The 288,358-nt window shown below is 44.5% G+C and overlaps 1 protein-coding gene and 1 long non-coding RNA gene across 2 annotated transcripts in view; one reads left to right on the top strand and one right to left on the bottom strand.

The window, feature by feature from the left end:
• Nucleotides 1-42,952, bottom strand: part of LOC137379708 (A disintegrin and metalloproteinase with thrombospondin motifs 20-like) — a 603,896-nt gene extending 560,944 nt beyond the window's left edge. The window contains exons 1-2 of the mRNA XM_068050948.1: nucleotides 42,485-42,952; nucleotides 41,770-42,113 (exon numbers count right to left, since the gene is read on the bottom strand). Coding sequence (XP_067907049.1) covers nucleotides 41,770-42,113; nucleotides 42,485-42,575 — 435 coding nt within the window. The 5' untranslated portion in view covers nucleotides 42,576-42,952. The remainder of the gene's footprint in view (nucleotides 1-41,769; nucleotides 42,114-42,484) is intronic.
• Nucleotides 42,953-120,647: 77,695 nt separating this feature from the next.
• Nucleotides 120,648-246,653, top strand: LOC137379709 (uncharacterized). The gene is made up of 3 exons (XR_010976892.1): nucleotides 120,648-120,933; nucleotides 192,525-192,650; nucleotides 246,131-246,653. It is a non-coding gene; the product is annotated as an uncharacterized lncRNA (long non-coding RNA).
• The last annotated feature ends 41,705 nt before the right edge of the window (nucleotides 246,654-288,358 follow it).

Raw genomic sequence — 288,358 nt, 5'->3', positions numbered from 1 at the left:
CATTGTGTTCTACTCTTCAACCAATTTCTTATCAATTCCTAAGATATATCCTGTATCTTTACAGCTTTGAGCTGAACTAATAGCTTTTGTGTGGAACTTTGCCAAGTGTCTTGGAAGCCTAGGCACACCACTTCATTAGAACAGTCGATATCCACTTAAGATATCACTTCCTTATATACAAAAATATATTAAGGAGGGTGGTCAGGCAGGATCTTCCCGATCGAATCCAAATTGTCTGCAGTTTAGTTTAGTGAAACAGCACTGAAACAGGCCCTTCGGCCCACCGAGTCTGTGCCGACCATCAACCACCCATTTATACTAATCCTACACTAATTCCATATTACTACCACATCCCCACCTGTTCCTATATTTCCCTACCACCTACCTATACTAGGGACAATTTATAATGGCCAATTAACCTACCAACCTGCAAGTCTTTTGGCTGTGGGAGGAAACCGGAGCACCTGGAGAAAACCCACGCAGACACAGGGAGAACTTGCAAACTCCACACAGGCAGTACCCAGAATTGAACCCGGGTCGCTGGAGCTGTGAGGCTGCGGTGCTAACCACTGCGTCACTGTGCTTCACTAGGTTATTTGTGAATAGATAATGCTCATGTTTACTTCTGATCACTGATTCCCTTATTTTACACACTATTGTCCAGGAATCTCCCAGAATGGAACATGGATCTTCTGGACATTGCTACAAGCAATCTGGGAGATATTCGTGCTTTGAAATTCACAACATCACAGTACCTACCAATGTTCCCTCTAACGTTTACCTCCTCTCTCCTTGCTATCCAAGGCCCCAAACACGCTGTTCAGGTGAAGCAACGATTTACTTGTACTTCTTTCAATGTAGTATACTGTATTTTCTGCTCACAATGTGGTCTCCTCTACACTGGGGAGACCTAACGCAGACTGGGTGACCGCTTTGCGGAACACCTCCGCTCAGTCCATAAGCATGACTCCGAGCTTCTGGTTGCTTGCCATTTCAGCACCGCCCCCTGCTTTCATGCTCACATCTCCGTCCTGGGATTGCTGCAGTGTTCCAGCGAACATCAACGCAAGCTCGAGGAACAGCATCTCATTTACCGATTAGGCGCGCTACAGCCTGCCAGACTGAACATTGAATTCAATAATTTCAGCGCATGACGGCACCCCTCCCCCCTTTTTATGTTTAGTTATTTTTTCTTTTTTATTTTATATTTGGTTATTTTATTTTAGGTTTTTCAGTGTGTTTTGTTTATTTCTACTGTGCCTACCCACTGTTTCTGGTTTTTTTAATTTTAAAGTTTGTGCTTGGAGTGCTTTGTGCTTTACAATCTATTCACACCCTCTCTGAACTGATGCTTTGTCTTTCAGCACACCATTAACATACCGTTTGCCTTTGTTCCACGACCTTCTGGTCAGTCATTCTCTGTGACCTTGTCCTAATACCTTCTCTTTTGTTATCTCTTGCTCCACCCTCCACTTGACTTGCTTAAAATCTTTTACATTTCTTATATTTGCCAGTTCTGAAGAAGGGTCACTGACCTGAAATGTTAATTCTGCTTCTCTCTCCACAGATGCTGCCAGACCTGTTCAGTATTTACAGCATTTCTTGTTTTTATTTCAGATTTCCAGCATCTGCAGTATTTTGCTTTTATTCCCTTTAACTTTTCCTTGTTGTGTGTGGCCTGTTTGTTGCGCAGCACAGTCCCTTTAAGATTGTAACACAGCTACACAGTCGCACATCTTAAAGGGAACATTGGCTTGGCACAGTCTGTTTATTGCACTTGCGTTCCAGATTTCTGCATGGTTAAGCACCCTATCATGAACATGTTATGCCGAATAATGATTTTTTAAAAAACTATCAGTTGGAAACCTGAATTAAACTTTAAAAAGAAACAGGGGACAAATAAAATGATAAAAGACCACTGCTAGCAGCTAAAATGGCTGCCGCAATTTGCATCTAAATATCCTACATACCAATGTATTGAGGTGGAGACATAGGTCAGGTAAGTCTCCAACCAGAACAATGGCCTGAGAATTTTGAAGATACCTGCCTTGCTTTCATTAACAAGACATTAAAGGCAATCTTGGAACATTAACACTGGTGGGGATGAACCACACAAGGGATAAATACTAAGACAATGGGACCTGAGAGAGATTGGGAATTCTTCGACCTGATCTAATTAAGTTGCAAAAGAGAGACTACACTTTTCCATCATGTGACAGACTCTCCAGCTGTGTGAAAACTTGTAGTTCCTTCTCTCCACAGCAGACAAGCACCTGAGTTTGACCAGTGAAGGACCCAAGTGAGGGTCTCCCTCTCTCTCTCTTCAGGCCACCCTGCAAGTTCGAACCCTGCCTGCTGGCTGCAAACATCCAAGCCTATCATTGTTGCAGACAGGGATCCCAGGAAGAAAACCATCTGCATCACTGTCTCCAAGAAAACCCTGAACCAGTTGGCCACCTCAACAAACTTCAGGACCAATAAGTTCATCCAGAAGACAATTGAATTACAGATTCCAAATCATATATTCTTTTTATTGTTAGAGTCTAATCTAACCAATCTATTCTTCTCCACTCTGTAATCTATTTGTGTGTCTGTGATTCTTGTTTGTGTGATTCCTTGTGTGTAACTGTGTGAGAGAAAATTGGTGCATAAGTTATTATTTCACTTAGATCAGGTTTAGGTTTTAAGTACAATAAACAAACTTATTTCTTGTTTGAACTCAAAAAAACCTGTCCAATTGATTCTTTTATCATCAGAGCACATAAAGGGTTAAACACTCACTGAATTGGTAAGCACATCCACTGTTTAAAAGAAATAAACCCTGTTGCGGTCAAACAAGGAGATGGATAAGAGGGGATCCTTTCGACCCTTCCTCACCTGATATGAACAATCTGTATCACTTAGAGGGAACACTGGTACGCATCCACCATCCCCTTCATGCCATCATTAGCTGCCATTACAGAGAAACCTCAGATTCAGTGAGATACCCCCTCCCATCTCAGAGAGCTGGGATCAGCTGGTGTACTGAGAACAGTCGTCAGTATGGTGTCAGGGTGGGCATGGGAGCTGGTGACGGGTGGGGGGGAGGGGGGTTACATGGAGAAAAGAGGAAGTTGGATCTAGGAACCAGAGGAGAGAAGGAGACATAGCAACATAGAAAATAGGAGTAGGCCATTCGGCCCTTCAAGCCTGCTTCACCATTCATTATGATCATGGCTGATCATCCAACTCAGTAACCTGTTCCCCTTTCGCCCCATACCTTTTGATCCCTTTAGACCCAAGAGCTATATCTAACTCCTTCTTGAAAACATACAATGTTTTGGCCTCAACTGCTTTCTGTGGTAGTGAATTCCACAGGCTCACCACTCTCTGGGTGTAGAAATTTCTCCTCATCTCAGTCCGGAAAGGTTTACCCCATATCCTTAGACTATGACCCCTGGTTCTGGACTCCCCCACCATCGGGAACATCCTTCCTGCATCTACCCTGTCAAGTCCTGTTAGAATTTTATAGGTTTCTATGAGATCCCCCCTCACTCTTCTGAACTCCAGTGAATATAATCCTAACCGACTCAATCTCTCCTCATACATCAGTCCCACCATCCCAGGAATCAGTCTGGTAAACCTTCGCTGCACTCCCTCGATAGCAAGACCATCCTTCCTCAGATAAGGAGACCAAAACTGCACACAATATTCCAGGTGTGGCCTCACCAAGGCCCTGTATATTTGCAGCAAGACATCCCTGCTCCTGTACTCGAATCCTCTCGCTATGAAGGCCAACATACCATTTGCCTTTTTTACCGCCTGTTGCACCTGCATTCAGCGACTGGTGTACGAGAATACCCAGGTCTCGCTGCATATTCCCCTCTCTCAGTTTATAGCCATTCAGATAATAATCTGCCTTCCTCTTTTTGCACCCGAAGTGGATAACCTCACATTTATCCACATTATACTGCATCTGCCATGCATTAGCCCACTCACTCAACTTGTCCAAATCACCCTGAAGCCTCTCTGCATCCTCCTCACAACTCACCCTCCCACCCAGTTTTGTGTCATCTGCAAGTTTGGAGATATTACATTTAGTCCCCTCATCCAAATCATTAATATATATTGTGAATAGCTAGGGTCCTAGCACCGATCCCTACGGTACCCCACTAGTCACTGCCTGCCATTCAGAAAAAGACCCATTTATCCCTACTCTTTGTTTCCTGTCTACCAACCAATTTTCTATCCATCGCAATACACTACCTCCAATCCCATGCGCTTTAACTTTACACGCTAATCTCCTACGTGGGACTATGTCGAAAGCCTTCTGAAAGTCCAACTAAACCACATCCACTGGCTCCCCCTCATCAACTCTACTAGTTACATCCTCCAGGAATTCTAGTAGATTTGTCAAGCATGATTTTCCTTTCGTAAATCCATGCTGACTCTGTCCGATTCTACCACTGTTCTCTAATTGCTCTGCTATAAAATCTTTGATAATGGACTCTAGAATTTTCCCCACCACCGATGTCAGGCTGACTGGTCTATAATTCCCTGCTTTCTCTCTACCTCCCTTTTTAAATAGTGGGGTTACATTAGCTACCCTCCAATCTGTAGGAACTGTTCCAGAGTTTATGGAATCTTGGAAGATGACCACCAATGCATTCACTATTTCTAGGGCCACTTCCTTAAGTACTCTGGGATGCAGACCATCAGGCCCTGGGGATTTTTCGGGCTTCAATCCCATCAATTTCCCCAACACCATTTCTCTACTAATACTGATTTCCTTCAGTTCCTCTCTCTCACTAAGCCCTGTGTTCCCCAACATTTCTGGTATGATATTTGTGTCCTCCTTTGAGAGGACAGAACCAAAGTATGCATTTAGTTGGTCAGCCACTTCTTTGTTCCCCATAATGAATTCCCCTGTTTCTGACTGTAAGGCACCTACATTTGTCTTTACCAATCTTTTTCTCTTCACATACCTATGGAAGCATTTACAGTCAGTTTTTATGTTCCCCGCAAGCTTACTCTCATATTCCATTTTTCCCTTCTTAATCAATCCCTTGGTCCTCCTTTGCTGAATTCTAAACTGCTCCCAATCCTCAGGTCATTGTTTTTTTCTGGCAAATTTATATACCTCTTCCTTGGATCTAATGCTATCTCTAACTTCCCTTGTAAGCCATGGTTTGGCCACCTTTCCCGTTTTACTTTTGCGCCAGGTGTGGAACAGGTGTTGGTGGAGAAAAGGAGAATGTGTGTCTGGGATGCGGGGCCATGAGCAAAGATACTCAACTACAGGTGACCCAACCCTCAAAGTAAATGCTGAAGATATCACATGCACTGGAATCATGTGATTAGAATGTCATGTGATCAAACCTCCAAGAATGCTTCCTACCAGAGTTGGTAACCAGTCTTGCTACACTTCTCAGTTATTCAGAATGGGCACCAAATTAGCCAATTTCGAACTGATACCTTCCCAATGTTCATTGACTTCCTCGTAACATCATAATATCACACTGAATGACATTACTATGCTGTGACATTCCAACAAACTTTCATTTATTTTATTGTTGGTAATGGGCATGTTCTTTTAAGCATGTTTTGTGCAGAGTTCATAATTATTTACAACAAAGGAAAGGAAAACAGGGTTGAATGTTTCCATGCTATTGACTTTGCTATCCAACATTATGGAGTCTATTAAGAGGCAGCATATTACTGCAATCTTCACAAAACTCAGCTTTTGGACTGTTGCCCTTTCAAATATTATGGCCATCTGCCAAATTTTAATTGATTACTTGACATATCAAGTTCCCTCCAAACTGATTTACTTCAACTCTCGTTCAACCCTTAACACACAGCTGGCACATCCACCATTTATCCCAGCCTCCTTCACTACAGCTGTGCTATCAGTGTATTCATTACTTACTTCAGCTTGCCTTATTCTGGAAAAAAAACTTAACAGCCTGCTTCAGATGGAACACCCCCGTACATCATGCTGTGAAAGTCCCTTGTTCTATGATCTTTATGATAGAGTCATTTAATGTGCAATTAGAAGCATTTCCACCTACGAGCCTAATCCAAATGCATTATAGTGCAACACAACTGTATTTTTTGCTGTACCACATTACATTTCATGATGAATTTACAATAGCAGAAAATCCAAGATGCCTTTTCCACCTTCTTGTACAATAGGGTGGTGACATTTGAATTAACTGGTGGAGAGAATTGAAATATTATGTCATAGTGACGCATATATGGACATTCAGCCAACTTTCTGGGGTGATAGTAACACAGAAACCATTCACCACAAAGATGCTGAAATACAGTTGGAACGTTTTGCCAGAGTTCAGTAACCGACACTTTCCTTTTTACTTCACTGAGAAAAAATGATTTAAGTTAACTTAGGCAATTTTATATTAAGTCAAAAGCAATATTTGAGGATGCTGGAAATGTGAAATAAAAACAGTTCTCATTATCACCTCCTTTTACCTTATACCATCATCACCTATGCCCTCCACCCTATTAGACACCTCTCCATTATCCACATATCCTACCCAGCCCTCTTCCACAACTCTTTTTGCTTCAAAGCTGTTGGTCTGTAGCATCTTCCAGTTCCAAAAGGCATAAACCCAAAATGTTGGCCCCAATATTAACCAAGAGGAAGGGAGGGTGCAGGAGGTGCACAGTATTTTAAAAAAAATTTATTTAGAGATACAGCACTGAAACAGGCCCTTCGGCCCACCGAGTCTGTGCCGACCAACAACCACCCATTTATACTAATCCTATATTAATCCCATATTCCCTACCACATCCCCACCTTCCCTCAATTCCCCTACCACCTACCTACACTAGGGGCAATTTACAATGGCCAATTTTCCTATCAACCTGCAAGTCTTTGGCTGTGGGAAGAAACCAGAGCACCCAGCAGAAACCCACACAGTCACAGGGAGAACTTACAAACTCCACACAGGCGGAACCCAGAATCGAACCCGGGTCGCTGGAGCTGTGAGGCTGCGGTGCTAACCACTGCGCCACCCTCCACAATTCTCCTACCACCTAGGTGCATTCGGGGCAATTTTTTTTTTTACAACAGCCAATCTATTTATCAACCCACAAGTCTTTGGCACATGGGAGGAAACCGGAGCACCCAGAGGAAACCCACACGGTCACAGACAGAACTTATAAACTCCACACAAGCAGTACCCAGAACCGAACCCGGGTCGCTGGAGCTATGAGGCTGCGGTGCTAGCCACTGCGCCACTCTAGTTTTTTTTTCAGCACAGGGAAAACCTGGAAAGGACAATCTTAACAGCCAAACCTCATTCACAAAGTCTGGTATAGCATCCCACCTAACAGCCGGCCAAGTCGAAAGCCATGCCAGGAGGCAGGAGTGGAAATTTGCAGCAGGAGTTCATAGCCGGGGACCCGTCGGAAGAGCTTGCAGCAGTCAGTAGAGGGTGTTTGGCCACAGTACATTAGAACACAAGAAATAGGAGCAGGAATAGACCTTATGGCCTGTCGATCTTGCTCCGCCATTCAATGCAATCATGGCTGATAGGCTTCAACTCCACTTTCCTGCCCGCTTACCATATCCCTCGAGCCCCTTGAGACACCAAAAATCTGTCCACCCCAGCCTTAAATGTGTTCAACACTGGAGCATCTATAACCCTCTGGGGTAGAGAGTTCCAAAGATTCACCACTCTGAGTGAAGAGATTCCTCCTTATTGCAGTCCTATATGGCCAATCTCTTATTCTGTGACCGTGTCCCCTGATTCTAGATTTCTGCCCCCCCACCACCCCGTTCAGCCATGGGAAAACATCCTTCCTGCATCTACCCTGTCGAACCCTGTAAGAATTTTGTATACTTCAATGAGATCACCTCTCATTCTGCTAAACTCCAGAGAAAAGAGGCCCAGTCTCTCAATCTCTCTTCATAGGACAATCCCACCATCCCAGGAATCAGTCTGGTGAACCTTTGTTGCACTCCCTCTCTGACAAGTATATCCTTCCTTTGGTAAGGAGACCAAAACTGTGCACAGTACTCCAGGTGCAGTCTCGCCAAAGCTCTATACAGAGACGTCAGCACAGCAGTATCGGCAGCGCCACCAGGAGCAGTGGGCAGCGCTGGTACTGCAGAGGCCTTAGACCCAGGCCCAGCGGTAGAACCCCGGAACACAGGTAGGTAAGGTGGGGGGGAGGGGGGGTGGTGGTGGGAGGTAGAGTTGTTCCCGGGCGGATGGGTCCTCCGTGGGTCACAACCCCATAAGCCTGCAGGGAGGGCACCTCGTATTTCCCCCCCACCCCGCCACTGGTAAGTACCCAGCGGCGGTGGGAAGTGGCCCTTAATTGGCCATTACTCAGCCACTTAAGAGCCTCAATTGCACTCTGGGCTGGAAGGTCGGCCTTTTACCTCAATGCCATTTTCCCGCACTATCCCCATATCCCTTTACATCTTTAATATCTAGAAATCTATCAATCTCTGTCAGACTCTATACAATTGCAGAAAGACCGCTTTACTCCTGTACTCAAATTCAATGCAGTAAAGGCCAACATACCGTAGGCCACTTCAGAGGGCAGTTAAAAGTCAACCATGCTGATGTGAATCTGGAGTCACATACAAGCCAGACTGGATGAGGATAACAGGTTTCCTTATAATTATTGAACCAGATGGGTTATTATGACAATGCAACACCTCCATTGCTAACATTTATTGATACCAGCTTTTTATTTCCAGATTTTAAAAAAAAAACTGAATTCGACTTCTTAAACTGCAATGGGTGCGTTTTGATTAGTGGTTATATCCTCACTGCCAACAGAAAAATACAACACATAGTGGGAAATCCTTAAAGTTATAATTACTTAATCAAGATGCCTCATCAGGGTATTATCTCAAATAGTCTAATTAATTTTGGTTACAATACTATCCAAGGGTATTGGAGCTGGTTACAAATGGAAAGAGAACAAACTGACCTCAGATCACTGGAGTGTGCTGAAGTTATTTAAAAAAAACACAAGAGTGATGACTGCAAAATATATTTACAGAAAATAGACTGGTCCCTGATTAGAGACAGTCCAAAACAGTGGGAGGTTCTGGTTTAGTTCTGGGAAGAGTAGACAGAACAGTCTGCACAGGTTTGTGGGAGAAATATGGATTACATGGTAAAATCTCATTCTCATGAAAATGATTATTTTGTTAAAATGCAGAATTAATTCAAGATCAAGTATTAATATTGAGAGGAAATGGCTTTGTGATGCACTGGAAGTAAGGACTTTTAATGGGGTGAGATTCTGCGAGAATGTGACTCCAATTGTTAATTTCACTATTCGCCTTCTTATATTGTTGTGGATTTCTGCCAGTGCTTTCCCTATATGGAATACAAGCAGTACAATGAAGAAATCATATTCAGGGAACATTATGCCACGACCACAATGGCCAGAACCCAGCTACAAACATTCAATCATGGTATATCAGACCCTGATACACACAATTTTCATAATAAATTTTCATTTTATATAGTGCACAAATCCTTGAAACTCCTACAAATGCAGGGAAAGCAGCATTAATTGTCTTTGTGAATCACGCAAAGCACTTACGAATCACATGAATGTGACAAATACACTGCCACATGTACAGAACAATGAGTAGTCAGAACATCACAAAATTCCTCAACCTTTTGCCACCAAAAATACAACACTCTTCTTTCAAATGCCTGCACATCTACAACTACCATTTCATATGATCTTCATATAATACACACCATTTTTCATTTCCCTCCAGTTTTCTCAAATGTTAGTAAGTCATTCATACAATTAACTGCCACTTTATGAAAGCGGTTAGTAAGTGTTTTCTTTGCCAAATGAATTAAGAGCTGCTGGGGAAAAAATTAATACTCAAGGAGAACTGGTACAAAGGCTCATGAAGCCAAAATGCCAGCAAGCAAAACCCAAAAAAAATAAAAGTTGATCAGAAGTTACATAGAACTTACAGCACAGATAGAGCTATTCCACCCAATTGCTCCATTCTGGTATTCCTGCACCTGATGAGCATCCTCCCACCCAACTTCATCTATCCCTGTAACATTCAGGCCTGTTGAAACAACGTCCCAGCTGAACGTCTACCCCGAACAACCCTGTATACATCAGGTTGCCTGGGTGCTCACTGGACTTCACATCCAGCATGTACCCTGGTTGCAAAATGGAGTTGGGGGAGGGGGGGGGGTGGTTAGTCTTCCATGCTGCTTACTTAATAAGCTAATGAAGTTCCCATTTGCTTTGTATGGGAGCTTCTACTACCCATCCCAAGCCTGACTGAAAGATCGTAAGATTGAAAATTGCAAGATATCAGACACAATTACTGTCTACCATATTTCACAGCCTGACACGTCTGTCAAGATCCATTTTGGGATATGGATGGGGTGTAACGGATGCCAAATTCAGCCCCATAGTATGTCGTAAAAGTAAGCACAGTGCAAATGAAATTGAATCCAATCAATGGAATGTTGTAATTGTGCGTCGATCCATTAGTTAAATCTGTGAGAGACATATTCAATTCTCAGTAAATCAAAATACTATCTTTTAAAATCAATTTGATACTGAAAACTCACAAATGGTTAGGAATGCATTTTCTTCCTCCTTTGGTTTTTGTTTGGTCAAAGAATTGACTGTATCTATAAAGAAAATAAAACAAATTCTACATTTTCCAACCTTTGGTGAGGCCCACCCCTCTCAGAGACCAAATCCCTTTCACAGCTACTTGCCCCTATTACTAACCCTACATCTATTGTGTCTGTCTTTTAAATCACATTTCATGCAAGAGGAGACATTCAACTGATATAGGCATACGAACATACGAATTGGGAGCAGAAGTAGGCCATTCGGCCCCTCTAGCCTGCTCTGCCATTCAATAATATCATGGCTGATTGGTTTGTCTTGAATTCCACACATACCCCTGATAACCCTCGATTCCCTTGCCTAACAAGAATCTATCTACCTCCGCCTTAAAAGTATTCAATGACCCCGCCTCCACCACCTTGCGAGGCAGAGAATTCCAAAGTCGCACAACCCTCAGAGAAAAAATGTTTTCTCATCTCTGTCCTAAAAGGGCGACCCTTAATTTTAAAACAGTGCCCCCTAGTTCTGGACTCACCCACAGGAGGAAACATCCATTCCACATCCACCTTGTCATGACCGTTCAGGATATTATGTACTTCAATAAATGAATATATGTAAATATGAATTTATGTAAAGCAGGATTTGTCCTTTAGCACTAAATCATGGAGGTGGAAGGTAATATTAAACATGAAGGGTTGATGGCAGTCAAACACTTGGGTTGCACAGGTTTTAATTTCAGGTTCAGTCTGAATTTATCTGCATGGTTAATTCTTAGCTGCACCGCTCAGAGACAAATTCAAATTATTGCAGACAGACAGACCTAGCCGAGCATCTTTTGAGTCCTTATTTTAAAATGTGTGTGGCAGAGCATTAGGTATAAAAAACAGGATATTAAAAAAAACAATGGCGACAGCAAATGGGTGGTATTCCCAGCAGTCCCTTGAGACTCTTGACCTCCTCTCTTGAATCTAATTTATGAAGTTTCCACCCACCTTCTAATTATCTTCTTTCTTGTCCTGTTTATAATGATCATCACTCCGAGCATGCTTACTCGATAACTATTGACCTGCTGATTTTTCTTCCTTAGTTTTCTTTTTATTTCCTCAAGTCTCACAATTTCACACACTGATTCAATTGACTTCCTAGTCACCATTCACTGCTTTTCTCCTGGCTGTCCTACCTATCTACATTTTCTGCCTTGTTTCCATCTTTCTAGTGTTTTATCTTTGTGTCCTCTCCATCTTTTTCTCTCTATATTCTGATCTTTTTTTTAATTCATTCATGGGATGTGGGCATCACTGGCTATGCCAGTATTTATTGCCCATCCCCAATTGCCCTTGAGAATTCTTATGTCCATATGCAGCTTTTCTAATCAGAACAGCAAACACGTGCAAAATGATGCTTCAGCATTATATGGGGTTCCAGTGAACTGCACCACCAACAAAATTAGGCATGAGGCATCCAATTAAAATGCAGCACTGAACAGTGAAAAATGTGAGGATATATTTGTAATTACACAGCTAAATATAGATGTGCGGCAAAAATAGAATTGATGCAAGGAAGCAAGTGTCAATGGTAGAAAAACCTTAGTTGAGCTAAAGATATAAGTTATGGCAATTGCATCTAACATGAGCAATGTTCCCTCTAAGCTGTGTGGCCACGCAACAGCGCACATGGCAGCCCCTATACGTTACTGCACGCGCACAGCCATGCAAAAAAAAAAATAAAGGGGCTGCACATTTAAACTAATCGCCCGCATGTTCCAAAACAATTGCAGGGAATGTCGCTCTTGATTAAAGCACCTTTGGGTTTACATTCCATATCTGTGCTCTGGCATGTTAGGGTCAATGTTCTTTTGCCCTGCTTTCATATAACTGATGATAAATCAAGTGCAATGCAGAGGAAAAATGGATGCTAATCTGTTACTCCCATTCTACTCCATGGTAGTCCTGTAATTAAACTTCCTCTGTGGCTTTTCTGGTGTCAAAACACGGCTGTGCCTAAAAAGGTGCAGCATTGTAAATTTTCAAACAAGTTAATGTCAGAGACCGCGACACTCAGATATCCTCATTTGATGCCAAGTGCCTCTCAGGGGCGAAATTCGCTCAAAAAAGTGAAATAACACAGTAAGACCAGTACCCACCCGATTCCCACACTGTCATTCTTAATACTCCAACTTATTTTTCCTTTTCCTCCATCTACTGCTTGGCTCAATGGTACGATCCTCTTATTTATTACATATATGGCATGCTGTAGAAGTGCTCAAAGTTTCATGTCTCGGCAGTAATGAGGGCCAACAGGAGAATCGAGCATTGTTACATGCCTACCAGCGCAGCACCTGCTGATGTTTTCCCACACACATTGTTCCCAGCCATTACCAGCACAGATTGGCCCTGAGTTCTCCACATATTCTGAGCACATCTGGTGAAACCAGAGTGTGAAGAACACACTCACTAGCTCATTTCCAGACGTCACATTTTTAGTTCCAACAGGGACTACATTACATCTCAACACGAAATGGCACTTCTGCTAATCAACTGCTTCTATATTTCCACAATTAAGATTATGGAGGTGAGTTTTTACTTAACCGGCCCACAGGCAACAGGTCAGTCAGAAAGTCAGAGAGGACCTGCAATTTGGGATTCCCATCACACTGTGAAATTTTAACCACTGCATCACTGATCGGTTCCCCACCTGAAGACCCAGCCTGACTGACAAGCTGAGCCTCCAGTCGGGCAGGGAGCTGGTCGATGAAGGCTGCAGCAGCAGTTAAGTCTGCACAAGTGGGGGCGGAGGGGGTAGTTGATTGGGTGGACTGCTCATCCCAGGGGTGGGAAGGGGGAGAAAATCAAAGGCCTCATGGTGGGGGGGAATTAATTGGAGGCCTTGGGGACAGGGGCAGATCGAAGTTCAGATGACAGGGCGGAAGGGGAAAATTGGAGGTCTTGTGATGAGCAGTATTGTGGTAGTGGTGATGGTGGGCGGATGGTCAGAGGCCTCATGATGGGATTGGAAGCCTCAGGGGAAGGCCATTAGGGGCCTGCCCAGTTGTAGAGGCTCCTCAGGCAGGCACCTGGATCCAGGAGGCAGGTGGAAAGGCAATTCCCTCCTGACTCCACCAATTCCTCACCTCGATAAAGCTGCTGAGTTTCCCGTGTTCGGAAAACTGGCCAACAGCAGTTAAAGTCATAAAACTGAATAATAATGAGGCCCATAGCCTCACTGCCATATTTAAAGTTGCAACCCATCTCCTTGGAGTGTATTGGTCACCTGCCTCAGATAAAGCCGGAAATGGACGGGATAGAGGAGAGTTTGCATCGGGAAACAGATTTCTCAGACTTTAACCCTCCAATCGACCTGAATTCGTCTGTTTTTTAGGTTAAAATTCCCCATTACGTGTCAACATGTAAACATCAGAGGTTGTTCTCTGTAGATTGCAGTACCACAATCTAAGAATAAAAGGACAGAAAATATTTGCACAAACGAATTTGCAGCTGCATTTGAAGCACATTGGCAAAAATACTCCAATGTTGATAATACCTCGACTATACTTCCTCTCATGCTTCCTCCTATAAGGATTTTGTTCCATTCTCTTGATTTCTCCAAAACATCTGTTCTTACAATGCCACATTCCATAACAGTGCTTTAGATATGTCTTTCTTTTTCCTTAACTGAGGATTCCCCTCCACCATGGTTGACAGGGCCCTTTACCATCACACTTCCCAAGTTTCTGCTCTCACCCCTTTTCCTCCCTCCCAGAACCACGATAGCATTTCCCTTGTCCTCATTTTCCACCCTATAATCTTCCATATTCAACAGATCATCCTCTGCCATTTCCGCCATTCCAGTGTAATGTTGCGACAAAACACATCTTCCCCTTCCCTTTCCGCATTCTGGAGGGACTGTCCCCTCTGTGACACCCTTGTCCACTCTTCAATCACCCCATTACCGCATACTCTTCCCAAGCTATCACTAATACATGATGAAAAAAGTGTTTTCAGGGTGTGGATAACTTAAAAAACTGCCAGACTTTACTCTTACACCAACTGAACTATTTAGTCTGTTATGGCTTTCAAATTTTCAGCCTAGGTTTATCTTGTGTTCGATGTATCCTTCCTGCATTTCTTTCCATGTATTATCCTTTATATTGTGTCTGTTGTAGGAATTTTAGCCCCCTTCCCCCCACCCACCGGGAGCGTCTGGGAGGCAGGCGGGGGGGGGTGGGGGGTGTTGGGGGGGCAGTGCATAAAACCAGTTGTGATGGCAGGGAGAGCCTACTCGCCACCGCTGATGTTTACCAGCTGTGAGGGAGGTGGCAGGCGGCCTGCCAGCCCTTAGACCAACTGAGGCCCTTAAGTGGCAAATTAATGGCTTAAGTGGCTGCCTTTGGATGGGCACTTCTCCGCCCGAGGGCGGCGCCCAGTTGATCCTGGCGGTCTCCTTGTGGATTGGGGAGGGCTCCTTATGATTGGACACCCTGTGCCCTACGGAGGGCCCCCTCAGGGGCATGGGCCGTCCCTGCTGGAAGAACCCCGCTGCCCTTGCGATCGACCACCTCTCCCCCTCTCTGGGGCTTGGCTGATTGGGTCGGGGCTCACCAGAGCCACTTACCTTATTCTGCGTCCTCAATCGCTGGCTGGGTTCGGGGACTGCTGCAGTCCCAGCAGCGGCCACTGCTCCTGTCGGTACTGCTGGGACTGAAGAGCTGCTGGCCCTTTGATTACAGCACATGGCAGAGGTATGACAAATATGTGATGATGACTCAAACCAATGTGAAGGTCTGGAAGAAGGACCTTTCTTTTAAATACATGGGTTTTTTTTTTTTTGCTTGTCTGGTATCACATTAGCGGGCCCAATGGCTTACAGATACATTAATAGTACCTTAAATAAGAGTGAGCCTTTGGTTTATTGGTCGCATTCGTTTCTGGGTCAGAAAGTGCAAGGTCTGAGCTGCACTGTGCACTGTACTCATGAATGGAGATCTGAGCTTAGGCTCAGGGTTGATTATCCAGAGGGTTTTTCATGTCAGCTGGGCGTGGCTAGCACCTGCACCTCCCCCTTCCCCCATCTAGTACTAACCCTCCTGCCATATAGGACTAAGTACCCTATCAACTGGTGTAAAGATGGTTAAGGCCGTGGATTAAGTGTTCCTATTATAAACTGGCAGATTATTACTCGGTCTGTAAAGCGTTATACTACCACACACTACTTTCAAAGGAAATGTGTAAAGTTACAAAAACAATCATTTTAAGCATTCTGAAACTGATTTCCATAAACACAGTTTCTTGGACTGTAGAGCTGGGAGTTTCAAGGCCCAAAGTTCAGGAGGGCCTTAGTGGGAGGAGGCAGCAGTGAAGAAGTGGGACAAATGGCATTGGGCAACAGGCCTAATTTTTAGAAGCAGGTGCTGGTGACAACAGCAACTTGCATCTTCGAGACTGAACAGAGGGGTCAGTGTTAAATATCCCATAACACCACCTTTTTTGGAGACTAAATCCTCCAACCTTAATCAGATGCAAGTACCAATTCCCATCACCAAGATTGGCTTGGTAGCAGTGACAAAAGCCTACTTAACTTCATCCTCATTAATCTACCTGTCGCAGTTGCATCTGTCCATAATAGTATTGATAGGAGTGACGAGCATACAGTTCTTGTGGAGTCGAAGCCCCGCCCTTTCATTGACGACACCTTCCATTGTGCTATATAGTATTATATATGCACTAAATGGAATATAATCAGAACAGATCTATCAGCTCAAAACGGGCCATCCATGAAACACTAAGGGCTAAACTGTAACCTCATGGCCCAGCATATCAAGCCAGGAGACCAAACCTGGTTCAATGAGAAGTGTAGAAGAGTATGCCAGGAGCAGCACCAGGTATATCTGAAAATGAGTTGTAACTTGTGAAGCTACAACACGTATGCTGAACAGTGGGAGAAACATACTAAATTCAGCAAAGCAATCGCACAATGAATTCAGTCGTGACTGGTAGCTGACAATTAAACAACGGGAGGAGGAGGCTCAGAGAACATTTGCATCCTGAATGATTTCAGAGCCTAGCAAGAGAGTGCAAAAGTCAAGGCTGAAGATGATTAAAGCAATTGCAACCATCTTCAGCCAGAAGAGCTGAGTGGATGATTCAACTTGGCTTCCCTGTCATCACAGGTTTTCTCAAACATTTTCATTCAAATCTAGCAAATCTTCATTTTTAGCACAAAGAAAAGCTTTTGAATAATAATTGTCCCCTCCATTTTGCTATTCTTAACCAATTGTGCCATCTCAGCCACACCCGCATGCCGTTCCCTCCATTTCATGCCATCCGCATCTCATGCCATGCCTTCTCTCTCATGCCACCCTCATCCCATTCCTTCCATGCTATGTGGTTGACTATTAAATGTCCTCTGAAATGGCCTAACAAGCCACTCAGTTGTGCCAAACCACTGCAAAGTCAATAAGGAATGAAACCGGACGGACCACCTGGCATTGACCAGAAACAACGACGGCAAACCCAGCCCTGTCAATCCTGCAAAGTACCCCTTACTAATATCTGGGGGCTTGTGCCAAAATTGGGAGAACTGTCCCACAGACTAGTCAAGCAACAGCCTGACATAGTCATACTTACCAAATCATACCTTACAGACAACGTCCCAGACACCAGCATCACCAACCCCGGGTATGCCCTGTCCCACCGGCAGGACAGACCCAGTAGAGGTGGTATACAGTAGGGACGGAGTTGCCCTGGGAGTCCTCAACATCAACACCAGACCCATAAAGTCTCATGTGATCAGGTCAAACATGGGCAAAGAAACCTCCTGCTGATTACCACCTACCATCCCTCCTCGGCTGGTGAATCAGTACTCCTACATGTTGAAGACCACTTGGAGGAAGCACTGAGAGTGGCAAGGGCGCAGAATGTACTCTGGGTCGGGGACTTCAATGTCCATCACCAAGAGTGGCTCGGTAGCACCACTACTGACCGAGCTGGCCGAGTCCTAAAGGAGATAGCTGCTAGATTGGGTCCGCAGCAGGTGGTGAGGGAACCAAAACGACGGAAAACATGCTTGACCTTATACTCACCAATCTGCCTGCCACAGATGCATCTGTCAATGACAGTACTGGTAGGAGTGACCACCGCACAGTCCTTGTGGAGACAAAGTCCCGTCTTCACATTGAGGATACCCTCCATCGTAATGTGTGACATTCTTCTTTGGCCTCCTTGTCTCGAGAGACAATGGGTAATCGCCTGGAGGAGGTCAGTGGTGTGTGGAGCAGCACCTGGAGTGGCTACAAAGGCCAATTCTAGAGTGACAGACTCTTCCACAGGTGCTGCAGATAAAATTGGTTGTCAGGGCTGTTACACAGTTGGCTCTCCCCTTGTGCTTCTGTCTTTTTTCCTGCCAACTGCTAAGTCTCTTCGACTCGCCACTCTTTAGCCCGGCCTTTATGGCTGTCCGCCAGCTCTGGCGATCACTGGCAACTGACTCCCACGACTTGTGATCAATGTCACAGGACTTCATGTCACGTTTGCAGACATCTTTAATGCGGAAACATGGATACCAGTGACAAGCTCGCTGTACAATGTGTCCTTGGGGATCCTGCCATCTTCCGTGCGGCTCACATAGACAAGCCATCTGAAACGCCGCTGGCTCAGTAGTGTGTATATGCTGGGGATGTTGGCCGCCTCAAGGACTTTTGCGTTGGAGATATGGTCCTGCCACCTGATGCCAAGGATTCTCCGGAGGCAGCGAAGATGGAATGAATTGAGACGTAGCTCTTGGCTGACATACATTGTGGCATTACCACCGTGCTAAATGGGATAGATTTTGAACAGGTCTAGCAACACAAAGCTGGGCATCCATGAGGAGCTGTGGAACATCAGCAGCAGCAGAATTATACTCAAGCACAATCTGTAACCTCATGGCCCGGCATATCCGCAACTCTACCATTACCATCAAGCTGGTGGATCAACCAGAGTTCAATGAAGAGTGCAGGAGGGCATGCCAGGAGCAACACCAGGCATACCTCAAAATGAAATGGCAACCTAGTGAGGCAACAACACAGGACTATATGCGTGCCAAACAGCAGAAGCAGCATGCGACAGACAGAGCTAAGCGACCCCACAACCAACAGATCAGATCTACGTTCTGCAGTCCTGCCACATCCAGTCGTGAATGGTGGTGAGCGATTATATAATGAACTGGAGGAGGAGGCTCCACAAATATCCCCATCCTCAATGATGGGAGTGCCCAGCACATGAGTGCAAAGGATAAAGCTGAAGCATTTGCAACAATCTTCAGCCAGAAGTGCCAAGTAGATGATCCATCTCGGCCTCCTCCTGAAGTCCCCAGCATCACAGATGCCAGTCTTCAGCCAATTCAATTCACTCCGCGTGAAATCAAGAAACGACTGAAGGCACTGCACACTACAAAGGCTATAGGCCCTGACAACATTCCAGCAATAGTACTGACGACCTGTACTCCAGAACTTGCTGCGCCTCCAGCCAAGCTGTTCGAGTACAGCTACAACACTGGCAATCTACCCGGAAAATTGCCCAGGTAGGTCCTGTACACAAAAGCAGGACAAATCCAACCCAAAAATTACCACCCCATCACTCTACTCTTGATTATCAGTAAAGTGATGGAAGGTGTCGTTGACAGTGCTATCAAGCGGAACTTGCTTAGCAATAACCTGCTCAGTGGCGCTAAGTTTGGGTGCCGCCAGGGCCACTCAGCTCCCGACCTCATTACAGCCTTGGTTCAAACATGGACAAAAGAGCTGAACTCAAGAGGTGAGGTGAGAATGACTGCCCTTGACGTCAAGGCAGCATTTGACAGAGTATGGCATCAAGGAGCCCTAGCAAAACTGGAGTCAATGAGAATCAGGGGGAAAGCCCTCCGCTGGTTGGAGTCATTCCTTGCGCAAAGGAAGATGGCTGTGATTGTTGGAGGTCAATCATCTGAGCTCCAGGACATCACTGCAGGAGTATCTCAGGGTAGTGTCCTAGGCCCAACCATCTTCAGCTGTTTCACCAATGACCTTCCTTCAATCATAAGGTCAGAAGTATGGATGTTCGCTGATGATTGCACAATGTTCAGCACCATTCGCGATTCCTCAGATACTGAAGCAGTCCACGTAGAAATACAGCAGACCTGGACAATATCCAGGCTTGGGCTGATGAGTGGCAAGTAACATTCGCGCCACACAAGTGCCGGGAAATGACCATCTCAAACAAGAGAGAATCTAACTACCTCCCCTTGACATTCAGTGGCATTATGATCGCTGAATCCCCCCACTATCAACATCCTAGGGGCTACTATTGACCAGAAATTGATCTGGAGTAGCCATATAAATACCATGGCTACACGAGCAGATCAGAGGCTAAGAATCCTGCGGTGAGTAACTCACCTCCTGACTCCCCAAAACCTGTCCACCATCTGCAATGCATAAGTCAGGAGTGTGATGGAATACTCTCCACTTGCCTGGATGGGTGCAGCTCCAACAACACTCAAGAAGCTGGACATCATCCAGCAAAAAGCAGCCTGCTTGATTGGCACCCCATCTACAAACATTCACTACCTTCACCATTGATGCACAGTGGAAGCAGTGTGTACCATCTACAAGATGCACTGCAGCAATGCACCAAGGCTCCTTCAACAGCATCTTCCAAACCTGCAACCTCTACCACCTGGAAGGGCACAGTTGCATGGGAACACCACCAGCAGCAAGTTCCCCTCCAAGCCACACACCATCCTGACTTGGAACTATATCGCCGTTCCTTCATTGTCGCTGTGTCAAAATCCTGGAACTCCCTTCATAACAGCACTGTGGGTGTACCTACCTCCCATGGACTGCAGCGGTTCAAGAAGGCGGCTCACCTTCTCAAGGGCAATTAGGGATGGACAGTAAATGCTAGCCTAGCCAGTGAAGCCCACATCCCATGCACGAATAAAAAATATTAAAAAATTCCCATCCCATGCCACCCTCTAACCCTCTATCCATTCCTTCCATCACTCTCGTGCCATCCCCATCCCTGCCATCCATCCCGTCCCTTACAGACACAATCTCTCCAACCAGGGTAAGTTTGTTGTTGTGCTCCCCTTACCTTCCACTGTTTTTGTTCTCCCCAACCCCCCAAGCTTGCCGTTGCAGCAGCCAACAGTTGTCAACCTACGTGCATCACGCACTCCAATCTTCCACACACCCCATGTGCCTCTGTGTGCAGCAGGCACCACCCTCCAACAGAAGGCCCCCCTTCAACTGACCAAACAAAACAGTCCAGACAGACTAAAAATATATATTATTATAGATGTACCTATATCTGTGTGTTATTTAGAAGTGCATTTTTGTATATGTGTTTCAGGGGTCGGCGACATGTCTGTCCACGGACACCAGTATTCATGGTAAACAATTTTGGGGTCCGTGACTGGGAATTTCAAAGCTGAGAAATTCCCTTTTGGCTTTTTCGGATCAGCTTTTTAAAAAAAATCACAAGTGTCAGTTTCACAGCTGATAGGTGCTGAAGCAAAGACGGCGCTTCTGAAATTCTGACAGATTCAGGGTTTTCCGGCAGATTCTTTTTTTTTTTAAAGCCAGCTGAAAAACCACAAAGCACGGAGTTCAGATGCGCTGTTCCCACTATCAGCAACGGTCAGAGAGAAAGCGGGCGGGCGGTAGGAAGAGAGAGAAGTGGGTGTGGGGGCATTACAGAGAGAGAGAGTGTGGCGAGGGGTCGGGGAAGAGGGCAGGGAAGAGAGGGGGTCAAAGAGAGAGTGTAGGAGCGAGTGGGGGAGAGAGAATGGGGGCGAGAGGGGGACAGAGGGAGAGGTGGAGGAGAGAGAGAATGGGGGAGAGAATGGGGGGGGGGGAGGAGAGAGAGAGAGAGAGACTACACAGAGAGGGGGAAGCAATACAGAGATGTCAGGGAGCAACACATACAGACGTGGACAACGGAGGGGGGACAACACCAAGAGAGGGGGAGAGAGAGACAGACAGAGAGGAGGGAGCGAGAGCAATCAAGCTCACTCCTGACAGGTGGATATCTATTCGGAATACTCCACATTGCTACACGTGTGCAGGCAGAAATTGACTATTTGTGCAAGCAAAGAAATGCCAGGTATCTTACTAAATCAGTGTCCAACATGAAGAAAGACAATAAATTAGTCTTCTCGTTTAAAGCTTTTTCACAATTTATTGTTGTTTTGATTAAATGTAAGATTAATAGTAAGATAAATTTTTAATACCATTATCTTTCCAAAATTATTTCACCAGTCCCCTATGTAAGACAAAAATTGTAATGTGGCCCCCCACGCAAAAATGTTGGAGAGCCTTGCTCCAAGCCTTTAACCTTGTGTTTTAAAATAATTTAGTGGCTATGTTAGTTTGAAACACAAGTTTGAAGGCTTGTGTTCTGTAAACTCACTTTAAAATGGCAAAAGTCACTTAGGAAATGTCTCAATTTTTACACTCTGGCACACAACACTCTCACTTGGGACACAAGGTCAGTGACATATTGAAAGTTATAGACTTTTGTTTCTATATAAGTGTCACAATTGTGCCACTATCCATTTGGAATCACATTATTCCAGAACTTGCATAAAGGGAATACAGGCATGAAAATCCAAGGAATTCTCCAGAAGACAGCACTGTAGGTTCCTCGTGAATACAAGAGTATGGTATACTGGAGCTGAGTAATATTGGTGAAAACAGGATGCTGCTGACCCATATACAATAATTAGTAAATACAATGGATAGTATGAATAAACCTTAATCTATGATGAATTGTCTACAATTCCCTAACAAATTCCATGCTGCATTTTCAGTCATAAAAACTGTCAGGGAAGACGTAGTAAAAACTTATTATGTTTCAATGACCATGTTAGAAACAATCAATAACAGATTTATTTTTGCTGCGAATTGGATTAAAAGGAGGTTTTTTAAGTATGTCAAAGATCAGTAACTGCAATGTGTGTCATTTACTATCCAGCTTGAGGGCAGATAACCTTAGTGGCCAATGTCACCTGAAAGTTGTCTGTATCATATAATTACATTACGTTATAAGTGCACCTTTGCTAACAGATAAGAGATTTGGCTTGGACATAAATTGGTTAGTCTGGAGTACAATCTTAGAATCGTGAATAAACCTTTTGTAATTGAATAATACATGCAGTAACAGCCGCTCAACTTTTTACAGAAAAATCTTTTGTTAATAATTATCTTCTCAGAGCAGAATTGGAATCGACAGTGATAGACTGAGATATAGGCATAAGTAAATTTAAGAGAATCACTTTATTGGAGGAACTGAAGGGCTCTCTTTATTTGTAATTGTGTTTATCCAATGTTGTCACTAGCTTTAGTGAGCAAATGACATTTTGTCCATGAGAGATTCTGTTGTTTCTGTATTTTAGAATCCAGGACCTAGATTAACAACCCCTCAAGATAAATAAACTTGTCTGGACTACCTACTGTTAATCTCTCAGTCCCTTCCTGTTGCACTCTGCTTGTTCTGTTTGACATGACTCTTCCGAAGTACAATCTGCTCCATCCTATAAAATTCTCATGATTTGGAGATCACTGCCCTGTCTTCAGACACATATAAAAAGCAGGCAGAGAAGTTGCACAAACACTGACCACAGGTTAAATTATCTTGTGACAACAGCAGTGTGAGAAATGGTCCATCTTCCATTGCAGATTTTCTACTGCCTCATCTCAATATCCACGATAACAATTCTCTCCTTCAGTTTTATTGTTTATTGGATGAATTTACACTCCTGACACAATGTGAATCCACAGAGGTCATCCAATAAGGTTCATCTACCACCCCATTACATGGTGTAGCTAGCTCTATTCCGTCAACAAAAGTAATTCACATTGGCATTGCATACTATAGAACAGAATATTTATTGCAACATAATATTTCTTTATTTACAGTACAACAGAATGTTTACTTATTTACAATTGTGCAAATCATGTTGAAATAGGATCAGTTTGATATTAAGAGGAGGAGGAGGTGCAGGAGGATCGGGGCTTGTGTCTCTTTCAGCTTTATTCTGGCACTCGACAGCATCAATCAATTGAGCAGTTCTTCCACCAGGTGGGCCACTGGGTGAATCGGTAACATGCTGGCTGCCTCAGGAGTAAGGTTGAAAAGGCTTCTGCATGATCTCAGAGTTGCTCCTGGTGGTTGTTGAAAAATGATTCACAATCCATGGCGTAGGAATTCACCCTGTTGAGGAAATCTCGAACCAACTGGCATGAGATGTGGCTGAGGAGGTCCATGTAACTCCAGTTGGGCTCCTCTCGATATCTTTCAATCAAAGAAGAACCCTTGGCAGATCCAATAAGTGGGAAGATCATCCGCAGTGTTAAACCACAAGATCAGATAATTTCCTCACTCATTCCATCCAAGTGCAATAACAAGCGCACCAAGTTGGAATGGAGCTGCTTGGAGAAGAAAGACGTGGACCCTCCAATTCTGCATTTGGTCAAATTTCCCAACACATTGAATGCTTCCACCCGCACTTTCTCACTCTGTCCCGAAGAGTGGCTGAATTCTGGTAAGGATTGGATTCACAAAGGTCCGGATGGTGTTTGCGGTTGACTGGATTATGCTTTTACACAGGCAGGACAGCACCGCATGCGTTAGCACCTCCGAGTTCTGCTCATTCCCCAACAAGCTAATCATTGTGCCCATCATGCTCCAAGACCATCTTTTACTTCCAAAGTTAATATTTCTCAAGGCCCTGGCACACAGCAACTGGGTAACAGGAGAAGCAAACATCAAATACCTTATCAAACCATTTACCACAGTGTCTGTGAACTGCAGCACAGAAACCAGTGGAGCTTTTAGCAGTTCTCCAAAGAAGATAATTACCATGACTGCCTCACAGTCCTGGAGCCTAATGATGTGAGAAGTCAGCTGGTTCACGGTATGAGGCAGGCTGAAGCCAGCATGTCCTGCCATTTCTCTGGCCAGCAGAACAACCCCCTTGTCAAAGAGGCTCAGCTTCAGCATCTGGCAGAATCCTCCATTTCTATTTAAGTATTCTACAACGTCTCCATTTGTTGCTTTGCCTCGCAGGACCTTGAGTGTCTTTACACACTTCTCACACAAATCCCTACTTGGCGATGTTTGAAATTCAGCTGCAAAATCTCTCTACTGTGATTCAGTATCTGAATGATCGAGCAGAGAAATATTAACGCAGCTGGTTAAGGAAATGAGTACGGTGCTGAATATCAACGGGAATAATGTATTCACCGCCTCTGCCAACTCAAGCTTAGGGATAATCTCACACAGCCCGCAGACGGCAGCCAGTGATACAGCGGTCAAATACTCTTTGGCGCTCCCACTGAGGGGGCAGGTTCTTTTCCCAAGTGTGTACACCAGCTCCTTCATAGTCCTGACTGCATTCTGTGTCCTCAGCCACTGATCTCCACACGTCTCTGTCACTTGTGGTGGTGTTCCCATGGTTCTGCTGCCCTTGTCTTTCTAGGTGGTAGAGGCCATGGGTTTGGAACGTGTTGATGAGTTTCTGCAGTACATCTTGTAGATGGTGCACACTGCTGCCACTGTGCACCAGTGGTGAAGTGAGTGAATGATTAAGGTGGTGATTCGGGTACTGATCCAGCGGGCTGTTTTGTCTCAGATGATGTCGGGGTTTTTACGTGTTGTAGCTGCACTCTTCCAGGTAAGAGGAGAATATTCTATCACACTCATGACTTGTGCCTTGTAGATGGTGGACAGGCTTTGGGGAGTCAGGAGCTAAGTTACTCACCACAGAATTCGCAGTCTCTGACCTGCTCTTGTCCAGCTGGGTGAGATTGCCACACCTGGTCGCATTCCCATCTATTCAATTGTAGCCAGAGAATTTTCTGCCCCAGCATCATTGCCTCTGGAGTCCCTCATGGAAATAGCCTTGGCCACCCTCTAACGTCTTATTTACATGTTGGCCCTCAGCAACACCATCTGAAAACATTCCAGATTCCAAATCTACACTGACAACTCATAGGTCTATCTCACCACCACCTCTCTCGACCCATCTAATGCCTTTTTAATATCAAACTGCTCGTGTGACATCCAATATCGGATGAACAGAGGTTTACTCCAATTTAACATTGGAAAGACTGAAGTTATTGTCTTTGGTCCTCACCACAAACTCCATTCCCTAGACACTGATTTCATCGCTCTCTCTGACCACTCTCTCAGGCTGAACCAGACTGTTATCAGCCTCAGAGATAGCCTCCCCGTTACCAACACTGCCTTTCTTCACCTCTGTAAAATGCCCATCTCTGCCCTGCCTCAGCCTATCTACTGCTGAAACCCTCATCCATGTATATGCTACCTTCACAATCAACTTTTCCCATGCTCCCCTGATCAGCCTCCCATCTTGCACTCTCCGTAAACTTGAGCTCATCCAAAACTCTGCTGCCCTATCCTAAGCAAGTCCCATTCACCCATCTCCCAACCCCATCCTGTGTTTGGTGATCCACATTGGCTCCAGCCCTACAACCCGAAAGACACGGGTGCAGGGATAGGGTGGGAGAGGGAAGCAGTGTAGGGGGAGACCAGGGTGAGCTTTGGTTTGATGGACAAGACATAGGAGGGAGTTAAGAAAGACAGCTGAACAGAGGGGCCTATTTTAGTTACAGAAAAGTCCGTGGGTTCCTTGCACTTGCTCTTGATGGAGCGGATGAACTGGAGAAGGGTTTAAGGAGATGGTTGATAGTGAAAAAAAAGGCAGGGTAATCTTTGCTGTCCAGGATGATCCCAAAGTAGTGATCAGTTATGGCAGAAGAGTTTAATTTCGTTCATCCAGTGATCTGGTGACAGTGATGTGGTCACTGCAATAAAATACAATACTACTACACCATATGCATTTCCTGAATTCATATTACATAGGATATATGGCACAGAAACAAGCCATTCAACCCAACCAGTCCATGCTAGCATTTTTGCTCTACTCAAGCCTACTCCCATCTTTCCTCATCTAAATCTATCACTGTAATCCTCTATTCCCTTCTCCCTTATACGCTTGTCTAGCTTCCACTTAAATACATCTATACCATTAGGATCAACCACTCCCTGAGGTAGCAAGTTCCATTCTCACTGCTCTTTAAGGAATTCAGAATAAACTTCTTAACCTATTGAATTTCTTGGTGACTATCTTATATTGATAAGCTCTAGTTATGCTCTTTCCCACAACAGGAAGCATTCTCCATGTCTATTCTATTAAAACTTTTCATAACTTTAAAGACCTCCATTAGATCACCCCTTAGCCTTCTTTTTTCAAGAGAAAAGAGACCCAGCTTGTCAATCCTCTCTTGATATATATAGCCATGTTGGTATCATCCTCTTAAATTTTCTCTGCACCCTCTCTAATGTCTCTATATCCTTCTATAATAGGGCAACTAGAACTAAATGCATCTTAGTGTGTTCTAACCAAGATATGATACAGGTTTAGCATAACCTCCCTACTTTTCAATTCTATCCCTCTAGAAATAAAGCCGAATGCTTGGTTTTCTTTATTTTATGGCCTTGCTAAACTGTGCAACAAATTTTAGTGATTGGTGTATTTGTACTCTGAGATCCCTTTGTTCCTCTTCCCCATCTAGACTTGCACCTTCCACATAATAAGTGACTTCCCTATTCTTCTTAACAAAATGTACTACCTCACATTTAACTGCATTGAACTTCATTTGCCAATTGTTTGCCCATTCTGCAAGTTTATTAATGTCCTCCTGTAATTTGTTGCAGTCCTCCTCAGTATTGACTATTCCCCCAATTTGGTGTCATCCGCAAATTTAGAAATTGTGTTTTTGATTCCATAGTTCAAATTGTTAATGCAAATTCTGAACAGCAGTGGTCCCAGCACTGATCCTGTGGAACACCACTTCCCGTTTCCTGCCACTCTGAATAATTACCCCTTCACTCCCACTTTCTGTCTTAAAGTCAGCTAGCAATCCATTCTGTCACTCGCCCCCTGACTTCACATTCTCTGAACTTCTTTATGAGTCTATTATGGGGAACCTTGTCAAAGGCTTTTGAAAATTCAGATAAATTACATCTACTGTATTACCACAGTCTAAAATATGTGTTACCTCCTCAAAAATTCATTAAGGTTGGTCAAGCAAGATTTTCCCTTTGAAATCCATGCTAATTATTCATTATTATATTTTTTTATTTCTAGATGTTCTTCGATTCTCTCTTTTTGTAGGGATTCCATTACTTTTCCTACCATTGATGTTAAGCTGACTGGCCTATCATTCTCTGGGCATGTTCTGTTCCCCTTCTTAAATATAGGAATTACATTAGCTATCTGCCAGTCTTCTGGCATGACGCCTTTTCCTAACGAATTATTAAATATATGCATAACACCTCTGCTATCTCTTCCCCTAGATTCTTTTAAAACACGTGGATGCAATCCATCCAGACCACGGGTTTTATCCTTTTTGAGTTTTAATAGTTTATTCAATACATCCCCGTGTTAGAATTAGAATATTACAGCGCAGTACAGGCCCTTCGGCCCTCGATGTTGCGCCGATCATCTGACCTACACTATTCCATTTACATCCATATGTCTATCCAATGACCACTTAAATGCCCTTAAAGTTGGCGAGTCTACTACTGTTGCAGGCAGGGCGTTCCACGCCCCTACTACTCTCTGCGTAAAGAAACTACCTCTGACATCTGTCCTATATCTTTCACCCCTCAACTTAAAGCTATGTCCCCTCGTGTTTGCCATCCTCATCCGAGGAAAAAGACTCTCACTATCCACCCTATCTAACCCTCTGATTATCTTGTATGTCTCTATTAAGTCACCTCTCCTCCTCCTTCTCTCTAACGAAAACAACCCCAAGTCCCTCAGCCTTTCCTCGTAAGACCTTCCTTCCATACCAGGCAACATCCTAGTAAATCTCCTCTGCACCCTTTCCAAAGCTTCGACATCCTTCCTATAATGCGGTGACCAGAACTGCACGCAATACTCCAGGTGCGGCCTCACCAGAGTTTTGTACAGCTGCATCATGACCCCGTGGCTCTGAAACTCGATCCCCCTACTAATAAAGGCTAACACACCATATGCCTTCTTAACAGCCCTATTAACCTGGGTAGCAACTTTCAGGGATTTATGTACCTGGATACCAAGATCTCTCTGCTCATCTACACTACCAAGAATCTTCCCATTAGCCCAGTACTCTGCATTGCTGTTACTCCTTCCAAAGTGAATCACCTCACACTTCTCCGCATTAAACTCCATTTGCCATCTCTCAGCCCAGCTCTGCAGCCTATCTATGTCCCTCTGTACCCTACAACACCCTTCGACACTATCCACAACTCCACCGACCTTCGTGTCATCCGCAAATTTACTAACCCACCCTTCTACACCCTCATCCAGGTCGTTTATAAAAATGACAAACAGCAGTGGCCCCAAAACAGAACCTTGCGGTACACCACTAGTAACTAAACTCCAGGATGAACATTTGCCATCAACCACCACCCTCTGTCTTCTTTCAGCTAGCCAATTTCTGATCCAAAGCTCTAAATCACCTTCAACCCCATACTTGCGTATTTTCTGCAATAGCCTACCGTGGGGAACCTTATCAAACGCCTTACTGAAATCCATATACACCACATCCACGGCTTTACCCTCATCCACCTGTTTGGTCACCTTCTCGAAAAACTCAATAAGGTTTGTGAGGCACGACCTACCTTTCACAAAACCGTGCTGACTATCGCAAATGAACTTATTCTTTTCAAGATGATTATAAATCCTGTCTCTTATAACCTTTTCCAACATTTTACCCACAACCGAAGTAAGGCTCACAGGTCTATAATTACCAGGGCTGTCTCTACTCCCCTTCTTGAACAAGGGATCCAAACATCCAAACATCCCCGTGTTTTATTTCTAACGCACTTATCTCATTGCTCATCACATCATTCAGTGCCATGCCCATCTGTTCTAACTCCCTGGTAAACACTGAGCGAAATAATTACTTAATACTTCTGCCATATCATTACCAGTGGCATTATCTGTCTATCCCTTAATGATTCTATTACCATTACAGTCTTCCTTTTTATTGATGTGCCTGTAAAATATTTTACTATTTTGTTTTATGCTCCTTGATGATTAAATTTAATCGTTCCTCTTTGCTTTCCTAATTGTTTTTTGACTTCTCTCCTAATCTATTGGTATTTTCTCTTATCATACATTAAATACATAGACAGCAGAGGAGTGTATGTCTCTTTACTAACCCTCAATTGTTCCCATTTATTTTTATTCATCCATGGAGTCTCACTAGTGTTTAGTTCTTTCCTTTTTGAAGAATATATTTTTCCTGCACTCTGTTGAACACCTTTTTAAATGTTTCCCATTGTTGTTCCACATCATTGTTTGCCAATATTGTTGCCCTTTTTATTTTCCCCAAGTTCTATTCCCAGCCGCTCAAAATCAGCTTTTCTCCAATCTATTAACCTGGTTTTCGTCATACTTATGTCCTTCTTTATTATCATCTTAAAGCGTATTTATAATGGTCACCATTGCCTAGATGATCCCTTACTTTTACATCTCTTCTCTGTTCTGGTTTATTCCCAATTACTAGATCCAATAGCGAACCTTCCCTTATTGGGGCCTGCTGCTGAGACTGGGCTTTTTACATATTGTGTTAGAAGTCCTGTACACATTGTAGGAACTCCATTCCTTTATCCCCTTTACCTACCTCTTCCGTCCAATTAGTATCAGGGTATGTCGGCCATTTTCACCCCAAGTGAAATTTATTGCCAAATTTGGGTGAGACCGAGGAAATCGTGCCTCTTAAAAAGCCAAAGCATTGAAAGCTTGAGAGTAGTTTTTTTATTGCTTATAGGAACTGGCTGTGACTAAACTCATTTCACATGTATTCATGACAAGTTAACTTACTTTTATAATGTTCTCATGTTATTATTTAGAAAATGTGGCAGCCAGTTTTCACATAACAAGGCCCCACAAAGAGCAAATGGACAAATAATCTTTTTGGTGGTGTTGGTTGAGGGAGGAATATTGGCCAGGACACGACAGGTGGAATCTTATCAACTGCACAGAGACAGCAACGCGAAGAAATTTTTAAATGTGAGCATCGGGTCTTCTACACGATGTGTTCCTGCCAGTGAGTGATCTTGCTGGAGGCGGGGTGAGAGCGGCATCAGTTGCCTGCTTGGCAGCGGTGGGTAGCTAATTATCAGCAACTAAGTGCCTACTTAGGGCCAAATTGGTGATTCCATTGGGATCTTACCGGCAGCGGACGGGCCTGCTGCTGAGACTGTAGCCTGGCAGGAGTGTAAAGGTGGCCTCCTGGCGGCAAGCCAGGAAGCCACCGCCAACACCCCCAGCACCAAGCCACAGGAGCCAGAGAGCACCTACACAATATTGGTCTGGCAGCGGTGGCCACACTTTATTTTTAAGCAAGTAAAAGTCTTCAGAGGGCGTCTCCATCTTGAGGCACCCTCACAGTCCCCCACCAGTGGGTGCTCTCTTTGGCCCTCCCACATGTGCAGTCCACCTCCCATCCTTAATTGGACGGGATTCCTAGATGCTGGCCGCCTCTGGGAAGATCGCGCAGGCCGGCGGACCTCAGAAACCAACGGCGCCGAGACCCGGAAATGGTCCCAGTTCGCATTTAAAAACTAGGGTGGTAATAATCCACCCTACAAGAACTCACTGTTCTTCTTCAAATAATGCCATAGGATCTTGTGTCTGCCTAAACAAATCTAACATCTCATGCAAAAGACAGCAATTCTAACAATACAGAATTCTCTCAGCAGCTGTTTTGTTCCAATATCCATCTCTCCCCTCCCCCAAGCCAGTGAGGAGATGGGTGTTGCGTTAAAAAATTTACAAATGGGAAACCTGACCCCAATCCACCCCCAACATGCCCACTTCTAGGGCTGAATTTTATTCTCCCGCTGCTGGGAGCGGCGATGGACGGTAAAATCGGTGGCCCGCATTCACTGGCCACGCACCGCAACGCCACTGCGATTTAGCACACGGCGGCTTATTTAAATATGCAGAGCAGGCCCCCCCCCCGCCAATCACGTGGTGGGGGGGTGGGCCTCAGCAAGGCCGCGAATACTGTCAGCTGCCTTTGTACAGGCGCTGGAGCCATTTTTAAAGGACTGCCAGACCTGCCTAGAGACTGCAGAGTTGAACCCCGTACCTCCCCCACTACACTGTAAATAAATTTGTGACCCCCCCCCCCCACAATTACAATGAAAATAAATGACTGCATTGTTACCCCTTCCCCCCCCCCACAACCACTCAAACACTTATTGAAGATTTGACCCCTCCCCCACCCCACCCCCTACACTAGAAATGCTGATTTGACCCTCATCTCTACCCCCCATTAAAAATCTTAAGTTTCCCCCTTCCCCAACTCGGTGATGCCAGCTTTCCCCGAACAGGAACATGAAGGTGCAGGAGTGCTGGCTGTCGCATGGAAGATCCTGGCCAGCTGGTAAGATCGCGGTGAATGGTATTTAAATATATTCATTTCCTTTATTTAAATATTTAAAGTTGAGTCCTATTGCTCAGCTGCAGGGAGGGGTGGGAGGCTGTCGTCATGGAGCAGTGCCATCGCCGGGAAGATCAGGCCTGGCAATCTCGGCGTCGGACTCCATGGGGGGGGTCACTGCGATCTTCCAGCCACCCTCCCCGCCATGGAGCCCAATGTCAGGAGCTCAACAAAATCCCAGCCCTATTTATAACAGAAGCAAATTGGGGGGGGGGGGGGGGGCAAGGGTCACAGGTGACTAACCTATGCTCCAGATGTGGGCTGGTCAATATGTCGCATGCCTAAGATTTTATCCCTGTTCTAGATTTAACACGGGTCAGCCGGGTTTCCCAGGTCTCGGGAAACCTAGCAGCTGCAGGGAGGTCAGAACAGCTGGATGAGACAAGGATGTGCCTTTCTGCTACCACTACTTGTGCTCAAGAGGAATAGGAGTGCTTCACTGTGCACCACCAAATTTACCTGCTTCCAGCCCCACAATCAGACACCTCAACTGGACACAGGGATCAGCACCAACATGTTGCACCAGGGACATTTAACAAAAGTATTGGACTCAGCCACAGACATGGGGGCAATTAATCCATGTATAAAGTGTGTATTTTCCACACTGGAAAATGCAATTAGCTAGCAAGCTAATAATAATGATAAATTCAACTCACTTTAATGTTTTCAAATGTATCTCGCCACTGCAGCTACATTGAAGTCCTTTGTGCTTGTTGTTGCAGTTGCAATATGTAGACAAGCATCAACGCGACAGCTCTCAAGATGATTCCTTGTGGATGTTTTGATTGTGTTCAAGTGGCTGAATCCTCGTTCGCAGTAACACGTGTCAGGGTTCAATGTCAGTAAATGAAGTGATAGCTTTGCCAGTTCACTGTATTCATCCGCTCTTGACTTAAACAAAAGACGCCACAATTTAATAACCTCACTGCCACAGCAGTCCGAGTTGAAAAGTGTCTTGACAGCCTCATCTTTGCAGTACATTTCAACGTTGCTGCAGTCAGTCAATGTGCTTTGTAAATCTTGCAGCAAGTTTTTGAATTTCTGAGACTGGTAGCTTTTGGTTGCAGGGATCCAAGTAAAGCACGCATTTAACCGGCTCTTTTTCAGGAAACCTGGCCTTGAATGCCTGTTCAGACTTCCTTGCTTATTCAATGAACTTTGCTTTTACCTGGGCAATCTCCATTTCTGGCAAGTAGTGCTGCTTTTTACACTCCCTCAGCACCTCTGTGACCTTGGCACTAGGGATAGACAGGTAGCTTGGAGATACGAAAGATACCAGGATAGAATCTTCATTTGAAGGCTGTTTAAACAGCTTCAAAATAACCTCAAAAGTACCAGAGAGCAGTACGCGTTGTACAGATCAGAGTTCACTTTCTGCAGTGCCAAATTCATTGGCCGGAATTTTACGTCAGGGCAGAAGCCCTGCCCACTGCCTTTAAAAGTGGGGGGCGAGCCCACCTCCACCGGGCCTGCGAGCCACACAGAGATTTTACATGGCCCAGGCCTTTAATTGGCCCCGGGCGGGACTTCCACCCCTCTGAGGTAGCAAGTCCCGCCTCCAGGAGCTGCCATCCAATCAGCGGGGAAGGGACCATGGACCACTACTGGGGCTGCACCCAGCTTCAGGAGGATTGTGGACATTGGCGCTGAAAATGTTAAATGGGGTTTTGGGCCTCGCCGGGACAATCAACTGGGCCCCAGTGAGAGGGGTTGGGGTCGATTTGAAGGGCGGGTGGAGGTACGCTAATGAGCAGCAAGCGGTGCTGGCAGGGCCCTCTTGTGGGCACAGGGTGCCCGATCAGAAGGGCCACTCCCTTGGGCCCACAAGGAGGCTACCATGTATTACTGGGCAGCCTCTACAACTGCCAAAGTGCCCATCCACTGCAATTAATTAGCCACTTAAGGGCCACAATTGGCCTGAGGCAGGTGGGTTGTTTGTCATCTCCCCCGCTGCTCGTAAAATTGCAGCCTGGGTGGGAAGGTGAAGGGAACGACAGCCCCCGCCTCCCACACAATTTTACACTCCACACCCCCCCACCCCCCCAACACCTGCTCCTCCAGCCAGCGCCCGCAGTGGGTGTAAAATTCCAGCCATTGATGCAAGAAGTGGCAAAACCCAGTTCAAGATACTGAGATACGGAATGAATTTTGGAGATTGTAGCATGTTATGAATATTCTGGCAATATTTTTGTAAATTGGCGACCCAATCTCAAATGCCTCTCAAAGAATCCCACAGTAGCTTGAACCTCTCAATACAGGCAGCTAAACTTAATCAGAGAATTTCTTTTGTAACCAACCAGGTTTGAGTATTCCTCATTCAGCTCGCAAATCTGTTTAAATTCCTTTTTTTGCCCCTCACAGCTCCACTGAAATGTCTAAGTGTCGCTTTGATCATGTCTTCCACAAAATCAGATATGACTGATTCAGCGTCTTTACCCGTTAAGGCTTGGTGATGGGTCATACAGCGCTGAATGAATAAATCTACATAACAATCTTTCAGTCGCCTTGAAACTCTTTCATGTTGGGCGAGTATTACAGGTGCTCCGTCCAATGTAAATCTCCCATTTTTCTCTACAGTTTACTCGTTTTGGTCATTTTCCAAACAACCAACGATGGCTGCACTCAGATTTTCTGCGTTACAACACAGCTATTTCAATTAAGCTGAAAAACTCGAAGCGAATTTCCCCTTTGTCAACATTCACAAAATGAAGGCAAATAATAAGCTGACTTTTGTGACTGGGGTCACTGCTCTCGTTGCACATTAAGTTTCGAAAATGGATCATCTACTGCTGCTTGAACAGTTTTACTGTAAAGATAGTCACCTAAATCCTCGGTGTTTTTTGCCACAGTCTTACACTGCAGTACAGTCTTTGAAAAGCAGCAGAGTTTGGGTCAATTTTTTTTGCAATTTCATTGAAGACAACACGTGCTGAAAATGGCAGCTTGGCTTTTGCTAAACTATAGGCAAGGCAAAGACCATTCTGTGCATCTTTGAAATCCTGATTATGAAAGCCAGCCATTAATTTTACCTGGCGTCTTTTGGCTTTGGCCTCCTTGATGAATCTATCCTTCTCTACACTTGACACTTTTTCTTTGTACCATTTCTCAGCATGGTCGCAAGTTACAGTTGACTTGAGCTGTTTTATGACTTGGCTACATCTTGCGCATTCCATAAAACAACCTGCAGGTCTTTTGAAAATGAAATATTCTCTTTCCCAAGCTGGGTTGAATGATCTTTTGTTTTTTCGAACTCCACGCCATGCTTTTTTTTCCCCCTCGGATAAGGAAAAAAAGTTTTGTCTGATTGAACCAAAGGTGCTTTGTTATCCAGTGTCATCAAGATTCTACAGTCACTATGGCTGCTGTTGTCTCTTGACATTATTGTCAGTTTACGTGGAGAAGCAGAAGCCAAATCGGGCCCATCTACATCACAATTGCAATATGCACACAGATAAATCATCTTTTTTGTGACAGAGTTTGTAAGTCGTATGTTTTTTGAATAAATTAGCACGGACTTCAAAATTTTTGCCACGGACAACAATGTCCAGGTATGGACATGTCATCAACCCTTGATTGGACCTACCATTTGATCAGACCCCATGAGTCTGGACCCCCCACAATTGGACCCCTCCCTTGATGTCTGAATTCCTTCCCCCAGTGCCCGACTGCCCTCGCCCTGAAGTACAATTCCCCCCACCGATGTCGGACTCCTCCCCACTATTGCTGTTCCCTGACTGCGGCCTGGCGCCTCAGGCCTATTGTCTGACAGCTAGTCAGCCTTTCAATCTGCTTGGCTGAGGCTGGGAAACAAATTAAAAAATTTAAAAGAGGCACTGCTGTTAAATTCGAAAGGAAACACATACATTCAGGTTTCCTCGTGTTAAATCTCCCCCCACCTCGATCCTGTTCCGTCCTTGTTTTTTATTGAGGCCATTAAGTTGAAAGTGGAAGCTAAAATAGGAGCTTCTTCCAGAGACTTGAGCACAAAATCTCACTGCAGTACTGAGGGAGTGCTGCATTTTTGGACTCATTCGTCAGAACTTTCAAACAAAGCACCAAGGCATGGCTTGGCTGGTGGTGAGAAGGGCCCTCCCTGTCAGATCTTCCCTGCATGCCCAGAGTCTCCCTGCCTCCACACACTGCCCTCGAGGTGTCTGCGGTGGGGAAGAGACCATTGACCACCTTCTGGAATATGCCTTTGCAAAGCAGGTTGAGGCAAAAGATGCAGTGGTTTTTGTCGAGGTTCATCCCGAGCAGCTCTGTAAGGCAGGACTCTGTGCTCTATGGGCTGTTTCCAGGGATGTACACCGGAGATAAACATTAACTGCTGCTGGAAGACCATCAACTCGGTGAAAGACGCTGTTTGGTCTCCTGAAACTTGCTGGTCTTCCAGTGCAAAGAGTTGTTCACAACTGAATGTTGCAGACTGGCACATTCCAAGGTCCAGGACTACGTGCTGAGGGATGCACTAAAGCTTGGGGCAGCCGCGGCAAAGGCTCAATGGGGAAAGACCACTGTGCAAGGTCCTCCCGCCATAGTGAACCGAGGCACTGGAAACCATGTACGCACCAGAGGTTTGATATGAAATGTAAATGTACATTGTAAATATAACCTGTAATGGCAAGTATAGTGAGGAGCTTCATTAACTGTATTGAAAGAAACTGATCTGTATCACACTTTATGTAATGTCAAATTTGAACTATTATGTAATGCATTTCAACAAATTGTATGAATAAAGTATACTTCTGCAAAAAAAAGTGGCATAAATGATTAAATAATGCACTACTGTTTCGAAACGAAAAATAGATTGGCTTTAATGAAGTTAGTTGTTCTTCGACTGCCTTTTTATTGGCAGTGAAAGCTACATCAGGAAGGAAAAACCTATGCCCCAGACTGGAAGCAGCTGAGTTAAGGGTTTTTGAAAAGATTTATGGCAAATGTATATAGGAACAGTCGTAAAATAGTATGTTTTAGCAGTAAAAACATCAACCATTATTGTGCTTAAAAACTGGATGTGTCTGGTTATATTTTGGGTAATTCTGTATGTGAAAAAGTGCTTTTACATGTTTTAGAAAATGAAGTGGCTTTTTTCAGCAACTCGCACAATAAATTCCAGAATAAATCCAATACAATAGGAAATACACAAAGTAAATTCTTGTATGGATTTCATTCAGCATTCAGACATCCTTTTCATCTCCGCTCCATTTTTTCTTCTCATGAAGGATGGATTTTAGTTAAATGGGCATCAGTCCTCGAGTAGAATTATCAAGGGGCCATTCTTCGGGCTGGACCTTGTGCTCGCCCAGAAGGCAGGTTTCGTGGCAGGGTGGGGGTTTGGCGTGGGGGTGGGGGGCGGGGGGGGGAGCGTGCCGGAGAATCGGAGCGAAACCGCCTGCCACGGAAACCGATACCGGAATTCCCGGTTCCGATCTGGCTGCACCAGACCAGGTGCAACCTTGGTGTCATACTTGACCCCAAGATGAGCTTTGGACCAGATATCCCATCCAGTACCAAGGCCTCCATAACATCGCCTAACTCTGCCTCTGCCTCAGCTCATCTGAAACAAATACTCATCCATGCCCTTGCTATCCCTAGGCTTGACTATTCCAATGCTCTGCTGGCCGACTTCTCATCTTCCAACCTGCATAAACCTGAGCTCATCTAAAATTCTGCTGTCCATATCCGAAATTGTACCAAGTTCTGTTTGCCCTTCACCCCTGTGCTCACTGATCTACATTGGCTCCCAGTCCAGCGAAGCCTCGATTTTAAGATTCTATTCTTTATTTTCAAAACCCTCCATGGCCTCGCCCCTTCCTATCTCTGTAACCTTCTGTAGCCCTGCAACTCTCCAAAATCTCTATACTGCTCCAATTCTGGCCTATCCCCGATTTGAATTGTTCCACCATTTCCCTAAGCTCTGGAATTCCCACACTAATCCTCTCCGCATCGCTACCTCTTCCTACTCCCTTAAGATTCTTCTTAAAACCTATGAAGCTCGGTCATCCGTTCTAATATTTCCTCATGTTTGGCAGTATCAAATTTTGTTTAATAACGCTCCTGTGACGCACCTTGGGATGTTTTGCTACATTAAAGGCACTTTATAAATGCAAGCTGTAGTATGTTAATAGGCAAAATTTACACAATCAAAAGCTGGATTTTACTTCTGGAGGCGACAGTAAACAAAATGCTGCCTGTGGTACATAAAATAAAGCAAATTACTAAGAAAATCGCAAACAAAATGCTTTTTTAATGTTCATTCTCAGGTTGTGGGAATCACTTGCAAAGGCAGCAGTTATTGTCCATCTCTCATACAACTGAGTGGCTGCCGAGAAAGAACAGACACGTTATCACAATCAGAAGCACAATGGGCATAAACAAACCAAATGTAATGCCCTTGACTTCAGAAAAGGTTCTGCAATCATTGCGCAGTATTTGCAACTGCACAGGGAACATGTCTGGTACATATTCAACGAGTAAAGGAACATGCATGTTTGAGGGAACTTGGAGCTAGTAATGATCCTCTGGGCTCGTAAAACTGATTCAGAAAGATTCTACTACGGAAGCAAACTTAATTAAAGAAGAACACGAGTAGAAAAGCAAACTTTCCATCATAAAATGGATTGTGCAAATGGGCTTTTATATTTGTTTCCACAATTCTTTACAGTTAGCTGCCAGTTAACTGTTTGTAACAATCTGAAACATTCAGAGCACCAGTTCCAACTTCTCACCATTCATCAGAATTATACTGGAGCTTAAAGGGTTAAATTGAGGTCAAGCTGCATAAAGCTGGTTTATATTCTCCCGAGATTAGGAAATTGAGGGTGATATACCTGAGCTGTTCAAAATAATGAATGGATTTGATAGGGTAAATAGAGAGAAACTAGTTCCTCTGATGGGGAAATCCAAAACAAGGGTCATAATCTTAAAATTAGAGCTAAGTCATTTCGGGGTGAGATCAGGCAGCACTTCTTCGCACAAAGGGCTGTGGAAATCTGGAATTTCCTCCCCGAAAGGCTGTGGATGTGGAGAAATTGAAATTTTCAAGACTGAGATCGATAGATTTTTATCAGATAAGGGTATCAAGGGACACAGAACAAAGACAAGTAAATGGAGTTGAGGTTCAGATCAGCCATGATGCAAGAGAATGGGGGAGGTGAGGGAAGGGGAAGGGTTGTGGTGCAGACTTGAGGAACTGGATGATCTACCTCTGTTCCTATGTTCCTAGCTTCACTGCTGGTTAACAGCAATAAACTTCCTGAACTACATTGTATACAATTAGTACTGCAACTTATGGTCCTGATTTTCATCTTTAGCATCCAGGTGCAAGAGCTTCACTCATATGGTGCACAAATTTGACGTGCATCACCCAGGATTATCTGTCCATTAAAAAAAAAACATAGATATGGTGTGTACAAATGTCCCAATAGTTACTCCCCAGATGAAATTTTTGCTTCCAGACACAGAAGATGAAAATTATATATCTGTCTAGCACTCAGTCAAGTGAATGCCCACATAAAGCTTCTAATTTAGTTTTATGGGGGATGGCAGGGGGAGCTCATAGATGCTGGCTGCACACTGTCCAGTTCCACGCCACATGAAGAGTGCTCTATCAACGTTCATGGATAGCATTCTGGAATTCGTCAGTTATCCTGCCTTCTCTGGCAATCAACGCATAAATGGAGGGACAAGAAGGTGGACCAGCTCACACAAACCACTTCCAACTAACCCCATCCCTGCGAAGGTTTCTCCTCAACCCTCCCCACCCTACTGTCCCCCAACATTGAAGCAGGCAATGAGACTGCTTCTCTCTCTAATAAGGGTCGAGTATGTTGCCAGGACTGGAGAATTTTAACTATGAGGAAAGATTAGATAGGCTGGGTTTGTTTTCTTTGGAACAAGGAGGGTGAGTGGCCATTTAATTGAGGTGTATAAAATTATGAGGGCCCTAGATAGAGTGGGTAGGAAGGAACTATTTCCCTTAACAGAGCGGTCAATAACCAGGGAGTATAGATTTAAAAGTAATTGGTAGAAGGATTCGGGGGGAGTTGAGGAGAAATATTTTCACCCAGAGGATGGTGGGGATCTGTAACGCGTTGCCTGAATGTGTGGTAGAGGCAGAAATCCTTATCACATTCAAAAAGTACTTGGATATGTACTTGAGATCCTGTAAGCTACAAAGCTACGGACCAGTAACTGAAAAGTGGCATCAAACTGGATAGATATTTTTTGGCTGGCACAGCCACGATGGGCTGAATGGCTTTCTTCTGTGTCATAAAGTTCTATATTTCTATGATTCTAAGTTTCAAGCTCGATCACCAAGCCATGTGTCAGGCCTAACATAAGCCACGGCCTTTTGTGGGTTTGTGTTCTTCTGTGTTACTAATGTGCTTAGTTTTGCTAATTCTGGGATGCACATCTGGGCAAATATGACCTTTTAATGTTCCTCTGCTGAATGGAAACACGCCATGGTCCCAATTGGGGCTTAAGTATTGAATGCAGCGTTGTATTTACTACATGGTAGCATTTATTGGGAAGTTTCTTCCATATCTACCTCCTACCATCAGAGTTATTTTATTAACCAATGGAAAACATAAATGTGTTTAGAAATAAGCGCTAATCGAAACTTTAGTCCAATCACACTTCCGGCAGTTTGAACACTCCTGCTAGATTGATCCTGTGGATTATCCTTAGACAGAAATTTACTGGGTCAAGGTCACTGACAGACTGGCTCTTGGGACTTGGCCAGTGTCCTCTACTTCCCATTTGTTGAGCGTGCAGTACAGTGAATGTGGTGCATACTTTCAAAGCGTGTAGCATGTTTAATTTATAACAGGCAATGGGACATTTGAGAAGGCTGAGAATCTTACTGCTGTAATTACTGTGTAAATTGCCGTGCAAATTTGATTTCTGGCTCTTATAAACAGCATCGACAGACCAGCGAGAAAGAGACAATTGCCTCTCAAATATTCCTTTTGGCTGCCACCGATTCTCTTTTTGAATTGCTGGTTGTCAGATCTTAGGTATGTCCTGGGTAATCTCCACTCCCATTCCCTTAAAGAATCCCTGGAAGGGCTGTCACTAAGTACGTGCGGTCTTCAGTATCTGCATGGTCCATTAGTTTATTAGAGTTCACTCACTTTACTTCCCAGTTGTTTACTGCCCTCCCTCCACAAGTTACCAGGGTTCCCCTACCTGATGGATTGTGGCAAAATCAAAGCAGATCAACCTTTTCCCAGCGACACCACAACAACATGCTAAACTACTACTCTTAAAGCAGCATGTTGGAAATCAGTAAAACAGCCTTTTTACTCGTGACAAAAGCAGCCAAGGCTTTCAAAAAAAGCTAATCTCATCCTGAAATAGGGATCACACGGGGTAACAATTCTATATGGAGGTGAGACCAAAACTGGCAGAGTAACATATTCTTGTAGGCAGATTTCGAAATAATGATTACCAGACTCTCAGGGGCAAGCGCAGGGACAAAGATTCCCCCCACCCCACACACAGCCTTCTACAAAGCCCCCTTTTTCACTACAGTCTGCTCAGCTGCCAAAGTGAGGATGATAGCAGACAAAGTGACTATTGAAGTCAGCTGTCCAAGCCCAGCCTCCCCCATCCCACTAGAGAAATATACTCACAAGCCCAGTGCACAGGCTGACAACGGCGGTGTGCTGCATCTCCGAATTCACATGCCCGCTGTAGAAACAGTGCTTCAAGTCCGAGTGGCCGCTTGCGGGCTCCTCACTGCCAAAGTGACTGACTCGGTAAGTGGGTGCAATGAAGCCGGAGTCAGCGCTCAGGTTCAGCTGGTAGAACTGGCCAAAGGCGCGGAGTTGATAGTGAGTCCTTGAAGCCCAGGGCTCCGGCTCTGAGCTTCTCTTCCTCCTCCTGAAGTGATGAGCGTGAGGGAAGACGTCCCCGAAATCGTTCACTCGCGTCGGCGTGATTATTTCATAGGATCGGAGCTGTTTTATGAAATTCTCTGAAACGAATCGGCGAACGTGCAAGTTACACGCTGTGTAATCTCACACAGTGCAAGATAATTTTACAACTTAACGCAATTTCAAACGTTATTTTCTCATGCCGGGTTATAAATTTAGAATAAACTTTTATAGTTTAACAATACTGTGAATATCCCGTGTATGTAATTTACATTATGTATACACATGCACATATACACACTATAATGTATGTCTGCATGTATTCTGTACATATATATTCCAGATACAGATGTGTGTGTGCATATATAAACATTCTAGAGCTACAAATGTAAGTATATTCATTCCCCATCCGGATCTAGAACAAATTAAAACTTTTAATCTGCCCCCCAAGTGTATAATAAAAATGCAGTACCTTGTATAGGATGTAAAGGCAGTTCCCGAGAAGCAGGTATAAATACAAACAGTTGACACAGGAGCCCTGCTACCCAAATCATCAACTGCATGATTCCCCCTGAGCGAAGCAGCCACGGGTTTCCCTCACCCTGAGCGAAGCAGGCACTCAAAACGCCACCACCTTCTCCCGTGTAACACGAAACACAGTGGGCTCAGACTTGCCAGGAGCAGTAGTAGAACCAGAAGCAGCAGCAGGGGAAACTGTCGGTTACGTAAATGCTCTTTGCAGTAACATCCACCAGAGAGAGAAAGAAAAGTTGCAAACAGCCCCGAACGCCCATTGCCCACATGGACTCATTTCAGCAGCCAGGGAGAGCGCTGGCCATCCCAGTCATTGCGGCACAGCTTTCAGTGCACCTCCCCGCTCGCTGGTTCAGTGTGTGAGCCACAGAGCAGCCCGACAGGGGATGCTTCCAGCTCCATTGATTCTTTCGGCCATCCGACATCAAACACACGGGACCCGCCTCTTGACTTGCTACCTAACCAATCCGCCCCTACATCCAGGGAGGCAGGCGCGGCACTCACTGCCAGCAAGTTTAACCCTTTTCAGGCTCATGGAAGTTTTCTGAACCCAAAACCGCGCTACACCACTCGCATCAGTTGAAAGTACTGGGTGCAGCCCCTGTATTCACTGTTTGTTGGGATTGCACTGATCTTCCAGTCCCGTTAATATTCACTAAATATTAGGAAGATTTATGGTTACCAAGAGGGAGGCAAATTCATATGGAGCTGCGTTTATTATTGAAGTACTTGCATCATTTTTGTTTTAAATCATAATTACTTGGGCAGCCACCCTGCTGAGTCTGTTACTTCGGTTCCCAATGGAGACTCAGTGAGCGGGCAGAACAGTAGCCCTGTTCAAGCACAGGCTTCCTAATACTTAACCCCACAGTCACAGGCCTGGGACCTCACTGCTGCATTGCCTGAGGATTGTCACCGACTGCAAAGTTAAAAGAAATAAAGAACTTGCATTTATATAGCGCCTTTTGTAACTTCAGGACATCCCAAGGCAATGCACTTTTGAATTGCAGTTACTGTTATAACGGAGGAAACACAGCAACCAATCTGCGTATAGCAAGCTCACAACAGCATTGGGAAAACTGACAAAATATAGTGAGGGATAGATATTGGCCAGAACACTAGGGAGAATTATCCAATTCTTCTCTGAAATAGGCCCATGGGATCTTTTACATTCACCTGAGAGGCCAGACAGGTCCTCGGTTTAACATCTGAAGGACGGCACCTCCAACTGTGCCACACTCCCTCAGTACTGCACTGAAGAGTCAGCCTGGATTATAGTCTCAAGTGTTTGGACTGCGACTCAAACCTGCAACCTTCTGACTCAGAGGCAAAATCTGAGGCAGAATCACATCTGCCACCAAAGTTTTCGAAAGTACTGAATTACCACAAAGACACCACAACTGAAACAGTAATGAACCTGTTGGCATGGGCTTCGCCGCAAAGCAAGTTTCCACTTTCCAGCAACACTAAAGTGACCATTTAAATCTAAAGTCAGAGCCCAACCCAACTCCGGAGTCAAGCACTGTGAGACGTCACGGAGACGGGCCATCTCTATCCACTTAGCCCGCACACTGCATGGAGTAAAACTCCAAGTTCAAAAAGTGCTCGGCTGCCTTGTGTCACATGGATACTTTTTGCATTTATTTTGTGTTAATTTAAATATTTAGATAGCGCAGACACTACTGCTTGTCTGCTCTCAACATGTAGATTTTAACTGCCAGGAGAGGAGCTCTACTCTTCCTCTCCTGATCAGACATTTCTACAGTGCTCTATTGAGTAGTTTCCTTTCTACTATTTGGTTTGCAAACTTTAGTTTGCTTTTGTACACAAAGTGTGATTCCCTGTTGTGATTCCCTTTATTGCATGAAAATCTGTTTGCATGTGTAAAATTATTTTCACCTTAATATAGGATCAAGAGTCAGCATTCAGCCATGGGGTATAGTGCATGAGCATTGACAGTGCTACAGCACTCTTCATGTGGCATGGAACGGGACACTATACAGCCAGCATCTGTGAGTTTGCAGTCCCCCCCCCCCCCCTCCCCCTCCAAAAGCTAAATTAGAAGTTTTATGCGGGCATTAGTGCCTCATTCTCTTAGAGTACTGATATATAATTTTCATCTTCCAGAAGCAAGAACCTCATCTGGGGAGCAACTGTTAGACATTTATATACACCACGTCTACACTTTCCTGTTCATTAATGGACAAATAATCCTGGATGATGCATTTCAAATTAGTGCAGCATATGAGTGAAGCTCTTGCACCTAGATGCTAAAGATGAAAATCTGGACCATAAGTTGCAGTACTAATTGTAGGCAATGTAATACGGGAAGTTTGTTGCGGCCATAGTTCTGTTAACCAGCAGTGGAGCTAGGAACATAGGAACAGGAATAGATCAACCAGCCCCTCGAGCCTGAAACTTTCCCCTCCCCCATTCTTTTAGATCCTGGTTGATCTGAACCTCAACTCCATTTAACCACCTTTGCTTCATATCCCCTGATAGATTTACCTAATAAAAATCTATTGATCTTGGTCTTGAAAGCTCCAATTGTCCCAGGATCCATAGCCTTTTGGAGGGGAGAATTCCAGATTCCTACTATCCCTTGTGTCTAATAACCTTCCATAAGTTTTTAAATTGTGTACTTATCTATTCACATCAAAAACTGCAAGTTACTTGTTAAACATAGAAACATAAAAACATAGAAAATAGGAGCAGGAGTAGGCCATTCAGCCCTTCTGGCCTGCTCCACCATTCAAAAAAGATCATGGCTGATCGTCTAATTCAGTACCCTGTTTCCACTTTTTACCCATATCCCTTGATCCCTTTTGCATTAAGAAATATATCTATCTCCTTCTTGAATATATTTAATGATTTGGCCTCCATTGCCTTCTGCGGTAGAGAATTCCACAGCTTCACCACCCTCTGAGTGAAGAAATTTCTCCTCATTTCGGTTCTAAATGGCATACCCGTATCCTGAGACTGTGACCCCTGATTCTGGACTCCCCAGCCATTGGGAACATCCTCTTGGCTATATTTTCTTCCATCAGAGAAGGGAGAAATGGGCATGTCTGGAGGATATGTTGGGTCGAGAGGGAGGAAAGCATATGAATTGCAAAGACTGGAATTGAATCAAGACTGAGGTTGTTGAAACAAGGATAGTGGGAGATCTGAAGTTCCAAACAGGACAGCATGAAAAAGGAGAGCAGTAGAAGAGGATTCATAGTTGGAGGGATAACAGCAAACAGAGGGCTTGTTTGGGCAACAAAGGTATCAGGTGCAGCACGTAAAATCATGAGAGCTAGCTTGGGAGTCAAGTCAAGATTCAAGCTGAGAGGGACCAATGAAGTGTGGAGTCAGGAGACGGGAAGAGGGGAACTGGGAAGTTCAGGACCTGGATCCATTTCTCGGCTTTTCAGAAATCGCATCTGGTTATTGGTTATGTTGCATTACTCTTCGGTGCTATTGCACTCTTTATGCATGGAGTTTATAGAGACTGTGCTGCACAGTGGCTTGTGGAGGTTACACTGCTGTTGTTTGGGTCAAAACGTTAGCCCGCATTTGGGAAGTGAAACATTGAGGAGGGAGTACCAGAGGTTGGTGATGTTTATGATACCTGGCAGGGTGTGTGAGTGGGAGAGAGGGACATGTGGAAGATGGGGTGGATAAGTTGGTTGTTTTTGTTCGAATTGTTGACTTTTTGTTGAATTTTTTTAAGCTTTATTTTTAGAGGTACATAAAGGGGAATTATTATGGTGATCACACCTCAGGGTTTTTTTTTGCTGGATTGTGATTGGGAAGAGAATTGGGACTGCAACAACAACAATGACTTCACTTCAAAAAGACTTCATTGGTTGCAAAGCACTTTGGAAGTCCTGAGGTCATGAAATGCAAGTTATTTATTTTTTACAAAGTTGCAGCCAATGTCTGAGATGTCTCTCTGCGAGAGAAGGTCCCCTCTGGGAATATGGGATTCTGAAATGACCCTTCAGACTGTATTAGGATTCGTGGATGGACAGTTGCTGAGAAAATCTTCACCTCCAAACATCAGCAAGTCTCAATCACCAATAAAACGACTTAATTAAAACCTCTCTCAAACTTTTCAAAACAGAGTTGATGATGAAACATGCTCTGTGTCATACCTGTGAACTACCAGCTTCAGGAAATGCCCCAAATTCTATCAATTACTTGGATCAGAACACAGAGAATAATTTATTTTCCTTCCATGAGTGAAGGCTATCTGCATAATCTGAGGGGAGGGAAGCAAATTCACTGATTACTCCAGTCATATGTTTTATGTTATATGTTTTATTACTTATATGTTTTAATTTCTCTGCCAGAGTTTTTTGGGTTGAAACAGTCAATTTTACATTAAAGCTCAGTATAACTAGGTGAATAATCATGACCCTTATATAGAATATATAAGCCAAGAGATAATGATGAGTCTATATCTGGAATTGAAAGTTAGTCTCAGTGATGGTGCCATGAAACTACGATCGATTCTCGTAAAAACCCATCTGGCTCATTAATGACCTTTGGGAAGGAAATCTGCCGTCCTTACCTGGTTTGGCCTACATGTGCCTCCAGACCCACAGCAATGGGGTCAACTCTTAACTGCCCTCTGAAATGGCCTAGCAATCCACTCAGTTGTCAAGGGCAATTAGGGATGGGCAACAAATGCTGGCCTTGCCAGCGACGGCCACATCCTATGAAAGAATAAAAAACCTTATGACCTCGTAAAGTCGTATGCAGTACAAGTAAAGAAAAATATTAAAACGATTTAATTTACCACTGTTTGCACTCAGGCTTCAAAAGTCCGATGTAAACTGTGAACAATCAGACAGGCCTATAGTGCATCTGATGTTTGAGGTCATTAACTTGTAACAAAAGGCTTTGAAGTGTGGTAGGCTGTGGAACCTCAATCTGACATTAGATAATCAAGAAATATATAAACCATAAGGAGGATAATGATCAGTCATAAATGAATCACAAGCAAGTTGTCATCACGAGTAGTTTATAATCACCTAAACCAATCTACCATTTTTCTGATCAGTTATGGCTGACTAACAGGCCAAAAAGTGTGTCATGAATCAAAATGACTTGGCAGAAGTCTTTTATGTTAGATTTTCACCCATTTAGTGCTCTATTTAATTTCCATCTGGGCTTTATACCAACACAGAAACACCCGCTGATTTGCAGTTAATTTTATTAAAATTTAGACATTTGTGCAGTTTCCTAATGTTTATTTTTTTAACACTGTTGACCAGATATTTTGGTTTCTGTGTCTCAGATTAATCTCATAGGTGACCCATCACTTCTCCCTACACGCTCAAGAGTGTTTACACTTGCTCTGATATCGAGGTAGGTTTGATTAGTATATCCATGATAACAAACAGAATATCCGTCATTACAATGTTTGTCACTACTGTAGTTTAATTCCACATTTCACAGGTTCTCTCTCATTTTTGATTGGCCAGTCCCTTTAACTATCAAATAAATTTATTAAACAGTAATTGAACAAGTTAATAAATATCAGAGACTTTTTAAGTAATTGACAAACTTTGCTGACTCCTCATGTGATAAATTTTGAGGATTTTGTGTGAAACTATCTTGTAATCAAATTCCTTACAGAGTGATTGGCTTTGGTGAAGTTGGTGGAAGCTCCTGCAGATTGGTAGCACTGTGCTGTGGCCCCTGTAGTTCAGCAGCATAGAGAGACTCCTTTAGTCTGGCCTCACTGTGGCAGAGAAACAAAAAATACAACTGGGGAGTGAAATGCATGCCCACCATTTTCAGATACATACTGCCATGCGGGTGAGGTACAATCAACACTTACTTGAAAAGTTACTGCTGTAACATGTGAGATTCCTCAAACCCCATGGAGCATATTTAGAAATATCACATAGGACATCAAAGAAGGAGATGGCAACATTGGGGATGAGACATTCGGTAATATTTAGGATGAAGGGAAATACAAGTTATCCTAAGGCAAAACGGCATACAAAAAGGCATCTCTGTAAGTAAACAAGTTATAGGTGGACCAACTATTGAATATTGATGGATGTTCCCACTGATTGCAACATAAGGAATTTAGGACATTAGTTTCTTACCGATTCTTCAGGAACTTGACAAAAGAAAAATACTGCAGATGCTGGCAATCTAAAATACAAACAGAAAATACTGGAAATACTCAGCAGGTCAGGCAGCATTTGTTAAGAGAGTTAACGTATCAGGTTGATGAAGTTTCATCAGAACTCAACAAAGTTGGAGATGTAACGGGTTTTAGTTGTACAGATGCAAGGAAGTTGTTTGGGGGGGGGGTCCGCGGGAAAAGAACAAAAGGGAAAGTCTGTGATAAAAGGAAGGCAGGAGAGATTAAATGACAAAAGGGATGATAGTGCTAGACAAAAGGAGATGACGATGGGATAAGTAAAGAAACAAAAAATGGGTCTCGAGAAGTTTTAAATGGTAGAAGCAACTGTTGCCATCTAACAACAAAAAAAAGGTGGCAGGTGGTATGATCTGAAATTGTTGAACTCAACGTTGAGTTCGGAAGGCTGCAAAGTGCCTAATTGAAAGATGAGGTGCTGTTTGTCGAGCTTACATTGCGTTTCTTTGGAACAGTGCAGGGGGTCGAGAACAGAGAGGTCAGAGTGGGAATGGGGCAGAAAATTAAAACGACAGGTGACCAGAAACTCAGGGTCATGGCTGTGGACTGAACAGAGGTGTTCCTTAATGTGGTCACCCAATGTGAGTTTGATCTCCCCAATACATCATGAGTAGCGAATACAGAATACTAAATTGAAAGAAGTGCAAGTAAATTGAGATTTTACCTGGATGGAGTATTTGGGGCCTTGGACGGAGGTAAAAGGGCAGATGTTGCATCTCCTGTGCTTGCATGGGAAGGTGCTGTGGTTAGAGGAGGGGACATTGTGGGTGATTGAAGAGTGGACCAGGGTGTCATGGAGGAAATGGTACCTTTGGAATGCTGAAAGGGGAGGGGAGGGGAATGGGGTGTTTGGTGATGCCATCACGCTGGAGGTGGCAGAAATTGTGGAGGAGGATTCACTGAATGTGGAGGCTGGTGAGGTGGAAGATGAGGGCAAGGGAAACTGTATTGTAGTTCTGGAAAGGAAGGGAAGGAGTGAGAGCAGAAGTGTGGAAAATGGAAGTCAAGGGCCCTGTCAACCACATTGGGAATAGAGTCCTTACATGAAGCAGGGTGGGAGGAAGTGTAGTTGAGGTAACTATGGGATTCAGTGGGCTTATAGTCGAGAGCTTTTCCCCAGAAATGAAGGCAAAGAAGTTGAGGAAGGGAAGGGAAGAGTTGGGGATGGACCATGTTAAGGAGAGGCAAGGGTGGAAATAGGGAGCAAAGTTGATGCACCTTTCCAGTTGCAGGGGTGGGGAGGGGGGATGCGAGAGCAGGAAACGGCACCGATCTTGAGAATGCCCGTTCTATCATAGAGTTAGATATCTGCAAATGAACTGATGATGCCGTGTAATTGAGTAAATGGGTCATTTGTCTAGCTGAAGTCAATGTTCTCAGTAAAATGGTGAATGCTGCCTGATTTAGTTATCTGAATATGGTCCAGGTCATCAGCCAGGAAATTGTAAAACAGCAGCAACTGAAGGCGAACAGATAGGTGCGAGCGTCCAAGCAAAAGGATTCCCAGGGCTATCATTAACCAATAAGACAAATGAATAAAAACATATTTTAGATCCGTAAATATTATTACCGAAGTAAATGCAATTTATACTAACAGCACAATCCCCTATTTGTCCATAATTGGTGAAAAGAGCAATGAGGAAAGTAGTTTCACATTACCCACACACACAGCATCCATTGTCTTGATTAATTAGGCCAGAATGGGATTCCTAAAGATTACAAATTATAGAACAAAGATAATGTCCAATGGATAAGATCACTTCTGCCTGTTCCTGAGGCAAATTACTCTCAGGCAATTTACTCTCATTTCCTCTCCTGAACATTTTACACAGCTAAATTTTTCTGATCACATCTCTTTTAAAGGTAGCTGTACTACATAATGTGGCCATAAATCGAGTTTCAGTAATAAACATTATAATAATAATGTAACATTATAATTCTTCCCCCTCAGTGTTCTTAATCCTCCTACCTTTGCAAGCCATTATTTTCATTTGAAATAAATGGTTTCATAAGGATAATCGTAAACTGTAGCATGGTGAACTGTTGGCACTGCTGAAATATGATCCACCAGAATGATACCTGGGCTAAAAGGGGTAAATTATGAGGACAGGTTGTATAGATTAGGCTTGTATTCCTTTAAGTATAGAAGATTAAGGGATGATCGAGTTGAGGTGTTTAAGATGATTAACGGAATTGATAGGATAGATAGAGAAAAACTATGTCCTTCAGTGAGGGACTGCAACAAGGATGCAAAATCTTAAAATTCGAGCTTGGCTGTTTAGGGATGATGTGAGGAAGCACATCTTCACACAAAGGGTAGTGAAAATCTGCAACATTCGCCCCCTAAGAAGCTATTGAGGCTAGGTTACATTGAAAATTTCAAAATTAAGATGGATAGACTTTTGTTAAGAAGAGTATTAAGGGTTACAGATTCGAGGTAGGTAGATGGATTTGAGATACAGGTCAACCATGATCTAATTAAATGGTGGAACTGGCTCAAAGGGCTAAATGGCCTACTCCTATTCCTGCATTCCTAACTGATGTCAAAATTATGCAGCATGTGTTGTCATACAGGAGGATTGAAAGCATGAAGTGCAATTGAGTAGAGGCTGTTTCTTTAAAATTTAATCGTTTCTGATTTTTACATTCTAGAAATGAAATTCAGTCATCAAATATGACACAGTTTGATAGTGCGGTGTATTGAAGGTACAATTGGCAGCACCAGTGTTGAAATGTAGTTTTCCACCTGCAATTACCCTGCACTGCTGAGCTCCAAATCTCTGTTGTGCCTTTGAAAACTGGATATTACCCACAGAGAAGGAGAGAGAACTGGTCATCCACAGAATATGTGTATCTGCTACTTAATGGTTTCGGAGCTTCACTGGCGGAGAGCAAGGAATACTTCAGCCACCTGCCCTTTTGGTTATGGAAGGTTGAGGGGCCTGGGGAAATCTTATTGGAGAAAGGATAGAAAACAGCTCGAAAAGGATAAGCAAGCATTAAATTCACAGAAGAAGAAGAAAATACAGAGTGAACCTTTGGATTTATCCTGAATACAAATTGATTTCTTCATAGAAATATATATAATTGTACAATATATAGAAACAAAATAATTAAGAAATATAGGAATTGCTATATGAAAACAGTCCACCTTCCATCTAGTTTCCCTTCTCCCCTTCAGATAGTCACACAATACAATAATTAAAAGAGTTGTTGACTAATCATAGCAATCAGTCTCTATCAATTAGTTTATAAGAGACATGATGCGAAACAACCCCAGTGGTGGAGAGCTTTGGGAATCATAGGTCCAAAGCTACCCTTTTCCTCCCATGCACGCTGCATTTACCACGTTACATGTCTCAAATTATTCATATACTGTTTTCTCAAAATGTTATTTTCTGAAAGAAATCTACCTAATTTGCATTTGAATGCTTCATTACTAACTGCTTCCACTCTCTTCCTAGGGAGCCTGTTCCATAGATTGACCACTTGCTCACTGAGAAAACTCTTTATTCCAGCAACATCTTATAGATTTGTTTTGTAAAGACCTAAATTTAGCCATATTCCCTTTCTCACTGAGTTATAACTACCCTTCTTAAAAATCTCTTTGGCTCATATACAATGACATTTTAGTGTGTATAATTACATTATGAATTCCTGCTGTAGCCTTGTCTAATTATATTTGTGAATGGAAAATGATTGAGTGAGAGGAGGGACAAAAGGCTAAGCACCATCTCCCAGGACCAGCACTGAGTCACCAATAACCCAGTCAGTAAAGGATATTGTGAACAAAAGCATCACTTCATCGCACAAGGTAGTACACCCCTGTACAGGTATACAGAATTGCCTGATCTCTAGCCACAAGTCATGGAAATCAGAGCAATTTGGGACAGAATTTGGTGTGCCAATTAATAATCACATCAATAGTTTGAAGATTTTTTTTTAAAAGCTGGATCACTGCTTTGATAAGATTCTGGATGGGATTTAAACAAGTGACCAAGGAATATCACACATTTGTGCACATTCACGGGATACGTACAGCAGCAGTTTAAAGAATTATTCGTTTAATTGATCAAAGTGAGAATATTTACTTCTCAGAAGCTGCCAGTGTATGCATGGAGAAATTCAGTTCAGACAGCACTCACATTCCACACAAATTGTTTTGGTTATAAAAAGAAATATTTGTATTTATATACCACCTGTCACAACCTCAGGATATCCCAAAGCATTTTATAGGCAACAAAGCAATTTTGAAGTATAGTCACTCTTGTAATGTAGGGAAAATACAGTGGTCAATTTGTGCAGAGTAAAATTCCACAAACTGTGATGTGATCATGCCCAGAAAGTATGTTTAGGATGTTGGTTAAGGGCTGAATATCAGCCAGGTAAAACTTCCTAGCTGTTCTGCGAAAAATAGAGACATGGGACTTTTCCAACCACCTGAGAGGACAGAAGGGTCATCGTTTTAACATCTCATCCAAAAGGTGGCACCTCCGACAGTGTAGCGCTCATTTAGTACTGCACTGGAGTGTGAGCCTTGTTTATGTTCCCACTCTGGAGTGGGACTTGAACCTACAAAATGCTGACTCAGAGGTGAGAATGATACCACTGAGCCATAGCTGACATGTTAGCCATCAAAATTACCTGGAAGTCATTCACAAGACTATAATTTAATCAAAGGAGCTCGGTCATAATCCTTAAGAGTGATGCTCCAGCTCATCATACAGCAGCAGAATTGACAAGGTTGAATTGGAGCCTTATAGTCCTTCCTGGTATATGTTGCTTTTTGTAGTAGCAAATATAAACCTATAATTTCAGAATAAAATGGCCAGGTCTGCAGAGGTGCTTTAATTTAACAAAAGTGACCAGGAATAGATCACAGAACATGTAACTTAAAAAAAAACATAAAAATATGTCATATGTGTTCCAAGGAACCTGTAACCTCACATTAGCTGGTTCTAGTGAGTTTGAAGGACCATAAAATAAGCAAACAAAAAAACTGCTTGATGCTGTTTTACTGATAACATTAATTGAAAAATTGTTTGGAGGAGTTGTTGAGAAATGTTTTTCTTTATTCGTATCAGAAAGGTGAATACCACAGGTTAAAGGATATCAATCAGTTCTAATGTTTCATTGGAGGGCTAATTATGATCACATCAGAGTCAAGTACTGCTGTAAAATCATCTTGGTGCCATTAGCAAATGACAGGTTTATAGCCCACATGGGGAACATTTCCTTTTTGTGCCTTATGTATTGAAATTGTAAACCTGTTTAGAAAGAACACATTTACTATTTGTTGCACATGATGAACAAAGAAATATTTCCCCCCCACCCAGTACATTACAAAAGAGTAAAATAAGTTGCCCCAGACCATTTAGCAGTTATAGATTCCTCATGTATATGTGCAAAGAAGAAATTTGATGAGCATTTATATAAAAGATTAAACATTTATCCCACAGTTACATCAACTATTACTTACGTTCTCAATGTGTAACACCAAATAAAATTCGCAATGCAGGTCAGCCACCCATTATAGAAATCGCTCGTTAAAAAAAGCGCCCCAATTTCATTTAATTTCATGTGAGGTGGAAAATTGTAAGTCTATGCCGATTGCTCTGGATTTCTCTAAGTGAACAAAGCAATATTTCCTCTCCCTGAGCATTCTGAGATATTTCCTATTCTAAGCACAATTGCTCCACGTAGATTGGATTTGTAGATGTGAATTGTTCCTGCTAACTTCTTGACTGGCATTTTCACAATTTTTTTCTTCGGAATATTGTACAGCTAAACATTGTCAGTTTTGATGAAAGGTACACACCCAAAATGTCGAAACCTGTCTTTTCCCTTTGAATTGGCTGACAGGCCTACTCTAAGCTTTAGTGGATTTTGTTGGACTAATGACAAGATTATAAGGCAGGCTTATAAGATCAGTAGAGACCCATTCCACGCACAATTTTTTTTTTGCATCCAAGTTTTTCATCAAGCAATGCTCTTTAATAACGCCTCATATTTGGGAGGGCTTTGCTCAGTCAGTTTAACTTTGGTTTTTACCACATTCCAAAAACTCCATACATTTGTCTCCAACTACATCCCCTTCTATAACTGTTCCTCCAAACTCAATCAGATGTCCTGCATGATTTAAAGCTAAGCTTCACACCTCATATCCTATCCTTCACCAGGACCTCTTAATTCTACCTCTGCCACATTGCCTGCCTCCATCCTGAGCACAATTCTAACATCACTGAAACCATTATCTTACTCTATTTGCGCTTAAAACTGGCTTCCCCAATGCCCTCCTTGTTGCTCTTCTGAGCTCCAACCTTCACAAACTCCAAATCATGGACAATTATTTCTCCACATGCTTTTCCTCTCCTGTTGCACTTTGTGAGCTAGATTGCTTGTGGGCAATATCACTTGCAATACAGCCTCAGTGCATTTGAAATGCATTGGAAAATGGAATAGTTTCCCAACTTTTGCACAATGTTTTTGCCTTCAAAGCCCAGTTTGAATGAAAGCATCACGCCTGATCGAGCTCTCAATGAGGAATAAAATGATTTTTTGTTCTGATGCTTTTGATACTGTGGTGTCTTTATGAGACATTTTTTCTTGATATTTTTAAATTACTGCATATATTTTTGGAATAATTTTTAAGGGACAATGTTTATGTACTCATAATGCTAAGTTTGTTTCAAAGTGTCTCACAGTATTGCAAGCTTTGGGTGGCAAGGGTGAAAAGATGCCGACAGAGAGATCAACTGGCACCAGACCATTTCTGCAGACATTGGCACAACGACCTGCCAGTGACCAAAGTTAACTGGTCCAAGTTCTCTAGAAATGGCAGGAAGCTATTTGCAGAGCTTTGTCATATCTAGCAAGGATATCTGTAGCCAAGTTGCAACATATGGAAGGGTTCAATAGTTTTAAAACTCACATATGGCCACTCACCTTGAACTGGCCACATCCCTTTAAATTTTTGCAACAGCCTTTTAAGGGCTGCTGACTCACTGAGTATTCTCGCCATCAATCAATTCTGCTCCTTAATGAGCTAACCTCACAAAATCACTTCAGGTCATCTCACCTGCCTGGTGCTATGTGTGTAGCACCAGAACTGGAACACATACCCTTATATAAATACAAGGGGGTTAATTTTGACTCTTTGGGTGATCAACGTAAGGATTGTGTTGGCCCATTATGGTGGCAAAGAAGCCCTCACAATTTTGAGGCCCTAGCCTCACTTAAGTTGGTACACAAGTTGTGGGGCGCCAAACAGGCCCCTCAGTGCAGCTCACTGGATTAAGAACATAAGAAATAGGAGCTTCAGTAGGCCAATTGGACCCTCGAACTTGCCCTGACTTTCAATAACATGGCTGATCTGATTGTGGCCTTAACTCCACTTTCCTGTCTGCCCCCCATAACCCTTTACTCCCCTGTAGATCAAAAATCTGTCTAACTCAGCCTTGAATATGTTCAATGACCCAGCCTCCACTGCTCCCTGGGGAAGAGAATTCCAAAGATTAACGACCCTCTGAGAGAAGAAATTCCTTCTCATCTCAGTCTTAAAAGGGAGACCCCTTATTTGGAAACTGTGCCCCCAAGTTTTAAATTCCACTCAGCATCTACACTGTCAAGCCCCCTCAGAATCTTATGTTTCAACAAGATCACCAACATTCTTCTAAACGCCAGTGAGTATAGACCCAACCTCTAAACCTTTCCTCATAAGACAACCACTCCATCCCAGGAATCGGCCTAGTGAACTGTCTCTGAACTGCTTCCATTGCAACTATATCCCTCCTGAAATAAGAAGACCAAAACTGTGCACATTACTCACCAATATCCTGTACAGTTGTAGCAAGTCTTCCCTACTTCTTGTACTTATTAATCCTGTCTCATCACATATTACCAGGTCTAAAATAGCTTGCTCCGGTGTTGGTTCCAGAACATATTGTTCTAAGAAAGTGTCCCTGATACAGTCTATGAATTTATCCTCCAGGCTACCTTTGCCAATTTGATTAGTCCAATCTATACGATTAGTGCAGTACCTTTCTTACAAGCCCCCATTATTTCTTGATTTATATTGAAGCCTCCAGATCAGGCCAGTCACATTCCTGTGGTGACAGTGGCACAGATTATTTTTTGTGGGCCTGGAAGAGCACTCCTGTTCCTCCAGGTTCACTAAATATTTCACCACTTACCTTGGATGGGTCTTTTTGTTTTCACCACCTGTAAGTGGGAACAGGCTACCACCAGTTCTGACCAGAAATGGCAATTGGGGTCCTCTTTCCGTCATCGGATCCCGATTTCCATATTAAAAAGGCTTATTGCCTGAAACAGGTGAGTGCTTTCGACGCCTGGCAATAGGCCCCTGTCAAATTGTAGCTTGCCAGTTGCCGGTGTTAACAGGACGGTAAGGCTACCAACTCCATTTTGAGGCCATTACCTCAAACAAAGGCCATCAAAATTGACTCCAATGTGTTGCTGTTATTGTTGCTGTTTGCTACAATAAAGGCTAACAGAGTTATCTGAACTTCTGAAAAACTACCAGGATTAAACTGAAGAGCTAATAAGGGTGGAAATTGTTATCAGCAGATTTCATTTGGAAAATGTACAGGCTCACAATAAATTCCTATGTATGCTTTTTTTTTGCAAGTATTAACCCAAGCAGAATTCATGCTCCAAAATGTTTTAGGACACTGCAATAAATGCTTTAGACCACCAGCTTCCCAGAATCCCAAGCTCTCTGAGCTGATCAATTTTTATCTTAAGCGTTATAAAACTGAAACAAACATCATTATTACAGTAACAAGCAAATCTCAACAGTATTATTACTGTAATCATTTATTAAATTACATTTTAGTGTAAACCTTTTAAAAAGTTTTTTCCATTCTAGTTTAATTTCTCAGTCATATGGATTTCTAAGTCTTTTATTAGCTATTTTGAAAAGAAGTTAAATACTTTATATACCTGGTTTGCTCTGCCTCTGTAGTCCTACCATCCATTTTGGAGCTGGGAGCCACATTTTCCTCACCAACTATTAAGCCAATTGCGGCTCACGGCTTTGAAGGCTGACTGGTCATGTGTTTGTGTGAGCTGGTCAATCTACTGGCACGGTTTCTGGGCTGACGTTAGGTGCTCCAGCAGTCAGTGAGATGACTTGAAAATGGGCCAATACATCACAGCCATCAAAATAATTTGTCATCAGCAATGTTGGCATTGGGACAGGTGAGAGGATTATTATTGTATAATATGTGAAAGTATTATTACAGTAAAACAATGCATCAATTTTCAGTAGAGCATATTCCTCTCACTCAAAAACCCATTAAATCCCAGATATCGAATGTTGTTAAGTTGTAAAATACTCTTCCTTTCTCTTGTGTTTCTATTCTAGAATGCCACAGAAAAAACTTGGCATCTATAGTGGTGTCAGTGGCAGAAGGTATCTGATACTTCTTGTGTTTGTTAATAACCAGAACAATAAAAGACAATAAAAGTTAAGGACTATTTGTTCGAATTACTTATAGCAACAGTAATCTTTACCTGTATCTAGACTTCGCCTTTTAAGTAAAGGTGATAACAAAGGATTAAAAATTGTTCAATTTAGAAGTTTACAGTGTTTTCACTTAACTGATCAAAGCATTTTTGACCTAGAAATCACTCTTTCATACAGAAAACAGGAATATTTTTTGCATTACTGATGTGTATTATCAGAACTTTATTAGAACAGAAAGTTTGTAGTCATAGTGTGAATATTCCCTGTACTTCTGAAAAATAATGCTTTGCTGTAGCACACATGCTGTTTGCCTTGTTAAGTGCCTGCAAGATACCAATTAAGGGAAAATCTAGCTAAATTCATCAACCTTACACTGGTAATGCCTATTCCATTTCTCTCTCCAAATAAGAGCCGTCACTGCATCTGTCCAATCTGAGAGACTTTTTTCTTGAGTGGTTATATGGTATGTGACATAAGAAAGGGAGTAGGCCATTCAGCCCCTCAAGCTTGCTCTGCCATTCAGTTAGATTATAGCCGATTTGTCTCTAAACTTCATTTATCTGCCTTGATTCCATATCTCTTACCGAACAAAAATCTATCAATGTCATTTTTGAAATTGACCTAGCCTCAACAGCTTTTTGTGGGAGAGAATTCTTGATTTCTAGTCCTTTTTGTGTGAGGAAGTGTTTTCTGACATCACCCCTGAATGGTCTAGCTCTAATTTTAAGATTCTTGCCCCTTATCTGGACATTTCCACAAGGGGAAGTGGTTTCTGCCTATCTACCCTATCAATTCCTTTTAAACACCTTACCCTTAGTCTTTTATACTCCTATGATATCGCAACACTTGTAACATGCAGATAAACACTAAATATCTGAGGGGTTTCTAAGATTCCTTCATCCTAAGGAACTGATTGCCAGGGCTCTTTGAGTCAGAGGTTGAATGGGTGGCACTTGGGAGATCTAGTTTAGCAAACACTGCAAAATCTCCAGAAATCAAAGACAAGTGCAAACAATTTTCAGATTTTACGCTTGATATCCTCTTGAGTTCAGCATCATTAGTCATCATCAGAAGTAGACCTCATGTCTCTTATGATCAGGTGTGCATGTTCTTCTGCCCATTATCAAATAAACAATTAACATGATCCCAAGGATCATGAGAGCGAATCCTTGCTCAGTATACTGAAATAGCATGCTTACTGCTATCTATATTCCTTTTTGTGGATGGACTTCACTCACCACTGTGACTTTGCATGTAATATTTGCAATCGGATTTACAAATCAAGATTTGGTTTTCGCCAGGTGCTCTGGTTTCCTCCCACAGCCAAAGACTTGCAGGTTGTTAGGTAAATTGGCCATTGTAAATTGCCCCTAGTGTAGGTAAGTGGTAGGGAATATAGGATTACTGTAAGGTTAGTATAAATGGGTGGTTGTTGGTCGGCACAGATTCGGTAGGCCGAAGGGCCTGTTTCAGTGCTGTATCTCTAAATAAATAAATAAATCACATATGGGACGACACTAACCTAGATGGTGAACAACCAGTTTCCTTCCTGAACACTCATCCGTTGAAGCGACAGGAGAATCCATCATCCTTCAGATGGACTGAAAATGAATCCAGCAAGATGATACACTGTTTCAAAGCAACAGCTGATTTATTTCACAAAGAAAACGTGTACAGATAGAAAACAGTTTTATCTTTCGCTTACATTCCGCATTTATGAAAAATAATAAATATGAAACATTACCATCACTCTAATTATGGGCACGGGGAGGAATTGGGCTGTGTGGCATTTGTTTTGTAGGTGCTACGTGGCCTACTAACACTCAGAAATGTCCAAGATGTGCGCGCACTGATGGGAAGTGTGCCAGATGCTATCTTGATAAAGGGGTTTGTATGCGCGTGCATAACAACTGCCAGAAGCATATAGATGATGACATCATTCGGTGTGCAGCGCTGATTTTGGAACTTTACACTCCAGCCTATACCCTCTCTTTACCTCGCACAACTGAACATGACATTAAACAAAATGAAGGATCCCACACCAGCACTATTTAAAAGGATAGGGAACTACTTTCAGGTTAGTTGCCGGATAATTTCTTCTGGCTGTTGGTGCAATTGTACATATTTTTGGAGCTTTCGTATACTTGGCTAAAGTTTGAATCATTTAGAGGGAGGGGTCTGTCTGAATTCCTTTTTTTAGTTAATTTAAAAGCTTGTGCCGAAACAAGTCACCATACATGGGCGGCCTGTTAGGGTTTCCTCTGTGAACTGAACATGTCTGGGAAAATAAAGAGAGGCCATGCAGAGCAGAACAAGCTGCTAGAAGAGGGAGGAGGCGGGGAAGAAGGTATCTGAACAGGACGCCATATCTGCCGAGGGTCTTTAAGGAGCAATTCTCTTATTTTAACTTTAGCGAGGACCAATGCTTGACACATTTGCACTTTGCAACCAAAGTTCTCACTAAGCCTTATGTATGCACAGCTGCTAAGTAGCCTGGAGGTTACCACGCAGGCCTTGTTTTGTGTTAAATAGCATGTCTGCATGGCTACACAAAGAGAGTTAAGGGTATCACACATGGAAGAATGTGGCTGCACAGAACAACATCATTTGGAACTTTGGTCAGAACAGAAACTTGTCAATTGTTACAGCCACACTGCAACCTCAAAGCAGGGCACGGACAGCATTGCCTGTGGCTGTCAAGGTGACTGTGGCTCTTACCTTTCATGCGTCTTGCTTCTTCCAGGCTGTTGCTGGAGGTTTAAGCAACATCTCTTCATTTGCAGTGCACTGCTGCACAAGCGATGTCACCAAAACTCTTTATGCACAGTAAGACAGTGGGTGGCACAGTGGCGCAGTGGTTAGCACCGCAGCCTCACAGCTCCAGGGACCCGGGTTCAATTCTGGGTACTGCCTGTGTGGCGTTTGCAAGTTCTCCCTGTGTCTGTGTGGGTTTTCTCCGGGTGCTCCGGTTTCCTCCCACAAGCCAAAAAACTTGCAGGTTGGTAGGTAAATTGGCCATTATAAATTGCCACTAGTATGGGTAGGTGGTAGGGAAGTGTAGAGACAGGTGGGAATGTGGTAGGAATATGGGATTAGTGTAGGATTAGTATAAATGGGTGGTTGATGGTCGGCACGGACTCAGTGGGCCGAAGGGCCTGTTTCAGTGCTGTATCTCTAAATAAAAAATAAAAAAATAAACCTCATTATCTCTTGAAGCAGACCAGGAGACGGAGTGAGCTTGAGGGTTTGCATGGATTGAAGGTTTTCCCGTGATACAGGGTGCCATTGATTGCATGCGCATTACCTTCTGTGCTTCTCATCTGAACTTGGCCAATTTCCTGAAATGAAAGAGATTCCATTCCCTCAATATGCAGGCTGGTGTCCTGGCAGTAGTTGCAATTCCTTCATTCAGCATTCGTCTTCTGTGCCAGCTGTATTTCATCCACCATGACAAGTCAAAGGCAGGCTGACAGAGTAATCTATCTAAGTTTGCTGATGATACAAATATAGGTGGTAAGGTAAGCTGTGTAGAGGGCACAGAGAGACTGCAAATAGATATAGACAGGTTAAGTGAGTGGGCAGCAAGATGGCAGATGGAGTATAATGTAGGGAAATGTGAAGTTATGCACTTTGGTCATAAGAATAAGAAGTGTAGAATATTTTTTAAAAGGTGTGCAACGTGTTAGTGTTGATGTTCAAAGAGACCTGGGTGTGCTAGTGCAAGAATGCAGAAAGTTAACATGCGGGTACACCAAGCAATTAGGAAAGCAAATAGCATGTTGGCCTTCATTGCAAGGGGATTGGAGTCAGGAATAAGGAAGTATTGCTACAATTGTATTGGGGTTTTGGTGATATCACATCTGGAGTACTGTGTACAGTTTTGGTCTCCACATTTAAGAAAGGATATACTTGCATTGGAGGCGGTATAGTGAAGGTTCACTAGATTGGTCCCTGGGATGAGGGGGTTGTTCTACGATGAGAGAAATTGGGCCTATATTCTCTGGAGTTTAGAAGAATGAGAGGTGATCTCATTGGAACATACATGATTCTAATGGGGCTGGATATGGTAGACACTGAGAGATTACTTCCGCTGGTTAGGGAATCTAAAACATGGGGGCACAGTCTCAGGATAGGGGGCGATCATTTAGGACTGAGATGAGGAAGAATTACTTCACTCAAAGGGTTGTGAATCTTTGGAATTCTCTACCCCAGAGGATTGTGGATGCTCCACCATTGAATATATTTAAGGCAGAGATAGACAGATTTTTGATCTCTCAGGGAATCAAAGGATATGGCGAGCGGGTGGAAAAGTGGAGTTGAATCCTAAGATCAGCCATGATCGTTTTGAATGGCGGAGCAGGCTCAATGGGCCATATGGTCCCCTCCTGCTCCTATTTCTTGTGTTCTTGTGTATTAAATCTGAGGCATGTGGCCTCATTATAATATTTAAATAACCTACCCACTCCTGAGAGCAGGTTGGTTGCTCAACACCCATCCTGCTTCCATTACGCAGTTTCAACTAGGTATAACAGTGCATTCATAGTCATAGTCATCCAGGCCTGACTTCTTCACTGTGACATTGTCATCTGGTTGGTTTCCCTATTGTTATCTGATTGGCTGCCCTGAATGCGTCATTTCTATTGCTGCATTGCCATGGTTATGACTGCCTGGAGAGCCTGGTCAGGGAGCCATGCTTTACTCTGTTGCTGCTCTCAGCGGTTGTAGTGAAACTGATAGCATCAAACACCAGCAAAGTATCTCATTATTGGTTTAACAGGTAGTTACAGTGTAATGTTGCAATTATGATCAGATTGGCTGCTAAGACCTTGGCAACCATTGAGAAGGCCATGCTGGATATTATTTTACTGAAAGCACTAAGTGCAATGGAGAATGCTGAAGCTAGAGACCTTCCCCATCCTGTAGGCTACTACTACCTTTCTCTCTGGGCTGAATTTTCACCACAGAGGTGGAAAACAGGAGCTGTGTCTGTTTTTGGGTCAGAAACCCGCCTCCGGTGGGAAACTGATTAAAGTTCAGATTTTCATGAGGGTGAGTCCTTAATTGATATGGAGATCGGCTTCCTGTCCATGTAAAGCCAATGAAGGTGGGACAGATGAAGGGCTGAATTTTTATGGGCCCCCCCTGAGATAGGTTCGGAGGTGGAGGCGGGGGACCCATAGAATTGCAACAGGAGGCTGAGGCCAGAGGGTCTGCCGCCTCCCCATCGCAATGCAATTTTTATCGGGAGCAGAATAGGCCGAAAACAGCCTTCCTGCCCTGAGGCCAACTGAAGCCCTTAAATGGCCTAATAGCGGCCACTTAAGGGCCTCTTCCTGCCGTCGCTGGGCTTTAACCGGCAGTGGGGCAAGGGGGCCTCTGCCACACGGGAAGGTTGCCCAGTAAAACGAGATGACCTCCCTGCAGGTTTGGCCATAGGGGGAGGCCCTCTTCTGTGTCTGTGGCCCACAGAGGGCTCCCGCCGGAAAAACCTGCACCTCCCTGAACCACCCTCCCCCTATACTAAACGCGCACTCACCACCCTCGCTGGGGCCTGCAGTTCTGTCCTTGACAACCCTGCCTCACTTACCATGGGTCTGGGATCCAGTGCTGGGCGTGGGTCCAAGGCCTCTTGCAGTACCAGCAGTGGCCACCACATTCAGTGGCGCTGCCGATACTGCTGAGCTGCCGGCCCTCTAATTGGAAGGAGCCAGAAGCGAAGAAGTTCAAGACCACAATGACTTTGACAGTTACTGCAGGGAATGGCGACCAATGCTGCGAGGTGCGAGGTAATGCTGCGAGGTGCGAGGTAATGCTGCGAGGTGTGAGGTCTTTGATGACGAGGGTACGAATGTCTGTGACCTTTACCTGGAGAGTCACAGTCTCTGGCCACATTGGTTCTCGGTCATCTCCAGGTAGCTCTCTCTTTGGCAGTCCGTCCTGTGTTGAGGGTTTGGCTTCCATTGCCTTCTGGCCCTTAGTTCCTCTCCCATGCCCTCCTGCTGCTCAGGGCTCTGCCCTTCCTGCAGAGGATGTTGCCCCTCATTGCCATTGGCCCAAAATCTGACAGTCGTGCCCCCATTGACAGCTGCCCTTCCGGGCAGGTGGCCGCCCAATTGGCCTTGGCAGCCTTGCCTCTTACTCTTCTGTCCCCACGATGACAGTGCGGTACTGAACCTGTTCAACACCTGGACGCTGAGTCCCCATTCTCCCTGCCATCTGTGCAGTGCCAAGGGCACCCCCTTACCAAGTACACAGTCACCCTTTTGTCCTGCTGACCCTCTTATGGGGATAGGGTGATGCCCATGGGCAGACTTGACAGGCTCCCTCCTGTGTAACTGCCTCCTCTCCACTATTCAAAGACTGGCAGCTTCTGAAACCCTTGTGTCCTTTTAAATATTCCACCCTTCCCCTTCAATAATCTTGAAATGAGGTTTTGAACTAGTTTAATATGCCTCAACTGGGAGGAGTGGGATTCCTGTCCCATCCTCCCCTGCCCTGGCGATTAGTGCTGGTAATTGATGGGAAATTGATACCCACCCCGTGGTCTACATATAGACAGGAATGGAGGTGGGAGGGGCCCCGAAAATTCAGCCCTCTATGTCCACTCTCTCAACAAAACCCACACAGGTATGTTCAAGCATCTGCATCTTGATGCACAGTATATTGCCATGTAAGCATTGTTCAAGGGGGTCTCATGCAACCAGCATTATGACATATGCTCCAATTTTACTTTTGCAGGCTTTCCAGGAGACCAACACACAAGCTATTTAGTCCGTGTTAAAAAAAGCATGCACCATTTACAGCATCTGTCGGAGATAACAACACAGCTATACACACACCAGGGGATTGCTGCCTTGAAATGTTCTGTTAGGATTACTAATGTTGACAATTATAACATTTCCAATATTTTTAGTACTAGCTTGGCTTACGCTGACCTATATCTATTCAAACTATTGCATAATTTCCCTTTCAGCACACTGCTGTGATAATTGTTGATCCCAGGGCTGACCAGCCAGCAAGAGCCAACTCCAGTGAAGCCATTCACCCAAGCATTGCTAAAATGCAATTCCATTAAGTGCCTTGTCTCCATGTTAAAAAAGGGATATAGAGACATTGGAAAAGGTTCAAAAAGATTTACAAGGATGATACCAGAAATGAGAGGTTATGCTTATCATGAAAGACTGAACAGGCTGGGACTCTTTTCTCCAGAAAAGAGAAAAATAAGGGGTAACCTAATGCAGGTCTTTAAAATTATGAAGCAGCTTGACAGGGTAGATGTAGAGAACATGCATCCACTTGTGGGGAAATCCAAAACTAGGGCCACAAAAATGATTGCCACTAATAAATTCAGTAAGGAATTCATGAGAAACTTCTTTGCCCAGAGAGTGGTTGGAGCTTGGAACTCACTACCACACAGAGCAGCTGAGGCAAATAAAATAGATGCATTTAAGGGGAAACTAGATAAATATATGAGAGAGAAAGGAATAGAAGGATACGTAGATGGATTTAGATGAAGAGGGGTGGGGAGAGGCCTGTGCAGAACTTACGCACCAGTATGAACCAGTTGGGCTGAATGCACAGTTTCTGTCCTGTAAAGTCTATGTAATGTAAGTTTTGATTGCCTCCGCAGCAGCCTCAAGACCTGCTGGCAGGACTGCATCACAAAACTTGAATTCCTGGAAACAGCCAACATCACTAGCATCAAGGCCATCCTCCTGCAAAGCCAACTGCATTGGGTGGGTCACGTTGCCCAGATGGACGGCAGTCGCCTGCCCAAGATCATGTTGTATGGAGGGCTGACCACTGGTAAGCGGAACAGAGGGACCCCACGTAAATATTTCAAGGACTCCCTGAAGAAGTCCCTCTCACTGTGCCACATCGACCATCGCCAGTGGGAAGCACAGGCCATAATCGTAATGCCTGGAGATGCTACATTGGGAGTGCAACAGACACCTTTGAGACTAAGTGAAAAACCAGCATGAAAGAGAAAAGGAGGAGTAGGATAGATCCAATTGCCCCGAGCAGCAACTACACCTTCACTTGTACCCGCTGTGGGAGAATTTGCCAGTCATGGATAGGCCTGACTAGCCACCAGCGGGCCTGCAACTGATGAGTACAACCTTCCCAAAATCTTCATCTGTGAAGAAACGCCAAGAGATTCAAGAGTCTGCTCATTTATCATGTTTCTGCAACCAAACAATAACAGGCCGTAAACCCTGCGGAGCCTCCTCCCCTTCCACTGCCATAACTTCACTGAAAAGGCAGCGGAAACCCCATTCGCACATCTAAGTTATGCCTTATGTTTTGTATGATTCCAGTGAAAATAAAAATGTGGGTAATTAATTCACAGGATTTCCTGCGGTGCCTTTTTTTCAGTGTCGGTGGAAATATTACTAAGATTGCCATAGAGAAAAATAAATCACAGGGCCTTCCCCACCTACCTTCTCCTCCCAGGTGTTGATAATTTTGTCATCTCCTGCTCAGAGTAGGAGAGGGCTTTCGGGATTGACTGTAAAATGACAAAAATAAAATAGGAAGAGGACGTAAAAGTGAGAAAGGAAAAAGAACTCCAGAAAGTCTAGAAATAAGATTATGTAGTGTTAATGAAAGATGCAAGCTGAGGTAAGGGTGACAGTGGACACAGGATGTGGCTTAACACTGAAACTCTTCTTTGCTGAATCACAGTAACTGTGAAAAGAACAGAAGGAAAACTGGTAGTGTTGTTTCTTCATATTTGAAAATGTCCTCGAACTTGACTTTTAAGATCAACTGTTTTTTTTAAAATCTATGATAATTACACAACTGTTTGTTCATTGCTCCATTGTTTTCAAGCAGCTTTAGTCTTTGCCAGGACACACCTCATCTTTCTGTCTCTAGGAATGTTATGGAAATTTTCTATTTTGGTGGAGAAACTGGTATCCTAATTGGTTAGCGAGGCTGGTGCTGCAATTGGTTAAGGAGGATGACACTGTGACTGGTTAGCGAGGCTGACAAGCCACAGGCCACGTGAGCTCCATGAAGCTAGCACTTGACAACATTTGGCATTACTTATCCCAACTGCAGCAAGCACCAGCACCACAGATACATTAACCCGAGGAGAATTCAGGTAGTCAGCCTGAGATCCCCGACATCACGTGAGGCAAAATGCACAAGTGTGAATAGCAGGAACCTGCTGTTCTGGGAACCAGCTTGTGTCCCTCCTCAAGCTGTGGCTCAGTTGGTAGCACATCTGAATCAAGAGGTTGTGGGTTCAAGTCCCACTCCAGAGACCTGAGCACAAAAATCAAGGCTGGCACTCCAATGTAGTACTGAGGGAGTGCTGCACTGTCAGAGATGTTGTCTTTTGGATGAAATGATAAACCAAGGCCCCTCAGATGGATGTCTGCTAGGCCCACACCTGCCAAGAATGAGGCACATTAATTTTGTCATTAACATTGATTTTAAATTGTTACTGGAACGAGGGAAGGACTTGTTAAACAGATCAGCCATGGCTGGAAAAGACATTTGTATATTAACAGATGGTGTTCGGAATGATAAAGCAGCCATTCCCTGCCATTTAACCCACAATGGACTTTTGATCACCAGACGTTGAAGGTGGGGGAGCTCGCATTCCAGGTTGACTGCTAAGATGGCCAAATACACAAACAGACATGGTCAAACCAGCTAGTCACATGACTAACCTGCTGAGCAACATGAGTTTTTTGAATTTGTGCAAACAGTTTGGGCAAAAAGCTCTTTGCTCCTGGACTGAGAAGATCTCACTCCTGTCTACTCCTATCTCTTTCTCACATGCCTCTGAATCCACTGAAGACACATGAACCCCAAGAGAGAAATGTCTCCTGCAGTGAACAAGGTTTAAGAATACTGGGCCCCAACGAAAAGCAAATCTACCTACAATCAAGGACTCTACAGTGAGTTCGAAGAACAGTAACAACAACTTTTCAGATATTGCTTCAAACATTTCCACTTTATTTTTCTTCTCTTTTTTGTCTCTATTTGCATGGGTGTGTCGCAAATGCATGCTAGCATGGGCGTGTTGTGTATCCGTAGGCGTTAAGCGAATTAGGGTTTAAGTTTAATAACTTTCAACTTTTCTTCTTTAAATCTAAGAATGCCTGTTTGTGCTGGTTTCTTTGCCTTATAATTGGAAAGCGGTGAACAAGGATTCACCAAGGGGGAGCTAAAACATGGTGTGTTTAAAATTAAACCCCGTTACAGTAAGACCAGGTGAAGGTTGAAAGGGAACCCTAGACCTCTTTCTCACCTAGTCGTAACATGGATGTAAAAGATCCGATGGCACTATTTCAAAGAAGAGCAGGAAAGTTATCCCTAGTGTCCTGGCCAACATATATCCCTCAATTAACATCACAAAAACAGATTATCTGGTCATTATCACATTGCTGTTTGTGAGAGCTTGCTGTATGCAAATTGGCTGCTGTGCTTCCCACATTACAACTGTAACTACATTTCAAAAAGTACTTCATTTGTTGTAAAGTGCTTTGTGACATTGGGAAAGGCGCTATATAACTGCAAGTCTTTCTTTTTTGTTTTAGCTGTAAAGTTCTAGGATTAGAACTTCATAGAGCCAGCTTATAAAATAGGGATGTCACCTGAACATCAGTGCTGTCAGAAATCATTACAGGATATGCCAATCATCCTGGAACATTGAAGGGCTGGATTTTATGGGCCCCCCCGAGGCGAGGCTAGAGGCGGGCGGGGGCCACGGAAAATTGTGGCAGGTGAGGGGGGTGGAGGGTATGTCAGCAAGTGATCTTGCTGGGGGCAGGATAGGCTGGCGACAGCCTTCCCACCCAGAGGCCAACTGAGACATCCGCCATGCGGGGAGAGTGCCCTGTAAAATGCGTCCCCCTCCCTGTGGGCCTGGGGGTGGGTTCCTGACCGTGGGCAATCTGTGACCCATGTAGGACCCCCGCCTGAAATCACTTCACCCCCTGGGACACCCCCTCCCTCTGGATTGCACAATCACCCCTCGCCACTCACCCACCCCCCCCACCATCTCCGGGGCCTCCCAGACTGGCCTCGGCAACCCCGTCTCACCGCTCCCGGTGGCACTGCCGATACTGCTGAGCTGCCAGCCCTCTGATTGGCTGGCAGCTTTTGGAGGCCAGATCCCCGTCTTTAAAGGGATGGGGATCCCGGCTCCTGAAACTTTGATGTAAAAACATCAGCGGGTCGCTCTGGGGGGTGGGGGCAGGAAAAGGTTCCCCAGCCTTTTCAGCCCCAAGCCGAGAGCCCTGCCTCCTACACAAAATTCAGCCCTAAGTGTGAAGGAGTCCACTTTCTGAATCTATGCATTTGCGAAAGACAGCTTCTTGGTACTGTTGTCTACCATTAGCAAGTGGCAAATTTACAGGCATCTGTAGTGGTGTCCCCAATGATAAAGGTCCTAAGCCCTGTTGAAGTATCTCTTCTGAGTGTTGAGATATTGTTATAGCAGCCTTGTGTCCTAATCTGCAACAAACTGTCTCAACTAATTTTAACCTGCTATGGCACTCGATGGAAAGAGACAATATACTGGGATTCACTGCTCTCATTGCCCAGAGTTATGTTCCTACATAGGTCAATGGTAATGCTGAGATGCCCAGCAGCAGGGCCATAGCTGGAGTAGACATTGATAAGGCTGCTGGCTCTCAGTCTGATGTTACATAAATTCAAATGATAGCAGATGTGCAGGGGGCACCTCATGATAGAACACCAGGTCCTCAATCCTAGTAACCTACCAGTGGCACACAGTAGCCAGTTGTCTCATTTACTTCTGCCATTGAGAGAGCACCTAGGAGGGGCACTAGGTTAGGGTCTAGAGCAGACAAAAGATGCATCATCACTAAGGGAAAGCACCAGGACAAACAAAATGCAGCATAGGTACAAATCACTTATAGGATATTACATTTAGTTGTATTTCACTTCAATTGGGCCAAGAGTTTCCTTGGGATGGCATAGAAAAGATAATAGGCAAGGAATAGAATCCACAATAGCTGTGTTAGTGCAGAGACTGATGATGTGGGTATATTTGGTCACTGCATTATGCACATGGAGTGGACAGTTCATGCATTTGACGGCCTTAACCCAAGACCCTTCCAACCTGCAAAGATGGGGTTTAACAGAAATATCTTCTGGCTTCTCATCTTTATTTTGCTCTTGAGTAAAAGCGGTTATCCTCCTCCTCCATCTGGTCAACACGCTTACGCCTCATTGAATAGCAAAGTTGCGAAGTATGGCAGCAAACTCTAATGTTCTTGGAGAGTCTGACAGAGATAGCTTGTATGACATGTTTTGCTCTGTTCAGACATCAGAAGCAGCAGAGACCTATTGGGCGCTTGATAATGAGCTCCTTCATGGGCCTCTCTGTAGCTATAGTCTGCTGTTTGCTCTGGTCATTCTGAACATTGTAGCATCTTCTATTATCCATTTACATTCAAAATGCTTTTATTTTAAAATACAATTATTACATATCTATTAAAGCCAAGTTTTCAAAAATTTTGTTCGCTGACTTAAGCAAGATAAACAGTTGCACACACTACTACTAGATACTAATCTAGTAAATCTTGTCACAGAAAGAACAAAAAACTCTTTCTACATGTGGTATTACATTTAAAATACTTAGCATTGCTGGTTCCAAACATTCAAGCCTATTGTATAGACCTTGCCAAGTCTCCTTAACAGATTGGTTTGAGCTGCTGGTGTGAATTCCATTCTCAAAGCTGTACCTTCCTTTTCAGTGAAAGACTTAAGCACCCAAATATATTATATTCATTGCCCCCTTGTGGAGCCAAAATAGTTCAACATCAGAGAATATTGCAGGATTTTATGACACAAGATGGTCGCTTTAGGGCAGCACAGTGGCGCAGTGGTTAGCACCGCAGCCTCACAGCTCCAGCGACCTGGGTTCAATTCTGGGTACTGCCTGTGCGGAGTTTGCAAGTTCTCCCTGTGACTGCGTGGGTTTTCGCCGGGTGCTCCAATTTCCTCCCACAGCCAAAGACTTGCCAGTTGATAGGTAAATTGGCCATTATAAATTGCCCCTAGTATAGGTAGGTGGTGTGGGGATGTGGTAGAGAATATGGGATTAATGTAGGATTAGTATAAATGGGTGGTTGATGGTCAGCACAGACTCGGTGGGCCGAAGGGCCTGTTTCAGTGCTGTATCTCTAAATAAATAAACAAGATAACTTGGGAAAATTCAATTAAAACTTTTCCTGCAATACGCTGCGCATACTATGCGAAAACCAAGAGAGGATAGCGACTACAATTCGAATGAATGACAAACTATTTGAAGTGCATGCAAAGAAAACATGCATTTTTATAGCACCTGAAGTGTAATCACTGTTGTAATGGAGGGAAATGTAGCAGCCATTTTGTACACAGCTTGGTCCCACAAACAGCAATGAAATAAATAACCAAATGTATTCTGATTTAGTGGTGTTGGTTGGTCATGTAGGCCAGGACACTGGGGAACCCCACTGCTCCACTTCCTTTAGTGTCATGGGAATTTTTGCGTCAAACTAAGGTGACAGGGGCTCAATTTAACGAGCTGTCCAAGCTATGCAGGGCTCCCTCAGGAGAGAAGTGATGTCATCCTGGATTATGTGCTCAAATCCCTGTGGGTCTTGAACAAATGATTTTCTGACTGAGAAGTGACAGAGCTACTGCTGATCCACAGCTGACGCTTGAATGGGTAGTGTTATGAAAATCCACATGCCAAATGGGAAATATAAATTTCATCGATTGGAACTTTGCCTGAGACTATTGCTGGAAATTCTTACAAATAACTTCTTTTTAACGAGTAACCTGGCAGCCAAGATGGCCATGAAAATTTTCATTTGAAACACCAAAGGATTAGATGGGAGACAACATGACTGATTCAACATAGCCAGAACAATGGGGTGCTCTCTGATTAAATTAACTAAAATAGCTTTGTCAACATAGTCGTCAAGAGCCATCGACACCCATTGACTTTGAAGAGCCAACCCCCTCCAAGTGTGACTGAACAGCTTAAGGTGTGGTGCCTTGAATCTCAAAGAATTTTCCAGAAAGGTCTCATTAACTCAACGAAGAGGTTTGGGAATGTCATGTGACTACTTAGCAGCTTTGGAGAGGCTAAGCTTTGTCAGTCAGAATGCAGACAGTAACTGGAAGCCATCAAGGGAACAACTCTCTCTCTCTCTCTCCCTCTCTCCAGTAAAGGTCTAGAGAAGCCTCCACAGCAGCTGGTAAAGCCAAACCTACAGACCAGCACAACCAACAACTAGGATATAAGGGTCAAAACCCCTTCTTCTGCCTTCCGAAGGCTGAGAGGCAAACCTACAACCATGCACGTTGCCTAGCGAGGACTTCAGGATTACAATTTCAACTAAGGACTCTGGGACCGAGATTCAGTATTTAAATTTCATTTATTTCAGACTCTACTCCAACCACCCAACTCTGTTTCCCTCTGTAATCTATTTGTGACTCTCGTGTGAAAGTGGGCATGGATGCGTAGCGTACTTTTGTAATATTAACCGGTTGAGAGTGTTAAGGATAATAAACTTACATCTTCTTGTTTAAACTCAAGAAAACCTGTCTGAAAGGTACATTTGCAATTTTATATTAGAGGAACAGGAGCAAGTGCTCACTATGTTAATAAAGGACCTTGTTGCAGTCAAACCAGAGAAGGGGTGAAAGGGGAGCCTGAGACCCCCTCCTCACCTGGTCGTAACAGTAGAAAATCCTATTGGTGACATTTACCCACAAGCAATTAATGCCCCAGTGCTGCATCATAGAATGGTTACAACAGAAGGAGGCCATTTGGCCAGTCATGTCCGTGCCAGCTCTCTGAAAGAGCAACTCAACTAGTCCCACTCCCCACCCTTTCCCCATAGCCCTGCAATTTTTTTCTCCTCGGGTGCTTATCCAATTACCTTTTAAAAGCCACAATTGAATCTGTCTCCACCACACTCTCAGGTAGTGCATTCCAGATCCTAACCAGTGACTGCGTAAAAATCGGTATCCTCTCGTTCTCGACCTTCCGCCAATAGGACGTTTCTGCTGACCTACTCTGTCTAGACCCCTCATGATTTTCAACACCTCTATCAAATCTCCTCTCAACCTTCTCTTCACTAGGGAGAACAGACCCAGCTTCTCCAAGCTATCCATGTAACTGAGTTGTGAGTATGGCTATGTCAAGCTGTTGCTTGATAGCTCTCTCAATTTTTGGGGGCACAAGTCCCCACATGTTAGTGAGGAGAATTTTTCAGAGTATACTGGGCTAAGTGTGACTTTGTCATATCTGATGCCTAGGTCAATGCTGGGTGGTCCATCCTGTTTTCTTTCCCTAAAGGACATAGAACCATAGAAAAATTATGACACTGAAGGAGACCATTCAGCCCATCATGTCTGTGCCGGCTGTTAAAACTAGGTGCCTCACCTCATCCCATCTTCCAGTACCTGGTCCGTAGCCTTGCAGGTTACAGCACTTGAGGTGCATGTCCAGGTACCTTTTAAATGAGTTTAGGGTTTCTGCCTCCACCACCATTCCTGGCAGTGAATTCCAGACACCCACTACCTTCTGGATGAAAAGGTTTTTCCTCATGTCCCCTCTAATCCTTCCACCAATCACCTTAAATCTGTGCCCCCTCATAACTGACCTCTCTGCCCGGGGAAACAGGTCCTTCCTGTTTACTCTATCTAGGCCCCTCATAATTTTATACACCTCAATTAAGTCACCCCTCAGCCTCCTTTGTTCAAAGGAAAAACAAGCCTAGCATATCCAATCTTTCCTCATAGCTGCAACTTTCAAGCCCTGGCAACATTCTTGTAAATCTCCTCTGTACTCTCTCCAGAGCAATTATGTCCTTCCAGTAATGTGGTGACCAGAACTGTATGCAATACTCCAGCTGTGGTCTAACCAACATTTCATACAGTTCCAGCATCACATCCCTGCTTTTGTATTCTATACCTCGGCCAATAAAGGAAAGCATTCCATATGTCTTCTTCACCACTCTATTTACCTGTCCTGCCACCTTTAGGGACCTGTGGACATGTGCTCCAAGGTCTCTCACTTCTTCTACCTCTCTCAATATCCTCCTGTTTATTGTGTATTCCCTCGCTTTGTTTGCCCTCCCCAAATGTACACTTCTCTGGATTGAATTCCATTTGCCACTTTTCCGCCCATTCAAGCAAACCACTGATATCTTTCTGCAGTCTACGGCTATCCTCTTCACTATTAACTACACAGCCAATTTTTGTATCATCAGCAACTTTTCCAATCATGCCTCCCACATTTAAGTCCAAATCATTAATATATACCACAAACAGCAAGGAACCCAACACTGAGCCCTGTGAAACGCCACTGGAAGCCGCTTTCCATTCACTAAAACATCCGTCAACTACTATCCTTTGTTTCCTGTCCCTGAGCCAATTTTGGATCCAACCTGCCACATTCCCCTGTATCCCATGGGCTTTCATTTTACTGACCAGTCTGCCATGTGGGACCTTGTCAAATGCCTTACTAAAATCTTTGTAGACCACATCCACTGCACTGCCTTCATCAATCCTCCTTGTTACTTTCAAAAAACTCAATCAAGTTAGTAAGATATGACCTTCCCTTAACAAATCCATGCTGACTAAAGGCCTGCTTGAGTCCCCAAAAAAAACTTGACCCGAACCCGACGGAACTACATCGGACCCCGATCCCAACCCGGCCCGAGTGCCTCCATCTTCCCCCTGCGCCCGACCCGACCCGAGCCCGAGCCGACCCGACCACCGGAATGTTCCCTTTACTTACCTTGCGACTCCCAATCTTCAGGAAGCTGCAGCATGAGCGTGATGACGTCATAGAGACGCTCACTTGCTCACTGCGCAGAGTCAGAGTTTCCTTCTTTGACTTCCCAGACTCCCAGCTCAGGTAAGTTTTTAACTTTTCACACTTACCTGCAATTCTTGCTGTGTGTGTCCGACCTGGACTCAGCCCGACCCGAGCCCGAAGGCCGGACCAGAAGAGCGGTCCGACCCGACCCAAACCCAACACATATCACCGGGTCCCGTTGGGTTCGGGTCGGGTAGCAGGCCTTTAATGCCGACTATCCCTGATTAATCCATGACTTTCTAATTAGCAGTTTATCCTGTCCCTCCGAATTGATTCTAATAATTTATCCACCACCGAGGTCAGACTGACCGGCCTATAATTATTTGGCCTATCCCTTACACCCTTTTTAAACAATGGTATAACGTTCGCAGACCTCCAATCCTCTGGCACCTTGCCCGTATCTAGTGAGGCTCTGAAGATGATCCTCAGCGCATCCATTATTTCCTCCCTGGCTTCCTTTAACAACCTGGGATGCAATCCATCTGGCCCTGGTGATTTATCCACTTTCAAGGATGTTAGACCCTCTAGTACTTCCTCTCTCATTATGCTTATTGTATCCAATATTTCGCACTCCTCCTCTTTAACTACAATGTCTGCATTAACCAGATGGAGTTTTGCAACATTTCAGTAATTCCATGGTCACCCTTACTGAGACTAGCTTCTGATTCCAGATTTCTTTGGTTAATTGAATTTAAATTCCTCCATATATGCTATTTACACAGATATTTAATGGATTAATGCCTGTGTCAAAACATCATACACAGTAATATGGTCAAAGCATATTAAACATCCATACATAAACTTCCCTGATTGGAATTTCTAAGAGAAATACATACATCAGAAGAAGTTAGATCATAATCAGTTTTAGCTGTGCTTTTTAAAAAAAATTATCAAAAGCCGTTTTTATGAATCAGTCTAAATCTACATCGCAGCAACCCCCTACATGGAAATTCCTCGCATATTCATATGTGGTGAAGTCATTATATATTACCATAAATTCTGATAAACGTTTTCTGATTTGGGGTTCAATTATGTGCAGAAACTTAGAATAAAACTGAAAACTAATGTAAGGGGGTAAAAAATTAGCTGTTAAAACTGCTGGAAAATTTCTCAGCTTGACATTAATAATAATTATGGATACAATGGCAATGATAGTACTACTGTTCTGGGAGACATGCCACTGAGGGTAGCTTATAAATATTACTGGAGAACTGCCGAGGCACAGTTTCAAATTCCGTCACACTGCCAGCCCTGCTGTTAGAAATGCTATGTCCTGCACCACTCAAGTGCATGATTCGTCTCAAAGGCATCTATAGTCTGTTTTAGAAACTATTAAGTCAGCCTACATTATCATATTCCCTGTCTCCTGGCCCTGCAGCGTTGAGAGAGTGCTGATTGTTAGCACACAAGAGAGTTTTTCCATGTTTCACTTGCAGTCTGAAAGAGCATTCTCTGTCAGCAGTAAGTACTTTAGTATCAACACGTCCAAAGTTTTGGAAAGAATGAAATCTTATGGGGAAAAAAATTAGTTACTAAGTAATGTGCTTTTGTGCTGACTGGATGCAATCGAGTTGGATGACAGAATAGCCTTGTTCCTATGATTCAAACCAGTGGGCTGAATTTAGTGAGCCTGTTGCGGGTCCAGGCAGGAAATGCTTTTGGTGGTCGCAGACCAGTTGAACATCGATTGAATGGAAGCTCTTCCTGTTGATGAAGGCAGCTGGCTGGTCCGTGGGAATGTTGGTGGCCACATGCGTGCAGTTTATCACACCTTGCACGCAGGGAAATCCAGCGATGGCTTCAAATCCAATGCCCCTCTCAACCTGACTGTCAGGGTCAGTCTGGTAGTGCACATAGTCACTGGCCCTCTTGAACAGGGTCACCTCCCTGATGCAGTGGTGGGCTGCTGCCAATGACTCCACACATGTGCCCAGGGATCCTAGGGATGACCCCCATTGCAGAGTGCACTGCACTGTAGGTCAACAATGGCCTCTGCTTCCTGCTCTTCCCATTACAGTGCTAGTCATGGCTGCCTACCCATCGCAGCACTGAGGCCTCATCTTGGCGCCACCATCTTTTAACAGTCAGAAATCCAAAGACATGTGAGGGCCGCCCGTCGTCCATTTAATCCCAAGTCCCTCATTGAAATGCGATGAATGAGATGCAAACGTATAAAAAGTGTTCTATAATTTAAATTACATACCCGTTGTGCTGGGGCAGCAATGCCACCTTAGTGCTTTCCCAACACTGACTAAATTCGGAACCGATGTTACAACACTGAATTTCCGGGCGGATGTTTTTGATGCTATTCTCCAGCCACCAGCCCCTCACCCACCACAACCTCCATTCCCACTCCAAATGGTCACACTATTAAATGTGAAAGTGAACACATGCAAAAATAGTTATAGAGCACAGGAGGCCATTTGACCCATCATGCCTTCATTGAAATTGCATTCTAAGTAAATAATAATTAGTGATTGAGACACAAAGAGGTTTTGATAATTACAGAGTGGGATACCTCATCACAATACAGAGAAAAAGCCTAAAGAAAAATAGTCACATTGTGAGTATAACTAAAAATGTCTACATTACAAAGCATCACATTGATCACAAGCATACAGTTATAAACACAGGTATTGTGTCAGAAGGTTGTGGGTTTGACCTCTTACTAAACCGGCCTGACACTGGTGTAGCACGAGAGAGCACTGCACAAGAAATAAATACTGCATTTATACTTTATCACAACATCAAAATTGCTCAAGTAGCTCCATGGAGTGGATTATTACCATACACAGTGACTTTCATACACAGCAACCATTTCACAACAAGCAACAACCCCACAAACAGCAATGAATAGAGGATTAACGAATCTCCATTTCGTCAGTAAGTGTTGAGGAGGGTATGTTAGCTGGAGCAATGGGACAGCATCAAGTAGTGCCAGGGCATTTTCAATGGCCAACTAAACCGGCGGACAGGACCTCCATTTAAAGTCTTATCAAAAGGATGGCATTTCCGACAATGCAGTGTTCTCTCAGTGCTCCACCAGTGTCAGGTATGTTTTGTAAGAGTTCAAGCCTGGAACCTTCTGACACAATACCTGTGTAGATGTATACTTGTACTCAATATGTGCTATACCTTTCTCATTTAACTGTAAATGCTAAATTCCTTTGACTATGGTCAGCTCAGATGCAGCAGCCAGTGTAAGTAGGGAATATAGACACATGGAAAGGCAGAAGTAGGATCATATTTCCCCCAATTCAGCAAACTGCCTCCAGTACAAACAGGGAGATTTTCCAAATCTGTGGGAACAAACACACTGGTTCGGAGTAGGAATCTGCTCCATTCAATGTCTGTCCAAGCAAGGTATTCTATCAGCCTGTTTTTCCTCAGTTTGATTCACTACATTTTTTCGAACTCGTATCAATGTGTAGAATTGTATGTGTGAGCTACGGAAGGAACCAGCATCCTGCTAAGGAATCATATGGGGCAGTTTTGTTATTCATTCTCAGAATATGGGAGCTTTAGCTAGTCCAGCATTTATTGCCTGCCCCTAGTCATCCATGATAATATGGTGGTAGGTCTTCTTCTTGAACTGCTGTAGTTCATGTGGTGAGGGTGCTCCCACAATACCATTGGGTAGAGAGTTCTAGGATTTTGATCCAGCAGTCCTGACTGATTTTACACTGATACAACTGGGTGATGTGGGCAGATGGAATGAAGTTAAACTGCCTGCACACACCTCTTTCAATTGTAGGGGACAATAGGGTCCTGCGCATTCATACTTGAATTGCAGAGATCTGCACAGTAGCTCCTGACATTCTCAGTGTTAGAGGAGTTGACTTTTCCCAGCAGTGCAAACTGAATTCTTTTCAAACTTCAAGTTGGCTTTCAGCTGCAATTATACTGGGTGAAAATGCTGAACTGAAGCACATTCAGCTGCAGTTACATTTTGATTTGTGCATTACCACGCAGCAGATTTCACTTTGCAGAAATCCAGTCTTGGTAGTATGGCTACAGTAGTGAGGTTCTCAACAGGAAGTCACTCCCTTGAGATCAGAAGCTGGCACGCAGACTAAAATTCCAGATTAGTGGCCGTGACCCAGGTATTTCCTGGTGTCCCCTGAACTACAACTGCAAATAATGCGGGCTCCTGGGTGAGATCATTCGGATGACTGATCAATGAATTCCCACTGACAACAATGCATTGGTGGGTTGGGATTAACAAAAGGGTTAGTACTCAATTATAGTCTTATTCCCCTCAGTAAAATGTACTGACATCACTAAGTAAATTGCTCATTCGTACAGCCAGTGCAGACATGATGGGCCAAATGGCCTCCTTCTGTGCTGTAACAGTTGTGATTCAGTATCGTTTTTACAGTTGTAAGAATTCTTTAAGGCCGGTGCTCTTGATAATCTGTCTTCTTTTCTGACTTGAGATTGAAATTTCTGTCACAATATCTTGATGTAAAGCTGCTTTACAGTAAAAATCATTGCTGTGTAACTGGGATCAAATATCTTAAATGCGCTTCCTCTTGGATTTGGAATGGACTATCATGTCAGAGGTAACTAATTGCGTTAGTTAAGATGAAATGTGTAGCCAATTCTTTGAAGGGCCTCCTTGACATGTTACAGAACCTTCTTCATCATATCAAATCCATCCACAGAGTGAAAGAGCCCTATCTACTGGTGATCTCATGACCCTAGTCTTTATTGCCTGACTGTGACTGGACTGGAAATGGAAAGATTGGCTGCAATGTCTGAGATTCTCAGAAGTTCCCACAAATTTGCAACATTTTATTCTTAGATCATGGGGCAAGATTTTGTTAATACTGAAGTGCTTAGGAACATATTAAATTACAGGGCCAGAAAACTCTGTAGTCTATCCAGCCAGTCACAAAACCTAATACTGACTCAATCACCCACTCCCTCAAATATGTTTCCAATTCGCCTTCAATTTTTTCAACACTATCCACTTCCATTGCCTCTCTGGGTAGTCTGTTCCACACATCCACTACCCTTACATTACCTAAGGAAGGATATACTTGCCAAAGAGGGAATGCAACGAAGGTTCACCAGACTGATCCCTGAGATGGTGGGATTGTCCTATGAGGAGAGATTGAGGAGAGTGAGCCTGTATTCTCTAGAGTTTAGAAGAAAGAGAGGTGATCTCATTGAGGCATACAAAATTATTACAGGCTCGACAGGATAGATGCAGGAAGGATGTTTCCCCTGGCTGGTGAATTCAAGAACCAGGGGACAGAGTCTCAGAATAAAAGGTAGGCCATTTAGGATTGAGATGAGGAACAATTTCTTCACCCAGAGAGTGGTGAATCTTTAGAATTCTCTACCCCAGAGGGCTCTGGAGGCTCAGTCATTGAATACATTGAAGACAGAGGTCAATAGATTTCTAGATATTAAAAATATCAAGGGGTATGGGGATAGTGCGGGAAAATGGCGTTGAGGTAGAAGATCAGCCATGATCTGGTTGAATGGCAGAGCAGGCTCGAGGGGCCGAATGGCCTATTCCAGCTTCTATTTCCTATGTTCCTTAAACTCTGTGTATTTTCCTTCTTTGAAGGTTCATTCCGTGCTCCCTGCTTCTAGAGATTGTAACAATCTTCAACATACTATTGGCACTTTCTTAAGGATCATGGACAATATCTGCCCTGAACACTTCTCTTGCCAGAGTCAACAATCCTTCAACCTTTTTTTGTAGCTTAAAATAAACTTTATTTAAATATTGTGCACTACTGGATAGATAAATTCCAGTCTGAAGTGGAGTGGATCATTGAAATTCTGCAGAATACCTTTGTGTATAGATAACATCATACACAAAAAACAGCAATTAGTACCTGTAAGACAGGGATTATTATCCCCTGATTTCCCTTCTTTGTCTGGCAAAAATGCCAACTGCTTGGGTATGATTGCTTTGATGCTGTAGCCCAACAGATGCCTCATCGATAGTCTTCTCTACATGCAAGTCCAGATAATGAGTGATACCAGACAGTTGGACTGTAAAAGGCATCTCAGCCTTACCTGGTTATTCTCTCACCTGCTATGCATAAATGGACACACTACAACAGGACTCATTGAATCATAAACTGGAGAAGGAGTGCTGCTGTTTCCTCTTCCCAAGTTCAGTGGCTCTGAAGCCAATGGTAATGCCAGCACTACTGCCCCAGCCGAGATCAACTCCTTTCAGCACAGCCCGAGAATCAAACCTGGGGTCCTCTGCTTTGGGTCCACCAGTACTATACCAGCTGGTGCCTTTACCTACAAGATTACTGGGGGAAGATCTGGAGGAGTTTGGTTACATCATGAATTACAGTATTGCTACATCATACTAGAGAAAACTTTTCCAACTATATTTCAAGGTTATCAATGTTCCTTCAGCTTTTTGCAAAACACAGGTACAAGGATCCAGGCATCTTGATTTGGGAATGTTATTACAATGTTACGTCTTGAGAAAAATTAAGGTATCTGTAAGTGGCACTGTGACACATTATGTATTTGCATTAGGGTGGGGTTCTTGGTAACTGGGCTTAGGTTATTCCTAGAAGCAGGTGCAAGGAACATAGCAACATAGGAGCAGGAGTAGACCATTCAGCCCATCGAGCCTGCTCCACCATTCAATACGATCATGGCTGATCATCCACTTCAATGCCTTTTGCCCACACTATCCTCATATCCCTTTATGTCATTGGTAATTGGAAATATGTCAATCTCTGCTTTAAACATACTCAATGACTGAGCTTCCACAGCCCTCTGGGATCAGGAATTCCAAAGATTCACAACCCTCTGAGTACAGAAATTTCTCTTCATGTCAGTCCTAAGTGTCTTCCCCCTTATTTTGAAATTGTGTCCCCTTGTTCTACACTCCCCAACCAGGGAAACATCTTAGTTGAAACTACCCTGTCTATCCCTTTAAGTATTTTGTAGGTTTCAATGAGTTCACCTCTCATTCTTCGAAACTCTAGAGAATACAGGCCCAGTTTCCCCCATCTCTCTTCATAGGACAGTCCTGCCATCCCGGGAACAAGTTTGGTGAACATTCGTCGCACTCCCTCTATGGCAATAATAGTCTTCCTAAGGTAAGGGGACCGAAACTGCACACAGTACTCCAGGTACGGTCTAACCAAGGTTCTATACAATTGAAGCAAGACTTCGCTACTCCTACAGACTCTATCACGAGGGACAAAGTATTTGACAAACTAACGGGACTAAAGGCAGACAAGTCGCCAGGACTTGATGGCTTACATCCAAGGGTTTTAAAGGAAGTGGCTGCAGAGATAGTGGAGGCATTAGTCGAAATATTCCAGAACTCACTGGATTCCAGGAGGATCCCAGCGGATTGGAAAACTGCTAATGTGATGCCCCTGTTCAAGAAGGGAGGGAGACAAAAAGCAGGAAACTATAGGCCACATATACAAACTATAGGTTTGGCAAATTTGCTGGAGTTCTTTGAGAATATAACAAGCAGAGTTGATAAAGGGGAACCGGTAGATGTAGTGTATTTGGATTTTCAGAAGGCATTCGATAAGGTGCCACATAAAAGATTATTGCACAAGACAGGAGCTCATTGTTTTGGGGGTAATGTATTAGCATGGATTGAGGATTGGTTAATTCAGAAAACAGAGAGTTGGGATTAATGGGTCTTTTTCAGGTTGGAAAGACGTAACTAGTGGAGTGCGACAAGGATCAGTCCTAGGGCCTCAATTATTTACTATCTATATTAATGACTTGGAGGAGGGGGCAGAGTGTAATATATCCAAATTTGCTGACAATACAAAAATAGGTGGGAGGGCGTGTTGTGATGAGAACATAAGGAATCTGCAAGGGGTTATAGATAGGTTGAGTGAGTGAGCAAAAACTTGGCAGATGGAGTTTAATGTAGGAAGGTGTGAGGTCATGCACTTTGGCAGGAAGAATCAAACAGCAGACTGTTATTTAAATGGAGAGACTCCAAAATAGTGCAGCACAGAGGGACCTGGGTGTTCTTGTACATGAAACACAAAAAGTTAGCATGCAGGTGCAGCAAGTAATTAAGAAGGCAAATGGAATTTTGGCCTTTATTGCTAGGGGGTTGGAGTTTAAAAATAGGAAAGTCTTGTTACAACTGTACAGGGTGTTGGTGAGGCTGCACCTGGAGTACTGTGTACAGTTTTGGTCCCCATATTTGAGAAAGGATATACTGGCATTGGAGGCAGTTCAAAAGAGATTCACTAGGCTGATTCCTGGGATGAAGGGATTAATTTATCAAAGAACGGCTAAACAGGTTAGGCCTTTATTCATTAGAGTTTAGACGAGTGAGGGGTGATCTTAATGAAACGTACAAGATTTTGAGGGGGCTTGACAGGGTCGATGTTGAGAAGATGTTTCCACTAGTGGGGGAATTTCAAATTAGGGGACATAGTTACAGAATAAGGGGACACTCATTTAAAACTGAGATGCAAAGGAATTTCTTCTCTCAGTCGGTCGTGAATGTCTGGAATTTTCTACCCCAGAGAGTTGTGGAGGCTAGATTACTGAAAGTATTTAAAGAGGAGGTAAATAGATTTTTGAAACATCAGAGAATTGAGGGCTACGAGAAGCTGGCACGAAAGAGGAGTTGAGGTCTGGGGCAGATCAGCCACGATCTTATTGAATGGTGGGGCAGGATTGGGGGCCGAATGGCCTACTCCTTGTCCTATTTCTTATGTTCTTACATTCTTATGTACTCAAATCCTCTTGCAATAAAGGCTAACATACCATTAGCCTTCCTAATTGCTTACTGCACCTGCATGTTAGCTTTCAGTGACTTATTGACGAGGACACCCAGGTCCCCTTGTACATCTACACTTTCTAATCTCTTACCATTTAAGAAATATTCTGCACATCTATTCCTCCAACCAAAGTGGATAACCTCACATTTTCCACATTATATTCCATCTGCCATGTTCTTGCCCACTCATGAAGTCTGTCCAAATCCCTTGAAGCCACTTTGCATCTACCTCACAACACACATTCCCACCTAGTTTTGTGTCATCTGCAAACTTGGATATATTACATTTAGTCCCCACATCCAAATCATTGATATCGATTGTGAATAGCTGGGGATCAAGTACTGATACTTGTGGTACCCCACTAGTCAACACAAGAATGACCTGTTTATTCCTACTCTCTGTTTTCTGCCTGTGAACCAATCCTTAAATCATGCCGTTATATTACCTCCTATCCCATATGCTTTAATTTTGCTAACCAACCTCCTGTGGGGGACTTTATCAAAAGCCTTCTGAAAATCCATGTATACTACATCCACTGACTCCCCTTTATCAATTCTGTTAGTAACATCCTCAAAAAACTCTAACAGGTTCGTCAAACAAGATTTCCTATTCATAATCCATGTTGACTAAGCCCAATCAGCTCATTATTATCCAACTGTCCATTTATCACATCCTTTAGAATAGATTCTGGCATTCTCCCTACTACTGTTGTAAGGCTAACAGGTCTGTGGTTCCCTGTTTTGTCTCTCCCTCCCTTCTTAAATCGTGGGATGACATTTGCTACCTTCCAATCTGCTGGAACCATTCCAGAATCTATAGAATTTTGGAAGATGATCACTAATGCATCCACTATCTCCTTAGCTACCTCTTTCAACACTTTGGGATGTAGAATATCAGGTCCTGGGGGCTTATCAACCTTCAGGTCCATTAATTTCTCCAATACAACCTTCTTACTAATACTTATTTTCATCAATTTCTCATTCTCCCTAGTCTCTCGGATCTCTAATTCTGGGAGATTTCTTGTATCTTCCTCAGTGAAGACAGACACAAAGTAATCATTTAGCTTCTCTGCCATTTCTCTATTCCCCATTATAAATTCTCCTGACTCTGCCTGTAATGGAGTCACATTTGTCTTAGCCAAACATTTCCTTTTTAAGTATCTATAGAAGCTTTTACATCAGTTTTTGTGGTTTTTTTCTTGTTTACATTCATGTTCTATTCTCCCTTTCTTTACCAGTTTCTTGGTCCTCCTTTGCTGTATTCTAAAATCCTCACAATCCTCAGGTTTACTACTATTTCTGGCAACCTTATAGGCCTTTTCTTTTAATCTTATATAATCCTTAACTTCCTTTGTTAGCTACAGTTGACTGACTTTACTTTTGGGGTTTTTGTGCCTTGATGGAATGTATAGTTGCTGTTAACTATGTAATAATTCTTTGAAGACTATTCATTGTCCATGCACGGTCATACCTTTTAATATATTTTCCCAATCCACCTCAGCCAATTTGCCCCTCATACCTTCATAATTTCCTTTGTTCAAATTTAACATCCTGGCTTCAGAGTAAACTACCTCACATTCTAAAATTCTATCATATTATGGTCATTTATCCGTAAAGGTTCTTTTGCAACAAGATTATTAATTAGCCCTTTTTCATTACATAATACTAAATCTAAAATAGCCTGTTCTCTCGTCAGTTCCTCAACATACAGCTCTAGAAAACCATCCCTAACACAATACGGAAACTTGTCCTGCACAGCATTAGTGCTCCTGAGGTTTACCCAGTCTATATGCAGAGATATCCATGATTACTGTATTACCCATGCTACATGCTTCTCTAATCTCCTGATTAATACTATGCGCCACACTATCAGTACTGTTTGGTGGCCTATAAACAATTACTACCAATGTTTGCTGCTCCTTGCTGTTTCTTAGCTCCATCCAACCAGATTCCGCATTTTGTTCTTCTGATCTGAGATCCTCCTTTACTAATGTACCGAGCCCATCCCTTATTATCAGCGCAACACCATCTCCTTTTCCTTTTTTCCTGTCCTTCCTAAATGTCAAATATCCTTGAATATTCAGTTCCCAGTCTTGGTTACCCTGCAGCCATGTGTCTGTAATGGCAATTAGATCATACCCATTTACCTCTACTTGTGCATTCAAATCATCTACCTGTTGCAAATGCTGCATTCATTCAGGTAGAGTGCCCTTAAACTTTGTCTTTTTGACATTATTCTGCATTCTAAGCCTAGTTGATGCTCGCCTTTGTTTCACCTGCTTTCTAATTTTGCTTGCTACTTTTCTACTTCCTGTTACCAACTTTACTTCCTTACAATTTGAGCCACCCCTCAGGTTCCCATCCCCCGACAGGCTAGTTTAAACCCTTCCCAACAGCACTAGCAATTCTTCTTGTGAGGATCTTAGTTCCAGTCCTGTTAAGATGTAGCCTGTCCATCTTGTACAGGTCCCACCTGCCCCAGAACCGGTCCCAACGCCTCAGAAATCTGATGCCCTCCCTCCTACACCAGTTCTCCAGCTACATCTTCAATTGATCAATCCTCCTATTCCTATGCTGTCTAGCACATGGCACTGAAAGTAATCCTGAGATTACTGCTCTTGATGTCCTGCTTTTTAATTTCCTTCCTAACTCTCTAAAATATGATTTCAGGACCTCATCCATCTTTCTACCTATGTCTTTGGTACCGATGTGAACCACGGCCCCTGGCAGTTCACCCTCCCCCAGAAGGATGTCCTGCAGCTGCTCCGTCACATCCTTGACTATGGCACCAGGGAGGCAACGCATCATTCCGGAGTCATGTTTATTGCCGCAGAAACGCCTGTCTGATCCCCTGTCTACAGAATTGTCTATCACTATTGCTCTTCCACTCTTCTTCCTCCCGTCCTGTGCAGCTGAGCTGCCCATGGCGCCACGGACATTGCTCTGGCTGCACTCCCCTGAGGAATCATCACTCTCCCAAAATGGAAAACCAATTAGCAAGCAAGATAGACTCAGGGGACTCAGAAAGTGAGGACTCGTAATGGAAGTGTGAAATGTTGTAATGGTTTGAGGCAGCAATGTGTCCCTGTAGGAATAAAGCAGGGAGCTGGTGTCTGTAAAGATTACAATGCAGCAAACTGAGAAAAATCTAACAAAGGCAGGCGTGCCAAGCATTTTGTCTTTGTGGGTGGCTTACCATGAAGCCTCGCAGGCCACATATACAGTTTAAACCAATGTTTCTATTAACTTGCATGCATTTTATGCTGTGGATACAAACACATCTTGGTTGATTTGGGATTTATCTGCCAATGGAACAACATTGCCAACAACAGCTTTCCAAACAATGTGACTCACTGAATTCAAACTGGACAAATAGGCGAGAAAGAAACGTAAGTTTAAATAGACCTGGACTGCGTGGGTGAGGGAGACCACATTTGACTCACAGACCATAGTTTGAAGATTTCTTGAACTAGAACTCCAAGGAGAGCATCAACAAGTCTTGCCTTTGTCTCTCTGAATGTGCTATGCTTTATTTACACGCAACCTCTCCTACCCCCGCCAATCTCTTAACTTGCTGTATTATAGACTTTACAGGCACCAACTCCCTGCTCCACTTATATTGGGACAAATTGCTGCCTCAATCTAATGCCAGCACTTCACACCAGCGACATGACATCCAGCTCCCCTTAGGAATAGCCAAAACCCAGGCACTAAGGACACTCACCATAAATGCATAGAACTGTGTAATTGTATATGATCCTAATTGTATGGACTTGCAAGAATTATGCAATCTGTATTATAGCATTTACTCTGTGTGAAACCATGCCCTGAGAAAGTACTGGCAATATATATTTACTGTGAAAATCTGTATACCACAGCCAATTATTACAGCAAGGCATATGCAGAGTGGAAAGTAAATGGCAGTTCACAAAGGTGAGTGCCTAAATAGCTGTTCACACAGCTAAACAAAGTGCCATTGTAGCATGTACTATATACTTACACTACCAACACAAGATGTCCTCTCATTCACTGTGTACTGTTCTCTTTGGAACAGCAGCCAGTAAAGCAGCTCAGCCCGTGCGAAATAGTTCAGATATTGGGAAAGAGAGATGAAAGAGCATTGTTACCCTTTCACACAGAGGGTAGTAGAAATCTGGAACTCTCTTCCCCCATAAAGCTGTGGATGCTGGATCAATTGAAGATGGAGATCAACAGATCTTTTGTATGTAAGTGTATCATGGAAAATGACGCAAAGGTAAATGGAGTGGAGGTAGAGATCAGCCATGATCTAATTGAATGGCAGAACAGGTTCAAAGGACTGAATGGCCTACTCCTGTTCCAATGAATATGCCTTGCCAAGTCATGGTTTAAAACACTATGTCCATATTGCACAATTGTGAGGATAAAAGCATAACTCATGGACACCTGAAGTTATGTAGAACACAAAAGGACAGTATGTGTTTTTAAATTCTGCTTTCAAGACATGGGTAGGTGAGGTTACTTGCTCAAAATGTGATGCTTCTTACTTTTACTGAAATACAAGATGGTTAACTGATGCTGCTGATCCCAGCCATTGAGGTTTGCAGCATTGCAAGCTAGTAGGGTGATGACCAATGATAATTCCCACTTTTTCAATATGCAGTGTCTTCGAGGGCAGAACCTGTGAATGGCCTGCACGGGACCTTCTGAGTAGCTCTGCACATGCGCAGCTTAGAGGGAACATTGGTGATGACACAACCATGCACCAGTTCACATACCCACACTTCAGAGGATCGTGGGTTGATTTTGTGACAAAACACAGCCAAGGAACGGCGAGTGCTGTTGAGTAGGGACAGCAAATGTGAGTGCTGGGCAGGGATAGTCAAGATATCTGAGTTCCAGATTCATATTTCCAAAGGCCTGCTTAAAAACGTACTGTTGCTTTAACATTGGAACCTATATGAGTCACTTATCACCATGGAATACACTTTCCAAGATCTGGGAGGTAGTGCTGGGAAGTCTACCACCCAGATATATGCTATTTCACTTTGCAGTCTGCTCTAGAGTATGTGATAAAATCCTTGGCATCTGCAGTCCAAAATTCAATTATAAGGCAATAGGGAATGATCTCTGCTATGTGGCGGATGAGTTGGAACCAAACCTAACATGCATAAGCACTTGATTCAATATATTTAGACAGACCATTAAGGAGGGCTTCACCTGCCTCAAAGATACCCTGTCATCTGTACTCATCAAAATCGTTCGTCATTGTGAGGTCTTGCCTTCTAGTATTAGCTTGGGTGCATTTGTATTAACTCAGATGGCAGACTCTCAAGTTGTCAACAGGCTTGTGCCATCACTCACTTTTGAAGTGACAGTAGATGCACTGAAAGGCACACAAGGACATTTAGCTGGAACAGGCAAGTACATTATTATTGACTATACTGGATCTACCAACTCTGTATGCTGCTGTCACATGTATGCTAAATAGACACACAAAATGGGCTGAATTTAATTAGCCCGCCACCGGGACCGGCAGCGGGCCCAGAAATGGGCACTGTGCCCGTCCATCATGCGGGCGGCAGACCCACCACGATCATGCGGCGGGTGGCCATTTTGCATAATGGAGACATGGGCTCCCCCAATCACGTGGAAGGGACGGGATGTAAGTGACCGATTACAGCATCAGATGATTCTGGTGCAGATGCTGGCGCCATATTTAAAAGCCTGCCTGCATTCGCTCCTTCCTTACAGACTGTTGCAGCTGAAAATGTTGCTGAACTGGTTCCTGGACACCCCCCTGCCAACCCTCTGAGGAGGACAGCACAGGATGGCCGAGGCAAGACACCGGGTGGACCCATGGTTCAGCGATTCCTGCCTGCAGATTCTCCTCCAGGCTGCAAGGGAAAGGCGGAAGGTCCTCTTCCCCAGTAATGGCAAGAAGAGGTCCTCCCACCTGACCAAGCAAACCTGGGTGGAGATCGCAGAGGAGGCCAGCAACCGTGGGGTCAGTCACCGAACTGTGTTTGGCCAAGCTGAGTGGTCCATATCAATCTCCTTTTTGGGGATTGCATGTGACTACGTGGGAAGATGCGAGACATGTGGAGGGTGGCATGACCACAGCGATGGCAGGGAGGCTAGGGTGCCACCTCATCCTGACAGATGCATGGCTGCATCTTCCTTCATAGTTCACCCCCATTAACTCTCCAGATAATGTGTGTCAGCATGAGATATATCAGATCCCCCAGTAGGGGACAAGGGGGCTGACGTGAGCAGAACTGTCATGGTGATCTGCCTGCCAATCTCTACTATCTCCTATCTTCCTCTCACAGAACAAGCGAGCCCACAACAGGGGAGAGATGACCTGGACAGGTGGCAGAGTCCCAGATCTGAATCCTCTCACCACCACCGAGCAAGAGGCCTTGGAACTGGTGGGCCCCAGGGTGGCCACGCAATCTCAGACGGAGAGACAGGAGTCACTGCGCAAGAGTGTGAGGATTGGCTTCACTCGTCATACTCAACACTTTTGGAGACACACATCAGGCATGGTTGGCATGACGAGATCTGCACAGCCTAACCCATGCATGTTTGTGTTCTTTCATGCAGGTTGGCGTGCACAGCAGACTGTAGCCACAGGGGGACAGCCGTCCACCTCTGAGGAGAAGGAGGACCACTCAGAGGATGCACTGTTCAATGACTCTACTGCACCTTCCACCAGCACAGATACTTTCACCTCAGTAGGGTTACACTCAGCTGTAGAATCAGGGTTACAAGTTGGTGACAGCACTGCACACGCGCACTCGAACAGCTGGCTGAGGCTGAGACAGTTGGATGAATGTGGGTGGCTTGGCCCATGATGAGCCCCAGACTCATGACGAGCCTCTGATGTCGACAGCACAGGGCATGCTGGAGTTGCAGAGAGTTAATGCAACATCTGGCAGAGATGCCAGAGACCATGTGCAGCCATGAGCGCACAGTGGAGGAGTCCATCCATGCCATGACTGCTGCCAAGTCTCAGGCATTTGAGCACATAGCTTCCTCCATCAGATGATTGACAGCCCTTATGGAGAGCCAGATCTGCACACTATTGCCTTGGCCATGAGCTGGATGCAGCAGTGGCAAGGCGAGAGAAGGAAGAGGAGTCTAGAGATTTCTCCAGCTCCTCGTCCTTCTCTGGTGAGTGAGCAGGTTCTAGTCAGCCTTGAAAGGGAGGAGGAGAGGCTGCCCTCCACATCTGGGGGCTCCCCTCAGAGTGCTCTGAGTGTGGACATCAGCTCCTCAGCCCCACCGCCAGTGAGCCCAGCTCCAGCAGCCATGACACCTGAGGAGAGTCCTGCACCAGCCCAGGAAACCCCCAGGCAGCCGGGGCCTTCCAGGCCTCAGGCAGCCAGAGGACGCCCGCCAAAGTCATCACTGGGCCTCCAGTCCAGCTGACATCACAGGGATCACACTGCGTAGGAGCACTCGCAAATGTATTAAGAAAACTACTTAGCCACACTTGGGGACTCACGGGTGGAGGAAATATGTAATACATTGATTAATTAAAAGTTATTTTGTGCAAATTATGAGCGATCATTGATAGAAAGCCATTTACCATTATGTTTTAATTGTGAGCTGCTGACTTCCCCTTCCCTCTTAGAGCAATGCCAATGTTACCTGTGACCAAACCACGCCTGCCAAATGGAAACATATCAATTTTGTCATATGGAACTCTATTTGAACTTTTACTGGACATTGAGCATAACTTGTTTAAAAAGACCACAGAGCTGAATGGCTGAAAACATAGCTGCATATTTGCATTCTGAAAGACCATTGAATAGAGAGAAATTGGAAGTGCTCCCTGATTCAATTAGCAAGATTGGGCAGGGGAACAGTGATGATCCACATCTTGTCTATGTAAGAGCCAGCACACCACCACCACCTTCCACACACGCCCACCACCCCACCCACCACCCCCCCCCCCACCCCCATCCCTCACCGAGTGTATCTAGTAAGCTTTGAAAAATCAACAAACCTCACAGGCAATGCTGTTTCAAACAAAGAGCTGATCACATGACTAACCTGCTGGCCAATCTGGGAATTGATTGAATTGTGCCTCACAGAAAGGTTTGGGGCACACTGCAACTGAACCTCAAGAAGAAAGCACCCCTCTCTCTGTGTCTCTCTCTTCAGCAAAGTTCCAGGGACCCATTGAAGCAGCTTAAGAGGACTTTTTCTGCCTTCTGGTACCAGCGAAACAGGATTGAAAGTGTGCACTGAGCTCCGAGAACTACAAGACTTAACTTCAATCAAAGTCTTTACATCCAAACCAAAGACAGTAACTGAATTCTATTTACTACTCTAACGCTCCCCTTTATTCTTTCTCCCCCTTTGCATCTATTTGTGTATGTGTTTATCGTGTATGAATGCTAGTGTGGTTGTTTCACATATTTTTAGTAACGTTAACTGTGTTAGAGTGATAAGGTTAATAAACTTACATATTTCTTATTTAAACCAAACAAAGTCTGTCTGATTGGTTCTTTTACAAATACAATTAGAGAGCAGTGAGTAAGGACTCACTGAGTTGATGCTAAAACACTGTTTTTAAAAGTTAAGCCCTATTACAGCCAAACCAGGAAAGGGGAACCTGATACCCCTTCCTCACCCAGTCAGAACAGAAATTTGGGGGCTTGTCTGGCATTGGACCCACAGACAAATGAGAAATTGGAAGTGGGAAATCAAATTGAGCCAATCAAAAAGAGAAAAGATTTCAATACAGGTTTTCTTGTGGTTGTGTCTGCTAGAAGACTAACATGTGCGCGACAGAAGCCAGTAACTACCTGTCAGGGTGAAGTAACTTGGGATAAGTTCAAGGCACTGTCTATGGAGGAGTTCAGAGCAGTGTAGGATCACTTTCCATGCTAAGGCTAGGAAATCGGAACACCTCAGACTAGTGGCTAACCATTTTTCCCTTTAAATTGAAGAATCAGAAACAGGATTAGAAATAGACTCCGACAAGGTATTGCTAGCAAAGATACAATTGAAACAAAGGAAACTTGAATGAGAAGACAGGCAAAGAGAGAAAGAAAGGAAGAGACAGGAGAAAGAAAGGGAGAGAGAGAAAGACAGCAGAGAGAGAAAGAAATTTCCAGAAGGAATAGGAGGAAAGAGAGCTTAGGTGTCTTGAGTTAACTAGGGAGCGTGACAGAGTAACCCCAGTGAAAGCATGGAAAATACAAGTAGTGCAGGGGCTGTGTACTAAGTTTTTAAAATTTTCTCAATTGATTCCAAAATTCAATGAGGAGACATGGAAGCATTTTTTGTATCTTTTGAGAAACTTGCAAGGCAGTTAAAATAGCCAGCTGAGAACGGGACACTACTGTTGCAAAGTAAGCCCACCAGAAAAGCCCATGAGGTTTATTCCCTGTTGCCAGATGAGAGTTCATCAAATTATGAACTGACTAAAAATGCTATCCTTGGGGCATATGAGCTGGTACCGGAAGCTTACCGCGAGAAGTTTAGAACCCCCAGGAAGCAAGCTGATCAACCTTACTTGGACTTTGAGAGAAGTAAGCAGCTGGCTTTTGACCAATGGTTGAGAGCTCTTAAAGTGTAGCCCAGTATGAAAACCTCAGAGAGGTGATTTTGCTCGAGGAATTTAAAAACTCTCTCCCACTCTCCATAAAGACCCACGTAGAGGAACAAAAAGTACATACAGCGAGGCAAGCCGTAGTTCTGGCTGATGAATTTGCTCTAATATACAAGTCAGTTCCCCAGGGGAAAACCTTTCCTAGTCACCCCGACAAATCCAAAACAGACTAAGGGTGGGAAGGTAATAGGAGCCCATGCAGTCCTGGGAGAGAAAGAAAAGCAGGACACACAGGGGGCCCTTCTCCAGCCAAAAATGATAATGCTGTAAGTAGGAGTGAGACCCGGAGACCTGTGTGCTTCCATTGTAATAAAGCAGGTCATCTGAGAGCTGATTGCTGGAAACTACGGGGAAAGCCTTTAGGGTTAATCAGGGCACACCCGCTCAGTGAAGGAGAAAGGACCCTGATGGAAAGCACAGCAGAACAAGCTGTGGCTTTAACTGCAGCAGTAGTGAGACCCAGAAAACATACTGCTGCGGGTGCAGGAAAATTTAATAGGATTCCTGAAGATTATCAGGATTGCGTATCCAAAGGGAGCGTAACCCCATATCCCTCGAGTGGGGCAAGCAAGCCCTGAGTAATCCTCAGGGATACAGGGGCCACAAGATCCCTTTTACTGGGAAAAGGCCCGACCTTTCTCTGAGAAAGTGCAGTAAATACCAGAATGATGGTAAATGGTATTGAAGGGCTGTGTATGCATGTACCTTTACTCCGGGTGCACTTGGAGTGCGACCTAGTTTCAGGACCTATGACCGTAGGGATTGTCCCTAGCTTGCCTGTTTCTAGGTAATGATCTGGCAGGGGTGAAGGTGGTAGCTTCCCCAGTAGTGAAAGAGAGACCGAAGACGGTCAGAGAGACAGGGCAGTGGCAGGATACGGTCCCTGGCAGTTCCCCTGATTGTGTAGTGACTTGGGCAATGACCAAATCAGCTTCACCAGAGGAAACTGAATCGGCACTGCAGCAGATGACCATGAGGTCTGTCTGTCTGAGACTTTCTTTGGAAAGTTAGAGGACCCAGGGAACGAATTAAATGTATCTTCCCCAGCTGAGGCTCAGCTGGCCGACCCAGTACTGAGAGAGTTAGCACAGGCTGCTCAGAGTGAAATTGAAGCAGAGGGTGTCCCTAATTACTATTATTTCAAGAATGATGAGGAAGTGGAGTTCTCCTGACAGACCTGAGGACAAAAAGTGGGCAGTGGTCCACCAATTAGTGGTGACGCAGAGGTACCAGAGGGAAATATTAAGAACGGCCCATGAGATTACAGTGGCTGTACATGTCGGCATATGAAAAACCAAAGCCCACATAAGACAGCAGTTTGACTGGCCAAACCTCCACAAAGATGCGGTGGAGTACTGTAGGAGTTGCCACGTGTACAGGTTGAGGGGAAACACCAACCCTCAGCGAAATCTGCACCCCGACTTCCTGCATCGGCTTCTGGGATATCCTCGAGCAGTGGGCTGGTGAATTGTAAGGGACCCCAGCCGAGACAGGCACAGAGCTAGAAAAAAGTTAGAGAGGAAAGGGGAAAAGGGACAAAGGGGACTGGTTAAAGGAGGTTCGGCAGGATTCCCAAATGAAAACCCCTACTGTCTATCCAGCCAACCGGACATATTAGACACCACATCCTCCTATGTAAATGCAGACACTAGAAGCACCCCACCAGAGTCGCTAACAGCATTTACAGAAACCTACAGGGACAAAGAGAGTCTTCAACAGAGCAGAGAAACCGTGAGGGTGATGCCTCACCTAGTCGAAGTGCCACAGGGGAGTGCAGTAGAATCTGAACAAATACCCTGCAAGCAGGAATGTCCTAGAGGACAAAGGGAAAATTAGCAAAGAATCCACCCCCCACAGTCAGGAGAAAAGGGAACCCACGATACCCTGAAGTGAAAAGCACTTGCATGACTCATGAGAGCACTGAAAGAGAGTTCAGAATGGATCCACCCACTGCCGACTCCCATGATCAGAGCTCTAACCCAGAGCTAATTAAATCTAACCCTCCCCTTGCAGACTCCAACAGGAACAAAGGCACCCTAGACAATCATGGAAATGTGCAAACTGCAAACCTCCCCAAAAATCACATGTTTACTGGAATGACCATTCCCAACATATTGCAGGCTGATAGTGAAGAAATCTTAAACCCCTTGGGCACACATAACGCTCTCAAATCCACCTCAAGGGAAAAGGGGCAGTCCAAAGCAGCACTGCTACAAAGGAAAGACAGGCTGTAACAATTTTAAGATTTCTGAATGAATGAGAGAAATGCATGTGTGTTATCCTGTACTTTCTCTTCCATCTAATTTATTATGAAATGCTCCTCTTAATGTCGCATTTCATTCGGCGGGAGGTGGAGGTGTGATGAAACCACACCTGCCAAATGGAAACATATCAATTTTGTCATATGGAACTCTATTTGAACTTTTACTGAACATTGAACATAACTTGTTTAAAAAGACCACAGAGCTGAATGGCTGAAAACATGGCTGCACATTTGCATTCTGATAGACAGTTGAATAGAGAGAAATTGGAAGTGCTCCCTGACTCAATTAGCAAGATTGGACAGGGCAACAGTGATGATCCACATCATGTCTATGTAAGAGCCAGCATTCTACCACCACCAACTCCCACTCCTCCCCCCACCCCCACCGAGTGTGTCTAGTAAGCTTTGAAGAATCAACAACCCTCGCAGGTGATGCTGTTTCAAACAAAGAGCTGGTCACATGACTAACCTGCTGGCCAACCTGAGAACTGATTGAATTGTTCCTCACAGAAAGGTTTGGGGCACACTGCAATTGAACTTCAAGAAGAAAGCACTGCTCTCTCTGTGTCTATCTCTCTCCAGCAAAGTTTCAGGGACCCACAGAAGCAGTTTAAGAGGATTTCTTCTGGTATCAGCGAAACAAGTTTGAAAGTATGCACTGGGCCCCAACGAGAACGACAAGACTTAATTCCAATCAAGTTCTTTACATCCAAATCAAAGACAGTAATTTGGATTCCATTTACGACTCCAACCCCCCCTCCCCTCTTTATTCTTTCTCCTCCTCTGTATCTATTTGTGTGTGTTTATTGCGTATGCATGCTAGTGTGGTTGCGTTGTGAATTTTTAGTAACTTTAACTGTGTTCGAGTGATAAGGTTGATAGACTTACATCTTTCTTGTTTAAACCAAACAAAGCCTGTCTGATTGGTTCCTTTACAATTACAATTAGAGAGCAGTGAGTAAGGACTCATTGAGGTGAAGTTAAAACACTGTGTTTTTAAAAGTTAAACCCTGTTATGGCCAAACCAGGAATGGGGCCAGCGGGGAGCCTGAGACCCCTTCCTCACCCGGTTGTAACAGACCATAGCCGTCATTAACATGTCAAAGTGACCATAGCCTCATTAGCATATTGTCTCCCAACACTAGTGCAGATTGCAGCTGGTCGCAAGTCAGGAAACACAAATGGAAAGGAGGTAACAGAGTTCAGGCATTGAGGTCAGTCTTTATTGTATTCTCAGTGAGTGGAGATCAGGGTGGGTGGAAGCGGGTGATTTTGAGGTTGTCTCTTGCCTCCTTTGCATATCGCGCAATCTGCCTGGCCTCTGGTGCAAGATCTTCCCCATTCATTGTTGCTTGCTCATCTCCCTCCTCTGCATCCTCCTCATTAGTGGAAGAGTGTCGCACAGCCATCTCATGATCATGTAAGGCACCTCCCTCTGCAGTGCTAGATTGTTCAAAGCACAGCAGACCACCAGGATACGCGAGACCTCGCTGGGGCATACTGCAGGACTCCCCAGATTGATCGAGGCAGTGGAATCATATCTTCAGCAACCCAATGGCCTGCTCGATGGTCGCTTGAGTGGAGCTGTGAGAAGTGTTGTAAATCTCCTCCGCTGCATTTTGAGGGTTCCTCACAGGCATAAGAAGCCATGTCTTCAATGGGTAGCCCTTGTCCCCAGGAATCCATCCCTGAAGGCAAGCAAGGGGCCTGAAAAGCTGTGGCACCTGGGACTGTCGAAGTATGTAGGCATCGTGGCGGCTTCCTGGGAAGCGGGCACACACTGGCAGTAAACGCTTTCGGTTGTTGCAGACCAGTTGAACGTTGATTGAATGGAAGCCCTTCCTGTTGATGAAGGCAGTTGGCTGGTCCATGCGGGCCTTGATGGTCACATGTGTGCAGTCTATCACACCTTGCACCCAGTGAAATACAGCGATGGCCCCGAATCCAATAGACTGTTGGCTTGACTGTCAGGGTCAGTCCAATAGCGCACATAGTCTCCGGGCCTCTTGAATCGGACATTCTTGATGCAGCAATGGCTATTGCCTGGGAGACGCCACACATGTCCTCAGTGGATCCCTGGAAAGATCCAGATGCATAAGAGTTGAGTGCCATGGTGATCTTCAGGGCCATTGGCATAGGGTGACCCCCCCACCCCACCAAATCCCAGAGGTCACAACTCACCCTGCAGCATAAGTCAGTGATGGCCTCCCTGTAGAGCCGTAGTCTTCGTGGACAATGGCGCTTGGACATTTGGAGGTGGCTGATATGAGTCCCGTCGACTCTCTTGGCATGGCCGCCTGTTGTTGCTCTCATTATGGAGCGTCACAGGCAGGTGCAGCAGCCTCTTGGTCCTCCCTCCATTGGAGGTACCGCATGATACCATGGGGGTCCAAAAATACAGGGTGTACGAGACCCATTCCAGGTAACCTGTGGACCTGCAGAGTGCTGTCAATGCAGAGGCGACCCTGTCTTGGCAATTGAGCTTTTGACAATTCTCTCAGTGGAGTCCCTGATGGCCAACCCTCTCCTCCAGCAGTGTGAGTGACCAAAAGTAACACACGGCTGTTTGGTAACCCAATACAGCGCCATCAAACCCACCCTTGCACAGACCCCAAGATCCTGAACCCCCTTTTAGAGACCCCAAACCCCTTTGCAGAGCACACAGCAACACAGTCTGACAATGACCTCTGAGCCCTGCCTCTTTCCCTATGATGCAGCAATGCTCAGGGCCGCAGCACCGAAGTACCTTGCCTTGGTGCTACCAGCTTTTAACGGTTGTGTACCCAAAAGCACGTGAGTGTCACCCGCCGTCCACTAAATGACGGGTCTATCATTAAGTCAAGAGTAATTAGATTTAAATGCATGTAAAAAAGCTGCTCAGCAATTTAAAATAAGCTTCCCATCGCATCAGATTGGCAATGTGCTTTCCCGTCGCTGACAAGATCTGGAACTGACGTAACAGCGCCAGATTTCTGGGCAGACAGTTCCGATGCAATTCCCCCTCCCCCCACACCACCATTCCCCCCTTAAACAGCCGCAATAAATTCTGCCCAACATGTGCAATGCCAAAGACTAGGGAATGTGACATGAGATAACCTTTACTAGAATTGAACAAACTCAGTTTACTGTTTCAATAGAAACCTCTGCTCAGTTACAGGTTGGTTATGCACTCTTGAAATTTATACCCAGGAATACACAATTCATTGGGGCTAAACATAGCCTAAGGAATTTCTGGGCCTAAAAACACTGTTTGTTGAAACATTAACTAAAATTCTAAGCATATATTTTACATGCTTTCTTTTCATGTTCTCTGATCCACATTCTGATTGCTGTCACCTTTCCCTATTATGGGCCTTGACATTTATAAATGTGCCACTGTCACTGTATTTGAACAATTAATAAATCTCTTGTGCTTTTCTCTTTCAGGGTCTCTCCTTTTCTTTGAAACTCTTCACTTCTGCTTTTGTGAGTCACTCTAGCTCAACTTTACAATCAATTAACAAACTTTCAGAACATTTCACTGAAATTCTCTATTTATAAACTCACAAGGAACAGAAGGCCCTTTCATACCCGCACTTGAAACCACATTCCGTTTCAGGAGAATTCATGCATTGCTCTCCCGCTTTTGCATCTACACGAGGTAACCTATGTCCATAAGTGCACTGGGCTTTGCTTTTATACAAGAGGCCCACAAACAGCAAATGCACGAGAGCATCCAGTTTCATCTCTGCGAAAGCCAATAGGACATTTTACGTGATAAGGCACCATAAAAATGAAAGTTGTTGTTGACGGGAACCTCACATTTATAATTCAGATTCAGCTCCTTATCCCAACAGCAGAATCGTGGATGCCCCTTCAGTGAACCTGCAATGCATTGATTCCTGAAACTGGGCATGTTTGGAGTGCAGGGAGCAGAGGAAGACCTGTTTGGCTGTCCTTGATTGTTTTCCTATCATGTAACAACACCTAGAGATACCATCACCGACAGCCACAAGTAGGAGACGAATGTTGGTATCATTGTTAATCAGCTCAGATAATTGCTGGAAAATGTAAGCCTATAAATCAATATTATTGATTTGGTTTGATTTGATACTTGGATTGTTCAAGACATATGAATTTTTAGCCGAAGAGAATATCGACGCCACTGTATTCACTGGAGTTGTAGATAGGGCAGGACTTTAAATTGATGGAGTCTCCAAACTCATGACCGAAACTACAGCGAACATAGTCTCCTGAGTACAGCAGGATTATTTCTCCAGAAAAATGCAGTGAGTGGAGGATAGTTATAAAATACCCATGATATGCATAAAATTAATCCCAGCAATTTTACAGCAATGCAGTCTACAGGCATGAATGACAAGAGACTTAACCAATCATCTCCATTCTGGCTGGGAATTGTATAGCCATTTTTAGCAAGTCAGTATAAATGCCAACAAACATGGGCAGAAGGTTTGTGCCATCACATGAAGGAAAGTCCTTACAGCATTCTCGAGTAAATCTGAACAGTCTATCAGACTGCATTCTTAATAGCTTTAATCTCACGCTGGAATCTTTAGGCATAAACACATAATCATACTTCCAAAGTATCAATCTTGGAATCACAGAATACCTGGAAGCTATGGTTAGAAGAGGCAGTATCTTTTAAGGACTTCAGTGAACTCGTCAAAAGATCAGTTTACAGAAATTGTACTAGGCAACATACCTCTAATTTTTCTTTTGGAATGCATGGGCAATTTGTTTAAGGACACAGGCTGCGTGGAAACTTCCAGATTGCTGCACGGTCGACTGGCGGGTGGGTTAGAGGGAACATTGGTCCTAGGAAATTTACACACTGTTGCTCGGTAACAAGCATAAGATGCTAAAAGAGGTGACTGAAAAGACCAAGCAATATGCTTCTTCTGAATTTGGTAACCAGCAAATGAGTGGGCAGACAGGTTCCCATTGGTTGGCTGGGAAGAGGTCCACCTTATTGCTGCAGTAGGAGCCTGGAGCTGCATCAACAGATAGATCTCAAAGGAGTGATTTTAGGGACATGTAATAAAGTGAGATGCAGAGTGAGCAACATTGGTGCTGGGCAAGGAGAATGAATGGTGCTACAACACCCAGGCACAATAGAAGCTAGATCTCACTTAGCACAGCACTCACCTTCAGTAACTACGAACAATCAGTCCACATCCAGCTTCAGGGATACATTGGTTGGCAGTCAGATAGTATGTGACTATGTTGGCTGAGTGGTACAGATGTAGCTGAGGGTCAGTGGCTAGTTATCAGGATGCGCTTTGGATGACAATGTAGGCTGCAACTGGCTAAGGGGTTGCAACCACAAGTGTTCCAGCAATTAGCACTTCCTCAGGTACACTGCAGAGATTTGTTAAACATAGTTTGCAACATTCCACTGGCTAGACTTGTGGTTCAGGTGGTTAAAGAGCTACTCCAGCTGGCACTCCAGTGCAGTACTGAGGGAGTGCTGCACTGTCAGAGGTTCTATCGGATCAGATGTTAAACCGAGGCCCCATCTGCCCTCTCAGGGGGATGTAAAAGATCCCATCGCACTATTTGAAGAAGAGTAGGGGCATTCTCCTCTATTTCCTGGTCAATATTTATTCTTCAACCAACATCGGCAACACAGATTATCTGGTCTTTTCACATTTCTGTTTGTGGGACTTTGCTGTGGGCAAAGGAGATGCTGTATTGCCTACAATACAATACCAAGGATGCTTCAAAAGTACTTCACTGGTTGTAAAGTGCTTTGAGATGTTCTGATGTTGTGAAAGGCGCGATATAAATGCAAGACTTTTGAAAATTTCTTTCTAGACACCAGGAGGGTAAAGTGCAAACAGAGTAGATTGTTACAACACTTTTACTGGCACAACAACTCTAGGGAGACGAATCAAGTCAAGTAGAATGTGTGACCAGCATCAGAAGATTGGTAAATCAAAAGATCGCAGCAAAAAGCCCAGCTGTAGTCCCCGCGTCCCTTTCCCAACATGATTTGGACCATCAGTTTGAAACAGCTTGTGCAGCTTTGTTTACTGAGATTCTACGATTATGTCAGCATGCTGTACAAAGCAGCCTTGTTATTGAAAATTTTAAAGATCTGTCTGATCTGTGGGGATTTAAAAGCATGCTTTGACTAAGCAAGCATGCAGGAGACACTAATTGCAGGCATGCTACTTGCACGTTTCAATTTAGTCTCAAAAAATTTTTACAACCAGCCAAACATCAAAAAGAAGTTGATCTCAAGGATAGATTAAGCAGTACAGTGTGAGATGTTGTTTGAAAAAAATGCAGGGAAATTGTATTAGAACAATATTTATTTCCATGTTAAAACCTTCTGAAATGGGTAAGATATAGATAATAACTTAATGAGTGACGTAACAAGGCCAATCTCAATCATTGGTACAATGTTTTAAGTGAAAGGAGGTCTGAGTGTCAGGTTATTCTACATAGATTTATTTTTTCTCATTTATATTGATTACCCCAGGTCATTTCTATGAGAACTGTACTGTTAAACCAGTGACAATACATATAGTCATCTTTTAAGTGTGTAGTTTAGCAATCCATGCCCACAATCTCCGTACTCTGAATGTCAACTGTTCATTTGATAGAAGGCACCAACGAGTTGATAACACAACCCTGACTGCACCCTTGCCTGGTGCCAAATGATATGATGTCCCCCTGAAAAGAATTTGCATTTATATAGCACCATTCTAGCAATTTCTCTGGCGTGATTTTCAGCTCTATCGCCCTGCAGAGGTATTGCAACTGATTGCAACGTTCTTTACTGGGGACTTCCAGTGTACAGCTGCAGTGATGTCATCAGACTGGCCAAGCAATCAATTGCATTTAAAGATATTCACAGACCCTTCCCCACCCCCCCCCCCCCAAACCCCCGACAATCAGGAAAGGACAAGCAGTAAAATTAAATCACTTCTAAAAATTTTCACATGCAGCAAATTCAAGATCAGGACATACACATGGGGTGAAGGCAGAAGCTGAAATATTCTGAAAAAACTTATTTTTCCAAGAAATTGTCACTAAAAAAGGATTAAAATATGTACTAATTAATCATTTAATAGCACGCCATGATTTTTTTTTTCAGGGTCAGTTCTGTTCATCAAATTTAATTGATTACATTGCTGTGAAACACCCAGTTACACCTGATTAACAAAGTGTAGCTTTTCTTATGGGGTTTCTATCAGCAATGTGGGAGCAGACAAGGGGGAACTTTCACTGAGTTCATTGATTGTCGGTGATTGTGCTGATTGGGGTGGGGTGGTCCACAGTGCAGCCTCTGGCCTAGCACTGAGTGACAGTCCGCAACATCAGGAATTCATCTGCACATGCACGACATCCTGAAGTTGCACAAAAGCAAAATACTGCAGATGCTGGAAATCTGAAATGGAAACAGAAAATGCTGGAAATACTCAGCAGGTCTGGCAGCATCTGTGGAGAGAGAAGCAGAGTTAACGTTTCTGATGAAATGTCATCGACCTGAACTGGTGAAAGGTCATCGACCTGAAATGTCGACTCCTTCCCTACTGGACAAGCAAGCACACCGCGAAGCCAGTGCCTTCACCCACCACCACGCTCACCCCACCACCCACAGCAGTGATTTCATATGTAATATTTGCAATCAGATCTGTAAATCAAGATTTAGTTTAATATCACATACAAGACAACATCTCCCTAGACAGTGAACAGCCAGTCTCATTGCTGAACCCTCATCTGTCGAAGTGACAGGAGAATCCTCTTACATCCTCTTACATTCTCTTACATTCATCTCAGAGAGCAGATGAGACCTGAATTTCACATCTTATCTGAAAGACACTGCCACTGTTCCTTGGTCCTGCACTGGCGTGTCAGCCTAGATAACATGCTTAAGTATCTGGAGTGGAGCATAGATCCATAACTCGGAGGCAAGAGTGCTACGCCTGAGCTAGGGCCAACTCCTTTCATTGTTGCTCCCATCGCACAACACATCCAGAGTGTCATGAAGATTGGAACATGGATCCAGCAACCGATGCCATCTCCATCCTCCATTCCAGGGTACAAGTCTCTAGTTTGGTCATTGGAGGTAGTAGGTCCAACAGGGTTTAAAGAAAGGTGGCCTTATGCAAGCAGAGGGTTACCATGGGCAGGCACTGTGAATCTGGAGTTCAGTCTGTCTCCTCCAGTCATAATATGGGAGACCTCCTAATTAGTGTAGAATTTGGAATCTCAATAAAACCCTGTGAATAGGCAGTTACAGGTGCTGGCAGCAGATGCGTAAAAGATCTCAGGCTCCTGTGTTTGTTTACATGGAGAGTGAATGCCCAATGTGTTTCTGGTCTTCCTGCATTATGTATCATTCCCTGATGGAGAGAGCACTAAGATCCATGCCATACAACCAGTCTTGAGCCAATGAACAAGGCCATCCTGTAAGGCTCACTTTCTGATTTTCCCGACCCTATAGGTAGCTCATTATCTCCACCTAATGGCATGTGGGGAAGTACAGGTTCACACTTACACGCTTACCACTTTCTGATGCTCTGAGATCTTTAAGCTGTCCCATTATTAAAACTGCATGTATAGAATTAAGACTGCTCATCAGTAATATAACATACCACAGTTTGCGGGACTTCTCTTGCAGTCTTAACTGAACTGCATTTTTTTTCAAAGTGCAAAGTGACTTTTATTAACCTAATTTGGAATCATCACGGCCTATCCAGAATTTTACCCAATTCAAGTGCTGGTAAAATGTCAACAACTGATTCATGGGGGAAAAATGGCAACTTTACCTAGATACAAAAACACTCTTTGCATTAGAGAGCCTGCAGGTGATTCATACAATTATTTAATAACAGAAGGGCTAAAAATAAGCTTTGGGGAACACTAACCAGTATCGCAAAAAGAGCAAATAATGCATCATTTAAAACTTACTCGTAGAGTTAATTAACACCAGGAAATTGTCTCAGGCCCAAAAGCAAATAATTTAGGCTCTTTGACTAGTAATTTATGGTCAACTGTGTCAAATGTCATACACAGGTCAGAGAACACAGTCAACCATTAAACTGCGATCAAAGCCGAGAATATGTTAAGTGAATCCTGAGAACTGTGGATGGCAAATGCCTAGATGGTAAAATCATATTGATATTGGCTGGTGAGCCCATCTTTCTTTGAATCAACAAAGTCATGTACTTGCCAAAATACTCTTTTTTCATATTTCAAAGCAAAAAGCAGCAGAGCCCTAAAGTGAGTCTGCAGTTAACGAGGACCTTTCATGACCATTTTAAAGGAGTGACACGCCTAGATTTTGCAGTCGCTGGAACATTTAGAAGGCTGGAGAGAGAACGAAGAGTATTACATTATTCTGCAGCTCTTTAAAAAAAAATTAGTTGTTCATACTAATTCTTGTTCAAGATAATCCACATCTAATGCCTGAGAATAATTTCAGCAAATGGTATGTCATGCACTGGTAGGGTATAGATTGCCACACTCACAAATCCATTCTGATGGATCTTGAAGGAAAGGGGGAAAATTAGAGTTTCAGTTACCCCCTTTTTCCCTTCACTATTTATCTAATCTATTCTTAAATGTTGGCATGGTCTTTGCTTCAACCACTAACTCTGGATCTTAACTCCACAGCCTCTCTATTCTCTGTGTAAAAGAAGTTTCTCCTGCTCTCAATCTAAAACTTCTTGCATTAAATGTTATACCAGCAGAGACCCACAAACATTTGTGTGAAATTAGTATTTTTATTGCAACAGTGCTTCTTTAAATCCCCACCCAATGCCATTCCATCCTTCCCATGCCATCCTTCTCATGCCATTCCTTTTATCCCTTTCATATCATCCCCGCCCCATTCCCCCATCCCACCCCTTCTTCCAATGCCATCTCCATCCCCCATGCCATCCCTTCCATACCATCCTGTTCCCATCCCCATTCCACACCTCCCTGGCTATCCCAGGTCCCCTCCCAATGCCATCTACCCTCCTCATGCCATCTCCCCTCCAATCCTCCAGTGCTGTCCGCACTCCTCCCAAAGCCATTTCCCTCCAGCATGCTGTCCCCCCTCCCATGTCATCTCCCCCCTCCCTCCATGCCATCTACCCCCAATTCTATCCCTCCTATGCCACTCACCCCATGCTGTCTCCCCACTTCCACCCCTCCTATGCTGTCTCCCCTCTTTCATGCCTCCTCCCAACCCTATGCTGACACTCCTCCCATGCCATCCCTCTCTTCCCTCTCATCCCATGCCCCCCACCCCTTCCCATGCTGTCCCGCCCTGCCCCCCATACTGTTTCCCCCTCCCAACCCATCGTCATCAAGAGCCCATTAATTGAGGCCAGGGTGTGGCGCGATCTGGGGGTTAGTAAGCTAGCTAGGGAGCATCAAGGGCTAGGAGCTAGTAAGTGAGGATGGGGAGCAGCCCACCCTCCAAAGATGTGTCTTCCCCATTCACCATGTGCCTTGCATCGAATGGATGAAAAAAAAGCTGTTACTCAACACACACTGTACTTTAATGTTACAACAAAATGTTACAGTATCCACTTAACCAACTGTCAGTGCACAGATGCTAAACTTGACTGTACCAAACAAAACTCCAGAAACCAAGACCTACAAACCCAACAGAATTTATCCTATTTTTAAAATGGTCTCCCCCTGCAATCCCCATATTACATTGATTAGACTTTACCTCAATCTCTCTATTTTACCTCTGTCTCTCTCTCTATTTTATATTATAGTCTTGCGAGTGTACACTAAACTCATCTCTCACTGTGCCTGTGAAAACCTTCTTCGCAGTGCAAAATGTGGCCGATAAACGTTCTGCTTTGTGCTGAGTGCTGGCTCCACCCAACAATTCAACCCACTAAACAATCAGAAAAGTACAGACCGACAGACTGTGTATTATCTTATAAGTTTTATGTACCCTTATTCTGTACTTCTCAATCAATGAAAGAAGCTCGTTTCTACTCACACTGTCCCACACCTTCATAATTTTAAACAATTCGAATTATCCCAATAATCACCTCTGTTGTAATGAAAACAGCTGCAATTTTTCAATTGTATTTGTCTTTCCTCTTACCAGAGTGCATCTGAGTGAATCTGTGCTGTAGCTCCTCCATTGTCTCAGCATCCTTCCTGTAGTTTGGAGCCCAGACACACAATACTCCAACTATGGTATTACTACAATATAATACAGATTCACCATTAAATTTCATCCTTTATATTCAACACCTTTATGCCATCATAGCCAACATTTGATTACCTTTGTTTTGTGGCCTTATCTGCTTAAAGTCCTGCTTTTAATATCATTGTGAACCTAAATCCCCAACTCCCTCTGCTCATTCACATGACCAAACCTTATCCCAATCAATTACTACTTGTATTTTTTAAAACCAAAATGTACTACCTTATATTTACTGCCATTGAATTCCATCTCCCACTTTTTTTAACCATTCTAACATCCGATTCAATATCCCTTTTAGTCTTAAATCATGTCTCCAATTTGAGTATCATCTGCAAATTCGGACACCAATCCTGCTCGCCTTCTATCCCAAATTATTGACATACACAGTGAATGGAAGCAGACCCAAACTAGGACCCAATGAATGTTACCCATTTCCAACCATTAAGAAACTGCCATTAAATCCGGCTGGTCAGTTTTAAAAAAAAAATCGCAAGTCAGTTTCATAGTTGACAGGTGCTGGGAGCTGGAACAGCAGTTTCCCAACTTCAGACAGATTTTTGGGTTTCCGGCGGGCTTTTAAAAAAAAAGTCGGAACTCACCGAAAACCCAAAATCTGTCCAAAGTTGGGAAACTGCTGTTCCAGCTCCCAGCACCTGTCAACTGTGAAACTGACTTGCGATTTAAAAAAAAAATGACCAACCACAAAGCTGCTTTGCTGAGTGTTTCCTCTGCAATTGTCAAAGAGGGAGGGGAAGGGGCGGGGGGGGGGACAGAGAGAGTGAGAGAATGAGGCGGGGACAGAGAGAGAGGGGGAGAGAGCACGGGGGACAGAGAGAGAGCGAGAGGGGGCAGAAAGAGGGGAGAAAGAGAGGAGGACAGGGAGAGAGAGAGGGGCAGAGAGAGAGGGCAGAGAGAGAGACAGGGGGGACAGAGAGAGAGGAGGAGAGAGAGCGGGGGACAGAGAGAGACGGGCAGAAAGAGAGACGGCAGAGAGAGGGAGGGACGGGGCAGAGAGAGAGGGACAGGGCAGAGAGCGAGGGGGACAGGGAGGAGAGAGAGGGTGAGAACGAGAGAGGGCAGAGAGAGAAAGAGGGATGGGGCAGAGAGAGGGGACAGGAAGGGAGGGGGCAGAGAGTGAGAGAAGGGGGAACAAAGAGAGAGAAGGGGCAGAGAGAAAGAGGGGAGACAGAGAGAAGGGAGAGACAGAGAGAGAAAGAGGGTGGACAGAGAGAGAAAGAGGCAGGTTCAGAGAGAGGGGAGACACAGAGAAGGAGGACACAGGGAGAGAGGGAGAGAGAAAGATGGAGAGAGAGTATCAAGATCACTCCTGACAGATGGACATCTATCTGGAATGCTCCGCATCGCTACAACAAGTGTACAGGCAAACATTGACTACATGTACAAGCAAGAAAATGCCAGGTATCTCACTAAATCAGTGTCTAACAGAGTGACAAGAAAATAAGTCAATAATTAAGTTTTCTCAATTAAAGCTTCTTCACAAAAATGCACATTTATTGTTGTTTTGATGAATAGTACGATAACTTTTTAATGCTTTTATCTTTCCGAAATTTTCTCACCAGCCCCCTATGTAAGATAAAAATTGTCATGTGGTTCCCCATGCGAAAAGGTTGGGCAGCCCTGTGTTAAACTAACTCGCCTGTATTTACCTGGGTTGGTTCTGTCTGCCTTTTTGAAACTGGGTATTACATTGCCCAATTTTCACTCATTCTCCATCTCACTGCAATCCACATCACACCACCCCCCGCCACAACACCTTACAACCACACACTCAGACCTTCTCCTACCAGAGTCTGGTGACTAATGCATTAGAACAGATTCCCCCACCCTCACTCACAATGCCATTCCAAATTTTAATTGCAGGATTGTGGCTTATATACTTATATAGAACAATTGTACTTTTTTAACTGAAGGTGCTTTCAGCCCTAACAAAACTGCCCTCTTTAGCTACATGTACTGCAGCAGAACCTCCAACTCTTCAACACCAACAAGGGCAGCACATCTCCATTGTGAATAATTTGCCCACTTTTCTACCACAAATACAACTTCCCCTTTCATAACAAACTGTAGTCCTTTAAGAGCTGTTGCAGCAGACTTGACACAGACACAGACACTGAATTGTTATGATCAGGTGAAGAGGGATCAAAGGGCTCCTCTCTGTTCCCTCTCCTTGTTTGACCGCAACAAGGTTTATTTCTTTTTAAAAGTGAATGTGTTCGCCAATTCAGTGAGTGTTTCACTATTTATGTGCTATGATCATAAAAGAACCAATCGGACAGGTTTTCTTGAGTTTAACAAAGAAAGCGGTTAGCTTTATTATACCTAAACCAATCAAAGTTAAATAATAAAGTACACTCCAACTTTCACACACAGGCACACCCAAAGGTTTCACACGCTCACACAAAGAGGCTACAGAGTGGGGAAGGATAGATTGATTGGATTAGAGTCCAGAGAAATAAAAAGGGGTATACAGTCTGTGGAGTTTTCTGACTCCGTTGTCTTCCAGCTGAACTTGATGGTCCTGAGACTTCCGGCTTGTAGATATGGCCAGCAGATTCGGTGGTCCTCCTGGAAAACAGCGATGTGGATGAGTTCCTTCACGGAGTTTCTGTCTGCTGCAATGATGCTTAGGTGGTTATGGCCAGCAGGCAGGGTTCGAAACCTGCCAGGTGGACTGGGGAGAGAGAGAGAGGGACCCCCACTTGAGTCACTTCTGATCAGTGTCAGTTGCTTGTCTGCTGCAGAGAGAAAAAAGCCAGCTTAAAACACACAGATGGTGGGCCTGTCACATGATGGTTCAATGTGTATTTCCATTTGCAACTTAATTAGTTCATATCTCGGACTTCCATTCTCTCCATCAGGGTCCCATTGTTCAAGACCTTTGAGTCTTCCGTCTCCACCAGTTTAATGTCCCAAGATTGCCTTTAATGTCTTGTTAATGGAGACTGGGCAGGTGAGGCACTCTAAACCTTTAAAGCCATTGTTCTGGAGGGGACTAGCCAGACAATTCGACTCCCTCTCAATGCAGTGGAACGCAAGGGATTTTGATGCAAATTTCAGTGGCCATTTTAGCTGCTTGCAGTCACTTAAAAAAAAATTAATTCAGGTTTCCAGCCGATGAATTTTAAAAAAATCATCATTTGGCATAGCGCGTGTTCCTGACAGAATGGTCTCCTCCTTTGCTGCAAGCTTCTATGATTCTATGGTAAGCACTTTATGAAACTCCATCACACATACAACTTGCCCCCAATGTAAGTCCAGTCTACATCAGGATGACTAAAATTCCCTATGTTTACAATTAGGCTTTCTTTATGACCTCTCATACTAATACAGTCACCTCCTTCTTTTAAGTTCGTGTAGCATTTGACATATTTCTATCAGTAGCTGTTTCCCTTTTCCATCTTCCACATCCACCCCAAAATTCCTTTCTTTCAGCTGTATGTAAACCTTCCCTGATGGACAGCAACACCCACCCTCTTTCTTTCCTTCTCTATCCTCTCCGCATGTACGTACCCTTAGGCTAGGGATGCACAGGCTAATTGGAGTGCCTGCCTGATTAGAGTTCTGGAATAATAGAGGGATTTTCCTGGCCAATATGGCTTGGTGCCACTCTGCGCAGTGCCTTTGGGCAAACCCTTGGCATCTGTGTTCAATTAAATGTATAAAATACAAACTTGCAGTAATGATTCTAAAACCTAGGTCTGCCACAGAAAAAAGCCACAGAGTCGGATAGTGGTAATCAAATGGCAACCTTACCACAGACAGGACAATTCAATTTATATTGTCAATAAAAGCTATATTAATTATCCAAATCAAAATCAATACATGGATGGGAGCTTGAGCTCTTTTGAATAGCCGCAGCTGAGCTTCCAGATTCATAAACATGAGGTTTATCATTTAAATCATTTGAAACAAGATGCTATATCTATTTTTCCCCAAATAAATAATTCCAAACATGTTTAAGTTGGAAAACCTGAAATTCCAAAAATGTATCAATTGCCTCTGTCCACCAATCCACACTTATCAATTGGGCTGGAAAAGACCCAGAGAGACCAATTTTAAAATGATTATTCACCAAGTACAATAGGGATAATAGAAGGCCAGGCTGCTTGGCAATTATATTCATGCTTGAATGACTGACTAATCTTTCACGTCAAGTGTATTGGATGTCATGTAAATGATCCTGAGCAATTCTATGTAATGATGTAATATACTAGAGGTTCCAAGAAAGGAGCCTCAGATAAACATTTAGGCCCTGCAATTTCTGGGACTGGAGAGGCCGTAAGTAGGGTTGCCAATATGAATTCAGAACCCCACACTGCTTTTGATATCCCTCCAATCTTGGCTCACCCAGTCCCCGACCAGTCATAGCTCTCTGCAGGGTTAGGAAATTGGCTGAGCGGAAGGAGACAGAGAGTAGGGATAATGAGCAGGTATTCTAATTGGCAGAATGTGACTAGTGGTGGCCCACAAGGAACTATGTTGGGCCTCAACTATTCACTTCATTCATTAACAACTTAGATCATGAGATAGAAAGCCACATATCCAAAATTGCCCATGTCACGACGATAGGCAGTATTGTAAGCAGTGCTGATGGAAGTGTATAATTACATTGAGATATTGATAGATTAAGTGAATGGGCCAAACTGGGGCAAATGGATTTCAGTATAGGCAAATCATAGGATCATAGAAATTTACAGCATGAAAGGAGGCCAGTTGGCCCATTGGGTCTGCGCTGGCCGACATGGAATCATCTGGCCTAATCCCACTGTCAACTCTTGGTCTGTAGCCTTGTATCTTATGGCACTTCAAGTGCACATCCAAGTATTTCTTTCAATGTTATGAGGGTTTGTGTCTCTATCACCCTTTCAGGCAGTGAATTCCAGATCCCCACCACCCTCTGGGTAAAAAAGTGTCCCTTCCAATCCCCTCTAAACCTCCTACCTCTTACCTTAAACCAATGCCCCTTTGTTATGGATCCCTTAACCAAGGGGAATAGAGCCTTCCTATCCACTCTATCTGGACCCCTCATAATTTTAAACAGCTCGATTAGGTGTCTACTCAGCCTCCTCTCTTCCAAAGAAAACAACCCTAGCTGATCCAACCTTTCCTCATAACTAAATTCTCCAGTTCAGACAACATCCTTGGAAATCTCCTCTGTATTCTCTCAAGTGCAATCACATCTTTCCTACAGTGCGATGACCAGGACTGCACGCAGTACTCCATCTGTGGCCTAACCAGCATTTTATACAATTCCAGCATAACCTCCCAGCTCTTATATTCTATGCCTCAGCTAATAAAGGCAAGTATCCCATATGCATTCTTGACCATGTTATCTACCTGTCAAGCCACCTTTAGGTATCTGTGGACATATACTCCAAAGTCCCTCTGTTCCTCTACACTTCTCAGTATCCTACCATTTATTGTGTATTTCCTTGCCTTGTTAGCCTTCCCTGAGCCCATTACTCCCTCACACTTCTCCAGATGGGAAATAACTCCCTTCTTCTTCGGCCCATTTTGGCCTCTGGAAGTCTGTGCTCCTTCTTCCAAGGACCTACTGGCTCAGCCTGTGGCGGCTGTCACCCTTGCAAGTATCGGCCACCCATCCCCAACTACACAAATAACAGCATTCCCAGAATTTGGGATGAGGTCTCAGGCCTTGAGTGCGGGCAGGAATTCCACTCTGCCAATCTTACACCTGCAAGAATTTTCAGCAGTCGCTAGAGTTTCAAGATCTGTTTAAGCACTTTTTTTCTGTTTATATTCCAGGTTTTTTTAATATTTGTTAGATATGACCATCACTGTCAGCGTTTTAAGTATGGTTTGTATCAGTAATCACTGCAACAAAGTAGTAGATTGGTACGATTGATAGGTGCTATGATACAGGTTACACCTACAATTCCACACAATGTTCCTTTCTGTTTTCAGATATTCCACAAGGAGTGGGAGAATAATAAACCAGCAGTTTCTCAGAGGTACAAAGGAAACCTGTAGCCAATCACGCCAGTTAAACAGTATAGTAGACAGTGAGTGGGAGTAGGTCATCTTTGTGACTTCTCAGCCCAAGAAAGATGTACGTGGCAAGACGGGGGGAAAAAATAAAATCAAAATAATCTGAAAAGCAGGCTTTATTGCTAACCTAGATCCAAGCCTCAAGGCTCAAAGACTCAAACTGTGATTCTCAAGGCTGGGAAACAATGTAAACAGCTTTGAATTATCCTGGCTCTAATAGGAGGACAACACTGATGTTCTGAAGAGGAACTCCTTGTAGCAGGGTAGTTGGTACTTGCCCTTCATATTAAATATTGTTATCTATTTCCATATAATTACTAAAAACAGAATGTGAGTGACTGTTAGAAACATTGGAATACATGATACAACGCCCATGCATAGCCTGAACTAATTGTTGTCATATATTATAGGTTATATAAAATTAAGTTATATCCAATGAAATACAGATAACTCATCAATAATTATACTACAGTGTTGATTGTGCTCTTCTAAGACAGATCGAAGACTGAAAGCTACTGATGTATCTGTATCAAAGCATTATTTTAACGAAGCCCCAAGAGAACTTCACCATTCATCAAATGAGGATCAACTAAAAAGATTAGACATGAAAAAATAATCTCCTGGCAAAGAGATGCTCTGTCTTCCAAATGGTTGCGAGCACTTATGTCTTTCATTAATAAGTTGCATTAAAATGTTTTTATCATACAAAACTTAGTGAACTTACATCAGCTTAAGGTATAATTTTACTCAAAGTCAGGCTTGTTAAGGACAATTGTTGAAAAATGTTGCAATAAAAAAAATTGGTTCAGCAAGAATTGGCATAACCTCAAACCACAAGAGTGTTGCTGTGCCAAGTTGGCTAAAATAGTTCAAAAAGAATCACAATTCGAGGCCATATTGCCCCTGTCAGAAAAAAAGGCATAAGGTCCATTTTCTTTACTTTTTGAAAAGTGTCGGAATGTACAGTTTTGAAATGGGTCCTGTCTGAAATTATAATCGGTCGGGGGAAATGAATCAGTCACAATGTACATTGAAAACTGATTCATGAACTCAATCTTTCTAGAAGAATGATCCATTAGCAAAATGGCCTCTGCCCTTTGGCCTCAAACTGTCAGCCTTCCAGCACATCAGGAACAGTTGATTGGAATTATGTTTTGGGGGCACATTCCAAGGCTTCTCCGAATCCCCACTTTATGGAGGGCAGCCCTGATTATGAAAAATGCTCACACATGTGTGGGTGGTTGGGCTCATGCCAATGATGTAACAATGATCCGGATTTTAAGAGCCTGTTGCCGATCTCGGCAGCGAGCTCAAAAAATGGTAGCCCGCACTGAAAATTTTACCCCCTCCCCTGCCCAGTGTGGCTCCACCTTTCCCTGGTTGGGGATTTGAAAGCGCGGGAGTGCTGGCCGCCATGCCGCAGATTGTGGCAGGCCCTCAAGATTGCAGGTAAGTGTATGTTAATTCATTCATTGTAATAATTTGAATATTTTAATTATAGTTCCGTCACGGTGGTCGGGGGTGGGGGGGGTGGAGGAGAGGGGCACCTTGGAGCCTCACCGCCACTGTGAGGATTGGACCGGGCCCTCACGGCATTGAGGTCCGTAGGCAGGCCTCATCCGGAGACATCTTCAGCTCCCCGCCGCCACGGAACCCGCACCTGGGGGAGAACAAGCTCAAGCCCAATGTGGGAAACACAACCTCTGTCATTTTTCTCACCATTTGCACAGCTTGAATATGTCCATCATTCAAAGATTAGAAGAGTTTGATTGGTAGAAGGAGCCATGCAAGTGCTCTTAGTCCATGTCCAGGTGCAGGGCTGAGCAGTAACAAAAATCCTTTGCAAAAAAACAACGAATTTTGTTTTTCTCCCAGTAGCTCAGCAAATGCCATCTTCCTCCTACTGCATCAAGCATGCAGCAAGACTTTGCCTCAATGTCAAACGCAAGTCAAAGGAGCCTGCCCACAGCACGCAAAATACTCGAGAGCATTAACCATACAGGAGGGTATTTACGTGGTGGGTAGACGTTCCACCCTGCTCGAGATATCTCCCAGTTGTAAGGCCTAGGCCTATAAATCTAGAATAACTGATCCAGTACATGATGTAGCTAGAATGATGATCTACTAGCACAGCATATTTATAGTATCTATAGTTCTGCTCCATTAAACAATGCAGCGACAATAATGATCCATGAAAACAGTGAAGCTAAAATAATAATTAACACAACGAACCTAGAATAATGAACTATTAATACAATGCACTTAAATAATAATCCAATAGCAGTCTATCTAGCTTAACGCACAAAGAAAACACCTCTTTAGCAGTATGCCACTTCAACTCCCAATATACACACCAGATTAATCGGATGAGAATTTTGCAATTTTTGAGAGAAATAATAACAAAAACAAAGCCAATCCTAGTGTATCCGTGGGGTGGTGGAGACCCAGACATCTTGTGAAGGAGTCCAACAGCAGTGTTCACAGCTCCCTCTCCATCAACATGTTCTCATGTTCTAATCGTCACAAACTGAGCACACACAGACTTTTTTTCTAATTTTAACAATAAATGATTTTAGCACGAAACTTGGGAAGCATTATCTTTATAGGAAAGATGCTTCAAATTTAGCATCCAATGAAAGTAAAGCTTACAGTACTGTTGAAGATTATTTGACAAAATCTGTATTATTAGGGGCAATTTGGCAGCAATCCCATTCTACTTGTTCCTTGAGATCTTGATGTATTTGTTGGACTTGTACATTTCAAGCAGATGTAAATGTTTCCCTTTTCTCCAGTTCTCTCCCTCTGGTAAGCTTTTTTTTATTCTTTCATGGGATGTGGGCATTCATAAGATCATAAGAAGTAGGAGCAGGAGTAGGCCGTCCGGCCCCTCGAGCCTGCTCCGCCATTCAATAAGATCATGGCTGATCTTTTCGTGGACTCAGATCCACTTACCTGCTCTCTCACCGTATCCCTTAATTCCTTTATTATTCAAAAAGATATCTACCTTAGCTTTAAAAACGTTTACTGAAGAAGCGTCAACTACTTCACTGGGCAAGGAATTCCATAGATTAACAACCCTCTGGGTGAAGAAGTTGCTTCTTAATTCAGTCCTAAATCTGCTCCCTCTAATCTTGAGGCTATGCCCTCTTGTCCTAGCTTCACCTGCCAGTGGAAACATACTCTCCACTTGTATCTTATCTATTCCCTTCATGATTTTATATATTTCTATAAGATCCCCCCTCATTCTTCTGAATTCCAATGAATATAATCCCAATCTACTCAGTCTCTCCTCATAAGCCAACCCCCTCAACTCCAGAATCAACCTAGTGAACCTCCTCTGCACCCTCTCCAGTGCCAGTACATCCTTTCTCAAGTAAGGAGACCAAAACTGCACACAGTACTCCAGGTGCGGCCTCACCAGTACCTTATACAGCTGCAACATAACCTCTCTGCTTTTAAACTCAATCCCTTTAGCAATGAAGGACAAAATTCCATTTGCCTTCCTAATTACTTGCTGTACCTGCAGACCAACCTTCTGCGATTCATGCACAAGGACACCCAGGTCCCTCTGCATAGCAGCATGCTGCAACTTTTTACTTTTCAAGTATAATCCTTTTTACTGTTACTCCTACCGAAATGAATGACTTCACATTTATTAACATTGTATTCCATCTGCCAGACCTTTGCCCACTCACTCAATGTATCTATGTTCCTCTGCAAAGTTTCACAGTCATCTGCACACTTTGCTCTGCCACTCATCTTAGTGTCATCTGCAAACTTTGACACCCTACAAGTGGTCCCCAACTCCAAATCATCTATATAAATTGTAAATAATTGCGGACCCAACACCGATCCCTGAGGCACACCACTAGTGACTGATTGCCAACCAGAATAGCACTCATTTATCCCCACTCTCTGCTTCCTGTCAGTCAACCAATCCTCTATCCATTGTTGGCAAGGCCAGCATTTGTTGCACATCCCTAATTGCCCTTGACAACTAAGTGGCTTGCTAGGCCATTTCAGAGGGCAATTAAGAGCTGCAGTGGATCTGGAGTCGCATGTAGGCCAGACCAGGTAAGGAGAGCAGATTTCCTCCCCTAAAGGTCATTAGTGAACCAAATGGATTTTCAATTACAATCAATGATAGTCTCAGTAATGGTGCCATGAAACTAACTTGCAATTCCAGATTTTTATTGCTTAATTGAATTTAAATTCCACCAGCTGCTCTAGTGGGATATGAACACATGTCCTCAGGGCATTGGCCTGGGTCTCTGAATTACTAGTTCAGTGACATTACCCCTACATTATCAAGGGATTCAGTCAAATCCCTCAGACATCCCACAACCAGACTAATCTCTGGGATGGCAGGATTGTCTATGAGGAGAGATTGCAGAAACTGCGCCTGTATTCTCTAAAGTTTTGAAGAATGGGAGGTGATCTCATTGAAACTGACAAAATTCTTACAGGATGTGACAGAGTAGATGTAGATAGGGTGTTTTCTCTGGCTGGTGAGTCTAGATCCATGGGATATAGTCTCAGAATAAGGGGCAGGCCATTTAAGACTGAGATGAGGAGGAATTTCTTTACTCAAAGGATGGTGAATCTGTGGAATTCTCTACCCAGAGGGCTCTGGAAGCTCAATCATTGAGTATGTTCAAGACAGAAATCGATAGATTTCTGGATACTAGTGACTTCGACGTGTATTGGGATAGTGGGGAAAAATGGCATAGAGGTAGATGATCAGCTATGATCTGTTTGAATGGTGGAGCAGGCTCAACGGGCCGAATGGCCTACTCCTGCTGCTATTTCCTATGATCCTATGAACCATGCCTTCACCTCCTATGTCTACTCATTTTTGCTGTGATGATACTTCAAAATCTTTTGGTTTTGAAACTCTAACGCCAAGTGTGGCCTGATCTAAGTGGGGCAAAGTATTCAATTTGATTGCAGCTGAACAATGCTTGGAAACTTTTTTTAATCAAGGACCTTTAGCAAGGCCTTAAGTACAAATCAATCAGAACCCCATTTTTTCCCCTTCGGGTTTGCCAATCCATGTTTGGATAGTAAAGAGAACTATGAGGAGGTGGTGGAGGCAGGAACAGTAGCGACATTTAAGAGGCATCTGGACAGGTACTTGAATGAGCAAGGCATAGAGGGATATGGAATTAATGCAGGCAGGTGGGATTAGTATAGATAGGAATTATGGTCGGCAAGGACACGGTGGGCCGAAGGGCCTGTTTCTATGCTGTACGACTCTATGACTCTATACATGGAGGAATAGTCCATTAGCACTTTTCACTAATGTTGCAGATTTTAGTCGCATTTCCTTTTTCATTAAATCCACAGAATAGAGGAAACTATGGTCCTAGATTTAGTCTTACCAATTTTCACATTCTTTGAGGTCTAGATCCCTTTCATTGTTACCAAACTGCCAGCAGTAAAAACACTTTTTTTGAGAAGTTGTAGCTTTGTGAAAGGGATTGAGAGGGAGTGACATGTACCTGGTTAATTAGAAAAACTACTGGTTTGTTGTCCTTTGGCTTAGTTACCAAGTCAACTTTTTTGACAATAAAGCTCCTTATCATTCCAAGTGATCAGTGTCACAATAATCACAGGCCACAGACTCAAAAGAGCCCTTTGAAAGAAAACTACCACCAAGACAAAAGTTCAGTCTACACATAAATGTGGTTTCTGCTGGCTGGAATGTTCAATGCCTTTGAACTGCCTTTGGTCTTTATTACCAGTTTCTTTAAGACACATTTTATAACCCTTTTTTACATTGCAAAAATAAATATATGCGATAAACAATTAACCTCCACAAGCTATGATAATTCATTTAAAATCAAACTACATTTGATCAACTGTTTATATTCAACTCTAAATGTGTGGAATGGGAGAGGAAAAATCATCTAATTTTGCAAAATTGACCACAAAATACAATTCTGCTTTTTGCATATTATTGACAGTTTGCCTTTACGTTGTTTATCCTGGAGGCAAAAGGTTTGAAATCTGTTAGGAATTGTTCTGCAATGCAGATACTAGAATAGGCCTCAGCATTCCCAGGGTCGGGAAAATGAAAAAACATAGTCAGCCATAGGTCCTGCTCCCATTTGCCATCCAGTGACCTCTGCTGGACCTTCATGTCCACGTATGCACTGCTGTCTGGTTTGGCTGAAATGGCCACCACAATTTCATGTCCTGCTGACACTCACTATCGCACACAAAGACCACCACTTGAGCAAGATACCAATAGAGCAGTGCCAGCCTTTGGCCGAACCCAGTGTGATTCCATGTGCTCAGGAAAGGAAGATAAAGTGAGAGCACAAAACACCCACAAATATAATGGCCACAAAAATTCGTGGGCTGTCGGTCCAGGCATATGGCAGGATCAACCCACTGGATCATCTGGAGCTGGGAGAGGTTCCTTATTTTGAATTTTACTGGCATTTGTCTGCACTACTAAAGGCACATCTAGGACAAGAGAAGAAAGGGGTAGGATATATGGTGCTGGGCAACCACTCACCTCTTAGTCGGCAATTCATTGTGCCTGCTTGAAGGTCTCACTGGACTATTTACTGTGGTGACAATATCTAACTGTACTTCTTTGGAGGTCCAAACTAGGATTCAAGCAGGTTCCATTTCAGCTAGCCAGGAAGCATTTCACTTGGCATAATGCCAATCCTTGGCTGGGCCCGAGACGTTCAAGCCTGGTAGTTTCTCCCCAGTCCCACACCCACACCCTCCCCATCCTCCAGTCATGCCCCTGACATTAGGGGCCATTCTAGAGGCAGGTGGATGTTCCATCCCAAACAAGGCCCCACAGCTACTCTCAGCATTGCTCGAATCTGGACTAATTGGTGGACCTTCTCCCATCAAAATTATAGTAGAACACCCAGGGAGGCCTGATAATTTGCAGATCCATGTTGCAGTGTACAAAAGCAGATATATGAAGTTATTTTTTCTGACTGACCTTTTCCTCCAACTGCTCTACTTCAATTGGTCTATTTTTGATACTGCTTAAAACCTAGCAATTACAGATCCTGAATGTAGTAATTGTTTTGTGTACGATGGAATTACTATGATAAACACAAGGATTCTTTGAATAAAAGGGTGAACTGTGTTTGCATTTCAGTACAGCAGTTCGCATACACCTATACTATAAACAGTGGGCTGAATTTTACAGCCGCCACCGTTAACCCTCGCCACCCCCCGCCCCCTGACGTTGGGGTTCGTGGCATGGGGAGGCGGGGGTCAGAAAATGCCTCTGGCAGAGGCCCACCACAGGCCTCGTCGTCGGGAAGGCCTGGCCCGATATTGCCAGCAGCAGTGAGGCCTCGTGGCGGCCTTCCTGCCGCTCGGCAACGGGAGCCAAATTTGCATCGGTAAATTTATTTAAATAAATGAATTAATTACTGATCCACTTCTGTCATCCAGCCCAGAGTGATGTTGCTGCCGGTGGCCGGCACTCCCGTGCCTTCGGTACCCCGTCCGGGGATCCGAGGCGTAATACTGGTGGGGAGGGGGGAGCAGGTCAGTGTTTCAGTGCGGGAGGTGGGGGAACACAGTCAAACTTATCTGATTGGTGGAGGGGATGGTGGGAAGGGATAAAGTTTAAAGTTTATTAGCTGCGGGTGGGGGGGGGGGTAAGTCAGGTGGGCAAGGGAAGTGTTTTGGGGAGGGAGAGGGCCAGTGATGCATTGCATGGAAATTGGGGGGCTGGTAGAGGGGAAAATTACATTTTTGTGACATTTTTCCTCACCTCTCTCTTTAAATATTAAAATTAAATGGAAGGGCTCAAAGCCCTTTAAAAATGGCATCAGCTCCTGCGTAAAGGCTGCTGACGCCATTACCGGGACGGACCGCGCACTGGAGCGTGGCTACCCGACCCCAAACCGACGAGACCCGACAACATGTGTAGAAACAGCTACAAGTTCCGACATAAAGCACCTGAGTGAAATTAACCCAACCCCTTACACTCTGAAATCTATCAAGTCCGGGAGAAACTGACAAGCCCGGGGAAGATACCAGTAACTGCAGTAAGTACAGAAACATTAACTGAGCTCTTGCTTTAATCTATACTTGGCCCAAGGATTTAAAATTATCTGGAAATAGGGAGATTAAACTTCCCAACCTGAGTTCTCCGCGGAGATTTTCTTTTGTTAATGACATCGGAACTTGATGCAGTTCAGAAGTTTACTGGTTACATTGCATGATTTCCTGAAGTGGATACTTTTTTTCCCGCATGTGCTCAGGGTCACTGCGCCTTCGCCTGTTTGAAATCAGTGTTTGTTGTTTTTTATTAAACTTTATGGTGTTAATTGAACACGGGTACATCAATAACTGTATCACTGGTCTAAAGCCTGGTTACCCGACCAAACCCGAATACATGTGTCAGGCTCAGGTCGGGCATTTAAAAAAATTAAAGGACTCGGGCTCAGGTCGGATTCGGGTTGGCTGTTGTCGGGTCGGGCCCGGGTTGGGTTTTAATTTTATACCCGAGCCAGGCTTTACCACCCGCCCCCTCCACGTCATCGAGGGTGGCACGGCCCCAGCCATTTAAATGAGCCGCCGCGTTCAATATCTCGGCGGCTCCACGACACGTGGTCTGCACGGGCGGTCCACCATAGTTTACGTTCACCACCGATTTTGGCGGCAGACATGTAAAATGCAGCCCAGTGATGAGGAGGAATTCCTTCTCTCAAAAGGTTGCTATTCTTTGGAATTTTCTACCCAAGAGACCAGTGAAGGTTGGGTCATTGAATATGTTCAAGACTAAACTCAGGAGATTTTTGATCTACAAGGGAGTCAAGGGTTACGGGGGGGGCAGGCAGGAAAGTGGAGTTAAGGCCACAATCAGATCAAACATGATCTTATGGAATGGCGGAGAAGGCTCAAGGGGCAAAATGGCCTACTCCTGCTCCTATTTCTTACGTTATGTTCCACTAGAAATCTTAGAAAGGCTATGCTAATTATGGCCCACCTTCAGGCACAAATACAAAGGGGAACAAGGAATATGCATCACAACCGAAAGGCCCAAAATTGGGCATCAGGCCTTACTTCACTAAGTTGTGTGAGCCCGCATCGCCTATTGCATTTCCTTAGGTGGTACACCCATTGAGAATGCTCCAATTTAGGCTACCTGCCTTACTCACAGTGGCCATCAGGTAAGTGCCGGCTGGGGTGATCTTGGGTCAGAAATGTCTCTCAGGAGGGCTGTGGAGCTGGGAGGAAAACTGTTGCATCTCCTGGCTCCACATCAAGCGTTAGAAAAAAGATACTTACCTATTTGTTGGTGGGTGCTTGCGAGGCTGTATCCATGCCAGAAAAACCTGAGTGGAGCAGGCCCGGAGCCCATTCTGATAAGGGCAGCACAATTTCCCAAAGGGTCATAAAACAAATGCTAGGCCACTCATTAGCATCTGCAAGGACATAGCGCCTGTTTTAGGTGGCCACCAGGGAGGCCAGAAAAATCGACAAACCCAATGAGATTTTTCTTATTTCAGGTGTCCTTGGCATGTGGAAGATAGCATCATGAAATTGGCACTTTGACATCTGTACTGCTGAGTTTAATTCCCCCCCTCCCCCATCAACAATGGTATTTCTGTACTATTTTTGTAAAATCAAATATGTAATATTTTTTACTGATTTCCATTCAGTAAAGTAGCTCTACTCCATTTAAAATATAATGGCTGAAATGATGAGACTATGCTGCTATCATGGAGCCTTTCTCACAGTGAGTGGCAGTCAGCGAATCAGGCCGACAATATTATCGAATATAAACAATAAACAAAAAGGAAAATACTGCCAATCTCGAAAACAAAAGCAGAAGACCCTGAAATTATTCAGCAGGCCAGGCAGCGTCTGTGGAGAAACAGAAATCAATATTTCAGCTCTGAGGAAAGGTCTTACACTTGAAATGTCTACTTCTGTTTTTCCACAGACACTGCCTGATCAGTCGAGTATTTACATTAAAATAAAAGCAAAATACTGCAACTGCTGGAAATCTGAAATAAAAACAAGAAATGCTGGAAATACTCAGTAGGTCTGGCAGAATCTGTGGAGAGAGAAGCAGAGTTAACGTTTCAGGTCAGTGACCCTTCATTAGAACTGGCAAATGTTAGAAATGTAATAGGTTTTAAGCAAATAAAGCAAGGGTGGGGCAAGAGATAACAAAGGGCCAGGTGTTGATAGGATAGAGAGTCTTGGAGAATAACTGACCAGAAGGTCATGGAGCAAAGACGAACGGTATGTTAATGGTGTGCTGAAAGACAAAGCGTTAGTGCAGAGAGGGTGTTAATTGACTGAAAAATGAACAGCCCTGGCCCAAAGCACAATCATGACAAAAAAAAGTGGGTGGGCACATGGTAAAAAAATGAATGATGAGACAAACTGAAATAAAATAAATAAAAAATAAATAATAAAAAAGAAAAAGAAAAAATAACGAAAAATAAAAAGGGGGGCCCGTCATGCTCTGAAATTATTGAACTCAATGTTCAGTCCAGCAGGCTGTAGTGTGCCTAATCTGTAAATGAGATGCTGTTCCTCGAGCTTGCATTGATGTTCACTGAAACACTGCAGGTCGGCATTCGCAGTAGACTCAACCAGAAGTCAGGGCAACTGTCAACCTCTGAGGAGGAAGCAGTCAGAGGATGCATTGTCCCACATGTCTCTCCTGAACCTTCCACCAACGTCGATACTTCCACCTCGATGGGTTTCCGCTCGGCTGTAGAATCAGGGTCACAAGCTGGTGAGAACACTGCACACATGCCCGAGCAGCTGGCTGAGGCTGAGACAGCTGAGGCTTCTGCTAGTCGGAGGACTATGGGTGGCCAGGAGCACGTTGAGACCTAGGCTAATGACGAACCTCTGGTGTCAGCAACACAGGTCATGCTGGAGTTGCAGAGAGAGGTAAGGCAACATCTGGCGGAGATGCCAAGGCAATGCACAGCCATGAGCAGACGATGGAGGAGTCCATCCATGTCATGACTGCTGCTAAGTCTCAGGCATGTGAGCGCATGGCTTCCTCTATCGAGAGGTTGGCGAGCCTCATGGCAAGCCAGATCACACAAATGTGCGCAGATCTGCACACCATCGCCTTGGCCATGAGCTCTATGCAGCAGTGGCAAGGCGAGAGAAGGACAAGGCACCTGGAATATCCACCAGGTCCTTGTCCTTCTCTGGTGAGCAGGGAGGTGCAAGTCAACGTTGAAAGGGAGGAGGACAGGCTGACCCCCACAGTTGGGGGCACCCCTGAGGGCACTCCAAGTGTGGCCAGCAGTTCCTCAGCCCCTCCATCAGTGAGCCCAGCTCCCGCAGCCATGGTGTCTGAAGAGAGTCCTGCACCAGTGCAGGAAATCCTCAGGTAGCCGGGGCCTTCCAGGCCTCAGGCAGCCAGAGGACGGCCACTGAAGTCTTCACAGGCCAAGGGGCGCGTCATCGGCAGCCTGCCTCCAGCCCAGCTGCTAGCGCTGGGGTCACACCTCGTGGAAGCATTCGTAAACATATAAAGAAAAACACCCAGAGATGCTTGGGGGTTCACGGGTGTTTGAAATTTGACATGAGCTACATCATATCAAGTTCTTTTGTTCAAGCAATTAACCTTCACTGCGTAAAAGTGATTATTGTATCATGCATTAATTGTGAGCTGCTGACTTCCCCCTTCCCCCTTAATGAATGCCAATGTTAGTACAGCCGTCATTTTAATCGGCTCTCCCATGGACCATCGTGCGTGGTTCAGTTGGGCTCTAGGTATGGAAGACAAATAGGAAAAAGGCAACAGAATGCATGCATTGAGGTGAGTCTTTATTGCTTTTTTCAGAGTGGCCATCATGGTGGCTGGAAGTGGATAAGTATGAGATTGTCTCTTGCCTCCTTGGCCCGACATGCAATCTGCCTGACCTCCGGTGCAAGGGCTCCAACATTCAGTGTTGCCTGCTCATCTCCTTCCTCCTCGTCCTCCGCGTCGACGGAGGAGTGTAGTTCAGTCATATCATCGTCCTGCATTGCCTCCCACTCTGCAGCACTAGATTGTGCAGAGCACAGCAGACTACAACGTTAGGCAAAACCCTCGCTGGGGCACACAGCAGGGCGCCACCAGATCGATCTAGGCAACAGACTTGCATCTCAGCAGCCCAATGGCCTCATCGATGATCACCATGGATGGATCCATGGCAAGTGTTGTACCTCTCCTCTGCTGCAGTGTGAGGGTTCCTCACAGGCGTCAGAAGCCATGTCGTTAATGGGTAGACCTTGTCCCCGAGAATCCATTCCTGAAGGTGAGTGGGGGGCCTGAAAAGCTGTGGCACCTATGACTGTCGAAGTATATAGACGTCATGGCTGATTCCTGGGACACTTTCGGTGGTCGCAGACCAGTTGAACATTGATTGAATTGAAGCCCTTCTTGTTGATGAAGGCGGCTGGCTGGTCTGTTGGAGCCTCAATGGTCACCTGTGTGCAGTCTATCACACCTTGCATCCAAGGGAATCCAGTAATGGCTGCAAACCCAATGGAGCTCTTGGCCTGAATGTCAGGATCGGTCCAGTAGCACACATAGTCACCAGTGCTCTTGAACATGGCATTAGTCACCTCCTTCATGCAACGATGGGCAGCTGCCAGTGAGACCCCGCACATGTCCCCAGTGGATCCTTGGAATGATCTAGACGTGTAAAAGTTTAGTTTCACTGTGAGTTTCAGGGCCACTGGCATAGGGTGACCCCCAAATCCCAAGACCGCAACTCTTCCTGCAGCAGGGCACATAAGTCGGTGACGGCCTCCCTGGAGAGGTGTGGTCTTTGCTGACATTGCCTCTCGAACACTGGGAGGTAGCTGATTCAAGTCCACTAGACTGTCTGAAGTAGGTGGGCCCTTCTTGGCAAGGCTGGCCGCTGCTGCCCTTGTTATGGAGCTTCACAGGCAGGCACAGCAGCATCTTGACCCTCCCTTCATCAGAAGCGCCACATCACACCACTGGGCTCCAAAAAGACAGGGTGCATGAGACTCATGCCAGGTGACCAGTGGGCCTCCAGAGTGCTGTCGATGCAGAGATGACCCTGCCTTGACAGCTGAGCTTTTGTTCTCCCAACAGACTCCCTGAGTGCCTACCCTTATAAATAGCTGACCCTCTTATCCAGCACAATGGTCAATCAAACATCTCACCCAACATTTTGGTCACCCTATACAGCGATCCAAACCCAAGCCCCCGCATCCCCTTGCTGACCACCCGAGACCCTGCTCAGCCAGCACTCCCACCCGAGAACCCAACACCCCTTGCAGAGCATCCAAGACCATGCCCATCCTTGCAGAACGCATAGCACTGTAGGCCAACAATAGCTTCTGCACCCACGTCTTTCCCTTTGCAGTGCTGGATATGGCTGACTACCCATTGCGGTACTGAGACGCGCCTTGGTGCTGCCAGCTTTTAATGGTCAGGAATCTGAAGGCACATGAGGGCAGCCTGCCGTCCACTTAATCCCGACAACCCCCCCCCCCCCACCCCCCTCATTGAATCGCGATGAATTAGATGCAAATGTATGAAACGTAAGCGCTTTACAATTTAAATTATATTCCCATCGTGCCAGGTTGGCAGTGCCACCTTGGTGCTTTCCCACCACTGATTAAATCAGGAAATGATGCCACAATGCCGGATTTCCAGGCAGACACTTCCATCCGACGTGATTCTCCACCACCCAACCCCTCACCCCGCAAGCCTTCATTCCCACTCCAAACGGCCACACTAAATTCAGCCCCTTGTGTGTTCACCTTCATTCAAACCACCCACCCCCCCACCCCCCCAATTTTGCCGTAAAACACAAGACAAGAGTTCTGCTGCCTGGAGCTTGAAATGATCAGTACAGATAGGTTTGTCTAATGTATGGATGCTGTATAAACTATATCAAGTAATACATCACCATAACTGCCTATCACATCATCACCATCACATTTCAAGAGTTCAGATAAGGAATTGCTTGGTCTTATGGTGTGATTTTCAAATGAGTTGTCATTTATTATATTGCTTTCAAAATGCTTGGGATGATCTTATTTGATATTATATAGAATAATAACTACTTTTGGAATCACATTTTGGAACAACCTCCAATCCAGGTCAAGTGGAGTGCAGATTAGCAACAACATCAAACACTTCTTTAACAATGCACCTTCAAATCCAACTTCAAACGATTAGTGTGTTGTGCTGGGCATCAAGTTATATCCCACACGATCCAGATCTCTTAAAAATAATACTGCTGGTGACAATACATCATGAAACAAAATACTTCTCTTGAACCGCTGTGCACCATTTACTGCCAACAAAGCAGGCATGTGACATAATCCTAGAATTGTATCAATGCTGATTTAAATAGTCAAAAGAAAGGACTTGCATTTATATAGCATCTTACACAATATTAGGTCATTCCAAAGCACTTTACAGCCAATGAGGTACTTTTGAAGTGTAGTCACTGTTGTTATGTAGGAAACATGGCAGCCAATTTGCACACAGCAAGCTCCATTAACAGCAATGAGGTATGATTAGATAGTTTATTTTTTGTGATGTTGGTTCTAAATTTATATATTTTCCTAAATAAATTTATTTCCTTCTTTGTCCCTTTACTCTTTTCCATGCTGTTAGTCTTAGTGCCAGACGCCTGACAATACCACACCCAGGCAAATCAACTGGAAGCTGTTTAAGGCTGAAGCCCAGCTATTTGTTCCCAAGTAAACCTTTCCTTGTTCTCTCAACACCTCCAATTTAAAATTCTCATCCTCATATTTAAATCACTTCATGGCCTCACACCTCCTAATCTCTACAGCCTTCATCAACCCTACAACCCTTCCAAGAACTTTCTGTTCCTCTGACTCTGGCATCTTAAACATCTCCACTGCCTTCACCTCACCACTGGTGGCTGTGCCTTCAACTGCCTAGGCCCCATGCTCTGGAATTCCCTCTCGAAATCCCACCACCTCTCTCCTCCTTTAATACCCTGCTTAAAACCCAACACTTTTCCCAAACTTCTGGGCACCCCTCCTAATGGGTGGAGTTTTAACTTCCAACTGAGAGTGGGTTTAGGAGTGGATTTAAAAGCACTCAAATTGACAATATGTCAGGACACTGTCTCCAAACCACCAATTTCCACATTTAACAGCAGCATGTTGAGCTGCATGCAAGAAACACCCTTGGGAGACACTGGTTGCTAATTTAAATCTGTTAATAGGTCATTAATAAACTTTTTAACAACAGTTTTCAACTTTAATTGTGGTTGCCTGGGTTTTCCCAGGCTGCTTGGATTTACCATTGAAAGTAAGGTAAAATTCACAGCAGCAATTGAGAGAGCTGAAGAAATGACAGGCAAAAAATCCCATTAGTACTGATCTCACACCTGCTTCCTTGTCTAATTGTGTGAAAGGCCTTCGGTCACAGTACTTGTTCTAAGAGTTGAATTACAGATGATTTCTACTACCTTGGAGGTGACTTACATCACTTTGGAGGTTTGTGTGTCTGATCTCCACTTTACAAATGTCAACAAACAGATCAGTACAGGTGCCATTTATGCTGCTTTACCTTGGACTTCAGATGAGGACCAAGATAAGCAGCAGCAGGAAGAGCACCAGCAGCAGGGGGACCACCAACAGCCCCAGCAGGAGCAACAGTAGCTTCCTCCTCACAAATCAGCCACTTTACAGGAGAGAGGGGATGAACTCAGTGGTGCAGTTCACAGGAGATGATACCTGAAACACAGGGTTTATAGGCTGAGGATCAGCTTCCTCGAAATGTCCGAAGATCAGTGCCTCAGGAGACTAAGGGTATCCCGTTGGTTCGTGGCAGACATGTGCAGCCTGATAGAACAAGACCTGCTGCCAATTGGACCTGGTGGCCATGCTTTGCCAGTGACTGTCAAAGTTGCTACTTCCCTTAACTTCTTTACCTCTTTCCAGGGATCTGCAGGAGATATTTGCAGAATATAACTGTCAGCCACCCACAAACACATCACATAGGTGATCGATGCCATGTTTCCCAGTGCTGGTGATTATGTACACTTTGCCACTGATGATGCTGGTCAGAATGTGCTAGTGCTCGGGTTTGTAGCTTTGGCTGGCTTCCCATAGGTGGCAGGGCATCATCGACAGCACACTCGTGGCAATCAAGGCACCCCCAGATCACCAGCAGTGTTCATGAAATGTAAGGGCTTCACCTCCATCAATATTCAGCTTGTGTGCAATTATAAAAAGATCATCATGTAGGTCTGTGAAAGAGTCCCAGGGAGTGACCATGATGCTCTCGTTCTGGGTTAGTCCATCCTCCCTGAGCTCTTCATACCTCAGAGAAGACTTATCCATTGGCTGTTTGGAGACACTTAAAATGTGGCTGATGACACGCATGAGAAGCCCAAGCAACGAGGCCCAGGAAGGTTACAATCAAAGCAATATGATGACAAGATGTGTCATTGAGCAGGCAGTCGGGATGCTGAAGATGCACTTCGGGTGCCTGGACAGATCTGAAAGCTCCCTCCAATATGTACAGGTCAGCATCTCCAGAATGATTGTGTTCTGCTGTGCTCTGCACAACATAGCCCAGGAGCAAGATTTGGAGCTGCAGAACCTTTTCAGAGGAGGAGGAGGAATGTGATGTGGCTTGTGCATTAGCAATGGCGCACATTGCTGCACGGGATGCCCTCATAATGGTAAGTTTCCATCTTGCAGCACATGCTGAACTCACTTGACCCAGCATCTCCCCGACACAAAGCAGACCTGCAATTAACCAAATATCCCTTTCATTGCCACCCATTGCTCAGCTTTGTCTTACCATTCATCCCAAGTGAGAAGGTCACTTATCAGGCAGCAGGCAAAAATGGACAAGACAGGAAAGTGGTGCAATGAAATAATGTTATCTAACATTAAAATCTATCATTGTGAAACACACCTGTGTATGTTCCCTTGTATATCTACCAATCTTTATCCTTCCCTTTTCTGCTACTCCTGCATGGTGCAACCCCTGTGGCTTCAGCAGAACTAGAGGCAGGCTGCTCAGATCCCTGCTCTGATTGCTAACATGCTCTTGACTGATATCCTTTGGGCTTTGGAGCCTATGAGGGCCCTGCTAAAGACTGTTCCACCTGCACCTGTACGGGGCAGACTCAGCCATCGGGACACGAGGCAGCATGTGGGGTAACAGGTGAGAAGTGGAGCACTTTGAACAAATTCCCCACTTCTCCTTCACCATCTTGCCTCTTATGGCCCACCCACAGATCCCTGCTGGCAAAGAGCTGGAGAGCACTTTGATGCAGATCAGTGGGGTGCTGAAGGGCTAAGGCTAGGGTTTCATTTTTTGGCATTCAGAGTATGCAAAATAGTGGTGGGACCAGCATGCACTCGTGTGATTGCAGTGTTTGATGCTTCATGTTCTCTTTGTATGGATGAAGACACCATTGCAAAGTCCTTCGACACTGTGCCACTCATGCTTGCGATGGATTCCTCCAATCTCTCCGCAAGTGTGCACAGTGCTACTGGAAAACCTGCCAGTACTTTGCACATTTGTTGCTGCAGCTCCAGAAGTATCATCTTCATCGACAGCCCCCAACCTACAGCAACTGCATGCAGTTGAGCGGAGCTTGCAGCTTCCTGTAGACTCCAACACAAACTCTCCACTGCTGTCCCTGTCTCCACCACCTGTTGTTGCTCACTTGTGATATTTAAGACACCAGGCAGAAACCCAACTATGTTCCTTACTGGTCCCACCAAAGTGTGAGTAACTGAGCTCGTTCAATGGTCTGCACTGAGTCCTGTGATAGTACACCCTCAAAGTGTGTGACCTCTTCTAAGGAGTCCTGTACTTCTCCTGCACCACCTCCTGTGAAATGCTTGGCTCTGTGGGAGATTAAAGAATGAATTAGAACTGTCAAGGAAGGAAGGTGAACATTATGCATATAATCATATTTCACTGGCTGTTGACATCAAGTCAACATGAGTGAGTGTTGTATGCCAAGAACTTAATGAATGGCAGAGCAGGCTCGAGGGGCCGAGTGGCCTACTCCTGCTCCTAATTCGTATGTTCGTATGTCATGTGTCTGTATGATATTTAATTTTGTCACCAGATAGCTAGGAGGCCCCCATCTCTGATGGCCAGGCACAACAAGAACCTGCTGATATCCTGCGCCACCTCCTCTCCAGATATAAATCGGCTGAATTTTCGTCAGGAGGCGAGAAACAGGATTCAGGATTGTTTTCAGACCAGGAACCCGGGGCCAGTGAGAAACTGATTAAAGTTTAAGATTTTCACATGAGTGAGCCCTTAATTGGTGTGGAGATGGGTTTCCTGTCCAATTAGAGCCAGTGGGTACTGGAATATAGGTGGGTCAGATGAAGTGTGGAACTGATTCAGACTCCCCACAGCAGCCATCACTGAGGCTGTTGGTTGTCCTGAGGGAGAAATCTGCTTATTGTGCCAAAGCCTTCCACAGCACCAGAGGGAAACGATATGTCACAGGAGTGCCGGAGGCCTGGCACCCGAGGCAGGGCTGCCCCTTGCTTCATCAATGCCGATCTGGATGTAATGTTGGAAGCCATGAGGGAGAAGAGGGAGGCCCTCTTCCTGGAGGGTGGCAGAAGGAGGTCACTGTGTCACGCAGGGCACTAAGTGGGTCACTGGGATGTGTTCTTACTGTCTCTGTCTACTGTTTTCCTCTAATTGCACTGTATAAATGATGGCACTTTCAGCCACACGTCTGGGACTCCTTTTAGCTCTGCCATGACAGGAAAAGTCCTATGAGGTGGTGAACAGGATAATGGGATCCTCCATGGTGAGGGCAAAACATCTGGGCAGATGTGCTTCCTTCACTGGCAGTAAATGATTTGATGTTCCAGGTTGTGTCTTCAATACAAGTGTTCACGCATGTATCTCAGACTCCTTTCCATGTCATGCCGCTCAACCTGGATCACAGGGGATCAGTTCAAACGTTCCTGAATCAGGAGATCCCTGACATTCACGGCATCCTCACGAGTCCTTCATGCCCCGAGCTTTGTCCAGCCACCTTGCCGTGCAGCAGCGGCACCTCTCTCTTCAGCATCATCTCCCTCTGCTTTCACTTCTTCCTCCTCTCTAACCTCCTGCTCTTCCCCCCATGTTCTGTCTCCTTCCAGGGCCTCACCGTCCTCAAGGTCCACACCTCTCTGGAGGGCCATGTTATGGAGAGTGCAGCAAACCACCACAATGACTGAGACCCATGCAGGACAGTATTGGAGGGCACCACCCAACCAGTCCAATCGCATCTTGAGGAGCCCGATGGCCTGTTCAATGCTTGTCCCAGTGAGCAGGTGGCATTGGTTGTATTGCCTCTGTGCCTCTGTCTGGGGCTCCCATAAAGGGGTGAGTAGCCATGTCTTCAAGGGATATCCCTTGTTCCCTAGGATCCATCCACGCACTTTGGGGTATGGAGTGACGATCTGATGCTATGCCGAATGGCGGAGGATTAAGGAGTCATGGCAGCTTCCAAGAAAGTGAGCATGCACATGCAGGAAGCTCTTGTTGTAGTCACAGAACAGCTGAACGTTGAGGGAGTGAAATCTCTTCTTGTTGATGAATCTCACTGGGGTGGTCAGTCGGCACCTTGATGGCCACATGGGTGCAATCGATGTTGCCCTGCACCTGGGGAATCCAGCAATAGCACCAAAATCCACTGCCCTTTGTCCCTGCAAGGCCATGTCTGCTGTGAAATTAATGTGCTGTCCCACTGACCATCTTATGGGGCCAGGGTGACAGGCTCCCCATTCTGTACCCACCTCCCTTCAGGTGATCTGCGACAGACACCTCCACAAACCCATGCACCCCCTTCAAAATTCTACACTCCCCCTTCAACAAGCTCTTAACCAGTATTTAAACTACATTAATTGACCTCTACAGGGAGGAGAGTGGGATCCCTGCCCCGCCTCCCCCTGCCCTGGTTAACATTGCTGGTTCCAGGAACAGCATCCAGAAACATGCAGGCCAGCGCAAGTATTTTCGGGCCCCACTCCACTTCCGTTCCCAACTTTGGGGGTGCCCGAAAATTCAGCCCAATATTGCTGGAGGGCCACCTCCTATTCTCTGCCTCTCCCTGGTGTTGTGTGCTTTCTTCTCCTTCAAGGAGGGGAAGAAGAGACCTATGAGCGAGTGTAATAGACTGTGTTGAATTGAAAGATGGAGGACATTTTTTGAGGATGACTAACTGAGAGGTGTGACACAGCATTAAGATGAAGATGAGTGCCAGTGGTGGATGGTCAGATGGGGATCTGAGGAAGTGCATAGACAGAGAGGGATGGGTTAACCTGTAAGGTTAGTGAGGACTGATGTAGGCTTAGACAGGCAGAGTGAGGGGATTTGGCTGACACACACATCAGGATGTAGTCACTCACCTTTCCTGCCCTGATTAGATCATTAAACCATTTCCAGCACTGTATCCAGGAGTGTGGCACCACACTCCTGGTGCTAATCTCCTCAGCAATCTCCAGTCACACCTTCTTGATCTCTGTTCCCCACAATCCTTCACTGTTATCCTCACCGTGTCTCTTTAAATAGTTAGTTGAAATAGATGCATGTGAGTCGACATCACGCCTGCTCATGCTAATTGGTCAGGAAAACGGAAATCAGATGCAAATGCAATGGCTGGGTTAAAAAGATACTGACAGATTAGATTAGATTAGAGATACAGCACTGAAACAGGCCCTTCGGCCCACCGAGTCTGTGCCGACCATCAACCACCCATTTATACTAATCCTACACTAATCCCATATTCCTACCAAACATCCCCACCTGTCCCTATATTTCCCTACCACCTACCTATACTAGTGACAATTTATAATGGCCAATTTACCTATCAACCTGCAAGTCTTTTGACTTGTGGGAGGAAACCGGAGCACCCGGAGAAAACCCACGCAGACACAGGGAGAACTTGCAAACTCCACACAGGCAGTACCCAGAATCGAACCCGGGTCCCTGGAGCTGTGAGGCTGCAGTGCTAACCACTGCGCCACTGTGCCGCACTGCACTCACTTCTGGGCTCCCTGCACACTACCAGTCCTCCCACTACAGCGCGCCACCATATTAAAATTCCCCTCAATCTCTTCTTTGGCTTGGCATCCATTTTGACTGACTATGTCTCTGTGAAGCACCTTGGGATGCTTTTCTACATTAAAGGCACAGTAATGCAAGTTGTTGATGGGAATTGGCTGGCTCCTATTTGATGTGTTATGAAGTTGCCTTACAGGGAATTACAGTAACAAACGCACATACTAGCATTCTGCCATGGGTGCACTGGTGTTCAAAGTGAAGGTAATCATTTTCCCCTTAAGCAAAATAAAATCAGACAGACCAAAACAATTGTTTAAATTAGTGATCCATATTAACCTTTCATGTTTAAATTTTTAAAAATGAATCTGCATCAGAACTTAGTCAGCGTGTAATTCTGAAGTGGTGTCTATTCTGACAATGACAGCTTTTCAAGAATCAGCATCTATATTTTACAAAGATATACATAATGGAAAAAGTACATGTTGAATAAACTCAGCCTTTGCAGTCTATGGTGGTATGAGCATATGCGCGATTGATAAAATGCTGCTTTAAGACAACATTTCCTTATGAATTGCTCTGAAAAGGCACATTTGTGCCACCCACACCAACAAAGCACTAAGTCCAGATTGCCTAGTAAAGCTGCAAAAAACATTTAAGAACTGTATACTTTCATTGTGCCATTCATTAGTATTCTGTTGGCTGAATTGACAAATACTCAGAGCAAAAAAGAAGTCGTGCTTTGCTTCACACTTGGCTCACTGCTCTGCTCAATCATCTTTCTGGTTCCAATCCCCCTCTGTTCTTAACAAAGGCATTAAATGCGCCACAAAGCCCAGTCCTAAGACCCCCAGAATGTGTGTGCTTGCTAACTTGTAGCCTGCAAGTAATAAAATTAAAGTTCAAATGAAATGTTCATAGTGTTACATCTGCACTTCAAGACAAAGCAAGCACACCCAACCTCAAGTAAAGTTCTTCTGCAAAATGGTCTTAATGTCAAAAAACAAACAAAATATGAAAGTTGTGCCATATATTGTGTGGCACACAGCACCATGGGGCGTGGTCGCATCGTGCCATGGTGTGTCGGCACATAGTTGGCAGCAGAAACTGGAAAGAGAAAAAAGAAATCTACTGCTATTAGCAGAGGGAATCATTTTTACAGCTTGTACCCATCATCATATGAAAGAAAGAAAAAAAGATCATCTGCTGCATTTCTTCCCAGACTGATTCCTGGGATGGCAGGAGAGATTGAGGAGACTGGGCCTGTATTCTCTAGAGTTTAGAAGAACGAGAGGTGATCTTATTGAATATACAGAATTCTTACAGATCTCAACAGGGTGGATGCAGGAAGGATGCTTCCCCTGGCTGGGGGGGGGATTTAAAACCAGGGGACACAGACTCAGAATGAGGTAGGCCATTTAGGACTGAGATGAGGAGTAATTTCTTCACAGGGTGGTAAATGTTTTGAATTCTCTACCCCAAAGGGCTGTGGAGGCTTAGTCTTTGAGTATATTGAAGATAGAGATCGATAGATTTCTCAATATTAAAGATATCAAGGGATATGGGGATAGTGCGGGAAAATGGCACTGAGGTAGAAGATCAGCCTGATCTAGTTGAATGGCGGAGCAGGCTTGAAGGGACGAATGGCCTATCCCTGCTCCTATTTCCTATGTTCCTAAGAGGTTACTTGGAGGCAAATGCAGAACCACTTTCTTCATCAAAAAACACTATCCTCTCAAATGGGCTGTAAACAGGGCTGGTTTTAAAAGAGCTGGCGGGGTAAACAAGAGAAACAATGCCAGATGTAAGTAAATTGGCAACTTTATCCAGTGTGCACAGTTTTTCTTTTGCCTTACAATCTCCCTTAGGCCCCAAAATAACACCCCAAGATATTATTGTACAAACACATTTGTCTGGAATTCTTCCCTCTGCTCCATTAGGGCTGGCATTAACCTGGTTAATGAATGGATTACTTCCTGTATGAAAATAGCACTGAGGGGATACTTTTAAGTATCTCACGGCCTAGTATCAGATCCACAGATCACACTTGATGTAGTTTAGTTAAAAAATCCATGTCATTTTAATTGCAGAGAAATGATGTTGCCTCTGAAATGTATTTCGCATGACACAACAGGCTAAATTTTCGAGTGTAAGCTCCTAAATGGAGCACCACTCAATTGTGCACCCCTCCCCCACAAAATTCTGTCCATTAATTTAAACATTCTGGGTGGGAGGGGCATGCACGCAAATTGTACTTATGTGTGTCCTCTTCCTCTGGAGATCTATTTTTACAGAAAAGATACTGATCTAATTGCAGCCAGCTGGAGATATTAAACACGAGAGGAGAGTGGATGTGGCTGCACTGAAGTTCTGAGATGCAAGCTTAAAATGTCACTCAAAGTTGTGTGTCGAAACAGGGTCACAAACAAGGCAGGATTTACAATGAGTTTCAAGTCAAAAAATATTTGCTGAAGATAAGAAAGACCATTTCCGAATGTTATGTTTTAACTCTCTCGTGGAGTTGTTGTAAACACGGGCAATTGTGTGCTTTGAATAGTTTGTGATGTGTAACCAGTAATGTGGAGTTCTAAACAACTGTGGCAGCTTCAATGGCACCCATATTAGTTGAAGTCCATTGCTCTGTTTAAACCCAACTGACTAGTCCACGGCTTCAATTCTTCTCCTCATCTCTAGAAGTATCATATGTGCTACTCAAGTATCCACATAGCTGCTTACCAAGATATCGTTAACATGTCAGTTCAGTCACTGCCACTCAGGCTCAGGATGAGTAGGGATAAAGAGGAGACCAATTTAGCCTGGGATCTATCCCACATAAGCTACCGCTGAGTGTCAGGGACAGGACTGCCAGGTACAAAATGTACAATGCTGTACTGAAATAAACCTTTTGCCACACCGAGCTAATTGCTACGTTGAAGGGGTGTTTCCTGACATGATGCAATTGCAGAATGTGTTCACGATGTCTTTCCCAGGACCCTTAATATGAAGACAGCAGTGTCCAGCTTGCCTGTTTAAAAATAGATTCAAATATAGCTAGTTAACTGAAGTATTCAAAAGTGCAGCCCTCTGCAATTACTCTTGCTAAAACCTGCAGTGCTGTGATTCCCAAAGTGAGCACGTTTGGTGGAAATTGAGATTTATGCTTGAAAATGGGATTCTGATTAATGAGTTTAAAATGAGATCAATTTTCATTGGCATTTTCTGCTGCTCAAAGTGCAACTCAGTAGTCAGTACGTCAATGCACTGCCATGAGAGGATTAGGACCAACATGTATTTATTTCTTTAGGAAAAAGTAAAGACATTCTCTATTTCTTGTTATCTCGATGATGATTTACTTAATATGGGGGTGGGGGGTGGGGGGGGTCAAAATTCAGTATGGTCCATTTTTGGGGTGTAACTGAGCAGCTTCCAACACATGCCCAAAGCAGGAGGCCAAAGGCTCAGCAGAAATCAGGCCTCAGGCCTCTTTATAATGGGATGAACTGCCAATGCCTCTCACACCTCTCAAGGTAGTTCACCTATGTGGCCGGTTTGTATTTGGGCCATTAGCCTTGCCAACAAAGACCCTCGATTGAGTACAAAGATGGGGCCAGGACGGGGGATGAGGTGCTAGGTGGAAAGGGATTCAGAGGAAGGATTAAAAAAGAGAAAACACAAATACACCTTTAATGCAGCTGCTGCCTAGGCCACAATGATTGCTGGGGAATCCTGAACGGAGCAGGCCCAGCTGCCACCTGCTAGACGAATGCTGCCCAATTTCATGCTGGTGTCTAAAACATATGTTAGGATCTCATTAACATATGCAAGGGGCCTAAAGCCCATTTCAGGCAGGCACCACAGGTGCTTCCGCATGTCATGGCACCCGTAAACACAGAGGAAACATGGGAACATAGGAACAAGAATAGACCATTTAGCCCCTCGAGCCTGTTTGCCATTCAATAAGATCATGGCTGATAACTCCATGACTCCATGGCTCATGACTCCACATACCTGCCTTTGCCTGATATCCCTTGATATCTCTGATTAGCAGAACAGCTCGGATTTAAAATTAACAACTGATCTAGCATCAGTTGCTCTTTGCAGAAGAGACTTCCAAACTTCTACCATCCTTTGTGTGTAGACGTGTTTCCTAATTCCACTTTTAAAGGTCTGGCTATAATTTTTAGAATATACCCCCTAGTCCGAGACTCCCCAACCAGCAGAAATAGTTGCTGTCTATCTACCCGATCTGTTTGTCTAATACCTTGAAATCTTTGATCAAATCACACCTTAACCTTCTAAATTCCAGGCAATACAACTCTAGTTTTTTAATCTCTCTTCATAATTTAAGCCTTGGAGTCTAGGTATCATTCTGGTAAACCTACGCTGCCATACCCTTGGTACAGACCTGCTGCTGAATGCTGCACATTGAAATTTTCCAATTTGCACCCATAAAATGAATGTAACGGAGATTAACTTCAACTCGAATACGTTCGTATTTCCTTACCACTATTTAAACTAAAATGTTAAAATAACTTCATAAAAAGGCATGAAATATTTGTAGGATCATCTTGTGCAGGTAATTTGTAGGCTTTAGGTTACCATTTTGAGTATTTATATTTTGAAGAAAAGAAAACCTTGTTGTAAACTATCTATTCAGAATGTTTTAGGACCAGTTTTTGAAAGCTTGCATTATTTTCAGTTAATAATAATGTTTCTCTCATGCCTTATAATGATGTTAGCAGTAAAACGAGAAGGGACATGCAGTTTAGAGGTTTTTCTCAGCAGCTGAGGTAAAGTAAGAATGATTATGTATTTCAAAAGTAGGAATGTATAGCATCTAGGATTGATAGGTATACCTCAATAAGGCATTTCAGTGTGAGATTGATTGTTGGATTGAGCTTGCTGAGATCACCAATCATAGTCCCACTCAAACCAATGTGTTTAGAGAATGTATTTTTTTTACTGCACAGCCCTTATATCATAATACTTATCCATTCCCCTTAGCCACCACCCCTTTTTCCCTACTGATGGGGCTATTGCTGTAGAAGGAAAGAATAACATCACAGCATAACATTTGACAAACAGTCACTGTTGTATAGGACATTGAAGGGTTAATGTTGGAAACAGTGAGAACAACCCCTCCCATTGAAAGGGTGATGATGTAATAGTCACATGGTATTAGGCTTGGGGAAGAAGAGGTAGCAGCATGACGGATGCTAGCTAAGGAGGCTTAAGGAGAGTGTAAATAATAATGTATATATAATAAAGACCAACTATAGACACCTAGACTTTATCTACAACTCCCTAGCTGCACTACAACAAGAACACACAACGGTCATTATGCTGTTGTTGAAATTTAAGTTGGTCACAGTCCCCCCAAATGAGAAATATAAAGCTGGATCAGAAATGTATTGATCTGTAAAAAATTATATTGGAGTAGGTGTTTAAAGTATGTTTGAAATAATGAGATTAACAAATTTCTAAATACCAATGACATAAAGGGATATGGCGATAGTGTGGGAAAAAGGCATTGAACTGGATGATCAGCCGTGATCGTATTGAATGGCGGAGCAGGCTCATTGGGCTGAATGACCTACTCCTGCCTCTATGTTCCCATGTTCTACTGGTATTATGGAGGGCCGAAGGTTATGAAATTGGTAATTTGTAAGTGACTTGGGGGAAGATTTTTTTCAGGAGTGGATGCAGAAGGAAGTGGGGTTGGAAGGGGCGACAATGGCACAGCATTTCTCAAAGTAGCATTCCATCTTTTCTAGATCCATCAGAAAATCACAGGGGAGGCAGAACATATAGGTCAGTGCGTGTTCTTTGCTGTAAAGTTAAACAAAATTTACGAAAAATTGTAGCAGGAGACAAAAAATGGAGAATTGACCCACTCATTCATTATTTTACAAGGAAGCTGCACTATGTTTCATGAACTGTGGAGCATTGGTGGGCAATTCTGACTTTCCATGAAGCTTAAATACCCAGTTTAACTTTTCTTCAGCTGACGACCCGAAGCTTCCTGAGATCCCTTAACTACTGACAAAGTTTTAATGTTGTCCCAATGTTTGGATTTCTCTCCTTTTTTGTAGGATTAGGCATTATGAACATAGATGGCAAATATTCTTTCAATAGTACTGGTGACTTTACAAAGGTTTGAATGAATTGAAATTATCAGAAAATTCAGTTGATCAGCCAATGGATCAATTCTTCATTTTTTTGTCTCTTGCTACATTTTTCGTAAATTCTGTTCAACTTTACAGCAAAGAACACGCACTGACCTATATGTTCTGCCTCCCCTGTGATTTTCTGATGGATCTAGAAAAGATGGAATGCTACTTTGAGAAATGCTGTGCCATTGTAGCCCCTTCCAACCCCACTTCCTTTTGCATCCACTCCTGAAAAAATCTTCCCCCAAAGTCACTTACAAATTACCAACTTCCTAACCTTACGCCCTCCATAATATCAGTAGAACATAGGGGCAGGAGTAGGTCATTCAGCCCATCAGCCTGCCCCGCCATTCAATACAATCATGGTTGATTATCCAGTTCAATGCCTTTTCCCACACTATCCCCACATCCCTTTATGTCACTGGTATTTAGAAATCTGTCAATCTCTACTTTAAACATATTCAATGACTGAGTTTCCACAGCCCTCCAGGATAGAGAATTCCAAAGATTCACAACCCTCTGAGTAAAGAAATTTCTCCTCATCTCTGTCCTAAGTGGCTTTCCCCTTATTTGGAAATTGTGTCCCCTGGTTCTAGACTCCCCAACCAGGGGAAATATCTTAGCTGCATTTACCCTGTCTATCTCTTTAAGTATTTTGTAGGTTTCAATGAGATCATTTCTCATTCTTCAAAACTCTAGAGAATCCAGGCCCAGTTTCCCCAATCTCTCTTCATAGGACAGTCTCGCCATCCCGGGAACAAGTCTGGTGAACCTTCGTTGTACTCCCTCTATGGCAATAATATCCTTCCTTAAGTAAGGGGACCAAAACTGCACACAGTACCTCAGGTGCGGTCGAACCAAGGTTCTAAACAATTGAAGCAAGCCTTCACTACTTCTGTACTCAAATCCTCTTGCGATAAAGGCTAACATACCATTCGCCTTCCTAATTGCTTGATGAACTTGCATGTTAGCTTTCAGTGACTTATTGACGAGGACACCCAGGTCCCTTTGAACATCAACACCTTCTAATCTCTTATCGTTTAAGAAATACTCTGCACATCTATTCCTCCTACCAAAGTGGATAACCTCACATTTTTCCACAATATATTCCCTCTGCCATGTTCCTGGCCACTCACAAAGTCTGTCCAAATCCCCTGAAGCCGCTTTGCATCTTCCTCACAACACACATTCCCACCTAGTTTTGTGTCATCTGCGAACTTGGAAATATTACATTTGATCCCCACATCCAAATCATTGATATAAATTGTGAACAGCTGGGGCTCAAGTACTGATCCTTGTGGTACCCCACTAGTTACAGCCTGCCAACCCGAGAATGACCCATTTATTCCTACTTTCTGTTTTCTGCCTGTGAACCAATTCTCAATTCATGCCATTATGTTATCTCCTATCCCATGTGCTTTAATTTAGCTAACCAACCTCCTGTGGGGGACTTTATCAAAAACCTTCTGAAAATCCAAGTATACTACATCCAGCGACTCCCCTTTATCAATTCTGTTGGTAACAACCTCAAAAGCTCCAACAGGTTCATCAGACAGGATTTCCCATCCATAAATCCATGTTGACTATGCCCTATCAGAACAAGATTATCCAAGTGTCCATTATCACATCCTTTAGAATAGATTCTAACATTTTCCCTACTACTAAATTTGGGGAAGGCTAATTTTGATGACATCAGACAGGAACTCTCAAAAGTTGAATGGGAGAGGCTGTTTACAGGTAAAGAGACGTCTGGCAAGTGGGAGGCTTTTAAAAGTGAGATAGGAAGAGTTCAGGGCCGGAATGTTCCTGTTAGATGGAAGAGCAAGTGTGGCAAGTTTAGGGAACCTTGGTTGACGAGGGATATTGAGGGTCTGGTCAGGGCAAAGAAGGAGGCATATGTCAGGTATAGGCAGCTGGGATCGAGCGAGTCCCTCGAGGAGTATAGGGGATGTAGGACTACACTTAAGAAGGAAATTAGGAGGGCAAAAAGGGGCCATGAGATTTCCCTGGCAGATAAGATAAAGGAGAATCCTAAAAGATTCTATAAGTATATTAAGAGTAAAAGGGTAGCTAGGGAAAGACTAGGTCCCCTTCAGGATCAGTGTGGCAATCTATGTGTGGAGCCACAGGAAATAGACGAGGTCTTAAATGAATATTTCTCGTCCGTATTTACCGTGGAGAAGGAAGCTAGTGAGTTCAAGGGAGGGAACAGCGATATCCTGGAGCATATCAACATTACAAAGGAGGAGGTGTTGGAGGTTTTGAAGCGCATTAAGGTGGATAAATCCCTAGGGCCTGACCAGGTGTATCCTAGGATGCTATGGCAAGCAAGGGAGGAGATTGCTGGGGCCCTGGCAGAGATTTTTGTATCATCGTTAGCTACGGGTGAGGTACCGGAAGACTGGAGGATAGCTGATGTTGTACCTTTATTTAAGAAGGGCAGCAGGGATAAGCCAGGGAACTATAGGCCAGTGAGCCTTACATCAGTGGTGGGAAAGTTATTGGAAGGGATTCTGAGAGACAGGATTTATATGCATCTGGAAAGGCATGGTCTGATTAGGGATAGTCAGCATGGCTTTGTGCGTGGGAAATCACATCTCACGAATTTGATTGAGTTTTTCGAGGAGGTGACCAAGAGGATTAACAAGGGCAGGGCAATGGACGTTGTCTACATGGACTTTAGCAAGGCCTTTGATAAGGTCCGGCATGGTAGGCTGGTCCAGAAGGTTCGAACACATGGGATCCAGGGTGAGTTCGCAAATTGGATACAAAATTGGCTTGGTGATAGGAGGCAGAGGGTGGTAGTGGAGGGTTGTTTTTCAGATTGGAGGCCGGTGACCAGTGGTGTGCCGCAGGGATCAGTGCTGGGCCCTCGGTTGTTTGTCATATATATTAATGACTTGGATGTGAATGTAAGGGGTATGATTAGTAAGTTTGCAGATGACACCAAAATTGGTGGTATAGTGGACAGTGAAGAAGGTTGTCTAAGGTTACAACAGGATATAGATCCACTGGGAAAGTGGGCAAGGGATTGACAAATGGAATTTAACGCAGACAAGCGTGAAGTGATGCATTTTGGGAAGTTAAAACAGGGCAGGACATATACAGTGAATGGCAGGGCCCTGAGGAGTGTTGTTGAGCAGAGAGGCCTTGGGGTGCAAGTACATAGTTCCCTGAAAGTGGCAACACAGGGTGGTGAAGAAGGCGTATGGTATGCTTGCCTTAATTGGCCGAGGCATTGAGTACAAGAGTTGGGACGTCATCTTATAGTTGTACATGACGTTAGTTAGACCGCATTTGGAGTACTGTGTGCAGTTCTGGTCGCTGCACGACAGGAAAGATGTGATTAAGCTGGAGAGGGTGCAGAAAAGATTCACAAGGATGTTGCCTGGTTTGGAGGGCTTGAGTTATAAAGAGAGTTTGGATAGGCTGGGTCTGTTTTCCCTGGTGCAAAAGAGGCTGAGAGGGGACATGATAGAGGTATATAAAATTATGAGAGGCGTAGATAGGGTAGATAGCCAGAGTCTGTTTCCCATGGTAGGGGTGACTAAAACTAGAGGGCATAGATTTAAGGTGAGAGGGAGGAGGTTTAAAGGGGATCAAAAGGGTAAATGTTTCACACAAAGAATAGTGGGTATCTGGAATGAGCTGCCTGAGGAGGTGGTGGAGGCAAGAACAGTAGCGACATTTAAGAGGCATCTGGACAGGCACTTGAATGAGCAAGGCATAGAGGGATATGGAATTAATGCAGGCAGATGGGATTAGTATAGATAGGCATTATGGTCGGCATGGACCCGGTGGGCCGAAGGGCCTATGTCTATGCTGTACGACTTTATGACTCTATGACTCTACTGATGTAAGGCTAACAGGTCTGTACTTTCCGTTTTCTCTCTCCCGCCCTTCTTAAATATTGGGGTGCCATTTGCTATCATCCAATCTGCAGGACCCGTTCCGGAATCTACAGAATTTTGGAAGATGATCACCAATGCATCCATTATCTCCATAGCTACCTCTTTCAACACTCTGGGATGTAGAATATCAGTTCCCAGCAACTTATCAACCTTCAGGCCCATTAATTTCTCCAATACAACCTTCTTACTAATACTAATTTCCTTCAATTTCTCATTCTCCCTAGTCCCTTAGATCTCTAATTCTGGGAGATTTCTTGTATCTTCCTCAGTGAAGACTGACACAAAGTAATCAGTTAGCTTCTTTGCCATTTCTCTATTCCCCATTATAAATTCTCCTGACTCTGCCTGTAATGGAGTCACATTTGCCTTAGCCAAACATTTCCTTTTTACATGCCTATAGAAGCTTTTACATCGTTTTTATATTTTTTGCTAGTTTACATTCATAACCTATTCTCCCTTTATCAGTTTCTTGGTCCTCCTTTGCTGTATTCTAAAATCCTCACAATCCTCAGGTTTACTACTATTTCTGGCAACTTTATAGGCCTTTTCTTTTAATCTTATACAATCCTTAACTTCCTTTGTTAGCCACGGTTGACTGACTTAACTTTTGGGGTTTTTGTGCCTTGATAGAATATATAGTTGCTGTTAACTATGTAATAATTCTTTGAAGACTATCCATTGTCCTTGCACGGTCATACCTTTTAATATATTTTCCCAATCCACCTCAGCCAATTTGCCCGTCATACCTTCATAATTTCCTTTGTTCAAATTTAACATCCTGACTTCAGATTGAACTACCTCACTTTCAAACAGAATGTAAAATTCTATCATATTATGGTTGCTCATCCTGAAAGGCTCTTTTACAGCAAGGTTATTAATTAGCCCTTTCTCATTACATAATACTAGATCTAAAATAGCCAGTTCTCTTGTCATTTCCTCAAAATACTGCTGTGGAAAACCATCCCTAACACACTGCAGAAACTCGTCCTCCACAGCATTCGTGCTCATGAGGTTTACCCAGTCTATGTGAAGATTGAAGTCACCCATGATTACTGTATTACCCATGCTACATGCTTCTCTAATCTTCTGATTAATACCATGCCTCACACTACCACTACTGTTTGGTGGCCTATAAACAACACCTACCAATATTTGCTGCCCCTTGCTGTTCCTTAGCTCCACCCAAACAGATTCCACATTTTTTTCTTACGATCTGAGATCCCCCCCTTACTAATGTACTGATCCCATCCCTTATTATCAGTGCAACACCACCCTCCATTTCCTTTTTTTCTGTCCTGCCTAAATGTTGAATATCCTTGAATATTCAGTTTCCAGTCTTGGTCACCCTGTAGCCACATTTCCGTAATGGCAATTAGATCACACCCATTTACCTCTGTTTGTGCATTCAAATCATCTATCTTGTTCTGAATGCTACATGCATTCAGGTCGCGTGCCCTTTAACCTCGCCTTCTTGACATTATTCTGCAGTCTAAACCTAGTTGATGCTAGCCTTTGTTTCACCTGCTTTCTAATTTGCCTTGCTACTTTTCTACTTCCTGTTACGAGTTTTACTTCCTTACAATTTGAGCTACCCCTCAGGTTCCCATCCCCCTGACAAGCTAGTTTAAAGCCTCCCCAACAGCACTAGCAAATCTCTCTGCGAGGATATTAGTTCTGGTCCTGTTAAGGTGTAGCCTGTCCGTCTTGTACAGGTCCCACCTGCCACAGAGCCAGTCCCAATGCCTCAGAAATCTGATGCCCTCCCTCCTACACCAACTCTCCAGCCACGTGTTCAATGTATCAATCATCCTACTCTTATGCTCACGAGCACATGGGACTGGGAGTAATCCTGAGATTACTGTTGAGGTCCTGCTTTTTAATTTCCTTCCTAACTCTCTAAAATCTGCTTTTAGGACCTCATCCCTCTTCCTACCTATGTCATTGGTACCAATGTGGACCACAACCTCTGGCTGTTCACCCTCCCCCAGAAGGATGACCTGCAGCTGCTCCATGACATCCTTAACCCTGGCACCAGGGAGGCAACATACCATCATGGAGTCATGTTTACTGCCGCAGAAACGCCTTTCTGTTCCTCTGACTATCGAATCTCCTATCACTACTGCTCTTCCACTCTTCTTCCTCCCCTCCTGTGCAGCTGAGCCACCAGTGCTCTGGTTGCACTCCCCTGCAGAACCATCGCCTTCATCAGTATCCAAAATGGAAAACCAATTAGCAAGCAAGATCGACTCAGGGGACACCTGCTGTGCCTTCCTGGTTCTCTTAGACTTCCTGGCGGTAACCAATTCCCTCTCTACCTGCATGCTCCTAACCTGCGGTGTGACCACCTCCCTAAACGTGCTATCCACATAGTCCACCCCATTGTGGATACACAACAGTGACTCCAGCCACCGCTCAAGTTCCGAAACCTGGAGCTCAAGCTTCTGCAGCCGGTGACATTTCCTGCAGATGTGTTCGTCTAGGACATGTGGTGCATCCATGACTTCCCACATACTGCGGGTTGTACATTCCACTTGGCCTAGCTGACCTGCCATACCGTAACTTTAAAAACTATTTATTACAATTAGAAGTAGAAAAATTGCTTCTTTTTTTTACCTCAAATCTACTTTTGATGCCTTTGTTCCCAGCAAAATCTTCACAGTCTCCCATTCCTGTTGTTCTCTCTGGCTTGGCCCCATCCTTGATCCTTCAAATACAATGGCACTGACCTGAGCATATCTGCCACACGCCTAAGTTATCTATCCCTAGGTCTGACTGGATCACTTCAGGCTCTACTGGTCTCATTCTCCCAGAGCAAAACCATCCAGTACTATTCTGTACAGCAAAGATAAGCCTCATCACTAACAAGTGTGAGGAGTTTATGGACTTCTCCATTGCCAAGATTGAGATTAGATAGAATTCAACTACCTCAGCTAATTCACTGTCTTCCCCATCAAGCCAAACCTTTGTTCCCCCATGCTCCCATTCTCCTAGCCTTTGTTTGCCTACCCCTCCCACTTTTCAAAGCCCATCTTGTCCATGACCACCACTTTTAGTTCCCTGGACTCTATTCCAATTAAATTTCTATTCCTAGCCCCCATGCTAGCTGGATTTTAAAGTGGCTCCTTTTCCTTAGGCGCTATTCTCCCTTTCAAATCTACTGTCACCACTTCTTAACCCACCCGTAACCCCTTCGACCTTGAAAATACCCTCCCATCATCAACCTTCCATTCCTTTCCAAAGTCCTTGAACATGCTACCTCTCACATCCATGCCTATTTTTCCTGCATTTTCCTGGAATCCCTCCAATTGCATTTCCAGCTTCACCTCTCCATCGCCCCTCTGGAATCACCACTGCCTTTGCGTCATCAGACCACTTATCTGACATTTACTCATGGCTGAGTTGCAATTTCCTCCAGCCAAACAGTGGGTAGACCAAAAGCATAGTCTTCGGCCCCCATCACAAACTGTGTGCCCTTTCCTTATCATCTACTATTAACTCCCCATTCTCACTCTCTAGAGGACCAACACAAATTTTCTTACTCTTTCCTTTTTAAATACCTGTAGAAACTCTTGCTATCTGTTTTTATATTTCTAGCTAGCTTCCTCTCATACGCTAGTTCTTTTTCCTAATTAACCTTTTATTCATTCCCTGCTGTCCTCGTAGTTTAACCCTCTAAGCCCCTAAATCTTAGAGATATTCTGGTATCCAAGAAATATTCTCAGCCAATGTTCATATAACCGAGAGTAGCCAGGATTCTTGTGTCATTGTTTGGACTTTTAATCACCTATGTTTCTCTTCCAATAATGTAGCCCCATGTTTCACAAAGTCAAATTAGTTCTACATAAAGATGCATGTGCACCATATCCAGTGTGTTGATTTAGTACTGATGACTTGTTTTTACCAAGCTTTCTTCTTAATTAATATGAATCAGAGAAAAAATAATTGAAGATTCTGTGATCAGGCAGTACAGTTTAAGCCACTGCCTTGAAGCTGCCTGGGTCAAATGCATATCTTTCCTTAAGTAGGACATGTCCTATCTAACCATGTCCTATCTGTCCTATCTGGGCGGCACAGTGGCGCAGTGGTTAGCACCGCAGCCTCACAGTTCCAGCAACCCGGGTTCAATTCTGGGTACTGCCTGTGTGGAGTTTGCAAGTTCTCCCTGTGTCTGCGTGGGTTTCCTCCGGGTGCTCCGGTTTCCTCTCACATGCCAAAGACTTGCAGGTTGATTGGTAAATTGGCCATTATAAATTGCCCCTACTATAGGTAGGTGGTAGGGAAATATAGGGACAGGTGGGGATGTGGTAGGAATATGGAATTAGTGTAGGATTAGTATGAATGGGTGGTTGATGGTCGGCACAGACTCGGTGGGCCGAAGGGCCTGTTTCGGTGCTGTATCTCTAAACTAAACTAAACTGTCCTGGCTTTTAGCAATTTGAACTGCAAATATTTGAGAATTTACTCTACATTCCACTTGTGTCCTTACGCCACTTCTTGGTGATCATATGTCCAATGCTTGTCAATTCAACAGTGAGAACATATTTTTTGTCTTGTGGTCTCATTCAGAAAGCACCGATATTACCAGAACTACCAGGGAAGACTGAACAGCCTAGGGCTCTTTTCTCTGGAAGTGAGAGGCTGAGAGGTGACCTGATTGGTGAGGTGTCTTTGAAATTATGACAGGGTTTAATAGGGTAGACGTGGAAAGATGTTTTGACTTGCGAGGGAATCTAAAACTCGAGGTCATAAATATAAGATAGTCACTAATAAATCCAATAGGGAATTCAGGAAAATCTTCTTGACTCAGAAAGTGATTAGAATGTGGAACTCACTGCTACAAGGAGTAGTTGAGGTGACTAGCAGGGATGCATTTAAGAGGAAGCTAGATAAGTACATAAGGGAAAAAGGAATAGATGGATATGCTGATAAGGTTACGTGGAGTAAGGTGGCAGGAGGCTCATGTGGAGCACCAACACCAGCATGCACCAGTTGGCTGAATATACTGTTTTTGTATTGTACGTTTTATGTAATATGGCTATGGCGTCAGGCATTGCAACAACGCAAATTCTGGAGCATCCAAAGCCATGTGTGACTGTCCTAGCAGTGGGAAAATCTTCAGTGGTAAAACAAGCCTCAAACAGCAGTTCATCATTCTGTGGGTAGCCTTGGGTGCTAAAGGATGACCACATTTAAACCAACAGTGAACCATACAGCACATGTACTTCTAAAAGGTACGGTAAACAATTATGGCAGCTTAATTTTTGATATACTATGACAGATATGCAGCTGCATCTTCAGTACCCTGCCTAATAGCTTGCCAAGAAGTGGAAACATCATGAAGAAATTTTCTGTTCAAAGTCTGTGTGTATCTGTTTTCATACGGGAGAGCGAAACTATTGAAAGGAATTACTTCAGTCCATGATCTTTAGGTAACATAATGAGAAACCAGTATCATTTCCAAATACTATTGATCTTCTGTTGCCACAATAAGTTTCCGTGTGCTAAGTACACTATTTAAAATAGCAACTGACTACATGTCTGAACTTTGGGCAATTTGGTGGCAGATGTACAGTGGTTTTTCTTTATATTTAACTTTGCAGATGAAGTGGGTTTGTTTGATCTATTTCTACTCCCAATCCAATACATAACCCTTGTAATTATAATTTATACTGTGGTTAGTAGCAACGCCTACTTCTGAAAATGTAAACAGGCTTGTAGTACTTTCCTTTGTTCAGAGCTTAAGTATGAGAAATGAGATGAGATGGACGCATCCCACTCCCTCACTGGATGTTTAACTCTTTTTTAACAGACTTGGCTTCCTATGATTGAGTCATGTTTTATATCTATGCCTTTCATTATTTCAGTAACTTTGAAAAGTAATGTTAATTTTTGATTCACATCAAATCTGATTAATTTGAGTAAATTTTATGCAGAGGCACATCTTTACTGCATTAAATGCCACATAAATACCCCAACCTGGTGTTCCTGGTGACATTTTACTGCAACTGGTGAACCTGGAATAATATGGTCAGTTCTGTGATCCCTGCAAAAAGGTAGTCAGGATCGCTATATGGCCAAGGTGTCTCACATGCGAGAAACAAGGCCAACTTCTTTGCATGTGCTCCCTGCACATTTCTCAGAAGTGCAGGGAATGCCGTCAATGGAAATAGGGCGGTGCTGGGACGATGAGGAGAGCAGTCACTGTTAAAGGGCTGCTGCCTTAGTCAAAACCATTTAGAACCGAGATGAGGAGAAATTTCTTCACTCAGAGGGTGGTGAATCTGTGGAATTCTCTACCGCAGAAGGCAGTGGAGGCCAAATCATTAAATATATTCAAGAAGGAGATAGATATATTTCTTAATGCCAAAGGGATCAAGGGATATGGGGAGAAAGCGGGAACGGGGTACTGAATTAGACAATCAGCCATGATCTTTTTTGAATAGTGGAGCAGACCCGAAGGGCCGAATGGCCTACTCCTGCTCCTATTTTCTATGTTTCTGTGTTAAAACAATGCAGCTTGTTGTGGCTGTATGAGCCAGAAAGGATGGGTCATCAAGGGCAAAACTGTCCACTTCAATGATGAAACATTGGATGTTCTGCTGGAAGAGGTGTAACAGAGGAGGGTAGTAATATTTGGAGCAGAGGGAAACCCTTCTGTGTGTATGACTTTGCAACATGCATTGTAGGATTTGGCTGATAGAATGGTATTTGCACAATTCATAGGTTGTGGGAGTGGTGAAGGCATTCTCAGGCCTGAGGAACAGTATTAAGACAAGGTTACTCATAGTAGAACAACTCAAATTCATCTACATCCATAACAACTTGCACTTATATAGCAGCTTTAACATAGCAAACATCTCAAAGTGCTTCATGGAGGCCTAATGCAAAATACAATTGATGCTGCACCAAAGGAGGAATTATTAAGAAGGGCAACCAAAAGCTTGGTCAAAGAATGGATGTTTTAAGGAGAGTCTTAAAGAGGGAGAGTGAGGTGAAGAGGCAGAGATGTTTGGGGAGGGAATTCAACAGCATGGGTCCTACGTGGCTGACAGCAAGATTACTAATTGTTAACAAAAGGAGAGAGGGCGCATAAGAAGCCACAGTTCAGGGTAGCCGGGTTGTAATATTGGAAGAGTATTTACCAAGGTAGTGAGAGGGAAGATGATGGTGGGATTTATATACAAGAAAGAACAGCCTACCAGTCTCTGAATTTTGAACCACTGTCCGGAGGCAGCCCTTCAAATTGTGCGAACTGAGGCAATAGAGGGATTGAACCAGAAAGAAGCAACATGGCACTCTGCTTTTTCACTTAACAGTTGATAGATTAAGAGGCATTTGGATTCTCAATAAACCAACCAAACCATCACTTCCCAAAAGCAAATTCAACAGTCCCTCCGCCCTTCACAGAGGAATTTCTTACAAATTCTACTGACAGAGACTTTCTCCCTCCCACTCGTTCACGGATACACTCTTCCTGTTCAATATCCCCACTGAATCACTCTCTCCCTCCAATACACCAACCAGTTTACAGGCATTCTCTCCCTCTCCAATCCCATTACAAGCTTTTACGTTCATACTGTCCTGATCACCTACAGCCTTGATATTATTCCCGCTTCTGCCAGCCCCTCTCTGCTTCTATCCACTCTTAACTTCTGGACACCACACCTTGGGGCGGACATACTAACTTAGAGGGAGTGCAGTGAAGATTTACCAGAATGATACCTGGACTGCAAGGGTTAAATTACAAGGAGCTATCACACAAACTAGAGTTGTGTTTCCTGAGATTTAGACAGTTACATGGTGGCAACATTTGGAATTTAGTTTTCTGAAGACCACCAAATATGGTGGCAACAGTTGATTTTTTTTTTTCTGAGGAACACACCAAGAGAGAACAAAGAACAGCTAATTGCTTACCTGGAGTGGCTGAAGATTCAGGTGGAGAGCAGTTGGCAGGAGATCCCACAACAGTGCAGTGAGCTAGGACTGCAGACAGGACCCCAGGAGGTGTTGAAACTCTGTGACTACAACAGGCAAATTGCCAGGACATTGTAGCATTCAACTAATCTGGCAGTGGATCAAAAAATTTGAAAGGAAGTAATACTGCTCTGAGAGTTTTAGTTTTCCTTTTTTTTTGTTTGCTTTGTGGCCGAGGCCTTAGCCAAAAAGAGCGGGAAGAGCTCAACATCACTGGAGGTCCAGCACAAAGATAAAGGCTGGCTATATCAGCTACTGGTACTGCAAGCTGAAGCCCTCTGCAGGAAAAAAAACTGTTCTTTCATTTTAAAATAATGAACCAGCCTGTGTAAACAAAGAAAACTGGCTCTCTCAGTTTTAAAAAATTGAACGAGATGTGTAAAGAAAGGCAGCTGTCGTCTCACTCTTAAAAGGGGCAGGCTACAAAAACAAACCTGTCTCAAAAAGGAAACAAAAAGCTGTACCTGAGAGACAGAAAACCCGTGAAAAAAAACTATATTTATAAAAAGCAAGATCATCCAGAAAATGGCTTTCAGGTATCCAATTATGGATTGGAAGGCGTCGGACATCGTGTCTGAATTTAAACTGTTTCGACAATGGATGGAACAGTGTTTCCTGGATCAAGAAGTGATCGAACCAGAGAAACAAGCTGTGAAAATCAAGACACACTGGGTGACAAGGGATTGCAATGGATCAATACATCAGGATTGTCAGCTAAGTATCAGAAGGACCCTAGCAAGCTATGAACATTCCTGGAGGAGCAACTCAAGGTAAAGGTCAATTTCCAAGTACATAAGCTTCAGCTTACGACCTACTGGCAAAGGCAAGATGAGTCCATTGACCAGTTTGTTGTAAGGCAACATTGAATTGTCAGAACAGATTATAGAACTAGTGATCACGTCTACCCCACTAGAGGACTTTCAAAAAGATCTGCTAGAAAAGAAGTAAGGGCAAACCATAGATGTACTGCTCAATGATGGAAGGAAATTTGAAGCCATCATGGCTGGACATCAACAGTTACAAGCGATGGGGGCGGCTATGACAATTAACAGAAGTCTGCTAAGCCTTGTGGCAAATGTGGCCTGACTCACCCAGTTCACAGTTGTCTGGCATACCAGGACCAGTGCAAAGCTTGTGGCATACATGGATATTGGGCAAGGCATTGCAGAAGGCCGAGCTCCGATACTGCACACAGGAATGGTGGCAGATCACATGCAAGACAGGATGGCAAATGCAACAAGAGGTATGCTAACACACAACAAAAGCCCAAGCATGTACATCGGGTAGGCAGAGAGACAGATTACCAGGAGGACACAGATGAAGAGTGCACTCGTGCAAAAAGCGAGTAAGCATTTCACATGGCTAATTGGGATCAACATGTCCCAAAGCTATTCCGCAATCTGAGGCATTTGCCATGATCAGGATTGAATGTCTGCAGAAAAGTGGCAAGCATGAACTCAGAGTAAAAATTGACACTGGAGCAAGCAGAAATATTCTGCCCATCCATATACTAAAGGACATGTACTTAAAGAAATGGGAATCTATGGTACGACCTACCACAGTTAGGCTGACTGTCTATAATGGCTCTCCAATCAAGTGCATTGGAATGATAACCTTACAGTGCAGCTATAGGAGCTCCGAATGGCTACCACAAATGTTTTATGTTGTAGACACAACTGGACTGGCTGTCGCAGGACTTCCACTCTGCCAAGATTTACGAATAGTCACAATACATGAGGTCAGCACCGCACCAAAAGTTACGGAAAGTTCCAACACGGTGTGCATCGAGTCGGTTAAAGATCTGAAATGACTTTACCCAGATTGGTTTGGTGCAATCAGTGATTTCAATGGTGATGCCATATTGTACGTGAGGGAGGATGCAGTTCCTACTATCGATGAGCCAAGGAAATGCAGCATGCATACTCAAGAGAAGCTTAAAGTGGAGCTGGATGAAATAGAGTGCAACGGAGTCATCCACCAAGTGCACCAGCATTCCGATTAGTGCAGTTCCATCACCTGTATGTTGAAGAAAGATGACAATCTCAGGATTTGCTTAGACCCGCAACGACTGAATTTAGTCCTCAAGTGATGCCCGCATAAAATCCTGACCCTGGAGGAGCTGAATCCTAAGTCTACTGGTGCTAAGTATTTTTCAAAGCTCGAGCGAAGCATGGCTACTGGTCTGTCTACTACAACCTTTAGAACGCCATTTGGGAGAGACTGTTTCAGATGGTTACCGTTTGGTCTGTGCATCAGCCAGGACATTTTCCAACAATGCATGGACAGGATAACAGATAATGTCCTGGGCTGTATCTATATAGCTGACGATATTGCAGTGATGGGGTGGACCAAGGCAGAGAATGACCGAAACTTGCACTTGCTAGTGCTGGCTGCTCATTGTGAGGGCCTTGTGTTTAATAGCAAGAAGTGCCAGCTCAATGTTGGGCACATCAACTTCTTTGGGTCGATATATTCCACCACTGGAATAAACTCAGACCCAGATCAGATCGAAGATGTCAGAGCCACACCAACTCCTCAGGATCGGGAAGATCTACAACAGTGTCTGGGGCTGTTCAACATTTTGGCACTATACATCCCCAATTTCACTGAGCGAACAGCAGCATTTAGGGAACTGCTGTGTAAAGATACCCCTTACTTGTGGCAGGAAGACCACCAGCAGGTGTTTGAGCCCTTAAAGTTAGCTCTGTCAAGTCAAGACAGTGTGCTGCAGAATTACAACCCGACCAAAGAAACGCTTGAGGTTGACGTGTCCCAGTGAGGATTAGGCACCTGCATCATGCAGAAAGGGAAGCCAATGCCTTCGCATTGAAGAGTTTGTAGCAAACCCCAATCCAATTACTCTAACATCGAACATGAAACCTTAGCTCTGTGGTATTGCAAGGTTTCACACCTACTTGGTTGGAAAACATTTTACCGTGGAAACTAACCACAAGCTACTTGAAACCATATTGTGCAAACCACTTATAAGTGCTCCTCCGCGGTTGCAGACGCTTTTGATGAAGGTCCAGGGCTACAGTTGTGATGTCCGATATAACCTGGGCAGCAAAATGGTTACATCGGACACCCTGAGAAAGTTGCCTAACCCAACTAAAGTTGCAGATGTCTCGCTAGATTTTCATGCTCACAGTGTGCATACAGAGATTGAAGGCGCATGAAGATCGACCTCTTGAGTTTTGGACCCCACAAATGCAAGCAACTAAGAGATAACCCTACTCTATCATTGTTGTGGAAGGTGATTGTGGAAGGATGGCCTGACACCATACAGGAAGCAACCAAACGTCTACTCTGTTTCTGGCCGTATCGGGACGATCTCGGTATATCACAAGGCATGATTTTCAAAGGCAAACAAGTCCTAATACTCAAGGCTCTGCATTCTGATATTCTAACCCAAGTGCATCAAGAGCATTTGGGAATAGAACGTACCAGAGCTTTGCCAGAGAGACAGTCTACTGGCCAGGAATCAACAGTGATGTTGAGATGGTGGTGAAATCCTGTGAGGCATGTGAGGGGGGGTTTAAACTAAATCAGCAGGGGAATGGGAACCTAAATTGTAGTTCCAGTGTACAGGCTGTTGAGAGTAGTGAGGTAGGGGATAAGGTTACAGGGACGCAAGAGGGCACTGGCAAGCAAGAACTTGGTTTAAAGTGTGTCTACTTCAACGCCAGGAGCATCCGGAATAAGGTGGGTGAGCTTGCAGCATGGGTTGGTACCTGGGATCCTGATGTTGTGGCCATTTCAGAGACATGGGTAGAGCAGGGGCAGGAATGGATGTTGCAGGTTCCGGGATTTAGATGGTTCAGTAAGAACAGAGAAGAGGGTAAAAGAGGGGGGGGTGTGGCATTGTTAATCAAGGAAAGTATTACAGTGGCAGAAAGGACGTTTGAGGACTCGTCTACTGAGGTAGTATGGGCCGAGGTTAGAAACAGGAGAGGAGAGGTCACCCTGTTGGGAGTTTTCTATAGACCTCCGAATAGTTCCAGAGATGTAGAGGAAAGGATAGCGAAGATGATTCTCGACAGGAGCGAGAGTAACAGGGTAGTGGTTATGGGGGACTTTAACTTTCCAAATATTGACTGGAAATACTATAGTTCGAGTACTTTAGATGGGTCTGTTTTTGTCCAGTGTGTGCAGGAGGGTTTTCTGACACAGTATGTGGACAGGCCAACCAGGGGCGATGCCACATTGGATTTGGTACTGGGTAATGAACCCGGCCAGGTGTTCGATTTAGATGTAGGTGAGCACTTTGGCGATAGTGATCACAATTCGGTTAAGTTTACCTTAGCGATGGGCAGGGACAGGTATATACCGCAGGGCAAGAATTATAGCTGGGGGAAAGGAAATTATGACGCGATTAGGCAAGATTTAGGATGTGTAGGATGGGGAAGGAAACTGCAGGGGATGGGCACAAACGAAATGTGGAGCTTATTCAAGGAGCAGCTAATGCGTGTCCTTGATAAGTATGTACCTGTCAGGCAGGGAGGAAGTTGTCGAGCGAGGGAGCCATGGTTTACTCAAGAAGTTGAAGCGCTTGTCAAGAGGAAGAGGGCGGCTTATGTTAGGATGAGACGTGAAGGCTCAGTTAGGGCGCTTGAGAGTTACAAGCTAGCCAGGAAGGATCTAAAGGGAGGGCTAAGAAGAGCAAGGAGAGGACACGAGAAGTCATTGGCGGATAGGATCAAAGAAAACCCTAAGGCTTTCTATAGGTATATCAGGAATAAAAGAATGATAAGAGTTAGAACAGGGCCAATCAAGGATAGTAGTGGGAAGTTGTGTGCGGAATCAGAGGAGATAGGGGAAGCGTTAAATGAATATTTTTCGTCAGTATTTACAGTAGAGAAAGAAAATGTTGTCGAGGAGATTACTGAGATACAGCCTACTAGGCTAGATGGGATTGAGATTCACAAGGAGGAGGTGTTAGCAATTTTGGAAAGAGTGAAAATAGATAAGTCCCCTGGGCCAGATGGGATTTATCCTAGGATTCTCTGGGAAGCCAGGGAGGAGATTGCAGAGCCGTTGTTGTTGATCTTTATGTCGTCATTGTCGACAGGAGTAGTGCCGGAAGACTGGAGGATAGCAAATGTTGTCCCCTTGTTCAAGAAGAGGAGTAGAGACAGCCCTGGTAATTATAGACCTGTGAGCCTTACTTCGGTTGTGGGTAAAATGTTGGAAAAGGTTATAAGAGATAGGATTTATAATCATCTTGAAAAGAATAAGTTCATTTGCGATAGTCAGCACGGTTTTGTGAAAGGTAGGTCATGCCTCACAAACCTTATTGAGTTTTTCGAGAAGGTGACCAAACAGGTGGATGAGGGTAAAGCCGTGGATGTGGTGTATATGGATTTCAGTAAGGCGTTTGATAAGGTTCCCCACGGTAGGCTATTGCAGAAAATACGGAAGTATGGGGTTGAAGGTGATTTAGAGCTTTGGATCAGAAATTGGCTAGCTGAAAGAAGACAGAGGGTGGTGGTTGATGGCAAATGTTCATCCTGGAGTTTAGTTACTAGTGGTGTACCGCAAGGTTCTGTTTTGGGGCCACTGCTGTTTGTCATTTTTATAAATGACCTGGATGAGGGTGTAGAAGGGTGGGTTAGTAAATTTGCGGATGACACGAAGGTCGGTGGAGTTGTGGATAGTGTCGAAGGGTGTTGTAGGGTACAGAGGGACATAGATAGGCTGCAGAGCTGGGCTGAGAGATGGTAAATGGAGTTTAATGCGGAGAAGTGTGAGGTGATTCACTTTCGAAGGAGTAACAGCAATGCAGAGTACTGGGCTAATGGGAAGATTCTTGGTAGTGTAGATGAGCAGAGAGATCTTGGTGTCCAGGTACATAAATCCCTGAAAGTTGCTACCCAGGTTAATAGGGCTGTTAAGAAGGCATATGGTGTGTTAGCTTTCATTAGTAGGGGGATCGAGTTTCAGAGCCACGAGGTCATGATGCAGCTGTACAAAACTCTGGTGAGGCCGCACCTTGAGTATTGCGTGCAGTTCTGGTCACCGCATTATAGGAAGGATGTGGAAGCTTTGGAAAGGGTGCAGAGGAGATTTACTAGGATGTTGCCTGGTATGGAGGGAAGGTCTTACGAGGAAAGGCTGAGGGACTTGGGGCTGTTTTCGTTAGAGAGAAGGAGGAGGAGAGGTGACTTAATAGAGACATATAAGATAATCAGAGGGTTAGATAGGGTGGATAGTGAGAGTCTTTTTCCTCGGATGGTGATGGCAAACATGAGGGGACATAGCTTTAAGTTGAGGGGTGATAGATATAGGACAGATGTCAGAGGTAGTTTCTTTACTCAGAGAGTAGTAGGGGCGTGGAACGCCCTGCCTGCAACAGTAGTAGACTCGCCAACTTTAAGGGCATTTAAGTGGTCATTGGATAGACATATGGATGAAAATGGAATAGTGTAGGTCAGATGGTCGGCGCAACATCGAGGGCCGAAGGGCCTGTACTGCGCTGTAATGTTCTAATGTTCTAATGTTCTAATGTTCTAAAGTTGTCAGCCAAATCAACAGAAGGACCCCTTGATCCACATGAAACACCTTCACATCATCAGGCGGCTACAAGATACGTCAAGTGCAGTGGTTGCTGATAAGATCAGTGCTCTTTGCAGCCTATTTGATATCCCAGAAGAAATTATCTCGATAATGAGCCGCAATATGCAGGAAGACCATTCCAAGATATGTGTGCCAGGTGGGGAGTCTACATTATCCAAAGTTCAACGGCATAACTGAACACATGGTGCGCACCATCAAGTTGCTAATCTTGAAGTGTAGACAGACAGGACAAGATCTCAAGGTTGCAATGCTGCACCTCCAAGCTACTCCATCAGACATGGGCTTACTGTCTCCTGCAGAATTGATGTTTGGAAAGCAGTTAAAAACTACCCTGCCCAGTCATCATCCCTCTAAGTTTTCTATAGCAAAGGATATACGTCTTTCTAAACAAGGGAAGATGAAGGCATCATATGACAGGCAAGCAAAACCAGAATTGTCTTGATTGCGAGTAGTACAGAAGGTCAGAGTCCTCAATCATGCATTGGGAACTTGGTATCCTGCAGAGGTGCGAAGCTATGCAACCAGCCCAGATCGTCTGAGGTCCGGTCACTCAAAAATGTGATTCTCAGATGGAACTGAAGTCAGCTCAGACAGCGGTACAACAACTCTCCTTGTGACAACCCGATGGGACTGCGGATGCATTCAAAGACAAAATCTGAAGATGAACATACAGAGGCTACGAGCACAGAGGAACAACATGCGAACAAAAAATCTGAGTCACCAGAGTCTCAGATGAGTTGTCAAGACAAGCTCAGCTCTGGGAAGAGGTTTATGATAACAAGATTATATGATAACAAGTACACGATGGGCCGAAGGACCTGTTTCTGTGCTGCATGACTCTATGACTCCAAGATTAAGACAAATAAGCAAACCTCCTCTACGTTTTAGGGAGTGTTAAACTTGCTGACTTGTAAAAAAAAAAATTGTTTTAATCATGTATAGTTATTCAAAACCATAACATCATTGTATATTGTACATATGTTTTTTATCTTTGAAAAAAAAAGGGAGATGTTGTGGAACCACCTTATGACAGGACTGCTTTAAGAGACTGTAAGTGAAGGTCACCTGAGGAAGTAATGTCATGTCACACAAGACCAGGGAGATGTGGGTGTCACCCAACAGAGTGACATGTGGGTTGGTGTGGCTCCTGTAGTAGCTATATGTTCCAGTTAAGTTAGAATAAGAAACCCACATATACTTTAGATATTACTTGTAAACATGTGAACCTTATAATAGTTCATATACCAAAGGAACGAGTAATATTACACAGTGTAGCTACCACTGGGGCCTTTAAACGACTCTCACCAGTGACTTCTTTCCTTTGCTATTTCTTATCTCCACCAAAACTGATTCTACATCTTGATCTTCTGAGCCAAGATCATTTCTCACTACTGTTCTGATCTCATCCTTTATTAACAGAGCTACTCCACCTGCTTTTTCTTTCTTCCTATCCTTTCAAAATGTCAAATACCCTTGAATATTTAGTTCCCAGCCTTGATCATGTTGCAACCATGGGCTTAATTTTATGGGCTCCTCTGAGATGGGTTTGGAGATGCGGGGGGGGGGGTCACATAGAGTTTCTTCGGGAGGCGGGGGCAAAGGGCCCATTGCCTCCCCGTCGCAGCGCAATATGGTCAGGGGCAGGATAGGCCGATGATGGCCTTTGCACCCAGAGGCCAATTGCATTCTTAAGTGACCAATTAACAGCAACTTAAGGGCCTCTTCCTGCCGTCGCTGGGATTGAACCGGCGGCAGGGGGAGCCTCCGCCATGCACAGAGATCGCCTAGTAAAACAAGGCTACCTACGGGCCTGGGGGGGCCTCCTCTGTGGGAAAAGCTGCACCAATCTAAACGGCCTCCCCCTGCATTAAATGCCGACCCTTCCTCCAGTCCTCGCTGGGGCCTGCTGGTCTGGCCCTGGTGACCCCGCCTCACTTACCTTAGATCTGGGCTCCAGCGCAGGGCCTGGGTCCAAGACCCAAGGCCCTTTACAGTACCAGAATTGGCCATTGCTCACGGTGGAGCTGCCAATTAGAGACCTGCTACCCAACGCAAACCCAACGGGACCCGACGACATGTGTCGGGATCGGGTCGGGTGGGGTCGAGCCCATCTTCCGGAGCCGGTTTTCGGGCTCGGGTCGGGTCAGGTCGGGCCAAGTCCAGGTCGAATTGAGTCAGGCCGGACACAAACGGTAAGTGCTCTGCTGGTAAGTATTAAAAATAAAAAAACTTACCTGAGCTGGGAGTCCGGGACGAAACTGAGTCTGCGCAGTGAGTGAGTGACATCACAATGACGTCATCGCACATGTGCTGCAGCTTCTTGCAGGTTCGGTGTCAGGAAGGTAAGTAAACGGATGGTCGGGTCAGGCCGAGTCGGGACGGGTTCGGGTCGGGTTGGACTCGGGGTAAAATCGGAGGGACTCGGGCTGGGTCAGGCTCGGGTCGGGTTCTTTTTCTCGACGTAAAGCAGGCCTCTGATGCCAATACTACTGAGCTGCTGGCCCTTTGATTGGCTGGCTGTTCTTGGAGGTGGGATCTCCTTCTTTAAAGGGTTGGTGATCTTGGCACCCAGTTGTTAATTGGCCCAGCACCGTAAAATCACTCCAGGAGCTCTCCAGCTGGCCAAGGCAGGATTTCCTCACCATTTTGGCCTGGTGACAGGAGCCCCGCCGTGGGCACAAAATTCAGCCCCATTTCTCTGTAATGGTTATCATATCATACCCATTTATTTCTATTTGTGCTATTAATTCATCCATCTTGTTACAAATGCTGTGTGCATTCAGATAATGAGCCTTTAATTCAGTCTTTGTACCATTTTTCCTTACTCTGACCTTATTTGGTGGTGCACTCATGTTTGTATGCTCTATCCCTTCCTGTCACACTCTGGTTATCATTACCCGTATCATTACCCTGCACTATTGCCTTGTCCTGTTTCTTTAACTTTCTAAATTTACCTCACCTGGACCTCCCCCCCACTATTTAGTTTAAAGCCCTCTCTACAGCCCTAGTTATACGATTTGCCAGGACACTGGTCCCAGCACCGGTCAGGTGAAGGCCATCCCAATGGTACAGCTCCCTCTTTCCCCAGTACTGGTGCCAGTGCCCCATGACTAGAAACCCATTTCTCCCACACCAATCTTTGAGCCACGCATTCAACTAGCTGATCTTATTTACCTTATGCCAATTTGCTCGTGGCTCAGGTAGTAATCCAGAGATTATTACCTTTGTGGTTCTGCTTTTTAATTTCGCCCCGAGCTGTTGATACTCCCTCAGCAGAACCTCTTTCTTAGTCTTACCTTTGTCGTTAGTACCCACATGAACCACGACAACTGGATCTTTCCCCTCCCACTCTAAGTTCGTCTCCAGCCCTGAGGAGATGCCCTTAACTCTGGCACCAGGCAGCAACACAGCCTTCAGGATTCATGCTCTCAGCTGCAGAGAACAGTATCTATACCTCTATCCCCCTAACTATACTGTCCGCTACTACTACTACATTCCTTTTTTACTTCCCCCACTTGAATGGCCCCCTGCACCACAGTGCTGTGGTCAATTTGCTCCTCCTCCCTGCAGTCCCTGTTCTCATCTACACAAGCTGCAAGAATCTCAAACCTTTTGGACAAGTGGAAGGACTGAGGCTCCTCCATTGCTCCCTTCTGGATCCCCATACCTGCCTCACTCGCAGTCACACCCTCCTATCCCTGAGCATGGACCAAATCAGAAGTACCTAGCCTAAGAGGTGTGACTGCCTCTTGGAACAATGTATCCAGGTAACTTTCCCCCTCCCTGATGCATCGCAGCGTCTGAAGCTCAGACTCCAATTCGTCATCTCTGAGCTGTTGCAGACACTTACTGCAAGTGCGGTTGCAGTGGATCACACTATGTCCATCAGCTCCCACATGCTACAACTGCAACACATCATCTGCCCTACCACCTGTATTGTGTTTTATTTAATTAATTAGGTTTTACATTTAGAAATATCACTGATAATTTGTAGTTCCATTAAGTAGTTTAACTAATTAAGCTACAAATTTAATACAATATTTATATCTCCCCAGTACCAGTTTAAACTATTGCCCCAGTTAAGAAAGGGAAAAAAAATCTTAAAACTCACCAAACAATCACCTACCTGCTCACCTAATTAATACCTCTGGGCTTCAGCTCTCTGATCTCACTCTCCCCGGCTCCCTCTCTCGGATCACTCCTTGTTCTGGAAGAGACCAGAACAGCATCTCCTCCATCACTGCACTGAATTCCCACACTTACCAAATTCCCGAGTTAAGCACTCTGTCTCGCAGCACTCAGTCGAGCAGAACTTCACACTTGGAATTTTGATGGAGGCGCACGGGTTACACAATGGATCAAGGGTAGTCCAGGTGCAAGAAGGCAGCAACACAATGGGGAGCCAGTAATGGCCACTCCATGCAATTAGTTGGGCTCACAAAAGGGTACAGAGCTGAGAGGGACACTCAGCCATCGGCACACAGGAGCCATTGGGAAGCAGAGTTAGTGGAACAAGTGGTCTGCGTGCGCTCGGGCAGTAGAGGGGGTCGTCACCCTCCTGGGATCTTGGAGCCATTGGAGGAGGAGGGATTAAGGTACTCAGAGATAGGGTTGAAGCGCAATGAAGATCAACATCCTCAGGAGCGTATGTAGAGCCCCGGGCATGAGGAAGGCAGAGGAGAGGAACGAAGGATAGGAAGGCAGCGGAGGGAATACCCTCAGCATAAGATGTACGCCAAGGAGGAAGCTTGTCCGAGGACATGTCCGAGAATCAGTGCTGCAGCAGCCTGCACCTGTCTAGGCAGATGGTCACTGGATTTGTGCCTTCATTGAGAAAGACCTCAGGCCTCGGAGTACTGCTCACCATCCTCTGCCATCTATTTTTTTATTTGTACATGGGATGTGGGTGACGCTGGCTAGGCCAGCATTTATTGCCCATTCCCAATTGCCCTTGAGAAGGTGGTGATGACCACCTTCTTGAACTGCTGAAGATCTTGGATATAGGTACACCAACAGTGCTGTTAGGAAGGGAGTTCCAGGATTCTGACCCAGTGACAGTGAAGGAACAGTGATATAGTTCCAAGTCAGGATAGTGTGTGACTTTCAGGGGAACTTGCAGGTGGTGGTGTTCCCATGCTGCCCTTGTCCTTCTAGGTGGTAGAGGTCACGAGTTTGGAAGGTGCTGCCGAAGGAGTTGCTGCAGTGCAGCTTGTAGATGGTACACACTGCTGCCAATGTGTGTTGGTGGTGAAGGGAGTGAATGTTGAAGGTGGTAAATGGGGTGCCAGTCAAACGGGGTGCTTTGTCCTGGATGGTGTCGAGCTTCTTGACTGTTTTTGGAGCTGCACCTTTCCAGGCAAGTGTAGAGTATTCCATCACATTCCTGACTTGTGTCTTGTAGATGGTGGACAAGTATTGGGGAGATAGGAGGTGAGTTACTCGCCACAGAATTCCCAGCCTCTGGCCTGCTCTTGTAGCCACAGTATTTATGTGGCTGGTCCAATTCTGTTTCTGGTCAATGGTTAGCCCCAGAATGCTGATAGTGGGGGATTCAGCAATGGAATGCCAAGGGGAGAATGTTAGATTCTCTCTTGTTGGCGATGGTCATTGTCTGGCACCTGTGTGGCACGAATGTAACTTGCCACTTATCAGCCCAAGCCTAAATGTTGTCCAGGTCTTGTTGCATATGGACATGGGCTTCTTTTAGTATCTGAGGAGTCGCGAATGGTGCTGAATATTGTGCAATCATCAGCGAACATCCCCACTTCTGGCCTTATGATGGAGGGAGGGTCATTGATGAAGCAGCTGAAGATGGTTGGGCCAAGGACACTACCCTGAGGAACTCCTGCAGTGATGTCTTGGAGCTCAGATGATTGACCTCCAACAACCACAACCATCTTCCTTTGTATTGCGCTAGGTATGACTCCAAACAGCGGAGAGGTTTCCCCCTGATTCCCATTTACTCCAGTTTTGCTAGGGCTCCTTGATTCCATATTCAGTCAGATGCTGCCTTGATGCCCCCTTTGGAGTTCAGCTCTTTTGTCCATGTTTGAACCAAGGCTGTAATGAGGTCAGGAGCTGGGTGGCCCTGGCAGAACCCAAACTGTGCGTCACTGAGCAGGTTATTACTAAGCAAGTGCCGCCTGATAGCACTGTCAACGACACCTTCCATCACTTTGCTGATAATTGAGAGTAGACTGATGGGGCGGTAATTGGTCGGGTTGGATTTGTCCTGCTTTTTGTGGACAGGACATACCTGGGCAATTTTCCACATTGCTGGGTAGATGCCACTATTGTAGCTGTACTGGAACAGCTTGGCTAGGGGCATGGCTAGTGCTGGAGCACTAGTCTTCAGTACTATTGCCGGGATGTCGTCAGGGCCCATAGTCTTTGCAGTATCGAATGCCTTCAGCTGTATCTTGATATCAGGTGGAGTGAATCGTATTGGCTGAAGAGTGACATCTGTGATGCTGGGGACTTCAGGAGGAGGCAGAGATGGATCATCAACTCGGCACTTCTGGCTGAAGATGGTGCAAATGCTTCAGCCTTATCTTTTACACTGATGTGCTGGGCTCCCCCATCATTGAGGACGGGGATATTTGTGGAGCATCCGCCTCCTGTTAGTTGTTTAATTATCCACCACCATTCATGACTGGATGAGGCAAGACTGCAGCGCTTAGGTCTGATCAGTTGGTTATGGGATTTCTTAGCTGTATCGCTAGTTGCTTATGCTGTTTGGCACGCAAGTAGTCCTGTGTTGTAGCTTTACCAGTGCTGCACCTGGCATGCCCTCCTGCACTCTTCTTTGAACCAGGGTTGGTCTCCCAGCTTGATGGTAATGGTAGAGTGGGGGATATTTAGATTAGAGATACAGCACTGAAACAGGCCCTTCGGCCCACCGAGTCTGTGCCGAACATCAACCACCCATTTATACTAATCCTATATTCCTACCAAACATCCCCACCTGTCCCTATATTTCCCTACCACCTACCTATACTAGTGACAATTTATAATGGCCAATTTACCTGTCAATCTGCAAGTCTTTTGGCTTGTGGGAGGAAACCGGAGCACCCGGAGAAAAACCCACGCAGACACAGGGAGAACTTGCAAACTCCACACAGGCAGTACCCGGAATCGAACCCGGGTTCCTGGAGCTGTGAGGCTGCAGTGCTAACCACTGCGCCACTGTGCCGCCCTGGGTCATGAGGTTACAGATTGTGGTTGAGTACAATTTTGCTGCTGCTGATGGCCCACAGCGCCTCATGGGTGCCCAGTTTTGAGTTGCTATTTCTGTTCTAAATCTATCCCATTTAGCATGGTAGTAGTGCTGCACAACACAATGGAGGGTATCGTCAAAGTGAAGACGAGTCTTTGTCTCCACAAGGACTGTGCGGTGGTCACTCCTACCAATACTGTCATGGACAGATGCATCTGCGACAGGCAGATTGGTGAGGATGAGGTTAAGTAGGTTTTTCCCTCTTATTGGTTCCCTCACCATCAGACCCAGTCTAGCAGTTATGTCCTTTAGGACTCGGCCAGCTCGGTCAGTAGTGGTGCTGCCGAGCCACTTTTGGTGATGGACATTGAAGTCCCCCACCCAGAGTACATTCTATGCCCTTGCCACCCTCAGTGCTTCCTCCTAGTCATGTTCAACATGGAGGAGCACTGATTCATCAGCCAAGGGAGGGCGGTTGCTGGTAATCAGCAGGAGGTTTCCCTGCCCATGTTTGACCTGATGCCTTGACACTTCATGGGGTCCGGAGTCAATGTTGAGAACTCCCAGGGCAACTCCGTCCCAACTGTATACCATTGTGCAGCCACTTCTCTGGGTGTGTCCTACAGGTGGGACAGGACATACAGAGGGATGATGATGGTGGTGTCTGGGACATTGTCTGTAAGGTATGATTCTGTGAGTATGACTATGTCAGGCTGTTGCTTGACTAGTCTGTGGGACAGCTCTCCCAATTTTGGCACAAGCCCCCAAATGTTAGTAAGGGGGACTTTGCAGGATCAACAGGGCTGGGTTTACCGTTGTCATTACCAGTGCCCAGGTCAATAGCCATGAAAGTCACGATGGCCTTGAACTTCATCGCCTCTGGCTCTTTCTAAAGATCAGCAGTGGAGCTTGGTGGTGTCTCGCAATCGGCTGCACACCATTGCATCTCAAAGGTTACTATTTGTGAAAGCAGGGCAGTACATAAAATTTCAAACAGATAGGGTCTCACGGGTACAAAGGGAAGGGGAATTCGTCTCCATCGCTGGATTCCCGCAGGTGCAGGGCATCATCGATTGTACCTATGTGGCAATCAAGGTACCTAGCGAGCAGCCAGGGAGAGCTTCCACTCTCTCAATGTTCAGCACAAGAGCTTCACGCATGTGCGCACTCACTATCCTGGCAGCTGTCATGATGCTTTCTCCTTCCAGCAGTCCAGGGTGCCGCAGCTCTTCAGGCCACCACCCAAACTTCGTGGATGGATTCTCGGGGACAGGAATACCCCTTGAAGAGATGACTACTCACCCCTTTACATCACCCTGAGACAGAGCCACAGAGTTACTATGACTGAAGCTATCTGCTCACAAGGACCATCATCGAACAGGCCATCAGGCTTTTGAAGATGTGGTTCTGGTACCTGGACTGGTCACGTGGTGCCCTACAGTACATCCCTGCAAGGGTCTCACGCATTGTGGTGGTCTGCTGCGCTTTCCATAACAAGGCACTGCAGAGAGAAGTGGACCTTGAAGAGTATGAGGCAATAGAATGACACAGCTTATTGGAGGAGGAGGAAGAGGAGGAGGAAGAGGAAGGCGCAGAGCAGAACAATGCCCTGGCTGTGCAGGGAGGTGGCCGGGGCTGGTTCAAGAGTCAAAACTCTCATCAGGATGGCATCAACATCAGGAAACATCTGATCCAGACACATTTCACCTGAGCGCTTCTAACCCAAGAGGGCTGTGGGGTCCGGAACTCATTTTGAGCTGCCTGTGAGAACACTTCCACTGAAGACGCAACCTTGAATAGATCCACTCTCACAGCCAATGCATGGTACACATCTGTCCAGCAGTCTCAGTCTTCGATGCTGCCAGACCTGCTGAGTATTTCCAGCATTTTTTGTTTTTATTTCAGATTTCCAGCATCCGCAGTATTTTGCTTTTATGTCCAGAAGTCTCAGTGTCCCCGTTCAAATACCACTGCCTGTCTTGACCACTTCACCCCTCGTTTCCAGTTTTGACATTAAAGAATGGAAGGTCACACATCTGGGGTCATGTGTCAATATTTACAGTGTTAGCAAAAAGTTAACATTAACAAGTGAAATAAACCCCAATGAACCACTCAGTGCTCTGACCGACGCAGTAGCTTCCACTCTCGGCCACTTCTATGTGGTGCACCTCTTGTGGCCTTGGATGAGATGGAGGCAGCCTGCTCACGTGTCTGTTTGCGGCTGAGATGCAGGTGGCAGTCGTCCTCGCTATGGAGGTGCCAGTGGGAACACCTCCAGAGGCTGCTGCACCAGCGTCAATGCAGGGGCAGCCTCCGTCACTGGGCCCTGCTGCATAGATGGCCCTCCAGTCAAAGTGGCCAAGGAGGCTGGTGATGATGATGGCGCCCTGTGAGGGGTTGCAGCCTCATCCTCCTCAGTGACTGCCTCAGTCTAGAGATGGTGCTCTGGATCACTGGAGGGGACCACCAGCTGGGGCACAATTGGCAGGCACTCCATGCATCGCTGCGCCACTGACCGGTCAATGCTACAGAGTGCGGCGTACATTCTGTGCATGTCAGTGCGCTGCTCCTGCATTTACTCCAAGTGCTGCCACCCATGACTCTCCATGAAGTTGGCCACTCTCTTGAAGGAGGAGCTCATGCTCCATGGTGGTGCACATGAGCTGAATGGACTCCTCCATTCTCAGCCTATGACCCCACACTGCCTCAGGAAACTCCAACATGTGGACACAAATCTCTCGTCACTGGTCTAAGTACAGCCTCCTTTCATGTGACTCCCAAAGCCCTACATCCGCACCCAGCCAAACATAGCTGTGTCCGTCTTCCATCCTCCAAGGGGGACAGCCCACAGCTGTCTCTGCCTCTCTCACCTCCTCCTGCTCACTAATGCTGTGCTCTTCATGCAGTTCCACCCTATCTAACCACGCTTGGACCAACCTTTTTGCATGTATCTGTGCTGGTGGAGGATGCACTTGAATGATGTGATGGTACTGGGTCTGCTATTTCAGGTGCTTGAGAGGCCCTGAGTAATGCAGTTGTACTTTCATTATCCAGCACATATAGCAGCTGAGCAGCCTGAGGGTATATGTGCTGGAAGCTGCAGAGCTGGGGGCCTGTCATCTGAGTCTGGCATTACACTCACCTTGCCAGAACAAAGGAGATCATTAAACTTCTTGCAGCACTGCACCTCATTCTTTCGCACACAATTTCTGCTGCTCACAATTTCTGCGACCTCTAGCCAGGCCTGTTTTGTTTAGCTGGTTGGTCTTCTCCTGCCCCCTCTGGAAACAAGACCTGCCTGCTCTCTCTCACTGCCTCCAGCAGCACCTGAAGGGCTGCATCTGTGAAGTGTGGGGCAGCCCTGCCTTGGGTGCCTTGTCCCTGCCTCACTTCCTGGTGAGCTGGGACTTTCATAATGATTCAAAATAACTGCCATGAGGCCATTAAATTGGGCACGGTCTTTCAAGTCCGGCCTCCCACCTGCACCTGCCACCATTAATTAGCTACCAAAACCCCTCCAGCCAATTGGCAGCAGACATCAGGGAAAATCACGGGCTTTGACTACTCTCCCGCTGGTGTGGGGTTAGGACCCTGAAATGGTTCCAAAGTCAGGTTCCTGAGCCTGGAAGCAAAATTCTGCCCCATGTCTCCTCAACCAGGCTGAAGAATTGTCACTGAGGTATGCAGAGTCTAAACCAGGAAGTAGAAGTCAAAATATTTAATTCAGTGTAAAATCATGTACAGAAAGCAAAACAGAGGGAACGACAGATGGAATTAAGAGATGGAGATAAAAGAGACAGAAAGAAAAATCAAAAACAATTGTAATTTTTTTAAATCTGCAACAATAATTACATTCTGAAGAAATGAGATTCCACACTTGTAAAATTAAATTTTCAAGGCCAGAGATGTTGTTTGGTAGTAATTAAGACTTATCACACTGTTAAAAATTCACTTGCACCTGAATGCACCAGGCCTAACTTTTTCTGAGGTGTTTAGTGGTTAACTAGTGGGTAAGTACGTCAACTTCAAACCATTGCATGGATTTCAATGCCGAGTCTGTTGACGAGATACCAGTGTAGCACAGCTTGTGGAGGAGCAGGATATATTGGACAGCAATTTTCAGATTTCTGCATTTAACTGCACATGTATGGAACGTACTGTGTGATTTACTCCATAATAATGGTGATAACCTCACCTTATTCCTATCAAAATCCAGGCCCTAATCTCAGGTACAGTGATGTTTTAACCCCTGGAGGAGCTGCAACAACAGGAGGCAGGAGCCAGGAGTGGCACAGTGTGGCGAAGCCTAGATCAGTGCTGAGATTTATTCACCAACAGAGACAGATAAGTTGCCCAAAAATGCTGATTGCATGAAACGCTATTGTTTGCATATATGCACACGACACGCCAACTATGCCCAATCTTGTACAGGTGATGAACAACATTTACAGTGTGCTTGCTGCACCATCACCACCCAAGAATTTTGACTTTTTTTGTAAAGTGCCATTCTCAACTAATCCTCTGCCGACAAGGCATTTTATCAAAGCAAATCACCCCTTGAATGTTCTGTAAGTGCAGCATCATTAGTATCCTTGACTTGAACTCACTCAAACATGATTGGCTGTTGCATTTCCCATTGTATTGCACAAAGCTGGTGCACTACGTTTTAAGAAATTGCAGTCATGGTTGTGGAATGCAACCTATTAGTTTCTCTTAATGACCAGAATTCTCTTTCACAATGTAAACACTACTTAAAGCAATTTACTGTTCTCCTTTATTGACAGCTCAGTAAGGATAGAGCAAGCTCTATGTATTTAATCCTGATAGGCAGACAGACACATGCTGACAGCAGTTTCTCTGGAGTGTTCTGCTGCATGTACAGGAATATACATTTCAACAGTATAGTTGGCTCTCGGATAATATCAGTGATAAACCTGTTGACCAAAAAGACTGTTTGCTCTTGACTAAAACGTTTCTTCAGATCTGGTTAAACACCTTTGCTTTCTTGCTTGAACTACACATCTTTCTTTACTTAAGAGTGATAAATATTTGGATCAACTACCAGGCAAAGCAATAGAGACAAAGGCCTCGAGATTAACCCCCCACAAGAGGTGGGACAGGGTCAGGGGTGTTTGAAAGTGAAATGCGCAGAACATGACCCCAATCCACTGCGCATGCACCTGCCGCCATTTTTAAGCCTGTGGATATCAGGGAGTCTGAGTGTTCTGTCGCGGAGAGGCTGGACATTTAACTACCAAGTTCAAATCGGGCACTCACAGGGGAATTGGAAACCTAGCAGTGAATCAGATACAAGCTGCTGGCTCATCAATGTAAATAGCTGTTTCAGGACTCCATGTGGACCTGGAGGAGCAGAAGTTCTCCCCCAGGCCCTCCAGATCACCTTCAAGTCTCCCGCAGCTTCTATCACCAGTTACCTGCCACCCTCTTCACATACAGCTCTGATCTGCAGTCTGCCCCACCAACTTTCCCGTTTGCTAACCTTCCTCCACCCCACCACACCCACCACCCTCCCGATTGCCGGGGACCATACCCAAGAGTCCCCAGCTGCCAGCCTCCTACTGCTGATGTTTCCTCCCGCCCCTTGACCGGGCTGTCCATTTAACCAACTGCCATGCGTGAGGCTGCACTACAAATTGGTGATAAGGCCCTGCTGTTAAGACCGGAATGACCTTGCCAATTTTTCAGTCGTTTTAAGCCTCATCTGTACCCTCTCTGTCTGCCGGTAAATACCTGAGCCAAAAGCTTCAGAGTTATTCACAATACAAAGGAAGATGGTTGTGGTTGTTGGAGGTCAATCATCTGAGCTCCAGGACATCACTGCAGGAGTTCCTCAGGGTAGTGTCCTAGGTCCAACCATCTTCAGCTGCTTCATCAATGACCATCCTTCAATCATAAGGTCAGAAGTGGGGATGTTCGCTGATGATTGCACAGTGTTCAGCACCATTCACGACTCCTCAGATACTGAAGCAGTCCATGCAGGAATGCAGCAAGACCTGGACAATATCCAGGCTTGGGCTGATAAGTACAAAGAACAGTACAGCACAGGAACAGGCCATTCGGCCCTCCAAGCCTGCCTAAACTAAAACCTTCTGCACTTCCGGGGACCGTATCCCTCTATTCCCATTCTATTCATGTATTTGTCAAGATGCCTCTGAAACATGGCTATCGTACCTGCTTCCACCACCTCCCCCGGCAACAAGTTCCAGGCACTCACCACCCTCTGTGTAAAGAACTTGCCTTGCACATCCCCTCTAAACTTTGCACCTCTCACCTTAAACCTATGTCCCTTAATAACTGACTCTTCCACCCTGGGAAAAAGCTTCTGACTATCCACTCTGTCCATGCCGCTCATAACTTTGTAAACCTCTATCATGTCGCCCCTCCATCTCCGTCATTCCAGTGAAAACAATCCGAGTTTATCCAACCTCTCCTCATAGCTAATGCCCTCCAGACCAGGCAACATCCTGGTAAAGCTCTTCTGTACCCTCTCCAAAGCCTCCACGTCCTTCTGGTAGTGTGGCGACCGGAATTGCACGCAATATTCTAAGTGTGGCCTAACTAAAGTTCTGTACAGCTGCAGCATGACTTGCCAATTTTTATACTCTATGCCCCGACCGATGAAGGCAAGCATGCCATATGCCTTCTTGACTACCTTATGCACCTGCGTTGCCAATTTCAGTGACCTGTGGACCTGTACGCCCAGATCTCTCTGCCTGTCAATACTCCTAAGGGTTCTGCCATTTACTGCATACTTCCCACCTGTATTAGACCTTCCAAAATGCATTACCTCACATTTGTCCAGATTAAACTCCATCTGCCATTTCTCCGCCCAAGTCTCCAACCGATCTATATCCTGCTGTATCCTCTGACAATCCTCATCACTATCCGCAACTCCTCCAACCTTTGTGTCGTCTGCAAACTTACTAATTAGACCAGCTACATTTTCCTCCGAATCATTTATATATACTACAAACAGCAAAGGTCCCAGCACTGATCCCTGCGGAACACCACTAGTCACATCCCTCCATTCAGAAAAGCACCCTTCCACTGCTACCCTCTGTCTTCTATGACAGAGCCAGTTCTGTATCCATCTTGCCAGCTCACCTCTGATCCCGTGTGACTTCACCTTTTGTACCAGTCTGCCATGAGGGACCTTGTCAAAGGCTTTACTGAAGTCCATATAGATAACATCCACTGCCCTTCCTTCATCAATCATCTTCGTCACTTCCTCAAAATACGCAATCAAATTAGTGAGCACGACCTCCCCTTCACAAAACCATGCTGCCTCTCGCTAATAAGTTTGTTTGTTTCCAAATGGGAGTAAATCCTGTCCCGAAGAATCCTCTCTAATAATTTCCCTACCACTGACGTAAGGCTCACCGGCCTATAATTTCCTGGATTATCCTTGCTACCCTTCTTAAACAAAGGAACAACATTGGCTATTCTGCAGTTCTCTGGGACCTCACCTGTAGCCAATGAGGATGCAAAGATTTCTGTCAAGGCCCCAGCAATTTCTTCCCTGGCCTCCCTCAGTATTCTGGGGTAGATCCCATCAGACCTGGGGACTTATCTACCTTAATGCTTTGCAAGACACCCAGCACCTCCTCTTTTTTGATGATGAGATGACTGAGATTATCTACACTCCCTTCCCTAGGCTCATCATCCACCAAGTCCTTCTCTTTGGTGAATACTGATGCAAAGTACTCATTTAGTACCTCGCCCATTTCCTCTGGCTCCACACATAGATTCCCTTCTCTGTCCTTGACTGGGCCAACCCTTTCCCTAGTTACCCTCTTGCTCTTTATATACGTATAAAAAGCCTTGGGATTTTCCTTAATCCTGTTTGCCAATGACTTTTCATGACCCCTTTTAGCCCTCCTGACTCCTTGCTTAAGTTCCTTTCTACTGTCTTTATATTCGTCAAGGGATTCGTCTGTTCCTAGCCTCCAGCCCTTACGAATGCTTCCTTTTTCTTTTTGACTAGGCTCACAATATCCCACGTTATCCAAGGTTCCCGAAACTTGCCAAACTTATCCTTCTTCCTCAGAGGAACATGCCAGTCCTGGATTCTAAACAACTGACGTTTGAAAGATTCCCACATGTCAGATGTTGATTTATCCTCAAACAACCGCCCCCAATCTAAATTCTTCAGTTCCTGCCTAATATTGTTATAATTAGCCTTTCCCCAATTTAGCACCTTCACCCGAGGACTATTCTTATCCTTATCTACGAGTACCTTAAAACTTATGGAATTATGGTCACTGCTCCCGAAATGCTCCCCTACTGAAACTTCGACCACCAGGCCGGGCTCATTCCCCAATACCAAGTCCAGTACGGCCCCATCCCTAGTTGGACTATCTACATGTTGTTTCAAGAAGCCCTCCTGGATGCTCCTTACAAATTCTGCCCCATCCAAGCCCCTATCATTCAGTGAGTCCCAGTCAATATTGGGGAAGTTAAAATCACCCACCACTACAACCCTGTTACCTTTACATCTTTCAAAATCTGTCTACATATCTGCTCCTCTACCTCCCGCTGGCTGTTGGGAGGCCTGTAGAAAACACCCAACATTGTGACTGCACCCGTCCTATGCCTGAGCTCCACCCATATTGCCTTGCTGCATGACCCCTCCGAGGTGTCCTCCCGCAGTACAGATGTGATATTCTCCTTAACCAGTAATGCAACTCCCCCACCCCTTTTACATCCCCCTCTATCCCGCCTGAAGCTTCTAAATCCTGGAACATTTAGCTGCCAATCCTGTCCTTCCCTCAACCAAATCTCTGTAATAGCAACAACATCATAGTTCCAAGTACTAATCCAAGCTCTAAGTTCTAGGTGAAGTAACGTTCGTGCCACACAAGTGCCAGACAATGACCATCTCAAACAAGAGAGAATCTAACCATCTCCCCTTGACATTCAATGGCATTGCAATTGCTGAATCCCCCACTATCAACATCCTGGGGGTTACTATTAACCAGAAACTGAACTGGAGTAGCCATATAAATACCGTGGCTACAAGAGCAGATCAGAGGCTGGGAATCCTGCAGCAAGAGATTCACCTCCTGACTCCCCAAAGCCTGTCCACCATCTACAAGGCACAAGTCAGGAGTGTGATAGAATACTCTCCACTTGCCTGGATGGGTGCTGGATGCAACACTCAAGAAGACATCCAACAACACTCAAGAAGCTCGACACCATCCAGGACAAAGCAGCCCGCTTGATTGGCACCCCATCCACAAACATTCATTCCCTTCACCACCAACGCACAGTGGCAGCAGTGTGTACCATCTACAAGATGCACTGCAGCAACGTGCCAAGGCTCCTTGGCAGCACCTTCCAAACCCACGACCTCTACCAACTAGAAGGACAAGGACAGCAGATGCATGGGAACACCACCACCTGCAAATTCCCCTCCAAGTAACACACCATCCTGACTTGGAACGATATCGCCGTTCCTTCACTGTCGCTGGGTCAAGTCCTGGAACTCCCTTCCTAACAGCACAATGGGTGTCCCTACCCTACATGGACTGCAGCTGTTCAAGAAGGCAGCTCACCATCACCTTCTCAAGGACAATTAGGGATGGGCAATAAATGCTGGCCTAGCCAACGACACACACATCCCATGAATGAATAAAAAAAAATTCATGCCATGATGGGAGAGTTAATAAATTAAAAGAATGAACCTTGATGGGCCGAATGGCTTTTTCTTATCATTTTCTTGTAGTCTTATCTCACATTTACCAGCATTTTCTTCACGATGGAAATTCTTTGAGTTTTTGCACCATTTTGATGGACATTTAAGGAGTTGGAAAAGATACTCAAAAGCCAAAAAGACATGCATTAAAAAAGCTCTGTGTAAGAGCCAACCATTAAATTAAAGAAAACGTGGCCATCAAATTAAAGTGTAAGCTGCCGCACTGAACATTTACACAGAAACAAAATCTCAAGAAGCTAAATTAAGCATCACTGATACAAAATTCTACAGTTTTACAGAGTTTTTACAATATTGGAAGCCTTGGTTCAAAGCATCAAGCAGGAACCAGCAGACTGAAGTTGGATAATTGGAATGAGGAGCTGCTTTAAATAACTTTGACCATTTCTGTTTGCATCAGTGGCTCCCATAAAGTAGGTTTTGCACAGTAGCTGGGAAACTCAAAATAAAGTTGTCAGGATTGCTAAAGCTGGGCAGCAGCAAGACCAGATTAAAAAAAACACAAGTCCTCCTGGTTGCCGACAAGGAGAAACAATCATCTTTACATTGGGGTTGCTGCCTGCTGCTTCAGACCTTTATGCTTGGAGCGATTGGCACCAAGACAGTATTTAAAGCCAATATTAAAGTAGTGAAAGATAGGAGACACAGAAGAGTTAGTGAGAATAACTAAGACAATCACTGAGACATATAAATGACCAACAGAAAGGAAAATTTCAAATAGCAAGATGGATCCAAAGGATTTTTTTAACCCCAATTTGAAGTAGATTCAATATTAAGGACCAGGTAAAGGGAAGGACCTACATTCATGTAGCAACTTTCACAACCTCAGAATCCCTCAAAGCACTTGTCAGCCAACTAAGTTTTTAAAATCTGAACCCAAATCCAACCCACATCCACTAGATCCATTTCCACGTTTTATGGAGGTGGGTAGCCAACCCACTCCCAGGAGGCAGGTTAGCAATTTAAATGTTTTAATGAGGCAGGCAGCCTCGGATTTAATGGAATATAATTTATGATTTCATACAAAGACAGAAAATGCTGGTAATACGCAGCAGGTCAGGCAACAGGTATGGAGGGAGAAACAGAGTTAACGGGCTGGACTTTCATTCTAGGGTCAGAACACTGATGTCGGGGGAATTACGGACATCAGGCAAGCTCCTGAGGGTAGAGGGCCAATAGGAGGCCCTCTAGCACTGAGACAGCAGCAGGCCCACTGTCAGAGGTGGCGGTGCCAATGCAGGTAAGAGAGAGAGAAGATGCCTCAAGATGCAGGCTCCCTCTCAAAGCTTATAAAACTTCTGCAATAAAAACTGACCAGAGCTGCCAGAGGGCCATTGTGGAGGGAGATCCCTTCCACAGGCCGGCCTGTGGCCGCAGCTGTGGCCATTTTTAAGTTGCGGCGGTGGGGAGTAAAAAGCCAACTGGAGCACTGGCCGCCCAGTCTGACACAGTTAGTCTGTCCCCATCCCCCAGCCGACTTCGTGCCATTGTAGGCACCTGCCTGTCAACTGGAAAATTCCAATTGGTGGGGAGAGAGTGGCCTTAATAGACCCTTTAATATCCCTAAACGGTTATCTGCCCCTTGCAGACGGAAAGCCATTTCCCACCCAAACCGGCATGTTCCAAAATGGCCCGGAGGTGGGAACATACCAGCAAACTGACATGCAGTGCGGTGTTGGAAAACTGCGGGCCCACCTGCCCCCCAGTCCCGCATCCTCAGGCGATCAAAAATTCTGCCCGACATTTCAGTTCTGATGAAAGGTCACAGACCTGAAACGTTAACTCTGCTTCTCTAACCACAGATGCTACCTGACCCGCTTGAGTCTTACCAGCTTTTTTTGTATTTATTTCAGATTTCCAGCATCTGCAGTGTTTCGCTTTTGTATTAGTTAACCTCTGATTCAGCTGGTTTAACAGTGGCCCGCAGTTTTCCCAGGCCTCAGGAAACTCGGCAGTTGAATGGAGGTGAGGCCAGCTTTGGGGCAATGCTTGTTGGCCAAAAGGAGCAGGAGTGCTTCCTCCTTGCCCCCAAGCTGCTCACAACATCAGACCCCTCCCCCTGTGCAAAGGTCCCCAGGATCGGAGACCTGGGGTCGTGGATCAGACCTTTTTATTAATTTGTTCATGGGATGTGGGCGTCGCTGGCTAGGCCAACATTTATCACCCATCCCTAATTGCCCTTTAGAAGCTGGTAGTGAGCCGCCTTCTTGAACCGCTGCAGTCCTTGGGGTGTAGGTACACCAAGAATGCTGTTTGGAAGGGAGTTCCAGGATTTTGACCCAGCAACAGTGAAGGAATGGCAATATAGTTCCAAGTCAGGATGGTATGTGACTTGGAGGGGAACTTGCAGGTGGTGATGTTCCCATGCATTTGCTGCCCTTTTCCTTGTAGGTGATAGATGTTGTGGCTTTGGAAGGTGCTGTCTAGGGAGCCATGGTGCGTTGCTGCAGTGCATCTTGTAGATGGTACACACTGCTGCCACTGTGCGTCGATAGTGAAGGGAGTGAATGTTGTAGCTGGTGGATGGTGTGCCAATCAAGCGGTCTGCTTTATCCTGGATGGTGTCGAGTTTCTTGAGTGTTGTTGGAACTGCACTCATCCAGGCAAGTGGTGAGTATTCCATCACACTCCTGACTTGTGCCTTGTAGATGGTGGACAGAAATTGGGGAGTCAAGAGGTGAGTTACTCGCCGCAGAATTCCCAACCTCTGATCTGCTCTTGTAGCCACAGCATTTATGTGGCTGGTCCAATTCTGTTTCTGGTCAATGGTAACCCCCAGGATGTTGATAGTGGGGGATTCAGCGATGACAATGCCACTGAACATCAAGGGGAGATGGTTACATTCTCTCTTGTTTGAGATGGTCATTGCCTGGCACTTGTGTGGTGCAAATGTTACTTGCCACTTATCAGTCCAAGCTTGGATGTTGTCCAGGTCTTGCTGCATATGGACATGGGCTGCTTCATTATCTGAGGAGTCGCAAATGGTGCTGAACATTGTGCAATCATCATCAAACATCCCCACTTCTGACCTTATGATGGAGGGAAGGACATTGATGAAGCAGCTGAAGATAGTTGGGCCTAGGACACCACCCTGAGGAACTCCTGGAGTAATGTCCTGGGACTGAGATGATTGACCTCCAACAACAACAACCATCTTCCTTTATGCTACGTATGACTTCCACCAGCAGAGAGTTTTCCCCCTGATTCCTGCTTTTGGACCAAGGCTGTAATGAGGTCAGGAACCCAAACTGAGCATCACTGAGCAGGTTATTGCTGAGCAAATGCTGCTTTAAAGTACTGTCAACGACATCTTCCATCACTTTTATGATGATCAAGAGTAGAATGATAGGGCGGCAGTTGGCTGGGTTGGATACCTCCTGCTTTTTGTGTACAGGACTTACCAGGGCAATTTTCCACATTGCTGGGTAGATGCCAGTGTTGTAGCTGTATTGGAACAGGTCTTCAGTACTATTGCCAGAACGTTGTCAGGGCCTATAGCCTTTGCAGTATTCAGTGCCTTCAGCAGTTTCTTGATATCATGTGGTGTGAATTAGATTGGCTGGGCATCTCAGGAGGAGACCGAGATGGATCATCCACTCAGCACTTCTGGCTGAAGACGAATGCAAATGCTTCAGCCTAGTCTTTTGCACTGATGTGCTGGGCTCCCCCATTGTTCAGGATGGGTATATTTGTAGAGCCTCCTCCTGTCAGTAGTTTAATTGTCCACCACCGTTCACGACTGAATGTGACAGGACTGCAGAGCTTAGATCTGATCTTTTGGTTGTGGGATCGTTTAGCTCTGTCTATCACATGCTGCTTCCACTGTTTGGTATGCAAATAGTCCTGTGTTGTCGCTTCACCAGGCTGACACCTCATTTTTTGGTATGATTGGTGCAGCTCCTGGCATGCGCTCCTGCACTCTTCATTGAACCAGTGGGTCACCCAGCTTAATGGTAATGGTAGAGTGGGGGATATGCCGGACCATGAGGTTACACATTGTGGTTGAATACAGTTATGCTGCTGCTGATGGCCCACAGTACCTCATAGATGCCCAGTTTTGAGTTGCTAGATCTGTTCAAAATCTATCCCATTTAGCACGGTAGTAGTGCCACACAACAAGATGGAGGGTATCCTCAGTGTAAAGAAGGAACTTCGTCTCCACAAGGACTGTGCAGTGGTCACTCCTACCAGTACTGTACCAGGGCGGCACAGTGGCGCAGTGGTTAGCACTGCCGCCTCACAGCTCCAGGGTCCCGGGTTCGATTCCGGGTACTGCCTGTGTGGAGTTTGCAAGTTCTCCCTGTGTCTGCGTGGGTTTTCTCCGGGTGCTCCGGTTTCCTCCCACAAGCCAAAAGACTTGCAGGTTGGTAGGTAAATTGGCCTTTATAAATTGTCACTAGTATAGGTAGGTGGTAGGGAAATATAGGGTGAGGTGGGGATGTTGGGTAGGAATATGGGATTAGTGTAGGATTAGTATAACTGGGTGGTTGATGGTCGGCACAGACTCGGTGGGCCGAAGGGCCTGTTTCAGTGCTGTATCTCTAATCAACAGATGCATCTGCGACAGGTAGATTGGTGAGGACGAGGTCAAGTAGGTTTTTCCCTCTTGTTGGTTGCCTCACCACCTGCTGCAGACCCAGTCTACCAGCTATGTCCTTTAGGACTCAGCCAGCTTGGTCAGTCATGGTGCTACCAAGCTACTCTTGGTGATAGACATTTAAGTCCACAACCCAGAGTACATTTTGTGCCCTTGCTACCTTCAGTGCTTCTTCCAATTGGTGTTCAACATGGGGAAGCACTGATCCATCAGCCAAGGGGGTGCGGTACGTGGTAATCAGCTGGAGGTTTCCTTGTCCATGTTTGACCTGATGCCATGCGACTTCATGGGGCCAGAGTCAATGTTGGGGACTCCCAAGGCAACTCCCTCCTGACTGTATACCACTGTGCCTCCACCTCTGGTCTTGCAGCCTGCACTGGAGAGCTCCGCGCCATGCCTGACTTCTGGGCATGAAACTTCTCAGGGCCAAAAGACACATACTCTGGACCTCAAACTCCACAGACTGTGGGGAAACCTGGATGTTCAAAAATCCACCTCCCCAAACATCCCATCTACGAAATACACCCCTTAATATCCAGGTCTTCTTGTCTACATTTACCAGCTGAGATATTGTGAATACACTCAAAAGTGAGCAAAGAGCTAACCACACAAATGTTAGAAGGTTCTGGTCACAATTTTTCAGAGCTCCAGAAATAAAATGGTTGCACCAGAGGCCTGAAGTCAGTCAAGGAATTAGATGCGTATTAAAAAATCAGACTTATTAATTTATCAACAGAAGGGGAGAAAAGCACAAGAGCATTTTATGCACCAGTGTTCATCCGAAGATAGAGAGTATAAAGAGCACCCAGCATTGCTTTGGAAGGTTTTAGGAGTAATAGGTTATATCTCAACAATCTACTGGAATTCATCGAAGGGTAACTATGTACATGGATGAAGACAAATAATTCACCTGGATTTTAGAAAGGCGCTTACAGCTTTTAAAGATTAAGAAACAAACAATTAACGTGAAAAAATAAGCAACTGAATTGAAAGTGGCTTTGAAACAGAAAGCTGAATTTGATAATAAGTGGCAAGGTCTAAGGCTCCACTAATTCCTGGAGTTTAGCAGAGATCCCATTTAGATCCCCTACAGATAACGTAGTTTATAAACAGTATGAATACAGGTATACAACACTCATCACCCAGAACAGCAACAGCCAACTGTGCTGGGGAACCAAATGTGAATATCTTTCCAACATTCCAGACTCCTTTGCAATGCTCAACTTTAAATACAGATGACAAGTGACAGAAAACATGTTCAACAATCATAATCTCAATGTCTTTTCCCTGAAGTATGTTTTGAGATAATCAAGTTGAATAAAGTCACATTGCAGTTAAAGTCATGCCATTTCCTTGGGCTATTAGAAAATTATAAATTTTTTGTAATTTTTTTGGTGCATTCATGTGTTAGCTTTTCGATGTCTAATGATGACTGCACGCAAAATGGGAAATATTTATGCATTGCATCATGATATAGAATTACACCCATGACTAACAGTGAAATGTCAATAAGCTAAGAACTACTTCAAAGGATGGAAAAAGTTTCAGGCATTAAAATGGCGATCAATGGATTAAGTTATGTTACCTACTTGAATGGACAGTTTTTTGTGGTATCCATAACTAAAGCCTTTAATTAATCACTAACCAAATCTTTTCCTTCAACTAATTAATAGATAGTGCTTCAAGGAAAGCCTGCAGGACACAGCAACATTGAACAGCCAGCAAAAACGATCCTGGTCTAATTATGCCCAGTAAATGTGAGGTGACACTTGCTCCCATTGTGTAGGTGTCTTTTGTGTAAGAACATCCAGGTACTGATCTTATCAAACAAATGCCACCCAGAGGAAAGTTCAGAGGCCTGTTGATCTTTCGTTGTGTTGACTCTGTGAAAGGGTGGGGCTGAGTCTGAGTTGCACTGTTGATGATGAAAGGTCATACCAAGTTTTCAATTTGACCACGGTCTGAGGCACTGACGAGGCAAGAACACGCAAAGTAAGCGTTAAATGTCTATCGCATGACTGTACAGTGAATGAATGCGTAAACCTGTCCTTGCTTTTCGAATGCACATTGTTACTTATATTGGTTTGGGCATTTTTAACTCATCATTAAGTATGTCAGGGCTGATTGAAGTAAATTTGGAATGAATTCAAATCAAATCAAATACAGCTCTGGTACTCTTAAATGAAGATTGGGTACTGTTTATCAAGGCAGTTGAAACTGAAATTACTGCTTTCAATTTTTATAACCTTATCAACACCATGTAGGTGTTGCTTGTAAGGTGGCAGCCCGATAATAAAAATACAGAGAGCTTACAAATTATATCCAGAATGACACAGAGTTACCAACTCAAAATCTCCAGAGATTACATGAAACGTTTTCAATTCGGACACCAAGAATGGAGGCGTTCGGTTAACACTCTGGAATTGCTCCTTATGCAGAGACACATAGAGTGGAATTTTATGCCCTCCTGTATGGTAGGTTTGGAGGTGAGGAGAGCATAAAACCAGGTGGGGTGCTGGCGGAGGGGCGGTTGCCATCACCATCCTGCCTCCGCTGAAATTTAGTCCGGGAGGGGAAGGCCTGTGAATGACCTTCCCGCCCCACTGCCAATTAACACCCTTAATTGGGAAATTAACCCCCAATTAAGGGCCTCTTCCCACTGCAGCCACAATTATCTGTGCGGCAGGCAGCCCTGTCACCGCAAGGGAAGCATGGCACGAAAATCCGTGCTTCTACTTCCTGGCAAAGGGGGGTGTCCCTCATTAAAAGGCACTTAATACCTGAACGAGGGACCCGGCATTGAGAAGGGGGGTGCCCGCTGAGGGCCACCCCACCTCCCTTGCTGCCGACCCTCCTTACCTCCTTCCCCACCACCCCACCCTGCAAGAACCCTCCTGCCCTGACCTACCTGAGGCCTGGCTCCAGCAATGCTCGCCAACCTCCGGTAGGTGCAGCTATTGCAGCAGCCACCACGTCTGATTGGCCAGCAGCTCTGTAAGCCCGGGACCTCTGGCAACGAGGTCCTAAATCCTATGGAAGGCTTGCCACAGTCCACTTAAGTGCCTAAATTGGCACTAAATTCAGCGGGCCTTCCAGAAAATAGGTGACATAGGTATCTCGGTGTCAGTTTCCCCCAATGTTGAGACCCCTGCTGCCAGCATAAAATTCCCCCCATTGCTCATAACTCCATGATGATGTGACTGCAACTGTCTTGAGTGGGAGATTTTAAACAGACACCTTCAAAATCTGGACTGGTGTCAAGCAAGGCTGTGTGATAGCCTCCATACTATCTACAATCTGCCTGACAGTGGCTATTCACCTCATCAAAGATCAGCTGCCCTCTGCTGTGAGTCTTAAATACCGCCTAGATGGAAAACTCTTTAACCTCAGTCTCCTCCGTGATAACTAAACTGGCCACTATAGACATACATGATCTACAGTTTGTGGATGATTGCAGTGTCGTTGCCCTCTCTGCACCAGATTTGCAAGCCACTCTCAATCTCTTCAATTCCGCGTACAAGAGACTCGGCCTGTCCTTGAATGTTGCCAAAACAAAACTCATAAATCAACCCACACCTGGTCAGCTAAATATTCCACCTGTCATATATGTTGAAGGGGTGACTTTGGAATATGTTAAGCACTTCCCATACCTTGGCAGCAACCTCTCTCAAAAGACCACCATTGACGAGGAGATCCAACATTGGATCAATTGCGCCAGCTCATCCTTATACAAACTACGGCAGTGAGTGGTTGACAGCAAAGACGTCCACAGTCAACAAAAGTCCTCGTGTACTGAGCAGTTGTTGTCACCACACTCCTGTACTTCAGTGAGACCTGGACTGTGTATCAGTGACACATAAGAGCACTAGAAAAATTCCATCAGCAATGCATCCGCCGCGTCCTCCGGGTTCAGTGGGAGGACCGTCGAATAAATGCTAGTGTCTTTCTTGAAGCCAGCTCCACAAGCATTCAGGGAAAACTCCTACAACCTCAACTTCGATGGACTAGACACCGTGTCTGAATGGCCGGAAACTGTCTCCCCCTCCGGGTCCTGTTTTCTCAAATCGCCAGCGTTCCTGGGAGGACAAAGAAAATGCTTCAAAGACACTCTGAAGCTCTCTTTGAAGCACGGCACCATTGACATTGATGACTGGGAGGAACTTGCTACCAATCGTTCAAAATGGTGACAATTTGTCCATCAAGCTGCATCATGCTTTGAATCCAAACGCCTTAATGATGAGGCACAGAGGCGGCAGAGAAGGAAAGAAAAGAAAGTAAACCCTGCACTCTGGCTCCCAATACCTCGTGGGACGTCTTGCCCCATGTGCCCAAAGGTCTACGGGTCAAGAATCGGCCTGTTCAGTCACATGAAGACACGCGGCAGAAAGTTGCGACTTTGAGTAGATGTCATCCTCAAATCGAGGGACAGCCAATGATAGGACAAAGATGGCACAGGCCTCAGCTTAGTCAGACAGCAGCACTGGTGCTGTAGTTGGACTACCATTTGCGAGGGGATGACATATCCCTTCTCCCATTCTGAATGGTGAGAGAAAACAGAGTACATCACATTCCTAAATTCCCATCCAGTTAATTCCTTACTCCAACAACCCATAACCATTGGAGGGCGGCCAGTCGCTGGTATGTGTCCGCACCCAGGCTGCGACTCTCCGTCTTCGGACCCTGCAGAGATACCTGTATGTCGAGCGTCCTCCTAGATGGTGTGCGCTGGCAACGTATTTTTTCCGCCAGTGTCACTGCCTTCAAGACGACACGCAACTCCCGGCGGAGTCCGTTAGCCGCTCCTCTCTGAGGGAGTTGCCTGTCTTTTACCGGGATCTATTCTGAGTCTGGAACATGGTTGCCTCCAGTCAGAGCGCTCCCCCACCGGCGGAGGTGAGCGCCTCGGCTGTCCGGGCGGCCGACTCCGGGGATGGACCGGCGGGCAGAGGAGTAGCCGAAGCTCCCGGGACGCCTCTCACTGCGGGTGGCGAGGGGCCTCAGGAGTGCGGAGCGCTCCCGGCCGAGCTGAATCCCGCTCGGCCGGAACTGCTCATTGGACCCAGGCCCCGAAACCCTCCTCGGGAGCCGGTCCCGCACAACCCGAGCCGCCTCTCGGAAATGCCCTCCGTGCCATTCCAATCGGTGCGGAGGGGCTTCCTATGCGGGCTGCTCCTGCACACTCTCCGCTTCCTCGCCCTCGTCAGCTGGCCGGACATGCCCTGGCGGTCCTCATTGCCATCTGGCGGCAAGGGGAAACCCCGATGGAGGTCTCTCTACGCAGGAGTCTTCCCTCTTTACATCGGGGACCTGGGGTGGAGGGTGTTGCACAGAGCAGTCCCGTGCAATAAGCTTTTAAGTAGGTTCACGGACTCCCAGGCCGCCTGACTTTCTGCGGCCTGGACGAGTCCGTGTTTCACATATATACGGAGCGTGTGAGGTTGCAGCCCCTATTTGAGTATTTGAAGGGGCTGCTCCTCAAGTTCTGGCTGCACTTCAGTTCCAAGCACCTGATCTTTGGGCACCAGGGGCGGAGGGGTGTGGGCCGGGAGGAGGATCTCCTCGTCAGTCTGCTCCTGGGCCTGGCCAAGGTGGCAATTCACAAGTCCAGGCTGCGGGCCGTCAGGGGGTCCATCCTCCCCAATTGCCTGCCCCTCTTCCGCGCTTATCTTCGCGCCCGGGTGTCCCTGGAGAAGGAGCATGCGGTGTCCGCCGATACGCTTGAGGCCTTCCGCGACCGGTGGGCACCGCAGGGACTGGAGTACATTGTCGACGCCGAGAATGGCATTTTAATTTGAGTTTTTTGTTTATTTAAAGAAGAAAAAAAATTTATAAAAAAAAAAGAAAGAAAAGAAAAGAAAAAAAAACCCATAACCATTTTCACCAACTCTGTCACACTGTTGGACCATAGTTCATAGCTTCATACCCTAACATTTCTGATTCCACTGCCCTGCAAAGATAACACCCGTCTTCTTTTTTCTACTGCACACCGTCTTCTTAAACCCCTGTCTCCTGTCTCCTCCACCCTCACCTCCAACAATAAGTGTGAAGAGCTCATGGACTTCTTTGTCACTGAGATCGAGATCATCCAATCAGCTGCCTCTGCCACATCCCTCCCTTTCACTAGCTCACTGGACTAAACTTCCTCTAATGATCCCCCCTGTCCTAGCCCTGAACTAATATCTTTTTTAGTTTCTTTCCTATCTCCCCTTATGCCCTCTCTGACCTCATCTTGTCGATGAGAACCACCTCCTGCTCCCTTGACCCTATTCCCACTAAACTGCTGACCACCCAACTTCCCTATGTTAGCTGATATACTCTTCAAGTGTTATCCCACTCTTCTGTAAATCTGCTGTCATCACCCGTCTCTTCAAAAAACCAACCATTGACCCCACCATCCTTGCAAACTACTGCCCCAGCTCCGACCTTGCTTCCCTCTCCAAAGTTCTTGATCATTTTGCCTCCCAAATCCATGCCCATCATTCCCAAAACTCCATGTTTGAATCCTTCCAATAAGATATCTGCCCCCCTGCCACAGTACCGAAACAGCTCTTATCAAAATGACTAATGACATCATATGCAACTGTGACAAAGTTAAACTTTCCCTCCCCATCCTTCTTGACATCTCTGCAGCCTTTGACATGGTTGATCACACCATCCTCCTCCAACGGCACCCACTGTCATCCAGCTGGGCGGGATGCTCTCACCTGCTTCCATCCTTATTGTTACGATCAGGCGAGGAGGGGTCACAAGGCTCCCCTCATGTCCTCCTCCTTGTTTGACTGCAACAGCTTTATTCTTTCTTAAAACACTGGATGTGCTTACCACTTCAGTAAGTGTTTTACCTTTTATCGTTGTTGTGATCGTAAAAGAACCAATTGGACAGGTTTTCTTAAGATTAAACAAGAAAAAGGTGAGTTTATTGTACTTAAAAAAAAAACTAAACCTGATCTAGATAAAATCATAAAGTTACACCACACTTTCACTCACACACACACACAAACACACAAAGGATCATACATACAAATACAGTACAGGGTGATAAGAAACAGTTTGGTTTGGATTAGAGTCCAGAACAAGTAAAATTTAATACAGTCTGTGGGGGTCAGGTAATTCCGTTATCTTCTGGCTGAAGTTGTGAAATTGAAATCTCTGGCCAGTAGAAGTGCACTTTGTGGCTGGCCCACCTGGCTCAGGGTTTTCTTGGAGACAGAATTGTTTGTGCCTTTCTTCCCCTGGGGCCTCTGTCTGTAGCAATCTGTAGGCTTGGATGTTCACAGTCACAGACGGTTTTCAAACTTGTGATGTTAACTGGAGAGAGAGAGACACACACACACAGACCCACTGGGGTTCTGCCTGGTTAGCACTCAAAGGCTCTCTGCTTCAAAGTCTCAGGAGCTTGTCTGCTGTGTGTAACAAAACTCCCAGTTTTACACAACCTGGGGAGACGGTCACATGGTTCTCTCAATCCCCTCTGTTTTTAATGAGGTCCAAAGTCTAAAACCCCAAATCTCTCTCAGGTGGTAATGTCACCTGACATGTACATCTCCACTCACGAATGCTTCAGGATGGTTTTTAATGCCCTCCTAATGAGGGTGGTATAGGATAATCAAAGCATTGTCCTGGAAGGGATTCTTGTTAGACATGTGTCTCCAATTCGATGTCCTGGAATGTGAGGTATTTCAGATGCAAATTGTTGTGGCCACCTTGGCTGTAGGATCCCAGTTTTCCTTTTTATACGTTTAATGTTGGTTTCCAACCAATGAATTAAAAAATCCTCAATTGGCATAGCATGTTTTCTTGACATTATTTATCTAATTGTATCCAGAGTATCACTTACAATGGCTTCTCTTTCTGCTCCCGTACTGTTACCTCTGGTGTCTCCCAAAGATTTATCTTTGGCTCCCTCCTATTCTCATCTACATGCTGCCCCTTACCGACATCATACGAAAGCATGGCATTAGTTTCCACATGTACGCTGATGACACCCAGCTCTACCCGACCATCACCTCCCTCAATTCCTGCACTGTTGCTAAATTATCCGACAGCCTATCTGACATCCAGTACTGGATGAGCAGAAATGTCCTCCATTTAAATATTGCAAAGACTGAATCTATTGTTTTCAGTCCCTGCTCCAAATTCCCTTCCCTAGCTAACGATTCTATCCCTCTCCTTGGCAACAGTCTGAGACTAAACCAGTCTGTTCGCAACCTTTGTCTCACATTGGACTCCAAGATGTGCTTCGTGGCACATATTTGCACCAATATGACCATCTGTTTCCACCTCCAAACCATCGCCCAACTTTGCCCTTGTCTCAGCTCAACTGCTGCTGAAACCCTTCTTAACATGACTGTACCCTCTTAGCTTGACTATTCCAATGCACTCCTGGCTGGTCTCCCACATTCTACCCTCCGTAAACTTGAGGTCATCCAAAACACTGCTGTCCATATCTAAACTCACACTAAGTCCTGTTCCCCTATCACCCCTGTGGTCTCTGACCTACACTGGCTCCTGGTCAAGCAACATCTTGATTTGCAAATTCTCATCCTTGTTTTCAAATCCCTCCATCGCCTCGCCCCTCCCTGTCTCTGTAATCTCCTCCAGCCCCACAACCTTCCAAGATATCTGCGCTCATTTAATTCTGGCCTCTTGAGCATCTCCGATTTCAATCTCTCCACCTTCAGTTGCCTAGGCCCCAAACTCTGGAATACCCTCCCTACACCTCTCCGCTTCTCCAACATGCTTTCCTCTTTTAAGACACTCTTTAAAACCTACCTCTCTGACCAAGCTTTTGGTCATCTGATCTAATATCTCCTTATGTGTCTCAGTGACATGTTTTGTTTTATAATGCCCCTGTAACTCACCTTGGGACGTTTTATTAAGTTAGATGTGCTATATAAATATAAGTTGTCATTATTGTTGTTATAGACTGCAGTCTGCTCCTTGGACATTTGATAAGTCATAATGAATTTCTGAAATGCTCCAGATAATTGTGTGTTCTCTTGATACTAATTTTGATTTTCTATCCATATCTATCAAAATGCACTACACCAGAATTCACTGGCAAACGTTTTGCCTTTCCCATGGGCTTTCCTTTGAAAAATAAAAATCTAGCTCCCCCTATGGCCTAATAGATAAAGTCACACTTTGTCAGTAGTACCATATTCAATTCCCAGTCTATGTTGAATGAACTGAGATCAGCCGGTATCAGTTGGGGCACTAAAACTGAGGGTAGAATTTCCACGGGAGTTCTCCCGACCTCCCATCATAATGTCGGATGAAAATCAGTGAAAACCCCAGAAGAAAAGCCATTTACATTCCTTAGTCTCAGTACACGGGCTGTAAGAGATGAAAAATTAACTAGGGTTCCCATTGTTCAGTGACTGCTGCTGCAATGTTTATGAAAAGTGGCTAAAAGATGAAGGTACCAATAACTTGGACAAAATATGTTAAAGAGCAGAACAATGACAGACAAAATTTATTGTAGACAAGTATGAAGTACTGCAGCTAGAAAGGAAAAATGGGGTTGCACACCTACTCTATGAGACTAAAGATTCCCAACCAGTGCAGAGAACCAAATAATTAGGCAAATAGAATATTCAAGTATATCACCAATACAGTAGAGCACAAGTTAGAGAGAATGATGATCGGAGTACATGGTGCTCTGGTCAGACTATACCTCAAGTATGGTGATCAGTTCTGGTCACCAAGACACAAGGGAGACATTCAATTACTGGAAGAATTTCAGAAAAGAACCACGACGTCTGGATTATGAGGAAAAATTGGAGAAATGTAGGCTTTTCAATCTTGAAAAGAGGTACCCAGTGGATAATCCTAAAGAGGCATGCAAGACAGTAAATGGCATGGAAAAGTTAAATCCAGAAGATTATTTTAAACTGAATTGTGAGACGGACAGGTTCTAAAGACAAATTTAGGAATGATGTCAGGAGATCTTTCTTCACACAGAGTATGGTCAATAAATGGAATAGATTTCCAGATATAGTTGTCAAGAAAACCTTCTATACCAAATGAGGATTATTAATTTCATCGGTTGGAAACTTACATTAGACCTTTAATGAAAAAAATCCTACAGTAACCTTTTAAAAACTAGAAGCCAAGATGGCTACTGCAATTTACATCTGAAATACCAGTAGAGTGAACTGGAGACAAACATCTAACAAGAAGCCCAACCAGGACAATGGCTTGCTCTAAGTGATTGAATTACCCAAAATGACTCCATTAGCACGACAGTCAAGGCAATCCTCATATACTGACTTTGAAAGAGCAAACCCCCTCCAAGTGTAAATTGACATCCTGGGACTGTGGAACCTTGAATTTTATTAGAAGGCTCCAGAAGAACCTAAACAACCATATGACCATCTGTCCATCTCAGGGGAGTTGTTACACGGACAAAGAGACAAGCAGCTGAGTGGCCAGCAGCAGAGAAGGCTGCAGGCCTCCCCTTCTCTCTCTCTATCGCTCTTCCCAGAAAACATCAAGTTTGAAAAGCGTCTGCGACTGGGTGAGCCTCCAAATCTACAGACTGCTACAGCCAACGACCAGGGGAAGAGAGCCAAATACAGATTCCACCTTCAGGAAAACCCTGAGCAAAGCAAGCCAGCCAAATTGCACTTTGACCAGCGAGGTCCTCAAGAATACAGCTTCAGCCAAGGACTACCAGATCCTCCACTTCACAGACTGTGTATTTAAGTTCCATTTATTCTGGACTTTACTCCACCCACCAATCTATTTTTCCCTCTGTAATCTATTTGTGTGTGTGTGATTCTTGTGTGAATGTGTGTGTGAATCTGTAGCGTATTTTTAAATCGGGGGTCAGAGTGTTAAGTATAATAAACTTACCTCTTTCTTGTTTAAACTCAAGAAAACCTGTCCAATTAGTTCTTTAGCGATCACATTAAAGGAAAAAGGTAAAATACTCACTGAGGTGGTAAGCACAACCACTGCTTAAAAAAGGAATTAACCCTGTTGTTGTCAGATAAGAGGGAGGGCATGAGGGGAGCCTGAGACCACCTCCTCAGCTGGCTGTAACATAGTAGAGGTGAAAACCCTGGAATCATTGAAGAAAAAATTGAATGTAGACTTTAGGGTCTTTCTGCATTGATGATCTAAGATGGGCCAAATGGCCTTCCTGATCTATAATGACCTTGTGAAGTAACGTCATTAGAACAGTATCTAAGAGCATGGGCCTTTGAGGAGAAATTTGGAAAAAGTAAAACCAATTTGCTTTTGTATGAATTTTATAAAACAGAAGAGACCTCTTGTAAGGAATGCAAAGATTACTAAGTAATTCTTTCACTCTGGCGTGAAATGGTAATTAACAAGTGAAAAATTACTGGTTCATGACTTCATCTACTTTAATGTCACGCTCATTATAGTATAGATCTTCAATGCAGTGGTGAGCAAGAAAGCAGAATAAAGATTTTTCACAGTGTAGGATTACTTTCTTTAGCTATAATCACTTTAATAACATGTTCAAGTTACTGGTAGATTTGGAGTTTGTTTCAGATAGTATTCAAGTGGAATGAAATGAATCTGTCTACAGCGAAATAAATTCAATATTCTCTCGCCATTTTATTTTGTAAGCTTCTCGCTAATTGATTTACAAGTAAATGCAGATTATTGTAATGGCAAATAAGATCATCCAATCAATAATTTCAGTGACAAAGTACCAAAACATCATCTTCAGTAAGAAAAACTGCTTATGCTATTCATTTAATTCCATGCATTTTAGTTTTTCTCTACCATATTCCTAATGCACCATCTTTAGTGAATGAGGCAAGGAACATTAATACTTGGGAATGTAGCATTATCCTTTGTTGTTCCTAAACATATGCCTTATCCCGCAACCTCACAGGAACAGCAATGTGAAATTTCCATTTCCCATAACCAGCCACACTTGTGGTCTCTCTCAGCAAACATCTATTTTACTGTCAGTTTGCAGCAACTAACAGAACACTGTGGGCTGCTGCCCAAAAGAAACTGGGTTTAGAATGCCTGAAGCTATTGCATGCAGAACTCTTATAGTGTGCAGGTACAAGGGACTTGTACCTCATTGGTCTGGCCTAGATTCAAACCTAACTTCCAAAGATGAAAGTATTGTGTGTAAACTACTGGATCACCCAACAAGGAAGAGGTCAAATCAATTTCCTCACCCTGGCGTTTGATTTTAGTCAGTCCACAGAACTGACGTGGCTTGATTTACCCTCAGTTGTCCCTCCCTTTAGGTAAGCATCAAGTCTGCTTACTTTTCCAATAGCCCAGTTGAGATTGGAAACATAACACGAGATTCCAGAAATTATCAGGGTGTTAATTACGTTGTGAAAAAGCAGTAATAAAATTAAATTGTTCAACTCAATCTTACCAGAAGGTGTTATTCAAAACCTATTTTTCTTCTCACACTTCAGGAACTCCAGCTGGTGGAGGAGAGAAGGTTGCTGGACTAGACTGAAACAGGACCTTCTGTAGTAGCCCAGTCCACTGCGTTCCAAGATGAGGATTTCAAACTTTCACACAAGCTTACCTGTCCAACTGTAAGAAGTGTGTTTTTTATTTTTAAACATCTATTTAAAGGCTCTGGTGCCTTTCAGCGCTATGAATATTTTGATAGACGGAACTTGTAGTCCACTGTAGTCCTCTTATGGTTTTCTTAATTTTGGCCCATTTCAGTGTGTTTCCAGTGTGTTAATAACCTGGGTGTTCTTTGCAATAGAAATTCTGTTTAACACACATGAAGGGTCATGTCACCAACTCACATCTTTAAAAAAAAAGCTTTCTTCATTTGTTGTTTAAAGATCCTCATGTCTTTCTGTTGCAAAGGAAGTATGAAGAGCTGAACTGGGGGTACTCTCAGTTGTTGAACCCTATAGTTGCTGGTGAGTAGTGGAATGATTACCCTTCATAAATAACAAGTGCAACTGACAATCTGAATTCTCTCCTGGACTGGTTGAATGCCCAGTTCACACGCCATCATTGCATTCTGAGGTCTACAGTGTAATCTGAACTTACACCAGAAAGAAAAATAAACTAATTTCTATTTGGAGATGGGTTTTTCCCCCAGAATCAAATCAAGTTGTTAGGGTCTAACCACAACCTCTATAACTCTGGAGTCTTTCTTTGATGTAGGTCACACATTTTATAGGCAGTATAGAATACGAGTGGTGATATAATGGCACTATAATATAAGTTTATCTTGTTAATCAATAGAGGCTGTAACTATGGGTCTGCGATCTGCTGAAGTGTTAACCATGCACTCCAGACAGGCAAAATAAATGGATTGTGGATTCACCCATATTTGCCAAAGCATGGTTCTTGTTGCACATATTTATTTGAATTTCCAGAAACATAGGTTAACAAATGCCTAGGAATGGGTAACAATGTGTTCTTATATCCGAAAATGTGGATGAAAAACCAATGTCCGTCAGAATCCCAATTATCTTTGTTAATTCCTCTGGGTGTTTTTACAAACCCAAAATACTACTGCAAGTGACTTTGAAAATAGAGTAAACCTGTTTAACTGTTGATAACAGGAAATACACTTTTATCTATTATATGGCAGATTAAAAGGGGCTCTATTAGACAAGTACAATGGGTTGATGGTATGAATTAACATTAATTTTAATGGATAGAATATCATATAGGAAATAGTGACCAAAGGAATCTGAAGCCCCCAAGGACCACTTATCAGCCTTGGAGCTTTATTAGGTTTTGATTTCCTGTACACAATTTAAATTCTGATATACCATTTCAATCCTTGGACGTCATTTGAATTTCTGCTGTAGGTATCATCATTCTTGTGAAAGACAGAAATGAAATTATTGTGCACTTCTTTCTATACAAGTGGGACCAAGATCAAATTATATCCCATGTTAGTCCTGCCCAAGGGAAGAGAGCAATCAATCCCCAGATTATACCCTTAAAACATAGCTTGTTGTTTTCAATGTCCTGAGGCACTTCCTCTCCAATACGTGCAGTTTCTAGCCTCCACATTTATACTGATAAGCTTTGCTGCACTTCAAAACATTGTGTTAAATCAAGTTGAGGGGTTGGGGGTTGGGGGGCAGGGTGAGTGGTGGGTGGGTGGTTAGCAGTGACAACGACATACAACACTACATCTTCAAACCTATAATTAATAGAACTCCATTCTGAGCCAAAAGTTTTCTGTAAGGAGTATTCTGCTCCTGATATTTTCAACAGTATCCCATTCTAGGACATTGCTGCTTTAAGCAAAATGTACACAATTTTAAGAGAACTCACTGATCCCATCACTTCACAATTCAAGTAATTTCCTGAAGTTGATCACTGTCCCCATGTCATGGTTTCATAGTTACTTATTTTTCTTCTTCTTTAATAACTTTGAACAAAGCAAAGGGAAACTTACAAACTAAATTTATAAGTGAAAGAAACAAAAGCAGATAACATTTTGCAGAGATCCTAATGGTACATTAGGTTTAGCACTGATTAGGTAGGTTTAGCACTGATGTACAACACAATCAAATGTTAAACAGTTGAGTCATTTTTCTAAAGGGATTTATTCCTTCAGTGAGCTGTCTGATGAAAGCCTTCACCTTCCAGTATTCTCCACTGGGAGTGATGCTAACCATCAAACATGACTCCAAAATATAGATGGACATCTTCAGATTGTTCAGGAATGACTAAGTGATGCATTTGGTCACATTTTTGCTATGTTAAAAATATAACACCACTGGATGCAGGGAATGCTGGCAAGGTCCTGCCATCCAGCTGAGACATGTAGGATAGGATTTCAATTTTATGTTCCCATTAAGGAATGCAATTTCTCCTGATTTTGCACAGTTTTCTTTAACTGGCCTCCTCTTCAGTTGACCCACGAGTAACTGGCCATGTTCTGCTGCTGCCGACTCCCTAGGCCTGCAGAAACCATTTACCTCTACCACCCTGAGGCTGCCTGCTCCTTGCTCCAACGGGAAGCCATCAAAATTAAAGGAGACTCAGCAACTTTGTTTTGCTCAGCTTGATGCAGCAACTTGCATTTATATAGCGCCATTGCAGTGGTAAAATGTTGCAAGGTACTTCACAGGAATGTAAATCAGAAAAAACTGAGAGCCAAAAGTTGAGATACTGGGATGGTGGCTAAAAGCTTGGTCAAAGTGGTAGGTATTAAGGAGGAGAGAGACGTTGAGGCAAAGAGATATTCTCAACAAAACTACTGTGAAATCCACATAGGTAGTTTCAATTTGCCAGAGATGCAGTTCACACTCTCTTTCCAAAGGGGGCACATCCAGTTATCAAAGCTAACGGGCTGAGTTGGGCCCCCGAGACAGGTTTGGAGGTGGGGGGGCCCATAGAATCGCGATGGGAGTTGGGGGGGGGGGTGGGGGGTGGGGTGGGGGGGGTGCGGTGGGTCCGTTGCTTCACCATCACAACTCAATTTTGTCGGGAGCGGATTAGGCCGAAGATGGCCTTCACACCCAGAGGCCAATTGAGGCTCTTGAGTGGCCTACTACCAGCCACTTAAGGGCCTCGTCCTGTCACTGATAAGATTTAACAAGTGGTGGGGGGGGGAGAGGCTTCCGCCACATGGGAGGTTGCACAGTAAAACGAGATGATCTCCCTGTGGGCTTGGGGCTGGTGGGGTGGTGGGTGACCATCCTCCGTGGGAAATCTGTGGCCCATAGAGGATCCCGCTGGAAAAACATGCACCTCCTTAGACCCCCCCTCCCCCTGTATTCAATGCCCACTCTCCCAACCCACCCTTGCTGAGGCCAGGCTGGCAAGCCCTGGCAACCCTGCCTCACTTACCTGAGGTTCAGGTCTCCAGCACTGGGCCTGGGTCCAAGGCCTCTGCAGTACCAGGCGGTGCTGCTGATCCTACTAAGCTGCCGGCCCTGTGATTGGTCGACTGATCCTGGAGGCGGGATCCCCGTCATTAAAGGGACGGGAATCCGGTATTGCGCTGTTAATTGGCCTGGCGCTGTATAATTGTGCTGAGAGAACTCGAAATGCCTGAGGTGGGAATCCCCCCACCTTTTCGGCATGGTGCCGGGAGCCCTGCCATTGGCACAAAATTCAGCCCAATGTGTGCGTGCAGTATAGTTGAAGTTAAATTGACTAAAGCAATACCATTTGTAGCACTGGTGTGATTTCTGCTGCTTGTCCAGGTTTTTCTCCAAAAAAACATTTTTTTCCTAAAATTTGTAAAAGTACATTCCATAACATTTCAAATTGGTCATTACAAAAAGTGCAATCTGGTTTAAGTTCTTTCCATACAGCATGTGGCACTCTGAGGTGTCTCAATAACAATTGTAATGACACGTGATATTTGCAACATACATTTCATGTGAAACAAACAGCCCGAGGAGTTTTACACGCTTTCCAGCCCCTCGGTATACAATGGCAGACAGGCCTTACACTGTGGCCTTCCCCATTGAGCTTTTATAGCTGCTGCCCCAAGCTTTACTGCGTCCCTCAACACATAGTCATGCACCTTGGAATGTGCCAGTCTGCAACACTCGGTCATGGAGAACTCTTTGCACTGGAAGCCCAACATGTTTGGGGCAGACCAAAGTGCTTCTTTCACCGAATTGATGGCCCTTAAGCAGCAGTTGATGTTCGTCTCTATGTGTGTCCCTGGGAACAGCCATCGAGCATAGAGTCCTGCATCACAGAACTGCTCAGGAAGAACCTGACAAAAACCACTGCATTGCTTTCCAGACCTTTCTAGATTTTTTTTTTATTTCCAAAATATACTTTATTCATAAAAATCTGTAAAAATTACATTGCCAAACAGTTTCAAAAAGCACCAAAAAATACAAACATTGCAAGGGAGATCAGTTTCATTCAACACTATCATGAGTTGCCTCACAACCCTTCCATTTTACAATTGTCATGCCAATTACAATTTTACATTTACAACAATTGAAAATATTAACGATACAGTTCGAGGGGTTTCCCATGGATCCAGCCCCTCAGTTCAGCTTGGTGGGGGGACCTTACACTGTGGTCTTTCCCCATTGAGCCTTTGCTGTGGCTGCCCCAAGCTTTAGTGCGTCCCTCAGCACGTAGTCCTGGACCTTGGAATGTGCCAGTCTGCAACATTCGGTGGTGGACAACTCTTTGCGCTGGAAGACCAGCAAGTTTCGGGCAGACCAAAGGGCATCTTTCACCGAATTGATAGTCCTCCAGCAGCAGTTGATGTTTGTCTCGGTGTGCGTCCCTGGGAACAGCCCGTAGAGCACAGACTCTTGTGTTACAGAGCTGCTTGGGATGAACCTCGACAAAAAACACTGCATCTCTTTCCACACCTGCTTTGCGAAGACACATTCCAGGAGGAGGTGGGCGACCGTCTCTTCCCCACCACAGCCACCGCGGGGGCATTGTGCGGAGGGGGCGAGACTTCGGGCGTGCATGAAGGATCTGACGGGGAGCCAGACCTTTCTAGATAGGACATCTGATAGGGCACTCACATTTAGGTTATCTGGAACTGTGCAGGAAATATCTCAGTCCCAGTAACTGATCTACTCCTTCAGGTCCCACCAACAGGGTATTTGGGAAGTAGAACTAACATGGCTTCACTCAGGCTGCACTTATAGTGCTGATTCATGAAAAAAACATCAAACACTTGGCTCAGACGTAGCCTTGCAGAGTAGGATGCCCTTGTCACCACACCGATTTGATGACATCACTGACTGGGAGCAACATTATGCATCTGGGAGCAGCTCAATTACACATAATCATAGCCATGACTTTAGACTAGCCTGAAAGCTGATCAAGAGTCATCTGACACCAGAAAGACGCACTATCAGCCAGACAGTGGCTCACCATCACCTTCTCAAGGGCAATTAGGGATGGGCAATAAATGCTAGCCTAGCCAGCGACGTCCACATCCCCGAACGAATAGAAAAAAATCTAGGCTTCTATAGAAAGCTTGGCTTTCTACCCAACCTCAACTAACATTTCAATATGGACACCCTCAAAGGTGTTACAATATTTGGCTCAGTGAAGTGATGTATTTTACATTAACTTGTGTTCTGCATTTTGTGGGTGAAGAAAGTGGTCAGAGAAATTTTATTCTATCAAGCGATTATGAAGTTGCATTGATTGTAGAGAATATTGTGGCTCAGACCATTCCACTTAACTGCCTGCAATAGGAAGCATTAGTGTTATGCAGGACAAACCGAGAAAAGCAAAAGAAAAGACTAAGGAATGTAATGGATTGCACAGATTTTTGAGGCCCTGAGGAAGATCGGGTTTGTGTTGCAGACTGCCAGTGAACCTTATTTTCAAAACACAGCTCCATTCAAAGGCAGCACTGGCACAAGCGTGCTAAGCTGAATGGCTTCCTTCCATTCTGTAAATTGTATGAAGAAAGTTCTGAAAGAACAGAGCCCCCAGGTTACTCGAAAATAAAGCTGAGACAGAGTATCAACTACTGCATAGATTGAACAATGCAGAGTAGGCATGAAATTTTATAATATTGTCGTGTGACTCGTGGCAAATGCCACTGAACACCAATATTGTTCAAAGAGGGCTCTGTGTGCACATACTAAATTTTGGTTGCTGAACTTGAAATAGTGCCTCGATGGAGTTTTCCTAATTACTTTCCAATAATACAGTTAGAAGTCCTAAAACCTGCTAAATAGAGGGGGAGGGGCATTATATGACAACCTATTTCAGCACAGGTTGTGGCACTAACATCATTTAGCAGTGACTCTGTGAAAATAAACATTTTTCCCATTCACCTGCATTATCCATTACTCTTTAAAGCAATTTTTTTATTGTTAGGACTTGTCCCAAAGGCTATGTAAGTCAAGCCATGCTACTTTTTTAAGCACTTCTGGCTGGTCTCCCACATTCTACCCGCCGTAAACTTGAGGTCATCCAAAACTCTGCTGCCAGTGTCTTAACTCGCACCAAGTCCCATTGACTTATCACCCCTGTGCTCTCTGACCTACTTTGACTCCCAGTCAAGCAGCATCTTGACTTTAAAATTCTCATTCTTGTTTTCAAATCCCTCCATGTCCTCGCCCCTCCCTATCTCTGTGATTTCCTCCAGCCCCACAACTTTCTGAGATATCTGCGCTTCTCTAATTCTGGCCTTTTGAGCATCCCCGATTTTATTCATTCCACCATTGGTGGCTGCACCTTCAGTTGCCTAGGTCCCAAGCTCTGGAATACGGTCCCTTCACCTTTCTGCCTCTCCACCTCGCTTTCCTCCTTTAACACGCTCCTTAACACCTACCTCTTTGATCTCCTTAGGTGGCTCTGTATCATATTTTGTTTTATAATGCTCCTGTGAAGTGTCTTGGGATGGTATATTTTGTTAAAGATGCCATATAAATAAAAATTGCTGTTGTTATAGTCATTCACATGTTCCTGTTTAACTCTTTGAAAGGAACACATGTATATCTTTATTGAGTCAAGAGGGAGACTGATAACTCGGGTCCTTAACTGATACATTAATGGTTAACAATGCAGTAGTACCACATTAAAATCTTCAAAGCAGAATGATTGCTACCACTAAAGCAAGCTGTCGACCATTTCACAAAAGACCCTGTGCCATTTCACAGGGATTACCCCAACAATAGCATCCTTTTAGGGGGGAAAACAGTGAGGGATTAAGCTGCAGATCTAATAGTATTGTACTACTGGTTTGCTGTGCTATTTGCCAAAGTGGGAGCTCACATACAACATGGCAGAGCATTAAATTTTGCTGCACGCCCCATTAGAATATAAATTGACCAAATCATAGCACTGACAGCTCACATTCTGGTGGGATTATTTATAGTCACAACTTTACACATTTTAAGTAAGTAAAATGCAGCTCAATACTGTAGGTTTAGCTCACGGTAGATATTGTTGCAAAGGCCAATCATTTTGGAGGCACGTTTTCATCGGCTGTCTGATACTTCTTTCTATAAGTCTGGATATGCACCTCAAGTGCCATAATCTGCAGGGCTACGGACCAAATGCTGGAAGGTGGGATTAGAATGGGTGGAACATTTTTCAGCTGGCACAGACACGATGGGCCAAGTGGCCTCTTGCTGTGCCATAAACTTTCTATGATTCTATACTGTTGCAAACTAAAACAGTTTGTGTTTCAGAGCTATGCTGAAAATTTCTCTACAAATGAAATAAAAATGAGCATGTAGCCTGACAAACCTAGACTGGTGAAGAAGGAAACATGTAACATCAAGAAATACTGACAACAGGCCTGCTCCATGGTTGCCCTATAATATCTATTCAAATACAGACCCCACCATTAAAACCACCCATGTTTAAATCAGGGAATTTGTGCTAACTATTTGCCATGGCAAATATTCTCAATTACACAGCAGCTATTTTGAGCAGTCACAGGTGTTCAGTCAGCACCTCGTTAAGATGAAGTTACCCATCATACTTCTTGGTTATGGAGCCACAAAACAACAACTTATATAGCGCCTAAATGTAGCAAAGCACCGGGAATTCAGCTGCCAAGAAGCTGGATGAAGTGACTGATCTCTATGGAAGCACAAGTCAGATGGTTCTCTGCCACATCCTATCAGTGTGAGAATCATACAGAATACTGCACAATAACTATGGTGTCGGCTACACCGGAGAAAAGTAGGAGTCGCTCAGAGTTATAGAACACCGAGTTCCAGCGGCACCTCCCAAGTCCCTGATTATTGCAGAGCAGTTCAGATATAGTCAGCAACAGAAGAAATTAACCAGCTTGAAATGGAGTATAAACCATCCACCACGTATAGCAAGCAAATCACATTAGCACCAATGCGTCTGCTATAAGCAGTGGGACTATATTTTGCAAAAATAGGGGTGTCCAATAATAAAATAGAAAGTACTACCCAATGATGAGGAAAGTAAGCATTAGGAAACTCCATGGAGCTTGCTTTTGATTGGCTAGTATAAATTATGTGCAAGATCAGCAGCAATCCTGTTTATACAGTCTATCCAAGGTTTCCACAGGCCAGTTAGCTTAACATCTGTCTCAGGGAAAATGTTAGGAGCTATGATTAACGACATTATAGCAGGGCACTCAGAAAAATTGAAGGTAATCAGGCAGAGTCAACATGGTTTTGTTAAAGGGAAATCATGTTTAACCAATTTATTGGAGTTCCTTGAGGATGTTACATGTGATGTGGATGAAGGGGAACCGATGGATGGATTGTATTTAGATTTCCAGAAGGCATTTGATAAGGTGCCACATCAAAAGTTATAGGTGTAGGGGATAACATACTGGCATGGATAGAAGATTGACTAGCCATCAGAAAACAGAGAGTAGGCATAAATGGGTAATTTTCTGGTCGGAAAGATGTAACGAGTGGTGTGCCACAGGGATCTGTGCTGGGCCTCAACTTTTTACAATTTATATAAATGACTTAGATGAAAGGACCGAAGGTATGGTTGCTAAATTTGCTGATGACACAAAGATAGGTAGGAGAGTAGGTTGTGAAGAGGACATAAGGAGGCTACAAAGGGATATAGATAGGTTAAGTCAGCTGGCAAAAATCAGGCAGATGGAGTATAATGTGGGAAAATGCGAAGTTATCCATTTTGGCAGGAAGGAAGGATAACAAAGAAGCATATTATCTAAACGGTGAGAGATTGCAGAGCTTTGAGATGCAGAGGAATCCGGGTGTCCTAGTGCATGAATCGCAAAAGGTTAGTATGCAGGTACGGCACGTATTTAGGAAAGCTAATAGAATGTTATTGTTTATCATGATGGGAATCGAATACAAAAGTAGGGAGGTTATGCTTCAGCTATACAGGGCATTGGTGAGACCATATCTGGGGTACTGTGAACAGCATTGGTCTCCTTTTTTAAGGAAGGATGTAAATGCGTTGGAAGCAGTTCGGAGAAGGTTTACAAGACTGATACCTGGAATGGGCAGGCTATCTTATGAGGAAAGATTGGACAGGCTAGGTTTGTATCCACTGGAATTTAGAAGAGTAAGAGGCGACTTGATTGAAACATATAAAATCCTAAGGGGTCTTGACAGGGTGGATGTGGAAAGGATGTTTCCCCTTGTGGGAGAATCTAGAACCAGGGGTCACTGTTTGAAAATAAGGGGACTCCCATTTAAGACAGAGATGAGGAGACATTCTTTCTCTCAGAGGGTCGTGAGTCTTTGGAACTCTGTTCCTCAAAAGGCGGTGCAAGCAGAGTCTTTGAATATGTTGTAAATAGAGTCTTGAAAAGCAAGGGGGTGAAAGGTTATTGGGGGTAGGTGGTAATGTGGAGAAATCAGTTCAGCCATGAACTTATTGAATGGCGGAGCAGGCTCGAGGGGCCGAGTGGCCTACTCCTGCTCCTAATTCGTATGTTCGTATGTATCTTCCAGTGAAGCCACGAGCAAATTCCTGGAGAAGGAGATTAAGTCCAGTCTTTAGCCATTTAACTTGTTGTGTGAAGCACTCGGTCTAAATTCTTAGACTGCTCTAGGGATGTAAACTGCTGTATTTGAAGAAGATATCAACTTGATTTTATATACCTCTATAATGATAATGTGACAAACACCCCAATATTTAAGGAAGACGTTGGGGGGGATGGGGGGTTGGCGGGGGAGATCACAGTAGCGTGGGGATAACCCAGCAAGGCCAGCGAGGCAGAAGTCATGCCGAATATAATGATAAGAGTTCATAGAGAGATACAGCACTGAAACAGGCCCTTCGGCCCACCTGAGTCTGTGCCGACCAACAACCACCCATTTATACTAATCCTACATTAATCCCATATTCCCTACCACATCCCCACCATTCTCCTACCACCTACCTACACTAGAAGCAATTTACAATGGTCAATTTACCTATCAACCTGCAAGCCTTTGGCTGTGGGAGGAAACCGCAGCACCCAGTGGAAACCCACGCGGTCACAGGGAGAACTTGCAAACTCCGCACAGGCAATACCCAGAATCAAACCCGGGTCGCTGGAGCTGTGAGGCTACAGTGCTAACCACTGCCCCACTGTGCCGAGTTCATTATCATTTTTTCTTTTGTTTCTTACCCTTGGGGACGGTCCCCAGCCATTGCGAGGGAGAACACGAGAGATTGAGGCTTTGGGCAGGAAAAACAGTGGTAATTGGAAGTGAGATCGGGGCTTGAGGGGATGGGCAAAAAGGTCGGTGATCACGACAGGGGAAGTTGAGAGAGGAGAGCTATAAAAGGCATTTACCTTATTAAGCCGCAGCTCCCACCTCCCTTTCACTGTCGGGTTTCCTGAGCCCTGGGAATGTGGAGTATGTATTGTCCCAAGGGAATGGCAGGGGTGGGAAAACGTGAATAACTTGGAGGAAAGGATAGTGTTTAGGAAGAACTAAGGGGATTATTCTTGGCTATCCCTCGCAGGCAAGCATTATTGTCTTCCGTGAGTCCGAAGTTGGCTGATGAGGCCAATTTGGAATCTACAGACTTTATGGCAAGTAAGGCATTTGTTGTCATGTGGGAAGTCTGGTCGTATATTATTAGTTCGGGTCATGGCTTGTTCTTTTTGTCGCTCTTGCTTTTCCTCTTCATTTTGTCGTTGTGGTCTCAAGATGCTCAGATCCTTTCCATGGACTCTGCCTCCATCTGGTTTAGTCTGGGGCGATGGTCTCCTAGGAGTTGATGTCAATGTTGCATTTCTTCATATTGGCTTTCAGCACATCCTTGAAGTGCGTCTTTTGTCCTCCTCTGGTGCGTCTGCCCTGACCGAGCTGGGAGAAGACCACCTGCTTTGGGAGCCTGGCATCTGACATCCGAACTAGGTGACCAACCTAACGAAATTGGCTTACCAGCAAGCAAAGGCAGAGGTACAAAGGAGCATCCGCAACATGAAGAACAGGTGGTGGGCAGACAAGGCAAAGGAAATTCAGCATCTCACTGACATGAATGATATCCGTGGCTTCTTCACTGCAACAAAGACCATTTATGGCCCAAGTACTCAAGGACCAGCTCCTTTGAGGCCTTAGGGTGGGGGAGATCTGATCAAGGAAAAGGAAGCTGTCAACGCCCATTGGAGGGAGCATTTTGAAGACCTTTTCAATCAAGAATCCATTGTTGACGAAGGGGAGTATAGAACAGATCAATGGTGATTGTGACATGGCTGTGGTAGGTGATAGCCAGAGGAGACAAAATTAATAATTAGAGTGTACTGCTGAGGAAGCTTAGCTTCAGATCACATGAACCAGATACCGGGGAAACTAAATCTGGCTAAGCAAGTCTTTCAGGTAGAGCATTAAAAAGTGACAATCAGGAGTCCAGGGTCAGACAAAATGGTGAAGTGTCATTGGCCTGACTAGTGGTCTAAGGTCACTGGGGCCTGGCTTCTGGCTAAATAAAATTGGCTTATGTGAAGCAGAGAGATGCTGAGTCTGGTTGGTAGAGAGGAGACAACATTGATCTGAGAATATTATGTGGTTTGAGAGCAGGTGCGACTGGTTGAGATTTGGTCTGCGAGAGTGTGGGGGTGATTTGCGTGGTGCCTACTGAGTGGAATGTAGTGCAGGCTGCAGAGAAGGGCTAATGAGAGAATCAGATTCGGAGAGGTAGGTGAGTTAAAAGTAAACAAGATAAAAGTAAGGAGAGGATTCATCTTTATCACCTCAGCTTGGCCTGGTGCTAAAATCAGTGATTCACATCAGGTCAGGTCATCTTTTATGGCCTGAAAATGGAGGGAATGCTGATTCTTTTCAAAGAGTATAGGCTGCAGGTCAACAAGACTGTTGTTAGGTATGTAAAGCTGCTGTAGTCCATTGAAAAGGCAGCTCCTGGGAATTTGAAAGCCTGAAGATCTTAGCCTTGCTCTTGGTATAATTAATTAATTAGCAAATCAGCATTTTAAAAGGATTTACAAAGAAGCACAGTTGTACTAAATTCCAGTTGTGTTGGTTGATTTTTGCTCTCAAACTTAGACCTCTGCTCACACACAATCCAGAGCTGCATACAAATGATGAAATCGACCAAAATACTGAGTCACAACAGTCAAAGTGGAAGGATTCTAAAAGTCTTTATCTAACTCGATGCTTGAACACAATTTGACCAACTTAATCATGTCATTCACCCATCCAGAAAATGCTTTTGTCCATCAAACGGATTGAATGCTTTTGTCTTTTTAACATATGTAGCTCACTGGAAGCTTGGGGGCCTTTTGTGACTGTGCTTAAATTGGTTGTCTCTGGCAGAGAGAGAATCAATTCATCAAATGAATTCATACTATTTAAAAGGCGACCACTCCTTTACAACAATGGGAACTGCAAGAGAAAAGGCAGATCAAAGTCTCTCAATAATCTCCTGTAATATTATAACTAATTTTTCACCTTAATGAAAGAGATTTAAGTGGGTGCCATAATGATTGGTCTTGTGTAGTTTTGCTGACTAATAAAGACTTTCAGATGTTACAGTTTTTATCTGGCACTCAATTTATAATTATTTCGTTAAATTCTGGACAAAGTAGCAAGAACATAAATGATTAAAATTAACCTTCAGAATGGCTAAAATCCAATTTATTTTATTAGTTATATCTGGAACCAGCTCTGTTTTGCATACACTTCCTAGAATAAAACATTGCCATGGTTGCTAATGGCATTGTAAATGCATCCATGAAAATTGCTCTGGTAGCAAATTCCTGTAGATTTACAAATATGCATGAACAACAAAGTGACCCCAGAAACCTTCCCGGCAAAACAAGCCAAGAATAATCACAACAACTTGCATTCATATAGCACATTTAACATAGTAAAATGTCCCAAGGCACGTCAGAGGAACGATAAGAAACAAAATTTGACATCAAGCCACAGAAGGAGATAGTCGGGTGAATAACCAAAAGCTTGACCAAAGAAGTCGTTTTTGTGAGCTTCTTAAAGGAGCAAAGCAAGGAAGAGAGGCGCAGAGGTTTAGGGAGGGAATTTCAGAGCTTCGGACCTCACTGGTGGAAGGCATTGCCGTCAATGGTGGAGTGATTAAAATCAGACAGCAGTTTCTGAAGGTACATGGGCCAGGAGAGTGCAAGGGTTGGAGAAAGAGATAACATGAAGAATGTACTTTGCCCTGGTGATCTTTTGTGCTGTGTGTTATGAAGTAGATTGTGCTGTGTCAACTTGCTACAAAATGATTTTCATGTAATTTTCAGGAGTTGTATCTATTTTAACTCACCCTTGGACAAGATCTTAAAACTGATCATCTTTGAATGATAAGTATAAACATAATTTTGAATTATTTAATTCCAATAACCATGAGTACTCACAACAGAAATCTTCATATTTGGCTCACTTGGAGATTTTGTACAATAGTTGACCGACACATACAGAACTTTAGCACAAAGAGAGGAGTTACAAAATATCATTATGTCAGCTGCAGTTAGGTTGCAAGAGACTGGCACTAACTATTTTTGACAGAATGCATCAACATACGTCCTCATCTACGGGAGTTTGAAACAGGATTAGAGATTTGGAGTTTTCTTGCATAAATCATGAAAACCCTCGCTACTTGGCTAGAAACTGGTAACATTCCCAGACATATAAACAACACATTTTGAGGTTCCGAGTAAAAATCTAATCTGCATCAATAACAGTTTCCTCCAGGCCCTTCCCAATTTCCTCTTCTCACGCCCCACCCGAACCCCACCAACACCTCCCCCCCTCCCCCGATTAATGCAATATTGTGCGGCAGCTTTTTCTCAGATGACCGTTCTTCACATGTGAGCTAGATGGCGATTTCTGGTGTGCTATACCACTTTGGAGAGCCTGTTCCTCCTCACCCCCAATATCCACACACATACACTTTGCTGCTTTTGTGTTAGCAGTGTGTGTTTGCAATCTTCAATTTTCGGGAAGGCAATTCTGTAGAATGCAGCAGATCCATTTACACACAGTGACAGGACGAAGCATTGTTAGGTCAATCATAGGTCAACTTCAGTGCAGGCCTCTGCCTGTTTCCATGCAAATTTTTTTAACTCTACTTCAGAAGAGTGTGTCCTGCTGTTTCAGTGTGACATTTGCCATTCTCCATACTCTCAGTCCTCCATTTCTAACAGGTGAGACTGGGAATTTAAATATCAAGCTTGGTATGTTTTTGTGCAGTTTTGAAGTCACGCAGAATGGGAACTGAACTCAGATGGTCAGAAATTCGTTACTTGCAGCCCATTTAAAAAAAAGATCGTTTTTCTCTGGGCTGGATTCACCATGAAGTCCACAAAGCTAAATAGTCGATTAACACATGCACCAATTATTAAATAGTTAGAAAAGACACTTAAGGTGAAAGATAAATTGTATATAATGCTGTTGCTGTATATTATGTAAATGCATCAACTTCTTTTCACATGTTCTAATAGGTCAGAATTAAACTGCTCATTAAATTTGTGTGCTTATAGCAGATGAAGCTCATTACAAATCACATGACGTCATAAGAACATATAGGGACAGAAGTAGATCATACTGCTGTGCTTTAATTGTTTTAATAGTGATTAATATACTACTGAATATGTAGATAGTTTGGTATACATTATCAGAGGAAGTGATGCAAGTTAACATGTGATACAGTAGTTGGAGCAGTGTTAGTCAGCAGGTTGCACATGTATTGAAGAGCTCTCCAAGAATCCTGTTATTCTTCAATAAAGAACCCTTCATTTAGTTTACCGATCATTGTTATAGTGTTTGGTACATTTATGTTAAGAGCCAAAAATGCAATATGGTGGCAGTGATGCAGATTTGCACAACATGTTAGCAGCGGTGTACGACATAGTGACAGCGCTCATAAGTGGACATCATGGACAATGGGAGAAGCCATAAAAGCCTGGGACAAGACTGAAAAGAGCTGGAAGAAGCAGCGGCAGCGAGATTTAGGACCAGATTCAAAAATCACCCTCAAGAATCGACACTCTGAGAAAGTGAGTAATTAAAAGGGGAATTTTATTGGAATGGTTGTCAACCATAAAGCAGTGCTCTGGTGGAATTGGGCTCAATCAAAAAGAAAAGGGTCGATCTGAATCGAGGCTGCAAGACTGCGCCACCATTAAGCGTTGTGAGTTTTCCCGCCGAAGAGTTCCATGGGCGGCGTCCCCCGTGCAGAGGCTGAAAGCTTGCGTTGCAGCCACAGAGCTCAACGGAGGTCCAGTGCTGCCAGCACAGCAGACCTACATTGTTTTTCCTCAAAGAAAAGTCATCTCAGGGAAAATAGTTTAAGGGGAAAGCTCTGGCAAAAAAAGAATTCTTGTGAGCATGACATTTTGATGCCATGACAACAAAATATCCAGCTATGAACTGGAAGGTTCTGGACATCCTTCATGAATTCCAACTATTTTGGTAGCGCATGAAGTTATGCTATTTAGTCCTTGCAGTCGCAGAACCCGACAGCAAGCAATAAAAATAAAGATAGTGAGCGGCAATGAAGGTCTCCATTGCATCAACACTTCTGGACTGTCAGAAGCAGACCAGAAAGACACATCTAAACTCTGGACAATGCTGGAGGATCAGTTAAGAGTCAAGGTCAATTTTATAACTATCAACTCAAACTGATGTCCTATAGACAACAGCCCAAAAAAACTATTGACCATTTCATCAGTAGATGTCGAAATAAAGACAAAGATTGTGATTTCTGGGTGCAAAACTCTCTGATAAAATAATGGAGCTGGTAATCACATCAACTCCAACAGAGGCTTTCCAAAATAACCTTCTTAATAAGAAAAAAGGATATGACATAGACCATCTACTCAAAGATTGCAGAAAATATGAAGCCATAGCTGTGAGAAAGCAATATATACAAGTGCGTGGAGCAGTAACAACCATAGGTGAAGTAACCAAGGCACCTCAATAGGGCAAGATGTGCGGAAAATGTGGTCTAATGCATCAGCCACGTCACTGTCCTGCATTGAGAGGTCCATGCAAAGTCTGTAATCTAAAGGGACACTAGCCAAGACTGTATAGAAAATCTGGCAGTAAAGAAGCGGTCAGAAGCCACAGCAAGCTACACCTCAGAAAAAACAGATGCTGCCGAATTGCAAGAATAAAAAAGAGTTCACCAAGTACCATTTCAAGCACAGGCATGTCCACAATGCAGGCAGAGACATGGGTTGGAATTTTGCACTGCCCAAAAGAGAGGGCTGGTGGTGGGGGGGGGCATAAAATGGATTGGGAGACTGGGGGGGGGCGGTCCTTCCTGACCCACTCCCGTATTCGCTGCCAATGTACGCAGGGCGGCAGTGGCGAGAAACAGCCCACCCGCCCCAAGCCAATCAAGGCCCTTAAGTGGCCAATTAACTGCTACTTAAGGGCCTCCACCTGCCGCCACAGGGATTTTACGTTTGGCTGGCAGGCGGCTGAGGCCTCAGAAAACTCACCTGATGGAACTCGGTGGCCTTCTGGTGGCCTGGGAGGTGCTCGCCTGATCAGGTACCCTGTGCCCCACGGAGGGCCGCCCCCCCAAAGCCCCAACTGCTCCCAAAGCACAACACGCCCCCCAGCCCCCTAACCAACCTTCCTTGCCTCGCCAGGGTCTGACCAATTGCCCCCGGCAAGACCCCAAAAACGTACCTCTTTTCCGGGGCCGTCCTTCATCTTCATCCTGCAGCTGGGTGTAGTCCAAGCTCCTGGTGGCCCACTTATTGGCCAGCAGCTCCATCAGGCAGGACTTCCCACCTCAAATGAACAATTAAGGGCCTGGGGACCATAAAATCCAGTCTGGATCCCCAGGCCCGGTGGAGGTGGAATCATCACCGACATTTTGGCCTGTGGACGGCTCCCCTGCGCCCACCATAAAATGCAGCCCATGGTCAGCAAATAAAGCACTGAAAAAGGTAATGATCACACAGCATTTTATTGCAATTGCACAACTGGAAGCTTTCACCTCAGTTGAAATTATATGTCCTAACAAAAGTGACAAGCATGAGCTATAAGTGAAGACAGGTACTGGGGCAAGCACCAACATTTTATCACTGCAGATACTCAAAGACATGTACCTCGCGAAGTGGGAGTCGATGTTACAGCCAACAAGAGCGAGACTCACTGCATATAATAGTTCACCACTCTGCTGTGTGGGAACATTGACATTGGAGTGCAGATATGAAACTTCTGCATGGTCGCCACAAGTCTCCTACATTGTTGACACCAATGGTCCAGTGGTAGCAGGACTACCAGCATGCAGTGAACTTCGGATCATGACAATTCACAAGATCAGTAAACCGACAATGCTAGATAAGCAAGGAAAATGTGACCCTATTGAGTCTGTTCAAGATCTGCAGCAAGATAGTCCACCACATCCATGGTCAAGATTAGCTACTGACTTATTTACTGTCAGAGATGACAATTTCTTCCTTATTACTGACTACTTCTCCAAATTTCCCATCATTCTGCAACTGAGGGTGGTGCATTGGTAGCAAGCACGATGAGTGCAATTTTCAGTCTTTTTGGTTCCCTGGACGAGATAGTGTCAGATAACAGTCCACAGTCCACCGATAGGCCATTCCAGAACATGTACACAAAATGCACTACAAATCACATGTTATCTCCACACTATCCAAGGTCAAATGGACTCGCAGAATGGATAGCGCAGACAGTAAAGTCACTAATCTTGAAATGTAAAGAGATATCAACACATTCAGGTAGCATTGTTGCACCTACGAGCAACACCACTAAACACATGATTACCATCTCCAGCAGAGATCATGTTTGGAAGGCAAGTTCGGACAACTGTTCCGAGTCATCACCTGTTCAGATCATCGTCAGTCCAAGATAAGTTATTGATAAGACAAGAGAAAATGAAAATCGCACATGACAAACATGCAGGCATGGAGTTGCCTCCTCTACAGTTCAGACAGAAAGTCAGAGTGATCCACCTGCAAGAGAAAACATGGTTCCCTGCGGATGTGTCAATGACCTGTAGTGATCCACAGTCATACAAGGTAACCACCCCAAATGGACCAATGTTGAGGAGGAATAGATGTCAGCTGAGAGTGGAATTAAGGAAGATGACATATACAACACTCAAGTACAAGATAATTGTCAGTCTAGACCAGGGTTGTCCAACATACGGTCCATGGGCCAGGATACAGCCTGGGAAAGGTTTCCATCCGACCTGCAGATGTAAACTGTACCAGACTGTTCCTCATCCTCGCCAGGGGTCCGTGATTGGTAATTTCAAAGATGAGAAATTTCCGATTGGCTTCTTTTTCCAGACTGGCTTTTTTAAAAAATTTGTGCTGTCAATTTCACAGCTGACTGGTACTCAGAGTGGGCACAGTGGTTTCTGAACTTTGGACAGCTTCATGGTTTTCCGGAAGGTTCTGACTTCTTTTTGAAAAGCCCACTGGAAAACCCCAAATCTGTTTGAAGTTCAGAAATCGCTGTTCCCACTCTGAGCACCTGTCAGCCGTGAAACTGACAGCACGATTTAAAAAAAAATCTGATCAACTACAAAGAAGCTCTGCTGAGCATTCCCTCTCTGCAATTGGCAGAGAGAGAAGGGGTACAAAGAGAGAGGGGGTATACAGAGAGAGAGAGGGGGTACAGAGAGAGAGGGGGTATACAGAGAGAGAGAGAGGGTACAGAGAGAAGGGGGACAAAGAGAGAGAGAGAGAGGGAGGACATGGAGAGGGGGGGACAGAGAGAGAAGGGGGCAGAGAGGGGGGACAAAGACAGAGAGAGGGGGAAAGAGAGAGAGGGGTTACAGAGAGAGAGTGGGGGCACAGAGAGGGGTAGGACAGAGAGAGGGGGAACAGACAGAGAGAGGGGGAACAGAGAGAGAGAGGGGACAGAGTGGGGGACGCAGAGAGACAGGGGTACAGAGAAAGAAAGAGAGAGGGGGAGAACAGAGTGAGAGTGGGCACAGAGAGAGAGAGAGAGGGAGGACACATAGAGGGAGGACAGAGAGAGAGGGAGGACAGAGAGAGAGAGGGGGTGGAGGGACAAAGAGAGACAGAGGGGGCAGAGAGAGGGGGGACAGAGAGAGGGCAGGACACAGAGAATGAGGACAATGAGAGTGGTGAACAACACAGAGGGGTAAACACAGAGAGGAGTGACAGAGAGGGGGGACACAGGGAGAAAGAAAGAGAGAGAGAGGAGAGAGATGGATCAAGTTCACTCCTGACAGATGGACATCTATCTGGAATATTTCGCATCGCTACAAGTGTGCGGGCAAATATTGACTATTTGTGTAAGCAGAAAAATGCCAGGTATTTCACTAAATCAGTGTCCAATATAGTGACGAGAAAGTCAGTCAATAAATTCATCTTCTCATTTAAAGCTTCTTCACAAAAATGCACCTCTGTTGTTGTTTCGATTCATAGTAAGATACATTTTTAATGCCTTTACCTTTCTGAAATTGACTCACTGCCCCCCTATATAAGACAAAAATAGTAATGTGGCTCTCCACTCAAAAATGTTGGACAACCCTGATCTACACCTACTTTTTTCCCCAAAAATATACTTTATTCATAAAAACCTGTGAAAAAAACATTATAAACAGTTCAAAACAGCACCAAGTTGACATTTCAGAAAGTGCAAAGGAAATCAGTTTTCTTCAATACAGGAATGAGTTGCCTCACAACCCTTCCATTCCATCTTACATGCCATGTACATTTTACAGCAAACCCATATTTGGTGTATACAGCCCAAGGGGTTTCCCATGGGTCCAGCCCCTCAGTTCACTTTGGTAGGAGGACCTTACACAGTGGTCTTTTCCCATTGAGCCTTTGCAGCTGCTGCCCCAAGCTTTAGTGCGTCTCTCAGCACGTAGTCCTGGACCTTGGAATGTGCCAGTCTGCAACACTGGATCCAGACCTACAAGTCTCAAGGAAAGAATTGACAATTCCAGATCTCACCAAAGTTTCAGATCAGCTGTACATTTCAGAGACACTTTAATAATCAATGAGAAATGCCATGCATTTTAACTACTGTTCACCATTATCCTATTTCATTATGTACATAGCTTAAAATGTAGGTAACTTTTCTATTTAAGGAAACTGGAATGTTGTGATATTGCTTTAATTGCTTTAATACTGATTAACATATTACTGAATATGTAAATAGTTTAGTCTACATCATCACAGGAAGTGATGCAAGTTAACATGTGATATTAGAGTTGGAGCAAGCGGCATGTGTATTGAAGAGCTCTCCTAGAATCCTGTTATTCTTCAATAAAGAACACTTTGTTGAGTTTACCAATCATTGTTATAGTGTTTGGTTTGTTTGTGTTAAGTGCCAATAACACAACACATATATGGCCCATCGAGCCTGCTCCGCATTCAATATGATCATGGCTGATCTTGGGCTTCAACTCCACTTTCCCACCCACTTCCCATATCCCTTGATTCTGTGAGAGACCAAAAATCTGTCTATCTCAGCCTTAAATATATTCAATGATGGAGCATTCGCAATCCTCTAGGTTAGAGAATTCCCACAATTCACAACATTTTGAATGAAGAAATTTCTCCTCGTCTCAGTCTTAAATGATCAACCCCCTTATCCTGAGACTGTGACCCATGTTTTAGATTCCTCAGCCAGGGGGAACAACCTCTCAGTGTCTAATCTGTCAAATCCCTTCAGAATCTTGTATGTTTATTCTAAACTCCAGAGAATGTAGACCCAATTTATTCAATGTTATTGAAGTGAATCTCATAACTCCATCCAATTTATATGACTAATTGTTAGCAGTTATTTCTTATCAATAACTCTGATGTTGAATGGCAATTTCTTAAGAAAATGATTCCCTTTGATGCTGCTGCAAATAGGAATGTATATCTTTTTTGCCATCCAGAAATGGTACTGCAAACCTTCGCAAACATATTTTTTGTCTTTTGTTATCTACTTGATATGGGCAGAGCAACCACACAAACTGCAACAGGCATCAGATACTGGAGAAGCACACACACGGGGTGGGATTTCAAATCGTCAGTGAGGGCGGGAATGGGGGCAGCAGTCGTTTAAACCCGCCCCTCGGGTAGCGTGACGGTTTCCCGACTCAAAACCGGCATGCTCAGATTTTAAGTGGTGCCGATGGGAATGGAAAGAGGAAACCTGCTCATTCTGTTTAATTTCCCAATTAAGCATATCAAAGACCTTGCTGGCAGCTCATTTGAGGACCAGTCTTGGATTTTGGGGTGAGTTTGATGCGCCGTCAGAACAATGACAGGGAGGAGGAGGCAGTAACATAGCAGGGAGAGATCTGGAATGGTGGGACAGAGGTAAGAGGCAGCAGTGAAGGAGGAAGGCTGAGAGATGGCTGTCAAGTTGTGCTCAGTGATAATAAATATCCTGCATGTCTTTGCTTCCTTGACAAGGGCTTTTTGGGGGCTGTGTGGTGGTGGTGGTGGGGGGGAGGTGCTTGGATTGGTCAGGGTGGGGGGGTAGGTGGTGGTTCAGGCAGACTCCACAGTCCAATGCCAATGAAGGAAGGGCATAAGAGGACAATCGGATCAAGCTTCTCCGAACTTGATCCGACCAGCAATGAGGAACAGCATCTGCCGGAGCTGAGGCAGACCCCTGGGCAGAAGGGGCGCAGGGGTGAGGAAGGAGGAGCAGAAAGGCTGCAGATTCTGATCCGAACACAATCTTCACCAACACACTCCATCACTCTGCCGATCCTCACTTCCCATTCTCCTGCATTTCGCCAACACACAATGAAAACAACAAGTCAGCCTTAGTGCAACAACTTTCTCAGTGAGTTATAGTTCACTATTATTTTCATCATAATCACCCAAGTGGCCCACAAAGTGACATTCGCGACGCAGTGGTCTCCAATGACAACCACTCCTAATAGGTGCTCCCCCTATGTCTGAGGATGAGGTGGAGGCAGGCTGCTCACTCATGCCTGTCTGGGACTGGGATACCCGTGGCAGTTATCTTCATTATGGAGGTGCCAGAGAGAACCTCCAAGGGCTGTTGCACTGGAAACTCTACAGGGACAGCCTCTGTCACAGGGCATAACTCCAAAGATGCTTCGTCCATTGGTGCAGCCATGGGGGAGGATGATGATGACGGAGCCCCTTGAGGGGGTAGCTCCCTCATTACCATCGGTTGCCTTCTCAGCCCTTTCATGAAGTCCTTGATTGTTGGAGAGGATCACCAGCTGGGGCGCAGCTGGCATCCACGTCATGCTTCACTGTGCCACTGACTGGTCAATCCTGTGGATGTCAGTGTGCTGTTTCTGCATCCACTCAGAGTGATGCTGCATATGGCTCTCCATGAGGTTGGCCACTCTCTCAATGGAGGAGCTCATGCACTCAAAGCATTGAGTCATTGTGGAGCACATGAGACAAATGGACTCCGCCATTCTCATCCCATGGCTCCACAGAACCTCAGGCAACTCCAACAGGTGGGCACACATCTCACGCTGGTTCTCCAGCTAGAGCCACCTCTTTCGTGACTCCTGCAGCAATGCATCTCCACCCTACTGAGCAGGGCTGCACCTGTCCTTCAGCCTCAGAGGGGCACTGGCCACAGCCAACTCTGCCTCCCCCAAATCCTCCAGCTCTGAAGTGACATGCACTTCACCCTGCGCCACCTTCTCTCATAATGCGCAAGGACCCACCAAGGCGCACATATCTGCGCTGGTGGAGGGTACGCTGGTAAGGTGTGACAGTGCAAGCTCTGAGGTCTCTTCCTCCTCTGACTCCCCAGGAACTTGTTTTCTGATGGTGATGAGAGATCGGGACAGTCAACAAATGCTTCTGCTGCTTAAAATAATATGATAACAGCATATGCATTGACAGCTCATTGTAGGGTGAGCATTGCCATGAATCCCCCGATCGTAGAGATGTTGAGATCTTTTCAGCCTGTTGGCAGCAGACTCCCACTTCTCTGTCTCCAGCATCCCTGTGGCTGGAGAATCTGGCCACATCAAGGGCCTGCTCCTTGAGTTGCATCAGTACTGCGAGCTGGGGCACTCCACCTTCCAGGCATGCCCTTGCATTCTCCTGAGCATTCAAGCTCCTTTTGGCCTGCAAGGTGAAGAAGGATGCCATAAGGACAATGCCTCCCTCCCTCTCCTCTTGTAGCTTCTCATTCACACACAATATTGCAGTCTGCACTCCAGCCTCCTGACCTACGGCACTAGGGTTCTAACCTATATATAAGGGTCAGCAAGGCATCTGAGCACACCTCTCTCCCATGGTGAGAAGAAGGTGATACACCCTCAGGATGCCTCTCTCTTTTGAACTCTGGTGACTGCTGACCAGGAAGTAAATCATCTGGGTCGCTCTTGGCACTCACCTTGCCAGACCTAAGAAGATCATTGAAGCATTTCCGGCACCGGACCCAGTTCCTCCTCACCACTCCTCTCCTGCTGACCTCAGGTGCCACATCCAACCGTGCCCTCTTGATGAGTCTTGCAGACCTTTAATTGCCACTGCCAGGGAAGTAAATGCTCCTGTTGCAGTCAGCCCCTCCAGCAGTGTCTCCAGCGAGTCATCAGCAGAACAGGTGGCTGCCCTGGCATGGGGGCCCTCCCTGCCCACTGCCTCTGCTCAGGTTGTTCTTCTATTTTCTGGATGAATGGCAGCCTCAGCAATGGCTGCCACCCGCCCTTTAAATCGGGCCCACTGCTGCCTCAGTCCCACCTTCTTCCCAAGTCCGCCACTGCTAATTGGGCAGGGAACATGACTCCAAGGCAATTAAGATCTTGCTGATTAAAAATAGCGACGCGTGCACATTTCCGCATTCGCGTGGGGTCGGGACCCAGAAGTCATCGCGACATCGGGGTTCTGCCCAGCGATTTGAAATCCTGCCCACTGTGTGCAAATATAAACCTCACTGCCATCTGGTGTCAAGTTCACAGCACTAAAGGACTGGGTCGCTAATCTTACCATTCACACTTCTCTCATTCGAGCCCAGTGATCTGAAATCTTCAGGAATTATGATGCAAACTGACTTTTTAAGTTCTTAAATGACAGTGGCAAAACAACTCAAACAACTCAAAAAATTACCTATTCTGAACAAACCCACCTTTAACACCAACAGGGACTGGTATACATCTTCAAGCAGAATTCCAAGACAGAAAATGTTTATTAACTCTCATTTTAGTCAATAGTGTTTTCATTCTCTTTCCCAGAGATGTTTGGTCCTTGCTGTTGTATAGTTCCATGGGTACCAGATGCCCTGCCACTATTTCACCTCAGAGGCAGAAAAGCTGAACCCATTTCTGCCTTCACTGGACACTCACACTGATGTACTTCCAATAAGAGTCATCTGACAGTGGATTGCAAGAGGGAACCTTGGCTGATTTCCAGCCTCCCTCCCTAACACAGGGCTACTGAGAATAATTGTAGCTCCCTGGGGAATGGGCTGATTCAGCAGAAATCGGGATTTAAAGCTGGATCTTTCCTGGAGAAACTTGGTGAACCATCGGTGAAGTGTTCATCAATTTAGGAATTCAAAACTGATCAGTAACATACGTGACTCCCTCCCCACCCTCCTGGGCTGAAGGTTAAAATTACTGATGCAGTTTAAAAGGGGAAATGATTTCTGAAGAATTACAACATGTTTAGACATTTTTAAGAAAGCTTTTTAAAAATTAGTCAAACACAATTACAGCTGTAGCTATGTACTAAACAAATCCAATTCTTAAATTCTAAGCCAGATTATGATGAAAACAGAAGACATCAGTACGCTAACAAATGCATAAAATACACACGGATTCATTGGCATTCTCAAAAACCCCTTCAAAATGAATCTGATTGTACATATTGCATTAAATAAAACAGATGCCAGCGAATGCTTTAAGTACAATATAAACACGACTTGAGCTTTTTATTACAAGGCTGTAAAACACACAAGGGGGTTCAGATGGTGCTGTAAACCTACTAACGTAAAAACGGTGAAAGCAAACCTCATTTGGTTGACAGTCATTTGAGCCCTTACAATATAATACAGCCTTGAACATAGGCCTCTTCTCTAAAAAGAGTTTACCTCAGAGTTTCATTAAGTATCTTCAATTAGTCCCATTAAGCACCCACTATAGTGCTCAGTGAGTTATTCCTTTTGACTGTGTTTTACCTGATAGCTAGCGGGGTTTTGTTTGCAACATTACAACCCTTAATCACTGTTATAAATCAGCAGTAGCTGATGAGAAGTGATACTTAACTAATCCTGCGACAAATAGATTAATGTCCAGCTGTTAGAAATGTGACCTGTCAGAACATCAATAAATAAATGTTACAACATGTTTCCCCCAAAATTCAAAAGGGAACTGAGAAGTGCAATGGGTTTGTATGCTGACCCTCACCTCTGGGAACTGATTTGAATCCACCAGTCTGATGGAGCAGAAGGATCCTCTGTGTATGGCTGCTCTTTGAAGTAGGGGTTTGGGCAGTGTCAACACATTTCCTAGTTGGTACAAAACCACAGAGCCAAAATGTCCACAACCTGTGCAAACTGATGAGTTCAGTTTGAGGATGTGTGGTGTGGGAAATGGAACCATTCATACTGAAGCATTAGTGTGTATGCTTTCTGAGGTTAGAGTAAAAGCACATACTTAGGGCAGCAGTGCTTTGTATCTGGTCACGAGCATTTTAACAGGCATAATAATTCACCAAAAAGGTTAATGAAAAAAAGATTCTGAATATAAATAATGACTAGGAATGGTCTGTTGAAGTTTCTTATGGTACTTTACGTTTTAGACTGTGCCTGGATATACGGTTCTGTTTCCAGTATGAAACTCTGCTGACAATCAATCCCATCACCGCTTCTCTTTTGCCCACCTCTGTGGGGCTGCCCTTGCTTAGCTGCACTCTGACCTAGCAAATGGCTTTTCTTCCCACAGCATTGCCTCTGGAACCTCCCAGGGATCCATCTTTAGCCCCCTCCTCTAACTCTACCCCTTGGCGACATTATCTGCAGACATGGAGTCAGCTTTCACACAAGAGAACACGCAGCGCTCTCGACCCCTCCTCTGCTTCTGCGCTTTCAGAGTACCCACTCAGTAACCAGTCTTGGATGAGTTTTAATTTGCTTCAGCTAAACACTCGTACAACCGAAGCCATTCTCCTTGGTCCCTGCCGCAAATTCACCCTCATCACTAAGACTATCCGGACTATTGCAGACTGCAAGAGATTATGGGGCAATTGTGGAGTCCTGTTCAGACTTCAGCTAAGTTTCTCACCCCCGTTATCCTCTATACCATAAAGAACATCTACTCCGCCTCCACAGAGTTGCTCACCTCCATCCCTACCGCAGTTCCTCCAAGGTGGAGCTAAAATGTAACAGGATTTCTATTGTTCTGTGCCAACATGTGAACGCACCGCAGGATAAACGACACAGCCTGCTCTCATATCCTACCAGTGTGGTTGGATTTTTGCTTACTGGCCTGTATGTAGTTTCCCTAATCATTGGGGGAAATGTGATGGCCAAAAACAAGTGAACTGTAACTTTAAAACTTATGCATATTGTAGCTGTTTTATGTTGTTCTGGTGCCATGGAATAATCCCAACAATATCAAAGAGGTTTCTTCAGTAAAAGAAGTTGTGAACAACATTGAACAACTGCTTCCTGAACCAGTTCTACAACATAGGCCATAAGTCTGCACAGAAACTATTTTATATAGAGTCATAGAGTCGTACAGCAGAGAAACAGGCCCTTCGGCCCACCGCGTCCATGCCGACCATAATGCCTGTCTATACTAATCCCACCTGCCTGCATTAATTCCATATCCCTCTATGCCTTGCTCATTCAAGTACCTGTCCAGATGCCTCTTAAATGTTGCTACTGTTCCCGCCTCCACAACCTCCTCAGGCAGCTCATTCCAGATACCCACTATTCTTTATGTGAAAAATTTACCCCTTTGATCCCCTTTAAATCTCCTCCCTCTCACCTTAAATTTATGCCCTCTAGATTTAGTCACCCCTACCATGGGAAATAGACTCTGGCTATCTACCCTATTTATACCTCTCATAATTTTATATACCTCCATCATGTCCCCTCTCAGCCTCCTTTGCTCCAGAGAAAGCAGACCCAGCCTATCCAATCTCTCTTTATAACTCAAGCCCTCCAAACCAGGCAACATCCTTGTGAATCTTTTCTGCACCCTCTTTAGCTTAATCACATCTTTCCTGTAGTGCGGCAACCAGAACAGCACACAGTACTCCAAAAGCGGCCTAACCAACGTTATGGACAACTGTAACATGACGTTCCAACTCTTGTACTCAATGCCTCGGCCAATGAAGGCAAGCATGCCATACACCTTCTTCACCACCCTGTCCACCTGTGTTGCCACTTTCAGAGAACTATGTACTTGCACCCCGAGGTCTCTCTGCTCAACAACACTCCCCAGGGCCCTGCCATTCACTGTATATGTCCTGCTCTGGTTTAACTTCCCAAAGTGCATCACTTCACGCTTGTCTGCATTAAATTCCATTTGCCACTCCCTTGCCCACTTTCCCAGTTGATCTATATCCTGTTGTAACCTTAGACAACTTTCTTCACTGTCCACTATGCCACCAATTTTGGTGTCATCTGCAAACTTACTAATCATGCCCCTTACATTCACATCCAAGTCATTAATATATATGACAAACAACAGAGGGCCTAGCACCGATCCCTGCGGCACACCACTGGTCACCGGCCTCCAATCTGAAAAACAACCCTCCACTGCCACCCTCTGCCTCCTATCACCAAGCCAATTTTGTATCCAATTGGCTAGCTCACCCCGGATCCCATGTGTTCAAACCTTCTGGACCAGCCTACCATGCGGGACCTTGTCAAAGGCCTTGCTAAAGTCCATGTAGACAAAGTCCATCGCCCTGCCCTCGTCAATCCTTTTGGTCACCTCCTCGAAAAACTCAATCAAATTTGTGAGACATGTTTTCCCACACACAAAGCCATGCTGACTATCCCTAATCAGACCATGCTTTTCCAAATGCATATAAATCCTGTCTCTCAGAATCCCTTCCAATAACTTTCCCACCACTGATGTAAGGCTCACCGGCCTGTAGTTCCCTGGCTTATCCCTGCTGCCTTTCTTAAATAACGGCACAACATTAGCTATCCTCCAGTCCTCTGCTACCTCACCTGTGGCTAACGATGATACAAAAATCTCTGCCAGGGCAGAGTGAAGTGAAAATCTTTAGCTGATTTATATTGGGTATAATGGAATGCTATGGAGGCCAGCTCCTGACATCTGGGCTTCGCATGCCCAGCAGCAGCCCCAAAAGTAAACTTGCCTAATGTACTAAAGGTAAAGAAAGACTCAGAAACACAAAGCAAGAGCAATTAATGATTCAATGCTAAACTCCTCGACAATGGCGTGGTACTCTTCGAGTTGCACCAGTGGGCAGCACAGTGGCGCAGTGGTTAGCACCGCAGCCTCACAGCTCCAGGGACCCGGGTTCGATTCCAGGTACTGCCTGTGTGGAGTTTGCAAGTTCTCCCTGTGTCTGCGTGGGTTTTCTCCGGGTGCTCCGGTTTCCTCCCACAAGCCAAAAGACTTGCAGGTTGATAGGTAAATTGACCATTATAAATTGTCACTAGTATAGGTAGGTGGTAGGGAAATATCGGGACAGGTGGGGATGTTTGGTAGGAATATAGGATTAGTGTAGGATTAGTATAAATGGGTGGTTGATGTTCGGCACAGACTTGGTGGGCCGAAGGGCCTGTTTCAGTGCTGTATCTCTAATCTAATCTAATCTAAGAAGGCTTCATTAACACTGCATTTTAGGGCTGATTTTTGCAGCTAGGCCCGAGGTCCCACTGTCAGAACCAGAAGCAGGAGCCACTGTTGCTTGGCAGGGAGCGACCAAGCGCAGGCTATTTTCCGGCAGTCGGCCAATTAACAGCTGGCAGGTGAGGGGGGGAGCAACCAGTAAGGGAGTGGAGGCAGGCAGTAAGGCAGAGCAACATCCCGTCATGCTGCTGAAGGTGCTAGCACCATATTTAAAGGGCTGCCAGCACTGATTAACATCTGGACTCCCAGGACATCTGCCAGAATTGAAAGCCTGAGGAATAAATCAGCTGAGACCATGGCAGGAGGAAGATCCCAGGTGGTCCCATGGTTCAGCAATGTCTCTCTCCAGGCTCCCCTCTAGGCTGCAAGGGCAAGGCAGGAGGTTCTCTTCCCTCGGAACGGGAGGAGAAGACCAGCCTGCCTGACCGAGCAAGCCTTGACAGAGATTGCATTGGAGGTCAGCAGCTACGGGGTCATCCCTGGAACTTGGCTGCAGTGCCACAAGCAGGTGATTGACCTTATTCATTCCACCAAGGTGAGTACTCCACACTTCATTTCCCTTAGGGGCTTACATGTGGTAACGTGTGAAGATGAGGTTGGTGGCGAGGGAATGCCCATCCAGTGGGTGGCAGTGGGGTCAGGCAGGAGCATATTCTGTCAGAGGCCTGGCTGCATCTCGGTCAACGGCGCCCAACTGTCAGTGTTGACTCTAGCAAGATCGCTCCAGAGTGGCTGCATGTAGGGGCATTCACGAGCCCCCATCATGCCACCAGCTTAGGCGTTGTGCTTTGTTGTCGAGCAACAAACATTGTTCATTTTTCTGCTTGCAGGAGAAGACAGCCCTCAATGTCAAGGAAAGGGCCAAGACCGGCAGCGTGGCGGGAGGTTCCCTCCCTGGCCATCTTCATGCACAGGGAGGAAGAGGCACTGGAATTGGTCGGGCAGCATGTGGGCCACTCCTCCGCAGATGGCAAGACAGGAATGCTGACAAAAGAGGCTGAGTTGCCTAATGGACGGGCACAAGGGAGCCTCTGGCAAGCGCGAGGCAGAGTGCTCATGTATCTACTACTGAGCACATGGAGCTCAACACTAACATGTGATGGGAAGTGCATAACCCTTTAATCAGTCTTTTCTCTTACGCAGGTCAACTACAAGAACAGAGTGCTGCAATGATCAGGGGACAGCTGCCCACCTCTGAGGAGGAGAGAGCAGATACTCGCATATTGGTGGCTGTCTGTTCGTGCATAGATTCAGGTCACTACCTGGTGAGCATAGCACGGATGTGCCCGAGCAGCTGACGGAAGCTGTGACAGCTGAGGCCACTGACACTTGGAAGACTGTGGGAGGCCAGGGTGATGCTGAGCCTCAAGCTGATGACAGACATCTGCAGTTGTCGGTAAGGCAGCAGATGCTGGAGCTACAGTGAGACGTGTGTGGAACTTCCAGAGGGTATGTGTGCACGTAGCTTCCTCCATCAAGAGATTGGTGAACTTCAAGGAGAGCCATATCCAGCAGACCACTCACTGGATGCCGGAAATGCACGCAGACCTGCATACCATCGCTGAGTTTATAAGTATATGCAGCAATGGCTGGACAAGGGGGACGAGGCACCTGGAGTCGCCACCAGGCCCTCAGACAATTTACGTGAGTTGAGAAACGCAAGGATGCCTTGTGAAGGATGCCTTCTGCATCTGGGGCTCCCCTCAGGACTCCTGATGTGGACAGCAGCTCCACAGCCCCTCTACCAGTGACAACAGCAGCTTAGTAGCTGCGACAACAGAGGAGTGTCCTGCACCAGTGCAGGAAGCCCTCAATCTGCCAAGGCCCTCAGTCTGCCGGGGCCCTCCAGGCCTCAGGCAGTCAGCGGACAACCACCAAGGGCAGCAAGGTCAGCAGCCTGCCTCCATCTCAGCTGATAGCACAGGGGAAGCACCACGTAGGAGCACATGTAAGAGATTTAAGAAGAGCGCCTAGCCGTACCCGGGAATCACAGTTGAAAAGATTGTTAAAGAGTAAAGTTATGCATCTCTTTTCCTGTGCAATAAAGGTGTATTGTGGTGTAGCAACATTTCCTTCCTTTTCTTGCAGTCCTCTGGGACTTCAGGAATACCCTGTTTCCCTCAAAGGGCTGGATTGGAGAGACCATACCAGGTGAGGTCATTAATTTCCCCGTGCCGCAATGCGATGTGTAACTGGGCTCAGGGCGATGGAATGGTAAATGAAGGAAATGGCAACAGTGCTGCAGAAAGGTGATGTTTATTTACAAGGATGGATCAGTTAGCAAGGGATTTGAGGAAGAACTTTTTTACCCAGAGGGTGGTGACGGTCTGGAATGCCCTGCCTGGGAGGGTGGTAGAGGCGGGTTGCCTCACATCCTTTAAAATGTACCTGGATGAGCACTTGGCACGTCATAACATTCAAGGCTATGGGCCAAGTGCTTGCAAATGGGATTAGGCAGACAGGTCAGGTGTCTTTAATGCATCGGTGCAGACTCGATGGGCCGAAGGGCCTCTTCTGCACTGTATTATTCTGTGATTCTGTGATCTGAAAAGTGCCTGTATTAGCGCGTCCTGAGCCTTGCTTGCACATATCTCATTGCGCCTTGCCTATGGTCCCTAGGGTCCTTTATCATGCATTGCCTGGTCATCAGCTTCCTCCCGATCCTCATCATCAGAAGAGGCAACGCACTTCACTATATCCTTATTGTTTGTCGCCTCCCCCCTCTGCAGCGCCAAGTGGTGTAGAGAACAGCAGACCACCACAATACACGAGACTCTTGCTGTGGCTTATTGAAGGGCACCACCAGATTGATCTAGGCACCCGAATTGCATCTTCAAGAGAGCTATAACCTGCTCAATGGTCGCTCGGGTTGCCCTGTGGCATGTGTTGTACCTCTCCTCTGCCTCTGTGCTTGGGTTCCTCACAGGCGTAAGTAGTCATGTCTTCAGTGGGTCTCTCAGTATCCATTCCTGAAGACACACTGGGGGATGGAAAAGCTCGGGAACCTGGGATTACCTTAGTATGTAGGCATCATGGCTGCTTCCTGGGAACTATGAACACACCTGCAGGATCCATCAGTTGTTGTCACAGACCAATTGTACATTGAGAAAGTGGAAGCCCTTCCTGTAGATGAAGACCCCTGGCTGGCCTGTGGGAGCCTTCATGGCCACATGTATACAGTCAATCACCCCGAACCCAATGGCTCTCTCAGCTTGACTGTCAGATTAGTGTAAAAATGTATGTATTGGCTGGCCCTCTCGAAGAGGGTATCAGTCACCACCTTGATGCATCAATGAGCTGCAGAGTGGGAGAGCCCACACATATTTCCAGTGGATTCCTGGAATGAACTGGAAATGTAGTAGTTTATTACCACGGTGACTTTCAGCGCCACTGGCATTGGATTGGCCACCACCTCCAATGGGGCTCAACTTGTCCTCCATCATGGCAGACATATCTGTGACGGCCTCCCTGAAGGGGCACAGCCTTCGGCAACACTGCTGCTTGGACCTTTGAAGGTAGCTGAGCCTCTCACGGTAGACCTTTGCTGCAGGGTACCCTCTTCCAGGTGCAAGAGGCTGCTTGTGTTCCCCTCTGCACCCTCCTCCTGTGTCCCCACCCTGAGCCTAGTGCTCCAGCTAGCCCTGAGTTTGCTGCTATCCCGCTGCCTGTGCTGCATCTCTCTCCCTCTCTGCTGCTCCTCCTCACCAGAGGTCCCAAAGCCTGAATGTATAAGGCCCATGGCAGATGGCTGCTCTCAGTTTCCAGGGCCCGTTATCAGGATACCTTTACACCTCACCCACCCCCACCCCCACAACCCTTCCTCCTGGTTTAATCAGCACAAGGGCCAGTTCCCGATGGCACTCTGGCAGCATGCCCCCGCAGTGCTAGCACATTTTCTCCCTCTCCTGACTACGAACGCCAATGCCCGCACTGCTCCACCCTCCCTGCCAAGTCATGCTGGCTGTCACAATGGCTGCTGACTGAATCCGGCACTGACCTTTCGCTTGCTTGCCGCTTCCCTACAGCAGGTGAGGCTCTGAAAAGCTGTGGTTCCCCTGCACTCTTTGGAAAATCTAAAAACCCCGGTAAAATTGTTGTCAATTGGTTAATTAATTGGCTCAATTACCTTCCTACCATATTGTAGCGGGAGATCCTTCCGCCGTGCTGGCTGCCCTTCGGAATATTCGATTATGACCTGAAGACGTTGGGCTTCCGTCCCAACGTCCTCTATCCCGATATTCCACCCCCTTCCCAAAAGGCGCAGAAAATCCAGCCCTTAGTGTTGGTTTCAATTTGCCCCACAGTTAAGAGTGTAAATCTGGAGTCAGACTCAACCTAGCTCCAGCGTGAAGCAGGAACTGCTTCGCACAGAGATAAGAGTTGATGTGTAAATACAGCCTGAAGAAATATGCAGTTTAGTTTTCTTTTTTTTAAAGTGATTTTTAAAGTGCTTTTACTATGATAAGCACAATTTGATCTCACTAACCACAGTATTTCTTTCTAAGCTAACATTGCTGAACATCTGTATGTTATAATGACAATGTTCGTGTCTTCTCTGATGGACAGTGGAAGCCACTCAAGTTTGGCAAAAGAAATTTCCTTTGAGGTTCAGGGATTGTAATATAATCCTTCTTGCTTTGCGTTACGGTATTTGCAGCATTTATTTGAAAACTTTCTCCAGATGACATCACATAACTAAAGCGATGTCTAGATAAAATGTTGTCACTAAAAAAATTACATTAGCAATTTAAACCCCTTTGATTCAGGGTGGCATTTTTTACTGGCCCCAAGTGAACTGCTTTGCAACCTACCATACAGCATGGGGAAACACAGGGGGCACATGCATTGAAGACCTCAGCAATGGAGGTCAAAGCAAAAGTAATAGACACTTTTATGAATGCTCAGTTTGCTACAGTGGGGCCTAAAATCAAATCATGGTTGTCTTCCCATCTATCAGAGATTAAATTCAAAATATGCATGTGGGAGGGATGGCAAAATCTTATGGCAGGTTAGTGGTTTATGCCAGTGATTGTCAAACCTTTATTGGTTGCAGGACCTATTTTCAAATTGTTTAGTAATCTCAACCCCCCCCCCCAACTAATTCATAATACTATATAATATTCCTAATATCAAAGTGTTGCATGTAAGGAGTCTTTTTAATAATGGTTTTAAGAAGACAGGCATTTTTTTTTATATTCATTCATGGGATTTGGGCGTCGCTGGCCAAGCCAGCATTTATTGCCCATCCCTAATTGCCCTTGAGAAGGTGGTGGTGAGCTGCCTTCTTGAACCGCTGCAGTACATTTGGGGTAGGTACACCCACAGTGCTGTTAGGAAGGGAGTTCCAGGATTTTGACCCAGTGACAGTGAAGGAACGGCGATATAGTTCCAAGTCAGGATGGTGTGTGACTTGGAGGGGAACTAGCAGGTGGTGGTGTTCAGGTATCAGTGAATTGGGGTTGCCTGCTTCTCACTGCAGATAGTATCCTTGGTATGATGTTTGACAATGACGCTTGCAAATCATTTTCCGCTTCCAGATGACACCTTTACTTTCTCTTCCCTGGGTGAACTTGTATTTTGGCCTCCTCTCTTTGCATTTAAATAGCTAGTACTTCAGTGTTTCCAAAAATCTCCCCTCTCCTGAACAAGGTTGAACTCACCTGGTGCCCACCAGCGGCCTTGGTAACTGTGGGTCTACCTGGCAATCCTCCTGCCACTCTCAGGGTTCCTCCATGCGCATTCCCTTCCTAGGTGCGACAGCCAGGCCATTCTGCACTGCACATGTGGTGGTTGCACTCCACTCCCCACCTCCAAGCTCGCACCAAGCCCGCATCCTACCGCCTCTCATTTGCTTTTCTTGACCAAGGAGCGTCGGACAGTCAGTCGATCATTTTGCCGACCCACAAGACTGGCCCTGCTCAGTAAACACTTTCACATTATTTCATGGACCCCCTGGAAAGTACCCACAAACCCCCAGGGGTCTAAGGACTCCAGTTTAAGAAGCACAGATCTATGGCAGTGGTTCTCAATTTCTTTTGATTGAAGGACCACTTATCAAGTGGATTAATAATCACAGATGCCCCATCTACACTATAATACTATATAATATTCATAATATGAAAATGCTGCATGCAAAGAGTGTTTTAATAATGTGTGGTGGTAGTGATCTGCCCAAGGGCAGGTTCTCTGTTCATTTCTCCACGCCTCCAGTCCTGCACTTTCCTCTTCAGTTACTCATAAGATCCTCCCATTTTTTAAACTTCCATGAGGAGAGCAATATAATAGGGAGAAAGTATATGAGGTGGTTTCCTGTGGCCTTCCTCATGTGTGCTTTAAAGGAAACATAAGTCCTCTTCCTGAAGGATCCTCCGCCTGTAAGCAGCCGTTGTCCCTCGTGGTTCTAGCTCTTCCGCCATCACCACCCAAACTTTGCTGGTTCCCCATTGGTCATGGCTCATAACCCTGAGCATGGAACCCTTACCTGGGCCTGGGGAGACTCACAAAAGGGCAGGGACAACATACCCCTGGGGACTCTTATGACCCAGCTACCCTCATGCTTTGAAAAAAACAGGTATTAACTTGCAGCTATCAGTGAGGTGCATGCACCTGCTTCTCACTGCCGAGTCTGTCTATCCTTGGCAGGAGCACATGGAGAGCAAGAACACAGAGAGCAGGAGTACAGAGGGAGCAGGAACATGGAGAGAGCAGGAGCACATAGGGTGCAGGAGCATGCAGACAGCAAAAACACACGGAGAGCAGGAGCACGGGGAGAGCAGGAGCACAGAGAGAGCAAGAGCACATGACGGGAGGAGGAGCATGCCTCCATCCACGAGTCATTCATTTACGCTTGACCACAACACGTTCACATTATTTTGCGAACACCTTGTAAAGTCTTTATGGATCCTTAGGTGTTACCGACCCCAGTTTGAGAACCACTGGTCTATATTCATCAGTCTTTGGCAAATGTGATTTGGCCTTCAAAAGTGGCAACTGGGGAAAATCCCAAGAGTGGTTTTGGCAGTCATTCCAATGCCAGTGGAACGGTAGCACAGTGGACATGAGTGCAAATCCCACCGTAGCAGCTGGGACAGGATCTCTGGAAGTCTCTCTTTGAAGTTCTTTGCGTATGTTCTGTCCAAATTGCATTAAGTCAATGGTGTAAACATCTTCTAGTTCCACATCTACTTATCTCCCCGGACATTCAGTGTGACATCTTCTGTCTTCTTGGGGTTGTATAGTCTGCTCAATGTGTCAGATGTAACCATGAGTTTTCCAGGTTTATATTGGACCTCACAATCGTACCCCTGTACTTTAATTAGTAGTCTTTGGAGTTGAGGTGGCATGCTGGTGAATGGTTTTTGCCAAATCATTGCTAACGGTTTGTGATCAGTCTCGACAACAAAACATTTGCCAGATAGGTATATGTGGAATCTGGTGATACCGGACAATAATGCCAATGTTTCTTGTTCTATGTTTGAACAGTTTTAGAACCGAATGCAATTGGTCTTCTTTCCTGTAACAGACATGCTCCGAGACCCTTTTGTGAAGTATCAACTTTGAATGTAGTTTCTTTCCTTGGTTCGTAATATTGTAAACATGCTTCAGCAGAAAGAGACTTGATTTAACAAATCTAACCCATGCTGATCATCTTCATGCCACAAGAATGGCGTATCTTTCTTGAGAGGTTCACGCAGTGATGATGCTTTCTCAGAGAAATTCGAGATAGGTGGTGCTAAAAGGTTAAACAGGCCCAAACATCTTTGTAAATCTTCTTTGTCTTAAGGAGTAGGCAATGATTGTACATTCTTAACTTTACTGGGATTTGGTCGTATTCCAGTATCAGGATAGATTGAACTGAAAAAAATTTATATTGCTTATATTGATAGCACATTCTTTTGCTTTTAAACACGAGATCTTCGGAAAAGGACATTGACCAGTATCCATATTTTGCATTCAACTTTGAGAAGAATGTGGCTCTAGCAAAGTTTAGGTTGAGCTCTTCTAAAGTAGAAATCTTGTGAGGACATCTTGTGAGTGCTCGATTCAACCTTCTTGGATCCAAGCATACTCTAGTGATACCATCTTTCTTAATTACAGTGGTTATAGAGCTACACCAATCAGTGTGTTGCTGAACACGGCGAATAATCCCTTTTCGTTCCATTATATCAAGCTCAACCTTTAGCTTGTCCTTTTTGTGGAGACTGCACTTCTGTGGTGGATCTATGTGGGGAACTGCATCATCTTTCAAGTGAAGAACAGTTTTTCCTATAAAACTGCCCATGGTGTCAAATCTATCTGGGTATTTCTGTTACAGATCTTGAATAGACTCAGTAAGGTCACACTTGCCTTGATTATCTAGCATTGGCACTTTATTGATCTCGTGAATTATCATGATCTGGAGTTCACCGCACGCTGGTAGTCCTGCTACCCTGGACCATTAGTGTCAACATGTAGAAGGCTTGTAGTGACCATGCAGAACCTCCATATCTGCACTTCAATGTCAATGCTCCCACACAGCAGAGAGGTGAACTATTATATGCAGTGAGTCTAGCTCTTGTTGGCTGCAATGTAGACTCCCACTTCGCTAGGTACATGTCTTTGAGTATCTGCAGTGGTAAAATGTTGGCATTTGCCCCAGTATCTATTGTTACGATTAGGTGAGAAAGAGGTCTAGGGATTCCTTTCAGCCTTCACCTGGTCTTACTGTGACAGGGTTTTATTTCTAAACACACCGTGTTTTTAGCTCTCCCTTGGTGAATCCTTGTTCACCGCTTTCCAATTATAAGGCAAAGAAACCAGCACAAACAGGCTTTTTTAGATTTAAAGAAGAAAAGTTGAAATTTAATAAACTTAAACTCTAATTCGGTTAACACGGATACACACCATGCCTCACGCTAGCATGCATACGCGATACACACATGCAAATAGAGACAGAAAAGAGCAGAAGAAAAATAAAGTGGAAAAGTTTGAGGCAATATCTGAAGAGTTGTTGTTATGGTTCTTCAAGCTCATTATAGAGTCCTTGATTGTAGGTAGATCTTGCTTTTCATTGGGGCCCAGTATTCTTCTTAAACCTTGTTCACTGTAGGAGACTTTTCTCTCTTGGGGTTCATGTGTCTTCAGTGGGTTCGGAGGCTTGTGAGAAAGAGATGGGAGCAGACAGGAGAGAGCTCTTCTCAGTCCGGGAGCAAAACAGACATTCTGCCCAAACTGTTTGTACAAATTCAAAAAACTCAGGTTGCCCAGCAGGTTATGTGACTAGCTGGTTTGACCCTGTCCATTTGTGTATTCGGCCATCTCCGCTGTCAACCTGGAATGCGATCACCCTCACCTTCAACGTCTGGTGATCAAAAGTCCATTGTGGGTTGAATGTCAGGGAATGGCTGCTTTGTCCTTCCAAACACCATCTGTTAATATGCAAATATCTTTTCCAGTCACAGCTGATCTGTTCAACAAGCCCTCCCCTCACTCCAGTAACAGTTTAAAATCAATGTTCATGACAAAATTAATGTGCCTCATTCTTGGTAGGTGGGGACCGAGCATGACACTATCTTCAGTTATAGCTTGCGATTAACACTTTTGTTAGGGCATATAATTCCAACTGCGCTGAAGGCTTCCAGTTGTGTGATTGCATCCATGAGATGTGCAACTGTCAACATATGGACAGCTTCTTCACCTTCGGTGCCTTCTTTGCCATCCAGTTCTTTATCTACCTCATGTTCATGCCTGTGATTAAACTGGTAGTTGGCAAACTCTTTTATTTTTGCCACTAGGCAGCATCTGTTTTTTATTGAACTGTGTCTTGCTGTGGCTTCTGACCAATTTTTCGCTGCCAGATTTTCTACAGAGTCTTGCCCAGTGTACATTTAGAGCATATGCCTTGCAGGTATCTCTGAATGCAGGAGAGTGCCGTGGCTGATGCATTGACCGCACTTGCTGCACGCCTTGACCGTTGAGGTGCCTTGCCTACCTCACCTATGATTGTTGCTGCTCCACATGCTTGTCTACATTGCTTGCTCACAGCTGTGGTTTCGTATTTTCTGCCATCTTTGAGGAGACTGTCAATCGTGTAACCTTTTTTCTTATCAACAAGTTCCTTTTGGAATGCCTCGATTGGAGTTGATGCGATTACCATCTCTATTATTCTCTTGGAGAGTTCTGCGTTCGAGAAATCACAATCCTTGCCTTTTTCTCAACATCAACGGACAAACCGGTCAATCGTTTCTTTGGGCTGTTGTCTATAGGCCATCAGTTCAAGTCGATGGATCCTGAAGTTGACTTTAACCCTTAACTGATCTTCTAGCATTGTGCAGAGTTTAGACGGTCTTTCTGGTCTGCATCTGACAGTCTGGAAGTGTTGATGTGATGAAGAACTTCATTGCCAATCGCTGTCTTTATTTTTATTGCTTACTTGTCAGGTTCTTTGACTGCAAGATCTAAAAACATAACTTCATACGCTGTCTAAATAGTTGGAATTCTTGAAGGATGTCTGGAACCTTCCAATTCATAATTGGGTATTTTGTAATCATTCTTTTGCAACAGCTTTCCCTTTGAATAATCATAGAAATCATAGAAGGTTTACAGCACAGAAAGAGGCCACTTGGCCCATCATGAGCCACCCAGCCTAACCTCACTTTCCAGCATTTGGTCCGTAGCCCTGCAGGTTATGGCATTTGAAGTGCATATCCAGACACTTTTTACATGAAATGAGAGTTTCTGTCTCTACTACCCTTACAGGCAGTGAGTTCCAGTCCTCACTACCACCTTCACATCCACTCTATCCAGGCCCCTCACAATGTTGTACATCTCAATCACATCTCCCCTCAGCCTCCTCTGTTCCAAGGAGAACAATCCCAGCCTATCCAATCTTTTCTCATAGCTGCATTTTTCCAGTCCTGGCAACATTTTCATTAATCTCCTCTGTATCCTCTCTAGTGCAATTACATCCTTTCTGTAATGAGGTGACCAGAACTGCACACAGTACTCAAGTTGTGGCCTAACTAATGATTTATCGAGTTTCAGCATAACCTCCCTACTCTTATATTCTATACCTTGGCTAATAAAGGAAAGGATTCCATATGCCTTCTTAACCACCTTATCCTGTCCTACTACCTTCAGGGATCTGTGGACAATCACTCCAAGGTCCCTCACTTCCTCTACACCTCTCAGTATCTTTCCATTAATTATATATTTCTTTGCCTTGTTTGACCTCCCCAAATGCATCACCTCACATTTCTCTGGGTTGAATTCCATTTGCCACTTTTCTGCCCACCTGACCAGTCCATTGAAAACTTCCTGCAGTCTACAGTTATCCTCGTCGCGATCAACCACACAGCCAATTTCAAGGATAGGCACCGACGTGTTGCACCAAGGACATTTTAAAAATTGTTGACTCAGCCATGGACAGAGGGGCAATTGATCTGAAAATAAGGTCTCTAGCCAATATAATGCCATCAAAACACAGTCTGATTTAAAACACATTTCTCCCTATAAATAAAGTAGCTAAGCATACAAACATCAATGGAGAGCAGCACAACTGTATTAGCTAGCTAGCTAGCAAAATAGTATGCAATGCCAATGCAAATTACTTTTGTTGACAGAATAGAGCAAGCTACACCATGTCATGGGGTAGTAGTTGGACTTTGTCAGATGACTTGCGTGGATTCACACTGTGTCAGGAATGCAAATTCATCCAATTAACCATAAAAAGCAGGGAGAGGATTGTTATTGTGGTTATTGAGATGAGGCAGTTGAAAAATCAGCAATAGGAAGATGGACCATTTCTCACACTGCTGTTGTCACAAGACAATTTAACCCACGGTCAATGTTTCTGCAACTTCTCCAACTGCTTGTAATATGTGTCTGAAGACAGGGCAGCCAACAAAACGGCAGTGATCTCCAAATCAGGAGAATTTTATAGGATGGAGCAGATAGTACTGCAGAAGAGTCATGTAAAACAGAACAAACACAGTGAGACAGGAATGGACAGAGAGATTAATGTTAGGTAGCCCAGACTAGTTTATTCATCTTGACAGGCTGTTCAATTAGGTCCTGTATTCTAAAATACAGAAACAACAGAATCTTCCATGGGCAAAATGTCATTTGCTCACGAAAGCTAGTGACAAAATTAGATGAACACAAGTACAAATAAAGTGCGCCCTTCAGTTCCTCCAATAAAGAGATTCTCTTAAATTCACATATCTATATCTCACCGTCAATTCCGATTCAGCTCTGACAAGATAATTATTAATGAAAAGATTTTCTGCAAAAGTATTATTCAGTTACAAAATGTTTAGTCACTAGGATTGTACTCCAGACTAATCAATTTATGTCCAAGCCAAATCTCTAACCTGTTTCAAAGGTGCACTTATAACATAATGTAATTATAGGACACAGAGAGGCCACTCATGTTATCTGCCCTCAAACTGGATAGTAAATGATGCACATTGCAGTTACTGATCTTTTACATACTTGTAAAATGCCTTTAATCAATTTGCAGCAAAAAAAATCAGTTAATGTCTGTTTCTAACATGGTCATTGAATCATCATAAATGTTTACTATGTCTTTCTTGACAGTTTTTAAAACTGTAAAGGAAGCATGGATTTTGTTAAGGAATCATAGACATTTCATCATAAATTTAGGTTTATTAAAGTTAGCCATTACATTGTATTTACTAATTATTGTATATGGGTCAGCAGCATCCTGTTTTCACCAAAATCATTCAGCTCCAATTCACTGTACTCTTGTATTCACAAGGAACTTACAGTGCTGTCTTCTGGAGAGTTCTGGAGCAATGTGATTCCAAATGGATAGCAGCAGCATTGTGAAATTTATACAGAAATAAAAGTCCAGTAACTTTCAACAGCTTGTGTCCCGAGTGAAAGTAATGCATGCCAGAGTGTAAAAAATGGAGACATTCCCTAAGTGACTTTGCCATTTTAAAATGAGTTTACATAACACAAGTCTTTAAACTTGTGTTTTAAAATAACCTAGCTGCTAAGTTGTTTTAAATCACATGGTTCAATGCTTGGAGCAGGGGTGTCCAACCTTTTTGCGTGGAGGCACACTTTATAATTTTTGTCTTACGTGTGGGGGCCGGTGAGACTATTTCGGAAAGATAAAGGCATTAAAAATTTATCTTACTATTATTCTTACTATTAATCAAAACAATAACTAGTGTGCATTTTTGTGAAGAAGCTTTAAATGAGCAGATTAATTTATTTACTTACTTTCTCGTCATTATGTTGGACACTGAGTTAGTGAGATGCCTCGCATATCTTTGCTTGCACAAGTAGTTAATGTCTTCCCACACATTTGTGTAGCGATGCAGAGTATTCCAGATAGATATCCATCTGTCAAGAGTGAGCTTGATTGCTCTCTCTCCCTCCTCGCTCTGTCTGCCATCTCTCTTTCTCTGTGTCTTCTCTCCCCCTCCCTCTGTGTTATCCCCCCTGTGTTGTCCCCTCCCATGTGTTGCTCTCTCCCCTCGCTGTGTTGCTTCCCCCATCCCGTGTCATCCCCCTCTCTGTGTCATCCCCACTCTTTCTATCCCTCTTTCTTTCTCTCTGCCCCCATCTCTCTCTCTCTCTGTCCTCCATCACTCCCTCTCTCTGTCCCCCTGCTCTCTCCCCCAGTTCTCTCTCTCTGTCCCCTCTCTCTCTCTCCCCACACTCACTCTCTCTCCCCACACTCTCTCTCTCCCCCCACACACTCTCTCTGTAATGCCCCACACTCTTTCTCTCTGTAATCCCCCCCTCTCTCCTCCCTCTCTCTGTACACTGAACCCCCGCCCCCCTTGCCGCTTCTCTCTCTCTCAACCCTCTTGCTTTTGCTCTGACTGTTGCTGAGAGCAGGAACAGCACTTCCAAATTCCAGACAGCGTTATCGTTTTCCAGTGGACTTTTAAAAAATAATTGAACTCGCCTGAATCTGTCCTAAGTTCAGAAAGCGCTGTCTCTGCTTCAGCACCAGTCAGCTGTGAAACTGACACGTGATTTTTTAAAAAGCTGGTCTATAGAAGCCAATAGGAAATTTCTCAACCCTGAAATTACCAGTCATGGACCTCAAAATTGTTCACCACGGACACTGGTGTCTGTGTACAGACATGTTGCCAACCCATGGCCAATTTTTGTTTTGTCTGCAAAATACTTGATCATACCCCATACATTTACATCCAAATTGTTAATATATATCACGAAAAGAGGACCTAGTACTGAGCCCTGCAAAACGCCACTGGAACCAGCCTTCCAGTCACAAAACACCCATCGAAAATTGCCCTTTGTTTCCTGCCACTGAGCCAATTTTGTATCCAGCTTGCTACATTTCCCTGGATCCCATGGGCTTTTATTTTATTAGCTGGTCTGCCATGTGGGAACTTGTCAAAAGCCTTGCTAAAATCCATGTGGACCACATCCACTGCACTACCCTCATCAATCCTCCTTGTTACTTCTTCAAAAAATTCAATCAAGTTAGTCAGACAAGATCTTCCCTTAACAAATCCATGCTGACTATGCTTGATTAATCCATGCCCTTCTAAGTGACAGTTTATCCTGTCTCTCAGAATTGATTTCAATAATTTTCCTACTATCGAGGTTAGATTGACTGGCCTGTAATTATTCGGTCTATCCCTCGCTCCCTTTTTAAACAAAAGTACAATGTTAGCAGTTCTCCAAACCTTTGGCACCACAACTGTATCCAGTGAGGTCTGGAAAATGATGGTCAGACCTTCTGTTATTTTCTCCCTGGCTTCTTTTAACAGCCTGGTGTACATTTCATCCGGCCCTGGTGATTTATCCACTTTCAAGGATGCTAATCCCATTAATACTTCCTCTCTCCCTATGTTTATCACATCCAATACTTCACACTCCTCCTCCTTGACTACAATATCTGCATCGTCCCCTCTTTTGTGAAGACAGACGCTAAGTATTCATTAAGAACCATATCAATATCTTCCACCCTACTCTTTCCTTAGTTATCCTCTTACTCTTAATGTATTGATAGAACATCTTGGGTTCACCTTGATTTTGCTTGCCAATATTCTTTCGTGTCCTCTCTTTTGCTTTCCTAATTTCCGTTTTGATTTCACCCCTCCACTTTCTATACTCCTCTCAGCTTTCTGTGGTATTGAGCTCTCGGTGTCAGACATAAGCTTTCCTTTTCTGCCTTATCTTATCCTGTAAGCTCCTTATCAACCATGGGACTCTAGATTTGGCCATCCCACCCTTTTTCTTTGTGGGAACATGTTTACCCTGAACCCCTTGAATCCCCCCTTTGAATGTCTCCCACAGCTCTGACACTGATTTACCTTCAAGTAGCTGTTTTCACTCCATTTTTGCTCAATCACTCCTCAGCTTAGTAAAATTGGCCTTATCCCAATTGAGAACTCTAACTCCTGCTCTAATTTTGTCCTTTTCCATAATTATGTTAAAACTAACTGAATTATGATCACTACCACCAAAATGACTCCGTAGACTCCGCCTACGAAGCTCTTTTTGGCAGGAAAACCATGATGCTTAATGGTAGTGCAGTCTTGCAGCCCCAACTCAGATCGACTCTTTTTTTTTCTCTTTTGAGCCCGATTTTGCCAGAATATTGTCTTTCTGGCAGACCACCGTTCGACAAAACTCCCCCTTTTTGAATTTGTTCTTATGTTGTGCTGCCACTGCGTCTTCCAGCTATCTTCAGCACCGTCCCAGGCTTTTATGGTTTTACACTGGAGAGGCCGTTGTCCACAATGTCGCACTTGTGATCGCTATCACTGGGTTGAAAACCGCTGCTAACATGTTGTGCACTTCAGCATCTCTGGCACCCTGTTGTGTTCCGCCACCACCATATTGTGTTATTGAGTTCTCAACACAAATGTACCAAACATTATGAGTATGGTTGGTAAGTTAAACAAGGGTTTCTTCATTACAGAATAACAAATTACAGAAGAGTCCTTCAATATACATGCTACCTGCTCCAACTACTGTATCACGTTAGCTTGCATCACTTTCTGTAATTATGTATACAAAACTATTTACATATTCAGTAGTATGTTAACTAGTATTAAAGCAGTTAAAGCAATATCATAACTCTGCCTGGAGGCGACCTCCCAGCGGCAGACCTGGGGGCCAGCAATCCAGGCAGGTTTTGAGGTCCTTCCTGCCTGCCTGGCCACAGCTGCAGCCATAGGCCGCCCTGCTTTGTGGCTCCCCTTCCACAATGGTGGCCCAGCTGCTGAGGCCATTTTTTAATTTAAAACTTTAAAGATTGCAGAGAGGCCGCCTCAAAAGAGAGGTGTCCTCTCTCTCTCTCTTACCTGAACTGCAAGCTGCTGCTCCCTCCTTCGAGATGCCACCTGCCATCCTTAATTGGACAGCGAGCCTACCCTCTGGCCACTAATTTGCCAATTCGGGGAAAATCGCTGCAGGTGAATGTTCCTACACAATACCGAGTTGTGACCCCCATTTGACCCCAATGTCAGGATTCTGATACAAAAAGCAAAATCCTGTACCTGGGCTGCCACGGTTCTAAGAAACTGGTTTGGAAAGCTTGCAGCCTGCCAGTATATTTACTCACTCCTTCCATCAAGCATTCACTTAAGGAGTAATTCACAAGGTTATGTCCATTCAAATTCATTAGGCCCCAAGGGGACAGCATTGCACAATCTCACAGGAAAAATATTGATTGCATATACTATTATAGTAATATAAACATTTGACTTCATTGCTAATTTCATAGAATCGTAGAATGATACGGTACAGAAAGAGGCCATTTGGCCCATCATGCCTGTGCCAACTCTTTGAAAGTGCTATCTAATTAGTCCTACTCCCCTGCTCTTTCCACATAGCCCTGTAATGTTTTTCCCCTTCAATTATTCATCTAATTCCTGAAGGTCTGATGCCCAGAATAGAACACACTATGCCAGCTGAGGCCTAACTAGAGTTTAACAAAGGTTTAGCATACCTTCCTTGCTTTGTGTGCTCTATGTCTCTATTAATAAAGTCAAGGATTCCACATGTGTGTTAACATCCTTCTCAATTTGTCCTGCCACTTCAAGGATTTGTGTACTTATTCCCTTTGAAATTGCACCACTTAGTTTATAATCCTCTCCTCATTCTTCCTACCAAAATGCATCACTTCACTGAGTTAAATTTATCTGCCATATGTCTATCCCTATAATCAGTCTGTGTCCTCCTGAAGTCTGTCCTATCCTCTGCATTATTTACTGTATTTCTGAGTTCCATGTCATCTGTAAACTATGAAATTATGTCCCATATAGCCAAGAGTGACATCTGCAGTGTGCCAAATTGAGCTATCTTTGTTCATCAATTCTGAATGAGAAACCTATCACAGCATTCAACTGGCTTTTGGATGCTTAAATGACTAAAGGTGTGTGTGGAATTTAGAATGTTTAGGGAGATACGTATTCTAAGGAATCTTGATTTGTTTTATGCTATTTGAAAGGAATATTAACCATTCTGACTGTAGTATTCAAATGAAGGCATTTGCCATTGATGCTTGACCTCTTATTGGCCCGATCCAGAATAGCGCTTCTATTGCTGATGTCCCCAGGACATCACTGTCCACATGCTCCTCCATACCATCGTACCGTACCTCAGCTTTTTCCAGAATGCTAAAAAGACAGAGGCGCAAGGGGAGAGCCAACTGTGCAACAGCCCCAACAAACAAATTTCTCTGCAGCACCTGTGGAAAAGCCTGTCACTCCAGAATTGGCCTTTATAGCCACTCCAGGCGCTGCTTCACAAACCACTGACCACCTCCAGGCGCGTATCCATTGTCTCTCGAGATAAGGAGGCCCAAAAGAAGAAGAAGAACTCAGTGTGCAGCAGCAGGCATTACACTACAACAATTCTTGACAACCCATTTGGTCACACTGTAATGTACTGCTGAGCAATCCAAATAGATGAAGTACAGTTTAAGCACCTTGTACATCTGCTCCATCAGTACACTTGTTGTGTATTATTGTAGTTCTGATCTGCTCGAATTTTCTTTCACTTTAACCTACATTATGTCTCTGTGATAAAAGCAACCCTCGATGGAATTTCTAACCAGTAATGTCAGCATGCTATTCAAACATGGGAAACACAGCCAAGCCTGATGATATCCTTTAATGCGGAAAAGTGCGAGGTGATTCACTTTGCAAGGAGTAACAGGAATGCAGAGTACTGGGCTAATGGGAAGATTCTTGGTAGTGTAGATGAACAGAGAGATCTTGGTGTCCAGGTGCATAAATCCCTGAAGGTTGCTACCCAGGTTAATAGGGCTGTTAAGAAGGCATATGGTGTGTTAGCTTTTATTAGTAGGGGGATCGAGTTTCGGAGCCACGAGGTCATGCTGCAGCTGTACAAAACTCTGGTGAGACCCCACCTGGAGTATTGCGTGCAGTTCTGGTCACCGCATTATAGGAAGGATGTGGAAGCTATGGGAGGCTGCAGAGGAGATTTACTAGGATGTTGCCTGGTATGGAGGGAAGGTCTTACGAGGAAAGACTGAGGGACTTGAGGTTGTTTTCGTTGGAGAGAAGGAGGAGGAGAGGTGACTTAATAGAGACATACAAGATAATCAGAGGGTTAGATAGGGTGGATAGTGAGAGTCTTTTTCCTCGGATGGTGATGGCAAACACGAGGGGACATAGCTTTAAGTTGAGGGGTGATAGATATAGGACAGATGTCAGAGGTAGTTTCTTTACTCAGAGAGTAGTAGGGGCGTGGAACGCCCTGCCTGCAACAGTAGTAGACTCGCCAACTTTAAGGGCATTTAAGTGGTCATTGGATAGACATATGGATGAAAATGGAATAGTGTAGGTCAGATGGTTTCACAGGTCGGCGCAACATCGAGGGCCGAAGGGCCTGTACTGCGCTGTAATATTCTAATTCTAATTCTAATTCTTACTTCATGCCCTATTACGTGCACTATTTAGCCAAATTTCCTGGACAGTAATTAGGAGCAGAAACCTGGCTTGTTTTCCTCTCCTCCCCACATATTTATGCACTGTTTTATCATGTCCTCAGAATGTCACAAACTGCTTCACAGCCAATTAATTAAATTTTCATTGCATGCACTGTTGTTAAGGGAACAAACACAGCAGCCAATTTGAGCACATACAGGCCCCAAAAACAGCAAATGAACTGAATGGTGAGCTAACTTGCTTTCAGCGGTATTGGTTCAGGCAGGAATGTTGGGCAAGATACTGGAATATCTCTATGTTCTTCTTTGATACTTAACATCCACCTGAACGCCTGCCATTTGAACAGGCAGATGGGGCAGTTAGCTTAATGTCTCTCCTGAAGTGTCAGCTTAGAATATGTGTTGAAGTCCTGGTGTGGGACTGAAATCCAGAACCTTTTCACCTAGAGCCAAGAGTGCTACCAACTGATACCCATCACAGTCCAGACTGAGATCAGTTAATCAGCACGGAAGCCAGCTGGAGCCATTCAGATAGGAATGATTCAGTATTCCAAGGTTTAACTTACTGAGCAGTCTGGAGAGCTCTCAACATACTGTCTAAATTCTATCAGCAACAAGATAAGAAAAAGAGCCAAGTTACATATACAGTAAGTTATTTAGTTACATTACTGAGGATAGGCTTTGTTACCATGCTTACTTGCACATGAAGATGCATAACCCTAAGCAAAGCCAAATGGATTCACATCCATGCACAAAAACTCTCTTCTTGACATTATGAGCTGAGGATAAAGGCTTGAGAGGGAAAATTTACATACATAATGGCTAAATAAATATATTCAGTCAGTCAGCATTAATGTTAAGTGTAACAATAATTAAGACTCGTCTCCTGCCCCAGGGGAAAAGTGTTCAGTCAAATAGTAACTAATTGCCAGGTGAAAAGCCTTTATGTCAGTCTTTGCAAATAGATAAGATCTAGGTGAATCCAGACCAAATTTGCATAAAGATTGCTTGGAGTTGAGAGACAAGAATGAATTGGGCAAGCACAGGAGCCTCTAATATTAAATGATATGCAGATATTTGTGGTGTGCACAAGAAAATCCTCTGGCAGAGAAAAAAACTATGGACACTTCATCTAAAGTGCGTTTGTAAAGTTTCCATGCGAATGGATGAAAATTTCTCCTACACACGCATTTTAAACATGCCACTCACAATGAAAATGTCTCTTCAGTTCTTAGCCCTTTGCATATAAAAGGCTGTCCCAGGGGATCTTACTGATTGCCTAGCGAAGAAAGGAACCATCCATTGCAGCACTACACTACAGACCAGAAGTCCAACGACTATGTAGAGTTAGCTGATCTCAGCTACAGTAGCAGCTGAGGCACAACAACAGGTCTCAATCCCTTAAGGATAGGAAGGGGGGGAAATAGCCAGAGTTTCTGCTACCGATGCCCTTGTAGTTTATGTATCTGGACTGAGTCACGTTCATCTATCCTCTGTGCTCACTGACCTACATTAGATTCCATTCCGGCAACTCCTTGATTTTAAAATGCTCGTCCTGGTTTTCAAATCCTTCCATGGCCTCACCCCTCCCTATCTCTGTAATCCCGTCCAGTCATACAACCCTCCAAGATAACTACACTCCTTCAATTCTGGCCTCTTGAACATCCCTAATTTTAATCACTACATCACTAAAGGTCATGTCTTCTGCTGTCTAGGCCCTAAGCTCTGAAATTCCTTCCCTAAACCCCTCCACCTCCCTGTCTCTTCCTCCTCCTTTAAGACGTTCCTTAAAATCTACCTCTTTGGTCAAGTTTTTGATCACTTGCCCTACTGTCCCCTTAATGGCTGGTTGTCAAATCTCCTGTGAAACATTTGGGGCATTTTACTATGTTAAAGTGTGATATAACTGCACACTGTTTTTGATTTACGTAAGAACATAAGGAGGAGCAGGAGTAGACCATATAACTCAATGAGCCTGCTCTGCCGTTCAATAAGATCATGGCTGATCTTGGGCTTCAACTCCACTTTCCCATCGGTTCCCCATATCCCTTGAATCATGAGAGACCAAAAATCCGTCTACCTCAGCCTTAAATATATTCAATGATGGTGGATCCACAGGCCTCTGGGGTAGAGAATTCCAAAGATTTACAACCCTTTGAGTGAAGAAATTTCTCCTTATCTCAGTCCTAAATGAGCAGCCCCTTATCCTGAAACTGTGCCCCCTTGTTCCAGATTCTCCAGTCAGGGGAAACAACGGCTCAGTATCTACTCTATCAAGCCCCTTCATAATCTTGAATGTTTCAATGTGATCACCTCTCATTCTTTTAAACTCAAGAATATAGACCCAATTTACTCAGCCTCTCATCACAGGACAACCCCCTCATCCCACAGACCAATCTAGCGAACCTTTGCTGTACTGCCTCCAAGAATATATTCCCTTAAATAAGGAGACCAAAATTGTGCACGCTACTCCAGCTGTGGTCGCATTAAAGCCCCGTACAACTATAGCAAGACTTCTTTATTCTTGTACTCCAATTGTCTTGCAATAAAGGCCAACATGCCATTTGCCTTCCTAATAGCTTGCTCTAGCTGCATGCTAACCGTTTGTGTTTCTTCTATGAGTACACACCCAAGTCTTTCTAAACATCAACATTTATAAATGTCATGCCTTTTAAAAAATATTCTGCTTTTCTATTCCTACTATCAAAGTGAATAACCTCACACTTCCCCACATTATACTTCATCTGCCACCTCGTCGCCCACTCACTTAATCTGTCTATATTTTTGTTTGCTGCCTGTTTTTGTCATCCTCACAGTTTACATTCCCACCTGGCTTTGTACTGTCAGCAAACTTAGTTACATTACTCTCTGTCTCTTCGTCTAAGTCATTAATATTCTTTTCTTTCTTTCTTTCTTTTGGGCCTCCTTATCTCGAGAGACAATGGATACGCGCCTGGAGGTGGTCAGTGGTTTGTGAAGCAGCGCCTGGAGTGGCTATAAAGGCCAATTCTGGAGTGACAGGCTCTTCCACAGGTGCTGCAGAGAAATTTGTTTGTTGGGGCTGTTGCACAGTTGGCTCTCCTCTTGCGCCTCTGTCTTTTTTCCTGCCAACTACTAAGTCTCTTCGACTCGCCACAATTTAGCCCTGTCTTTATGGCTGCCCGCCAGCTCTGGCGAATGCTGGCAACTGACTCCCACGACTTGTGATCAATGTCACACGATTTCATGTCGCGTTTGCAGACGTCTTTATAACGGAGACATGGACGGCCGGTGGGTCTGATACCAGTGGCGAGCTCGCTGTACAATGTGTCTTTGGGGATCCTGCCATCTTCCATGCGGCTCACATGGCCAAGCCATCTCAAGCGCCGCTGACTCAGTAGTGTGTATAAGCTGGGGGTGTTGGCCGCTTCAAGGACTTCTGTGTTGGAGATATAGTCCTGCCACCTGATGCCAAGTATTCTCCGAAGGCAGCGAAGATGGAATGAATTGAGACGTCGCTCTTGGCTGGCATACGTTGTCCAGGCCTCGCTGCCGTAGAGCAAGTCATTAATATAGATTGTAAATAACTGAGGCCGCAGCACCAATCCATGCGGCACTCCACTAATCACAGCCTGCCAACTTGAAAATGCCACATTTATCCCGACTCTCTGATTCCTGTCCATTAAACAATCCTCTATCCATGCTGATGTATTACCTCCAACCCAATGAGCTCTTATCTTGCATATTAACCTTTTGTGTGGCACCTTATTGAATGCCTTTTGGAAATCCAAGTATACTACATCTACTGGTTACCCTTTATCTACCCTACTAGTTACATCCTCAAAATTCTTATGCAGTCTGACAGATAAAAAAGGGTTCTTTCTTATGCAACAAAAAGGAACTTTTTTGGCATAATCCCACAGCTATTCCACATTTTCCTGACTGTGCTTAAATAATGACACAAATATTTTAAGAAACAATATTGGAGAAATTTGAAAGATCACTTACGGTAAGTGTTGTGTGATTGCCTTTAAAAGTGATGTCCCTTTAAGATCTTAGTATGCTAATGAGCTGAGGACCAGGATACAGTCATGTGACTACATGCCAGTCTCACTCTGCAACAGTAACACCAAGAGGCAAGTCCTGTAAATAGTCAACTCCGCACTGTATATACTTGTTAGCTGTTAATAAACATGTTTGAGATCTTCAACAACTGAACTCCATGCATCTCATTTATGTTGCATCAAACAACATAAAAAACTTCTCATTATATGGTGGCAGATGTGATGAAGAGCCAAAATCTAAGATTGAACACCACAGGAAAACTACTACAGCTAAAAGAGAGAAAGTTAAAAGAAAATGGTGCAGTCTGGAAACCCAGCAATGTCGCGCCTTCACTTCTGCTCCCTAGAGAACAGCCAGCACCACAATGAGGCAGAAGGGACAGGTATCTCCATGAGACCAAGTTCTCTACCCCCAACAAGTCCTCAACCTGGAGCTATCAGATGCAGAGGATGAGGAGAGGCGAAGGACTCCAAGTGTCACTACGTGCTGAGGTTCTATCTGTCCCCGGTGTTGCGAAGGATGGGCCTGGTCACATTGCCGCGGAACGCTCCATGCAGTTGGACCGTGCCGTACCACCTATCCTTCGTGGAGCAGTTTCTGCGGGAAAACACCTTTGACCACCGGTCCATCAGGCAGTGGTCTGCACGGAATGTCCTCAAGGCCCGACGGGAAAAGGAGACGGGGGATCCTGTTGGATGGTTCCCCGAGCAGACCGCCAAAGTCATTTGGCGGAATGCCTCATCACCAGAACTTTCAAACAAGCACCAAGACGTAGCTTGGCTGGTGGTGAGAAGGGCCCTCCCCGTCAGATCCTTCATGCACGCCCGAAGTCTCGCTCCCTCTGCACAATGCCCCCGCGGTGGCTGTGGTGGGGAAGAGACGGTTGCCCACCTCCTCCTGGAATGTGCCTTTGCAAAGCAGGTGTGGAAAGAGATGCAGTGGTTTTTGTCAAGGTTCATCCCAAGCAGCTCTGTAACACAGGAGTCTGTGCTCTACGGGCTGTTCCCAGGGACGCACACCGAGACAAACATCAGCTGCTGCTGGAGGACTATCAATTCGGTGAAAGACGCCCTTTGGTCTGCCCGGAACTTGCTGGTCTTCCAGCGCAAAGAGTTGTCCACCACCGAATGTTGCAGACTGGCATATTCCAAGGTCCAGGACTACGTGCTGAGGGACGCACTAAAGCTTGGGGCAGCCACAGCAAAGGCTCAATGGGGAAAGACCACAGTGTAAGGTCCCCCCACCAAGCTGAACTGAGGGGCTGGATCCATGGGAAACCCCTCGAACTGTATCAGGAAAATTTTGTTTTGCTGTAAAATGTAAAATGTTAATGGCATGACAAATGAAATGGAAGGGTCGTGAGGCAACTCATGATTGTATAGAAGGTAACTGATCATCTTTGCATTGTTTGTACTTTTTTGACTTGATGCTGTTTTAAACTGTTTGGGAATGTAATTTTTACAGATTTTTATGAATAAAGTATATTTTGGAAATTTAAAAAAAAAAGAGGAGAGGCGAAGGACACGCAATATCCTGAGGAGGCAGAGGAGGAATGAGTTGAAGCATTGTCGATTAGCTCTTCGAGATGAAGTACCGGAGCTTTCCAAGAATGACAAGGCCTCAAAAGTGGTATTTTTGAGAAAAGCAACAGAGTATATTAGTAGGCTGAAGGCAGAGCAACAGAAACTGAATGCAGAGAGGGAGAAACTTCAGAAAGAACAGCAACAGATGAAATGCGAATTCCCCAAGCAAGAATTGTCAAACCACCGAGACGATATATGGTCTTTTGAGTTTCTATACTTGCAAAGTTCATAATCTCTGCCCATGTGTAAATAATTTTGATGTTATCTAATTTTATGTGTTTCTTTCTTTTAGTATATGAGACTTATTTTGGAAAGGAGGGGGATGTGTGATTGCCTTTAAAAGTGATGTCCCTTTAAGATTTTAGTATGCTAATGAGGCGCAAGGGGAGAGCCAACTGTGCAACAGCCCCAACAAACAAATTTCTCTGCAGCACCTGTGGAAGAGCCTGTCACTCCAGAATTGGCCTTTATAGCCACTCCAGGCGCTGCTTCACAAACCACTGACCACCTCCAGGCGCGTATCCATTGTCTCTCGAGATAAGGAGGCCCAAAAGAAATGCTAATGAGCTGACTACCGGGATGTAGTCATGTGACTACATGCCAGTCTCACTCTGTAACTGTAACACCAAGAAGCAAGTCCTGTAAATAGTCAGCTCTGTACCGTATATACTTGTTAGCTGTTAATAAACCTGTTTGAGATCTTTAATCATCTGAACTCCACGCATCTTATTTATGTTGCATCAGACAACATTACAGTAGTGCAGCATATGCTTGAGAGGAACAGGAAACTTTGGACGTATAAGTACATGGAATTCACAGTACAGAAACAAGTCATTCAGCCTATTTTCCCTCCTAACTGGTCAATGCTCCACCATGGGCACCCTCTCAGCTCTCTTCATCTTATCCTTTCAGCATAACCTTCTATTTCTTTCTCCCTCATGTGTTGATCTAGCTTCCCCTTAAATGTATCTATGCTATGCACCTCATCTACTTCCACATTCTCATCACTCTGTGGGGAAAGAAGTTTCTCTTGAATTCCCAGTTGAATTTATTAGTAACCATCATGTATTTTGACCCATTTTGGCCTCCCCCCAAGTGGAAACATCTTCTCCATGTCTATCCTATTAAACTCTTTCATAATCTTAGTCAACAACTTCATTATGATTGCATCATGCAACTACCAGGATAGTGGAAGGAAAACTAGATGGACCTTGGTCTGTTTTGTTGTCCAGTAATTCCCATGTTGCTAAATCTGCGGGCACCGACGCTTAAAGGAAGATTTTGTTGAGATGTCCCCTCAGATGTGCCACAATGCACATCTTAAATGGCAGATCATTAAAGCTAAATTCCTTTTTATTCCCAATTTTGTCAGATGAAAACCTTAATTGTCCTGCTACTATAAAATTGGAACCTTGGATTTCCTTCTGTTCAACACTATGATTACTTAGTTGAAATGAAGTTCACAAGGTTCTCTAATAATCTGATCCGTACCACACAACAACTTGTCGGTATCAGACAGCTTCAATTTAGATTCCAAAGAAAGCAATGTTTAACTAATCTGTCAAGCTAATATAAAGAAAGAGAGAGAACATGTGCCAAAAATGGAGCTCAGTGTTTAAATAAAGCATTTAACTCTGTCAATGTCTTTTCCTTTTGAAAAGTTTAATCACATGTTTGTTTTTCTGCATATTGTCAAATCAAAGAGTACAAAGTGAAGGATTTCAGGAAACGTATTTTATTTATTATTTAATGGCTGCTATAAAAGGCAAATCTTTAATTTCCAGCAAGATTCAATCATATAACATTTTGTCACATTCACATTGATGGTATTTTGCTTTACATGCTTACATTCCAAACTATTAATTAATATTCTGCCTCAGCCACATCATAAATTAGCAAACACAGGAGATAAAAAGAAATACTGTATTATACATTAGATAAAAATTAATTTTAATTTGTGTAACTTTAATGCAAAGCCCCTTTTGCTCTCCTGTAAGTCGGTTATTTTCCAATGTGCTATATCTACTACAAGGAATGCTTTAAAATGCAACTTCTTGTTACGATTGTTCTTTCTCTCTTCCAAATTTCCTCCTCTCCTGAAGGTGCCAACATCTGCTGGGGAGCAGTTCCATTGACAGCCGAACTCCCTTTCTAACAGCACTGTGGGTGTACCGACAACCCAAGGACTGCAGCAGTTCTAGAAGGCAGCTCACCACCACCTTTTCAAGAGCAATTAGGGAGCCCTGGATTTTGCTGTCCCGTGATCTTTGCGGCAAGATCTTTACCTCCTCAAAATCCTCCTCAAATCGCTCCATGGCCTTGCCCCTCCCTATCTCTATAATCTCCTCCAGCAGCACCGACCTCTGAGATTTCGGTGCTCCACTAATTCTGGCCTCTTGTGCATCCCTGATTTTAATCGCTGTGGCCGCTCCTTCAGTTGCCTAGACCCCGAGCCCTGGAATACCCTCCCTATACCTCTCTGACTCTCTACCTCGCTTTCCTCCTTTAAGGCACTCCTTAAAATCTACCTCTATGACCAAGCTTTTGGTCATTTGACCTAATATCTCCTTTTGTGACTTGGTGTGATACTTGGTTTTATAATGCTCATGTGAAGCGCCTTTGGGATATTTTATTATGTTAAGGCGCTATATAAATATAAGTTTTTGTTATTATTGTTCCTCTTGCTGTGCAATGGACTGTAGTGTTCTTTAATGGGGATTCTCAATGTCGATTTATCAAACTGTCCAAGCAACCAATCACATTAAAGAATTTTCACAAACAACAACCAGGAAATAAAAAGCATTCGTAATCAAAGCACTTTTAAAATTTTACACAGGGTGAAATAAAGATTGGGACATACACATGGGGTGAAGGTAGAAGCTGTAATATGAAGAAAGGTTTAAAATATTTCTAATTATTTTAAAAATCTAGTCAAAAAAATTTAGTAATTAATCCTAATAGAGGCATTTAACAACATTCTACATTTTTTCAGGGCAAGACCAATTATTCTGCAGTAGTTATTACTCAGATTGCTGTTAAAAACCAGTTACACCTCATTGAACAAGGTGTAACTTACTATGGGGTTTCTAACAGCAGTATGAGAGCAGAAAAGAGGACGTTCTCAGCAAAATCAATTGATTTCTCTGATTGCTGGGGCAGGGGTGGGTGCGAATGTGGGGCCAGGGGCAAGGGGGTAGCTGGGTGCGGGGTTCACAGTGCAACAGTGAATGACAAACCTTAACTTCAGGACTTCCAAGTTAATCTTAGCTTGTATGAAATCCTGAAGTTGCGGTCAGATTCAGAGGGGTAATGACGGCGAACGCTGACAGTTCACCATCAAAAACCCCGCAAATTCCAGGCCAGAGTGTCCACACTCATTTCCATGGGAGGCATCATAGTGGAACCCAATCCCCTTGTGGTAACAGGATAGTGATCGGTAGTGTAGGCATCCTGGCTGATTTTTTTTTTGCTACTCACTAGCTCAGGGGTCCCAAAGAATGTTGCCCCAATTTTCGCCTCTCACTCATATTTGTTTCTATTTACATTTTTAATTTCTCTTTTTGTGGATTATTTTCTCCCTCACTTTTATGTTCTCACTCAAACCAACCCAGTTCAACTAATTGCATCAGCGGCCAATCAGTTCATAAGCTCCTGCCAATGAGACTTTGAACCAAGTGCTACCATGTTTGTAGAGTTGAGCTGCCCACCATTTTTCTCCCTTCATGTTCAGGGATGCCTCACCTCCGGTGGGTAGCTCACACAAACATCCCATCGGACTGAGGGAACTTGTTGTGGGAGAAAAATGGCTGAAATGATGCATCCTACCGCCCTACACACTTACACATGTCAAACTGTTTATTGAGAGGGAACATACATTGGAATTTAGAAATGGCCATGTCTGTTGAAGTTCTTGGTCAGATTCTTTGGAAGTTATCTTAAAATGCGTAGACGAGCAGACAATGTGAACTATTTGAGGGCTGCAGTGGCATCTCTACATCAAGATTAAGATCTTAAGCATGTTATTTCAACAATGCTAATTATTTAGCATTATCTAGGTGATCTGAGCACCCAGTAAATACTTGAGCCTGGCAACAATCAATGGCTGTTGTTCTACAAGTTGCATCTGTACAATATGAACTGCAAAGTGGTTTCCTTTTCTCCCCAGCAGTGTCTTTAAACATCAAAGAGCAACTTGGACTCCCCTAATGGGTAAATGCACTGGTCCATACAGGTCAGCAAGGTCCTTGCTTTGATCCCTAGTACATGCTGTGGAGATACTTTAGATTTTCCTGTGATTAGGGAGGGAAGAGGGGAATAAGGGAAAGTAACACATCAACAGCAATTCCTGATAGAATAGTCATAGAGTGATACAGCACCGAAAACAGGCCTTTCGGCCCAACCATAAACCACCCATTTTTACTAATCCTACATTAATCCCATTTCCCTCTCACATCCCCACCTTCCCTCAATTATCATACGACCGACCTACCCGAGGGGCAATTTATAATGGCCAATTTACTTATCAACCTGCAAGTCTTTGGCATGTGGGAGGAAACCGGAGCACCCAGAGGAAATCCATGTGGTCACAGGGAGAACTTGCAAACTCCACACAGGCAGTACCCAGAACCAAACCCGGGTCGCTGAAGCTGCAAGGCTGCAGTGCTAACCACTACACCGTCCTAGAGTCCATGTTGAATTGCGCATGTTGTTATAAAAGTGCTTCCATTTTTTACATTTTCTGGAGGACTCATGTTTAAAAATTGTGGAAATTAATTTATTTGAAAGACTGAAGAGATTCCATAGATGCTGGACTTCATTTTTAAAAAAAAGTCACTGGAAGGACTTGGGACTTTGTTTAAAAACAAACCATTACTGGAAATCACATATCTTAAGCTAAGTAAATAGCAGGAGCCTTGATGACAATGGGAGCTGTTTACAGAGAAGTGACATGTCAAGTTTTATGACGGACAAGAGTTGGTTTCATTTTGGATATTGTTTTGAGTCAGTTGGGGATAAGCCTGTTAAGAGTGAAGTCACCAGCTCATCCTTTTTCCACCTCTTTGAGAAACCCTGAGGATCCAGTGTGATAGCTGAAACCCCTGGTGCAGTGATTCTCCTGGAAAGCCTGCCAGAATGTACCCGGATTTCCTGATAGGTGCTGCCAGAGGTGTGGGTACCATTTGACCCATAGCTGGGACCTGGTTAACGAATGCCAGGGCATGTCCACATGCCAGTGGGCCTGTATATCACAACTCTGGGGGGCCAAGGTTCCTATGAGATCTCCTACAGTTCAGGCCAGGGCTGTAGGGTGCCTAGTTGGTGTGTGTCACTGTGAAGAGGCACTACAGGGGGTCTTGGTGATGCAGAAACTGTGTACTGGCAGGAGAGACTTACTCAGATGGCTCCCTCTTCGCAGTAAGCTAGCCAGCATGCAACTGCACTTGATGCAGAACATCACCCTGTGGCAAAGCCACTGACACACTGCCTTATGGATCCTGCTCGGGAGAAGCAAAAGCACTGGTACGGATTCCTATAGATGGCTGGTGTCCCCTTTAAGGAAGCACCTTGCGGCAACTCCCTCAAACGAGGGGGTCAGATGTAGGGGCTCCACCCCTTCCTCTGGATTCAGTCTATAAGGTTAAGAGTGAGATGCAGACGCTCGGCAAGTCTCTGTCTCTAAATCCTGTCCGGGCTATGCAACTAAAAAAAATATGGAGATGACACTTCATCCTTACTCTTGCCAGAACATGTGAGGTAGCAGTTTATGGGTTATAAGCCCAGCTCGATGGGTGTAAGGGAAGGGTGCTATGGGTTGTCTCTGATGTTGGGAAGAATCATTTCATTCTATTGGTCAGTCACTGCCCACCTCAAGCTGGACAACCCCCAGCCAATAAGGTACTGACCTGCCAATGTCTGCCTTCCTCTATGGATGCATGATAGGGATCCTATCCTGACAAGCAGATGGTAAATGGCTACCCAAGAAACAAAAGGTGAAGATTCTCTGGCTTGGAAGCTGGAACAGCAAGACTATGTATCCTGCCACGCATGAGGACTTGCAATCAAGAGACAATGTGCATAAGGCTGCATTGATTGACTGTGAGCTACACAAGTTCAACATCGACCTTGGTGCTCTTCAAGAGACTAGATTGGCCAACACTGGATCAATACGTGAGGCCAATTATACCTTCTACCGGCATGGCAAAAGTGCTAATAACCACAGTGAACGTGGAGCGGATTTTGCTGTCAACAGCAGATTGATGCAGATAATTGAAATGTCTATTGCGACTTCTGAATGCCTCGTATCTCTTCATCTACCATCAGATGGAGGTTTTGTCATCATCATCTGTGCTTATGCACCAACCCTGTATGCCAATGCCGAAGACAAAGATCACTTCTATGACACTCTGGAGCATCTGCCACATGGAGAAAAGTTATTTCCCCTGGGGAACATTAACGCAAGAGTTGCATCAGACAGAGTTTCATGGTAAACATGCCTTGGTCATCAATGCATTGACAAAATGAACAAAATGGACAACAGCTACTAGAACCTTGTGCACGGTGTGAACTTTGCATTACTAACACCTTCTTCCAGGGCAAGGTGTCATGGCGTCATCTGAGATCTGGCCACTGGCACCAACTTGACCTAATAATCAGCAGAAGATGTGACCAGTCCAGTGTTCTTCACACCTGCACCTATCACAGTGCAGATTGCAATACTGATCGTTCGTCAGTCGCAGGTGCAACCATGGAAAATACACAAGTCCAAACACAATGGCATGCTGCACATCAACATTCTATGCATGAAGGATGACAACAAATATCAGAAGTTCTCAGAAGCTCTCTGGTAGTGCTTTCCACCTGAGGGCTCACCAGATAATGCTGATGAAGCATGGAAGTCTCTGCGGTCCATCATTTACAAAGCTGCAGTAACCACATTTGGCAAAGGAAGAAACAGAAAAGAGATTGGTTCAAGACCCATCTTTCAGAATGACTCCGATCATTGATGTGAAGAGCACAGCTCACCTGGCTTACAACCTGTCTCCTAATCCTAAAGCACATGACAATCCCATGCTAGCCAAGGCAGTTGTGCAGAAGACAACAAAGTACAGTGCCAACAAGTATTGGATCAATCTATGTGAAGAAATACAAACTGTTGGTGACACAAGAACACAAGAAATAGGAGCAGGAGTAGACCATATGGCCCATCGAGCCTGCTCCGCCCTTCAAAACGATCATGGCTGATCTGAGGATTCAACTCCACTTTCCCACCTGCTCGCCATACCTCTTGATTCCCTGAGAGACCAAAAATCTGTCTATATCTGCCTTAAATGTATTCAATGATAGAGCATCCACAACTCTCTGGGGTAGAGAATTCCAACGATTCACAATCCTTTGAGTGAAGTTATTTCTCCTCATCTCAGTCCTGAATGATTTACCCCTTATCCTGAGACTGTGCCCCCGTGTTTTAGATTCCCTGACCAGCAGAAATAATCTCAGTGTCTACCCTATCCAGCCCCTTTAGAATCTTATATGTTTCAATGAGATCACCTCTCATTCTTCTAAACTCCAGAGAATACAGGCCCATACATGAGAATAGTAACCTTCACGCTATGTATGATGATATCAAAAGGTACCACCATCACTAAAGTTGCTCCTTTGAAATCCGTAGGTGGGGAAGTACTCACTGACGGGAAGAAGCAAATGGCCTGCTGGATAAAGCACTACTCCGAGCTATACTCATGTGAGATGGATATCTCTCTGCCTGTACTTGATGATCTTCTGTAGCTACCTGTCATGTATGAGTTTGATGCAGAATCCTCATTACTTGAGCTTGAAAAAGCCATTGACTCCCTAGCAACAAGGAAAGGAATATCAGCTGAACTGCTCAAACATGGAAAGGCCCACCTGCTGCCATATCTCCTCGACTTCCTCCTCCTGTGCTGCAGAGAAGGCACTGTCCCACAGCCTATGTATGACGCAAACATCATCACATTATATAAGAAAAAAGACGATTGAGGGGATTGCAACAACTACTTGGGCATCTCACTCCTCAGCGTCACTGGGAAGACCCCTGCCAGAGTCATTCTAATGAGGATGCCAGAGGCTGAAGCTTCCTGCTGGGAAGGTTTTTAAATTCACACCTGAAAAACTGTCACCTATAGAAGGGTTTTGGAGAGTTGTGCATACGATTGGAGTTGCAGTTCAGGCCAACTCACTACCTTCAGGAAAGAATGGAAGAAAAAAAAAAGTTTGATGTCAGTTGTTTGTATGTAAATTACTCAGAGGTCAACCTTGATGCACTGGAAACCACAGTCCAAAGTAATTGTTGGGACACAATACAAGAGATCGGAGGTACAAATTGCAGAATTACAAAACTGGATGATCACAGTTAGATTTGTGGAGGCTTCTAAGCACTAAAAGCCCAAGGAGCTATATGGATCAATTCCCTGTTAGGCAAGTCTACTGGCATTATGATCATCAACACTGATACAACCTGCAGCCAGCTCTGCCCTCCTGAGCTTTGGTTGGTGCAAAATACTGTATAATTGTGAGCAGGTAAAACAAACATGGGCTGCAGAACTTTAGGCGGGACTTGCTTGCCGTTGCATTTTCTCATTTCCCTACAGAGACGTCTTTTAAATCAATGCATATTGAAATAAACTATTGATAAGTAGCTAGAACTTTCAACAGAAGGGATGCAAACTCAAAAATCACTTTTGAATACACAAGACAACAGAAAAGATAACCATGTTATAAAAGCCGTTCAGTACTCAAAGAGTTAAAGAGTTTTCAATTTTATAAAATAGTTAAAGACAGGTTACCTTGTTATCTGGGAAAGTCAAGACTTCTTTAAACACATAATTGGTTGCTGTTTTCTTTCTAAAGGTGTCATGTGAATGAGCCCTATTTCTTCACAGACACAAACCATCATACACATTCTGCCTTCCCATGCAAGTAAATATCAGCCAAGGGAAAATGCTTTAGATTCCTGGTGCACTATTTTGATAAAAAGGATGAAGTCACCCATGAATAGCAAGATTTGAAATACCCCACCCTGCTGCTTCTCTCCCAATGACATCATGACTACTAATCTTGTTTTCATGTGAATGGCAGAAAAGAGGGGTTATACTGAACACAGCTCGCTCCTTTATTTAAACTGTTAATCCGAGGGCCACTGCTGGGATGGAATAATGAGAGCATGTCTGAGATGGTGACCTCGCCATCTTTGCTTATTCACCGGTTGAGAAACATCAGTCCATTTGCTCATTAATTGCATTTTTGAAAGATGATGTGTGAAACCGTATGTTAAGTTGGGACACATCATTCCCCACACTAAGGGGTATAGTTTCAATTCTGACTGCCATACATAATAGCACGTGAAAACTATTTTTATTTCCTTCTGGAAAAGAATGTAATGAAAGAATATTATCAATGATCTCAATAAAAAATATTTCTGCATAGCAAGATACTCTGGTGGTGAGGAGTTCCATCTCTACATGGACGCAACAATGTTTTAATATCTCCAAGATCATCAAGGATTTTAAACAAACCTAACATTTTCCACAAAAGCAAAGTCCAGCTTCACATCAGTACAGAATTTAAAGGTGTGGCTAATATGCTGTTTTGAACAGAGTAGCATTTTTGTGAAGTTGGTTATCTTGTATCCCACACATACATACTGTTGAATGGGGTTACCACTATTTGGCCAAAGGAAAAATGATAGCAGTGAATTAACTGGTTCTGGTGCAGGGTCGGTAAGACTGGATTAAATCTCACGTGTATTTTACCTGGGAAGCAGATCTCTTGATATATAGTGAGACCAGCTCATTATAATAATAGACATGCTCCCTGCACACATTGGCCCAAGTGCTTGAAGCACACTGCATGCCTGGGCGGAATATTCAGCCAGCAGCCCTTAAAGGGTTGTTACTAGTATCTAAAGGGTGACTGCACTCAAAAACTGGTCACAGGTTTTGGTGATGTGGCAGAATGAAGGCCAGAAGGTACAGGAGCAAGACTGATACATTTGACGGTGGTGCTCTCACGTTTTACCCTAAGTGCAGGAAAGGAAGATTTTTCTCTTTGGAGCAGAGAGTCATTCTCTCTTCAGAAGCAATGTCCTCAATGGCTGAGCAGAGGTGTCCAAGATAATTAATGCACTCTCCCATTTTCACAGGTTGTGGAAGAAGCTGAGAGAGAAAAAATAATCAGAAGTCAAAGATAACCTAGGAGAGTCTATAATCTATCTACTCAAAGTACATAGCATTGGATATGTAGCTCAAAGAATTTACAATCAACGTGATGCAGCTTCGTTGAAGCAGCATACAAGGTGCTCAGTCAATCTTTCACATGTGTACGTGCACACTCAAAATGTCACAGGACAAACTTTGTTTCTAATCTTGCACATTAATCATTCATCTGAGACCACAAAGGATGATACCTAGAAAGGATATTTTCAGGTTACATGTTCATGGACTCACAAAGTAAAATGTAGATTCATCCTTTTGGGTGACACTCTGTGCTGTTCCAAATTTCAAACAAAATGCACATTTTGTATTTCCTTATAAGAAAATTGACGGACACAACAGATGGGGCAAAATCCAGACCACAGGAGGCCCTCCATTATTGCCCATAGATTTATTAAAAGAAGTTAGCCATTCAAATTCTGGGGCCAGAATGGTGGAGGATAAGCTCAAAGGCCTCACTCAATGCTAGTATCATCCATTGCTTTTTCATCTTTATTCCCTACGCATTCACTGTCACACAGTCATACACTGTATCACAGCAGCATAACTCAGAATGTCTTGCTATGTAACCTCTGTTGGACAGGAATGTCTCAGGAATGCCAGCATTCTAACATATATGCCTCCTTTCTTATAGGTGCCCTTGAGGAGGACAAAAGAGAACCATAGCACAAGAACATTTCAGCTCCCTTCATCACTCACTCAAGTGTAGCAAGCATTGACCCAGGTATTTCCACTCCAACAGGTTTAGGGAGTGAGTTGCAGGGCGGAGTAATAAATCACAAGCACAATTGAGGAGCAACAAGTGGAGGGCAACAAGTGGAGGAGCAGAAATCTGTTGATCAGAAAGCCAACTGGAGTATTCCTGATGAGCCCAGGTATCAGTACTTCACGCACTCTGCCAACAAAGTCTAATATATAAATAGCCGCATTTCATGCACTCATCTGAGAGTGTGTGAGGCACACTTGAAAGTCTGGCAGCAACTGAGGAAGAGTTCACAAGCTGCATTTGATACGCGATTGTCTAACTGAACTGCAGACCCTGAGAGCATGCCACTTCACTCTGGGACTATCTGTGGTGATCTCCAGCTGACCAGGGTCTTAACCCCTAGAGCAGTTTTATTAATGTATCTGATTGGACTATAGAGACCTGGGACTCTAAAATACAGCAGACTTCCTTGTCCAGACTCAGTGTGCTGGAGGTTCAAAGAGAGATGTGTAAAGCAGTGCTTCAATAGCCTCACTAATGCCCATCAGTCGAATCCCACACACATCACAGACCATGCTCAGGAAGTGCCCAGCAGCAGGGGGAATGGCAGGAGCTGGCACAGCTGCTTGAGCTATCTCCAAGGTGGCATCCATTTCACCCAGCCCCATCACTCGTGTGACATTTAATGTGCCAGAGTATGTGCAGTGAGCAGGCAGCCATCCCAGAATTAGATATGATAACAGCCGTTCCAGGGACATCTCATGTCCCAAAACAAGGAGATACTAGACCATATTCAGCTAAAGGAGCATGCACTAGCATCCAACGACAAGCATCACACTCTCTCCTCCCATCAGGGAATCACTTAGATGGAGCACTAACTTAGGTAATAGAAGGAGAAACATACACTTTCACAAAGTAAAGTATACTGAGCATAATATTAGAGCTAGTGAAATGGGCTAATTTTATTTCAACACTCTCTGAAAGTTTGCTTGGAATGTGACAGAATATGATAGCAACAGAGATTTTAGATTTTTTAGATTTAGAGATACAGCACTGAAACAGGCCCTTCGGCCCACCGAGTCTGTGCCGACCATTAACCACCCATTTATACTAATCCTACACTAATCCCATATTCCTACCACATCCTCACCTGTCCCTATATTCCCCTACCACCTACCTGGTGGCCAATTCACCTATCAACCTGCAAGTCTTTTGGCTGTGGGAGGAAACCAGAGCACCCGGAGGAAACCCACGCAGACACAGGGAGAACTTGCAAACTCCACACAGTGCGGTACCCAGAATTGAACCCGGGTCGCTGGAGCTGTGAGGCTGTGGTGCTAACCACTGCGCCACTGTGCTGCCCAGTGGTAGTTGGTGGTAGGGCAGAGAGTGATGAAGGGAATGGTCTATCATCCATTCTATTGCATGTGTGCTAGGACAGTTTGTGCATTGGATGGACAACCACTCAGATGAAGGTTTCTTTGATGAGCTGGAGTGTACCTTAGGACTCTTTCCATCTGCAAGTGGAGTTCAGCAGGCAAGTCCTTGGCCTTGGTCTCAGTGTCCAGTTGCATTGATCTCCTCTACAGTAATGTGTCTCTGTATGAAGCTGTGAAATATGCAGCAGACTGCTATGATCTTTGAGACCTTGGCAAGGCCATAGAAAAGCACAACCCATCTAAGCATCTGAAATCTTGTTTTCAACATGTCCTGTATCAGCATAGGCCTAGTGGTCTTATGTGCCTTTTTAAAAATTCATTCATGGGATGTGGCGTCGCTGGCCAGGCCAGCATTTATTGCCCATCCCTAATTGCCCTTGAGAAGGTGGTGGTGAGCTTCCTTCTTAAACCACTGCAGTCCATGGGAGGCAGGTGCACCCACAGTGCTGTTAGGAAGGGAGTTCCAGGATTTTGACCCAGCGACAGTGAAGGAACGGCGATATAGTTTCAAGTCAGGATGGTGTGTTACCTGGAGGGGAACTTGCAGCTGGTGGTGTCCCCATGCATTTGCTGACCTTTTCCTTCCAGTTGGTAGACGTCACGGGTTTGGAAGGTGCTGTCTAAGGAGCCTTGGTGTGTTGCTGCAGTGCATCTTGTAGATGGTACACACTGCTGCCACTGTGCGTCGGTGTGAATGTTTGCGGATGGGGTGTCAATCAAGGGGGCTGCTTTGTCCTGGATGGTGTCAAGCTTCTTGAGTGTTGTTGGAGCTGCACCTATCCAGGCAAGTGGAGAGTATTCCATCACACTCCTGACTTGTGCCTTGTAGATGGTGGACGGGCTTTGGGGAGTCAGGAGGTGAGTTACTCGCCGCAGGATTTCTAACCTCTGGCCTGCTCGTGTAGCCATGGTATTTATATGGCTCCTCCAGTTCAGTGTCTGGTCAATTGTAGCCCCTAGGATGTTGATAGTGGGGGATTCAGTGATGGTAATGCCGTTGAATGTCAAGGGGAGATGGTTAGATTCTCTCTTGTTGGAGATGATCATTGCCTGGCACTTGTGTGGCGCGAATGTTACTTGCCAATTATCAGCCCAATCCTGGATATTGTCCAGGTCTTGCTGCATTTCTACACGGACTGCTTCAGTATCCGAGGAGTTGCAAATGGTGCTGAACATTGTGTAATCATCAGCGAACATCCCCACTTCTGACCTTATGATTGAAGGAAGGTCATTATTATAACAATATTGTTCATGGTTATTGCAAGCTGGTCCAAGTTAGAACTGAAGAGGAGATCCTTGATCCCAGAGGGGGCAACTTCCCAGTCTTCCCATTCATATAATGGTACCCCTGTAGATTGGTCCAAAATGAAGATGCCATGACAACTACTGGGGTAGCATACAGAATTTTACACATATGGTCATAGAATTTAATTAATGAAAATCCTTCCTGTTCATGAAGGATATGGATTTTAGGATAGAAAGAAACTCATAACGTCACACATGTATCACCATTAATGCCCCTGCATGTTGGTGCTACTAATGGCCAGAAAAAATACAATATCACTGTGCTGCGGGCTGGCTGCTTTCCATGAGAACAAAGGAGTTTTCTCTGGCAAAAAAGGCATTCATCACTTACTTTGTACCTTGGTGCACTGCTGAATGAATAACTTGGCGCAATTCTCCTTCTGAAACTCGGAAGGTTCCAAGGGCCAGAACTGTCCCTGTTGTAGAACATGTCTGGAGCTCTGGCTTGAGTAAACAATATGATTGCATGACTGCCTGCCTGGCTAAGATTTTATCAGACATATCGGGGGTAAACGCAACCTAACCTGCGGATGGGAAACTGATAGAATTTGATTGACCGTGTGTTTTACACCCCGTATGAATTTATTTTCCATTGACAAAACAGGGCACAGGGGTATGGGAGTGGGTACAGGGGAAGAGTTAGATTAAAATGACTTGGTCTGAAGGCTGGGTTCAGACAGTCTGTATCAAACATAAGTAAATCTCCCTCTCATCTCTCCCAAGATCCTTCTTCTCCCTCCTTCTCCAAATCAACAAGAAATTAACAGTGGAGTTAGCAATCTTTTGAATTGTGCTTGCAGTAATTTGAATTGCAGGTGCCAAAAAGCCACACATCTTGAGATCTCTTACAATTTTCTATTAAATACTATAACAAGGCAAAAACCACAAACCCATGAAATGACAAATAGGCAAAAAAACTTGGTGAGAAATTGATTAGTGCACAAAATCTAACTTGCAAAGATATTGAAGCTACCTAGACTGTATTTAACAAAGTGACTGGTCTTTCTCTGTAGCAGCTACAATAAAATGGGCACTCATTAGTGTTTACCTGGCACAAAAAAAGGGCAAAATGGCTGCACCAGATACTTCGCATTGACTGAAATAATTTTTGTGCCTTAATGAGGGGCTTTCACAATAGGTGCAACAGTCTCTGTGTAAAATGTCACAATCAGCTAACTAGGAAAGAAGCAGGCCTAGAGCTTGTCGAGTTGGCCCTGGCATTCCCAGTACAGTCACATGTATTCGGCAGCTACTTAACTTTCCCCCAGAAAACATAAATTATAAAAACACCTTATTACCTCCCAATATCCAATGCATCCATATTTCTTTTCTTTCTATAAAGGTTTGTTATGTTGCTATAATTGTAAGTTGATCATTTTAAAAATGTTTTTCATTCCTTATTGCTTGATAAGGTGATGAATTTTAGAACACAGATGAATAATTTCCTCCAAAACCAAGCACCCAGTATCAATGGTCACTCCACTTTGATCACTGAATATCATCAACAATTCCTTAAAACTATCTGGGGCACAGAAGGAGGCCATTTGGGCCATCATGCCTGTGCCAGCTCTTTGAAAGAGTTGTCCAATTTAACCTCACATTCCAGTTTTTCCCATTAATTCTCCAAATTAATCCTCTTCAAATACATGAAGCAAAATATAAACAAATTATAATTCACCACAACAACTTTCCATAAGTCCCAACTCCAAAAGCACTCCCATGGCTAGTGACAATTTTCTCCTGTTTCTCACACCAGTATCTTTATAGTGTTGCTGTGTTAGACTGCCAAGTTATAGAACATTTTGTGCTGAAAGCCCACACTTATTCACAGCCCTTATAGATGAAAGAAGGAACCGCTCCCATCAGGCAAGGCTAGTCTTATCTCAAGGACAGTATGTGCATCCTAACCTCAGGTTCTTTCATGGGAATAAATTGGTCACTGTGATGTGCCCAATATCGGTTAAGAAGTTGACAAAAAAGATAGCACAATACGGTCACATTTATGTATCTTCAACTTAACTTGCTGTTTTAATTTTACTGTCCAGAACAGTGAATTCCATCTTGAAGCTAAATGCTGTCTGCACTCTTGTTTTCCACCTCCCATATACCTTCTCTCCTGAAGGTCATAATTCGTACCAAGTTACAGTTCTTTGGCCAACAACAGCTCTGCAGCTCCTTGCTGAGGCGGCTACTGTATCATTCAGCTAGCAGTTAAGGGCAATTTTCACAGTCTGCCAACATTTTGCCCATAGTGGAGAGGCCCCCTGCCGCATGCGGAGGCCTCCAATTCATTATGGCGAGGGTGACATTGTTTTCACATGCATTGTTCCACCGGGAGTAGCTAGAGATTGAACAGAGGGAATTTCTGTCAAGTTTTCTTTGCCCTAGGCTAGGATATCTTTAGAGGCCAAAATCAGTACAGATCAGAGTCTGAAACTGGAACTTTCAATCAGCCCCACACCACCTGATTAAATGATCAAACTGAGTGATGGTAGAACCCCTGTTGTACATCAGTTAATATTTTAAAACAAAAAAGGGAAAATTACTTTGGAAGCATTTTTTCATGATTAGCTAGCATGTAGTGCTGTAGTGTAATGGATAGAAAATAGTTTTCCCTCTGATGTGGTATCACTGACTTTGTTAAATGAGTCTAAGGGAAGTTTAATTTAAGAAAGCTAGCTTGCCAGAGTTTAAAAATTTGATTTTAATCTATACTATTGTGCAAAATTAAAGCAAATGTGGAAAAATTGATTCAAGCCTTGATTACAGGTCTAAAATACAAAGCAGTCATCACAAATATTATTAAAAAATGAACCGATATTTTTCAACATCTGTTCTCCTTCTTCTTAGGCAGTCCCTCGGGAACGAGGATGACTTTCGTCCACTCCAGAGTTGTGGGTCCTTAGGTGCCTGAATAGCCCAATTCTGGATCCACACACTCTGCCACAGGTGGGGCAGGTGGTGTTTGGTGAGGCCAGTGAATGGGATTCCCGAAATTCCAAACGCTCCTTCCGCTGTTTGCATTTGGTCGCTGCCTGGGCATGTCGATGTTCTTCAAACTGGCTGGCACCTTTGCAGATGCTTCTTCGCCATTTTGGGCTGTCTCGGCAAGAGGTTCCCACGAATCAGTGGAGATGTCACATTTTTTCAGGAAGGCTTTAAGGACATCCTTGTAGCGTTTCCCCTGCCCTCCTGGTAGCCTTTTTCTGTGACTGAGCTCGGAGTAGAAAGCTTGCTTTGGGAGTCTTGTGTCAGGCATTCCCAGCATGACTGACAATCCATGACCAGTGTCTCGATGCTGGGGATGCTGGCCTGAGACAGGGCATTGATATTGGAGTGCCTGTCCTGCCACTGAATTTGCGGAGGCATCACTGCTGATATCTCTCCAGGGCTTTGAGATGTCTGCTGTCCATGTTTCCAACACATACAGGAGGGCAGGTAACACTGTAAACCATGAGCTTGGTGCCAGATTTGGGGCCTTTGTCATTAAATACTCTTTTCCTCAGACTGTGGGAGGCACAGTGGGGCAGTGGTTAGCACCGCAGCTTCACAGCTCCAGCGACCCGGGTTCAATTCTGGGTACTGCCTGTGCGGAGTTTGCAAGTTCTCCCTGTGACCGTGTGGGTTCTCGCCGGGTGCTCTGGTTTCCTCCCACAGCCAAAGACTTGCAGGTTGATAGGTAAATTGGCCATTGTAAATTGCCCCTGGTATAGGTAGGTGGTAGGGGAATTGAGAGAAGGTGGGGATGTGGTAGGAATATGGGATTTATGTAGGATTAGTATAAATGGGTGGTTGATGGTCAGCACAGACTTGGTGGCCGAAGGGCCTGTTTCAGTGCTGTAACTCTAAATAAATAAATAAATGAAGGCTGTGCTGGCACACTGGAGACGATGCTGAGTTTCATCGTCGATGTCTGCCCTTGCTGAGAGGAGGGTTCCAAGGTATGAGAAGTGATCCACATTGTCCAGTGTTTCGCCATGGAACTTGATAGTTGGGAAGCAGTGCTGTGCTGTGGGAGCAGGCTGGTAGAGGACCTTTGACTTCCAGATGTTTAGCTTAAGGTCCATTCTTTCACACGCCTCTGTGAATGCATCAATGAGGGTTTGAAGCTCGGCTTCTGAGTGTGCGCATAGGCAAGTGTCGTCAGCGTACTGCAGCTCGATGACAGAGGTTGTGGTGACATTGGTTCTGGACTGGAGGCGATGTAGGTTAATTAGTTTGCTGCTCGTCCTGTAGGGTAGATCTACTCCAGCACGCAACCTCAAGGAGATGAGGTGGAGTGTTGCAGTGAGGAAGATGGAAAAGAGTGTTGGTGCGATGACACAGCTATGCTTGAGCCCAGTTTACACTCTGATTGGGTCAGTGCAGTTCCATTGGCAAGGATTATGGCTTGCATGTCATCGTGCAGCAGGCAGAGGATGGTGACAAATTTCTCCGGGCAGACAAAATTTGAGGAGGTTTATAGAGTCGAAGGCCTTTGTGAGGTCAAAGAAGGCCATGTAGAAAGTTTGCTGCTGCTCCCTACATTTTTTTGGAGTTGTCTTGCTGTGAAGATCATGTCCACTGTGCCTCTTGATGGACAGAATCTACATTATAATTCCAGTAGGAGCTCTTCAGTCACGGGGAGGAGGCGGTTGAGAAGGGCTCTTGCGATGACCTTCCCTGTGGCGGACAGCAGGGATACCCCTCTGTAGTTACTGCAGTCGGTCTTGTCACCTTTTTTGAAGCTGGTCACAATTATGGGTCTTGGAGATCCCCTGGAACGCTCCTCTCCTTGCAGATGAGGGAGATGAGACCATGTATGTGTCTCAAGAGTGCCTCTCTGCCGTATTTTAGAATTTCGGCGGGAATTCCGTCTACGCGGCAGCCTTATATTTTTTAGCTGTCGGATGGCTTTTTCGATCTCATGTCGGGCTGGGGCTGTGCCGAGGTCATGGTGGGTAGCATGCTGTGGAATGTGGTCGAGGGCCCTCATATCAAGGAGTGAGTCGTGATTGAGAAGATCTTCGAAGTGCTCTTTCCAACAAGCGCTAACTGCCTCTCTGTCCTTGATCAGCGCCACTCCATTCTTTGCTCTCAGTGGGGTAGGTCCTTGGGTACTTGGACCGTAAATGGTCTTGACTGCGCTGAAGAATGCACACATGTCGTGGCTGGCAGCTAGTTGCTGTACTTCCACCGTTCTTTCAGCCCACCAGCTGTTCTTTATCTTATGGGTTTTTTTGTTGAACCTTGGCCTTCAACTGTCTGTATACCTGCTTTTTTTTCTCCTCAGATTTTGGTGATGCGTCCAGTTCAGGAGCACCTTGCACTTGCGATTAGTAGCTCCTGGATCTCTTGGTTGTTCTTGTCAAAACAGTTTTAATGTTTCCTGTTTGAGAAACCAAGAGTATCTTTGCAAGTACTGATTATGGTAGCTTTGAGGGCAGACCAGGCACTGTGGACATTCTGTGGTTCCTGTTCATTGAGCGTCGCCAAGTTGTTTGTAAGATGCTGCCTGAGTCGGTCTTTCTTCGCAGAGTCCTTGATACCATTGACATTGATTTTCCTGTGGCAGTGCTTCTGCTGTCGCTGCAGTTGTCATTTTTGAACTCGGTTTATGGAGATAGTAGCTCGGATTAGGCAATCTTTTTCAACATCTGTTTATTTTATTTTATTTTATTTAGAGATACAGCACTGAAACAGGCCCTTCGGCCCACCGAGTCTGTGCCGTGTTCTATAGAGTCAGAGAAAGCTCAACACAGTAGGAAATCGTGAGGGCGGCACAGTGGCGCAGTGGTTAGCACCGCAGCCTCACAGCTCCAGCGACCGGGGTTCAATTCTGGGTACTGCCTGTGTGGAGTTTGCCAGTTCTCCCTGTGTCTGCATGGGTTTCCTCCGAGTGCTCCAGTTTCCTCCCACATGCCAAAGACTTGCAGGTTGATAGGTAAATTGGCCATTATAAATTGCCCCCAGTATAGGTAGGTGGTAGGGAAATATAGGGACAGGTATATAGGAAAATGGAATTAGTGTAGGATTAGAATAAATGGGTGGTCGATGGTCAACACAGACTCGGTGGGCCGAAGAGCCTGTTTCAGTGCTGTATCTCTAAATAAAAGCAAAATACTGCAGATGCTGGAAATCGGAGGTCAAGTATATTTTTCCCTCACCACCTGCCGCAGACCCAGTCTAGCAGCTATGTCCTTTTGGACTCAGCCAGCTCGGACACTAGTGGTGGTACCGAGCCAGTCTTGGTGATGGACATTGAAGTCCCCTACCCAGAGTACATTCTGCGTCCTTGCCACCTTCAGTGCTTCCTCCAAGTGCTGTTTGACATGGAGGAGTACTGACTCATCAGCTGAGCGGGGGATGGTAGGTGGTAATCAGTAGGAGGTTTCCTTGTCCATGTTTGACCTGATGCCATGAGACTTAATGGGGTCCAGAGTCGATGTTGAGGACTCCCAGGGCAGCTCCCTCCCGACTGTATACCACTATGCCGCCACCCCTGCTGGTGAGACAGGACATGCCCGGGGATGGTGATGGTGGTGTCTGGGACATTGTCTGTAAGGTATGATTCTGTGAGTATGACTATGTCAGGCTGTTGCTTGACGAGTCTGTGGGACAGCTCTCCCAACTTTAGCACAAGCCCCCAGATGTTAGTAAGGAGGACTTTGCAGGGTCAACAGGGCTGGGTTTTCCGTTGTCGGTTCCGGTGCCCAGTTCGATGCCAGGTGGTCCATCCGGTTTCATTCCTTATTGACTTCATAGTGGTTAGATGCAACTGAGTGGCTTGCTCGCCATTTCACAGGGCATGTAAGAGTCAACCACATTGCTGTGGGTCTGGAGTCACATATAGGCCAGACTAGGTAAGGACAGCAGATTTCCTACCCTAAAGGACATCAGTGAACTGGATGGGCTTTTTACAACAATCAACAATGGTTTCATGGCCATCATTAGACTAGGTTTTTAATTCCAGATTTTTTTATTCATTGAATTCAAATCCCACTGTCTGCCATGGGATTCAAACTCATGTCTCCAGAGCAATACCCTCGGTCTCTGGGTTACTAGTCCAGTGAAAATACCATTATGCCATTGCCTCCCTTTTTTTGAGCCAGGTCTCTATTATAGCCACATCATTTTTCCACCTGGCAATCTGCGCCTGTACCTCAACAATCTTATTAATCACACTCCGTGCATTCACATACATGTACATTAACCATGATTTAGACTTTATTACTTTCTCCCTTACTCTGACCCCACCTAATAACTTACTATTCCCTACTGTAGTGCTATCTATCTCCCCCAGTATACTGTGCACCTTGATATTCCTCTCTGATATTAGCTCCTGGTGCCCACATGCCTGACAAGTTACCAATTTCGCTTCCCTCCAATCTGAACTCCCTGTCAGGTTCCTGTCCCCTTGCCAATCTAGTTTAAACCCTCCCCAACAGCACTAGCAAATCTCCCTGTGAGGATATTGGCCCCAGTCCTACTAAGATGCAACCCGTCCATCTTGTACAGGTCCACCTGCCCCAGAACTGGTCCCAATGCCTCAGAGGTCTGATGCCCTCTCTCCTGCACCAGTTCTCCAGTCATCTGTTCAATGGCTCAATTCTTCTATTCCTATGCTCACTCGCACGTGAGACTGGGAGTAATCCTGAGATTACTGCTCTTGAGGTCCTGCTTTTTAATCTCCTTCCTAGCTCCCTAAAATCTGCATTCAGGCCCTTATCCCTCTTTTTACATATGTCATTGGTGCCAATGTGGACCACGACCTCTGGCTGTTCACCTTCCGCCAGAAGGATGTCCTGTAGCTGCTCCATGACATCCTTGATCCTGGCACCAGGGAAGCAACACACCTGCCTGGAGTCACGTCTATGACCACAGAAATGCCAGTCTGCCCCCTAACTAATGAATCCCCCACCATTTCTGCACTTCCACTCTTCTTCCTTCCCTCCTGTGCATCCATGACTTCCCACATGCAACAGGCTGTACATTCCACTCAGCCGAGCTGCCCTGCCATACCTTGACTTTACAGACTATTCTGTATAACTGAAATAGCTTACCAGTTATTCACCAACCAGCTCCTTCCACTGTACCAAACTAAGCACCAAATACTGGAGGGTGAAAAAAGTAGAAAAAAGGAGCACTTTCTCCCCCCTTCACCAAACTCCCCACTCACCAAACTCGTATCTCCACACTCTGCTTACATTGTGCACTCCATTTGCAGGCTGCACCCAAACCTCTGTATTTATACTTTTTGAAGCTGAAACTGCAGCAACCAGTTTGGACTGGTTAGCTACTTAACTTATCAGCTACTCTGCAGTAAAGCTTGTTAATCCTTGCCTAAGGCTGAAACAAACTTACTTTACTTTCTTAACTTACTTTACTTTATTTAGACAGTTAATCCCAGTTAAATGCTAACTGCAAATGAGATTTTTAGAAAGATATAGACACTTAAAAATTCCCACTCACCAAACTCGTATCTCCACACTCTGCTTGCAATCTGCACTCCAAGGAGCTATCCAGTCAGTCCCACCCGCCTGCATGATCCCATAGCCCTGCAAGTTTATTTCCTTCAAATGGTTATGCAATTTCCTTTTGAAGTTATTGATTGTCTCCGCTTCTATCAATCTTGTGGGCAACAAGTTCCAGGTCATTACCAGCCACTGTGTAAAAACGTTCTTCTTCATAGTCCTCCTGCACCTCTTGGCCAAAATCTTCAATCTGTGTTCCTCCATCCTTGAACCATTAGTTAATGGGAACAGTGTTTCCTTGTCTAACTTAACTAAGCCTGTCATAATCTTCTACACCTCAATTAAATTTCCCCTCCATCTCCTTTACTCTAGGGAGAAAAACTCCAGCTTTTACAACCTAACCTTGTAACTAAAATCCTCCATCCTTGGAACCATTCTGGTAAATAAAAGCAAAATACTGCAGATGCTGGAAATCTGAAATAAAAACAAGAAATGCTGGAACCACTCAGCAGGTCTGGCAGCATCTGTGGAAAGAGAAGCAGAGTTAACGTTTCGGGTCAGTGACCCTTCTTTGGAACTCCATTCTGGTAAATCTCCTCTGCACCCTCTCAAGTACCCTCACATCCTTCCTGAAGTGTGCTGTCCAGAACTGGATGCAATTCTCTAGTTATGGCCTAAGCAGAGCTTTATAAAGGTTCAGCATAACTTCCCTGATTTTGTTCCTAATGCGTCTATTTATGAAGCCCAAGATACGATATGCTTTACTCACCACTCTCTCGATATTTCCTGCCACCTTCAAAGATCGATGCACATGCACCCCTCGGTCCCTCTGTTCCTGCACACTCTTTAGAACTGTGCCATTAAGTATATATTGCCTCTCCCTATTCCTTCTGCTAAAATGCATCACCTTACACTTGTCAGTATTAAATGCCATCTGCCACCTGTCTGCCCATTCTGCTAGCCTATGTCCCGCTGCAGGCGATTCATATCATCCTCACTGTTTGCCATACCTCCAAGTTTGGTGTCATCGGCAAATTTTGAGATTCTATTCTGTACTCCAAGATCCAAGTCATTTATATATAGCAAAAGAAAGCATTGGTCCCAGCACTAACCCTTGAGGAACACCATTGTCTACCATCCTCCAGTCTGAAAAACAACCATTTACTGTGACTTGCTGCTCTTTGTCTTTAAGTCAATTTTTTATCCAATTAGTCACTGACCCTCCTATTCCATGAGGTTCAATCAGGCTTCCGCCGCTGCCAGAAAACCGATATGGCTCTTATCAAAGTCACAAATGACATCCTATGTGACTGTGACGAAGATAAACTTTCCCTCCTCATCATTCTTGACCTGTCTGCAGCCTTTGACACAGGTAACCACACCATCCTCCTCCAATGCTTCTCCAGTTTCCTCCAGCTGAGTGGGCCTGCTCTCACCTGGCTCCATTCTTATCTATCTAATCACAGCCAGAGAATCACTTCTAATGGCTTCTCTTCCTGCTCTCGCACTGTTGCCTCTGGTGATTTCCTAGGATCTATCCTTGGCCCCCTCCTATTTTTCATCTATATGCTGCCCCTCAGCGACATCATCCGAAAGCACAGCGTCAGTTTTCACATGTATGCTGACAGCACTCAGCTCTACCTCACCACCACCTCTCTCAACTCCTCCACTGCTGCTAAATTATCAGACTGCTTATCCGACATCCAGTGCTGGTGAGCAGAAACTTCCTCCAATTACATATTGGGAAGACTGAAGCCACTGGTCCAAATTTTGCAGTGAGCGGCGAGACTGCACTGAAAAATACGAACTTACCCGGTTCATTGGCTGCAGCGAGAAATTCCACTTCCTGCTGCAGCATGGTTCACACCCGAAATGATCTGCGAGGCCCCTTGAGGCCAGTCTTTAGCTCCAAGGCAGGTGATTGTTTTATTGTGATTTTACATACCTTTAAACACTTTAAACACTTCTTAAAACTTTTATTATCTTTTAAATACTTTTCCAATGACCCGGAGAAGGGTGATATTTGTAACAATACAATTCGTTACAGAAACGCTCTTTGAACCTGCTGCAGAATCTTGGTTTGCGATTATGCAGGGATTTTTTGTGTTTAAAATGTTGATTTATAGATGCACAAAGAAAATCTGTAAATTGATTAGATGTAACTAGCTGTTGCGGTGGGGGATTTATTTATGGATCTAAAGAGCACTTCATTTTAAAAAGAAACACTACCGCAATTACAGCTGGCAGACTTTAACACCTTATTAACTATTTTTACACCAGGCCCTGGTGACGTGGTTGGCATTTCCTCTTCAGATGAAGATTAATTGCATCCTTAAGACTGGAATGGAATCTGTTTAAAGCAAATGTGTGCAAGAGCACAGAAACAGAATCCAATATCATTAGCTGAAGAAACAGAGAGTGTACCAGCCCAGAGAGGGAGAAGAATTGTTAGACTAAAGTCTACAAAGTAAAATAGAAACATTTCATAATTCCAATTAGGTGTCCTAATTTATAAAACGATAATACATGGGTTTTCTTCCCCTCCCTTCGGTCACGTCTGTTGTTTCCCTATCAAGGCCCCGAAATGTTACCGATTTGAAGTTAAAAAAATTGATCTCTAATCCAGACATTCCTGTTGTGATAAACACGTGTTCATAAGTTGCCTTCAAAACAAACATCGAACGTGACATTAGGACGCAGTGTGAATTTATTTCCAGGGACCACTTACACATCACCGTGCTCTGATTATCTGTGATCTGGAACATGAAATCCTGATAGGGTTAACATGGGAAAATAAATCAGATGACTCGCACAGTGTTGGATTTGAACAGATAAATAATAATCACGCCTTAGTGCAAGACTCTTAACAAATTACAGCAATCAGACTAGAGAAGATTCAATCGAAATAAATAACTTCTTCAAAAAAGGTCAAGCAACACTGAATTGTTACCACAAAAATTCTCTCCCTTGGACATGGGAATCAATCGAAGGCTCCAAGTAAAAGTTAAACAGAGGCGGTATATTCCTGTTAATGGTGTTTACAGATGTGGATGTGCTCCTGATCAGGCTCTGTGCCTGCTGATACAGCTCTAAATAAATCAGTGTTAAATCCAGTGTGAGTTGTGGGCAATCAGCCCAAATTGACCAATTATGGGTCCCTGCTGCTTTACAAAGCAGCCCGGCGGGCACATCATTGTACACTCCTCCGGAACCCATTGAGGCACACCGCAACTTTCGATTTTCAGCGCAAGTGCAATCACTGGAAGTTGCGGTGTCATTAGCAGCGAACATCTCAGTGTTTGCCACTATTGGGGCCAGAAAATCTGGACCATTATTTTCAGAACCTGCTCCAAACTCCATTCCCTGGCTACTGACTCCATCCCCCTCCCTGAGAACAGTCTGAGACTAAAGCAGTCTTCTGGCAACCTTGGCGTCACATTTGACTCCGAGATGAGCTTCTGACCTCATAGAACCATAGAAAGATTATGGCACAGAAGGAGGCCATACAGCCCATCGTGTCTGCACCGCCTGAAAAAAACTAGCCGCCCAATCTAATCCCACCTTCCAGCACCTGGTCCATAGCCTTGCAGGTTACAGCACTTCAGGTACATGTCCAGGTACCTTTTAAAAGAATTGAGCGTTTCTGCCTCCACCACCGATCCAAGCAGTGAATTCCAGACACCCCCCCACCCTCTGGGTGAAAAAACATTTCCTCATGTCCCCTCTAATCCTTCCATCAATCACCTTAAATCTGTGCCCCCTGGTAATTGGCCTCTCTGCTAGGGAAACTGGTCCTTCCTGTCTACTCTATCTAGGCCCCTCATAATTTTATACACCTCAATTAAGTCACCCCTCAGCCTCCTCTGCTCGAAGAAAAACAACCCTAGCCTATCCAATCTTTCCTCATAGCTACAACTTTCAAACAATATTCTTGTAAATCTCCTCTGTACTCTCTCCAGAGCAATGATGTCCTTCCTGTAATGGTGACCAGAGCTGTCCGCAACACTCCAGCTGTGGCCTAACCAGCATTTTATATAGTCCCAGCATTACATCCCTGCTTTTGTATTCTATACCTCGGCCAATAAAGGAAAGCATCCCATTTGCCTTCTTTGCCACTCTATGTACCTGTCCTACCACCTTCAAGGACCTGTGGACATGCACTCCAAGGTCTCTCACTTAAAACATAGAATTATAGGAAAATTATAGCACAGAAAGAGGCCATTCAGCCCATTGTGTCCGTGCCGGCTGAAAAAATCTAGCCGCCCAATCTAACCTCACTTTTCAGCACCTGGTCCATAGCCTTGCAGGTTACAGCACCAGGTGCATGTCCAGGTACCTTTTAAAAGAATTGAAGGTTTCTGCCTCCTCCACCATTCCTGGCAGTGAATTCCAGACACCCACCACCCGTTGGGTGAAAATGTTTTTCCTCATGTCCCCTTTAATCCTTCTACCAATCACCTTAAATCTGTGCCCCCTGGTAAATGACCTCTCTGCTAGGGGAAACAGGTCCTTCTTGTCTACTCTATCTAGGCCCCTCATAATTTTGTACACCTCAATTAAGTCACTCCTCAGCCTCCTCTGTTCTAAGGAAAACAACCCTTGCCTATCTAATTTTTCCCCATAGCCGCAGCTTTCGAGCCCTGGCAACATTCTTGTAAATCTCCTCTGTACTCTCTCCAGAGCAATTATGTCATTCCAGTAATGTGGTCACCAGAACTGTACACAATACTCCAACTGTGGCCCAACCACTGTTATATACAGTTCCAGCATTGTATCCCTGCATTTGAATTCTATACCTGGGCCAATATAGGAAAGCATTCCATATGCCTTCTTCACCACTCTATCTACCTGTTCTGCCACCTTCAGGGACCTGTGGACATGCACTCCAAGGTCTATCACGTCTTCTACCCCTCTCAATATCCTCCCGTTTATTGTGTATTCCCTTGCTTTATTTGCCCTCCACAAATGCATTACCTCACACTTATCTGGATTGAATTCCATTTGCCACTTTTCCACCCACTCAACCAAACCACTGATATCATTCTGGAGTCTATGGCTATCCTCTTCACTATCAACTACACGGCCAATTTTTGTGCCATCAGTAAATTTCCCAATCGTGCCTCCTACATTTAAGTCCAAATCATTAATATATACCACAAACAGCAAGGGACCCAACACTGAGCCATATGGAACGCCACTGGAAACAGCTTTCCATTCACAAAAACATCTGTCGACTACTACCCTGTGTTTCCTGGCCTTGAGCTAATTCTGGATCCAACCTGCCACATTCCCCTGTGTCCATGGGCTTTCATTTTACTGACCCTCTGCCATGTGGGACCTTGTCAAATGCCTTACTAAAATCCATGTAGACCACATCTACTGCACTACCCTCATTAATACTTCTGGTCACTTCCTCAAAAAACTCAATTAAGTTAGTAAGACATGACCTTCCCTTAACAAATCCATGCTGACTATCCCTGGTCAATCTGTGCCTTTCTAAGTGCCAGTTTATCCTGTCCCTCAGAATTGAAAATAACAATTTACCCACCTCAATAACCTCCCATTTATTGTGTATTCCATATTTGCACCATCATTAAGACCGCCTATTTTCCACCTCAGTAACATTGCCTGACTTCACCCATCTCAGCTTATCTGCTGCTGAAATCCTTATTCATGCTTTTGTTACCTCTCAACTTGACTATTGTAATGCACCCCTGATGGTCTACCACATTCTACACTCCGTAAACTTGAGTTCATCCAACACTCCGCTGCCCATGTCCTAACACGCAACAAGTCCTGTTCACCTATGGCCCCTGTGCTCGCTGACCTACATTGTCTCCCAGACAAACAACATCTTGACTTTAAAATTCTCAACCTTGTTCTCAAATTCCTCCGTGACCTCGCCTCTCCCTATCTCTCTGATCTCCTGCAGCCCCACAACCCTCTGCGATATCTGTGCTCATCTAATTCTGGCCTCTTGAATATCCCCAATTTTAATCGCTCCACCATTGGTGACCGCGCCTTCAGTTGCCTAAGCCCAAAGCTCTGGAATACCCTCCCTACACCTCTCTGCCTCTCCACTTCGCTTTCCTCCTTTAAGACACTCCTTAAAACCTACCTCTTTGACCTAGCTTTTGGTCATCTGACCTAATATCTCCTTATGCGGCTTGGTGTCATATTTTGTTTTATAATGCTTCTGTTAAGCGCCTTGCGACGTTTTATTATGTTAAAGGTGCTATATAAAGATAAATTGTTGTTGATATTTGGATTAACCCTGTGGTGGGATTAGCTGGACTGGTCCCTGATGTGGCGATTCAAGAACCTCATTGCAGCAGTGGTCTGTTCCCACACATATCAGAGAGCATGCTGAAGGAATTCCAGCAACAGAGACACAGGGGGAACAGGCACAGGTTTGTCTCAATGAGTGACTCTTCACACATACCACCCTACCACCTCACTCAAAATGACCTGCGCAGAGCCAGAAAACAGAAAGACCTGAGTAGCCACCACAGGGTTTTAAACATAAAGATGAGAATTTCAATTTTTAATTTCTGTACCTGAATAGAGAGATAATCTACATTCCATACATCTTTAGCCATTGTGGATTAACCTTGGCAGTCATTAAAACTATGACTTTCATCCAATAAAACTCAGATTACAAGCTGTACTTCAGACCAACTTAAATGTCCTTTTTAAAAATATAAACTTGAAAAAAAATCACATTGTTGCCTAAGTGAGCAAGTAAAATTTGGAGTTTGAACCCTAGTTCATGCTAAGTAGTGACAGTCGGGCGGCTCACTATCTCATCTCACTTGACGTTGACCTCAGACAGAATCCCTGCTCCTTACTGCTACCCAGTGACCATTTGTGAAAAGTGCATGTGTGTGGCTGTTGGGTAAGGAAGGGGTTAGGCTTTGCCCTCCATTGTCAAATAGACAGTCAACACTGACCGTACAGACTTGTACATGGACGCTCCATGACGAACTGAATGGCCACTTGGCTCAGGTCCCACAGGGCTGCTGGCATCCACATAGGCTACCCCAGCAACAATCAGCAACTTCAACAAACTAACAAAAACTGACTACGAGTTGCAGGTGATAAAAAATCTTAAGATCCAAAAGTATTTCCATCCCGTAGTTTCACTCAGAAAAGTGAAAGCTGCCCATTGACATGAAAAGAAAGAAATGCATTTATATAGGGCCTTTCACATCCCCAAGATGTCCCAAAGCACTTCGCAGACAATGAAGCACTTTCGAAGTGTCGTCACTGTTATAATATAGGAAACGTGGCAGTCAATGTGAACACAGTACAGCCCCACAAACAATAATGATATAGCAACCAGATCATTTGTTTTGTTTTATTGGTTGAGGAATAAATATTGGCCAGGGCAAAAATAAACACATGGATAAAAGCCATGTGATATTGTACATTATAAAGTTTAATTTAGTCATAATTTTTTAAAGTGGCTTTTGTTTTACATAAATAATGTGTATGGGAAAAGCAAATGATTGAAAAGCACTTGTACACTTTGTATTTACGGCTGCACAAATTTTAATTTGTGTACCATTCTTTCAAAGAAACATGCATTCATGAGAAAAAAAACAGAATCACAAAAAATGTACATTCCTGGACCATTATTATTCAAGCTGTTGAGGTTTTTAGCTTTGCCATTTTGAGCAATTTTATAGTTTCATGTAATGTTAACTTCCTTTCCTGTGGTAGGAAATCTTAACCAGCAAATATGTTTGTTATGCCACAAAAGATGTTTGCAATATTATACAATTTATACATGTGGTTTGACTGAAAAATGGATAAACTAAGAAATTGGATATCCTTTCGTAAAAAGAGAATTATAATTCATTTTTGTTCTGTTATTCTTTTGAGTTTTATATTTTTTTTGAAACAGTCTTGATGATATCGTTGAGGAAGAGGTTTGGAGGAGTCACTGAGCCTGAATATTACATGGCAGCTTGATGAACACATACTGTTATAACAAGGTCATTGAAAAGTTGCTGACTTGTTGGTTCTATCTCTACTGTTACTCACACAGACAAACTCAGTAACTTCTACAAAAATGATTATGAAAAATAATTTATGTCTTCAATATTTGAATGAAAATTCAACTAAAGAAAAATGGCAACAAGATAAGGAAGGGAAATCTCATTCAAGATAATTGTAAGAGATGGGAGTGGCACAGCATATAAAATTCTTTCTCTTACTCACAAGAGTTCCCTCTTTAGTGTCAAAATCCTTGAGGAACATTTTTTGGACAGACATTCCTGTATTATAAGCCAAAGGCTTAATTTGGAATAGAATTTCCATTACAGAAGGAGGCCATTTGTCTCACTGTACCTCTGCCAGCTCTCTGAAAGAAGTACCCACGTAGTCGCATTACCCCATCCTTTCCCCAAACTCAATAACATTGTCCTCTTTTTTTTCACAAAATGTATTGCTATGGATTCTGCTTCAGCCACTGATTCTGCTAGGAATTCTATATCCTGCCAACAATTGTATATCCTGCCAACTGCCTATGGAAAAACAAATTTTCCCAGCTTTTCCCTTCATTCATAGGAACAGGAACAAAAGTAGGCCCTTCAGCCCTTCAAACCTGCTCCACCATTCAATTAGATCATGCCTAATCTGTACCTCAACTCCCTTTGCTCCATTTCCTTTAATACCCTTGCCTAACAAAAACCTATCCATCTCAGTTATGAAATTTTCGATTGACCTAGTCTCAACAGCTTTTTGAGGGAGAATTCCAGATTCTGACTACCCTCTGTGTGGAGAAATGCTTCCTGACATCATCCCTGAATGGCCGAGCTTTATTTTTAACGTTATGCCCCCTTATTCTGGACTCGCCCACCAGAGGAAATAGTTTCTTAATCATCTTCAACACCTTGATTAGATCACCCCTTAATATATACTCAATGGAATACAAGCCGAGTCTATGCAACCTGTCCTCATAATTTAACCCTTTTAGCCTCAGTATCATTATGGTGAATCTGCTCTGCGCCCCCTCGAAGGCCAATATACCCTTCCTGAGGTGCAGTGCCCAGAACAGAATGCAGTCCTTCAGGTGCTGACCAACCAGAGCTTTATACAACTAAAGTATAATTTCCACCCCTTTGTATTCCAGCCCCCTTAAGATAAAGGCTAACATTCCATTAGATTTTTAAAATAATTTTTTGTAGCTGTCCGTTAGCTTTTAGTGGTTTCTGTATATGGATCCCTTTGATTTTGAGGGGACAAATGGGGCCTTGGTTCATCATCAGCATTTGTTTGGTGATGACTTTCAATGTTATACCCTTTAGCAACTAACGCACTCATCAATGGAAATAATTTTCCCCATTTCAATTTATCAAGAGTTCTTCATAATTTTGAACATTTCCATAGAATCTCCTACAGTCATAGAGTTATACAGCACAGAAACAGGCCGTTCGGCCCACTGTGTCCGTGCCAGCCATCGAACACCTAACTATTCTAATCCCATTTTCCAGCACTTGGCCCGTAGCCTTGTATGCTACTGCGTTTTAAGTGCTCATCTAAATACTTCTTAAATGTTGTGAGTGTTCCTGCCTCTACCACCTCTTCAAGCAGTGTGTTCCAGATTCCAACCACCCTCTGGGTGAAAATTTTTTTCCTCAAATCCCCTCTAAACCTCCTGTCCTTTACCTTAAATCTATGCCCCCTGGTTATTGACCCCACCACTATGGGAAAAAGTTTCTTCCTATCTAACCTATCAATGCTCCTCATAATTTTGTATACCTCAATCATGTCTCCCCTCAGCCTTCTCTGATCTAAGGAAAACAACCCTAGCCTTTACAGTCTCTCTTCATAGCTGAAATGCTCCAGCCCAGGCAACATCCTGGTGAATCTCCTCTGCACCCTCTCCGGTGCAATCACATCCTTCCTATAGTGTGGTGCCCAGAACTGTACACAGTACTCCAGCTGTGGCCTAACTAGCATTTTATACATCTTCTTCGCTCTAATGAAAAAGCTCCAGTTTCTTTAATCTCTTCTCTCATTCCTGCTATCATTCAGGTATCAGCCTTGCTTCAGTGGTAGCACCCTCACTGCTGAGTCAGTTGTGGGTTCAAAGCCCTACTCCAGAGACTTGAGCACATAACCTAGGCTGGCACTCCAATCCAGCACCGAGAGAGTGCTGCACAGCCAAAGGCGTCGTCTTTCAGGTTGAGACGTTAAACCAAAGCCTGACAGGCCTCTCAAGCAGTTGCTTTGTCTTTAACAAGCGTACAAGACATGGGGGGCACTGGAGTATGGATGGGTAGTAATTTCAGCAGCTGATATCATCCTGCAAGTCCAGCCTCCATTCTAGATGCCAGGATACAAAGGGACAGGTTAAGAAATAGCCTGGCCTTGCATGAAAGTCCAGCTAGCTCAAAGATCCAGCAGAAGCTGGTCCAGTCCCTGTTTCTGCACCTACTAGTACTCATGTGCCTCAATAATCCAATTATCCAAAATTCAAGGCTCAAAGCTCTGTGAAGCAAGTTGCATTGTAGAAGATTGAGAGCTCATCCTGCAACTGGGGTAAGGTAATCTGGTCCAAATTTTTGGATTTTTAAGCCAGGGATGAGGGATTTTAGCTACATGGTTAGGTTAGAGAAGTTGGGGTCGTTCTTCTTGAAGCAAAGGAGATTGAGGGAAGATCTGATAGAGGTGTACAGGAATATGACAGGTTTACATGAGGTAGACAAAGAAAAGGTGTTTCCATTAGTTGATGGAACAAGGAACAGGGACACAGATTGAAGGTTTTGGGCAAGAGATGCAGTGGGGGATGTGAGGAAGAACATTTTTATGCAGCGAGTGGTAATGACCTGGAACTCGCTGCCTATGAGGATGGTGAAGCAGAAGAGATGAATGATTTCAAAGGAAATGGATGGACGCTTGAGGGAAATAAACTTGTCGGGCTACGGGGATAGAGCAGCGGAATGGGACTGGTTGTATTGCTTTATAGAGAGCTGGTAAGGACTCGATGGGCTGAATGGCCTCCTCTGTGCCATTATGACGCTATAAATCAAAGTTTTTTTAAACATTACTACCGCAAGTTCTTGATAAGTAAATATTCAATAATCCTAATAACTGACAGGACAAACAAGACCATTATGATGGTCTGCCCAACAGATTACATGGTTCAGAAAAAATAATATAAATAATTTGATTTGCTTTGATTATGCTTAATTCAACTATCCTATTTCTTTTTACAAACTAAAGGAGGATATTAATTTGGATTATTACACACAAAATAAAAACAGATCAAAAAATCTGCTTTCCCTTAAGATCTTCGAAATTGTTTGAGAGGTTTCAACATAAGCAATATTATTTGAGTAAGTATGTTACATATACAGTGAAATTTATCTGAATGGATGTGTACTTAGTGAAATTTAAAGAACACTGCCAACAGAAAGTTTGTGACTAAATTCAGTTACAGAACATGTTTATGCAACCTTCCCCACAAGGTGCCTAAATGCAGAACACGCTTGACCTGTCTCGATGCTTCCTGCCAAGGATGACACTTCTGCTGTTGGATAAACGAAGACTTAAAAGTATTATAGATGAACTTATCCTTTGAAGTTGCCAAATCTCTTCTCAGTTCTCCAACTGGATCAGCATCAAAAAAGGTCCTGAGGGAAAGTCACTAACTACCAGTTGCATGCCAGCTCCATAACCCAAACAAATGCAGATCCTGTACAAGCAGGCTAATTTTGGGCTGTTTGAGGCTCTGTGTTTGTTGTGTAAGTTATAGTGTGAGAACAAACAAAAGCAATGCTTCTGGGGAAGGACCTCCCAGCAGGTGAAAAGATACTATTGAGTTCAGTTTTTAAAAATATAATGGTCCCACAACTACAAGGGTGGGCCCCAACACTTCAAATGTGTACAGCCACAGCTGTTCGATCAGCAATTGTGGAATACCATTCCATTATTAAAAGGGGTTGTTAAGCCTTGTCCACACAAGGAAGCAAACATAATTTTAATCATTCTTATCCCAGATGATGCAATCAAGTTCTGTTGTCTCACATTATATGACCCCATGCTGACAGTTTAACTGATAAAAACGCTTTTCCTCAAGTTTATCTGTTTATACAGGTGACGGAAATCAAGCCGCTATTGGGAGTTAATCATCTAAGTAAAGAGACGCTGTGCCTTGAACTCTGGCTTTCTAAGGCTTGATTTTTTTTTAAAAAGTGACTTAAATGTAAGTGTACTACAGAGTGAAGGTTTGCTCAATTTCATAGCAAACCCAAAATCAGCTCCACTTGGAGTTACTACAGTGCAAAAGCTGCCAAAGATGTAATACTTCAAAGTGCAGAAGATCTTAAGGATGAAATAGGCCATAGTGCAGCAAAATCAAATACATTACATCTAGAAGTATACTTTCTTTACATGCAGGTGACCAAAACTTGAGAGGGATTATACAGCACACTGCAGAGTGTAGAAAGGACACAAGAACCAACAGTGATAGAAAATCAAGGCAGAATGCAAAGGTTGGCACGGCCTGTTGAATGAGGGAGTAATGAAAGGTTTGTTGAGAGATTCAGAGAATAATTACCAGGGAGAGAAGATGGGAAGGTACTCCAATTGGCAGGATGTGACTAGTGGTGTCCCACAGGGTAAAGGCCTGCTCAAGTCACAAAATAACACCCGACCCGAACCCGACGGAACCGCATTGGACCTGAGTCCGACCTGGCCCGAGTCCCTCCATTTACCCCCCGAGCCCGACCCGAGCCCAACCTGACCACCACAATGTTCCCTTTACTTACCTTCCGACTCCCAATCTTCAGGAAGCTGCAGCATGAGCGTGATGATGTCATAGAGATGCTCACACGCTTACTGCATAGACTCAGAGTTTCCCTGCTTGACGTCCCGGACTCGCAGCTTTTAACTTTTAACACTTACCTGCAATTCTTGCAGTGTGTGTCCGGCCCGACTCGGACCCGGCCCGAGCCTGAAGGCCGGACCCAGAACAGCAGCCCGACCCGACCCGAACTCGATGCATGTCGTCAGGTCCCATGGGGTTCAGGTCGGGTAGCAGGCCTTTACCGCAGGGATCTGTGTTGGGACCTCAACTATTCACTGTTATGATGGAAACCACACCTGCCAGATGGAAAGTTATTAATTTCATCATATGGAACATTATTTGAACACTTACTGGACATTGAACATAACTGGTTTTAAGAAGACCATAGAACAGTGGCTGAAAACATGGCTGCACATTTGCATTCTAAAAGACAGTTGCATGGAGAGACAATAGGAGTACTCCCGGATTCAGTTAGCCAGATGGGTTTTGTCAATAGTGAAAATCAAGAGACATTGAGTGTGTCATGCTAGACCCCACCTGCCAAGAATGAGGCATATTAATTTCACCATATGGATCTTAAATTTCAAACTATCGCTGAAGTGTGAAGAAAGGACTTGTTAAAAAATAACCAGGCCCTTGGCTGGAAAAACATTTTTGCATACCAGCAGCCAGTACTTGGAAGGACAAAGGGGCTATTCCCTACTCCAATTTAACCCACAATGGACTTTGAGCACCAGGTATTATGTGTAATAAGAGACATTCCAGGGTAGGCTAAGACCAGAGAATCCACAAACAGACATGGTCAGACCAGTTAGTCACATGGCTAACCTGCTTGACAACACTGGTTTTTCTGAATTGTACAAACAGCTCTTGGAGTGAGAAGACCTCTCCTGTCTGTTCTGATCTCTTAATCACAAGCCTCTGGACCCACTGAGGACACATGAACTTCAAGAGAGAAAAGTCTCCTACATTGAACAAGGTTTAAGAAGAATACTGGGCCCCAACGAAAAGCAAGACCTACCTACAATCAAGGACTCTATAGCAAGCTCTAAGAACAGTAACCAAAACCCTCTTCAGATATTGCCTCAAACTTTTCCACTTTATTTCTTCTGTTCTTTTTTATCCCTATCTGCATGTATGTCTCGCATATGTATGCTAGTGTGGGCATGTCATGTAGCCGTAGGCATTAACCAAATTAGAGTTTAAGGTTAATAAAGTTCAACCTGTTTTTTTAAACCTAAAAAACCCTGTTTGGCTAGTTTCTTTGCCTTATAATTGGAAGTTAGATTCACTAAGGGGGAGGTAAAAAATAATGATGTCTTTTTAAAATTAACGCTGTTACGGTAAGACCAGGTGAAGGCTGAGAGGGAACTCTAGACCCCTTTCTCACCTGGTCGTAACAAGGGTAATTGAATGTGTAAAAGCCAGCATTCCACCCCTCCAACTGAGTGTGTCTGGTAAGCTGACAGGAAGCCACAAACCTCGCAGGTGAGGCTGCTCCAAACAAGGAGCTAGGCACATGACTAACCAGCTGGCCAACCTGTAGTTTTTTGAAAGAAAGAGACTGCAACTGAACTTCAAGAACAGAACACTCCCTCTCTCTATCTCTCTCTCACGCAAAGTTCCAGGGACCCACAGAGGTAACTTAAGCCTCAAGACAGAAGACCAGCGAAACAAGTTTGAAAGTGTGCACTGGGCCCCAACGAGAACTGCAAGTGTTAACTTCAATCAAAGACTTTACATCCAACCCAAAACTGAACTCCATCTATTGCTTCAATCCTTTCCTCTTTAATTCTTTCTCCTCCTCTGTATCTATTTGTATGTGTGTTTATCACGTATGCATGCTAGTGTGGTCGCATCGCGTATTTTTAGTCGTTTTAACTAAGTTAGAGTGCTAAGGTTAATAAACTTACACCTTCCTTGTTTAAATCTGAGAAAACCCATCTGGTTGATTTCTTTTTAACCACAATTAGAAGGCAGTGAGCAAGGACTTACTGAGGGGAAGCTAAAAACACAGTGTTTTAAAAGTTAAACCCTGTTACGGCCAAACCAGGAAAAGGGGAGCCCTAGACCCCTTCCTCACCTGGTCATAACATTGTATTTATTAAAGACTTGGATGATTGGATAGAAAGCCACATATCCAAATTTGACGATGACACAAAGATAGGCAGCACTGCAAGCAGTGTAACATTACAAAGAGATATGCATGGATTAAGTGAATGGGCAAAACTACGGCAAATGGAATTTAATGTTGGCAAATGTGAGGTCATCCACTTTGGACCTAAAAAGGATAGAACAGGGTACTATCTAAATGGTGAAAAGTTAGAAACAATGGATGTCTTGGTGGGGGGCTGGGGTCCAACTGCACAGATCCTTAAAATGTCATGAACAGGTACAGAGAATAATCTAAAAGGCTAAAAGAATCCTGGCCTTTATATCTAGAGGACTAGAATACAAGGGTATGGAAGTGATGTTTCAGCTATACAAAGCCCTGGTTAGAGCACACCTGGAGTACTGGGAGCAGTTCTGGGCACCACACCTTTGGAAAGATATATTGGCATTGGGGACAGTGCAGCATTGATTTACCAGAATGATACCTGGGGCTGAATTTTGAAAGCTGGCAGCAAGCATCATAAAAAGGCATGGTGCACCTGGGAGCTGTGCGCCGCTGAGCCACCGCGATATTTCGTGTGGCGGCTTATTTACATGAAGGGGGCAGAACAACCGACCCCGATGAGGTAGAGGGGTGACCGCTCCGTCCCCAACAACAGCGTCCGGTGCCAGCGCGCAGGTGGCAGCCCTGTTTTTAAAGGGCTTGAAGCCCTTTATTGACTTTAAAATTTTTAAAGGTCCCGGTCTCCGGGAAATAAAAATAAAATTTCGTTACATCTTTGAAACCCCTCTCCCACCCCTGCCCAATGAATGATCTATATATAAATTGCCCTCTCCTCGCAGAAAAACGTTTATTCATATCCCAAACATTCCTCCCCCGAACTTTATTCCCTTTGACCCTCAGCCCCGTCCCATTATCCCGGCAACCAATCGGGTTCATTTTCGCTGCTCCTCCCCGCCCTGAAAAATTCACTCCTTCTCCCTCCCCACCAGTGCCATGCCTCGGATCTCTGAACGGATATCCAACAGCGTGGGAGTTCTGGCCACCGGCTCGAATATCGACATGGGATGGCCGTTGGGACAAGGTAGGTGCTTTTGCATGAATTTGAATTTATCTAAATATTTAAATGAAGGCTCCGCTGCCAAACAGTGGGGGGGGGCCTCCCCGAAGCCTCGCCGCTGCCGGTAATATGCAGCGGGGCCTTCCCGGCATCCAGGTCCGTAACTGGCCTCTCTAGGAAGTATTTTCTGGGCACCCCCGCCACGACCCCCGACATTGGGGGGCTTATAAAATTCAGCTCCTGAACTCCAAGGGTTAAATTATGAGGAAAGATTACACAAACTAAGAATTTAGAAGGTTAAGGGATGATTTGATTGATGTTTTCAAGGAATTAAGAGGAACCAATAGGATGGATAGGAACAAACTATTTCCTCTGTTTGAGAAATTTAGGACTGGGGAGCATAGGCAAAAAATTAGAACCAGACTTTTCCAGAGTGAAATTAGGAAACACTTCTTCACGCAAAGAGTGATAGAAGTTTGGAACTCTCTTCTGCAAACAGCAATTAATGCTTGATCAATTGTTAATTTTAAATCTGGGATGCATAGATTTTTGTTAACCAAAGGTGATGTAAGGATAGGGACAATGGTGGGTATATGGAGTTAGGTCACAGATCAGCCATGATCTCATCAAAGGGTGGAAGAGGTTCAAGGGGCTAAATGGCCTGCTCCTGTTCCTTTGTTACACTCGGAGGCACTCTAATTTTTATGACTGCTGTACAGGAATTGGCTGATGAAATGTGATTAATAAAGTACAGCGAAAAAAGCCACACATCCACACTCATGAAAGATGAGCTAAATTTCCTCACCCACAATCCACCCCCCCCACCCTCCCAACTGTGTACATCAGGTAAAATGCACCTAAAAGATCTACGGTACTGGTAATAGCCATTGCAAAAACAATGCCCAGAAGGCCCAGGATCTGAAAATCCATTGGTTTGTCTGGAAAAATAAATACTTACATTCAGGACCTTCCAGGCACTTGCTGCATGTCCTCCTTATATTCTCTGATTCAAAGTGTGGAGGGATGGAGAGGGTGGTGGGGAGAAGGCTTTGCACAAATGCAGGAAAAATGAGGTTGCACGTGCACGACTTCACTCCTGCCTCATTTGTATGGCCATTCAATGCATGCACCTGTGCCAGGCACTGGTACACAGTTCATCCTCAGGGGAATCTCTAGGCACTATATTTTGTAGCTGGTGTTAAAGTCCTGCTGCCGGGGTTGAAAGCAGGAGCTGACCCCGCTTCGGTCGGCAGCTCAGCAACGCCACCACTAGTGATGGCCACTGCTGAGGCTGCAACACCAGGGCAAGGGTACCTCAATGGCGCAGAACCCTCAAAGAGAGGTAAGAGCGGTAAGTGTAGTTGGGGCAGCCAGTACCAGGCAGGCCCTGGCAATCGGGGTGGGGAGGGGGACATCATTGAGCATGGGCGTGCTGTTGCCATGAGGGTGATATTGCCACTGGGGGGTCCCCTCCATGGGCCATAGAATGGGAGCACCCCCATTCCCCCCCCCCCCCCAATCACCAGATTTCACCGGGCATTCTGCCCACGCAGCAGCAGGCCCTCCCAATGTGGGCAAAATACCCGGGGAGGCAGTAAGTGGCCATTAATTGACCACTTAAGTGGCTGAATTGGCCACCTGGTAGGTGGCCGAGGAGCCAATTTCCCGCTGCTGGTAATATGGCATGGTGGCGGAAAAACATTGGCCTCCTCTCCCGACGCCTTCCCCCACAATTTTGGCAGCCCTCCTGCCTCCCAGCCTGTCACCAATGAGCTGAGAAAATTCAACCCGAGAAAATGGGAGTGCAACACAAAAAAAGGGATCCTTCCTAACAGGTCTCTGCCCCTTTTACCTCTGCTCTGCTCCTTAGAAAACAGGCAGACAGCCATGGGGGCGGGGGGGCAGGGGGCGGAGAATCAGTTCTACCTTCATCCCACCTGCCATCCATTCTATTCTTCAGACAATGCACAGGCATGACTGAAATAGGGGAGAAATAATAATTTACAAGGATGCAAGTCAAAAATGGGGGACAAGTGGGCAAAATCAGGAAGGAAACTGTACAATGAAAGCATAATTTCCCTCTGAAAAGCAATTTTCACCACATAATGTCTCATTTACAGTGCGTGTAAAGAAATGGGTCTTTCCATGGTATGGCAAGCTTAATTTCTTAAGAACTTTCTCAATACATTACATTGAAATTCAATAGGGATTCTCCAAATCTCGTGCTAGAACATGAGTGCAACCTCCATTTAGTTTGTTCTTTAGCTACCATGGATCGTCCATAAATATTACAGAGATCAGGACAACCCTTGTGAAATTTAAAGGCCAAAATACAGCAGCTACTTCGTTATCTATTCCCCAAGCTTATCTTTTAGTGCCACATATCTGCAAGGAAAGGCCTGCCACAATCTAGCTCCACAGTTCGTAAGTTCACAAGGGAACTAAGGGGGAGTAATCCAGCTCAGCAGCTGCTGAAAGAGCAAGAAATTAAAGCATGTTCACACAGACCAAACAATGTTCACACAAAAATATTAAAATAAAAATGCATAGTTAAAAGGTTTTTATTATATTCATTAAACCAAGATTTTCCTCTTACAGAAAGGAAAACATCACTTACCAATATGATGTGGAATGATAGTTTATTGCTGCATCATAAGTATGTTATTTTCTACTTACTCAAGAATAGTTAATGGGAGGACCTTTATTTGAATAAAAATTTTCCCTATAATCAAAGCACCTCTGCAGCACATAGACACATACAGCGACAGCAACAATGACCCACTGGCCTCCGCTACAATAATATGGGCCACCAGCACCTGGAGTGCAGCAGTCTTTTGAGAGTGTTATGAGCAGGTGAGAAAGAGGTCGAGAAGTTCCCTCTCAGCCTTTGCCTGGTTTAACTGTGACAGGGTTTAATTTTACAAACACCGTGCTTTAGCTCCCCCTCAATGAATCCTTGTTCACCGCTTTCCAATTGTAAGGCAAAGAAATCAATTAGACAGGTTTTCTTAGATTTAAACAAGAAAGGTGGAAGTTTATTAATCTTAAACTCTAATCTGGGTAATGGCTACGAATATGCAACATGACCACGCTAACATGCTTACACGATTAACACACACACAGATAGAGACAGAAAGTGTCAAAAAGAATAAAGGGGAAAAGTTTGAGGCAATAGATGGATTGTAGTTACAGTCCTTTGAGTTTGATGTTGAGTCCTTGGTTGCCAGTAAGTCTTGCTGTTCGTTGGGGTCCAATGCACGCTTTAACTTGTTTCGATGTAGGAATCTTTTTTCTCTTGAGGTTTACGTGTCTTCAGTGGGTCTGGAGGCTTGTGAGAAAGCAAGAGAGAGCCAGCCAGGAGAGAGGCTGTCTTGTCTCAGGTTCAGTTACAAACTGCAGTCCGACCAAACTGCCCTGTGAGCACAATTCAAAACTCCAGGTTGGCCAGCAGGTTAGCCATGTGACTAAGTTTTTACCAACAAACTCTCCTGCGTCTTTTGCAGATTCCAAAGCTCTTGGTTGGGGGGAGGAGGGGGGTGTAGTGCTGTTGCCCACCACGACAAGATGTGGAGCACCATTACCCAGCCCAATCTCTGTTAATTGAATCAGTGTGCAATTCTTTTGTCTCTCCAAGCACTGTCTCTTAGTATGCAAATGTACTTCCAGCCACTGCTGGTCTCTTCAAACAAGTCATCTCTTCACTCCAGCAACAGTTTAAAATTGATGTTCATATGACAAAATTAATATGCCTCATTCTTGGCAGGTGGGGGTCTTCATGACAAGAGCCTCCTATTGGATTATCTGCACAAATATGTATGAGAGGCACTGAAAGAGAGAAACCTACAGAAAAAGGCTGAAAATATGCGACATAGAAATGAGTACAGCACAAATCGCACAAACTTGTGGAGCAATTGAGGGATATTTTATTTCTGCAGTCTCAGCTCACTTGTATTTTAATCAGGAGCCAGT

This window comes from Heterodontus francisci, chromosome 18 (genome assembly GCF_036365525.1).
Source record: "Heterodontus francisci isolate sHetFra1 chromosome 18, sHetFra1.hap1, whole genome shotgun sequence".
Classification (NCBI taxonomy): Eukaryota; Metazoa; Chordata; class Chondrichthyes; order Heterodontiformes; family Heterodontidae; genus Heterodontus; species Heterodontus francisci.
The sequence above is the reverse complement of the archived record's forward strand: the minus strand, read 5'-3'. Positions and strand labels throughout refer to the sequence as shown.